Source organism: Mobula birostris, chromosome 6 (genome assembly GCF_030028105.1).
Source record: "Mobula birostris isolate sMobBir1 chromosome 6, sMobBir1.hap1, whole genome shotgun sequence".
Lineage (NCBI taxonomy): Eukaryota > Metazoa > Chordata > Chondrichthyes > Myliobatiformes > Myliobatidae > Mobula > Mobula birostris.
The window spans coordinates 94,025,402-94,313,759 of NC_092375.1; the positions used below are offsets into that span (position 1 = coordinate 94,025,402).

The 288,358-nt window shown below is 42.0% G+C and overlaps 2 protein-coding genes across 3 annotated transcripts; both read left to right on the top strand.

Moving 5' to 3' along the window:
• Positions 1 to 26,560: 26,560 nt before the first annotated feature.
• Positions 26,561 to 179,227, top strand: LOC140198706 (coagulation factor IX-like). Its single transcript, XM_072259724.1, has 6 exons — positions 26,561 to 26,653; positions 39,955 to 40,158; positions 174,102 to 174,189; positions 174,795 to 174,910; positions 176,526 to 176,646; positions 178,584 to 179,227. Exons 1-6 carry the CDS (start codon positions 26,561 to 26,563, stop codon positions 179,210 to 179,212), a joined length of 1,251 nt encoding a protein of 416 aa, XP_072115825.1. The 3' UTR covers positions 179,213 to 179,227.
• Positions 179,228 to 199,880: 20,653 nt separating this feature from the next.
• Positions 199,881 to 270,148, top strand: LOC140199845 (coagulation factor X-like). Of its 2 annotated transcripts, XM_072262351.1 has the most exons (8): positions 199,881 to 200,002; positions 207,367 to 207,527; positions 212,888 to 212,912; positions 230,734 to 230,847; positions 233,316 to 233,447; positions 253,943 to 254,112; positions 264,961 to 265,078; positions 269,180 to 270,148. In XM_072262351.1, the coding sequence occupies exons 1-8, from the start codon at positions 199,933 to 199,935 to the stop codon at positions 269,746 to 269,748; spliced, it is 1,359 nt and encodes a 452-aa protein (XP_072118452.1). In that variant the 5' UTR covers positions 199,881 to 199,932; the 3' UTR covers positions 269,749 to 270,148. The 2 variants fall into 2 exon arrangements, with proteins under 2 accessions (XP_072118452.1, XP_072118453.1); XM_072262352.1 differs by lacking the exon at positions 230,734 to 230,847.
• The last annotated feature ends 18,210 nt before the right edge of the window (positions 270,149 to 288,358 follow it).

Sequence of the window (288,358 nt, forward strand, 5' to 3'; positions counted from 1 at the left end):
CTGTACCTACTTCCAAGCACCTTAGAACCGTGCCCTTTCATGCTAGTCATTTCAGAAGGACAGAAAGCCTCTGACTATCCACACGATCAATGCCTCTCATCATCTTATACAGGTCACCTCTCATCCTCCATTGCTCCAAGGAAAAAAGGCCGAGTTCACTCAACCTATTCTCATAAGGCATGCTCCCCAATCCAGGCAACATCCTTGTGAACAAAGGCTGTTGTAAATCTAGTCCAGAAGAAAAGAAGAGCTTACGAAAGGTTAAAAAAAACTAGGTAATGTTAGAGATCTGGAAGATTATAAGACTAACAGGAAGGAGCTTAAGAATGAAATTAGGAAAGCCAGAAGGGGCCATGAGAAGGCCTTGGTGGACAGAATTAAGAAAAACCGCAAGGCATTCTACAGGTATGTGAAGAGCAAGAGGATAAGACATGAGAGAGTAGGAGCAATCAATTGTGACAGTGGAAAAGTCTGTACGGAACCAGAGGAGATAGCAGAGGTACTTAATGAATACTTTGCTTCAGTATTCACTACGGAAAAGGATCTTGGCGATTGTAGTGATGACCTGCAGCAGACTGGAAAGCTTGAGCATGTAGATATTAAGGAAGAGGATGTGCTGGAACTTTTGGAAAGCATCAAGTTCGATAAGTCACTGGGACCGGATGGGATGTACCCCAGGCTGCTGTGGGAAGTAAGGGAGGAGATTACTGAGCATCTGACAATTATCTTTGCATCATCAATGAGGACAGGAGAGGTTCCGGAGGATTGGAGGATTGCGGATGTTATTCCCTTATTCAAGAAAGTGGGTAGAGATAGCCCAGGAAATTATAGACCAGTGAGTCTTACTTCAGTGGTTGGTAAGCTGATGGAGAAGATAATGAGAGGCAGGATTTATGAACATTTGGAGAGGCATAATATGATCAGGAATAGTCAGCATGGCTTTGTCAAAGGCAGGTCGTGCCTTAAGAGCCTGATTGATTTTTTTTGAGGATGTGACTAAACACATTGATGAAGGAAGAACAGTAGATGTAGTGTACATGGATTTCAGCAAGGCCTTTGATAAGGTACCCCATGCAAGGTTATTGAGAAAGAAAGGAGGCATGGGATCCAAGGGGACATTGCTTTGTGGACCGAGAACTGGCTTGCCCACAGAAGGCAAAGAGTGGTTGTAGACGGGTCATATTCTACATGGGGGCTGGTGACCAGTGGTGTGTCTCAGGGATTTGTTCTGGGACCCCTGCTCTTCATGATTTTTATAAATGACCTGGATGAGGAAGTGGAGGGATGGGTTAGTAAATTTGGTGATGACACAAAGGTTGGGGGTGTTGTGGATAATGTGGAGGGCTGTCAGAGGTTACAGCGGGACATTGATACGATGCAAAACTGGGCTGAGAAGTTCAACTCAGATCAGTGTGAGGTGGTTCATTTTGGTAGGTCAAATATGATGGCAGAATATAGCATTAATGGCAAGACTGTTGGCAGTGTGGAGGATCAGAGGGATCTTGGGGTCTGAGTCCATAGGACACTCCAAGCTTCTGCGCAGTTTGAATCTGTGGTTAAGAAGGCACACAGTGCGTTTGCCTTCATCAATTGTGGGAATGAGTCTAAGAGCCGAGAGGTAATGTTGCAGATCTATAGGACCCTGGTAAGACACCACTTGGAATATTTGGAGAACTGCCTTTGACAAAGTCATGCTGACTATTCCTAATTATATTATGCCTCTCCAAATGTTCATAAATCCTGCCTCTGAGGATCTTCTCCATCAACTTACCAACCACTGAAGTAAGCCTCACCAGTCTACAATTTCCTGAGCTATCTCTACTCCCTTTCTTGAACAAGGGAGAAACATCTGCAGTCCTCTAATCCTCTGGAACCTCTCCCATCTCCATTGATGATGCAAAGATCATCGCCAGAGGCTCAGCAATCTCTTCGCTTGCCTTCCACAGTAACCTGGGGTACATCTCATCCAGTCTCAGTGACTTATCCAACTTGATGTTTTCCAAAAGCTTCAGCAGATCCTTTTCCTTAATATCTACGTGCTCAAGCTTTCAGTCCATTGTAAGTCATCCCTACAATCACCAAAATCCTTTTCTGTAGTGAATCCTGAAGCCAAGTATTCATTAAGTACCTCTGCTATCTTTTCCAGTTCCATTCACACTTTTCCACTGTCAGACCTAATATGTCCTATTCTCTCACATCTTATCCTCATACTCTTCACATACTTGTAGAATGCCTTGGGGTTTGTCAGCCAAGGCCTTCTTATGGCCTCTTCTGGCTCTTCCAATTTCATTCTTAAGCTACTTCCTGCTAGCCTTATAATCTTCTAGATCTCTATCATTACCTAGTTTCTTGAACCTTCGTAAGCTCTCCTTTTCTTCTTGACTAGATTTACAACAGCCTTTGTACACCATGGTACCTACACCCTACCATCCTTTCCCTGTCTCATTGGAACGTACCTATGCAGAACTCCACCCAAATATCCCTTGAACATTTGCCACATTTCTCCCATATGTTTCCCTGAGAACATTTGTTTCCAATTAATGTTTCCAAGTTCCTGCCTGATAGCCTCACATTTCCCCTTACTCCAATTAAATGCTTTCCTAACTTGTCTGTTCCTATCCCTCTCCAATGCTATTGTAAAGGAGTTAGAATTGTGATCACTATCTCCAAAATATTCTCCCACTGAGAGATCTGACACCTGACCAGGTTCATTTCCCAATACCAGATCAAGTACAGCCTCTCTTCTTGTAGGCTTATCTACATATTGTTTCAAGAAACCTTCTTGAACACACCTAACAAACTCCACCCCATCTAAACCCCTCGCTCTAGGGAGATGCCAATTGATATTTGGGAAATTAAAATCTCCCACCACAACAAACCTGCTATTATTACACCTTACCAGAATCTTCTGATCTGCTCCTTGATGTCCCTGTTACTATTGGGTAGTGTATAAATAATACCCAGTAGATTTAGTGACCCCTTCCTGTTTCTAACTTCCACCCACAAAGACTCAGTAGACAATCCCTTCATGACTTCCTCCTTTTCTGCAGCTGTGACACTATCTCTGATCAGCAGTGCCACACCCTCACCTTTTTTGCCTCCCTGCCTGTCCTTTCTGAAACATCTAAAGCCTGGCACTCGAAGTAACCATTCCTGCCCCTGAGCCATCCAAGTTTCTGTAATGGCCACAACATCATAGCTCCAAGTACTGATCCACGCTCTAAGCTCATCTGCTTTGTTCATAATACTCCTTGCATTAAAATAAACGTATCTCAAACCATCGGTCTGAGCATGTCCCTTCTCTACCACCTGCCTATCCTCCCTCTCACACTGTCTCCAAGCTTTCTCTATTTGTGAGCCAACCGCCTCTTCCTCTGTCTCTTCAGTTCAGTTCCCACCACCCCCCTCCAGTAATTCTAGTTTAAACTCTCCCCAATAGCCTTTGCAAGCCTCCCTGCCAGGAAATTGGTCCCCCTGGGATTCAAGTGCAATCCGTCCTTTTCGTACAGGTGACACCTGCCCCAAAAGAGGTGCCAATGTTTCAGAAATCTGAATCCCTACCCTCTGCTCCAATCTCTCAGCCACACATTTATCCTCTACTTTATTCTATTCCTATACTCACTGTCGCGAGGCACAGGCAGTAATCCCGAGATCACTACCTTTGAGGTCCTGCTTCTCAACTTTCTTCTTAAGTTCCTGTAGTCCATTTTCAAGGCTTCCTTCCTTTTCCTATCTATGCCACTAGTACCAATATAAACCATGACTTCTGGCTGTTCTCCTTCCCACTTCAAGATATCGTGGATGCGATCAGAAACAACCTGGGAGGCAAACTACCATCCGTGTTTTTTTCCTGCATCCACAGAATTGCCTGTCTGATCCCCTAACTATAAAGTCCCCTATTACTGCTGCCTTCTTCCTTTCCCTACCCTTCTGAGCCACAGGGCCAGACTCTGTGCCGGAAGCACGGCCACTGTTGCTTCCCCCAGGTAGGCCCCCCCACCAACAGTACTCATACAGGAGTGCTTATTGTTAAGGGGACAGCCACAGGGGTACTGTCTAGTATCTGACTCTTGCCCTTCCCTCTCCTGACTTTTACCCACTTAACTGTCTCCCGAGGCCCTGGTATGACTACCAGCCTATAGCGCCTATCACCTCCTCACCCTCCCTGACCAGCCGAAGGTCATTGAGCTGCATCTCCAGTTCCCTAACACAGTCCCTAAGGAGCTGCAGCTGGATGCACCTGACGCAGATGTGGCCATCCGGGAGGCTGGGAGTGTCCAGGACCTCCCGCATCTGACACCCAGTACAGAACACCAGCCTCATACAAATACTTCCTGTCTGTGTTCTACACAGATAACATACCTCACCTCTACATGTTATTGGCAAAGCTCCATTGAGCCAAAGCCTTTCTACTCTGTCTCCCTCTACTCCATCACCCGCTGCTCTGATGCCCACTCTATAAAGCCGTCTCCTTTTAAAATCTTCTCGCTGTTCTAACTGGCTGACGTCCACGCGCTTGTGCAGTCGTGCCCCGATCTGGCTGTGCTCCCTCTTCCTGTATACAGGCAGAGACAGAAGAGTGCAGCAGTGAAGAAGAGTAAAAAGAGGGGGACTTCAGAAACAAGGAGCAATTTTGAGGTAGCTTCCAGCTGGTGGACTAGAACCATGTCAAGGATTCGTCAGTAAACCTAAATAAATATGCCACAGCCATCACTGATTTCATAAGGACATGAACGAGTGTGTTCAGACAAAAACGTTCAGAGCCCTGCCCAGCCACAAGCCCTGGATGAACCAAGAGATTTGTAATCTACTGAGACCTGGATCGGTGACATTTAAGGCTGGCAACTCAATGTCATAGCAGAAATCTGGTTATGACGGACAGAAGGCTATTACGGGAACAAAGAGGCAGTTTCAGACTGGAATCACAGGTGGACCATAGAACCATAGAAACTACAGCACAGAAACAGGCCCTTTGGCCCTTCTTGGCTGTGCCGAACCATTTTCTGCCTAGTCCCACTGACCTGCACACGGACCATATCCCTCCATACACCTCCCATCCATGTATTTGTCCAATTTATTCTTAAATGTTAAAAAAGAACCCACATTTACCACCTCGTCTGGCAGCTCATTCCATACTCCCACCACTTTCTGTGTGAAGAAGCCCCCCCTAATGTTCCCTTTAAACTTTTCCCCCCTCGCCCTTAACCCATGTCCTCTGGTTTTTTTCTCCCCTTGCCTCAGTGGAAAAAGCCTGCTTGCATTCACTCTATCTATACCCATCATAATTTTAAATACCTCTATCAAATCTCCCCTCATTCTTCTACGCTCCAGGGAATAAAGTCCTAACCTATTCAACCTTTCTCTGTAACTGAGTTTCCTAAGTCTCGGCAACATCCTTGTAAACCTTCTCTGCACTCTTTCAACCTTATTTATATCCTTCCTGTAATTTGGTGACCAAAACTGAACACAATACTCCAGATTCGGCCTCACCAATGCCTTATACAACCTCATCATAACATTCCAGCTCTTATACTCAATACTTCGATTAATAAAGGCCAATGTACCAAAAGCTCTCTTTACGACCCTATCTACCTGTGACGTCACTTTTAGGGAATTTTGTATCTGTATTCCCAGATCCCTCTGTTCCACTGCACTCCTCAGTGCCTTACCAATAACCCTGTATGTTCTACGTTGGTTTGTCCTTCCAACGTGCAATACCTCACACTTGTCAGTATTAAACTCCATCTGCCATTTTTCAGCCCATTTTTCCAGCTGGTCCAAGTTCCTCTGCAGGCTCTGAAAACCTTCCTCACTGTCTACTACACCTCCATCATCAGCAAACTTGCTGATCCAATTTACCACATTATCATCCAGATCATTGATATAGATGACAAATAACAATGGACCCAGCACTGATCCCTGTGGCACACCACTAGTCACAGGCCTCCACCCAGAGAAGCAATTCTCTACCACCACTCTCTGGCTTCTTCCATCGAGCCAATGTCTAATCCAATTTACCACCTCTCCATGTATACCTAGCGACTGAATTTTCCTAACTAACCTCCCATGCGGGACCTTGTCAAAGGCCTTACCGAAGTCCATGTAGCCAATATCCACTGCCTTCCCTTCATCCACTTTCCTGGTAACCTCCTCGAAAAACTCCAACAGATTGGTCAAACATGACCTACCATGCATAAAGCCATATTGACTCTCCCTAATAAGCCCCTGTCTATCCAAATGCTTGTAGATTCTGTCCCTTAGTACTCCCTCCAATAACTTACCTACTACTGACGTTAAACTTACTGGCCTATAATTTCCTGGATTACTTTTTGACCCTTTTTTAAACAACGGAACAACATGAGCCACTCTCCAATCCTCCGGCACTTCACCCGTAGACAGCGACATTTTAAATATTTCTGCCAGGGCCCCCGCAATTTCAATATTAGTCTCCCTCAAGGTCCGAGGGAACACTCTGTCAGGTCCCGGGGATTTATCCACTTTAATTTTCCTCAAGACAGCAAGCACCTCCTCCTTTTCAATCTGTACAGTTTCCATGGTCTCACTACTTGATTCCCTCAATTCCATAGATTTCATGCCAGCTTCCTTAGTAAATACAGACTCAAAAAACCTATTTAAGATCTCCCCCATTTCCTTTGGTTCCGCACAAAGCCGACCACTCTGATCTTCAAGAGGACCAATTTTATCCCTTACAATCCTTTTGCTCTTAATATACTTGTAAAAACTCTTTGGATTATCCTTCACTTTGACTGCCAAGGCAACCTCATGTCTTCTTTTAGCCCTCCTGATTTCTTTCTTAAGTATTTTCTTGCACTTCTTATATTCCTCAAGCACCTGATTTACCCCCTGTTTCCAATACATTTCATACAACTCCCTCTTCTTCTTTATCAGAGCTGCAATATCCCTTGAGAACCAAGGTTCCTTATTCCTATTCAATTTGCCTTTAATCCTGACAGGAACATACAAACTCTGCTCTCTCAAAATTTCCCCTTTGAAGGCTTCCCACCTACCAATCACATCTTTGCCAGAGAACACCCTGTCCCAATCCGCACTTTTTAGATCCTTTCTCGTTTCTTCAAATTTGGCCTTCTTCCAGTTCAGAACCTCAACCCTAGGACCAGATCTATCCTTGTCCATGACAAGATGGACAATTGATAGCTGTGCAGGGTTTGCACAATGTAGCTGCCCAAAAGGCGTAATAGGATAGTATAAATGGCATTGACCCATTCCTCCTGAATGAGCTCAATAGTTTTATTCAAATGTTCGAATTAACTCCTCCCTCAGAGATTATCTAGGTCTGTTCCAGTGTGTCTACCATCACAACAGGACAACAGCAAATTGGACTTCTCTGGCTCTTAACTTTGCTCTGCGTAACAGGAGATAATAAGGCTGTTGTTCATCGGCTAGAGCTATACATTCAACACAATCATTCTATCCAAACTCATCATCAAGTTTCTTGGGATCTGTACCTCTGGACACTTGACTTCCTCATTGGCAGTCCTCAGTGAAGACTGGTAACAGCATCTTCTGCTTCCTGATCTTCAATACAGGTACACCTCAAGGCTGTGTGCTTAGTCCCACTCTGCACTCTATACACACACGACTGTATGGCTAAGCACAGCTCCAATGGCCTCTTCAGATGCTATCCAATGCTATCTGATGCAATCATGGATGATATATTGTAATTTACAGGGGAGAGGGATAAATCGCATCAAGGTTCTTCCCTAATGTACTGTAAGTGCAACGCCACATAGCATTCTATCCTTAAATCCCACCTTCCTCCAGATGAAAGTTTTAGAAAATTATCTTCTTCCTTTGACCTTTTGAGTTACATCTCACTGAGACTATTTGTCAGAGATATATAGTCTTGAAACCCTTCCAATAAATGCGATTGGGTCCCTTCCCATGTGTATCATACTTCTGAACATTTGATCAGCTCTCCTGCAGAGGACAGGCTGCCGAGGATAATATTGTTTATTTCATTTAAGGTCATCAGATGTCAATGGCTACTCAGAGCAAAGTAGGTCCTTATGGAGAGTTTCAGTTTGCTTCCACATTGGTCAAAGTCCAGCTGCCTTACCTGGTTTGCTTCTGGGGAGCCTGGTGGGGTCCACTCTCTTCTCAAGATCAGCCCATTTTTCCAGCTGGTTCAAAGGTTGAAAGGTCCAATTTAATATCAGAGAAATGTATACAATATACATCCCGAAATGCTTTTACTTTGCAACCATCCATGAAAACAGAGGAGTGCCGCAAAGAATAAATGACAGTTAAAATGTTAGAACCCCAAAGTCCCCCCTAGCTCCCCTCCCTCCCGTGCGTAAGCGGCAGCAAACAACAATCCCCCTTCCCCTACTGGCACCCACCACTGAGCACTCAAGTGTGAGCAAAGCAATAGCAAAGACACAGACTTGCAGTTACCCCAAAGACTTCACATTTCACCCGGTATACAACACTCTTTCTCTCTCTCCCTAACGAGGGAGAAGGACATGTCTCCGTTTCCCAGCCAGCGGGGAGACATAACAGCAAGATCCCACTGTAAACTTTCACAGTCTTCCTCAATGCACTGCAACTTCAATCTTGGTGTCATCCACAAATTTGCTGATCCAGTTTACAACATTATTAACCAGATCATTGATAGAAATGAAAAACAACAAAGGACCCAGCACTGATCCCAGCAGCACATCACTAGTCACAGGCCTCCAGTCAGAGGGGCAACCATCGACTACCACTCTCTGGCTTCTCCCACAAAGCCAATTTCTATTCCAATTTACAACATCATCTTGAATGCCAAGTGACTGGATTTTCTCGACCAACCTTCCATATGGGATCTTGTCAAATCCTTCCCTAAAGTCCATGTAGACAACATCCACTGCCTCCCCTTCATCAAGCTTCCTAGAGACTTCCTCAAAAAACTCTATAAGATTGGTTATACATGACCTACCGTTAACAAAGCCATGCTGACTATCATAATCAGTCCATGCTTATCCAAATATTCATATATGTCCTTTGACAATAAGTTTAATTTAAACTTTGAACTATACTCATGTTGTTCTACAGATACACAGTAGCGAACATCCTGACAAGCTGTATCACTGCATGGTACAGAAACTGCACTGTGGTAAACAGGAAGGCTCTTCAACGGGTCATCACACTGCCCAACGTATCTCCGGCACCAACCTCCCCACTATCAATGAAATATATACAGAAAGATGCCAGAAAAGTGACAGTAACATCATGAAATATCCCACCCACCCTGCTCATGGACTGTTTGTCCTACTCCCATCAGGGAGGAGTCTATGTAGCATCCGTGCCAGGACCACCAGACTCAAAAACAGTTCTTTCCCCAAGCAGTGAAGCTGCTTTATCATTTTCTGTTCGGCACATTACGTACCGCCTAGCATCACATTATGGACATCCAATCAATCCATTAAAAACATCTTTTTTGTGGTCCTGCATTTGACCTGGAGTAACAATTATTTCATTCTCCATTACTCTTGCGTACTGGAATTATCACTAAACAATCTTAATCTTTCCAAGGGAATTGAATCAAAATCAGGTTTTATGCTGCTAGCATATGTTGTGAAATTTGTTGTTTTCAGGCAGCCATACAGTGGAAAACATAAATATAAATGCTATCAATTATAATAAGAACTACTTATATATTTATGAAATTAAGTAGTGCAAAAAGAGGGAAAATTAGTGAGATTACGTATATGCATTCACTATCCATTAGAACTCTGATGGCAGAGGGGAAGAAGCTGTTTCTAAATTATTGACTGTGTGTCTTCACGCTCCTGTACCTCCTCCCTGATGGTAGCAATAAGAAGGCATTTTTGCATGATGAGGGTCCTTAATGATGGATGCAACCTTTTTGAGGCATCACCTTCTGAAGATGTCCTCGATGCTGGGGAGGCTAGTGCCCATGAAGGAACTGGCTGAATTTGCAACTTTCTGCAGCTTTTTCCAATCCTGTGCAGTGGCCCCTCCATAACAGATGGTGATGCAAGCAGTCTGGATGCTCTCCACGGTACATCTGAAGAAATTTGCAAGAGTCTTTGATGATATAACAAATCTCCTCAAACTCATAATGAAATTGAATTGGATTGAATTGAATTTTATTTTTTACGTCCTTCACATACAAGAGGAGTAAAAATCTTTACTTTATGTCTCTGTCTGAATGTGCAATGTGCAATTTCTTTTCAATCTTTTTAATAATATTATATAAATTGCATGAATACAAATACAAAATTCATAAGGATACAAGTAACATGAATTACATTACATTTAAATCACAGTATCCCATATTCCAAATCAATCATGTAGAAAAAAAGATTAAATTATGAAATGAAATAAAATAAAGTAATTTTATTTTATTTAAAAAAATCTACCCCGACTACCAAAATGAGCTGGTTGGTAAAAAATAGAGAAGAAAAAAAAAACCTTACCATATAACATTATAATAATAATGGCTCAGATCCATACTTTAATAACAGTTCAAAGATTATGAAAATAACTCAGAAAGGTCCCCATAACATTAGAAAATCATGTTTAGAATCTGAAGTCGAACAACGAATCTCCTCTAGATCTAGGCATAACATCAGATAGCTATTGGGCATGAGTGGGCGGGGCAGCCTTCTTCCACTTGAGCAAGATCACCCTCCTGGCCATAAGAGACATAAAGGCCAATACCCGCAAATCAAATGGCTTCAGTATTGAAGCGCTATCCTCAACAATGCTAAACATAGCAGTCAAGGGATTGGGCTTAAAACTAACATTGAAAAGTACAGAAAAAGATTGAAATACATCTTTCCAAAATTTTTCAAGGCTCTGACATGTTCAAAACATATGAATTAGTGTGGCCACTCCACTAGTACATCTATCACAGTAAGGGGAAATATCTGCGTAGAAGAGAGAGCTTGTCTTTAGACATATGAACTCTATGTACCACTTTGAATTGTAATAAGCAATGCCGAGCACATAACGATGAAGAGTTAATCAATTTAAAAATAATCTTCCAGCTCTCTTCAGATATGAAAATCTGTAAATCCTTTTCTCTGTCTCCTTTAATTTTATCTAAAGAAGCCTTTTTCAGTCCCAACAGCAGACCATAAATGTAAGATAATGAACCATTGTCAAAGGGCTTCAGATTAAAAATAGTATTTATTATATTCTTATCTGGACTTGTAGGATATGTATGTAATTGATATCTTAAAAATTCTCTAATCTGTAAGTATCAAAAAAAGTGGGAATTGGAAAGGTTAAATTTTGTTGAAAGTTGTAGAAAAGAAGAGAGAATCCCTCCATCAAACAAATCCTGAAATCATTTAATACCCAATCTATCCCATTCTTTAAAAGATAAGTCAATTATAGATGGTTTAAAAAAAAAGAGAAAAGATGGGACTTGAGAGGGAGAATCTCAATAAACCAAAATGTTTTCTAAACTGTAACCAAATCCTTCAAGTATGTTTGACCACCACATTGTCAGTTAGTTTATTTAAAGATAAAGGAAGCGAGGATCCAAGTAAAGAAATAATGGAAAATTTCATAACAGAGTTGACTTCCAAAGAGACCCATATAGGGCAACTCTTATGGTTAATGTAATATATCCAGAACGTAAGATTTCGTATATTAACTGCCCAATAATAAAACTTAAAATTGGGTAAGGCAAAGACTCCATTCTGTTTGGTTTTTTGAAGGTGAGCTTAATTTATTCGAGGTTTTTTATTTTTCCATATATAGGAAGAAAGAATTGAATCCAGACAGTCAAAAAAAGAAGATTTAGGAATAAAAACAGGCACAGCTTGAAAAAGGTATATAAATTTAGGTAAGATATTCATTTTAATAGAATTAATTTGGCCAATCAGTGATAAAGAGAGAGGCGACCAATTAGAAAATGCTTTTTAACATAATTCGTTAAAGTTAAAAGTTTTTCCTTAAGTAAATCTTTATAATTTTTAGTAATTTTTACTCCTAAATATGTAAATTGTTTTCTTAATACTCTAAAAGGAAGGTTAATACCAGTTGGTATTAAATTGTTTAAAGGAAACAGTTCACTCCTATGTAAATTTAATTTATATCCTGAGAACTGACTAAAATTAGTCAATAAACAGAACACAGATGGTAAAGAGGTTGTAACATTAGATCTAAAAAGTAATAAGTCATCAGCATAAAGCGATACTTTATGAATAGTACCTCTCCTTAAAATACCAGTAACCTCTTTTGAATCTCAAAAAGGCAATTGCTAAGGGTTCTAATACCAAACCAAAAAGCAGAGGGCCCAAAGGACAACCTTGTCTAGTCCCACGTTGGAGTTTAAAGGGTTTGTAATTCTGAAGTTTGGTAAGAACCTGAGTGGAGGGAGATAAATAAAGTAATTTAATCCAATGAATAAAATTAGGTCCAAAATTAAAATTTTTTAAGGATGTAAAAAGATAATTCCATTCAACTCTGTCAAAGGCCTTCTCTGCATCCAAAGATATCACACATTCTGATATTTCCTTAGATGGAGAATGCATAGCATTTAACAAATGCTGTATATTAAAATGGGAATATCGATTTTTAATAAATCCTGTCTGATCATCTGAAACTATAGAAGATATAATATTTTCAAGTCTGCAAGCCAACACTTTAGACAAAATTTTAGTATCAAAATTGAGTAAAGAAATAGGTCTATACAAAGAACATTCAGTAAGATTCTTATTCTTTTTAAGAATAAGCGAAATGGAAGCTTCGTAAAAAGACTGCGGTAAACCTTCCTACCTTAAAGGAATCTGTAAGGGTAGAACATAAATGTGGTATAAATAAGGAGGAAAAAACCTGATAAAATTCTCCAGAGAATCCATCGGGTCCTAGGGATTTCCTAGAATGCAATTCTCGAATAGCCTGAGCAATTTCCTCCTGAGAAATAGGTTGATCCAATTGCCTGCGATCATCTATTGAAAGATTAGGAATATTTAATTGATCTAAAAAATTATTCATTGCAATATTATCATTAACAGAGTCAGAACTATACAATTTGGAATAAAATTCCCTAAAAGTGTCATTAATTTCAAAGTGGTCAGTTGTCATGTCCCCATTAATTTTATGTATTTCTTTAATTTGCCACTTGGCTATAATTGGCTTCAATTGATTAGCCAGTAGTTTACCAGTTTTATCTCTGTGAATATAAAATTGACTTCTATCTTTTAAAAGCTGGCTTTCAATTAAATACGTTAAAAGAAAATCATATTTAATTTTGGTTTCAATACGTCTCTTATATGTTTCAGGATCGGGTACCGAAGCATATTTATGTTCCAGTTGTTTTAACTGATTAGCTAGTTCGTTTCTCTCTTTGTCAACTTTTTTAATGATGTTTGCAGTATAAGAAATAATTTGACCCCGGATATATGCTTTAAAAGTATCCCATATAATAAGACTAGACGTCTCTTCCAATGTATTTTCTTCAAAAAAAAAGAGTAATTTAATTCTCCATAAATTATTAAAAATCTTCATCGGATAGCAGAGTTAAATTAGATCACCAAAATCTACTCATAGGGATAGGACCAGGAAGATTTAAAGATAAAAGTACAGGACAGTGGTCAGAAATAGCAATCTTCTTTATATTCGATCAATCGAACCAATGGAATTATTTGACTGTCAATAAAAAAAAATAATCAATCCTGGTATAAGAATGATGGACATGAGAGAAAAAAAACAACTCCCTGTCCATCAGATGAAGAAAACGCCAAGCATCAACTATACCACATTTAGTTAGAAAGGATTGGATAAACAAAGCTGATTTATTAAGTGTGGCTGGTTTAACAGACAAGCGATCTAATACAGGATCTAACCAGCAGTTAAAATCTCTTCCCATCACAAGAGAGTAAGTACACAAATCTGGCAAAAACAAAAATAGACATTCGCAAAATCCTGGATCGTCTACGTTGGGGGCATATACATTAGCAAAAACAATCAATTTACTGTCTAAACTCCCTGATACAATAACAAATCGACCATTAGGATCCGAAACAACTTTGTGCTGAAGAAAGGAAACTGTATTATCTACAAAAATCGAAACTCCACATGATTTTGCATGAAACGAAAAATGGAATTGCATATCCTTCCACCAAGTGAAAAAACGTAAGCTATCACAGTTGCATATGTGCGTTTCTTGTAAGAAAATAATGGGTACTTTAAATTTTTTAATATAAGCAAGCACTTTGTTCCATTTAATGGGGTGATTCAGCCCTTTCACATTCAAACTAAATAAGTTAATATTTCGAACCATTTTAAATACCAATCATCATGTAATTAAAAGATCTGGCCATAAGTTATTAAAAGTAGAAAGCAAACTGTAGGGTAAGGTAGTCAAACAGACAATCATATAATCAACCCAACACAGCTCCCAGAGAGAAATAGGCCCTAGTGCCTTCCCCACCTAAAGCCAGAAGGCTGACCAATAGACAGTCAGTGAGCTAACAACTAAAAAGTTGCCTCCCCAAAAAATCCTGTTGATAGAAACTCCAGTCCTTTAAGGTCAATTATGTCCCTACCAAGACACAACATAAAAAGAAAAATAACTCAGTATTTGAAAATATAAAAGGATTAATTTAAACAAATTCAAAGAAAGATATATTAAAATAAAGCCTCAAAAAGGGATATAATATAAAAGTATCAAAAATATATAACAGACTCTCTTGAAGCACTAGATGGAATAAGTCGCACTTGACTTTGCTCCATTCTTTTTTTTCATTTATTTACCACCCATTCAGTATTCACATTGAAGTGTTTGCAATATTTTTGTATGTTTGAATTTTGACTTTTAATTCTTGGAAATGACAACCAGAGGGAAAAAGGCACTAACCGAGAGTGAGGAAGCCGACAATGGAAATGGAGGAGATGGAGGCGACCCTAAACAGTCTAAACAGCCTCAACAGGCACAACTGACTTTGGAAGGTACATCCAAGCTTTTGGATGGCAAACTTGATACATTTGATAAAAGATTCTCCAATCTCGAGATAAAGTTAAATAATATTGAAGATCAACTCGGAGCAACTAAACGTGAGAATGAAAAGCAACAACTAATTTCAGATCTTGATGAAAATGGCAGATAAAGAGACTGCAGATTAAGCTCGTTGGAGAAGAAAGTAATCTTGACCACTCAAATGCTAGAATAATATAAAGCCAAGATCATTGACCTGGAAAATTGCAGTCGCAGACAGAATCTACAGATTATAGGAATTTGTGAGGATGTTGAAAGTGGCGATCCCACTAAGTTTTTTTGCTCAATTTTTAATGGAGGTATTCGGTACTGAAGTGTTTTCTACCCCCCCCCCCACCAATACTAGACCACGCTCATCGCTCGTTAAGGGTTAAACTTCCGAAAGATTTAAAACGCAGAGCCGTTGTTCAACGATTCCACTATGCGCATATTAAGGAGTGTTTAATTCGAGTTGCACGTCAGAAAGGAGTGATTGAGTATGGGGATCTCAGATTTCATTTGGTAGAAGACCTTAGTCCAGAGTTGTTACAAGAGAAGTCTCTTTTTAAGTCGGTGATGTCAGAATTATACCAAAAGAAATTATACCCTGCGCTGTTATATCCTGCGCGTTTAAGGGTTGTTTTGCCAGATAAATCACATAAGTGGTTTAAATCAGTGACAGATGCACGTCAATTTCTTGAAGAGCTTGACTAATTTTCAACTGTTTAATAAATTTACTACTTTTTCATGTTTGAATGTAGTTGTCTATTAGTTTAAAATGTGTAGATTTGCCTTTAAAGTTTGGAAATTCTCACTCTTGGTTGGATTATACCTGTATTTTTTTTGGAGTTTAGATGTTTATTATACTTTTATGTTAAGATTTCTTTTCTCTTTTATTATTTTATGTAAGTATTTTTAACTGTTTGTTTAACATCTTGACTTGGTGACTGCTTTTTTTTTGAAATGTTAATAAAGTTGTATTTTGTTTCATTTTTCAAGATTTCGCCTTTCAAAATGTCTCGCAATGACTGGGTTCTTTTTTACAATATTTGTTTTGTCCTTTTCTTGGTATTTTTCTTATAATGTTTTATCTGTGGGTGGTTTATTACATTCCTTCCATTTGGAGTTATGTCTTCATGAGAGTTGGGGGTAATGTATTTGGGATTAGTTAGCATACTGGCTGGCTATTGGCCAGTTTTTTTCGGACTTGGTGGGCGGGGGATGGTATTTCTTTTAGTTTAGTATTTTCCAGTTGGGATGTTCTGAAACTACAAATATGTCTGAATTGTCATAGATTCCGGTTTCTCTTTAAACTTTTTTCTCTTCCTGAGTCATGGGTCTCCCGTGCAGTAAGGTTAACCCTTTGCATACCATTTGGCTTATTGTAGTAAAATGGATAATGTTATTAATTTTGTTTCATGGAATGTAAATGGCTTGAATCATCCGATTAAACGTTAGAAGATTTTTAAAGTCTTTCATAGACTGAATGCTCAGATTATCTTTGCTCAGGAGACTCATGTGAGGAGGGTGGATAATCAGCGTTTTTGTAGGTTTTGGAAGGAACAACAGTTTCATTCTAATTCACAATCTAAAGTAAAAGCAGTCTCTATCTTTATAGACTCCTCGATTTCATTTCTTCATTATGAAACAATTTCAGACCCAAATGGTAGATCTTTGTTAATTACTGGCTTACTTAATAATCAAAAAGTTGTTTTGGTTAATATTTATGCGCCAAATACTGACTATCCTGAATTTTTTAAGTATTTATTTAAATCTTTTCCTAATTTAAATGAATATAAGTTGATAATGGGGGGGGGGGGGGAGGACTTTAATTGTTGCTTTAATTAATGGACAGGTCTGCCCCGAATCAGATATCTCCAAACAAATCCGCTATTTTTACTAACTCCTTTTCAGTTGATTCCAGAATCTTAGATGTTTGGAGGCTTTTTCATCTTAATGAGAAAGAGTTCTCATTTTTCTCCCATGTATATCATTGTTATTCAAGAATTGATTATTTTTTTATTGATTCTCAATTAGCTTCGTCTGTTATTGCATGTGGATATGATGAAATTACTGTTTCTGATCATGCACCTCTGAAACTATCAATTAATTTCACTGACATAATTTCTAGTGCTAGACAATGGAGGTTCAATTCCACTTTGCTTCAGGATTCAAACTTTGCCAATTTTATTAAAGAACAGATTGATTTTTTCTTTTCAACTAATTCTATGGATGAAATTTCCAGTGGAATACTGTGGGATACTTTTAAAGTATGTATTCATGGACAAATTATTTCATATTCTGCTGGATTGAAAAAAGGAATTAATAATGAAATATGTACATTGGTTGATAAGATTAAAGAAATTGATAAAAAATATTCTGTTGCTCCTAATCTAGAACTCTATAAAAAGAGGGTTGAACTTCAAATGCAACATAATTTGTTATTAACCTCCCCGATTGAAAATCAATTACTTAAAACTAAGAGTCAATTTTATATACATGGTGATAAATCGAGTAAATTGTTGGCAGACCAACTGAAAGCTGCTTCTGCTAAATGTTTGATTAGTAAAGTTTCTAAACGGGATGGTACCTTGACAGTTAATCATGATGAAATTAATAAATCTTTTCAGGAATTTTATACCTCTGTATATCAATCGGAATTTCCTGAAGAGTCTACCATAATGCATGAATTTTTAAGGAAATTGAACATTCTGAAATTACCATTAATGAATGCTTAGAACTAGATGCATCCATTTCTTCAATTCCTAAAAAAGATAAAGACCTTACTGATTGTGCATCATATAGACCTATATCTTTGTTGAATGTAGGTTCCAAATTTTTTTCTAAAATAATAGCAAATAGATTGGAAAAAGTACTGCCACAAATTATTTCTGATGATCAGACAGGATTTATTAAAATCACTTTTCGTATTTTAATGTTAGGAGATTAATGAACAATGTATATACTCCTTCATCTAAAGTTCTGGAATGTGTTATTTCGCTCGACGCCGAGAAGGTGCTTGACAGAGTTGAACGGAAATATTTATTTAATGTGCTTGAGAGATTCAACTTTAGCCCAAAATTTATTTCTTGGATTGAATTGATATATCATTCACCTTTGGCTTCCTTAGTTACCAATAATCAGAAATCCCCCTTTTTTAAGCTTTTCAGAGGTACTAGACAGGGTTGTCCATTAAGTCCTTTGTTATTTGATATAGCTTTGGAACCCTTGGCATTACCTTTCATGATTCACCCAATATATTTGGAATTACTCGTGGGAAGGAGACACAGAAGGTATCATTGTATGCAGGTGACTTGTTAATATATATCTCTAACCCAGAGAAATCCATCCTGGCAGTTTTATCACTACTAGCTCAGTTTAGTAGTTTTTCTGGTTATAAACTAAATCTTAATAAGAGTGAGCTTTTCCATTAAATATGCAAGTTCCAATTTATAGACAATTACCATTTGAACTAATTACTGATTATTTCACTTATTTGGGTGTCAAAATTACTAAAAAATATAAAGATCTATTTAAAGTTAACTTTCTACCCTTAATTGACAATGTTAAACAACTGTTTACTAAATGGTCCCCACTGTCCTTATCATTGATTGGTCGAATTAATGTTATTAAAATGACTGTTTTACCGAAATTTCTGCATTTATTTCAAATGGTACCAATTTTCATCTCTAAATCCTTTTTTGATATTATTGATTCTAAAATTTCTTCATATATATGGCAGAATAAAAATCCTAGATTGAGTAAGAAATATCTACAGAAGTCAAAAAAGGATGGTGGTTTAGCATTGCTGCATTTTAGATTTTATTATTGGGCATTAATATCTGATATTTAATGTTTTGGATGCAAGATTGGGATGAAACTCGTTGTTCATGATGGATGAACCTGGAGAGTGAGTCTGTGCAGGGGTTCTCATTAGCTTCTATTTTAGGAATTTCACTCCCCTTTACATTAACCAAACTGAATAAACAAACAATTAATCCAATAATTAAACATACAATATGAATACGGTTTCAATTTCACAAATCTTTTGGATTGAACAAATTTATTTTATCTAGTCCTATCATATCTAATTTCTCTTTCAAACTTCTAAAATTGTTCAAGTTTTTTCCTTATGGAATACGAGGGGAATAGCATGCTTCCATGATTTATCTATGGATAATTGTTTCATGTCGTTTGAACAATTATCTAATAAATATAAATTGCCTGGTTCACATTTTTTCAGATATCTGCAGATTAGAAGGTTTTTGAATGGCATTTGTTACGTACCCCGTAACTGGGTTGCCAAACCAGCAGAAATGGATCACTCAGTTGGAGTCTGGATTACTGGAACTAAGAAAGTTTTATTAAAGAAATAAGCAACACAGTACTCTAACCAAAAGGATAATAAATGCAACAGTTCAGCAATGATAAACACACTGTTACGTACCCCGTAACTGGGTTGCCAAACCAGCAGAAATGGATCACTCAGTTGGAGTCTGGATTACAAGAACTAAGAAAGTTTTATTAAAGAAACAAGCAACACAGTACTCTAATCAAAAGGATAATAAATGCAACAGTTCAGCAATGATAAACACACATGTGCACAGAATTAAGATAACAGGATCAATCAAGCTCTATCATTGTCTAGGGGTAAATGATCAGTTTCAAAGAGACGCAAAGTTCAGTTCAGTTCGTAGTAATCACTGCCTTGGGAGATGGACAGTGGGGGGAAGGAGAGAGAGAGCAAAACGAATGAATATTCAAACGGTTTCCCCACAGACCTTCGATATTCTTCGCAGTCAGCTTTCGTGCGAGCCCTTTGTGATGTCATCTGAGGTCACCGACCGTGACTCCTCCGTTTCCAGATACGATCGTTTCTCTGCGGTGAACCTGGCACCCAGGCAAGGGTGGACACACACCAGGTTCCCGCCGATCGTGCCTTTCCACCCTGTGCGTCTATGGCTTGATCCTGCGACCAGCCGTCCAAAACTTCCCACCGACTTGTGGGAGACGCACCGCTTCCAGGGTCTCGTTACCTCGGGGTGTCGTGTGTGTCCTGCCTTAGCGAACCTGTCCCTTTTTATCCCCCTGCTGGGGTATCGCCTGTCCATTACTTCAAACAGTTCAGGGTTCAAAGGGGGAGCCGACCTTGACAGCTCTCCTTCCGTTAAACTCTCCTGTCCCTTCATTAACATCTCCAAATGCTGCTCCTTGTTTTCCGTATCTCTCTCTCTCCTGAAGACAGGTGGCAGACCAACTGCTGATCCCACTGGTGCCAGCACAGGACAGCTAACATCTTAATCTATGTGTATTCTCGTCACAACACATGTACACAGAAATAGGATAACAGGATCAATCAAGCTCTATCGTTGTCTAGGGGTAAATGACCAGTTTCAAAGTGACGCAAAGTTTGGTTCAATGGAGTTCAGTTCAGTTCAGTTCACAGTAATCACTGCCGTGGCGGTGGACGGGGGGTGGGGGGGAAGGAGAGAGAGAGCGAAAGCGAATGAATATTCAAATCGGATTCCAAACATACCTTCGATATTCCTCACAGTCAGCTTTTGGGCGAGACCTTTGTAATGTCTTCTGAGGTCACCGACTGTGACCCCTCCGTTTCAGATACAATGGTTCCTCTGCAGTGAACCTGGCACCCAGGCAAGGGCGGACACATACCAGGTTCCCGCCGATCGTACCTTTCCACCCTGTGCGTCTATGGCTTGGTCCCGCGAACAGCCGTCCAAAACTCCCACTGACTTGTGGGAGGCGCACCGCTTCCAGGGTCTCGTTACCTCGTTGTCGTGTGTGTGTCGCCTTAGCGAACTTGTCCCTTTTTATCCCCCTGTTGGGGTATCGCCTGTCCATCACTTCAAACAGTTCCGGGTTCAAAGAGGAGCCGATCTTGACAGCTCTCAGACCGTGTCTCCTTCCGTTAAACTCTCCCGTCCCTTCGTTAACATTTCCAAATGCTGCTCCATTGTCTTCCTTATCTCTCTTTCTCCTGAAGACAGGTGGCAGACCAACTGCTGATCCCACTGGTGCCAGCACAGGACAGCTAACATCTTAATCTATGTGTACTCTTTGTAAACCTCTTTCGTCACACCCCTCACCTTTAAGGATTTTTACCGGGGTAAAAATTACAAACATGAATACATTATTAGATACACACAAATATACGTCTTCATCAGCTATTTGGCTAATACAGAGAATTTTAAGTTGTCAACACCTTGATAGGCAGTCAGCAATCACATTTTCCGTTCCTTTTATATGTGTAATTTTTAATAATCCTCTAAACCAGGCTCCAACTTAGCAAACTTCGTAGTGGCCGAAAACACTGATGAATTGCGATCAGTGTAACCTCTCATTGGATTTCGTCCCGGACCATGATAACAAGGGTCGTCCCATCCCGACTTAGTTTTCTCTCGCAAGGGCTTAGTAGCGGGGGGGGGGGGTGTAGTAACCGCAGAGTTATTGCAAAACTTCCTACAGTACCCCACCATCTCCAAGAGCCTTCTGAGGGCCCTCTTGTCTGTCGGGGTTGAGATGTCAGAGATAGCCCGCACTTTAACTTGCATCGCTGCCAGCTGCCCCTGTGTTACCACAATTCCCAGATAAGTGACCATCGTGTGGCTGAACTCATTTTTTTCAAGGTTCACTATGAAGCTGGCTTCAGACAGCCGTATCATATCGCCAATACACACTTCTGTGTTTGTTAGCCCTTTCGTCACTGAATTACTCATTCTATAGGAATGTGGCTCACTAGGCTGACCTAGTGTGACAAACACCACCCAACGTCCCAGTTCTTTGCATCGCCTTGGGACAATCAAACACACGTGTGCGAGCCGTTTAATTACTTCTCCTAAAGAGTCGCTTTGTTCGGGGATTAAGAGAGAGACCTTATCAGCAGAGCTGGCCAAAACAATAGCCTTCTCCCATCTGGTCGATACCATACTCATCTTCTCAAAATGGTTTTTTTTTCTTATCAGGGGGACCCAAGCTTCATTGATTTCCGCGCTAACACTGACTAGGTTTGTTGGCATATCAAAAGCCTGTGACCGTCTCAGTTCGCGTCTGCTATAATCAATAACATCCTTCCTCCTGTGCAGCCAGTAAACCTCTTTCATGGTTCCACCGACTGTTTCCTTCAACACCTCAAGATGTCCACCGAGGGGCACCTTGTGGGCCAGGTTAAAAATCTCATCCCCAGAGATTTTTGGCACCATCCCCCATTCCTCATCTGTGGTACTTGGTCTCCCTTCCCTCCTTAGCACACCCTCCTCCACACAATAGCCTACTGGCTCTCTTTTTAATCCTGCTTCAGAGAAAGCTGTTGCCTCGTCTCGCTCCTGTGCCTGTATAAAGTCCTTCTTTTCTAATGCTAAGTCTGTCTCAGCTCCCTCACTACCTCTTGTTTCATTACGTTCCTTCTTTTCACTTTCTACCCCCTCCTCATACAAGGCTGGCAAGAAACGTCTCAGCTAAATTTACTTCGGCAGTCCCGGGATGAACCTGTGAGTCCATGGGCGGGGCCTCAATGCTGGCAGGCTGACCTGTCAAGCTCACTGTCGAGAACACAATTCCCCCGGCGAGGTCATTACCGAGCAAGACTTCCACACCTTTCATCGGTAATTCAGGCCTCACCCCGATCGTGACTAGTCCAGAGACCAAGTTGCTTTGTAGGTGTATCTGGTGCAAAGGGACTGCCTCTGTCCCTCCCCCAATACCTTTTACCTTGACCTCCCCAGTCTGGGTCTCTGAGCTAAACTCTAATACACTCTTCAATATCAATGACTGACACGCTCCCGTGTCTCTCCAGATCCACACTGGAACTGGGTTTAACCCCTCCTTCACTGACACTAATCCGGCTGAGATAAACCTCTCGCGCCCTTCCTGAACTTTGGCAGACCTTTCCTCTCCTAGCGGTTCGTTTACCAGCTCGATACAGCCAGTCAAAATCGCCGTTTTTCCTTTTCTCGTCTCCTTCTTTGGGGCAAAGCACCTGGACACAAAGTGTCCGACTTTCCCACAATTATAACAGACGACCCCAGGAGACTTCCTACCAGACTGCTCCCGGTCTACCTTATCCTTCTCACTAGTCCACGGCTTACTTTCTGACTTTTCTGGCGGACTCTCCCCGCCGTCCTGACTACCCTTCTGGTAGCCTTTACTCGGGGCAAACTTCATTTTATGCGTCAACGCGTACTCATCCGCTAACTTAGCAGTTGCGTCTAACGTGGCTGCCTCTTTCTCATCTAGGTAGGGTCTCATACCCTCAGGGACACAACCTTTAAACTTCTCAATCAGGATCAGCTGTAGCAGTCTGTCATAATCCCCATCCACCCCCTTCGAGGCGCACCAACGCTCACAATATGTCTGCATCTCACGGGCAAACTCTAACTACGTGCGGTCCCACTGCTTCCTCGCATTCCAGAACTTCTGCTGGTATGCCTCTGGGACCAACTCATAAATCCTGAGTATGGCCTCTTTCACCACCTCATACCTCTGGGCATCTTCCGCGAACAAAGCTGAGTAAGCTTGTTGGGCTTTTCCTTTAAGTACACTCTGAAGCAAAACAGCCCACTTATCCCTCGGCCAGTCCTGACTTGTAGCAACTTTTTCGAAATGGAGAAAGTACCGATCCACATCGGTATCGTCAATTGGGGGAACCAGTCTAACCTCCTGGGTCACCCTGAACCTTCCACCTTGGTTCGGCATGGGTCCCTGCTCTGCCCTCATCTTTAACCTTTCCAGCTCGAATTCCCTTTCCCTCTGCCTCTCTTCTCGCTCCAACTGTCTCTCTTCTCGCTCTAACTGTTTCTCTTTCTCCTGCCTTTCTAACTGCTCCTCTTCGTGTTCCAACTGCCGTACCCGGAACTCGTGCTCGAGTCTCAGCTTTTCCAGCTGCACCTGTAACGCGTCTCCAGCAGGTTTTTCAATAGACACCACCTCCAGCTCCCCTTGGGGAAACACACCTTTAGATACATAGTGCTCTACGATAGCTCTGTGTATCTCCTCTCTCCTCATTGTCGACTTCCCCTTAACAAGATTCAACCATTTGGCCACAGCTGCCAATTCCGTTTTCCTGGCATCCTCTAATGCCTCCAAGGTCGGTGCCTTTAGAAATTCCTCAATCTCCATTTCTGCTGTTTGCCTTTTCTTTCTTTCGGGAATTTTAACCCAATCAATTTATACCGTTTCAAATTTAGCGTTGAAAATCGTGGACGAGAACCCCACTTATGTTACGTACCCCATAACTGGGTTGCCAAACCAGCAGAAATGGATCACTCAGTTGGAGTCTGGATTACTGGAACTAAGAAAGTTTTATTAAAGAAATAAGCAACATAGTACTCCAACCAAAAGGATAATAAATGCAACAGTTCAGCAATGATAAACACACATGTACACAGAATTAGGATAACAGGATCAATTAAGCTCCACCGTCGTCTAGGGGTAAATGACCAGTTTCAAAGTGACGCAAAGTTCAGTTCATTGGAGTTCAGTTCAGTTTACAGTAATCACTGCCGTGGCGGTGGACGGGGGGGGGGGGGGGGGGAGGAGGGGGTGGGAAGGAGAGAGAGAGCTAAAGCGAATGAATATTCAAATCGGATTCCAAACAGACCTTCGATATTCCTCACAGTCAGCTTTCGGGCGAGCCCTTTGTATTGTCTTCTGAGGTCACCGACTGTGACCCCTCCGTTTCAGATACAATCGTTCCTCTGCAGTGAACCTGGCACCCAGGCAAGGGCGGACACACACCAGGTTCCCGCCGATCGTACCTTTCCACCCTGTGCGTCTATGGCTTGGTCCCGCGACCAGCTGTCCAAAACTCCCACTGACTTGTGGGAGGCGCACCGCTTCCAAGGTCTCGTTACCTCGTCTCCTTAGTGAACCTGTCCCTTTTTATCCCCCTGCTGGGGTATCGCCTGTCCATCACTTCAAACAGTTCAGGGTTCAAAGAGGAGCCGATCTTGACAGCTCTCAGACCGTGTCTCCTTCTGTTAAACTCTCCCGTCCCTTCGTTAACATTTCCAAATGCTGCTCCATTGTCTTCCTTATCTCTCTTTCTCCTGAAGACAGGTGGCAGACCAACTGCTGATCCCACTGGTGCCAGCACAGGACAGCTAACATCTTAATCTATGTGTACTCTTTGTAACCCTCTTTCATCACACATTTTACCTAATTTTCCAATATTTCATCCAACTAATATTACAGAAAAGATGTTAGGTTTAAATCCCTATCAGAAGCGCTTAATAGCAGTTTTGTATGATTTAATTACAAAAATACATCTAGGTACATCTGATAAAATAAAAAATGAATGGGAAAGAGAACTTCAGGTATCTTTACCTATAGAGAAATGGGAGAAAATTCTTCAACTAGTTAATACTTCCTTGATGTGTGCTAGACATACACTGATACAATTTAAAATAGTCCACAGGGCTCATATGTCTAAGGATAAATTAGCTCGTTTTTACCGACATATAAATCCTGTGTGTGACAGATGTAACTCTGCGGTGGCCTCTCTGACACATATGTTTTGGTCTTGCCCTCTTTTAGATAAATATTGGAAAGATATTTTTGATATTATTTCAACAGTTTTGCGTATTAATTTAAAACCTCACCTTATTACTACAATTTTTGGATTACCAGTGACAGATGTTGGTCATTTATCCGTTTCAGCTTGCCGTTTGATTGCATTTGTTGCACTAATAGATAAAAGATCCATCTTACTTAAATGGAAAGATTCTGATCCTCCTACTGCTTTTCAATGGTTTTCTCAAACTATATTATGTTTAAACCTGGAAAAAATTAGGTGTGGTATGGTTGATTCTTCTGTTAAATTTGAAGAAACCTGGAGACCACTTATTCAACATTTTCATATGATGTAAGTTGTCTCTTTCAGAACCCTTTTGTAAAATAATGTTTTGTTTATCTATGGAGGAGCGGAGTTAATGACAAATAATGTTCCTATCCAAAGGAATAGGACATGCCAGTTTTTTGTTTTGTTTTTTTCAGTTTAGGGGGTTCTTTATAAAATTCTTTTCTCATGTTCAATTACTCAGAGATTGGGAGGCTTGAATTATATATTTTAGGGCAATTATGTTTGTATATGTTAACCATTATCAATGTTACACAGATCTCTTTGTATAATTAGCATTGTTATGTATATTAATCTGAAATTTAATAAAAAGATTGAAAAAAATATATAACAAAAAACAATATATGGACAACCAAAACGTAAGCTTATTGAAACCTTATTTCAGATTCATATTAACAGAAGAAAAAATTGATCAAATAAGAAATAAAACAGTTTTGAACTTCAGCCTTCAGAAATTCTTGCGTCTTCAACCGACTTTATTCTTTTTTGCAATCCATTCTTCAGAACGACGGGTGGGAAAACAAAGAGATGGTTTAAATCCTTTATTGTAAAGTTCTGACATAACTTCTTTATATTTCATACGATCAGCCATAACTTCGGGCGAATAGACCTCCACAAAACTGACCTGGTAACCATGGAAATCAGTCATTCCTTGTCATCTGGTATGGCGAATTAAAAGGTCCTTAATATGAAATTCTTGAAAACTTAGAATGACCGACCTAGGTCTTGCTGCCGACGACAATGGCTTCGAAGTTGGTGAGCGATATGCTCCATCAAGCTTAGGCTCAGAAGTGAATAAAACAGTGAGTAGCTGCTTCAGAAAGTTTGCAAAGAACTTCATAGGGTTAATGCCTTCAATTGATTCTTCAAGACCCAGAATTCACATATTATTTCTTCTGTTTCTATTTTCTAGATTGATAATTCTTTTCATCAATTTTTCATTGGATAAAGATAACTCTTTGCAGAGTTTAATTGTATCTTCAACATCCTCTTCAAGTGTCAACAACTTTGCAGTATTTTCCTGAATTCGGTTCTCAAACTCAGTTACAGTTTGTTGGATTGTATCCAATTTGCAATTAAGTCGCTGAAACTCCTCAGAAAATTCTGATTTTTGCTGTTTCAGGAAGTCACTGATTGAATCCAAAGTGATTGGGGATTCATCTTCCGTTTCCCTTTCTTTTGTAGAAGCTTTTGTTTTCTTCCCAGCCATAGTAGAGCAGTATTAAGGTAATATAATAAGGTTTCAAAAAGCAACTGGTAGAAGACAATAAAGTAAACAGGATAGGAGCAATCTAAAACGATGTTACTCCATCAGCTGCCAACAGGGCTCTCACGATGTGCAATTTATAGTAATTTGTAATAAATAGCATGTACAGTAAGATAAGTGCGGCGCGTGGCCAAGTGGTTAGTGCGTTGGGCTCACGATCTGAAGGTCGTGGGTTCGAGTCTCAGCCAAGGCAGCGTGTTGTGTCTTTGAGCAAGGCACTTAACCACACACTGCTCCAGTCCACCCAGCTGAAAATGGGCACCAGCAAATACTGGGGGTCAACCTCGCGATAGACTGGCATCCTATCCAAGGGTGAGGTGGGGTGGAGTCTCATACTCTCAGTTGCTTCACGCCACAGAAACTGGCATAAGCACCAGCCTGATGGGCCACAAGGCTCGGGACAAACTTTAACTTTTTAACTTTAACTGTAAGATATACAACAGAACAGTCAATGTGGCTTAGAAATACAATTGTATTAGCGTGAATTAATCAGTCTGATGGCCTGGTGGAAGAAGCTGACCCGGAGCCTGTTGGTCCTGACTTTAATGCTACAGTACCATTTCCCAGATGGGAGTAGCTGGAACAGTTTGTGGTTAGGGTGACTCGGGTCCCCAGTGATCCTTTGGACCCTTTTTACGCACCTGTCACTGTAAATGTCCTGAATAGTGGGGAGTTCACATCCACAGATGCGCTGGGCTGTCCGCACCACTCTCTGCAGAGTCCTGCGATTGAGGGAAGTACAATTCCCATACCAGGCTGTGATACAGCCAGTCAGGATGCTCTCAATTGTGCCCCTGTAGGAAGTCCTTAGGATCTGGGGACTCATGCTGAACTTCTTCAAACATGTGAGGTGAAAGAGACGCTGTTGTGCTTTTTCAGCACACAGTCAGTATGTACAGACCAAGTGAGGTCCTTGGTGATGTATATACTGAGGAACTTAAAACTGTTCACCCTCTCAACCCCAGATCCACTGATGTCAATAGGGGTTAGCCCATCTCCATTCCTCCTGTAACCCACAACCAGCTCCTTTGTTTTTGCAACATGAAGAGAGAGGTTGTTACTGTGTCAGGATGATGACTTCTTCTCTGCAGGCTGCCTTGTTATTATTTGAGATGAGGCCAATCAATGTAGTATCATCTGCAAATTTAATTAGCAGATTGGAGCTGTGAGTGGTGACACAGTCAAAGGTATACAGAGAGTGAAAGCAAGGGCTTAGGACACAGGCCTGGGGGGTTCCTATGTTGAGAATCAGAGGGGAGAGGTAAGGGCGCCCACTCTTACTACCTGCTGCTGTCATGCCTTCTTAGTCATTGTATTGACACGTTGGGCCCAGGATAGAACTTCAGAGATGTCGACACTGAGAACTTGAAACTGGTCACCCCATCCACTGCTGATCCGTTGATGAGGACTGGTCTGTGTCCCCTTGACTTCCCCTCCCTGAAGTCCATAATCAATTTGAGTGCATTGTTATTGCAAGACCACTCAACCAGCAGATCCAACTCACTCCTATATGCCTTCTCATCACCATCTGAAGTTCTGCCAATAATTGTGTCATTGGCAAATTAAGAGATGACATTTAAGCTGTGCCTAACCACACAGTCATAGTGCAGAGAGAGGACAGAGGGTTAAGCACACATTCTTCAGGTGCGCTTGTGTCGATTGTTAGCAAGGAGGCAATGTTATTTCCGATTTGCACTGACTGTGGTCTCCCAATCAGAAAGTCAAGGATGCAGTTGCAGAGGGAGGTACAGAGGCCCATGTTTTGGAGCTTGTTGATTAGCACTGAAGGTAGGATGGTGTTGTATGTTGAGCTGTAATCAATAAACAGAAGCCTGATGTAGCTATTGCTACTGTCCAGCTGCTCTAGGGCTGAGAGGAGAGCCATTGTGATTGCATCCACTTTTACCTTTTGTGGCAAATTGCAGTGGGTCCAGGCCCTTGCTTAGGCAGGAATTAGTACTGGCCATGACCAACCTCTCAAAGTACTTCATCACAGTGTATATGAGTGCTGTTGGGAGACAGTTGTTGAGACCGCTCACGCAACTCTTCTTGGCAATGGTATGATTGACATGCTTCTGAAGCAGCTGGGAACCTCTCACTGCAGCAGTGAGAGATTGAAGATGTCCCTGAACACTCCCACCAGTTTGTTGGCGCAGGTTTTCAGAGCCTTACCAAGTACACCAGTGGAATGTGATGTCTTGTAAGGGTTCTCCCTCTTATAAGGCTTCTGAGACAGACATCACAGGGTAACCAGATGCTGCAGGGATTTGCACAGCTGTAGTTTTATTCTCCCTTTCAAAGCGTGCACGTCCTGAAGAAGGGTTTCGGCTGAAACATTGATTATCCATTCATTTCCACAGATGCTGCCTGACTTGCAGAGTTCCCCCAGCATTTTGTGTGTGTTGCTTTGGATTTCCAGCATCTGCAGATTTTCTTGTGTTTATGCACAAAAAGCACTGAGCTCATCTGGGAGTGAAGCAGCACAGTCATTCATGATGTTAGGCTTCGTACTGAGGGAAGTAATGGCCCTCAAACCCTGTCAGAGCTGCTGTGCATCCAATTCCATTTCTAAATCCAACCAGAATTGTTTTTTATTGCACTTAAAGTAGCCTTTCATAATTGCACCTGGACTTCTTGTGTAGTTCTGCATCACCAGTCTTGAATGCCACAGATCTAGCCCTCAGGAGACTATGAATCTCCAGGTGCATCCTTGGCTTTTGGTTTCAGTATGTCCGGTATATTCTTGAAGGTAGTGCACACACTCATCCACACAGATCTTGATGAAGTCAGTGACACAATAGCATATTCATTCAGATTTGAAGATGAGTCACTGATTATTGTCCAGTCCATCAATTCAAAGTAGTTCTGTAGTGTTCCTCTGCCACCCATGACCATAATTTTGTGGTCCTCATCATTGGTGCTGTAGTTCTCAGTCTCTGCCAGATGTAAAAGTACACCCAGGTGATCGGACGTTCTGAAACGTTGAAGTAGGATGGCAGAGTATGTGTTCTTGATGATGGTGTAACAGTGTTCTAGTGTGTTGTCTCCTCTAGTTCTGGAGGTGATATGTTGGTGGTAGTTGATCAGAGACTGGCCTGGTTGAAATCCCCTGTAATGGTAACGTAGGCACTAGGGTACACAGTTTCATAGCTGCTGATCATTATGCTCAGCTCCTTCAGTGCCTACCTGATATTGGCCAGGAGTGGAATATACACAGCCACCAGCATTATGGCAGAAAACTCTCCCAGCAGATAAATGGATGACATGTGACTGCTAAATAAGTCGGGTGAGCAGGACTGAGACAGAACTGCCACATCAGTGCACCACAGTGAGTTTATCATGAAACACATTTCTTCTCCTCTACCTTTAAAAGACTCCACTGTCCTGTCCTTGCAGTCCTTGGGCTGCAGTGCTGCATCCTAAATGGTGATTATGAGCCATGTTTCCACGAAGCAACGTACACAGCCGTCCCTGATCACACGCTGGTACTGCAATATTGCTCTGAGGTCTTCAGTTGTATTTTCCAGAGCCTGTACATTCACCAGCAGAATAGTAGGGAGTGATGGTCTAAGGACTGTGCATTTCAATCTTACTTGCTCTCCAACACACTTTCCTTATTTCCTTTTTCTTAAAGGGTAACTGCACTTACGACTCGAGTCTGTAGTCCAGACTCCGACAATTTTGAGGATTGATAGATTTTTTTAAATGTCTTAAAACAATGTTGCTTACTGAAGTACCCAAGGCAGTGCTGGATTTCAGCTCTACTAGTCCTAAATTGGAATATTTGATGATTCCCTTCAGAGCTGCACATAAAAAGTCACCACTTTCTGGTGATATCTTGAATTGGACAGCAAGAGAGGAGCTAAAAGGTCAATCTTGATCTTTATGACCAGAGAGCCTGTGGGGTCCTTTGCTATGCAAATGTAGACTGGGTCAGGAAAATTAGTATCAAAAGGCTGAGTTGCCTTGTCATCTCTGACTTGGGTTTAATGGCTCTGAGGTCAGCGTTCATTCGAGCAAAGGCTGTACTTTAAATGACAGATTAAAGAAATTTGTAAAGCTAATGGTGATAAAACATCTGATCATCCAGAAATAAATGATACTTTTAGTGAATTCTATTGTAAACTTTATAATTATAATCCTCCTAAAGATAATACTGTAATGAATATTTTTTAGATTAAACATTCCTACATTTTATGATAATAATCAAAAATTGCTGGATCAACCCATTTCTTATGAGGAAATTGCGAAGATTGTTTACTCTTTGTACTTGGGGAAGACTCTGGGTCCTGATGGATTTGCTGGAGAGTTTTATAAGGCTTTTCCCTCTTTGCTTATACCTCACTTATACTCAGTCCTTTTGCACTCTTTTAAATTAGGTAGGTTGCTACAATCTTTCTATGAAGCCTCCATTTCGCTTATCCTTAAAAAGAATAAGGATCCAACTGAATGTTCTTCTTATAGACCAATTTCCTTACTTAATGTTGATACTATAATTTTATCTGAACTTTTGGCTTGTAGGATTGAAAATATTTTGCCATCTATTATTTCTGATGATCAGACTGGATTTATCAAAAGTCGATACTTCCACTTTAATATTTGTCATTTATTGAACATTATTTATTCTCCTTCTAAAGAGATATCAGAATGTGTGATATCCTTAGATGCTGAGAAAGCCTTTGATCAGGTTGAATGGAATTATTTATTTAAAACTTTAGAAAAACTTAACTTTGGGCCCAATTTTACTCAATGGATTAAATTACTTTATCTGTCTCCCTCCACTCAGGTTCTTACTAACTCTCAGAATTCTAAACCATTTGAACTTCAATGTGGAACCAGACAAGGTTGTCCTTTGAGTCCTTTGCTTTTTGATTTGGTCTTAGAACTTTTAGCTATTGCTTTCCGGGAATCTAATGATATCACTGGTATTTTAAGGAGGGGATTACTCACAAAGTGTTGCTTTATGTTGATGACCTTTTGCTCTACATTTCTAATGTGGAGTCTTCTTTACCTTCCGCACTTTCTTTACTTTCCTGCTTTAGTCAATTTTCAGAATATAAGCTTAACTTTCATAAGAGTGAACTTTTTCCTTTGAATTATTTGGTATTAGTTAACACTAACCTTCCTTTTAAAATTGTAAGAAATCAATTTACTTATTTGGGCTAACAATTATTAGGCATTATAAATTCCTTTTTAAAGAAAATTTTTTTACACTTCTGAATTATGTTAAGAAGGCACTATCAAATTGGTCACCCCGCTCTTTATCGTTGATTGGCCGAATTAATTCTATTAAAATGAATATTTTGCCTAATTTTTTATGTTTATTTCAGGCCGTACCTGTTTTAATTCCTAAATCCTTTCTTGATTCTCTGGATTCTATTATATCTTTGTATATATGGAAAAATAAAATTTCTCAATTAAATAAAGTTCACCTTCAAAAAGCTAAAATGAATGGAGGTTTAGCTTTACCTAATTTTAGGTTTTATTACTGGGCAGTCAATACACGGAATCTTACGTTTTGGTTATATTATATTAATCGAGAGGACTGTCCGGTCTTGGTTTCTTTAGAAGCTAATTCTGTTAATAAATTTTCTATCATTTCTCTTCTCAGATCCTCAATTCCTTTATCTTTAAGTAATTTAACTGATAATTTTGTAGTTAAACACTCCTTGAGGATTTGGGTACAATTTAGAAAACATTTTGGTTTATTGAGTTTTTCACTTTCAAATCCCATTCTTTCTAACTTTTTTTTAAACCTTCTATGACTGATGTAGTTTTTAGAGTGGAATAGATTGGGTATTAAATTGGATATCAGGATTTGTTTGTTGGAGATAATTTCTCTTCATTTGAACAATTGTCAGCAAAGTATAGCCTACCCAAAACCCACTTCTTTCGGTATTTACAAATAAGAGACTTTTTGCATTCTCAGGTACATACATTTCCTAAAAGTTCAGATGAGAATTTACTTGATACAATTTTTCATTTGAAACCCTTTTCATAATGGATCTATATCTAATATTTATGGTATGTTGTTGGGAATGAGAAATACTCCTTTAGACAAAATTAAAAATCTCCAGGAACAAGATTTACAGATATTTCGAACGAAATTTTTAAATTGGTTAATACCTCATCGCTATGTGCCTGTCATTCCCTTCTACAAATTAAAGTGGTTCATAGGGCCCACATGACTAAAGATAAGCTCTCTCGTTTTTATTCGGATATATCTCCTTATTGTGATAGATGTAACAATGGAGAAGCTTCACTAGTTCATATGTTTTGGACTTCTCTGATTCTTGAAAAATATTGGAAGGAAGTGTTCCAAACTTTTTCGGTGCTTTTTAAAGTAAATTTTAAACCTAATCCTTTGACTTCCTTATTTGGTATTGTTGGAGGAAATGATATTATTTTGGAGTCACATGATTTGCATATTTGGCCTTTATGTTTCTTATAGCAGGAGGGCATTGTTGCTGAAGTGGAAGGATGCCACTCTGCCTACTCATACTCATTGGTTACATGATGTTATGTCATGCTTAAATTTAGAGAAGATTTTATGTTCAATTTCTGAACCTAGACAAGATTTTTTAACATTCTGGGGACCTTCTTCGAATTATTTTCAAAATCTTTGATTTGCTATTAAGCGCAGATGTTGGCTAACAGTATGTTTTATGATATGATAAGGATTATTTCCTTTTCTTTTTTTTAAACAGCTGTTTTTTACTGGTAGTGGATTTAGATTTTTTTTGTATAACAAAAGTATATACTTTTCAATATTATGTTTAAATTTAATGTATACAGATATGGGGTTATGAAACTATATCTGTGATTCCAATATACTGTAATCAATATGTATTATACATCTTACTGTATTCTGTATTCTTTTCTGTAAGAAATCAATAAAAATATTGAAAAGGGAAAGGAAATCGATCAGGTTGCCTGGTTGTCCAGTGAATCAACCAGTCGCCTGAATTCCCTCATTTGCAACCTGGACACCATCTGGAAGTACCAGAATTTGCTTCTGTTTGCCGGTCCTAACCTGATCATATATTTACAACCACTTCCTCTGGTCCCCATTTACGGTTGCAGGACTCGTCACTGTTGAAACTTTCTGATAGTACAGATGCAAGTGTATTCCTAGGGCTTGCAATGTGTCCTCTGTGTGTTGGGAGAGCAACCTACTCATCAACATCTTACTGGTGTCCACTTCCATCACCATTACAATCTTCTCTTCCTCGGTCTAATTATTTTAAACCATAAGATATAGGAGGCCATTTGGCCTATTGAGTCTGCTCTATCATTTCATCATGGCTGATCCAATTTTTTGCTCAGCCCCAATCTCCTGCCTTCACCCTGTCCAATCAAGAATCTGACAAAAATATACATAAAGGAATTGGCCTCTACAGGTGCTTTCGACGAAGAGTTCCACAGATTCACCACCTTTTGGCTAAAGAAATTCCTCCTCATCTCCATTCTAAAAGGATGCTGCTCTATTCTGAGGCTGTGACCTCTGTTCTAAACTCTTCCACCACAGGGAACATCCTCTCCATATCCAGTCAATCAAGGCCTTTCACCATTCGGTAGGTTTCAATGAGGTCATCCCTCATTCTTCTGAATTCTAGTGAATACAGGCCCAGAGTATTCAGACGCTCTTCATATAACAAGACATTCAGTCCTGGAATCATTTTCGTCAGGTGCCTTTGAACACTCTCCAGTTTCAGCACATTCTTTCTAAGATAAACCTGCTTACAATACTCCATTTGAGGCCTCACCAGTACTTTATAAAGTATCAACATCACTTCGTTGCTTTTATATTCTAGTCCTTTTGAAATGAATGTTAACATTGCATTTGCCTTCCTCACCACAGACCCAACCTACTAATTAACCTTCAGAAAATCCTGCACAAGGACTCCCAAGTCCCTTTGTGTCTCAGATTTCTGTATTTTCTCTCCATTTAGAAACCCTTCCATTTCTACTACCAAAGTGCATGACCATACAGTTTGTGACAGTGCCTTTTCTTTGTCCATTCTCCTAAGTTGCTAAGTCCTTCTGTAGCCTCTCTACTTCCTCTTCATTTCCTCAGAACTACCTGCCCCTCCACCCATCTTCATATTGTCTGCAAACAAAGCCACCAATTCCATCATCCAAATCATTGACATATAACATAAAAAGGATCGGTCCCAACACAGACCCCACTAATCACTGGCAGATAGTCAGAAAAGGCTCCTTTTATTCCCTCTCTTTGCTTCCTGCCAATCAGCCACTGCTTTATCCATACTAGAATCTTTCTTGTAATGTCACGGGCTCATAGCTTGTTAAGCAGCCTCAAGTTTGGCACTTTGTCAAATGCCTTCTGACAATCCAAATACACAACATAACTGATTCTCCTTTATCTATCCTGTTTGTTACTTCTTCAAAGAATTCTAACAGATCTGACAGGTAAGATTTTCCCTTGAGAAAATCATGCTGACCACAGCTTATTAGTCCTTGAATATATCATTCACGCTTAGGAACACTGAAGGACTGAACCCATTCATCAAATCCACCACAACCACTACCTGCCATTACCCAAGGCACCCAGCTGTCTATTGACATAAACACCACAATGGGTTTGAGTTTGATCCTGATCCTGGGTTCTGCCTGGTGGAGTTCTCGGTTTCTCCCAGATGATCCAGCTCCATCGCAATACTTATTAGCTGGTAGGTTATAGCCCCTGATGCGGGTGGATTGTAGAAGAATTGACAGATATTTTAATTGGTTAGCCAATAGTTTACCTGTTTTATCTCCATAGTCATAAAACTGACTTTTATCTTGTTGAGTTTCAATAGGATAAGTTAAAAGCAGATCGTATTTCATTTTAATTTCAACACATTTTTATATCAAGCAGGATCTGGAACCAGAGCTTATTTTTGGTCTAATTGTTTCAACTGATCAGCTAATGCAATTCTCCTCTTATTAGCTTTTTTCTTAACACTTGCGGTAAAAGAAATAATTGTCCTCTAATATAAGCCTTAAAAGCATCCCATAAAATAAGACTAGAAGTCTCTTCTCATGTATTCTCTTCAAAAAAAGAGTAATTTGTCTCTCCAAAATTTTTAAAAAATCCTTATCAGATAATAGAGTTGGATAAAAATGCCAGAATCTGTTTATTCAAGAGACACCTGGAAGATTTAAAGATAAGAACACAGGAGCATAATCTGAAACAGCAATTTCTTTATTTTCACAGGATCGAACTAATGGAATCAATTGGTTATCAACAAAAAAAAAAATCAATCCTGGAATACATATGATGAACGTGAGAAAAAAATGAGTACTCTCTATCTGTTGGATACAAAAAGTGCCAAACATCATCAATATCACATTTCATTAGAAAAGATTGGATAAAGGAAGCAGATCTACTACATGTCAATCATTTAGAAGATGAACGATCTAAAACAGGATCTAAACAACAGTTGAAGTCTCTTCCTAAAACCAAAGAATGTAAACTTAAATCTGGTAAAAGCGAAAAAAAAAGTTGAAAAAAGCCTGGCTCATCTATATTCGGGGGATACAAGTTAACAAAAACTATTAATTTATTATCTATTTTTCCTGAGACTATAACAAAACGCCCATTGGTATCAGATACTGCATTATGTTGAACAAAAGAAACGGAATTGTGCTTAAGAATCGAAACTCCTCTTGCCTTAGCCTGAAAGGACGAATGGAAAGACAAATCTTTCCAACGGCTGAAAAGATATAAATGATCACATTTACGAACATGTTTCTTGTAAAAAAAATAATTGAGACATTCAATTTCTTAATCTAATTAAATATCTTATTATGTTTCACAAAATGGTTTAATCCTTTCACATTAAAAGTAAGTAATTTAAAAATATAGTCCATTTTAAATATGACGTTTAAAGGAGATGTTTGAATAAAAACTGCTGGAATAGATATTAAATCCAAACAATGAGCTTTAATAAAAAGTAACCAAGCAACAAATGAAGCTAAGAGAACCAAACAGCTGATAGAAGAAATGAAAGCCACCCCCACCCCCCGTCCAAAGAGAGAAAATCGATCAGTCGACAGCTCAATCTACCATCCCTCCCAAAACAATCTACTGGCTGAGCTCCAAAAAAAAAATTTCAAGGCAAAACTACATTCCAACAAGACACAGCAGAAAAAACAGAGCAAAATTAAACATATTAAAAAATACCTCATAAAAAATTATAGTATAAAAGTATCAGAAAGAAATATGAAAGTTCAAAACATATTAACTTAGAAAGTATTAACTCAAAGAAAATTTACTAATATTAAATCCTTAATTTTCTAAACAAGGAAATAAAAATACAAAAAAAATTAGATAGGAAGGTATACAAAAGAGAAGTATTCATCGAGGACCTCGCTCACTTCCACAGCCTCCAGGCACATCTTCCCACCTTTATCTCTAATCGGTCCTATCTTCACTCCTGTCATCCTTTTGTTCTTCACATAATCGAAGAATGCCTTGAGGTTTTCCTATACCCTACTCGCCAAGGCCTTCTCATGCTCCCTTCTTGCTCTTCTCAGCCCCTTCTTAAGCTCCTTTCTTGCTTCCCTCTACACACTATTTTCATTATATGCGTCTTCAGACAATACGGATTCACTGTTATGCGAAGAACCTATTCCTACCAACGTCTCGTTATATGCGTCCAAAATTCACAGTTATGCGAGGAGCACTGCCTTCTCGCCAATACAAGTCACATGCGCGTGCTTCACGGTCTCACCGTTAGGATGAGAAGTGCCGCTTTCCCGCTAATACAAGTCAGGTGTGCACACCTCACCGTCTCACCGTTGGGACGAGAAGCGCCGCTTTCCCGCCAATACAAGTCACGTGAGCAGACCTCACGGTCTCATCGTTGGGACGAGAAGCACCGCCTTCCCGCCAATGCAAGTCAGGTGTGTGCGCTTCACAATCTCTCTCCCACCACTCTCGTATTGGTTTTGGCAAGGTGTAGATGCGTGATCTTAAACTTCTGTTGGTTTTACCTACGGTGCAGTGATTTTGTGTTTGAAATATTTAATTATGCCTCCTAAGCGTCCGATGTCATGTCTTGGGCCATCAGCCGAGCGGCAGAGAACCACTTTAACACTTGAAAAAAAAGTTGGAAATTATAAACAGCTCGGCATCTACTGCCGGGAACAGAATCTTGCTTTTAAAGTTCTTTTGATGCTTGACCATGTGCCAGCCCATCCTAAACATTTGGACAGCATTCATCCTAACATAACAGTGTGCTCCCCGCTGCCTAACACAACATCGCTGATTCAACCACTCGACTGGTGTGATCCACATTCAAGGCGTACTTATTTTTTTTACGGCGAACTACCTCTCAGATACTGCAAGCAACAGACGATTTTGAAAATCCCGGGACTTTGCCAACGGTGAGGGAATGGTGGAAGTCGGAACACAAATGGTGATAGATGTGGACCCAAGCTTAGAACGGAGTCAGCATTTCTGTCGTTCACTGCCATCAACCCTTCTTCCCTACAAGCAAATTTATGCTGGGAAACAAAATGCTGCTAAGCAAACAACCCTCAGCACTTTACACAAATCGCTGTAATCTTTCTGCTGCCGGCAGTTCTAAGAGTTCTGTGAGTCCTCCTTCACCCCTTGCCGTGCTTGATATGATCCTGCCGACCACAACCATCCACCTTATCCATGTAAAGCTGCCCGACACCACAGCAACCACTCATCTCCCAGAGCGAAGACACCTGTCACTGTTGGTGAGTACTGTACACCAAAGGATGTTAACTTTCTATGATTTATTGCATTGAATACTACCTTCAATTGATTAAATATAATACAAATGTTGTAGTTTTGCTTTTGTATCGTATTGGTATACAAATGTGAGTAAGTTACAGATAAAACATATTTAGGAAGCCCTCTGGAACGCATCCCTATTTTAAATAATTATTCACATTATGCAATTTCACATTATGCGTCAACTTCGAGGAACGTATCCCTCACGTATAACGAGGATAGGGTGTATTCCTCAATAGACCCATCTGATCCTTGCTTCCTAAACCTCATGTATGCTGCCTTCTTCCACCTGACTAGATTTTCCACCTCACTTGTCACCCATGGTTCCTTCACCACACCATTCTTTATCTTCCTCACCGGGACAAATTTATCCCTAACGTCCTGCAAGAGATCTCTAAACATCGACCACATGTCCATAATACATTTCCCTGCAAAAACATCATACCAATTCACACCTGCAAGTTCTAGCCTTATAGCCTCATAATTTGCCCTTCCCCATTCAAAAATTTTCCTGTCCTCTCTGATTCTATCCTTTTCCATGATGATGCTAAAGGCCAGAGAGCGGTGGTCACTGTCCCCCAGATGATCACCCACTGAGAGATCTGTGATCTGACCCGGTTCATTACCTAGTACTAGATCTAGTATGGCATTCCCTCTAGTCAGCCTGTGAACATACTGTGACAGGAATCCGTCCTGGACACACTTGACAAATTCTGACCCGTCTAAACCATTGGAACTAATCAGGTGCCAATCAATATTGGGCAAGTTAAAGTCACCCATGATAACAGCCCTGTTATTTTTGCACCTTTTCAAAATCTGCCTCCCAATCTGCTCCTCGGTATCTCTGCTGCGACCAGGGGGCCTATAGAATACCCCCAATAGAGTAACTGCTCCCTTCCTGTTCCTGACTTCCTCCCATACTGACTCAAAAGAGGATCCTGCTACATTACCCACCCTTTCTATCGCTGTAATAGTACCCACATAGTATTTGGGGGTCATTGAGAGGCTGGTGGATGACTGTATTACACTGGTGGGTTGATAATTCTGGGTCTTGACTATTATAGTGGAGTGCCCTCGGGGGTTACACCAACCTGCAGGTTGAGTGTCACGGTGTTAAGGCTTTCGAGCGCTGGGGCGTTGCAGTGAGGGCCTCGACTGACCTGCTCAGCGAAAGGTGGCAACCGGCCAGTGTGAGGAACGTTGAAGCCCCTTCCACCAGCTTCCATTCAGCCGGTGACATCATGTCCCAAGGGTTAATCTGGAGCGTGGTAAGCGCGTGGTCTCCTCTCAGTTGGGTGGTCGGTGTGGAAACAGTAAACAGCTGAGGTTTGGCTCAGTAAGTGTTAACTTCGGACGCTCAGTTTAGATAAGAGTTTATCATGAAGGGTTATTAAATGGTTAGCGCTGCAGCCTTGTAACTGAGGATGCTTCGGTAAATACTTGTTTGGTTGAGTGTTTCACTGTTTCATAAATAAAGAGTTAATGTGCTATTCGCAATGAGCGTCTTCTGTTCCACTTAGCGAATCGGCGAATCTGTTTCCCTGTAGGGGACACTCGCCACAGCTCACTCCACATGCCACACCCCATCAGTTCCTTGTCCTCGCTCAGCATGTTATAATCTCAGCTCTGTCTTTTACTAAATCATGCTTCATTCATCTGTGAGGAATACAGCAGGTCGGGCAGTATTTATTGACGGAACTGATCTACCCCCTCCCCCAACTACTCACCTGGATTCTAGCATCTGCAAAATCTCTTGTGCCTTCGTTCATCTTTTTACATCTGGTTCTTTACCAAAAATTATTAGTTCCCTCTGGGTTTGCTACATATCTGTTTGGATACACACATCCAAATTATTTCTAAACATTGGAAAGACCAGTCAGCCATTAATCTGGCTCCTCTCACTGCCCTGTAATTTTGTCTATTGAGAATTATCTACCCCTTTGAAATTCACTTTAAAATCTGCTTCTAGAACACTCTGTGGAAGAAGCTTCCAGATCACAACTGATGTGTGCAGCTACCTCAGAGCTCCAGGGACCCACCTTCACCACGACTAGTGAAGTTTGCATAGTCTCCATGTAACCATGTTCCAGCTGGATGGGCTGCCAGAGGAAGTGTTTGAGGCAGGTACAATAGCAACTTTCAAAAGACACTAGGACAAGTACATGGCTAGTTAAGCTTCAGAGCGATATGGATCAAACACAAACAAGTCAAACTAGCTTTGATGGACATCATGATCAGCATGGACGGTTTAGGCTGAATGGTCTGTTTCTGTGCTGTACGACTATGCTCTATGGCGGGGTTTCTCAACCGGGGTTCTGCGGGAGGTCGCTAGGGGTTCCGTGAGGGATTGTGATTTTATAAAAACAGTTTTTTCTTTTCTTTTCAAATCTTTTTATTATCCAAAATTAACCTGAGTACATCGAAGTAAGCAACACTTAGAATGTCTCAAAAAAAACATTATTTTAATGATTGAAAAAATTTTGGTGATTTAAAAAAAACCCCTACTAAGCAAGAAGAAGTGGAGAAAAACCCCCATTAGGTGTTCAACCCTGGAGCCATGTGTCATACAAAAGGCTTCTAAAGATAAACATCAAACTGCCAGCGAAGAAAAAAAAGTACCAAAGATTTGCCACAATTAGGTCGTGGAGGAAATCCATCAATTAACTCAAATGATAATAACGAGCAAATGAACCTCATCTTTTCTCAAAATCAAGCATAGGTTCAAAGGTTCGACTTCTAATTTTCTCCAAACTAAGACATAGCATCACTTGAGAGAACCATTGTGGCAAAGTGGGAGCCGATGTATCCTTCCACTTCAACAAAATGGCCCTCCTAGCAATCAATGTAACAAATGCAATAACATGTTGGTCAGACACAGAGATACCACAGATATTTTGAGGAATTATTCCAAAAAGCACAGTTAATTTGTTAGGTTGTAAATTAATTTTAAGTGCTTTAGAAATTGTTGAAAAAGCTGACTTCCAGAACTGTTCCAGTATAGAACAAGACCAAAACATATGTGTCAGTGTAGCTGTCTCAGTTTTACATCTATTACAATAACTATCAACATTAGGAAATATTTGAGACAATCTCTCCTTCGTCAAATGGTAACGATGTACAATTTTAAATTGAATCAGCGAATGACTAGCACAGGTTGAAGAAGAGTTAACCAGCTTCAGAATCCGCATCCAATCCTCCGTCATAAAAGTCAAATTGAGTTCTTTTCCCCAACCTTGTTTAATCTTAAATAAAGGACGCTTATCCCATTGTAAGAGTAAATTATAAATTCTTCCAATGGAACCCTTCATCGAAGGGTTCCTACTCATGATAGTATCTAACAGGTCAGCATCCAATATGTAAGTAAAATTACTTACATATTTTTGTAAGAAATGTCTAACTTGAAGGTATTGTAAAAAGTGTGAGTATGAAAGAGAATACTTATCAACTAATTGTTCAAAATGTTCAAAAGTCTATCTTCTTTAAGTAAATCCAAAAAAGAATTAATACCTCTATTTTTCCAAAGTAAAAAAATTGGTTCACTCAAAGAAGGCTTAAAAAGTAATTTTGATAAATTAAACTACAAAGTTTAAATTTTTTAAAATTAAAAAAATTGCGGAACTGGAGCCAAGTTTGTAAAGAATGCTAATCACAGGGTATAAGTTTAAATTAACAACTTTAGCTAATTGTGTAGGTAAAGCAGCTCCCAATAACGAGGTTAAATAAAACTTTCACAGCTTTCAATTCCAAGTCTACTGAAATTGGCTGACCGTTCTTATCAACCCAATATAACCAAAAGGACATGTGTCGCACATTAACAGCTCAGTAATACATTCTTAAATTAGGCAAAGCGAGACCTCCATTCTTTTTCAACTTTTGTAAGTGACATTTACTAATTCTTGGTCTTTTAATATTGCAAATAAAAGATAAAATAATAGAATCAATCCAATCAAAATAACTTCTTAGTCAAAAAAACAGGGATATTCTGAAATAAATATAAAAAATTTTGGTAAAATCATCATTTTAACTATATGGATGTGACCAACAAGTGAAATTGTAAGTGGTCTCCATCTACTAAATAAATACTTCATAGAGTCTACCAAGGGAACAAAACTGGCTTTATAAAGATCCTATTGAAGGCTATTTGCTTAAGTTAAAGAGCCAATTTTATATGTTTGGAGATAAAAATAATAAACTGCTTGCATCTCAAAAACGGCTAGAGCCAAAAGGCAAATTTTGAGTTTGAGTTCCTAGCACAGCCTGGATGTATCGTACAGGGGAGAGGCTTTCTACCTCTGTGGGATGCTTCCTACCATGTCACTCTCATGGGCAGAGTGCTTGTTCGGGCTATTGAGGTGCTGATAGCAGCAGCCGTACTGTCCCACAGAAAGCTACAGGGAGGCCCAGGTGCTGCAAACCCAGTAGGTAGCGTTTAGGGTCCAGGGAGTGCCCATCTTCAAGGCACCATTCGGTGTTGACACAGGCGACTCGGGGTAACGCTCCTGCACACATTCGCTGACTGGTTGGACCTGTGCTCATGGTATCGCCTGACAGAGGGATTGCTCTCAGAGTCAGCACCTTAAGATTAGACAAATCATTGCCCGGGAAGTACCAGCCCCTAAAACACTATACCACGGCGGGTTACCGAGTCTCAGAGTCTTTAAGGCCATTTCCATACAATGGGGAGAGGTTGGCTGGAATGAGCTGTCCCTCCCGGCTTTCCCAAACTCGGGAAGCTGGACAAGTTCCTCCAACAGTCCTGTTCTTCACTGTTTTCAGCGACAGCCCTTCAGTGGCGTGTGTCGGCATCCTCATACAGACCCAGCGGTCCAAAGCTTTGGAGTACTTTTGCATGCTCATACGCCATCCATAGGACCGTTAACACACTCTCACAGGCACTAGTGCCACATGGCGTGGGGCGGGGGTTAAACTTGAGTTGCACGGGGAATCAGAGTGCCAGAACAATCAGTGGAGAGGTTATGGAGACAGACGCTGTTACGTCCTTCAGCAAAGTCAGGACTCAACGATTGAGTATGTAAGGGGGTTTCGATTTTTATGTTACTGCGGAGGCTAATTAAAATGGCGTTTTTGTTATGTTAATCTGGGGAATGCGGCTTTGTTGTGCTTTAACGCTGAGAAAGTTTGCGCTAGCAGTTTATTGTGGTTTAGAGGGTGATAAGAGGGTGCTATTAACCAATTGGGATAGTTGTTATGGTTTTGGTGTATTTGAAGATACTGTTTGCGAGGGGGTTTTGGGGGCAGAAGGCGGGAGAGCGAGACAGAGGATGGACGAGGTGCTGTGAGTCCGCTAACGGGGTCGGACCCCGAGCGGGACGTTCGGCGAAGAGACGGAGACGGACTCGTGTGGAGCGTCTGGTCGACCACCGTTGTTGGTCCCAGGCGGCCGGTCGAGGTGGTCCGAGGGGTCACAGGGTGAAGAAGAAGGTCCTTGAGCTCCAACGGTTTTGTGCACGAAGAGATTGAACTTTGATAAGTGTGGCGCCTTTTATTTTCCTTTTATATTTTATTCTCTATTAATTATATAGTCCCAGTAATGTCTATAAACTGTAAATCATTTAATTGCATCTGGTGTAATGTCTGTTATTTGGGCGGGGTGGGGTACCTCACACAGCATCCACACAAACGAATTACCCAGTTTGGCGGGGCCGAGGCTGTTTCCCTAGACGACAGCGAGCCGAGCGACCCTGAGGGTGGCCAGGGGGGCTGCATTGTGGGGGCTTTGTCCGGGATGCTTGAGTCTGTTGGTATGCTGTGTGGGTGCCCTGATTAAATCTGTAATGTGTGTCTCTGTGGGTTATTTGCTGTTGATTGCTGTATGCGTTGTGGGTGCGGTCTTTGTTCGAGTTCAGATTAGCATTGACGAGTTAGAGGTGGCACTCGGGGCTGTCCATGCAGTTGGGAGAGAGAGGAAAGAGTGGTCTGATTTGGAGGTAGAGTCTGCGAATAAATGTTCTAGCTCTAGCAGGCTCCGCCTGGCACTGGGGGTAGTGTCCACCCCAGGAGGGGCGGAGGCGTGCGAGACGTGGGCGGAGCGGATCTCTCAGTTGTTAGATGAGTGGCAGTGCTCGGTTGAGGGAGAGCGACAGGGATTGGTTGAAAGTTTGAGTAGGCGGGCTGGTGACAGTGTTAGAGCTGTCAGGCTCACTCACACCGTAGTGACAGCTGTCAGTTATTTGAAAGAGGGGGGAAAGTTTTCAGTGTGTCTTCTCTGGCGAGGAGGGCGGCTAAATTGCTTGTAGTGCCAGGCGGATCATTTCAGGGGATCAGTTGTTCAGCTGATCAGAGAGGTGTCGGGAAACTTAGTGGAGGCCCAGTGAGGGGAACGGCTTGGGGTCTCTGGGGAAGCACGTTCCCAGTAATGTACCACTGAACTTCCGCAAGGAAAAGACCCTATTCCTGACGACTTAGAGGGGCCACGCCCCAGGGTGTCGTTATGGATAGAGGAAAGCGATGCTAAAGCTATCCTCGACCCCGGGGCACAGATCAAGTTGTTTTACAGTTCGTTTTACAACCGGTGTCTGAAGCATTTATCCTTGACAACCGCAAGGGCACCGGAGACTTTGGGTACTAGTGGCAGTAGTTATCCAGAAGATGATGATTGGTTAATGACCCTGGAGTTCATGGAGGCATTTTCTGGGCACCCAGTGTGTCGAGTTGCTTCTGAGGACGTGTGTAGCAGCCTTGAGCCAGTACCGAATTTAAATGAGACCCAGCGGTGGTACGGCTTGGGGAAAGTAGCTGAGGGTGAGACCCTCTTAGTAGATGCTCCGAACCACCACGAGGGAGGGGAGTTGACCGCTGAAGACACCTCAGTGAGAGAGAGGTCGCGGCAACTGGACCCTGGCGGCGTGGAAGATGAAGGCAGCGTGTGTGTGGATGATGCGACGTGGTTTAATGTGCTGCATCTGAGGGATGGATGTTGCCAGATCCTGAGGAGTGCGGCTGTTGATCCGAAGATGGCCTTTACTAGTTCCCTAGGATTCTTCCGATCCGAAAAGATGCCCAAGGGTATATTCGGAGCCCCTGCATCCTTCCCGCGGGGCATGAGGAAAACCATGGGGGAAGTGAAGGTGTGTGGAGTTTTGACGTATGTGGATGACTGCCTAGAGCTTGGATTCGTCTGGGGGGACTATGAGGCGAGGCGAGTGGCTGAGCCCGGGCGACCGAAGCGAAGTGTCAAATGTGGAGGAGTTTTTGGCTGGAGGACCTTGGTGCAATGTGAGGAAAATGACCCGACATACCAGTTGAACTTCCTGGTGTTGGGACAGACGGTGGTGGACCGGGGGATGGAAACCCAGGTCGTCAATCTGAATGAGACACAGGGAAGAGAGGGGATTTGCACCGCACTGCGGTCATATACTGACGAATTAATCCAGCGAGAAGAAACAATGACCCACCTTCGAAGGGATCAGCAGAAACTCAAGACGTCCATTCAGAACAGATTGGAAGATTTACAAGTTGGGGAAGATCAAGGAAGTGTTTTGACTAAGGTCAACAGAAAACCGAGAGCCCAGGGAGGGGAGTTTGACTACACTCCCGAGGAGGTAAAGAAATGGAGGACAGATCTCGGAAAAGGGAGGCGGACGCTTGAAAGGAACCTGAAGGTGACAATCGTGAGTTTAAATGAAGTGGAAAAACTGAAAGTTGACCTGGAAGACGTCCTCAGGAAGAAACAACCGGAGGCTGAACATTCTTTAACTGCTGCTTTTCAAGTCAGGGTGGAAGAAGCTGGTGGGGTAACTGCGTCCCAGATTGAGATGGCCAGGAACCCTGAGTCAGAACTGCTGAGGCTGTGGCGAGAGTTGAAGGAGTCCCCGAAGAAGCTGACGTCTCGACTGCAGGAGGCTGAAGGGGTAGCCCCAGCTAAATGTTTCAGTTTGGAGAAACTCAAACAGCAGCTACCGATCAAGGGAATGAGGAAGGATACGGATTCGAAGGATGATGTGCTGCACATGTGGTACATGCTGCCTTTCGCTAACTTCCCCGTGATTGAGGAAGAGACCTTTGGCCCTTCTCCCACTGAGTCAGGTGTGGTGGGGAGGGCTAGCTGTGGGCAGTCTGAGTTACGGCAGGATCAGGAAGGAGGAGAGGCGGGGCCCCGGCCACGGGACAGGGGGCTCCAAGCTGTAGTGGTGGCCTGAGTGAGAGAGGAGTTGGCAAGCAGGCCCGAGGTATCCCTAGTAGTGTCTGAGCCTTGTGGGTTTAGGTGAGGGGGTACGGAGGTCTCAGAGGGTTAAGAAGCTCCCAGATAGGTTGGCCTATTTAGCGCCCGTGGAACAGGAGTAAGGTCTACTGTTTGGGAGCACTGTCACTGTGAGTATCTGTGTATGTGTGTGTTGTGTGTCTGTAGGACTGGGTGGCGAGTTATTTAGAAGTCATGAGGACATGACTTTATTTGGTGGGGGGAGAGTGTAAGGGGGTTTCGATTTTTATGTTACTGCGGAGGCTAATTAAAATGGCGTTTTTGTTATGTTAATCTGGGGAATGCGGCTTTGTTGTGCTTTAACATTGAGAAAGTTTGCGCTAGCAGTTTATTGTGGTTTAGAGGGTGATAAGAGGGTGCTATTAACCAATTGGGATAGTTGTTATGGTGTTGGTGTATTTGAAGATACTGTATGCGCGGGGTTTTGTGGCAGAAGGCGGGAGAGCGAGACAGAGGATGGACCAGGTGCTGTGAGTCCGCTAACGGGGTCGGACCCCGAGCGGGACGTTCGGCGAGGAGACGGAGACGGACTCGTGTGGAGCGTCTGGTCGACCACCGTTGTTGGTCCCAGGCGGCCGGTCGAGGTGGTCCGAGGGGTCACAGGGTGAAGAAGAAGGTCCTTGAGCTCCAACGGTTCTGTGCACGAAGAGATTGAACTTTGATAAGTGTGGCGCCTTTTATTTTCCTTTTATATTTTATTCTCTTTTAATTATATAGTTCCAGTAATATCTATAAACTGTAAATCATTTAATTGCATTTGGTGTATTGTCTGTTATTTGGGCGGGGTGGGGTACCTCACACAGCATCCACACAAACGAATTACCCAGTTTGGCGGGGCCGAGGCTATTTCCCTAGACGACAGCGAGCCGAGCGACCCTGAGGCTGGCCAGGGGGGCTGCAAGTAAATTGTGACTAATGTTCTGAGCTGCATATATTTCAATGCCAGGAGTATCGTGGGAAAGACGGATGAGCTCAGGGCTTGGATCAACACCTGGAATTATGACATTGTGGCTGTCACGTGCCCCGTGACGGGGATAAAGAAACCAGCAGAAATAGAAACCACTTTGGAGTCCAGTATTGCTATAAACTAATAATATTTATTAGTAACTACGCAATACAGTAATATAAATGTAGATAAATCAAACAATAATTATAAATCAAGCAATAATTATATATAAAAGTAAGTGTGGAATATATATGTATGAAAAACAAGCTTCTTTAAGTCTAGGGGTAAAAAGATACAGTCTTACCATGTTGAGTAAAGTTCAGTTCAGTTCGTGGTATTTGGTTGAGTGGTGATGGAGAGAGAGAGAGAGAGAGAGAGAGAGAGAGAGAGTTGAGTCTTCAGGTGAGCTGATGCTGTCGATCTTCTCGTTGTCCTCCGAAATCCTTTACAAGGCACCGACTGTGACTTTAACCAGGGGGACCGGTTTTCCTCTGGTGGAGCTATCACCCCGGCAAGGGTGGACATATAGACAACTCCCCACCAGTCAACCCCTTCTCCTACATTGGAATTGCAATTTGGAATTGATCCGCCTGATCGATCCTCCAAAACCCAATTTCTTTGCGGGCACAACAATGCTCATTCAGTGTCCAGATCACGTGTCTGAGGTCTGTATCATCTGACCTCCCATTTATTTCACCAGGCTGAGCATCACCTGTCATTCAAAGAGTCCCTCCTTCCTTTGTCTGTAAAGGAGTGCACAAGCAGGCAACTGTCCTTGAAGAAATATCAACAACCTGCTGAAAATCACAACATCGAGTGTCCATTAAGTAACACCGCCTTCAGTCACTATAGCAACTTATAAGCTGCTCAGTGCTGTCTCCAGCTCCAAACTCAGTCGAAATCCAAAGTTACTTCCAATGCCTTAAAGTGACAGTCCAACCGTTAATCTTCATCTCTCTCTCTCTCTCTCCTTTCAAAACAAACCATCAATGATGCATGTCTCTCTCTGTCTCTCTTCAAACAGTTAATAGGGGCACTCCTGGATCCCATCACAGTGGCCATTGGTGAGACTTGGTTGCAGGAGGGACAGGACAGGCCGCTCAGTATTCCAGGGTTCTGTTGTTTTAGATGAGACAGAGCTGAAGGGATAAGAGATGTCATGGCAGTGTTCAGTCAGGATAGACTGGAGAACTCATCTAGCAAGGCTTTACGGGTGGAACTGAGAAATAAGAAAGGTATCACCACGTTAATGGGTCTATAATACAGCCGAGTGACAGGTAAGTCCCCCCAACGACAGGTCCCCTTTCAGGTGGGGAGCTGCTGTCGTAACCAACTGCCCTACTGTGGCAGCAATTTGTTCAGAATCTTCTGGCAGGTTATCAGTATCACTGTATAAACCTGTAATTAGAGCCCGCTGGTAAAGGGCTCTGGTCTTTTTCTCCACTGGTTTCCACTCTGCACAGGGTTTTAAATCCCGCTCAATGACTGCCACTGCCACCTGATCACATAGGGATTTATAACTTTCATGGGGAGCGAATGGCATCCTCAGGGTGTTGGGATGACAGACCCCTAAATACCAATCCCTCGATTAGATGAACTTACTCTGGTACACCACTACCAACACATATCCTCAATCACCATGACCCCTGCCCCCTATCCACCCCCCCCATTCCACCAGTTCCTTGGCAGAGAACTCCCTGATCTCTGTTGGCTTGGAGGGTCCTTTTGTACTATTCCACCCATATTCCTCCTCTTTCTTCTGCCCCGTGAGGTTCACAAGGGCCATGGACCAAAGACCCCTTACCGGGTATGGGGTTGCGCAGTCACAAGCCGGCCACTACTGTCACAGGTGTGGCAATCTTGAGAGAGAATCACAGGAGTCTGCTCTACTCTCAGTCCCCCACCTTCAACATGTATTCAGCAAAATCAACACTCACACAGTGAAATCAATGTATGTGCATAAATTGGGGATTAATGTGTGTGCAAGAATTAAGGAATCAATGTGTGCATGAATTGGAGAATTAATGTGTGTGAATGAATTAGGGAATCAATGTGTGCATGAATTGGAAATCGAAGTGTGCATGAATTGGGGAATCAATGTGTGTGCATGAATTGGGAATCATTGTGTGTGCATTAATTGGGGGATCAATGTGTGTGCATGAATTGGAGAATCAGTGTGTGTGCATGAATTGGGAATCATTGTGTGCATGAATTGGGGATTAATGTGTGCACGAATTGAGGAATCAATGTGTGCCTGAATTGGGGAATCTATGTGTGTCCATGAAATGTGGAATCAATGTGTGTGCCTGAATTAGGGATTCAACGTGTGCATGAATTGGGGATTGAATGTGTTTACATGAGTTAGGGAATCAATGTGTGCATTAATTGGAGAATCAATGTGTTCATGAATTGGGGAATCAACATGTTCGTGAATTGGGGAATCAATATGTGCATAAATTGGGGGATCACTGTGTGGTCATGAATTGGGGAATTGGTGTGTGTGCATGAATTGGGGAATCAATGTGCGTGCATCAGTTGGGGAATTAATGTGTGTGCATGAAATAGAGAATCAATGTGTGCATGAACTGGGGAATCAAAGTGTGCATGAATTGGGGGATCAATGTGTGTGCAAGAATTGGGGAATGTGTGTGTGTGCATCAATTGGGAAATCGGTGTGTGTTCATGAATTGGAGAATCAATGTGTGCAATTGGGGAATCAATGTGTGCATGAATTTTGGAATCAATGTGTGTGCATGGTTTGGAGAATCAATGTGTGCATGAATTAGGGAATTAATGTGTGCATGAATTGGAGAACCAATGCGTGCATGAATTGGGGAATCAATGTGTGTGCATGAATTGGTGGATCAATGTGTGTGCATGAATTGGGGAAACAATGTGTGTGCATGCATTGGGAATCATTGTGCACATGAATTGGGGAATCAATGTGTGCCTGAATTGGGGAATCTATGTGTGTGCATGAAATGGGGAATCAATGTTTGTGCATGAATTAGGGAATTAATGTGTGCATGAATTGGAGAATCAATGTGTGCACGAATTGGGGAATTAATGTTTGTGCATGCACTACTGGGCCACGAGGAAATGTTATGATTTGGCGATAGGAGTCAGCTGCACCTTCTTCATTCCCTGTCACGCCCACTGTTGAGCTTCAAAACACGCGAGCTCATTACGCATGCCTCATCCATGTCAGAGCGGGATGGAGATCAACTCCTCGAGCTTGCAAATGATGGCGGGCTGAAAAGTATGTTCGGCATAACATCTCTGCTGGCATTCTGGATCCAAGTCAAGGCTAAATATCCTGAGATAGCCATGAAAGCACTGAAAACGTTGCTTCCATTTCCAACATATCTCTGCAATGAATGTAAGGAAAACTAAATTGCGGAATAGACTGGACATAAGGAACGTCCTTCGAGTATTGCTCTCTCTTATCACCCCTCGATAGGACCGTCTTGTTGCAGTGAAACAAGCAATCAGCCCAGGACCCCCACTTATTCAGCGATATTGGTGTGTTGCAATGATTTTATATGTTCACACGGGGAAAAAAGATGTGCTGTTTGTTTAATATCCTAGCGTTACTTAGAATGTAATGATGCTATTGAGTTATATAACCATATAACAATTACAGCATGGAAACAGGCGATCTCTGCCCTTCTAGTCCGTGCCGAACGCTACTCTCACCTAGTCCCACCGACCTGTACTCAGCCCATAACCCTCCATTCCTTTCTTGTCTATATACCTATCAAATTTTTCATTAAATGATAATATTGAACCTACCTCTACAACTTCTAATGGAAGTTCTTTCAACACTAACTTCAAGCTCCCCTAATAATTGACTTCGCTATATTCATGCGAGGAAAATATGCGCTGAGTATTGTGCAATTGTGGAATCCATGTGTGCATGAATTGGGAATCAATGTGTGCATGAATTGGGAATCAATGTGTGTGCATGATTTGGAGAATCAATGTGTGTGCATGAATTGGAGGATCAATGTGTGTACGTGAAATAGGGGAACAATGTGTGTTCATTAATTGGGAATCATTGTGCACATGAATTGGGGAATTAATGTGTGCAAAAATTGGGGAATGAATCTGTGTGCATGAATTGGGAATCAATCTGTGCATGAATTGGGGAATCAATGTGTGATTGAATTGGGGAATCAATGTTTGTGCTTGATTTGTGGGATTGATGTGTCTGCATGAATTGGAGAAACAATGTGTGTGCATGAATTGGGGAATGAATGTGTGTGCATGAACTGGGAATCATTGTGTGCATGAATTGCAGATGAATGTGTGTACATGAATTGGGAATCAATGTGTGCATGAATTGGGAATCAATGTGTGTGCATGATTTGGAGAATCAATGTGTGTGCATGAATTGGGAATCAATCTGTGCATTAATTGGGGAATCAATGTGTGATTGATGTGTCTGCATGAATTGGAGAAACAATGAGTGTGCATGAATTGGGGAATGAATGTGTGTGCATGAACTGGGAATCATTGTGTGCATGAATTGCAGATGAATGTGTGTACATGAATTAGGGATTCAATGCATGCATGAATTGGGGGATCAATATGTGTGCATGAATAGGAGAATCGGAGTGTGTGCATGAATTGGGGAACCAGAGTGATGCATGAATTAAGGAATCAATGTGTGCATGAAATGGGGTATCAGTGTGTGTGCATTAATTGGGGATCAATATGTGCATGAATTGGGGAATCAATGTTTGCGCCAATTGGGGGATCAATGTGTGTGCATGAATTGGGGTATTGGTGTGTGTGCATGAATTGCAGAACCGGTGTGTGTGTACGAATTTGGGAGTCGGTGTATGTGCATCAATTGGGGAATCAGTGGTTGTGCATGAATTGGGGAATCTGTGTGTGCATGAATTGGAAATCAATGTGCGCATCAATTTTGGAATCAATGTGTGCATGAATTGGGAAACAATTTGTGTGCATGAATTGAGGAATCAATGTGTGTACATGACATAGAGAAACAATGTGTGTGCATTAATTGGGAACCATTGTGCACATGAATTGGGGAATCAATGTGTGTGCATGAATTGGGGAATCAATGTGTGATTGAATTGGGGAATCAATGTTTGTGCTTGATTTGTGGGATTGATGTGGCTGCATGAATTGGAGAATCAATGTGTGTGTATGAATTGGGGAATGAATGTGCGTGCATGAATTGGGAATCATTGTGTGCATGAATTGGGGATGAATGTGTGTAGATGAATTAGGGATTCAATGTGTGCATGAATAGGAGAATCGGAGTGTGTGCATGAATTAGAGAACCGGAGTGATGCATGAATTAAGGAATCATTGTGTGCATGAAATGGGGTATCAGTGTGTGTGCATGAATTGGGGATCAATATGTGCATGAATTGGGGAATCAATGATTGTACGAATTGGGGGATCAATGTGTGTGCATGAATTAAGGAATCAATGTGTGCATGAAATGAGGGATCAATGTGTGTGCATGAATTGGGAATCAATATGTGCATGAACTGGGGAATCAATATGTGCGCCAATTGGGGGATCAATGTGCGTGCATGAATTGGGGAATCGGTGTGTGTGCATGAATTGGGGAATCTGTGTATGCATGAACTGGGGAATCAGTGTGTGTGCGTGAATTGGAAATCAATGTGCGCATGAATTTTGGAATCAATGTGTGAATGTATTAGGGAATCAATGTGTTCATGAAATGGGGAATCAATGTGTGCATAAATTGGGAATCAATGTATGCATAAATTGGGAAATGAATGTGTGCATGAATTTTGGAATCAATGTGTGTGCATGAATTAGGGAATGAATGTGTGCATGAATTGGGAATCAATGTATGCATAAATTGGGAAATCAATGTGTGCATGAATTTTGGAATCAATGTGTGTGCATGAATTAGGGAATGAAAGTGTGCATGAATTGGGGAATGAATGTGTGTGCATGAATTGGGGATAAATGTGTGTGCATGAATTGGGGAATCTCTGTGTGTGCGTGAATTGGAGAATCAATGTGTGTGCATGAATTGGAGAATCAATGTGTGTGCCTGAATTGGGAATCATTGTGTGAATGAATTGGGAGTTAATGTGTGTACCTGAATTAAGCATTCAATGTGTGCATGAATTGAGGAATCAATGTATGTGCATGAATTGGAGAATTGGTGTGTGTAAATGAATTGGGGAAGCTGTGTGTGTGCATGAATTAAGGAATCAATGTGTGCATGAAATGGGGTATCAATGTGTGTGCTTGAATTGGGGATCAATATGTGCATGAATTGTGGAATCAATGTGCGTGCATGAATTGGGGAACCAGTGCGTGTGCATGAATCGGGGAGTCGGTGTGTGTGCATAAATCGGGGAATCAGTGGGTGTGCAAGAATGGGGAATCTGTGTGTGCATTAATTGGGGAATCAGTGTGTGTGCATGAATTGGAAATCAATGTGCGCATGAATTTTGGAATCAATGTATGTGAATGAATAAGTGAATCAATGTGTGTGCATGAATTGGGAATCAATGTGTGCATGAATTGTGGAATCAATGCGTGCATGAATTGGGAATCAACGTGTGTGCATGAATTAGGGAATGAATGTGTGCATGAATTGGGGAATGAATGTGTGTGCATGAATTGGGGATAAATGTGTGTGCATGAATTGGGGAATCATTGTGTGTGCATGAAATAGGGAATCTCTGTGTGTGCGTGAATTGGAGAATCAATGTGTGTGCATGAATTGGAGAATCAATGTGTGTGCATGAATTGGGAATCATTGTGTGCATGAATTGGGAACTAATGTGTGTGCATGAATTAAGTAATCAATGTGTGCATGAATTGGGGAATCAATGTATGTGCATGAATTGGAGAATTGGTGTGTGTAAATGAATTGGGGAAGCTGTGTGTGTGCATGAATTAAGGAATCAATGTGTGCATGAAATGGGGTATCAATGTGTGTGCTTGAATTGGGGATCAATATGTGCATGAATTGTGGAATCAATGTGCATGCATGAATTGGGGAACCGGTGCGTGTGCATGAATCGGGGAGTCGGTGTGTGTGCATAAATCGGGGAATCAATGGGTGTGCAAGAATTGGGGAATCTGTGTGTGCATTAATTGGAGAATCAGTGTGTGTGCATGTATTGGAAATCAATGTGTGCATGAATTGTGGAATCAATGTGTGCATGAATTGGGAATCAATCTGCGTGCATGATTTGGAGAATCAAGTGTGTGCATGAATTAGGGAATTAATGTATGCGTGAATTGGAGAATCAATGTGTGTGCATGAATTGGAAAATCAATGAGTGTACATGAAATAGGGAAACAATGTGTGTGCATTAATTGGGAATCATTGTGTGCATGAATTGGAGAATCAATGTGTGTGCATGAAATGGGGAATGAATGTGTGTCCATGAATTGGGGGTGAATGTGTGTACATGAATTAGGGATTCATTGTGTGCATGAATTGGGGGATCAATATGTGTGCATGAATAGGAGAATTGGAGTGTGTGCATGAATTGGGGAACCGGAGAGATGCATGAATTAAGGAATCAATGTGTTCATGAAATGGGATATCAGTGTGTGTGCATGAATTGGGGTCAATATGTGCATGAATTGGAGAATTGGTGTGTGTGCATGAATTGGGTAACTGGTGCGTATGCATGAATTGGGGAGTCGGTGTGTGTGTATGAATTGGGGAATCAGTGGGTGTGCATGAATTGGGGAACCAGTGTGTGTGCATGAATTGGGGAATCAATATATGCATGAATTGGGAAATCAATGTGTGCACCAATTGGGGGATCTATGTGTGTGCATGAATTGAGGAATGGGTGCATGTGCATGAATTGGGGAATCGGAGTGTGTGCATGAATTGGGGAATCAGTGTGTGTGCATGAACTGGAAATCAATGTGTTCATGAATTTTGGAATCAATGTGTGTAAATGAATTAGGGAATCAATGTGTGTGCATGAGTTGGGAATCAATGTGTGCATGAATTGTGGAATCAATGTGCGTGCATGAATTGGGGAACTGGTGCGTGTGCATGAATCGGGGAGTCGGTGTGTGTGCATAAATTGGGGAATCAGTGGGTGTGCAAGAATTGGGGAATCTGTGTGTGCATTAATTGGGGGATCAGTGTGTGTGCCTGAATTGGAAATCAATGTGCGCATGAATTTTGGAATCAATGTATGTGAATGAATAAGGGAATCAATGTGTGTGCATGAATTGGGAATCAATGTGTGCATGAATTGTGGAATCAATGTGTGCATGAATTGGGAATCAATGTGTGTGCATGATTTGGAGAATCAATGTGTGTTCATGAATTAGGGAATTAATGTGTGTGTGAATTGGAGAATCAATGTGTGTGCATGAATTGGAAAATCAATGAGTGTACATGAAATAGGGAAACAATGTGTGTGCATTAATTGGGAATCATTGTGTGCATGAATTGGGGAATCAATGTGTGCCTGAATTGGGGAATCTATGTGTGTGCATGAACTGGGGAATCAATGTGTGTGCATGAATTGGGAATCAATCTATGCATGAATTGGGGAATCAATGTGCGATTGAATTGGGAAATCAATTTCTGTGCTTGATTTGTGGGATTGATGTGTCTGCATGAATTGGAGAATCAATGTGTGTGCATGAATTGGGGAATGAATGTGTGTGCATGAATTGGGGAATGAATGTGTGTGCATGAATTGGGGTGAATGTGTGTACATGAATTAGAGATTCATTGTGTGCATGAATTGGGGGATCAATATGTGTGCATGAATAGGAGAATTGGAGTGTGTGCATGAATTGGGGAACCAGAGTAATGAATGAATTAAGGAATCAATGTGTGCATGAAATGGGATATCAGTGTGTGTGCATGAATTGGGGATCAACATGTGCATGAATTGGGGAATTGGTGTGTGTGCATGAATTGGGTAACTGGTGTGTGTGCATGAATTGGGGAGTCGGTGTGTGTGTATGAATTGGGGAATCAGTGGGTGTGCATGAATTGGGGAACCAGTGTGTGTGCATGAATTGGGGAATCAATATATGCATGAATTAGGAAATCAATGTGTGCACCAATTGTGGGGTCTATGTGTGTGCATGAATTGAGGAAACGGTATGTGTGCATGAATTGAGGAATGGGTGCATGTGCATGAATTGGGGAATCAGTGTGTGTGCATGAATTGGAAATCAATGTGTTCATGAATTTTGGAATCAATGTGTGTGAATGAATTAGGGAATCAATGTGTGTGCATGAGTTGGGAATCAATGTGTGCATGAATTCGGGAATCAATGTGTGCATGTATTGTGAATCAATATGTGCATGAATTGGGGAATCATTGTGTAGCATGAAATAGGGAATCTGTGTGTGTGTGAATTGGAGAATCAATGTGTGTACATGAAATAGGGAAACAATGTGTGTGCATGCATTGGGAATCAATATGTGCATGAATTGGGATTCATTTGTGCATGAATTGGTGAAACAATGTGTACATGAATTGGGGAATGAATGTGTATGCATGAATTGGGGGATTAATTTTTATGCATAAATTGGAGAATCAATGTGTGTACATGAAATAGGGAAACAATGCGGATGCATGAATTGGGAATCATTGTGCACATGAATTGGGGAATCAACGTGTGTGCGTGAATTGGGAATCAATCTGTGCATGAATTGCGGAATAAATGTGTGAATGAATTGGGGAGCCAATGTTTGTGCTTGATCTTTGGGATTGATGTGTCTGCATGAATTGGAAAATCAATGTGTGTGCATGAATTGGAGAATCAATGTATGTGCATGAATTGGAGAATTGGTGTGTGTAAATGAATTGGGGAAGCTGTGTGTGTGCATGAATTAAGGAATCAATGTGCGTGCATGAATTGGGGAACCGGTGCGTGTGCATGAATCAGGGAGTCGGTGTGTGTGCATAAATCGGGGAATCAGTGTGTGCATTAATTGGGGAATCAGTGTGTGTGCATGAGTTGGGAATCAATGTGTGCATGAATTGGGGAATCAATGTGTTCATGAATTGGGGAATCAATGTGTGTGCATGAATTAGGGAATGAATGTGTGCATGTATTGGAGAATCAATGTGTTCATGAATTGGGGAATCAATGTGTGTGCATGAATTGGGGAATAATTGACATGAAGTAGGGAATCTGTGTGTGTGTGAATTGGAGAATCAATGTGTGTACATGAAATAGGGAAACAATGTGTGTGCATGAATTGGGAATCATTGTGCACATGAATTGGGGAATCAATGTGTGCATGAATTGGGGATTAATGTGTATACATGAATTAAGTATTCAATGTGTGTATGAATTGGGGGATCAATGTGTGTGCATGAATTGTGGAATCAGTGTGTATGCATGAATTGGGAATCAATGTGTGCATGAATTGGGGAAACAATGTGTGCATGAATTGGGGAATCAATGTGTGTGCATGAATTGGGGGATCAATTTGTGCGCAAAAATTGGAAAATCGATGTGTGTACATGAAATAGGGAAACAATGCGGGTGCATGAATTGGGAATCATTGTGCACATGAATTGGGGAATCAATGTGTGTGCATGAATTGGAGAATCAATGCGTGTGCATGAAATGCTGAATCAATGTGTGTGCATGAATTGGGAATCAATCTGTGCATGAATTGGGGAATAAATGTGTGAATGAATTGGGGAGCCAATGTTTGTGCTTGATTTTTGGGATTGATGTGTCTGCATGAATTGGAAAATCAATGTGTGTGCATGAATTGGGGAATCAATGTGTGCATGTATTGGGAATCAATATGCGCATGAATTTTGGAATAAATGTGTGTGAATGATTTGGAGAATCAATGTGTGTGCATGATTAGGGAATGAATGCATGTATTGCAGAATCAACGTGTTCATGAATTGGGGAATCAATGTGTGTGCATGAATTGGGGAATCATTGTGTAGCATGAAATAGGGAATCTGTGTGTGTGTGAATTGGCGAATCAATGTGTGTACATGAAATAGGGAAACAATGTGTGTGCATGAATTGGGAATCATTGTGCACATGAATAGCGGAATCAATGTGTACATGAATTGGGGATTAATGTGTATACATGAATTAGGTATTCAATGTGTGTATGAATTGGGGGATCAATGTGTGTGCATGAATTGGGGTATCGGTGTGTGTGCATGAATTTTGGAATCAGTGTGTATGCATGAATTGGGAATCAATGTGTGCATGAATTAGGGAAACAATGTGTGCATGAATTGGGAATCAATGTGTGCATGAATAGGGGGATCAATTTGTGTGCATAAATTGGAGAATCAATCTGTGCATGAATTGAGGAATAAATGTGTGAATGAATTAGGGAGCCAATGTTTGTGTTTGATTTTTGGGATTAATGTGTCTGCATGAATTGGAGAATCAATGTGTGTGCATGATTGGGAATCATTGTGTGCATGAATTGGGAATTAATGTGTGTACCTGAATTAAGGATTCAATGTGTGCATGAATTGGGGGATCAATGTGTGTGCATGAATTGGAGATTCAGTGTGGGTGCTTGAATTGGAGAATCAGTGTGTGTGCATGAATCGGAAATCAATGTGTTCATGAATGTTGGAATCAATATGTGTGAATGAATTAGGGAATCAATGTGTGCATGAAATGGGAAATCAATGTGTGTGCATGAATTGCTGGATCAATGTGTGTGCATGAATTAGTGAAACAATGCGGGTGCATGAATTGGGAATCATTGACATGAATTGAGGAATCAATATGTGCATGAATTGGGGAATCAATGTGTGCCTGAATTGGGGAATCTATGTGTGTGCATGAAATGGGGAATCAATGTGCGTGCATCAATTGGGAATCAATCTGTGCATGAATTGGGTAATAAATGTGTGTACCTGAATTAAGGATTCAATGTGTGCATGAATTGGGGGATCAATGTGTGTGCATGAATTGGAGAATCGGTGTGTGTGCATGAATTGGGGAAGCGGTGTGTGTGCACGAATTAAGGAATCAATGTGTGCATGAAATGGGGTATCAATGTGTGCAGTAATTGGGGGATTTATGTGCGTGCATGAATTGGGAAAACAGTGTGTGTGTGCATAAATTGGGGAATGGGTGCATGTGCATGAATTGGGGAATTGGTGTGTGTGTATGAATTAAGGAATCAATGTGTGTACATGAAATTGGGAAACAATGTTTGTGCATGAATTGGGAATCATTGTGCACATGAATTGGGAAATCAATGTGTGCATGAATTGGAGAGTAATGTGTATACATGAATGAGGTATTCAATGTGTGTATGAATTGGGGGATCAATGTATGTGCATAAATTGGAGAATCGGTGTGTGTGCATGCATTGTGGAATCAGTGTGTATGCATGAATTGGGAATCAATGTGTGCATGAATTGGGATTCATTTGTGCATAAATTGGCGAAACTATGTGTGCATGAATTTGGGAATCAATGTGCGTGCATAAATTGGGGTATCAATTTGTGTGCATGAATTGGAGAATCAATGTGTGTACATGAAATAGGGAAACAATGCGGGTGCATGAATTGGGAATCATTGTGCACATGAATTGAGGAATCAATGTGTGCCTGAATTGGGGAATCTATGTGTGTGCATGGAATGGTGAATGAATGTGTGTGCATGAATTGGGAAATCTATGCGTGTGCATGAAATGGTGAATCAATGTGTGTGCATGATTTGGGAAACAATCTGCGCATGAATTGGGGAATAAATGTGTGAATGAATTAGGGAGCCAATGTTTGTGTTTGATTTTTGGGATTAATGTGTCTGCATGAATTGGAGAATCAATGTTTGTGCATGAATTGTAGAATCAATGTGTGTGCATGATTGGGAATCATTGTGTGCATGAATTGGGAATTAATGTGTGTACCCGAATTAAGGATTCAATGTGTGCATGAATGGGGGGATCAATGTGTGTGCATGAATTGGAGATTCAGTGTGTGTGCTTGAATTGGAGAATCAGTGTGTGTGCATGAATTGTAAATCAATGTGTTCATGAATGTTGGAATCAATGTGTGTGAATGAATTAGGGAATCAATGTGTGCATGAAATGGGAAATCAATGTGTGTGCATGAGTTGGGAATCAATGTGTGCATGTATTGGGAATCAATATGCGCATGAAGTTTGGAATAAATGTGTGTGCATGATTTGGAGAATCAATGTGTGTGCATGAATTAGGGAATGAATGTGTGCATGAATTGGAGAATCAATGTGTGTGCATGAATTGGGGAATCAGTGTGTGTGCATGAATTGGAAATCAATATGTTCATGAATGTTGGAATCAATGTGTGTGAATGAATTAGGGAATCAATGTGTGCATGAAATGGGAAATCAATGTGTGTGCATGAATTGGGGGATCAATGTGTGTGCATGAATTAGGGAATGAATGTGTGCATGAATTGGAGAATCAATGTGTGTGCATGAATTGGGGAATCAGTGTGTGTGCATGAATTGGAAATCAATATGTTCATGAATGTTGGAATCAATGTGTGTGAATGAATTAGGGAATCAATGTGTGCATGAAATGGGAAATCAATGTGTGTGCATGAATTAGGGGATCAATGTGTGTGCATGAATTAGGGAAACAATGCGGGTGCATGAATTGGGAATCATTGACATGAATTGAGGAATCAATATGTGCATGAATTGGGGAATCAATGTGTGCCTGAATTGGGGAATCTATGTGTGTGCATGAAATGGGGAATCAATGTACGTGCATCAATTGGGAATCAATCTGTGCATGAATTGGGTAATAAATGTGTGTACCTGAATTAAGGATTCAATGTGTGCATAAATTGGGGGATCAATGTGTGTGCATGAATTGGAGAATCGGTGTGTGTGCATGAACTGGGGAAGCGGTGTGTGTGCATGAATTAAAGAATCAATGTATGTATGAAATGGGGTATCAATGTGTGTGCATGGATTAGGAATCAATATGTGCATGAATTGGGGAATCAATGCGTGCAGTAATTGGGGGATCTATGTGTGTGCATGAATTGGGAAAACGGTGTGTGTGTGCATGAATTGGGGAATGGGTGCATGTGCATAAATTGGGGAATTGGTGTGTGTGTATGAATTAAGGAATCAATGTGTGTACATGAAATTGGGAAACAATGTTTGTGCATGAATTGGGAATCATTGTGCACATGAATTGGGGAATCAATGTGTGCATGAATTGGAGATTAATGTGTATACATGAATGAGGTATTCAATGTGTGTATGAATTGGGGGATCAATGTATATGCATAAATTGGAGAATCGGTGTGTGTGCATGCATTGTGGAATCAGTGTGTACGCATGAATTGGGAATCAATGTGTGCATGAATTGGGATTCATTTGTGCATAAATTGGCGAAACTATGTGTGCATGAATTTGGGAATCAATGTGTGTGCATAAATTGGGGTATCAATTTGTGTGCATGAATTGGAGAATCAATGTGTGTACATGAAATAGGGAAACAATGTGGGTGCATGAATTGGGAATCATTGTGCACATGAATTGAGGAATCAATGTGTGCCTGAATTGGGGAATCTATGTGTGTGCATGGAATGGTGAATGAATGTGTGTGCATGAATTGGGAAATCTATGCGTGTGCATGAAATGGTGAATCAATGTGTGTGCATGATTTGGGAAACAATCTGCGCATGAATTGGGGAATAAATGTGTGAATGAATTAGGGAGCCAATGTTTGTGTTTGATTTTTGGGATTAATGTGTCTGCATGAATTGGAGAATCAATGTTTGTGCATGAATTGTAGAATCAATGTGTGTGCATGATTGGGAATCATTGTGTGCATGAATTGGGAATTAATGTGTGTACCCGAATTAAGGATTCAATGTGTGCATGAATGGGGGGATCAATGTGTGTGCATGAATTGGAGATTCAGTGTGTGTGCTTGAATTGGAGAATCAGTGTGTGTGCATGAATTGTAAATCAATGTGTTCATGAATGTTGGAATCAATGTGTGTGAATGAATTAGGGAATCAATGTGTGCATGAAATGGGAAATCAATGTGTGTGCATGAGTTGGGAATCAATGTGTGCATGTATTGGGAATCAATATGCGCATGAAGTTTGGAATAAATGTGTGTGCATGATTTGGAGAATCAATGTGTGTGCATGAATTAGGGAATGAATGTGTGCATGAATTGGAGAATCAATGTGTGTGCATGAATTGGGGAATCAGTGTGTGTGCATGAATTGGAAATCAATATGTTCATGAATGTTGGAATCAATGTGTGTGAATGAATTAGGGAATCAATGTGTGCATGAAATGGGAAATCAATGTGTGTGCATGAATTGGGGGATCAATGTGTGTGCATGAATTAGGGAATGAATGTGTGCATGAATTGGAGAATCAATGTGTGTGCATGAATTGGGGAATCAGTGTGTGTGCATGAATTGGAAATCAATATGTTCATGAATGTTGGAATCAATGTGTGTGAATGAATTAGGGAATCAATGTGTGCATGAAATGGGAAATCAATGTGTGTGCATGAATTAGGGGATCAATGTGTGTGCATGAATTAGGGAAACAATGCGGGTGCATGAATTGGGAATCATTGACATGAATTGAGGTATCAATATGTGCATGAATTGGGGAATCAATGTGTGCCTGAATTGGGGAATCTATGTGTGTGCATGAAATGGGGAATCAATGTACGTGCATCAATTGGGAATCAATCTGTGCATGAATTGGGTAATAAATGTGTGTACCTGAATTAAGGATTCAATGTGTGCATAAATTGGGGGATCAATGTGTGTGCATGAATTGGAGAATCGGTGTGTGTGCATGAACTGGGGAAGCGGTGTGTGTGCATGAATTAAAGAATCAATGTATGTATGAAATGGGGTATCAATGTGTGTGCATGGATTAGGAATCAATATGTGCATGAATTGGGGAATCAATGCGTGCAGTAATTGGGGGATCTATGTGTGTGCATGAATTGGGAAAACGGTGTGTGTGTGCATGAATTGGGGAATGGGTGCATGTGCATAAATTGGGGAATTGGTGTGTGTGTATGAATTAAGGAATCAATGTGTGTACATGAAATTGGGAAACAATGTTTGTGCATGAATTGGGAATCATTGTGCACATGAATTGGGGAATCAATGTGTGCATGAATTGGAGATTAATGTGTATACATGAATGAGGTATTCAATGTGTGTATGAATTGGGGGATCAATGTATATGCATAAATTGGAGAATCGGTGTGTGTGCATGCATTGTGGAATCAGTGTGTACGCATGAATTGGGAATCAATGTGTGCATGAATTGGGATTCATTTGTGCATAAATTGGCGAAACTATGTGTGCATGAATTTGGGAATCAATGTGTGTGCATAAATTGGGGTATCAATTTGTGTGCATGAATTGGAGAATCAATGTGTGTACATGAAATAGGGAAACAATGCGGGTGCATGAATTGGGAATCATTGTGCACATGAATTGAGGAATCAATGTGTGCCTGAATTGGGGAATCTATGTGTGTGCATGGAATGGTGAATGAATGTGTGTGCATGAATTGGGAAATCTATGCGTGTGCATGAAATGGTGAATCAATGTGTGTGCATGATTTGGGAAACAATCTGCGCATGAATTGGGGAATAAATGTGTGAATGAATTAGGGAGCCAATGTTTGTGTTTGATTTTTGGGATTAACGTGTCTGCATGAATTGGAGAATCAATGTTTGTGCATGAATTGTAGAATCAATGTGTGTGCATGATTGGGAATCATTGTGTGCATGAATTGGGAATTAATGTGTGTACCCGAATTAAGGATTCAATGTGTGCATGAATGGGGGGATCAATGTGTGTGCATGAATTGGAGATTCAGTGTGTGTGCTTGAATTGGAGAATCAGTGTGTGTGCATGAATTGTAAATCAATGTGTTCATGAATGTTGGAATCAATGTGTGTGAATGAATTAGGGAATCAATGTGTGCATGAAATGGGAAATCAATGTGTGTGCATGAGTTGGGAATCATTGTGCACATGAATTGGGGAATCAATGTGTGCATGAATTGGAGATTAATGTGTATACATGAATGAGGTATTCAATGTGTGTATGAATTGGGGGATCAATGTATGTGCATAAATTGGAGAATCGGTGTGTGTGCATGCATTGTGGAATCAGTGTGTATGCATGAATTGGGAATCAATGTGTGCATGAATTGGGATTCATTTGTGCATAAATTGGCGAAACAATGTGTGCATGAATTTGGGAATCAATGTGTGTGCATGAAATAGGGAAACAATGCGGGTGCATGAATTGGGAATCATTGTGCACATGAATTGAGGAATCAATGTGTGCCTGAATTGGGGAATCTATGTGTGTGCATGAAATGGTGAATGAATGTGTGTGCATGAATTGGGGAATCTATGCGTGTGCATGAAATGGTGAATCAATGTGTGTGCATGAATTAGGGAATGAATGTGTGCATGAATTGGAGAATCAATGTGTGTGCATGAATTGGGGAATCAGTGTGTGTGCATGAATTGGGAATCAATATGTTCATGAATGTTGGAATCAATGTGTGTGAATGAATTAGGGAATCAATGTGTGCATGAAATGGGAAATCAATGTGTGTGCATGAATTGGGGAATAAATGTGTGAATGAATTAGGGAGCCAATGTTTGTGCTTGATTTTTAGGATTAATGTGTCTGCATGAATTGGAGAATGAATGTGTGTGCATGCATTGGAGAATCAATGTGTGTGCATGCATTGGGAATCATTGTGTGCATGAATTGGGAATTAATGTGTGTACCTGAATTAAGGATTCAATGTGTGCATGAATTGGGGGATCAATGTGTGTGCATGACCTGGAGAATCGGTGTGTGTGCATGAATTGGGTAAGCGGTGTGTGTGCATGAATTAAGGAATCAATGTGTGCATGAAATGGAGTATCAATGTGTGTGCATGAATTAGGAATCAATATGTGCACGAATTGGGGAATCAATGTGTGCAGTAATTGGGGGATCTATGTGTGTGCATGAATTGGGGAAACGGTGTGTGTGTGCATGAATTGGGGAATTGGTGTGTGTGTATGAATTAAGGAATCAATGTGTGCATGAAATGGGGTATCAATGTGTGTGCATGATTTGGGAATCAATATGTGCATGAATTGGGGAATCAATGTGTGCATGATTTGTGGGAGTGATGTTCCTGCATTAATTGGAGAATCAAAGTGTGTGCATGAATTGGGAATTCAATATTTGTGCATGAATTGCAGAATCAATGTGTATGCATGAATTGGGTATCATTCTGTGCATTAATTGGGGAATCAATGTGCGATTGAATTGGGAATCAATGTTTGTGCTTGATTTGTGGGATTGATGTGTCTGCATGAATTGGAGAATCAATGTGTGTGCATGAATTGGGGAATGAATGTGTGTGCATGAATTGGGGAATGAATGTGTGTGCATAAATTGGGAATGAATGTGTGTACATGAATTAGGGATTCATTGTGTGCATGAATTGGGGGATCAATATGTGTGTATGAATTGGAGAATTGGAGTGTGTGCATGAATTGGGGATCAATATGTGCATGAATTGTGGAAGTGATGCGTGTGTGCATGAATTGGGTAACTAGAGCATGTGTATAAATTGGAGAGTCGGTGTGTGTCATTGAATTGGGGATCAAAGTGTGTGTGCATGAATTGGGGAATCAATATGTGCATGAATTGGGAAATCAACATGTGCACCAATTGGGGGATCCATGTGTGTGCATATATTGGGGAAACGGTGTGTGTGCATGAATTGGGGAATCAGTTTGTGTGCTTGAATTGGAGAATCAGTGTGTGTGCATGAATTGGAAATCAATGTGTTCATGAATGTATGGAATCAATGTGTGTGAATGAATTAGGGAATGAATGTGTGCATGAATTGGAGAATCAATGTGTTCATGAATTGGGGAATCAATGTGTGGCATGAAATAGGGAATCTGTGTGTGTGTGTGAATTGGAGAATCAATGTGTGTACATGAAATAGGGAAACAATGTGTGTGCGTGAATTGGGAATCAATCTGTGCATGAATTGGGGAATAAATGTGTGAATGAATTGGTGAGCCAATGTTTGTGCTTGATTTTTGGGATTAATGTGTTTGCATGAATTGGAGAATGAATGTGTGTGCATGAATTGGAGAATCAATGTATGTGCATGAATTGGGAATCATTGTGTGTATGAATTGGGAATTATTGCGTGTGCATGAATTGGGGGATCAATGTGTGTGCATGAATTGGAGAATCGGTGAGTGTGCATGAATTGGGGAAGCGGTGTGTGTACATGAATTAAGGAATCAATGTGTGCATGAAATGGGGTATCAATGAGTGTGCATGAATTGGGAATCAATATGTGCATGAATTGGGGAATCAATGTGTACAGTAATTGGGGATCTATGTGTGTGCAAGAATTGGGGAAACGGTGTGTGTGTGCATGAAATGGGGAATGGGAGCGTGTGCATGAATTGGGGAATTGGTGTGTGTGTATGAATTAAGGAATCAATGTGTGCATGAAATGGTGTATCAATGTGTGTGCATGATTTGGGAATCAATATGTGCATGAATTGGGGAATCAATGTTTGCATGATTTGTGGGAGTGATGTTCCTGCATTAATTGGAGAATCAAAGTATGTGCATGAATTGGGGAATCAATATTTGTGCATGAATTGCAGAATCAATGTGTGTGCATGAATTGGGTATCATTCTGTGCATTAATTGGGGAATCAATGTGCGATTGAATTGGGAATCAATGTTTGTGCTTGATTTGTGGGATTGATGTGTCTGCATGAATTGGAGAATCAATGTGTGTGCATGAATTGGGGAATGAATGTGTGTGCATGAATTGGGAAAAGAATGTGTGTGCATGAATTGGGAATAAATGTGTGTGCATGAATTAGGGATTCATTGTGTGCATGAATTGGGGGATAAATATGTGTGTATGAATAGGAAAATTCGAGTGTGTGCATGAATTACGGATTAATATGTGCATGAATTGTGGAAGTGATGCGTGTGTGCATGAATTGGGTAACCAGAGCATGTGTATAAATTGGAGAGTCGGTCTGTGTGCATGAATTGGGGAATCACTGAGTGTGCATGAATTGGGATTCAAAGTGTGTGTGCATGAATTGGGGAATCAATATGTGCATGAATTGGGAAATCAACGTGTGCACCAATTGGGGTATCTATGTGTGTGCATGAATTGGGGAAACAGTGTTTGTGCATGAATTGTGTAATGCGTGCGTGTGCATGAACTGGGGAATCAGTGTGTGTGCATGAATTGGAGAATCAGTGTGTGTGCATGAATTGGAAATCAATGTGTTCATGAATTTTGAAGTCAATGTGTGTGAATGAATTAGGGAATCAATGTATGCATGAAATGGGAAATCAATGTGTGTGCATGAATTGGGAATCAATCTGTGCATGAATTGCGGAATAAATGTATGAATGAATTGGGGAGCGAATGTTTGTGCTTGATTTTTGGGATTGATGTGCCTGCATGAATTGGAGAATCAATGTGTGTGCATGAACTGGGGAATCGGAGTGTGTGCATGAATTGGGGAATCAGTGTGTGTGCATGAATTGGAGAATCAGTGTGTGTGCATGAATTGGAAATCAATGTGTTCATGAATTTTGAAGTCAATGTGTGTGAATGAATTAGGGAATCAATGTATGCATGAAATGGGAAATCAATGTGTGTGCATGAATTGGGAATCAATCTGTGCATGAATTGCGGAATAAATGTATGAATGAATTGGGGAGCGAATGTTTGTGCTTGATTTTTGGGATTGATGTGCCTGCATGAATTGGAGAATCAATGTGTGTGCATGAATTGGGGAATGAATGTGTGCATGAATTGGGAATTAATGTGTGTACCTGAATTAAGGATTCCATGTGTGCATGAATTGGGGGATCAATGTGTGTGCATGAATTGGAGAATCAGTGTGTGTAAATGAATTGGGGAAGCGCTGTGTGTGCATGATTTAAGGAATCAATGTGTGCATGAAATGGGGTATCAATGTGTGTGCATGAATTGGGAATCAATATGTGCATGAATTGGGGAATCAATATGCGCAGCAATTGGGGGATCTATGTATGTCCATGAATTGGGGAAACGGTGTGTGTGTGTGCATGAATTAGGGAATGGGTGCGTGTGCATGAATTGGGGAATTGGTGTGTGTGTATGAATTGGGGATCAAAGTGTGTGTGCATGAATTGGGGAATCAATATGTGCATGAATTAGGAAATCAACGTTTGCACCAATTGGAAGATCTATGTGTGTGTATGAATTGGGGAAACGGTGTGTGTGCATGAATTGGGGAATCAGTGTGTGTGCTTGAATTGGAGACTCAGTGTGTGTGCATGAATTGTAAATCAATGTGTTCATGAATGTTGGAATCAATGTGTGTGAATGAATTAGGGAATCAATGTGTGCATGAAATGGGAAATCAATGTGTGTGCATGAGTTGGGAATCATTGTGCACATGAATTGGGAATCAATGTGTGCATGAATTGGGATTCATTTTGTGCATAAATTGGCGAAACAATGGGTGCATGAATTTGGGAATCAATGTGTGTGCATGAATTGGGGGATCAATTTGTGTGCATGAATTGGAGAATCAATGTGTGTACATGAAATAGGGAAACAATGCGGGTGCATGAATTGGGAATCATTGTGCACATGAATTGGGGAATCAATGTGTGCCTGAATTGGGGAATCAATGTGTGTGCATGAAATGGTGAATCACTATGTGTGCATGAATTGGGAATCAATCTGTGCATGAATTGGGGAATAAGTGTGTGAATGAATTGGGGAGCCAATGTTTGTGCTTGATTTTTGGGATTGATGTGTGTGCATGAATTGGGAATCATTGTGTGCATGAATTGGGAATTAATGTGTGTATCTGAATTAAGAATTCAATGTGTGCATGAATTGGGGGATCAATGACCATAAGACCATAAGACAAAGGAGCTGAAGTAGGCCATTCGGCCCATCGAGTCTGCTCCGCCATTTTATCATTTGCTGATCCATTTTATCCTATTTAGTCCCACTGCCCCGCCTTCTCACCATAACCTTTGATGCCCTGGCTACTCAGATATCTATCAATCTCTGCCTTAAAGCCACCCAATGACTTGGCCTCCACTGCTGCCCGTGGCAACAAATTCCATAGATTCACCACCCTCTGACTAAAAAATTTTTTTTGCATTTCTGAAAGGGCGCCGTTCAATCCTGAAGTCATGCCCTCTCGTTCTGGACTCCCCCATCATGGGAAACAACTTTGCCACATCCACTCTGTCCATACCTTTTAACATTCGAAATGTTTCTATGAGGTCTCCCCTCATTCTTCTAAACTCCAAGGAATACAGTCCAAGAGCGGACAAACGTTCCTCATATGTTAACCCTCTCATTCTCAGAATCATTCTAGTGAATCTTCTCTGTACCCTCTCCAACGTCAGCACATCCTTTCTTAAATAAGGAGACCAAAACTGCCCACAGTACTCCAAGTGAGGTCTCACCAGCGCCTTATAGAGCCTCAACATCACATCCCTGCTCCTATACTCTATTCCTCTAGAAATGATTGCCAACATTGCATTCGCCTTCTTCACTACCGACTCAACCTGGAGGTTAACGTTAAGGGAATCTTGTACGAGGACTCCCAAGTCCCGTTGCATCTCAGAACTTTGAATTCTTTCCCCATTTAAGTAATAGTCTGCCAGTTTTTTTTTCTGCCAAAGTGCATAACCATCCACTTTCCAACATTGTATTTCATTTGCCACTTCTCTGCCTATTCTTCCAATCTATCCAAGTCTCTCTGCAGACTCTCCGTTTCCTCAGCACTACTGGCCCCTCCACCTATCTTCGTATCGTCAGCAAACTTAGCCACAAAGCCATCTATTCCATAATCCAAATCGTTGATGTACAATGTAAAAAGAAGCAGCCCCAACACTGATCCCTGTGGAACACCACTCGTAACCGGCAGCCAACCAGAATAGGATCCCTTTATTTCCACTCTCTGTTTCCTGCCAATCAGCCAACACTCTACCCACGTATCATGGGCTCTTATCTTGTTAAGCAGCCTCATGTGTGGCACCATGTGAAAGGCCTTCTGAAAATCCAAATATACAACATCCACTGCATCTCCCTTGTCTAGCCTACTGGTAATTTCCTCAAAAAAATTGCAATAGGTTTGTCAGGCAGGATTTTCCTTTAAGGAATCCATGCTGAGTTCTGCCTATCTTGTCATATGCCTCCAGGTACTCTGTAACCTCATCTTTGACAATTGACTCCAACAACTTCCCAACCACCGACGTCAAGCTAACAGGTCTATAATTTCCTTTTTTCTTCCTTGCCCCCTTCTTAAATAGCGGAGTGACATTTGCAATCTTCCAGTCCTTCGGAACCATGCCAGAATCTATCGACTTTTGAAAGATCATCGCTAATGCCTCTGCAATCTCCACAGCTACTTCCTTCAGAACACGAGGGTGCATTCCATCTGGTCCAGGAGATTTATCGACCTTTAGCCTATTAAGCTTCCTGAGTACTTTCTCTGTCGTAATTGTGACTGCGCACACTTCTCTTCCCTACCACCCTTGAGTGTCCGGTATCCTGCTGTCTTCCTCAGTGAAGACTGATGCAAAATACTTGTTCAGTTCCTCTGCCATGTCCTCATCTCCCATTACAATTTCTCCAGTATCATTTTCTATCGGTCCTATATCTACTCTCACCTGTCTTTTACTCTTTATATACTTGAAAAAGCTTTTAGTATCCTTTTCGATATTATTTGCTAGTTTCCTTTCATAATTAATCTTTTCTCTCTTAATGACCTTCTTGGTTTCCTTTTGTAAGGTTTTAAAGACTTCCCAATCCTCTGTCTTTCCACTAATTTTTGCTTCCTTGTATGCCCTCTCCTTAGTTTTAACTTTGGCTTTGACTTCTCTTGTTAACCACGGTTGCATCCTTTTTCCACTCGAAAATTTCTTCTTTTTTGGAATATACCTGTCTTGCACATTCCTCATTTCTCGCATAAACTCCAGCCACTGCTGCTCTGCCGTCTCTCCCACCAGTGTCTCTTTCCAGTCAACTTTGGCCAGTTCCTCTCTCATGCCACTGTAGTTTCCTTTACTCCACTGAAACACCGACACATCAGATTTCGGCTTCTCTTTTTCTAATTTCACAGTGAACTCAATCATGTTATGATCACTGCCTCCTAAGGGTTCCTTCACCTCAATCTCTCCAATCACCTCCAGTTCATTACACAATACCCAATCCAGTACAGCCAATCCCCTAGTGGGCTCAACAACAAGCTGTTCTAAAAAGCCACCTCGCAGACATTCTACAAATTCTCTCTCTTGAGATCCAGTGCCGACCTGATTTTTCCAATCTACTCGCATGTTAAAATCCCCCACAATTATCATAACACTGCTCTTCTGACAAGCCTTTTCTATTTCCTGTTGTAATTTGTAGTCCACATCCCTGCAGCTGTTTCGAGACCTATAAATAATTGCCATCAGGGTCCTTTTACCCCTGCTATTCCTTAGCTCAACCCATAAAGATTCTGCACCTTCCGATCCTATATCACCTCTTTCTAATGATTTAATATCATTTCTTACCAATAAAGCCACGCCTCCCCCTCTGCCTACCTTCCTATCCTTCCAATACACCGTGTATCCTTGGACGTTCAGCTCCCAGAGACATGCATCCTTTAGCCAGGTCTCAGTGATGGCCACAATATCATACCTGCCAATCTGTAGCTGTACGACAAGATCATCCACCTTATTCCTTATGCTGCGTGCATTTAAGTACAACACCTTAAGACCAGTATTTGATACTTTTTGCTTTGATTTCACTGCAACTTTATTGCACTGCAACTCATCCAAATGGCTACACATTTGCCCCATCACCTGCCTGTCTTTCCTGACGTCTTTAGTGCTCACTATCTTAGATTTATTTCTGTTTTCCCTTTCCTCCACTCTATCATTCCGGTTCCCATCCCCCTGCCAAATTAGTTTAATCCCTCCCTAACAGCTCTATTAAACTTTCCCGCCAGGATATTGGTCCCCTTCGGGTTCAGGTGTAACCTGTCCTTTTTGAACAGGTCATACTTCCCCCAGAAGAGATCCCAATTATCCAATGTGTGTGCATGAATTGGAGAATCGGTGTGTGTGCAAGAATTGGGGAAGCGGTGTGTGTGCATGAATTAAGAAATCAATGAGTGCATGAAATGGGGTATCAATGTGTGTGCATGAATTGGGGAATCAATGTGCGCAACAATTGGGGGATCTATGTGTGTGAAATGGTGTGTGTGTGCATGATTTGGGGAATGGGTGCATGTGCATGAATTGGGGAATTGGTGTGTGTGTATGAATTGGGGAATCAGTGTGTGTGCATGAATTGGAGACTCAGTGTGTGTGTATGATTTGGAAATCAATGTGTTCATGAATTTTGGAATCAATGTGTGTGCATAAATTGGGGAATCATTCTGTGGCATGAAATAGGGAACCTGTGTGTGTGTGTGTGTGTGAATTGGAGAATCAATGTGTGTACATGAAATGGGGAATCAATGTGTGCATGATTTGTGGGAGTGATGTGCCTGCATTAATTGGAGAATCAAAGCGTGTGCATGAATTGGGGAATCAATGTTTGTGCATGAATTGCACAATCAATGTGTATGCATGAATTGGGTATCAATCTGTGCATTAATTGGGGAATCAATGTGCGATTGAATTGGGGAATCAATGTATGTGCTTGATTTGTGGGATTGAAGTGTCTGCATGAATTGGAGAATCAATGTGTGAGCATGAATTAGGGAATTAATGTGTACATGGATTGGAGAATCAATGTGTTCATGAACTGGAGAATCGGAGTGTGTGCATGAATTGGGGAACTGATGCGTGTGTGCATGAATTGGGTAACCGGAGCATGTGCATAAATTGGAGAGTCGGTGTGTGTGCATGAATTGGGGAATCACTGACTGTGCATGAATTGGGGATCAAAGTGTGTGTGCATGAATTGGGGAAACGGTGTGCATACATGAATTGGGTAATGGGTGCATGTGCATGATTTGGGGAATTGGAGTGTGTGCATTAATTGGGGAATTAGTGTGTGTGCATGAATTGGAGAATCAGTGTGTGTACATGAATTGGAAATCAATGTGTTCATGAATTTTGGAATCAATGTGTGTGAATGAATTAGGGAATCAATGTGTGTGCATGAATTGGGAATCAATGTGTGCAGGATTTGTGGGATTGATGTGTCTACATGAATTGGAGAATCAATGTGTGTGCATGAATTGGAGAATCAATGTGTGTGCATGAATTGGGAATCATTGCATGAATTGGGGATTAATGTGTATACATGAATTAGGGATTCAATGTGTGCATGAATTGGGGGATCAATGTGTGCATGAATTGGGGAATCGATTTGTGTGCATGAATTGGGGAATCAATGTGTGCAGCAATTGGGGGATCTATGTGTGTGCATGAATTGGGAAATCGGTGTGTGTGCATGAATTGGGGAAGCAATGTGTGCATGAATTGGGAATCAATGTGTGCATGAATTGGGATTCATTGTGTACGTGAATTGGCGAATCAATGTGTGCATGAATTGGGTAATCAGTCTGTATGCATGAATTGAAAAATCAATGTGCGTGCATGAAATGGGGTGTCAATGCGTGCATGAATTGAGAATCACTGTGTGCATAAATTGTGGAGTCAATGCATGAATTGGGGAATCAATGGGTGTACATAAATTAGGGAATCAATGTGTGAAAGACATGGGGTAACAATGTGTGCGAATGAATTGGGGAATCAATGTGTGCATGCATTTTGGAATCAATGTGTGCATGAATTGGAGAATTAATGTGTGTGCATGAATTGGGGGATCAATGTGTGTGCATGAATTAGGGAAACTCTGTGTGTGTATGAATTGGACAATCAAGATGTGTGCATGAGTTGGAGAATCAATGTGTGTGCATGAAATAGGGAAACAATGTGTGCGCATGAATTGGAATCAATCTGTGCATTAATTGCGGAATCACTGTTTTTGCATGATTTGTGGGATTGATATGTGTGCATGAATTGGGAATCAATGTGTGAATGAATTGGGGAATCAACGTGTGCATGTATTGGGAATCAATGTGCACATGAATTTTGAAATAAATATGTGTGCATGATTTGGAGAATCAATGTTTGTGCATGAATTAGGGAATTAATGTGTGCATGGATTGCAGAATCAATGTGTTCATGAATTGGAGAATCAATGTGTGTGCATAAATTGGGGAATCATTCTGTGGCATGAAATAGGGAACCTGTGTGTGTGTGTGTGTGAATTGGAGAATCAATATGTGTACATGAAATGCGGAATCAATGTGTGCATGATTTGTTTGAGTGATGTGCCTGCATTAATTGGAGAATCAAAGTGTGTGCATGAATTGGGGAATCAATGTTTGTGCATGAATTGCACAATCAATGTGTATGCATGAATTGGGTATCAATCTGTGCATTAATTGGGGAATCAATGTGCGATTGAATTGGGGAATCAATGTATGTGCTTGATTTGTGGGATTGAAGTGTTTGCATGAATTGGAGAATCAATGTGTGTGCATGAATTGGGGAATCATTGTGTGGCATGAAATAGGGAATCTGTGTGTGTGTGAATTGGAGAATCAATGTGTGTACATGAAATGAGGAATCAATGTGTGCATGATTTGTGGGAGTGATGTTCCTGCATAAATTGGAGAATCAATGTGTGTACATGAAATAGGGAAACAATGCGGGTGCATGAATTGGGAATCATTGTGCACATGAATTGGGGAATCAATGTGTGCCTGAATTGGGGAATCTAAGCATGTGCATGAAATGGTGAATCAATGTGTGTGCATGAATTGGGAATCAATCTGTGCATGAATTGGGGAATAAATGTGTGAATGAATTGGGGAGCCAATGTTTGTGCTTGATTTTTGGGATTGATGTGTCTGCATGAATTGGAGAATCAATGTGTGTGCATGCATTGGGAATCATTGTGTGCATGAATTGGGAATTAATGTGTGTACCTGAATTAAGAATTCAATGTGTGCATGAATTGGGGAAACTATGTGTGTGCATGAATTGGGGAACCTGTGTGTGTGTGTGAATTGGTGAATCAATGTGTGTACATGAAATGAGGAATCAATGTGTGCATGATTTGTTGGAGTGATATTCCTGCATTAATTGGAGAATCAAAGAGTGTGCATGAACTGGGGAATCAATCTTTGTGCATGAATTGCAGAATCAATGTGTGTGCATGAATTGGGTACCATTCTGTGCATGAATTGGGGAATCAATGTGCGATTGAATTGGGTAATCAATGTTAGTGCTTGATTTGTGGGAGTGATGATCCTGCATGAATTGGAGAATCAATGTGTGTGCATGAATTGGGGAATGGATGTGTGTGCATGAATTGGGAATGAATGTGTGTACATGAATTAGAGATTCATTGTGTGCATGAATTAGTGGATCAATATGTGTGTATGAATAGGAGAATCGGAGTGTGTGCATGAATTGGGGATCAATATGTGCATGAATTGTGGATCAATATGTGCATGAATTGTGGAACTGATGCGTGTGTGCATGAATTGGGTAACCGGAGCATGTATATAAATTGGAGAGTCGGTGTGTGTGCATGGATTGGGGAATCACTGAGTGTGCATGAATTGGGGATCAAAGTGTGTGTGCATGAACTGGGGAATCAATATGTGCATGAATTGGAAAATCAATGTATGCAGCAATTGGGGAATCTATGTGTGTGCATGAATTGGGGAAATGGTGTGTGTGCATGAATTGTGTAATGGGTGTGTGTGCATGAACTGCGGAATCAATGTTTGTGCATGAATTGCAGAATCAATGTGTGCAGGAATTGGGTATCAATCTGTGCATTAATTGGGGAATCAATGTGCGATTGAATTGGGGAATCCATGTATGTGCTTGATTTGTGGGATTGATGTGTCTGCATGAATTGGAGAATCAATGTGTGTGCATGAATTAGGGAATAATTGTGTGGCATGAAATAGGGAATCTGTGTGTGTGTGAATTAGAGAATCAATGTGTGTACAAGATATAGGGAAACAATGTGTGTGCATGAACTGGGAATCATTGTGCATATGAATTGGGGATTAATGTGTATACATGAATTAGGTATTCAATGTGTGTATGAATTGGGGGATCAATGTGTGTGCATGAAATGGTGAATCAATGTGTGTGCATCAATTGGGAATCAATCTGTGCATGAATTGGGGAACAAATGTGTGAATGAATTGGGGAGCCAATGTTTGTGCTTGATTTTTGAAATTGATGTGTCTGCATGAATTGGGGAGTCGGTGTGTGTGCATGAATCAGGGAATTAGTGGGTGTGCATGCATTGGGGAATCTGAGTGTGCATGAATTGGGGAATCTGTGTGTGCATGAATTGGAAATCAATGTGCGCATGAATTTTGGAATCAATGTATGTGAATGAATAAGGGAATCAATGTGTGTGCATGAATTGGGAATCAATGTGTGCATGAATTGTGGAATCAATATGTGCATGAATTGGAAATCAATGTGTGTGCATGAATTGGGGAATCAGTGAGTGTACATGAAATAGGGAAACAATGTGTGTGCATTAATTGGGAATCATTGTGTGGATGAATTGGGGAATGAATGTGTTTGCATGAATTGGGGAATGAATGTGTGTACATGAATTAGAGATTCATTTTGTGCATGAATTGGGTGATCAATATGTGTGTATGAATAGGAGAATTGGAGTGTGTGCATGAATTGGGGATCAATATGTGCATGAATTGGGGAACTGATGTGTGTGTGCATGAATTGGGTAACCGGAACATGTGCATAAATTGGAGATGCAGTCTGTGTGCATGAATTGAGGAATCACTGACTGTGCATGATTTGGGGATCAAAGTGTGTGTGCATGAATTGGGGAATCAATATGTGCATGAATTGGAAAATCAACGTGTGCATCAATTGGGGGATCTATGTGTGTGCATGAATTGGGGAAACGGTGTGTGTGCATGAATTGGGTAATGGTTCCGTGTGCATGAATTCGGGAATTGGAGTGTGTTCATGAATTTTGGAATCAATGTGTGTGAATGAATTGGGAATCAATGTGTGCATGAATTGTGGAATCAATGTGTGTGCATGATTTGGGGAATCAATGTGTGTGTATGAATTAGGGAATAAATGTATGCATGAATTGGAGAATCAATGTGTGTGCATGAATTGGGGAATCAATGATTGTACATGAAATAGGGAAACAATGTATGTGCATTAATTGTGAATCATTGTGTGCATGAATTGGGAAATGAATGTGTGTGCATGAATTAGGGAATGAATGTGTGTGCATGATTTGGGAATGAATGGGTGTACATGAATTAAGGATTCATTGTGTGCATGAATTGGGGGATCAATATGTGTGTATGAATAGGAGAATCGGAGTGTGTGCATGAATTGGGGATCAATATGTGCATGAATTGGGGAACTGATGTGTGTGTGCATGATTTGGGTGACCGGAGCATGTGCATAAATTGGAGAGTCGGTGTGTGTGCATGAATTGGGGATCAAAGTGTGTGCATGAATTGGGGAATCAATACGTGCATGAATTAGGAAATCAATGTGTGCACCAATTGGGGGATCTATGTGTGTGCATGAATTGGGGAAACGGTGTGTGTGCATGAATTGGGGAATCAGTGTGTGTGCTTTCATTGGGGAATCAGTGTGTGTGCATGAATTGGAAATCAATGTGTTCATGAATGTTGGAATCAATGTGTGTGAATGAATTAGGGAATCAATGTGTGCATGAAATGGGAAATCAATGTGTATGCATGAGTTGGGAATCAATATGTGCATATATTGGGAATCAATATGCGCATGAAGTTTGGAATAAATGTGTGTGCATGATTTGGAGAATCAATGAGTGTGCATGAATTAGGGAATGAATGTGTGCATGAATTGGAGAATCAATGTGTTCATGAATTGGGGAATCAATGTGTGGCATGAAATAGGGAATCTGTGTGTGTGTGAATTGGAGAATCAATGTGTGTACATGAAATAGGGAAACAATGTGTGTGCATGAATTGGGAATCATGCACATGAATTGGGAAATCAATGTGTGCATGAATTGCGGATTAATGTGTATACATGAATTAGGGATTCAATGTGTGTGCATGAATTGGGGAATTGGTGTATGTGCATGAATTGGGGGATCAATGTGTGTGCATGAATTGGGGGATCAATGTGTGTGCATGAATTAGAGAATCAATGTGTGTGAGTTGATTGGGGAATCGGTGTGTGCATGAATTGGGTAATCAATGCATGAATTGGGGACTAATATGTGTACATGAATTAGGGAATCAATGTGTGCATGAATTGGTGAATCTAGTGTGTGCATGAAATGAGGAATTAATGTGTGTGCATGAATTGGGGATCAATGTGTGCATGAACTGGGGGATCAATGTGTGCATGAATTGGAGAATAAATGTTTGTGCATGAGTTGTGGGATTAATGTGTGTGCATGAATTGGAGATTCAATTTGTGTGCCTGAATTGGGGAATTAATTTGTGTGCATGAAATGTGGAACCAATGCGTGTGCATGAATATTGGAATCAATGCGTGTGCATAAAATGGGGAATCATGTTTGTGTATGAATTGGGAAATCAATGTGTGCATAAATAGGGGAATCAATGTGTGCATCATTTGGGGAATCAATGTGTTCATGAATGGGGAATCAGTTTGTGCATGAATTGGGGGATCACTGTGTGGGCATGAATTGGGTAATCATAGTGTGTGCATGAATTGTGAATCAGTGCATGTGCATGAATTGGAAATCAATGTGTGTGTATTAATTTGGGAATTGAGGTGTGTGCATGAAATGGAGAATCAATGTGTGCATGAATTGGGAAATCATGTGAGTGCATGAATTGGAGAATCAATGTGTGTGCATGAATTAGGGGATCAATGTGTGTGCATGAATTGGGGAATCAATGTGTGTGCATGATTTAGAGAATCAATATGTGTGAGTGATTTGGGGAATTGGTGTGTGCATGAATTGGGAAATCAATGCATGAATTGGGGACTAATATGTGTGCATGAATTGGGGGATCAATGTGTGCATGAACTGGTGAATAAATGTTTGCGCATGAGTTGTGGGATCAATGTGTGTGCATGAATTAGAAAATCAATGTTTGTGCAAGATTTGGGGAATTGGTGTGTGTGCATGAATGGGGTATCATTGTGTGCATGAATTGGGGAATCAATGCATGAATTGGTGACTAATATGTTTGCATGAATTAAGGAATCAATGTGTGCATGAATTGGTAAATTTACTGTGTGCATGAAATGGGGAATTAATGTGTGTGCATGAATTGGGGGATCACTGTGTGTACATGAATTAGGGAATCCATGTGTGCATGAAATGGATTATCAATGTGCGCATTAATTGTGGAGTCCATGTGTGCATGAATTGGGGAATCAATGTGTGTGCATGAATTAGAGAATCAATGTGAGTCCATGATTTGGGGAATCGGAGTGTGTACATGAATTGGAGAATCAATGTGTGTGCCTGAATTTGGGAATCAATGTGTGTGCATGATTTGGGGAATCACTGTGTTTACATGAATTAGGGAATCCATGTGGGCATGAAATAGAGTATTAATGTGTGCATTAATTGTGGAGTCCATGTGTGCATGAATTGGGGGATCAATGTGTGTGCATAAATTGGGGAATCAATGTGTGTGCATGAATTAGAGAATCAATGTGTGTCCATGATTTGGGGAATCAGAGTGTGCATGCAATGGGAATCATTCTATGCATGAATAGAGTAATCAATGCATGAATTGGGGACTGATATGTGTGCATGAACTAGGGAATCAATGTGTGCATGAATTGGTGAATCTAGTGTGTGCATGGAATGGGGAATTAGTGTGTGTGCATGAATTAGGGATCACTGTGTGCATGAATTGGAGAATAATTGTGTGTGCATGAGTTGTGGGATCACTGTGTGCATGAATTGGAGAATCAATTTGTGTGCCTGAAATGGGGAATCAATGTGTGTGCATGAATTGGAGAATTGCTGTGTGTTCATGAATTAGGAAATCCATGTATGCATGAAATGGGGTATCAATATGTGAATGAATTGTGGAATCCATGTGTGCATGCATTGGAGAATCAATGAGTGTGCATGAATTAGGGAATGAATGTGTGCATGAATTGGAGAATCAATGTGTTCATGAATTGGGGAATCAATGTGTGGCATGAAATAGGGAATCTGTGTGTGTGTGAATTGGAGAATCAATGTGTGTACATGAAATAGGGAAACAATGTGTGTGCATGAATTGGGAATCATGCACATGAATTGGGAAATCAATGTGTGCATGAATTGCGGATTAATGTGTATACATGAATTAGGGATTCAATGTGTGTGCATGAATTGGGGAATTGGTGTATGTGCATGAATTGGGGGATCAATGTGTGTGCATGAATTGGGGGATCAATGTGTGTGCATGAATTAGAGAATCAATGTGTGTGAGTTGATTGGGGAATCGGTGTGTGCATGAATTGGGTAATCAATGCATGAATTGGGGACTAATATGTGTACATGAATTAGGGAATCAATGTGTGCATGAATTGGTGAATCTAGTGTGTGCATGAAATGAGGAATTAATGTGTGTGCATGAATTGGGGATCAATGTGTGCATGAACTGGGGGATCAATGTGTGCATGAATTGGAGAATAAATGTTTGTGCATGAGTTGTGGGATTAATGTGTGTGCATGAATTGGAGATTCAATTTGTGTGCCTGAATTGGGGAATTAATTTGTGTGCATGAAATGTGGAACCAATGCGTGTGCATGAATATTGGAATCAATGCGTGTGCATAAAATGGGGAATCATGTTTGTGTATGAATTGGGAAATCAATGTGTGCATAAATAGGGGAATCAATGTGTGCATCATTTGGGGAATCAATGTGTTCATGAATGGGGAATCAGTTTGTGCATGAATTGGGGGATCACTGTGTGGGCATGAATTGGGTAATCATAGTGTGTGCATGAATTGTGAATCAGTGCATGTGCATGAATTGGAAATCAATGTGTGTGTATTAATTTGGGAATTGAGGTGTGTGCATGAAATGGAGAATCAATGTGTGCATGAATTGGGAAATCATGTGAGTGCATGAATTGGAGAATCAATGTGTGTGCATGAATTAGGGGATCAATGTGTGTGCATGAATTGGGGAATCAATGTGTGTGCATGATTTAGAGAATCAATATGTGTGAGTGATTTGGGGAATTGGTGTGTGCATGAATTGGGAAATCAATGCATGAATTGGGGACTAATATGTGTGCATGAATTGGGGGATCAATGTGTGCATGAACTGGTGAATAAATGTTTGCGCATGAGTTGTGGGATCAATGTGTGTGCATGAATTAGAAAATCAATGTTTGTGCAAGATTTGGGGAATTGGTGTGTGTGCATGAATGGGGTATCATTGTGTGCATGAATTGGGGAATCAATGCATGAATTGGTGACTAATATGTTTGCATGAATTAAGGAATCAATGTGTGCATGAATTGGTAAATTTACTGTGTGCATGAAATGGGGAATTAATGTGTGTGCATGAATTGGGGGATCACTGTGTGTACATGAATTAGGGAATCCATGTGTGCATGAAATGGATTATCAATGTGCGCATTAATTGTGGAGTCCATGTGTGCATGAATTGGGGAATCAATGTGTGTGCATGAATTAGAGAATCAATGTGAGTCCATGATTTGGGGAATCGGAGTGTGTACATGAATTGGAGAATCAATGTGTGTGCCTGAATTTGGGAATCAATGTGTGTGCATGATTTGGGGAATCACTGTGTTTACATGAATTAGGGAATCCATGTGGGCATGAAATAGAGTATTAATGTGTGCATTAATTGTGGAGTCCATGTGTGCATGAATTGGGGGATCAATGTGTGTGCATAAATTGGGGAATCAATGTGTGTGCATGAATTAGAGAATCAATGTGTGTCCATGATTTGGGGAATCAGAGTGTGCATGCAATGGGAATCATTCTATGCATGAATAGAGTAATCAATGCATGAATTGGGGACTGATATGTGTGCATGAACTAGGGAATCAATGTGTGCATGAATTGGTGAATCTAGTGTGTGCATGGAATGGGGAATTAGTGTGTGTGCATGAATTAGGGATCACTGTGTGCATGAATTGGAGAATAATTGTGTGTGCATGAGTTGTGGGATCACTGTGTGCATGAATTGGAGAATCAATTTGTGTGCCTGAAATGGGGAATCAATGTGTGTGCATGAATTGGAGAATTGCTGTGTGTTCATGAATTAGGAAATCCATGTATGCATGAAATGGGGTATCAATATGTGAATGAATTGTGGAATCCATGTGTGCATGCATTGGGGGATCAATGTGTGTGCATGAATTTTGGAATCAATGTGTGTACATGAATTAGGGAATCAATGTGTGTATGAAATGGGGCATTAATGTGTGCATGAATTCTTGAATCCATGTGTGCATGAATTGGGGAATCGGTGTGTGTGCATGAATTGGGGAACCAGTGTGTGTGCATGAATTGGGGAATCAATGCATGTGCATGAATTGGGGAATCAATGCGTGTGCATGAATTGGGTAATCAATGTGTGTGCATGAATTAGGGAATTAATGTGTGTGCATGAATTGGGAATCAATGTGTGTGCATGATTTGGAGAGTCTAGTGTGTGCATGGAATGGGGAATTAATGTGTGTGCATGAATTGGGAATCAATTTGTGCGCATGAATTGGGGAATCAATGCGTGTACATGACATAGGGAAACAATGTGTGTGCATTAATTGGGAATCATTGTGCACATGAATTGGGGAATCAATGTGTGATTGAATTGGGGAATCAATGTTTGTGCTTAATTTGTGGGATTGATGTGGCTGCATGAATTGGAGAATCAATGTGTGTGTATGAATTGGGGATGAATGTGTGTAGATGAATTAGGGATTCAATGTGTGCATGAATAGAAGAATCGGAGTGTGTGCATGAATTAGAGAACCGGAGTGATGCATGAATTAAGGAATCATTGTGTGCATGAAATGGGGTATCAGTGTGTATGCATGAATTGGGGATCAATATGTGCATGAATTGGGGAATCAATGTTTGTACGAATTGGGGGATCAATGTGTGTGCATGAATTGAGGAATCAATCTGTGCATGAAATGAGGGATCAATGTGTGTGCATGAATTGGGAATCAATATGTGCATGAACTGGGGAATCAATATGTGCGCCAATTGGGGGATCAATGTGTGTGCATGAATTGGGGAATCGGTGTGTGTGCATGAATTGGAAATCAATGTGCGCATGAATTTTGGAATCAATGTGTGAATGTATTAGGGAATCAATGTGTTCATGAAATGGGGAATCAATGTGTGTGCATGAATTGGGAATCAATGTATGCATGAATTGGGAAATCAATGTGTGCATGAATTTTGGAATCAATGTGTGTGCATGAATTAGGGAATGAATGTGTGCATGAATTGGGGAATGAACGTGTGTGCATGAATTGGGGAATCATTGTGTGTGCATGAAATAGGGAATCTCTGTGTGTGCGTGACTGGAGAATCAATATGTGTGTATGAATTGGAGAATCAATGTGTGTGCATGAATTGGGAATAATTGTGTGCATGAAATGGATAATCAATGTATAAATTGGGGACTATTATGTGTGTATAAATTGAGGATCAATGTGTGTGCATGAATTGGTGAATCAAATTGTCTGACTGAATTGGGGAATCAGTGTATGTGCATGAATTGGACAACCAATATGTGTGCTTAAATTGGGGAATCAATGTGTGTGCATGAATTGGGGAATACGTGCCTGTGCATGAATTAGAGAATCAATATGTGTGCTTAAATTGGGAAATCAATGTGTGTGCTTGAATTGGTGAATCAATGTGTGTGCATGATTTGGGAAATCGCTGTGTGTACATAAATTAGGGAAACAATGTGTGCATGAAATAGGGCATTAATGTGTGCATGAATTGTGGAATCCATGTGTGCATTAATTAGGGATCAATGTGTGTGCATGAATTGGGGAATCAGTGTGTGTGCATGAATTGGGGAACCGGTGTGTGTGCATGAATTAGGGAATCGGTGTGGGTGCATGAATTGGGGAATCCATGCATGTGCATGAATTGGAGAATCAATGTGCGTGCATGAATTAGGGAATCAATGTTTCTGCATGAATTGGGGAATCAATGTCTGTGCATGATTTGGGGAATCTAGTGTGTGCATGGAATGGGGAATTAATGTGTGTGCATGATTTGGGGAATTGCTGTGTGTTCATGAATTAGGAAATCCATGTATGCATCAAATGGGATATCAATATGTGCATGAATTGTGGAATCCACGTGTGCATGCATTGGGGGATCAATGTGTGTGCATGAATTGGGGATTCAATGTGTGTTCATGATTTGGGGTATCGGCGTGTGCATTAATTGGGAATCATTCTGTGCATGAATTGGGTAATCAATGCAGAAATTGGGGACTATTATGTGTGCACGAAGTGGGGATCAATGTGTGTGCATGAATTTTGGAATCAATGTGTGTATATGAATTAGGGAATCAATGTGTGTATGAAATGGGGCATTAATGCGTGCGTGAATTCTGGAATCCATGTGAGCATGAATTGGAGGATCAATGTGTGTGCATGTACTGGGGAATCAGTGAATGTGCATGAATTCAAGCATCGGTGTGGGTGCATGAATTGGGGAATCAATGCATGTGCATGAATTGGGTAATCAATGTGTGTGCATGAATTGGGGAATCGATCTGTGTGCATGAATTGGGAATCAAAGTGTGTGCATGATTTGGGGAATCTAGTGTGTGCATGGAATGGGGAATTAATGTGTGTGCATGAAGTGGTGATAAAGGTGTGCATGAACTGGAGAATCAATATGTGTGCCTGATACGGGGATCAATGAGTGTGCATGAATTGGGGAATCAAAGTGTGTGCCTGAATTGGGGAATTAATGTGTGTGCATGAATTGGAGAATCAATATGTATGCTTAAATTGGGAAATCAATGTGTGTGCATGAATTGGGGAATCAATGTGTGTGCATGATTTGGGAAATCGCTGTGTGTACATAAATTAGGGAAACAATGTGCATGTGAAATAGGGCATTAATGTGTGCATGAATTGTGGAATCCATGTGTGCATTAATTAGGGATCAATGTGTGTGCATGAATTGGGGAATCAGTGTGTGTGCATGAATTAGGGAATCGGTGTGGGTGCATGAATAGGGGAATCCATGCATGTGCATGAATTGGAGAATCAGTGTGCGTGCATGAATTAGGGAATCAATGTTTCTGCATGAATTGGGGAATCTAGTGTGTGCATGGAATGGGGAATTAATGTGTGTGCATGATTTGGGGAATTGCTGTGTGTTCATGAATTAGGAAATCCATGTATGCATCAAATGGGATATCAATATGTGCATGAATTGTGGAATCCACGTGTGCATGCATTGGGGGATCAATGTGTGTGCATGAATTGGGGATTCAATGTGTGTGCATGATTTGGGGTATCGGCGTGTGCATTAATTGGGAATCATTCTGTGCATGAATTGGGTAATCAATGCAGAAATTGGGGACTATTATGTGTGCACGAAGTGGGGATCAATGTGTGTGCATGAATTTTGGAATCAATGTGTGTATATGAATTAGGGAATCAATGTGTGTATGAAATGGGGCATTAATGCGTGCGTGAATTCTGGAATCCATGTGAGCATAAATTGGAGGATCAATGTGTGTGCATGTATTGGGGAATCAGTGATTGTGCATGAATTCAAGCATCGGTGTGGGTGCATGAATTGGGGAATCAATGCATGTGCATGAATTGGGTAATCAATGTGTGTGCATGAATTGGGGAATCAATCTGTGTGCATGAATTGGGAATCAAAGTGTGTGCATGATTTGGGGAATCTAGTGTGTGCATGGAATGGGGAATTAATGTGTGTGCATGAAGTGGTGATAAAGGTGTGCATGAATTGGAGAATCAATATGTGTGCCTGATACGGGAATCAATGTGTGTGCATGAATTGGGGAATCAAAGTGTGTGCCTGAATTGGGGAATTAATGTGTGTGCATGAATTGGAGAATCAATATGTATGCTTAAATTGGGAAATCAATGTGTGCATGAATTGGGGAATCAATGTGTGTGCATGATTTGGGAAATCGCTGTGTGTACATAAATTAGGGAAACAATGTGTGTGTGAAATAGGGCATTAATGTGCGCATGAATTGGGGAACTGGTGTGTGTGCATGAATTAGGGAATCGGTGTGGGTGCATGTATCGGGGAATCACTGTGTGTACATGAATTAGAGAATCAATGTGTGCGTGAATTCTGGAATCCATGCGTGCATGAATTGGAGAATCAATGTGTGTGCCTGAATTGGGAAATCAATGTGTGTGCATGAATTGGAGAATCAATGTGTGTGCATCATTTGGGGAATCGGTGTGTGTGCATGAATTAGGGAATCCGTATGGGTGCATGAATTGGGAAATCAAAGTGTGTGCATGATTTGGGGAATCTAGTGTGTGCATGGAATGGGGAATTAATGTGTGTGCATGAATTGGGGATCAATGTGTTCATGAATTGGGGGATTAATGTGTGCATGAGTTGGAGAATAAATGTTTGTGCATGAGTTGTGGGATCATTGTGTGTGCATAAATTGGAGAATCAATTCATGTGCCTGAATTGGAGAATCAATATGTGTGCCTGAATTGGGGAATCAATGTGTGTGCATGAATTGGGGAATCAATGTGTGCACATGATTTGGGGAATCGGTGTGTGCATGAGCTGGGAATCATTGTGTGCATGAATTGGGTAATCAATGCATAAATTGGGGACTATTATGTGTGCATGAATTGGGGATCAATGTGTGTGCGTGAATTGTGGAATCAATGTGTGCATGAGTTGGAGAATAAATGTTTGTGCATGAGTTGTGGGATCAATATGTGTGCATGAATTGGATAATCAATTTGTGTGCCTGAATTGGGGAATCAGTGCATGTGCATGAATTGGAGAATCAATATGTGTGCTTAAATTAGGAAATCAATGTGTGTGCATGAATTGGGGAATCAATGTGTGTGCATGTTTTGGGAAATCGCTGAGTGTACATAAATTAGGGAAACAATGTGTGTGTAAAATATGGCATTAATGTGTGCATGAATTGGGGAACCGGTGTGTGTGCATGAATTAGGGAATCTGTGTGGGTGCATGAATTGGGGAATCAATGCGTGTGCATGAATTGGAGAATCAATGTGCGTTCATGAATTGGGGAATCACTGTGTGTACATGAATTAGAGAATCAATGTGTGCAAGAATTCTGGAATCCATGTGTGCATGAATTGGAGAATCAATGTGTGTGCCTGAATTGGGGAATCAATGTGTATGCATGAATTGGGAAATCAGTGTGTGTGCATGAATTGGAGAATCAATGTGCGTGCATGAATTGGGGAATCACTGTGTGTACATGAATTAGAGAATCAATGGGTGCAAGAATTCTGGAATCCATGAGTGTATGAATTGGAGAATCAATGTGTGTGCCTGAATTGGGGAATCAATGTGTATGCATGAATTGGGAAATCAGTGTGTGTGCATGAATTGGAGAATCAATGTGTGTGCATCATTTGGGGAATCGGTGTGTGTGCATGAATTGGGAATCATTTTGTGCATGAATTGGGAATCATTTTGTGCATGAATTGAGTAATCAATGCATGTATTGGGGACTGATATGTGTGCATGAATTAGGGAATCAATGTGTGCATGAATTGATGAATCTGGTGTGTGCACGGAATGGGGAATTAATGTGTGTGCCTGAATTGGGGATCAAAGTTGCATGAATTGGGGGATCAATTCGGGTGCCTGAATTGGGGAATCTTTGTGTGTACATGATTTGGGGAATTGCTGTGTGTTCATGAATTAGGAAATCCATGTATGCATCAAATGGGGTATCAATATGTGCATGAATTGTGGAATCCACGTGTGCATGCATTGGGGGATCAATGTGTGTGCATGAATTGGGGATTCAATGTGTGTGCATGCTTTGGGGTATCGGCGTGTGCATTAACTGGGAATCATTGTGTGCATGAATTAGGTAATCAATGCAGAAATTGGGGACTTTTATGTGTGCATGAAGTGGGGATCAATGTGTGTGCATGAATTTTGGAATCAATGTGTGTATATGAATTAGGGAATCAATGTGTGTATGGAATGGGGCATTAATGCGTGCGTGAATTCTGGAATCCATGTGAGCATGAATTGGAGGATCAATGTGTGTGCATGAATTGTGGAATCGATGTGTGCATGAGTTCGAGAATAAATGTTTGTGCATGAGTTGTGGGATCAACATGTGTGCATGAATTGGATAATCAATTTGTGTGCCTGAATTGGGGAATCCGTGCCTGTGCATGAATTGGAGAATCAATATGTGTGCTTAAATTGGGAAATCAATGTGTGTGCTTGAATTGGGAAATCAATGTGTGTGCATGATTTGGGAAATCGCTGTGTGTACATAAATTAGGGAAACAATGTGTGCGTGAAATAGGGCATTAATGTGTGCATGAATTGTGGAATCCATGTGTGCATTAATTAGGGATCAATGTGTGTGCATGAATTGGGGAATCAGTGTGTGTGCATGAAATGGGGAACCGGTGTGTGTGCATGAATTAGGGAATCGGTGTGGGTGCATGAATTGGGGAATCCATGCGTGTGCATGAATTGGAGAATCAATGTGCGTGTATGAATTGGGGAATCAATGTTTCTGCATGAATTGGGGAATCAATGTGTGTACATGATTTGGGGAATTGCTGTGTGTACATGAATCACGAAATCCATGTATGCATGAAATGGCGTATCAATATGTGCATGAATTGTGGAATCCATGTGTGCATGCATTGGGGGATCAATGTCTGTGCATGAATTGGGGATTTAATGTCTGTGCATGGATTAGAGATTCAATGTGTGTGCATGATTTGGGGAATCTGTGTGTGCATGAATTAGGGAATCAATGTGTGTGCATGATTTGGGAATTGCTGTGTGTTCATGATTTAGGAAATCCATGTACGCATGAATGGGGTATCGATATGTGCATGAATTGTGGAATCATGTGTGCATGCATTGGGGGATCAATGTGTGTGCATTAATTAGAGAATCAATGTGTGTGCATGATTTGGGGAATCGGTGTGTGCATGAGTTGGGAATCATTGTGTGCATGAATTGGGTAATCAATGCATAAATTGGGGACTATTATGTGTGCATGAATTGGGGATCAATGTGTGTGCATGAATTGTGGAATCAATGTGTGAATGAGTTGGAGAATAAATGTTTGTGCATGAGTTGTGGGATCAATATGTGTGCATGAATTGGAGAATCAATTTGTGTGCCTGAATTGGGGAATCCGTGCCTGTGCATGAATTGGAGAATCAATATGTGTGCTTAAATTGGGAAATCAATGTGTGTGCTTGAATTGGGGAATCGGTGTGTGTGCATGATTTGGGAAATCGCAGTGTGTACATAAATTAGGGAAAACAATGTGTGCGTGAAATAGGGCAACAATGTGTGCGTGAAATAGCGCATTAATGTGTGCATGAATTGTGGAATCCATGTGTGCATTAATTAGGGATCAATGTGTGTGCATGAATTCGGGAATCGGTGTGGGTGCATGAATTCGGGAATCGGTGTGGGTGCATGAATTGGGGAATCAATGTGTGCGCATGAATTGGAGAATCAATGTTTCTGCATGTATTGGGAATCAATGTGTGTGCATGATTAGGGTAATCACTGTGTGTACATGAATTAGGGAATCAATGTGTGTGCATGATTTGGGGAATTGCTGTGTGTTCATGAATTAGGAAATCCATGTATGCATGAAATGGCGTATCAATATGTGCATGAATTGTGGAATCCATGTGTGCATGCATTGGGGAATCAATGTGTGTGCATGAATTGGGGAATTAATGTGTGTGCATGTATTAGAGAATCAATGTGTGTGCATGATTTGCGGAATCTGTGTGTGCATGAATTAGGGAATCAATGTGTGTGCATAATTTGGGAATTGCTGTGTGTTCATGATTTAGGAAATCCATGCATGCATGAAATGGGGTATTAATATGTGCATGAATTGTGGAATCCATGTGTGCATGCATTGGGGGATCAAAGTGTGTGTGTTAATTAGAGAATCAATGTGTGTGCATGATTTGGGGAATCCGTGTGTGTATGAGTTGGGAATCATTGTGTGCATGAATTGGGTAATCAATGCATAAATTGGGGACTATTATGTGTGCATGAATTGGGGATCAATGTGTGTGCATGAATTGTGGAATCGATGTGTGCATGAGTTGGAGAATACATGTTTGTGCATGAGTTGTGGGATCAATATGTGTGCATGAATTGGATAATCAATTTGTGTGCCTGAATTGGGGAATCAGTGCATGTGCATGAATTGGAGAATCAATATGTGTGCTTAAATTGGGAAATCAATGTGTGTGCATGAATTGGGGAATCAATGCGTGTGCATGATTTGGGAAATTGCTGTGTGTACATAAATTAGGGAAACAATGTGTGCGTGAAATAGGGCATTAACGTGTGCATGAATTGTGGAATCCATGTATGCATTAATTAGGGATCAATGTGTGTGCATGAATTGGGGAATCAGTGTGTGTGCATGAATTGTGGAACAGGTGTGTGTGCATGAATTAGGGAATCGGTGTGGGTGAATGAATTGGGGAATCCATGCGTGTGCATGAATTGGAGAATCAATGTGCGTGCATGAATTGGGGAATCAATGTTTCTGCATGAATTGGGGAATCAATGTCTGTGCATGATTTGGGGAACCTTGTGTGTGCATGGAATGGGGAATCAATGTGTGTGCATGATATGGGGAATTGCTGTGTGTTCATGAATTTGGAAATCCATGTATGCATCAAATGGGGTATCAATATGTGCATGAATTGTGGAATCCACATGTGCATGCATTGGGGGATCAATGTGTGTGCATGAATTGGGGATTCAATGTGTGTGCATGATTTGGGGTATCGGCGTGTGCATTAATTGGGAATCATTGTGTGCATGAATTGGGTAATCAATGCAAAAATTGGGGACTATTATGTGTGCATGAAGTGGGGATCAATGTGCGTGCATGAATTTTGGAATCAATGTGTGTATATGAATTAGGGAATCAATGTGTGTATGAAATGGGGCATTAATGCGTGCGTGATTTCTGGAATCCATGTGAGCATGAGTTGGAGGATCAATGTGTGTGCATGAATTGGGGAATCAGTGTGTGTGCATGAATTCAAGAATCGGTGTGGGTGCATGAATTGGGGAATCAATGCGTGTGCATGAATTGGGTAATCAATGTGTGTGCATGAATTGGGGAATCAATATGTGTGCATGAATTGGGAATCAATGTGTGTGCATGATTTGGGGAATCTAGTGTGTGCATGGAATGGGGAATTAATGTGTGTGCATAAAGTGGTGATAAAGGTGTGCATGAATTGGAGAATTAATATGTGTGCCTGATTCGGGGATCAATGTGTGTGCATGAATTGGGGAATCAAAGTGTGTGCCTGAATTGGGGGATTAATGTGTGTGCATGAATTGTGGAATCAATGCGTGCATGAGTTGGAGAATAAATGTTTGTGCATGAGGTGTGGGATCAATATGCGTGCATGAATTGGAGAGTCAATTTGTGTGCCTGAATTGGGGAATCAGTGCATGTTCATAAATTGGAGAATCAATATGTATGCTTAAATTGGGAAATCAATGTGTGTGCATGAATTGGGGAATCAATGTGTGTGCATGATTTGGGAAATCGCTGTGTGTACATAAATTAGGGAAACAATGTGTGTGTGAAATAGGGCATTAATGTGTGCATGAATTGGGGAACTGGTGTGTGTGCATGAATTAGGGAATCGGTGTGGGTGCATGTATTGGGGAATCACTGTGTGTACATGAATTAGAGAATCAATGTGTGCAAGAATTCTGGAATCCATGTGTGCATGAATTGGAGAATCAATGTGTGTGCCTGAATTGGGGAATCAATGTGTATGCATGAATTGGGAAATCAGTGTGTGTGCATGAATTGAAGAATCAATGTGTGTGCATGATTTGGGGAATTGCTGTGTGTACATGAATCACGAAATCCATGTATGCATGAAATGGCGTATCAATATGTGCATGAATTGTGGAATCCATGTGTGCATGCATTGGGGGATCAATGTCTGTGCATGAATTGGGGATTTAATGTCTGTGCATGGATTAGAGATTCAATGTGTGTGCATGATTTGGGGAATCTGTGTGTGCATGAATTAGGGAATCAATGTGTGTGCATGATTTGGGAATTGCTGTGTGTTCATGATTTAGGAAATCCATGTACGCATGAATGGGGTATCGATATGTGCATGAATTGTGGAATCATGTGTGCATGCATTGGGGGATCAATGTGTGTGCATTAATTAGAGAATCAATGTGTGTGCATGATTTGGGGAATCGGTGTGTGCATGAGTTGGGAATCATTGTGTGCATGAATTGGGTAATCAATGCATAAATTGGGGACTATTATGTGTGCATGAATTGGGGATCAATGTGTGTGCATGAATTGTGGAATCAATGTGTGAATGAGTTGGAGAATAAATGTTTGCGCATGAGTTGTGGGATCAATATGTGTGCATGAATTGGAGAATCAATTTGTGTGCTTAAATTGGGAAATCAATGTGTGTGCTTGAATTGGGGAATCGGTGTGTGTGCATGATTTGGGAAATCGCAGTGTGTACATAAATTAGGGAAAACAATGTGTGCGTGAAATAGGGCAACAATGTGTGCGTGAAATAGGGCATTAATGTGTGCATGAATTGTGGAATCCATGTGTGCATTAATTAGGGATCAATGTGTGTGCATGAATTCGGGAATCGGTGTGGGTGCATGAATTGGGGAATCAATGTGTGCGCATGAATTGGAGAATCAATGTTTCTGCATGTATTGGGAATCAATGTGTGTGCATGATTGGGGTAATCACTGTGTGTACATGAATTAGGGAATCAATGTGTGTGCATGATTTGGGGAATTGCTGTGTGTTCATGAATTAGGAAATCCATGTATGCATGAAATGGCGTATCAATATGTGCATGAATTGTGGAATCCATGTGTGCATGCATTGGGGAATCAATGTGCGTGCATGAATTGGGGAATCAATGTTTCTGCATGAATTGGGGAATCAATGTCTGTGCATGATTTGGGGAACCTTGTGTGTGCATGGAATGGGGAATCAATGTGTGTGCATGATATGGGGAATTGCTGTGTGTTCATGAATTTGGAAATCCATGTATGCATCAAATGGGGTATCAATATGTGCATGAATTGTGGAATCCACATGTGCATGCATTGGGGGATCAATGTGTGTGCATGAATTGGGGATTCAATGTGTGTGCATGATTTGGGGTATCGGCGTGTGCATTAATTGGGAATCATTGTGTGCATGAATTGGGTAATCAATGCAAAAATTGGGGACTATTATGTGTGCATGAAGTGGGGATCAATGTGCGTGCATGAATTTTGGAATCAATGTGTGTATATGAATTAGGGAATCAATGTGTGTATGAAATGGGGCATTAATGCGTGCGTGATTTCTGGAATCCATGTGAGCATGAGTTGGAGGATCAATGTGTGTGCATGAATTGGGGAATCAGTGTGTGTGCATGAATTCAAGAATCGGTGTGGGTGCATGAATTGGGGAATCAATGCGTGTGCATGAATTGGGTAATCAATGTGTGTGCATGAATTGGGGAATCAATATGTGTGCATGAATTGGGAATCAATGTGTGTGCATGATTTGGGGAATCTAGTGTGTGCATGGAATGGGGAATTAATGTGTGTGCATAAAGTGGTGATAAAGGTGTGCATGAATTGGAGAATTAATATGTGTGCCTGATTCGGGGATCAATGTGTGTGCATGAATTGAGGAATCAAAGTGTGTGCCTGAATTGGGGGATTAATGTGTGTGCATGAATTGTGGAATCAATGCGTGCATGAGTTGGAGAATAAATGTTTGTGCATGAGGTGTGGGATCAATATGCGTGCATGAATTGGAGAGTCAATTTGTGTGCCTGAATTGGGGAATCAGTGCATGTTCATAAATTGGAGAATCAATATGTATGCTTAAATTGGGAAATCAATGTGTGTGCATGAATTGGGGAATCAATGTGTGTGCATGATTTGGGAAATCGCTGTGTGTACATAAATTAGGGAAACAATGTGTGTGTGAAATAGGGCATTAATGTGTGCATGAATTGGGGAACTGGTGTGTGTGCATGAATTAGGGAATCGGTGTGGGTGCATGTATTGGGGAATCACTGTGTGTACATGAATTAGAGAATCAATGTGTGCAAGAATTCTGGAATCCATGTGTGCATGAATTGGAGAATCAATGTGTGTGCCTGAATTGGGGAATCAATGTGTATGCATGAATTGGGAAATCAGTGTGTGTGCATGAATTGAAGAATCAATGTGTGTGCATGATTTGGGGAATTGCTGTGTGTACATGAATCACGAAATCCATGTATGCATGAAATGGCGTATCAATATGTGCATGAATTGTGGAATCCATGTGTGCATGCATTGGGGGATCAATGTCTGTGCATGAATTGGGGATTTAATGTCTGTGCATGGATTAGAGATTCAATGTGTGTGCATGATTTGGGGAATCTGTGTGTGCATGAATTAGGGAATCAATGTGTGTGCATGATTTGGGAATTGCTGTGTGTTCATGATTTAGGAAATCCATGTACGCATGAATGGGGTATCGATATGTGCATGAATTGTGGAATCATGTGTGCATGCATTGGGGGATCAATGTGTGTGCATTAATTAGAGAATCAATGTGTGTGTATGATTTGGGGAATCGGTGTGTGCATGAGTTGGGAATCATTGTGTGCATGAATTGGGTAATCAATGCATAAATTGGGGACTATTATGTGTGCATGAATTGGGGATCAATGTGTGTGCATGAATTGTGGAATCAATGTGTGAATGAGTTGGAGAATAAATGTTTGCGCATGAGTTGTGGGATCAATATGTGTGCATGAATTGGAGAATCAATTTGTGTGCTTAAATTGGGAAATCAATGTGTGTGCTTGAATTGGGGAATCGGTGTGTGTGCATGATTTGGGAAATCGCAGTGTGTACATAAATTAGGGAAAACAATGTGTGCGTGAAATAGGGCAACAATGTGTGCGTGAAATAGGGCATTAATGTGTGCATGAATTGTGGAATCCATGTGTGCATTAATTAGGGATCAATGTGTGTGCATGAATTCGGGAATCGGTGTGGGTGCATGAATTGGGGAATCAATGTGTGCGCATGAATTGGAGAATCAATGTTTCTGCATGTATTGGGAATCAATGTGTGTGCATGATTGGGGTAATCACTGTGTGTACATGAATTAGGGAATCAATGTGTGTGCATGATTTGGGGAATTGCTGTGTGTTCATGAATTAGGAAATCCATGTATGCATGAAATGGCGTATCAATATGTGCATGAATTGTGGAATCCATGTGTGCATGCATTGGGGAATCAATGTGTGTGCATGAATTGGGGAATTAATGTGTGTGCATGGATTAGAGAATCAATGTGTGTGCATGATTTGCGGAATCTGTGTGTGCATGAATTAGGGAATCAATGTGTGTGCATAATTTGGGAATTGCTGTGTGTTCATGATTTAGGAAATCCATGCATGCATGAAATGGGGTATTAATATGTGCATGAATTGTGGAATCCATGTGTGCATGCATTGGGGGATCAAAGTGTGTGTGTTAATTAGAGAATCAATGTGTGTGCATGATTTGGGGAATCCGTGTGTGTATGAGTTGGGAATCATTGTGTGCATGAATTGGGTAATCAATGCATAAATTGGGGACTATTATGTGTGCATGAATTGGGGATCAATGTGTGTGCATGAATTGTGGAATCGATGTGTGCATGAGTTGGAGAATAAATGTTTGTGCATGAATTGTGGGATCAATATGTGTGCATGAATTGGATAATCAATTTGTGTGCCTGAATTGGGGAATCCGTGCCTCTGCATGAATTGGAGAATCAATATGTGTGCTTAAATTGGGAAATCAATGTGTGTGCTTGAATTGGGGAATCAATGTGTGTGCATGATTTGGGAAATCGCTGTGTGTACATAAATTAGGGAAACAATGTGTGCGTGAAATAGGGCATTAATGTGTGCATGAATTGTGGAATCCATGTATGCATTAATTAGGGATCAATGTGTGTGCATGAATTGGAGAATCAATGTGCGTGCATGAATTGAGGAATCAATGTTTCTGCATGAATTGGGGAATCAATGTCTGTGCATGATTTGGGGAATCTGATGTGTGCATGGAATGGGGAATTAATGTGTGTGCATGATTTGGGGAATTGCTGTGTGTTCATGAATTTGGAAATCCATGTATGCATCAAATGGGGTATCAATATGTGCATGAATTGTCGAATCCACATGTGCATGCATTGGGGGATCAATGTGTGTGCATGAATTGGGGATTCAATGTGTGTGCATGATTTGGGGTATCGGCGTGTGCATTAATTGGGAATCATTGTGTGCATGAATTGGGTAATCAATGCAAAAATTGGGGACTATTATGTGTGCATGAAGTGGGGATCAATGTGTGTGCATGAATTTTGGAATCAATGTGTGTATATGAATTAGGGAATCAATGTGTGTATGAAATGGGGCATTAATGCGTGCGTGAATTCTGGAATCCATGTGAGCATGAGTTGGAGGATCAATGTGTGTGCATGAATTGGGGAATCAGTGTGTGTGCATGAATTCAAGAATCGGTGTGGGTGCATGAATTGGGGAATCAATGCGTGTGCATGAATTGGGTAATCAATGTGTGTGCATGAATTGGGGAATCAATGCGTGTGCATGAATTGGGAATCAATGTGTGTGCATGATTTGGGGAATCTAGTGTGTGCGTGGAATGGGGAATTAATGTGTGTGCATGAAGTGGTGATAAGGGTGTGCATGAATTGGAGAATTAATATGTGTGCCTGATTCGGGGATCAATGTGTGTGCATGAATTGGGGAATCAAAGTGTGTGCCTGAATTGGGGAATTAATGTGTGTGCATGAAGTGGTGATAAAGGTGTGCATGAATTGGAGAATTAATATGTGTACCTGATTCGGGGATCAATGTGTGTGCATGAATTGGGGAATCAAAGTGTGTGCCTGAATTGGGGAATTAATGTGTGTGCATGAATTGTGGAATCAATGCGTGCATGAGTTGGAGAATAAATGTTTGTGCATGAGGTGTGGGATGAATATGCGTGCATGAATTGGAGAGTCAATTTGTGTGCCTGAATTGGGGAATCAGTGCATGTTCATAAATTGGAGAATCAATATGTATGCTTAAATTGGGAAATCAATGTGTGTGCATGAATTAGGGAATCGGTGTGGGTGCATGTATTGGGGAATCACTGTGTGTACATGAATTAGAGAATCAATGTGTGCGTGAATTCTGGAATCCATGCGTGCATGAATTGGAGAATCAATGTGTGTGCCTGAATTGGGGAATCAATGTGTGTGCATGAATTGGAGAATCAATGTGTATGCATCATTTGGGGAATCGGTGTGTGTGCATGAAATGGGAATCATTTTGTGCATGAATTGAGTAATCAATGCATGAATTGGGGACTGATATGTGTGCATGAATTAGGGAATCAATGTGTGCATGAATTGGTGAACCTAGTGTGTGCACAGAATGGGGAATTAATGTGTGCATGAATTGGGGATCAAAGTTGCATGAATTGGGGGATCAATTTGGGTGCCTGAATTGGGGAATCAATGTGTGTACATGATTTGGGGAATTGCTGTGTGTACACGAATCACGAAATCCATGTATGCATGAAATGGCGTATCAATATGTGCATGAATTGTGGAATCCATGTGTGCATGCATTGGGGGATCAATGTCTGTGCATGAATTGGGGATTTAATGTGTGTGCATGGATTAGAGAATCAATGTGTGTGCATGATTTGGGGAGTCTGTGTGTGCATGAATTAGGGAATCAATGTGTGTGCATTATTTGGGAATTGCTGTGTGTTCATGATTTAGGAAATCCATGTACGCATGAAATGGGGTATCGATATGTGCATGAATTGTGGAATCATGTGTGCATGCATTGGGGGATCAATGTGTGTGCATGAATTGGAGAATCAATTTGTGTGCATGAATTGGGGAATCCGTGCCTGTGCATGAATTGGAGAATCAATATGTGTGCTTAATTTGGGAAATCAATGTGTGTGCTTGAATTGGGGAATCAGTGTGTGTGCATGATTTGGGAAATCGCAGTGTGTACATAAATTAGGGAAAACAATGTGTGCGTGAAATAGGGGATTAACGTGTGCATGAATTGTGGAATCCCTGTGTGCATTAATAAGGGATCAATGTGTGTGCATGAATTCGGGAATCGGTGTGTGTGCATGAATTGGGGATCCGGTGTGTGTGCATGAATTCGGGAATCGGTGTGTGTGCATGAATTGGGGATCCGGTGTGTGTGCATGAATTAGGGAATCGGTGTGGGTGCATGAATTGGGGAATCAATGCGTGCGCATGTATTGGAGAATCAATGTGTGTGCATAATTAGGGTAATCACTGTGTGTACATGAATTAGGGAATCAATGTGTGTGCACGATTTGGGGAATTGCTGTGTGTTCATGAATTAGGAAATCCATGTATGCATCAAATGGGGTATGAATATGTGCATGAATTGTGGAATCCATGTGTGCATGCATTGGGGGTTCAATGTGTGTGCATGAATTGGAGATTCAATGTGTGTGCATGATTTGGGGAATCAGCGTGTGCATGAATTGGGAATTATTGTGTGCATGAATTGGTTAATCAATGCATTAATTGGGGACTATTATGTGTGCATGAAGTGGGGATCAATGTGTTTGCATGAATTTTGGAATCAATGTGTGTACATGAATTAGGGAATCAATGTGTGTATGAAATGGGGCATTAATGTGTGCATGAATTCTGGAATCCATGTGAGCATGAATTGGAGGATCAATGTGTGTGCATGAATTGGGGAATCGGTGTGTGTGCATGAATTTGGGAACCAGTGTGTGTGCATGAATTCGGGAATCGGTGTGGGTGCATGAATTGGGGAATCAATGTGTGTGCATGAATTGGGTAATCAATGTGTGTGCATGAATTGGGGAATCAATCTGTGTGCATGAATTGGGGAATCAATGTGTTTGCATGAATTGGGAATCAATGCGTGTGCATGATTTGGGGAATTAATGTGTGTGCCTGAATTGGGGAATCAATGTGTGTGCATGAATTGTGAAATCAATGTGTGCATGAGTTGGAGAATAAATGTTTCTGCATGAGTTGTGGGATCAAGATGTGTGCATGAATTGGAGAATCAAATTGTGTGCCTGAATTGGGGAATCAGTGCATGTGCATGAATTGGAGAATCAACATGTGTGCTTAAATTGGGAAATCAATGTGTGTAAATAAATTAGGGTAACAATGTGTGTGTGAAATAGGGCATTCATGTGTGCATTAATTGTGGAATCCATGTGTGCATTAATTAGGGATCAATGTGTGTGCATGAATTGGGGAATGAGTGTGTGTGCATGAATTGGGGAACCGGTGTGTGTGCATGAATTAGGGAATCCGTATGGGTGCATGAATTGGGAAATCAAAGTGTGTGCATGATTTGGGGAATCTAGTGTGTGCATGGAATGGGGATCAATGTGTTCATGAATTGGGGGATCAATGTGTGCATGAGTTGGAGAATAAATGTTTGTGCATGAGTTGTGGGATCATTGTGTGTACATAAATTGGAGAATCAATTCATGTGCCTGAATTGGAGAATCAATATGTGTGCCTGAATTGTGGAATCAATGTGTGTGCATGAGTTGGGGAATCAATGTGTGTACATGATTTGGGGAATCGGTGTGTGCATGAGCTGGGAATCATTGTGTGCATGAATTGGGTAATCAATGCATAAATTGGGGACTATTATGTGTGCATGAATTGGGGATCAATGTGTATGCGTGAATTGTGGAATCAATGTGTGCATGAGTTGGAGAATAAATGTTTGTGCATGAGTTGTGGGATCAATATGTGTGCATGAATTGGATAATCAATTTGTGTGCCTGAATTGGGGAATCAGTGCATGTGCATGAATTGGAGAATCAATATGTGTGCTTAAATTGGGAAATCAATGTGTGTGCATGAATTGGGGAATCAATGTGTGTGCATGATTTGGGAAATCGCTGTGTGTACATAAATTAGGGAAACAATGTGTGTATGAAATAGGGCATTAATGTGTGCATGAATTAGGGAATCGGTGTGGGTGGATGAATTGGGGAATCAATGCGTGTGCATGAATTGGAGAATCAATGTGCGTGCATGAAATGAGGAATCACTGTGTGTACATGAATTAGAGAATCAATGTGTGCAAGAATTCTGGAATCCATGTGTGCATGAATTGGAGAATCAATGTGTGTGCCTGAATTGGGGAATCAATGTGTATGCATGAATTGGGAAATCAGTGTGTGTGCATGAATTGGAGAATCAATGTGTGTGCATCGTTTGGGGAATCGATGTGTGTGCATGAATTGGGAATCATTTTGTGCATGAATTGAGTAATCAATGCATGTACTGGGGACTGATATGTGTGCATGAATTAGGGAATCAATGTGTGCATGAATTGTTGAATCTAGTGTGTGCACGGAATGGGGAATTAATGTGTGTGCCTGAATTGGGGATCAAAGTTGCATGAATTGGGGGATCAATTCGGGTGCCTGAATTGGGGAATCAATGTGTGTACATGATTTGGGGAATTGCTGTGTGTTCATGAATTAGGAAATCTATGTATGCATCAAATGGGGTATCAATATGTGCATGAATTGTGGAATCCACGTGTGCATGCATTGGGGCATCAATGTGTGTGCATGAATTGGGGATTCAATGTGTGTGCATGTTTTGGGGTATCGGCGTGTGCATTAATTGGGAATCATTGTGTGCATGAATTGGATAATCAATGCAGAAATTGGGGACTTTTATGTGTGCATGAAGTGGGGATCAATATGTGTGCATGAATTGTGGAATCGATGTGTGCATGAGTTCGAGAATAAATGTTTGTGCATGAGTTGTGGGATCAATATGTGTGCATGAATTGGATAATCAATTTGTGTGCCTGAATTGGGGAATCCGTGCCGGTGCATGAATTGGAGAATCAATATGTGTGCTTACATTGGGAAATCAATGTGTGTGCTTGAATTGGGGAATCAATGTGTGTGCATGATTTGGGAAATCGCTGTGTGTACATAAATTAGGGAAACAATGTGTGCGTGAAATAGGGCATTAACGTGTGCATGAATTGTGGAATCCATGTGTGCATAAATTGGGGAACCAGTGTGTGTGCATGAATTAGGGAATCGGTGTGGATGCATGAATTGGGGAATCCATGCGTGTGCATGAATTGGAGAATCAATGTGCGTGCATGAATTGGGGAATCAATGTTTCTGCATGAATTGGGGAATCAATGTCTGTGCATGATTTGGGGAATCTAGTGTGTGCATGGAATGGGGAATTAAGGTGTGTGCATGAATTGGGGAATTAATGTGTGTGCATGATTTGGGGTATCGGCGTGTACATTAATTGGGAATCATTGTGTGCATGAATTGGGTAATCAATGCAGAAATTGGGGACTATTATGTGTGCATGAAGTGGGGATCAATGTGTGTGCATGAATTTTGGAATCAATGTGTGTATATGAATTAGGGAATCAATGTGTGTATGAAATGGGGCATTAATGCGTGCGTGAATTCTGGAATCCATGTGAGCATGAATTGGAGAATCAATGTGTGTGCATGAATTGGGGAATCAGTGTGTGTGCATGAATTCAAGATTCGTTGTGGGTGCATGAATTGGGGAATCAATGCGTTTGCATGAATTGTGTAATCAATGTGTGTGCATGAATTGGGGAATCAATGCGTGTGCATGAATTGGGTAATCAATGTGTGTACATGAATTGGGGAATCAATGTGTGTGCATGAATTGGGAATCAATGTGTATGCATGATTTGGGGAATCTAGTGTGTGCATGGAATGGGGAATTGATGTGTGTGCATGAAGGTGGTGATAAAGGTGTGCATGAATTGGAGGATCAATATGTGTGCCTGATTCGGGGATCAATGTGTGAGCATGAATTGGGGAATCAAATTGTGTGCCTGAATTGGGGAATTAATTTGTGTGCATGAATTGTGGAATCAATGCGTGCATGAGTTTGAGAATAAATATTTGTGCATGAGGTGTGGGATCAATATGCGTGCATGAATTGGAGAATCAATTTGTGTGCCCGAATTGGGGAATCAGTGCATATGCATAAATTGGAGAATCAATATGTATGCTTAAATTGGGAAATCAATATGTGTGCATGAATTGGGGAATCAATGTGTGTGCATGATTTGGGAAATCGCTGTGTGTACATAAATTAGGGAAACAATGTGTGTTTGAAATAGGGCATTAATGTGTGCATGAATTGGGGAACTGGTGTGTGTGCATGAATTAGGGAATCGGTGTGGGTGCATGAATTGGGGAATCACTGTGTGTACATGAATTAGAGAATCAATGTGTGCATGAATTCTGGAATCCACGCGTGCATGAATTGGAGAATCAAAGTGTGTGCATGATTTGGGGAATCTAGTGTGTGCATGGAATGGGGAATTAATGTGTGTGCATGAATTGGGGATCAATGTGTTCATGAATTGGGGGATCAATGTGTGCATGAGTTGGAGAATAAATGTTTGTGCATGAGTTGTGGGATCATTGCGTGTACATAAATTGGAGAATCAATTCATGTGCCTGAATTGGAGAATCAATATGTGTACCTGAATTGTGGAATCAATGTGTGTGCATGAGTTGGGAATCATTGTGTGCATGAATTGGGTAATCAATGCATAAATTGGGGACTATTATGTGTGCATGAATTGGGGATCAATGTGTGTGCATGAATTGTGGAATCAATGTGTGCATGAGTTGGAGAATAAATGTTTGTGCATGAGTTGTGGGATCAATATGTGTGCATGAATTGGAGAATCAATTTGTGTGCCTGAATTGGGGAATCAGTGCATGTGCATGAATTGGAGAATCAATATGTGTGCTTAAATTGGGAAATCAATGTGTGTGCATGAATTGGGGAATCAATGTGTGCGCATGATTTGGGAAATCGCTGTGCGTACATAAATTAGGGAAACAATGTGTGTGTGAAATAGGGCACTAATGTGTGCATGAATTGGGAACCCGTTTGTGTGCATGAATTAGGGAATCGGTGTGGGTGCATGAATTGGGGAATCAATGCGTGTGCATGAATTGGAGAATCAATGTGCGTGCATGAAATGGGGAATCACTGTGTGTACATGAATTAGAGAATCAATGTGTGCAAGAATTCTGGAATCCATGTGTGCATGAATTGGAGAATCAATGTGTGTGCCTGAATTGGGGAATCAATGTGTATGCATGAATTGGGAAATCAGTGTGTGTGCATGAATTGGAGAATCAATGTGTGTGCATCATTTGGGGAATCGGTGTGTGTGCATGAATTGGGAATCATTTTGTGCATGAATTGAGTAATCAATGCATGTATTGGGGACTGATATGTGTGCATGAATTAGGGAATCAATGTGTGCATGAATTGTTGAATCTAGTGTGTGCACGGAATGGGGAATTAATGTGTGTGCCTAAATTGGGGATCAAAGTTGCATGAATTGGGGGATCAATTCGGGTGCCTGAATTGGGGAATCAATGTGTGTACATGATTTGAGGAATTGCTGTGTGTTCATGAATTAGGAAATCCATGTATGCATCAAATGGGGTATCAATATGTGCATGAATTGTGGAATCCACGTGTGCATGCATTGGGGCATCAATGTGTGTGCATGAATTGGGGATTCAATGTGTGTGCATGTTTTGGGGTATCGGCGTGTGCATTAATTGGGAATCATTGTGTGCATGAATTGAATAATCAATGCAGAAATTCGGGACTTTTATGTGTGCATGAAGTGGGGATCAATGTGTGTGCATGAATTTTGGAATCAATGTGTGTATATGAATTAGGGAATCAATGTGTGTATGAAATGGGGCATTAATGCGTGGGTGAATTCTGGAATCCAATGAGCATGAATTGGAGGATCAATATGTGTGCATGAATTGTGGAATCGATGTGTGCATGAGTTCGAGAATAAATGTTTGTGCATGAGTTGTGGGATCAATATGTGTGCATGAATTGGATAATCAATTTGTGTGCCTGAATTGGGTAATCCGTGCCTGTGCATGAATTGGAGAATCAATATGTGTGCTTACATTCGGAAATCAATGTGTGTGCTTCAATTGGGGAATCAATGTGTGTGCATGATTTGGGAAATCGCTGTGTGTACATAAATTAGGGAAAAAATGTGTGCATGAAATAGGGCATTAACGTGTGCATGAATTGTGGAATCCATGTGTGCATTAATTAGGGATCAATGTGTGTGCATGAATTGGGGAATCAGTGTGTGTGCATGAATTGGGGAACCGGTGTGTGTGCATGAATTAGGGAATCGGTGTGGGTGCATGAATTGGGGAATCCATGCGTGTGCATGAATTGGAGAATCAATGTGCGTGCATGAATTAGGGAATCAATGTTTCTGCATGATTTGGGGAATCTAGAGTGTGCATGGAATGGGGAATTAATGTGTGTGCATGATTTGGGGAATTGCTGTGTGTTCATGAATTAGGAAATCCATGTATGCATCAAATGGGGTATCAATATGTGCATGAATTGTGGAATCCACGTGTGCATGCATTGGGGGATCAATGTGTGTGCATGAATTGGGGATTCAATGTGTGTGCATGATTTGCGGTATCGGCGTGTGCATTAATTGGGAATCATTGTGTGCGTGAATTGGGTAATCAATGCAGAAATTGGGGACTATTATGTGTGCATGAAGTGGGGATCAATGTGTGTGCATGAATTTTGGAATCAATGTGTGTATATGAATTAGGGAATCAATGTGTGTATGAAATGGGGCATTAATGCGTGCGTGAATTCTGAAATCCATGTGAGCATGAATTGGAGAATCAATGTGTGTGCATGAATTGGGGAATCAGTGTGTGTGCATGAATTCAAGAATCGGTGTGGGTGCATGAATTGGGGAATCAATGCGTGTGCATGAATTGAGTAATCAATGTGTGTGCATGAATTGGGGAATCAATGTGTGTGCATGAATTGGGAATCAATGTGTATGCATGATTTGGGGAATCTAGTGTGTGCATGGAATGGGTAATTGATGTGTGTGCATGAAGTGGTGATAAAGGTGTGCATGAATTGGAGGATCAATATGTGTGCCTGATTCGGGGATCAATGTGTGTGCATGAATTGTGGAATCAATGCGTGCATGAGTTTGAGAATAAATATTTGTGCATGAGGTGTGGGATCAATATGCGTGCATGAATTGGAGAATCAATTTGTGTGCCTGAATTGGGGAATCAGTGCATGTGCATGAATTGGAGAATCAATATGTATGCTTAAATTGGGAAATCAATGTGTGTGCATGATTTGGGAAATCGCTGTGTGTACATAAATTAGGGAAACAATGTGTGTGTGAAATAGGGCATTAATGTGTGCATGAATTGGGGAACTGGTGTGTGTGCATGAATTAGGGAATCGGTGTGGGTGGATGAATTGGGGAATCACTGTGTGTACATGAATTAGAGAATCAATGTGTGCGTGAATTCTGGAATCCATGCGTGCATGAATTGGAGAATCAATGTGTGTGCCTGAATTGGGGAATCAATGTGCGTGCATGAATTAGAGAATCAATGTGTATGCATATTTGGGAAATCGGTGTGTGTGCATGAAATGGGAATCATTTTGTGCATGAATTGAGTAATCAATGCATGAATTGGGGACTGATATGTGTGCATGAAGTGGGGATCAATGTGTGTGCATGAATTTTGGAATCAATGTGTGTATATGAATTAGGGAATCAATGTGTGTATGAAATGGGGCATTAATGCGTGCGTGAATTCTGGAATCCATGTGAGCATGAATTGGAGGATCAATGTGTGTGCATGAATTGTGGAATCGATGTGTGCATGAGTTCGAGAATAAATGTTTGTGCATGAGTTGTGGGATCAATATGTGTGCATGAATTGGATAATCAATTTGTGTGCCTGAATTGGGGAATCCGTGCCTGTGCATGAATTGGAGAATCAATATGTGTGCTTACATTGGGAAATCAATGTGTGTGCTTGAATTGGGGAATCAATGTGTGTGCATGATTTGGGAAATCGCTGTGTGTACATAAATTAGGGAAACAATGTGTGCATGAAATAGGGCATTAACGTGTGCATGAATTGTGGAATCCATGTGTGCATTAATTAGGGATCAATGTGCGTGCATGAATTGGGGAATCAATGTTTCTGCATGAATTGGGGAACCGGTGTGTGTGCATGAATTAGGGAATCGGTGTGGGTGCATGAATTGGGGAATCCATGCATGTGCATGAATTGGAGAATCAATGTGCGTGCATGAATTGGGGAATCAATGTTTCTGCATGAATTGGGGAATCAATGTCTGTGCATGATTTGGGAAATCTAGTGTGTGCATGGAATGGGGAATTAATGTGTGTGCATGATTTGGGGAATTGCTGTGTGTTCATGAATTAGGAAATCCATGTATGCATCAAATGGGGTATCAATATGTGCATGAATTGTGGAATCCAGGTGTGCATGCATTGGGGGATCAATGTGTGTGCATGAATTGGGGATTCAATGTGTGTGCATGATTTGGGGTATCGGCGTGTGCATTAATTGGGAATCATTGTGTGCATGAATTGGGTAATCAATGCAGAAATTGGGGACTATTATGTGTGCATGAAGTGGGGATCAATGTGTGTGCATGAATTTTGGAATCAATGTGTGTATATGAATTAGGGAATCAATGTGTGTATGAAATGGGGCATTAATGCGTGCGTGAATTCTGAAATCCATGTGAGCATGAATTGGAGAATCAATGTGTGTGCATGAATTGGGGAATCAGTGTGTGTGCATGAATACAAGAATCGGTGTGGGTGCATGAATTGGGGAATCAATGCGTGTGCATGAATTGGGTAATTAATGTGTGTGCATGAATTGGGGAATCAATGTGTGTGCATGAATTGGGAATCAATGTGCATGCATGATTTGGGGAATCCAGTGTATGCATGGAATGGGGAATTGATGTGTGTGCATGAACTGGTGATAAAGGTGTGCATGAATTGGAGGATCAATATGTGTGCCTGATTTGGGGATCAATGTGTGCGCATGAATTGGGGAATCAAATTGTGTGCCTGAATTGGGGAATTAATGTGTGTGCATGAATTGTGGAATCGATGTGTGCATGAGTTCGAGAATAAATGTTTGTGCATGAGTTGTGGGATCAATATGTGTGCATGAATTGGATAATCAATTTGTGTGCCTGAATTGGGGAATCCGTGCCTGTGCATGAATTGGAGAATCAATATGTGTGCTTAAATTGGGAAATCAATGTGTGTGCTTGAATTGGGGAATCAATGTGTGTGCATGATTTGGGAAATCGCTGTGTGTACATAAATTAGGGAAACAATGTGTGCGTGAAATAGGGCATTAACGTGTGCATGAATTGTGGAATCCATGTGTGCATTAATTAGGGATCAATGTGTGTGCATGAATTGGGGAATCAGTGTGTGTGCATGAATTGGGGAACCGGTGTGTGTGCATGAATTAGGGAATCGGTGTGGGTGCATGAATTGGGGAATCCATTCGTGTGCATGAATTGGAGAATCAATGTGCGTGCATGAATTGGGGAATCAATGTTTCTGCATGATTTGGGGAATCTAGTGTGTGCATGGAATGGGGAATTAATGTGTGTGCATGATTTGGGGAATTGCTGTGTGTTCATGAATTAGGAAATCCATGTATGCATCAAATGGGGTATCAATATGTGCATGAATTGTGGAATCCAGGTGTGCATGCATTGGGGGATCAATGTGTGTGCATGAATTGGGGATTCAATGTGTGTGCATTATTTGGGGTATCGGCGTGTGCATTAATTGGGAATCATTGTGTGCATGAATTGGGTAATCAATGCAGAAATTGGGGACTATTATTTGTGCATGAAGTGGGGATCAATGTGTGTGCATGAATTGTGGAATCGATGTGTGCATGAGTTCGAGAATAAATGTTTGTGCATGAGTTGTGGGATCAATATGTGTGCATGAATTGGATAATCAATTTGTGTGCCTGAATTGGGGAATCCGTGCCTGTGCATGAATTGGAGAATCAATATGTGTGCTTAAATTGGGAAATCAATGTGTGTGCTTGAATTGGGGAATCAATGTGTGTGCATGATTTGGGAAATCGCTGTGTGTACATAAATTAGGGAAACAATGTGTGCGTGAAATAGGGCATTAATGTGTGCATGAATTGTGGAATCCATGTGTGCATTAATTAGGGATCAATGTGTGTGCATGAATTGGGGAATCAGTGTGTGTGCATGAATTGGGGAACCGGTGTGTGTGCATGAATTGGGGAACCGGTGTGGGTTCATGAATTGGGGAATCCATGCATGTGCATGAATTGGAGAATCAATGTGCGTGCATGAATTAGGGAATCAATGTTTCTGCATGAATTGGGGAATCAATGTCTGTGCATGATTTGGGGAATCCAGTGTGTGCATGGAATGGGGAATTAATGTGTGTGCATGATTTGGGGAATTGCTGTGTGTTCATGAATTAGGAAATCCATGTATGCATCAAATGGGATACCAATATGTGCATGAATTGTGGAATCCACGTGTGCATGCATTGGGGGATCAATGTGTGTGCATGAATTGGGGATTCAATGTGTGTGCATGATTTGGGGTATCGGCGTGTGCATTAATTGGGAATCATTCTGTGCATGGATTGGGTAATCAATGCAGAAATTGGGGACTATTATGTGTGCACGAAGTGGGGATCAATGTGTGTGCATGAATTTTGGAATCAATGTGTGTATATGAATTAGGGAATCAATGTGTGTATGAAATGGGGCATTAATGCGTGCGTGAATTCTGGAATCCATGTGAGCATGAATTGGAGGATCAATGTGTGTGCATGTATTGGGGAATCAGTGATTGTGCATGAATTCAAGCATCGGTGTGGGTGCATGAATTGGGGAATCAATGCATGTGCATGAATTGGGTAATCAATGTGTGTGCATGAATTGGGTAATCAATGTGTGTGCATGAATTGGGGAATCAATGTGTGTGCATGAATTAGGGAATGAATGTGTGTGCATGAATTGGGGAATGAATGTGTGTGCATGAATTGGGGAATCATTGTGTGTGCATGAAATAGGGAATCTCTGTGTGTGCGTGAATTGGAGAATCAATATGTGTGCATGAATTGGAGAATCGATGTGTGTGCATGAATTGGGGAATCAGTGTGTGTGCATGTATTCAAGAATCGGTGTGGGTGCCTGAATTAGGGAATCAATGCGTGTGCATGAATTGGGTAATCAATGTGTGTGCATGAATTGGGGATTCAATGTGTGTGCATGAATTGGGAATCAATGTGTATGCATGATTTGGAGAATCTAGTGTGTGCATGGAATGGGGAATTGATGTGTGTGCATGAAGTGGTGATAAAGGTGTGCATGAATTGGGGAATCAAATTGTGTGCCTGAATTGGGGAATTAATGTGTGTGCATGAATTGTGGAATCAATGCATGCATGAGTTGGAGAATAAATATTTGTGCATGAGGTGTGGGATCAATATGCGTGCATGAATTGGAGAATCAATTTGTGTGTCTGAATTGGGGAATCAGTGCATGTGCATGAATTGGAGAATCAATATGTATGCTTAAATTGGGGATTCAATGTGTGTGCATGATTTGGGGTATCGGCGTGTGCATTAATTGGGAATCATTCTGTGCATGAATTGGGTAATCAATGCAGAAATTGGGGACTATTATGTGTGCACGAAGTGGGGATCAATGTGTGTGCATGAATTTTGGAATCAATGTGTGTATATGAATTAGGGAATCAATGTGTGTATGAAATGGGGCATTAATGCGTGCGTGAATTCTGGAATCCATGTGAGCATGAATTGGAGGATCAATGTGTGTGCATGTATTGGGGAATCAGTGATTGTGCATGAATTCAAGCATCGGTGTGGGTGCATGAATTGGGGAATCAATGCATGTGCATGAATTGGGTAATCAATGTGTGTGCATGAATTGGGTAATCAATGTGTGTGCATAAATTGGGGAATCAATGTGTGTGCATGAATTAGGGAATGAATGTGTGTGCATGAATTGGGGAATGAATGTGTGTGCATGAATTGGGGAATCATTGTGTGTGCATGAAATAGGGAATCTCTGTGTGTGCGTGAATTGGAGAATCAATATGTGTGCATGAATTGGAGAATCAATGTGTGTGCATGAATTGGGGAATCAGTGTGTGTGCATGTATTCAAGAATCGGTGTGGGTGCCTGAATTAGGGAATCAATGCGTGTGCATGAATTGGGTAATCAATGTGTGTGCATGAATTGGGGAATCAATGTTTGTGCATGAATTGGGAATCAATGTGTATGCATGATTTGGGGAATCTAGTGTGTGCATGGAATGGGGAATTGATGTGTGTGCATGAAGTGGTGATAAAGGTGTGCATGAATTGGGGAATCAAATTGTGTGCCTGAATTGGGGAATTAATGTGTGTGCATGAATTGTGGAATCAATGCATGCATGAGTTGGAGAATAAATATTTGTGCATGAGGTGTGGGATCAATATGCGTGCATGAATTGGAGAATCAATTTGTGTGTCTGAATTGGGGAATCAGTGCATGTGCATGAATTGGAGAATCAATATGTATGCTTAAATTGGGGAATCAATGTGTGTGCATGATTTGGGAAATTGCTGTGTGTACATAAATTAGGGAAACAATGTGTGTGTGAAATAGGGCATTAATGTGTGCATGAATTGGGGAACTGGTGTGTGTGCATGAATTAGGGAATCGGTGTGGGTGCATGAATTGGGGAATCACTGTGTGTACATGAATTAGAGAATCAATGTGTGCGTGAATTCTGGAATCCATGCGTGCATGAATTGGAGAATCAATGTGTGTGCCTGAATTGGGGAATCAATGTGCGTGCATGAATTAGAGAATCAATGTGTGTGCATCATTTGGGGAATCGGTGTGCGTGCATGAAATGGGAATCATTTTGTGCATGAATTGAGTAATCAATGCATGAATTGGGGACTGATATGTGTGCATGAATTAGGTAATCAATGTGTGCATGAATTGGTGAACCTAGTGTGTGCACGGAATGGGGAATTAATGTGTGTGCATGAATTGGGGATCAAAGTTGCATGAATTGGGGGATCAATTTGGGTGCCTGTATTGGAGAATCAATGTGTGTACATGATTTGGGGAATTGCTGTGTGTACATGAATCACGAAATCCATGTATGCATGAAATGGCGTATCAACATGTGCATGAATTGTGGAATCCATGTGTGCATGCATTGGGGGATCAATGTCTGTGCATGAATTGGGGATTTAATGTGTGTGCATGGATTAGAGAATCAATGTGTGTGCATGATTTGGGGAATCTGTGTGTGCATGAATTAGGGAATCAATGTGTGTGCATGATTTGGGAATTGCTGTGTGTTCATGACTTAGGAAATCCATGTACGCATGAAATGGGGTATCGATATGTGCATGAATTGTGGAATCATGTGTGCATGCATTGGGGGATCAACTTGTGTGCTTTAATTAGAGAATCAATGTGTGTGCATGATTTGGGGAATCGGTGTGTGCATGATTTGGGAAGCATTGTGTGCATGAATTGGGTAATCAATGCATAAATTGGGGACTATTATGTGTGCATGAATTGGGGATCAATGTGTGTTCATGAACTGTGGAATCAATGTGTGCATGAGTTGGAGAATAAATGTTTGTGCATGAGCTGTGGGATCAATATGTGTGCATGAATTGGAGAATCAATTTGTGTGCCTGAATTGGGGAATCCGTGCCTGCGCATGAATTGGAGAATCAATATGTGTGCTTAAATTGGGAAATCAATGTGTGTGCTTGAATTGGGGAATCAGTGTGTGTGCATGATTTGGGAAATCGCAGTGTGTACATAAATTAGGGAAAACAATGTGTGCGTGAAATAGGGCATTAATGTGTGCATGAATTGTGGAATCCATGTGTGCATTAATTAGGGATCAATGTGTGTGCATGAATTCGGGAATCGGTGTGTGTGCATGAATTGGGGAACCAGTGTGTGTGCATGAATTGGGGAATCATTCTGTGTGCATGAATTGTGGAATCAATGTGTGCATGAGTTGGAGAATAAATGTTTGTGCATGAGTTGTGGGATCAAGATGTGTGCATGAATTGGAGAATCAAATTGTGTGCCTGAATTGGGGAATCAGTGCATGTGCATGAATTGGAGAATCAATATGTGTGCTTAAATTGGGAAATCAATGTGTGTGCATGAATTGGGGAATCGATGTGTGTGTGAAATAGGGCATTAATATGTTCAAGAATTGTGGAATCCATGTGTGCATTAATTAGGGATCAATGTGTGTGCATGAATTGGGGAATCGGTGTGTGTGCATGAATTGGGGAACCGGTGTGTGTGCATGAATTAGGGATTCCGTATGGGTGCATGAATTGGGAAATCAAAGTGTGTGCATGATTTGGGGAATCTAGTGTGTGCATGAATTGGGGATCAATGTGTTCATGAATTGGGGGATCAATGTGTGCATGAGTTGGAGAATAAATGTTTGTGCATGAGTTGTGGGATCATTGTGTGTGCATAAATTGGAGAATCAATTCATGTGCCTGAATTGGGGAATCAATGTGTGTGCATGAATTGGAGAATCAATATGTGTGCCTCAATTGGGGAATCAATGTGTGTTAATGAATTGGGGAATCAATGTGTGTACATGATTTGGGGAATCAGTGTGTGCATGAGCTGGGAATCATTGTGTGCATGAATTGGGTAATCAATGCATAAATTGGGGACTATTATGTGTGCATGAATTGGGGATCAATGTGTGTGCATGAATTGTGGAATCAATGTGTGCATGAGTTGGAGAATAAATGTTTGTGCATGAGTTGTGGGATCAATATGTGTGCATGAATTGGATAATCAATTTGTGTGCCTGAATTGGGGAATCAGTGCATGTGCATGAATTGGAGAATCAATATGTGTGCTTAAATTGGGAAATCAATGTGTGTGCATGAATTGGGGAATCAATGTGTGTGCATGAATTGGGGAATCAATGTGTGTGCATGATTTGGGAAATCGCTGTGTGTACATAAATTAATGAAACAATGTGTGTGTGAAATAGGGCATTAATGTGTGCATGAATTGGGGAACCGGTGTGTGTGCATGAATTAGGGAATCGGTGTGGGTGGATGAATTGGGGAATCAATGCGTGTGCATGAATTGGAGAATCAATGTGCGTGCATGAATTGGGGAATCACTGTGTGTACATGAATTAGAGAATCAATGTGTGCAGGAATTCTGGAATCCATGTGTGCATGAATTGGAGAATCAATGTGTGTGCCTGAATTGGGGAATCAATGTGTATGCATGAATTGGGAAATCAGTGTGTGTGCATGAATTGGAGAATCAATGTGTGTGCATCATTTGGGGAATCGGTGTGTGTGCATGAATTGGGAATCATTTTGTGCATGAATTGAGTAATCAATGCATGTATTGGGGACTGATATGTGTGCATGAATTAGGGAATCAATGTGTGCATGAATTGTTGAATCTAGTGTGTGCACGAAATGGGGAATTAATGTGTGTGCCTGAATTGGGGATCAAAGTTGCATGAATTGGGGGATTAATTCGGGTGCCTGAATTGGGGAATCAATGTGTGTACATGATTTGGGGAATTGCTGTGTGTACACGAATCACGAAATCCATGTATGAATTGTGGAATCCATGTGTGCATGCATTGGGGGATCAATGTCTGTGCATGAATTGGGGATTTAATGTGTGCATGGATTAGAGAATCAATGTGTGTGCATGGTTTGGGGAATCTGTGTGTGCATGAATTAGGGAATCAATGTGTGTGCATGATTTGGAAATTGCTGTGTGTTCATGATTTAGGAAATCCATGTATGCATGAAATGGGGTATCAATATGTGCATGAATTGTGGAATCAATGTGTGCATGCATTGGGGGATCAATGTGTGTTCATTAATTAGAGAATCAATGTGTGTGCATGATTTGGGGAATCGGTGTGTGCATGAGCTGGGAATCATTGTGTGCATGAATTGGGTAATCAATGCATAAATTGGGGACTATTATGTGTGCATTAATTGGGGATCAATGTGTGTGCATGAATTGTGGAATCCATGTGTGCATTAATTAGGGATCAATGTGTGTGCATGAATTGGGGAATCGGTGTGTGTGCATGAATTAGGGAATCGGTGTGGGTGCATGAATTGGGGAATCAATGCGTGCGCATGAATTGGAGAATCAATGTGCGTGCATGAATTGGGGAATCAATGTTTGTGCATAAGTTGTGGGATCAAGATGTGTGCATGAATTGGTGAATCAAATTGTGTGCCTGAATTGGGGAATCAATGTGTATGCATGAATTGGGAAATCAGTGTGTGTGCATGAATTGGAGAATCAATGTGTGTGCATCATTTGGGGAATCGGTGTGTGTGCATGAATTGGGAATCATTTTGTGCATGAATTGAGTAATCAATGCATGTATTGGGGACTGATATGTGTGCATGAATTAGGGAATCAATGTGTGCATGAATTGTTGAATCTAGTGTGTGCACGGAATGGGGAATTAATGTGTGTGTCTGAATTGGGGATCAAAGTTGCATGAATTGGGGGATCAATTCGGGTGCCTGAATTGGGGAATCAATGTGTGTACATGATTTGGGGAATTGCTGTGTGTACACGAATCACGAAATCCATGTATGAATTGTGGAATCCATGTGTGCATGCATTGGGGGATCAATGTCTGTGCATGAATTGGGGATTTAATGTGTGTGCATGGTTTGGGGAATCTGTGTGTGCATGAATTAGGGAATCAATCTGTGTGCATGATTTGGAAATTGCTGTGTGTTCAAGATTTAGGAAATCCATGTATGCATGAAATGGGGTATCAATATGTGCATGAATTGTGGAATCAATGTGTGCATGCATTGGGGGATCAATGTGTGTTCATTAATTAGAGAATCAATGTGTGTGCATGATTTGGGGAATCGGTGTGTGCATGAGTTGGGAATCATTGTGTGCATGAATTGGGTAATCAATGCATAAATTGGGGACTATTATGTGTGCATGAATTGGGGATCAATGTGTGTGCATGAATTGTGGAATCAATGTGTGCATGAGTTGGAGAATAAATGTTTGTGCATGAGTTGTGCGATCAATATGTGTACATGAATTGGAGAATAAATTTGTGTGCCTGAATTGGGGAATCCGTGCCTGTGCATGAATTGGAGAATCAATATGTGTGCTTAAATTGAGAAATCATTGTGTGTGCTTGAATTGGCGAATCAATGTGTGTGCATGATTTGGAAAATCGCTGTGTGTACATAAATTAGGGAAACAATGTGTGCATGAAATAGGGCATTAATGTGTGCATGAATTGTGGAATCCATGTGTGCATTAATTAGGGATCAATGTGTGCGCATGAATTGGGGAATCGGTGTGTGTGCATGAATTAGGGAATTGGTGTGGGTGCATGAATTGGGGAATCAATGCGTGCGCATGAATTGGAGAATCAATGTGCGTGCATGAATTGGGGAATCAATGTTTGTGCATAAGTTGTGGGATCAAGATGTGTGAATGAATTGGTGAATCAAATTGTGTGCCTGAATTGGGGAATCAGTGTATGTGCATGAATTGGACAATTAATATGTGTGCTTAAATTGGGGAATCAATGTGTGTGCATGAATTGGGGATTCGGTGTGTGTGCATGAATTGGGGAACCGGTGTGTGAGTGCATGATTTAGGGAATCAGTGTGGGTGCATGAAATGGGGAATCAATGTGTGTGCATGATTTTGCAAATCTAGTGTGTGCATGAATTGGTGAATCAATGTGTGTGCATGATATCGGGAATCACTGTGTGTACATGAATTAGGGAATCAATGTGTGCATGAAATTGGTCATTAATGTGTGCATGAATTCTGGAATTAATGTGTGCATGAATTGGAGAATCAATGTGTGTGCATCATTTGGGGAATCGGTGTGTGTGCATGAATTGGGAATCATTTTGTGCATGAATTGAGTAATCAATGCATGAATTGGGGACTGATATGTGTGCATGAATTAGGGAATCAATGTGTGAATGAATTGGTGAATCTAGTGTGTGCACGGAATGGGGAATTAATATGTGTGCATGAATTGGGGATCAATGTTTGCATGAATTGGAGGATCAATGTGTGCATGAATTGGAGAATAAATATTTGTGCATGAGTTGTGGGATCATTGTGTGTGCATGAATTGGGGGATTGCTGTGTGTACACGAATCACAAAATCCATGTATGCATGAAATGGGGTATCAATATATGCATGAATTGTGGAATCCATGTGTGCATGCATTGGGGGATCAATGTGTGTGCATGAATTAGAGAATCAATGTGTGTACATGATTTGGGGAATTGTGTGTTCATGAATTAGGAAATCCATGTATACATGACATGGGGTATCAATATGTACATGAATTCTGGAATCCATGTATGCATGCATTGTGGAATCAATGTTTGTCGATTAATTAGAGAATCAATGTGTGCGCATGATTTGGGGAATCGGTGTGTGCATGAGTTGGGAATCATTGTGGGCATGAATTGGGTAATCAATGTGTGCATGAGTTGGAGAATAAATGTTTGTGCATGAGTTGTGGGATCAATATGTGTGCATGAATTGGAGAATCAATTTGCGCGCCTGAATTGGGGAATCTGTGCCTGTGCATGAATTGGAGAATCAATATGTGTGCTTAAATTGGGAAGTCAATGTGTGTGCTTGAATTGGGGAATCAATGTGTGTGCATGATTTGGGAAATCACTGTGTGTACATAAATTACGGAAACAATGTGTGCATGAAGTAGGGCATTAATGTGTGCATGAATTGTGGAATCCATGTGTGCATTAATTAGGGATCAATGTGTGTGCATGAATTGGGAAATCAATGCGTGTCCATGAATTGGAGAATCAATGTGCGTGCATGAATTGGGGAGTCAATGTGTGTGCATGATTTTGCAAATCTAGTGTGTGCACGAATTGGGGAATCAATGTGTGTGCATGATATGGGGAATCACTGTGAGTACATGAATTAGAGAATCAATGTGTGCATGAAATTAGTCATTAATGTGTGCATGAATTGGAGAATCAATATGTGTGCCTGAATTGGGGAATCAATGTTTGTGCATGAATTGGAGAATCAATGTGTGTGCATCATTTGGGGAATCGGTGTGTGTGCATGAATTGGGAATCATTTTGTGCATGAACTGAATAATCAATGCATGAATTGGGGACTGATATGTGTGCATGAATTGGTGAATCTAGCGTGTGCACAGAATGGGGAATTAATGTGTGTGCATGAATTGGGGATCAATGTGTGCATGAATTGGGGATCAATGTGTGCATGAATTGTGGGATAAATGTGCGCTTGAATTGGAGAATCAATGTGTGTGCATGAATTGGGGGAATCAACGTGTGTGCATGATTTGGGAAATCGCTGTGTGTACATAAATTAGGGAAACAATGTGTGCGTTATATAGGGCATTAATGTGTGCGTGAATTATGGAATCCATGTGTGCATTAATTAGGGATCAATGTGTGTATATGAATTGGGGAATCGGTGTGTGTGCATGAATTGGGGAACCTGCGTGTGCATGAATTGGGAATCATTGTGTGCATGAATTTTGCAATCAATGTGTGTGCCTGAATTCGGGAATCAATGTGTTTGCATGTATTTGGAATCAATGTGTGTGCATGATTTGAGGAATCAATGTGTTTGCCTGAATTCGGGAATCAATGTGTGTGCATGTATTTGGAATCAATGTGTGTGCATGATTTGGGGAATCAATGTGTGTGCCTGAATTCGGGAATCAATGTGTGTGCATGTATTTGAAATCAATGTGTGTGCTTGAATTGGGGAATCAATGTGTGTGCATGATTTGGGAAATCGCTGTGTGTACATAAATTAGGGAAACAATGTGTGCATAAAATAGGGCATTAAAGTGTGCATGAATTGTGGAATCCATGTGTGCATTAATTAGGGATCAATGTGTATGCATGAATTGGGGAATCGGTGTGTATGCATGAATTGGGGAACTGGTGTGTGTGCATGAATTATGGAATCGGTGTGGGTGCATGAATTGGGGAGTCAATGCGTGTGCATGAATTGGAGAATCAATGTGCATGCATGATTTGGGGAATCAATGTTTGTGCATGTATTGGGATTCAATGTGTGTGCATGATTTGGGAAATCGCTGTGTGTACATAAATTAGGGAAACAATGTGTGCGTGAAATAGGGCATTAATGTGAGCACAAATTGCGGAATCCATGTGTGCATTAGTTAGGGATCAATGTGTCTGCATGAATTGGGGAATTGGTGTGTATGCATGAATTGGGGAACCGATGTGTGTTCATGAATTAGGGAATCAGTGTGGGTGCATGAATTAGGGAATCAATGCGTGTGCATGAATTGGAGAAGAAATGTGTGTGCCTGAATTGGGGAATCAATGTGTGTGCATGAATTGGGGATCAATGTGTGCATGAATTGGGGGATCAATGTGTGCGTGAGTTGGAGAATAAATGTTTGTGCATGAGTTGTGGGATCATTGTGTGTGCATAAATTGGAGAATCAATTTGTGTGCCTGAGTTGGGGAATCAGTGCATGTGTATGAATTGGAAAATCAATATGTGTGCTTAAATTGGGAAATCAATGTGTGTGCATGAATTGGGGAATCAATGTGTGTGCATGAATTGGGGAATCGGTGTGAGTGCATGAATTGGGGATCCGGCGTGTGCATGAATTGGGAATCATCGTGTGCATGAATTTTGGAATCAATGTTTGTGCCTGAATTCGGGAATCAATGTGCTTGCATATATTTGGAATCAATGTGTGTGCATGATTGGGGGAATCAATGCGTGTGCCTGAATTCGGGAAACAATGTATGTGCATGTACTTGGAATCAATGTGTGTGCATGTTTTGGGGAATCAATGTGTGTGCCTGAATTCGGGAATCAATGTGTGTGCATGATTTGGGGAATCTAGTGTGTGCATGGAATGGGGAATTAATGTGTGTGCATGAATTGGAGAATCAATATGTGTGCCTGAATTGCGGAATCAATATGTGCGCATGAATTGGGGAATCAATGTGTGTGCATGATTTGGGGAATTGCTGTGTGTTCATGAATTAGGAAATCCATGTATACATGACATGGGGTATCAATATGTGCAAGAATTGTGGAATCCATGTGTTCATGCATTGGGGGTTCAATGTGTGTGCATGATTTGGGGAATCGGCGTGTGCATGAATTGGGAGTCATTGTGTGCATGAATTGGGTAATCAATGCATAACTTGTGGACTATTTTGTGTGCATAAATTGGGGATCAATGTGTGTGCATGAATTGGGGAATCAATGTGTGTGCATGATTTGGAAAATCGCTGTGTGTACATAAATTAGGGAAACAATGTGTGTGTGAAATAGGGCATTAATGTGTGCACAAATTGTGGAATCCATGTGTGCATTAATTAGGGATCAATGTATCTGCATGAATTGGGGAATTGGTGTGTATGCATGAATTGGGGAAACGGTGTGTGTGCATGAATTAGGGAATCGGTGTCGGTGCATGAATTGGGGAATCAATGTGTGTGCATGACTTGGGGAATTGCTGTGTGTTCATGAATTAGGAAATCCATGAATACATGACATGGGGTATCAATATGTGCAAGAATTGTGGAATCCATGTGTGCATGCATTGGGGGATCAATGTGTGTGCGTTAATTAGAGAATCAATGTGTGTGCATGATTTGGGGAATTGGTGTGTGCATGAATTGGGTAATCAATGCATAAATTGGGGATTATTATGTGTGCATAAATTGGGGATCAATGTGTGTGCATGAATTGTAGAATCAATGTGTGCATGAGTTGGAGAATAAATGTTTGTGCATGAGTTGTGGGATCAACACGTGTGCATGAATTGGATAATCAATTTGTGTGCCTGAATTGTGGAATCCGTGCCTGTGCGTGAATTGGAGAATCAATACGTGTGCTTAAATTGGGAAATCAATGTGTGTGCTTAAATTGGGAAATCACTGTGTGTGCATGATTTGGGAAATCGCTGTGTGTACATAAATTAGGGAAACAATGTGTGCATGAAATAGGGCATTAACGTGTGCATGAAATGTGGAATCCATGTGTGCATTAATTAGGGATCAATGTGTATGCATGAACTGGGGAATCGGTGTGTGTACATGAATTGGGGAACCGGTGTGTGTGCATGAATTAGGGAATCGATGTGGGTGCATGAATTGGGGAATCAATGCGTGTGCATGAATTGGAGAATCAATGTGCGTGCATGATTTGGGGAATCAATGTTTGTGCATGTATTGGGAATCAATGTGTGTGCATGATTTGGGGAATGTAGTGTGTGCATGGAATGGGGAATTCATGTGTGTGCATGAATTGGGGATAAATGTGTGCATGAATTGGAAAATCAATATGTGTGCCTGATTTAGGAATCAATGTGTGTGCCTGAATTGGGGAATCAATGTGTGTGCATGAATTGTGGAATCAATGTGTGCATGAGTTGGAGAATAAATGTTTGTGCATGAGTTGTGGGATCAATATGTATGCATTAATTGGAGAATAAATTTGTGTGCCTGAATTGGGGAATCAATGTGTGTGCATGATTTGGGGAATCACTGTCTGTACATGAATTAGGGAATCAATGTGTGTGCATGATTTGGGGAATTGCTGTGTGTTCATGAATTTGAAAATCCATGTATGCATCAAATGGGGTATCAATATGTGCATGAATTGTTTAATGCATGTGTGCATGCATTGGGGGTTCAATGTGTGTGCATGAATTGGGGATTCAATGTGTGTGCATGATTTGGGGAATCGGTGTGTGCATGAATTGGGAATCATTGTGTGCATGAATTGGGTAATCAATGCATAAATTGGGGACTATTATGTGTGTATGAAGTGGGAATCAATGTGTTTGCATGAATTTTGGAATCAATGTGTCTCCATGAAGTAGGGAATCAATGCATGTCTGAAATGGGGCATTAATGTGTGCATGAATTCTGGAATCCATGTGAGCATGAATTGGAGGATCAATGTGTGTGCATGAATTGGGGAATCGGTGTGTGTGCATGAATTGAGGAACCAGTGTGTGTGCATGAATTCGGGAATCGGTGTGGGTGCATGAATTGGGGAATCAATGCGTGTGCATGAATTGGGAATCAATGTATGCGCATGATTTGGGGAATCTAGTGTGTGCATGGAATGGGGAATTAATGTGTGTGCATGAATTGGTTATAAAGGTGTGCATGAATTGGAGAGTCAATATGTGTGCCTGATTCGGGGATCAATGTGTGTGCATGAATTGGGGAATTAAAGTGTGTGCCTGAATTGGGGAATAAATGTGTGTGCCTGAATTGAGGAATCAATGTGTGTGCATGAATTGGGGAATCAATGTGTGCATGAATTGGGGGATCAATGTGTGCGTGAGTTGGAGAATAAATGTTTGTGCATGAGTTGTGGGATCATTGTGTGTGCATAAATTGGAGAATCAATATGTGTGCCTGTATTGGAGAATCAATGTGTGTGCCTGTATTGGAGAATCAATATGTATGCCTAAATTGGGGAATCAATGTGTGTGCCTGTATTGGAGAATCAATGTGTGTGCATGATTTTGGGAATTGCTGTGTGTACATGAATCACGAAATCCATGTATGCATGAAATGGGGTATCAATATGTGCATGAATTGCGGAATCCATGTGTGCATGCATTGGGGGATCAATGTGTGTGCATGAATTGTAGAATCAAGGTGTGCATGAGTTGGAGAATCAACTTATGTGCCTGAATTAGTTAATCAATGCATAAATTGGGGACTTTTATGTGTGCATGCATTGGGGATCAATGTGTGTGCATGAATTTTGGAATCAATGTCTGTGCATGAATTAGGGAATCGGTGTGGGTGCATGAATTTGGGAATCAATGTGTGTGCATGATTTGGGGAATCTAGTGTGTGCATGGAATGGGGAATTCATGTGTGTGCATGAATTGGTGATAAAGGTGTGCATGAATTGGAGAATCAATATGTGTGCCTGATGCGGGGATCAATGTGTGTGCATGAATTGGAGAATCAAAGTGTGTGCCTGAATTGGGGAATTAATGTGTGTGCATGAATTGTGGAATCAATGTGTGCATGAGTTGGAGAATAAATGTTTGTGCATGAGTTGTGGGATCAATATGTGTGCATGAATTGGATAATCAATTTGTGTGCCTGAATTGGGGAATCAGTGCATGTGCATGAATTGGAGAATCAACATGTGTGCTTAAATTGGGAAATCAATGTGTGTGCATGAATTGGGGAATCAATGTGTGTGCATGAATTAGGGAATCGGTGTGTGTGCATGAATTGGGGAACCGGCGTGTGTATGAATTGGGAATCATTGTGTGCATGAATTTTGGAATCAATGTGTGTGCATGTATTTGGAATCAATGTGTGTACATGATTTGGGGAATCGGTGTGTGCATGAATTGGGTAATCAATGCATAAATTGGGAACTATTATGTGTGCATAAATTGGGGATCAATGTGTGTGCATGAATTGTGGAATCAATGTGCGCATGAGTTGGAGAATAAATGTTTGTGCATGAGTTGTGGGATCAATATGTGTGCATGAATTGGATAATCAATTTGTGTGCCTGAATTGGGGAATCAGTGCATGTGCTTGAATTGGAGAATCAATATGTGTGCTTAAATTGGTAAATCAATGTGTGTGCATGAATTGGGGAATCGGTGTGTGTGCATGAATTGGGGAACCGGCGTGTGCATGAATGGGGAATCATTGTGTGCATGAATTTTGGAATCAATGTGTGTGCATGTATTTGGAATCAATGTGTGTGCATGAATTGGGGAATCAATGTCGGTGCATGATTTGGGGAATCACTGTGTGTACATGAATTAGGGAATCAATGTTTGTGCATGATTTCGGGAATTGCTGTGTGTTCATGAATTAGGAAATCCATGTATGCATCAAATGGGGTAGCAATATGTGCACGAATTGTGGAATCCATGTGTGCATGCATTGGGGGATCAATGTGTGTGCATGAATTGTAGAATCAAGGTGTGCATGAGTTGGAGAATCAACTTTTGTGCCTGAATTAGTTAATCAATTCATAAATTGGGGACTATTATGTCTGCATGCATTGGGGATCAATGTGTGTGCATGATTTTTGGAATCAATGTCTGTGCATGAATTAGGGAATCAATGCGTGTATGAAATGGGGCATTGATGTGTGCATGAATTCTGGAATCCATGTAAGCATGAATTGGGGGATCAATGTGAGTGCATGAATTGGGGAATCGGTGTGTGTGCATGAATTGGGGAACTGGTGTGTGTGCATGAATTCGTGAATCGGTGTGGGTGCATGAATTTGGGAATCAATGTGTGTGCATGATTTGGGGAATCTAGTGTGTGCATGGAATGGGGAATTCATGTGTGTGCATGAATTGGTGATAAAGGTGTGCATGAATTGGAGAATCAATATGTGTGCCTGATGCGGGGATCAATGTGTGTGCATGAATTGGAGAATCAAAGTGTGTGCCTGAATTGGGGAATTAATGTGTGTGCATGAATTGTGGAATCAATGTGTGCATGAGTTGGAGAATAAATGTTTGTGCATGAGTTGTTTAGGATCAATATGTGTGCATGAATTGGATAATCAATTTGTGTGCCTGAATTGGGGAATCAGTGCATGTGATGAATTGGAGAATCAACATGTGTGCTTAAATTGGGAAATCAATGTGTGTGCATGAATTGGGGAATCAATGTGTGTGCATGAATTGGGGAATCGGTGTGTGTGCATGAATTGGGGAACCGGCGTGTATATGAATTGGGAATCATTGTGTGCATGAATTTTGGAATCAATGTGTGTGCATGTATTTGGAATCAATGTGTGTGCATGATTTGGGGAATCGGTGTGTGCATGAATTGGGTAATCAATGCATAAATTGGGAACTATTATGTGTGCATAAATTGGGGATCAATGTGTGCGCATGAATTGTGGAATCAATGTGTGCATGAGTTGGAGAATAAATGTTTGTGCATGAGTTGTTTAGGATCAATATGTGTGCATGAATTGGATAATCAATTTGTGTGCCTGAATTGGGGAATCAGTGCATGTGATGAATTGGAGAATCAACATGTGTGCTTAAATTGGGAAATCAATGTGTTTGCATGAATTGGGGAATCAATGTGTGTGCATGAATTGGGGAATCGGTGTGTGTGCATGAATTGGGGAACCGGCGTGTATATGAATTGGGAATCATTGTGTGCATGAATTTTGGAATCAATGTGTGTGCATGTATTTGGAATCAATGTGTGTGCATGATTTGGGGAATCGGTGTGTGCATGAATTGGGTAATCAATGCATAAATTGGGAACTATTATGTGTGCATAAATTGGGGATCAATGTGTGCGCATGAATTGTGGAATCAATGTGTGCATGAGTTGGAGAATAAATGTTTGTGCATGAGTTGTGGGATCAATATGTGTGCATGAATTGGATAATCAATTTGTGTGCCTGAATTGGGGAATCAGTGCATGTGCATGAATTGGAGAATCAACATGTGTGCTTAAATTGGGAAATCAATGTGTGTGCATGAATTGGGGAATCAATGTGTGTGCATGAATTGGGGAATCGGTGTGTGTGCATGAATTAGGGAAACAATGTGTGCGTGAAATAGGGCATTAATGTGTGCACAAATTGTGGAATCCATGTGTGCATTAATTAGGGATCAATGTGTCTGCATGAATACGGGAATTGTTGTGTATTCATGAATTGGGGAACCGGTATGTGTACATGAATTAGGGAATCGGTGTGGGTGCATGAATTAGGGAATCAATGCGTGTGCATGAATTGGAGAATCAATGTGTGTGCCTGAATTGGGGAATCAATGTGTGTGCATGAATTGGGGATCAATGTGTGCATGAATTGGGGGATCAATGTGTGCGTGAGTTGGAGAATAAATGTTTGTGCATGAGTTGTGGGATCATTGTGTGTGCATAAATTGGAGAATCAATTCATGCGCCTGAATTGGGGAATCAATGTGTGTGCATGAATTGGAGAATCAATATGTGTGCCTGAATTGGGGAATCAATGTGTGTGCCTGTATTGGAGAATCAATGTGTGTACATGATTTTGGGAATTGCTGTGTGTACATGAATCACGAAATCCATGTATGCATGAAATGGGGTATGAATATGTGCACGAATTGCGGAATCCATGTGTGCATGTATTGGGGGATCAATGTGTGTGCATGAATTGGGGATTTAATGTGTGTGCATGAATTAGAGAATCAATGTGTGTGCATGATTTGGGGAATCTGTGTGTGCATGAATTGGGAATCATTGTGTGCATGAAATGGGTAATCAATGATAAATTGGGGACTATTATGTGTGTATAAATTGAGAATCAATGTGTGTGCCTGAATTCGGGAATCAATGTGTTTGCATGTATTTGGAATCAATGTGTGTGCATGATTTGGGGCATCAATGTGTGTGCCTGAATTCGGGAATCAATGTGTGTGCATGTATTTGGAATCAATGTGTGTGCATGATTTGGGGAATCGGTGTGTGCATGAATTGGGTAATCAATGCATAAATACAGGACTATTATGTGTGCATAAATTGGGGATCAATGAGTGTGCCTGAATTGGGGAATCAATGTGTGTGCCTGCATTGGAGAATCAATGTGTGTATATGATTTTGGGAATTGCTGCGTGTACATGAATCACCAAATCCATGTATGCATGAAATGGGGTATCAATATGTGCATGAATTGCGGAATCCATGTGTGCATGCATTGGGGGATCAATGTGTGTGCATGAATTGTGGAATCAATGTGTGCATGAGTTGGAGAATAAATGTTTGTGCCCGAGATGTGGGATCAATTTGTGTGCATAAATTGGATAATGAATTTGTGTGCCTGAATTGGGGAATCAGTGCATGTGCTTGAATTGGAGAATCAATATGTGTGCTTAAATTGGGAAATCAATGTGTGTGCATGAATTGGGGAATCAATCTGTGTGCATGAATTGGGGAATCGGTGTGTGTGCATGAATTGGGGAACCGGCGTGTGCATGAATTGGGAACCATTGTGTGCATGAATTTTGGAATCAATGTGTGTGCATGTATTTGGAATCAATGTGTGTGCATGATTTGGGGAATCGGTGTGTGCATGATTGGGTAATCAATGCGTAAATTGGGAACTATTATGTGTGCAGAAATTGGAGATCAATGTGTGTGCATGAATTGTGGAATCAATGTTTGCATGAGTTGGAGAATAAATGTTTGTGCATGAGTTGTGGGATCAATATGTGTGCATGAATTGGATAATCAATTTGTGTCCCTGAATTGGGGAATCAATGTGTGTGCATGATTTGGGAAATCGCTATGTGTACATAAATTAGGGAAACAATGTGTGCATGAAATAGGGCATTAACGTGTGCATGAATTGTGGAATCCATGTGTGCATTAATTAGGGATCAATGTGTATGCATGTATTGGGGAATCGGTGTGTGTACATGAATTGGGGAAACGGTGTGGGTGCATGAATTGGGGAATCAATGCATGTGCATGAATTGGAGAATCAATGTGCGTGCATGATTTGGGGAATCAATGTTTGTGCATGTATTGGGAATCAATGTGTGTGCGTGATTTGGGGAATCTAGTCTGTGCATGGAATGGGGAATTAATGTGTGTGCATGAATTGGGGATAAATGTGTGCATGAATTGGAGAATCAATATGTATGCTTGAATTAGGGAATGAATATGTGTGCATGAATTGGGGAATCAATGTGTGTGCATGATTTGGGGAATCACTGTGTGTACATGAATTAGGGAATCAATGTGTGTGCATGATATGGGGAATTGCTGTGTGTTCATGAATTAGGAAATCCATGTATGCATCAAATGGGCTATCAATATGTTCACGAATTGTGGAATCCATGTGTGCATGCATTGGGGGTTCAATGTGTGTGCATGAATTGGGGATTCAATGTGTGTGCATGATTTGGGGAATCGGCGTGTGCATGAATTGGGAATCATTGTGTGCATGAATTGGGTAATCAATGTATACATTGGGGACTATTATGTGTGCATGAATTGGGGATCAATGTGTGTGCATGAATTTTGGAATGAATGTGTGTACATGAATTAAGGAATCAATGTGTGTATGAAATGGGGCATTAGTGTGTGCATGAATTCTGGAATCCATGTGAGCATGAATTCGGGGATCAATGTGTGTGCATGAATTGGGGAATCGGTGTGTGTGCATGAATTGGGGGACCGGTGTGTGTGCATGAATTCGGGAATCTGTGTGGGTGCATGAATTTGAGAATCAATGCGTGTGCATGAATTGGGTAATCAATGTGTGTGCATGAATTGGGGAATCAATGTGTGTGCATGAATTGGGGATCAATGTGTGCATGAATTGGGGGATCAATGTGTGCGTGAGTTGGAGAATAAATGTTTGTGCATGAGTTGTGGGATCATTGTGTCTGCATAAATTGGAGAATCAATTCATGCGCCTGAATTGGGGAATCAATGTGTGTGCATGTATTGGAGAATCAATGTGTGTACATGATTTTGGGAATTGCTGTGTGCACATGAATCACGAAATCCATGTATGCATGAAATGGGGTATCAATATGTGCATGAATTGCGGAATCCATGTGTGCATGTATTGGGGGATCAATGTGTGTGCATGAATTGGGGATTTAATGTTTGTGCATGAATTACAGAATCAATGTGTGTGCATGATTTGGGGAATATGTGTGTGCATGAATTGGGAATCATTGTGTGCATGAAATGGGTAATCAATGATAAATTGGGGACTATTATGTGTGTATAAATTGAGAATCAATGTGTGTGCCTGAATTCGGGAATCAATGTGTTTGCATGTATTTGGAATCAATGTGTGTGCATGATTTGGGGCATCAATGTGTGTGCCTGAATTCGGGCATCAATGTTTGTGCCTGTATTCGGGAATCAATGTGCGTGCATGATATGGGGAATCAATGTTTGTGCATGTATTGGGAAACAATGTGTGTGCGTGATTTGGGGAATCTAGTCTGTGCATGGAATGGGGAATTAATATGTGTGCATGAATTGGGGATAAATGTGTGCATGAATTGGAGAATCAATATGTATGCCTGAATTAGGGAATCAATATGTGTGCATGAATTGGGGAATCAATGTGTGTGCATGATTTGGGGAATCACTGTGTGTACATGAATTAGGGAATCAATGTGTGTGCATGATTTGGGGAATTGCTGTGTGTTCATGAATTAGGAAATCCATGTAAGCATCAAATGGGGTATCAATATGTGCACGAATTGTGGAATCCATGTGTGCATGCATTGGGGGTTCAATGTGTGTGCATGAATTGGGGAATCAATGTGTGTGCTTGATTTGGGGAATTGCTGTGTGTTCATGAATTAGGAAATCCATGTAAGCATCAAATGGGGTATCAATATGTGCACGAATTGTGGAATCCATGTGTGCATGCATTGGGGGTTCAATGTGTGTGCATGAATTGGGGAATCAATGTGTGTGCTTGATTTGGGGAATCTAGTGTGTGCATGGAATGGGGAATTAATGTGTGCATGAATTAGGGCATGAATGTGTGCATGAATTGGAGAATAAATGTTTGTGCATGAGTTGTGGGATCATTGTGTGTGCATGAATTGGGGAATCAACTTGTGTGCCTGAATTGGGGAATCAATGTGTTTACATGATTTGGGGAATTGCTGTGTGTACACGAATCACGAAATCCATGTATGCATGAAATGGGGTATCAATATATGCACAAATTGTGGAATCCATGTGTGCATTAATTAGGGATCAATGTGTCTGCATGAATACGGGAATTGGTGTGTATTCATGAATTGGGGAACCGGTATGTGTACATGAATTAGGGAATCGGTGTGGGTGCATGAATTAGGGAATCAATGCGTGTGCATGAATTGGAGAATCAATGTGTGTGCCTGAATTGGGGAATCAATGTGTGTGCATGAATTGGGGATCAATGTGCGCATGAATTGGGGGATCCATGTGTGCGTGAGTTGGAGAATAAATGTTTGTGCGTGAGTTGTGGGATCATTGTGTGTGCATAAATTGGAGAATCAATTCATGCGCCTGAATTGGGGAATCAATGTGTGTGCATGAATTGGAGAATCAATATGTGTGCCTGAATTGGGGAATCAATGTGTGTGCCTGTATTGGAGAATCAATGTGTGTACATGATTTTGGGAATTGCTGTGTGTACATGAATCACGAAATCCATGTATGCATGAAATGGGGTATCAATATGTGCATGAATTGCGGAATCCATGTGTGCATGCATTGGGGGATCAATGTGTGTGCATGAATTGGGGATTTAATGTGTGTGCATGAATTAGAGAATCAATGTGTGTGCATGATTTGGGGAATCTGTGTGTGCATGAATTGGGAATCATTGTGTGCATGAAATGGGTAATCAATGATAAATTGGGGACTATTATGTGTGTATAAATTGAGAATCAATGTGTGTGCCTGAATTCAGGAATCAATGTGTGTGCATGTATTTGGAATCAATGTGTGTGCATGATTTGGGGCATCAATGTGTGTGCATAAATTGGGGATCAATGAGTGTGCATGAATTGTGGAATCAATGTGTGCATGAGTTGGAGAATAAATGTTTGTGCCTGAGATGTGGGATCAATTTGTGTGCATAAATTGGATAATGAATTTGTGTGCCTGAATTGGGGAATCAGTGCATGTGCTTGAATTGGAGAATCAATATGTGTGCTTAAATTGGGAAATCAATGTGTGTGCATGAATTGGGGAATCATTCTGTGTGCATGAATTGGGGAATCGGTGTGTGTGCATGAATTGGGGAACCGGCGTGTGCATGAATTGGGAACCATTGTGTGCATGAATTTTGGAATCAATGTGTGTGCATGTATTTGGAATCAATGTGTGTGCATGATTTGGGGAATCGGTGTGTGCATGATTGGGTAATCAATGCGTAAATTGGGAACTATTATGTGTGCAGAAATTGGAGATCAATGTGTGTGCATGAATTGTGGAATCAATGTTTGCATGAGTTGGAGAATAAATGTTTGTGCATGAGTTGTGGGATCAATATGTGTGCATGAATTGGATAATCAATTTGTGTCCCTGAATTGGGGAATCAATGTGTGTGCATGATTTGGGAAATCGCTATGTGTACATAAATTAGGGAAACAATGTGTGCATGAAATAGGGCATTAACGTGTGCATGAATTGTGGAATCCATGTGTGCATTAATTAGGGATCAATGTGTATGCATGTATTGGGGAATTGGTGTGTGTACATGAATTGGGGAAACGGTGTGTGTGCATGAATTAGGGAATCGGTGTGGGTGCATGAATTGGGGAATCAATGTTTGTGCATGTATTGAGAATCAATGTGTGTGCGTGATTTGGGGAATCTAGTCTGTGCATGGAATAGGGAATTAATGTGTGTGCATGAATTGGGGATAAATGTGTGCATGAATTGGAGAATCAATATGTATGCCTGAATTAGGGAATCAATATGTGTGTATGAATTGGGGAATCAATGTGTGTGCATGATTTGGGGAATCACTGTGTGTACATGAATTAGGGAATCAATGTGTGTGCATGATTTGGGGAATTGCTGTGTGTTCATGAATTAGGAAATGCATGTATGCATCAAATGGGGTATCAATATGTGCACGAATTGTGGAATCCATGTGTGCATGCATTGGGGGTTCAATGTGTGTGCATGAATTGGGGATTCAATGTGTGTGCATGATTTGGGGAATCGGCGTGTGCATGAATTGGGAATCATTGTGTGCATGAATTGGGTAATCAATGTATACATTGGGGACTATTATGTGTGCATGAATTGGGGATCAATGTGTGTGCATGAATTTTGGAATGAATGTGTGTACATGAATTAAGGAATCAATGTGTGTATGAAATGGGGCATTAGTGTGTGCATGAATTCTGGAATCCATGTGAGCATGAATTCGGGGATCAATGTGTGTGCATGAATTGGGGAATCGGTGTGTGTACATGAATTGGGGGACCGGTGTGTGTGCATGAATTCGGGAATCGGTGTGGGTGCATGAATTTGAGAATCAATGCGTGTGCATGAATTGGGTAATCAATGTGTGTGCATGAATTGGGGAATCAATGTGTGTGCATGAATTGGGAATCAATGTGTGTGCTTGATTTGGGGAATCTAATGTGTGTGCATGGAATGGGGAATTAATGTGTGCATGAATTAGGGGATCAATGTGTGCATGAATTGGAGAATAAATGTTTGTGCATGAGTTGTGGGATCATTGTGTGTGCATGAATTGGGGAATCAATTCGTGTGCCTGAAATGGGGAATCAATGTGATTTGGGGAATTGCTGTGTGTACACGAATCACGAAATCCATGTATGCATGAAATGGGGTATCAATATGTGCACAAATTGTGGAATCCATGTGTGCATTAATTAGGGATCAATGTGTCTGCATGAATACGGGAATTGGTGTGTATTCATGAATTGGGGAACCGGTATGTGTACATGAATTAGGGAATCGGTGTGAGTGCATGAATTAGGGAATCAATGCGTGTGCATGAATTGGAGAATCAATGTGTGTGCATGAGTTGTGGGATCATTGTGTGTGCATAAATTGGAGAATCAATTCATGCGCCTGAATTGGGGAATCAATGTGTGTGCATGAATTGGAGAATCAATATGTGTGCATGAATTGGGGTATCAATATGTGCATGAATTGCGGAATCCATGTGTGCATGCATTGGGGGATCAATGTGTGTGCATGAATTGGGGATTTAATGTGTGTGCATGAATTAGAGAATCAATGTGTGTGCGTGATTTGGGGAATCTGTGTGTGCATGAATTGGGAATCATTGTGTGCGTGAAATGGGTAATCAATGATAAATTGGGGACTATTATGTGTGTATAAATTGAGAATCAATGTGTGTGCCTGAAATTGGGAATCAATGTGTTTGCATGTATTTGGAATCAATGTGTGTGCATGATTTGGGGAATCAATGTGTGTGCCTGAATTCAGGAATCAATGTGTGTTCATGTATTTGGAATCAATGTGTGTGCATGATTTGGGGCATCAATGTGTGTGCCTGAATTCGGGAATCAATGTGTGTGCATGTATTTGGAATCAATGTGTGTGCATGATTTGGGGAATCGCTGTGTGCATGAATTCGATAATCAATGCATAAATAGGGTACTATTGTGTGTGCATAAATTGGGGATCAATGAGTGTGCATGAATTGTGGAATCAATGTGTGCATGAGTTGGAGAATAAATGTTTGTGCCTGAGATATGGGATCAATATGTGTGTATGAATTGGATAATCAATTTGTGTGCCTGAATTGGGGAATCAGTGCATGTGCTTGAATTGGAGAATCAATATGTGTGCTTAAATTGGGAAATCAATGTGTGTGCATGAATTGGGGAATCAATGTGTGTGCATGAATTGGGGAATCGGTGTGTGTGCATGAATTGGGGAACCGGCGTGTGCATGAATTGGGAATCATTGTGTGCATGAATTTTGGAATCAATGTGTGTGCATGTATTTCGAATCAATGTGTGTGCATGATTTGGGGAATCGGTGTGTGCATGAATTGGGTAATCAATGCATATATTGGGAACTATTATATGTGCATAAATTGGAGATCAATGTGTGTGCATGAATTGTGGGATCAATGTGTGCATGAGTTGGAGAATAAATGTTTGTGCATGAGTTGTGGGATCAATATGTGTGCATGAATTGGATAATCAATTTGTGTCCCTGAATTGGGGAATCAATGTGTGTGCATGATTTGGGAAATCGCTATGTGTACATAAATTAGGGAAACAATGTGTGCATGAAATAGGGCATTAATGTGTGCACGAATTGTGGAATCCATGTGTGCATTAATTAGGGATCAATGTGTATGCATGAATTGGGGAATCGGTGTGTGTGCATGAATTGGGGAAACGGTGTGGGTGCATGAATTGGGGAATCAATGTTTGTGCATGTATTGGGAATCAATGTGTGTGCGTGATTTGGGGAATCTAGTCTGTGCATGGAATGGGGAATTAATGTGTGTGCATGAATTGGGGATAATTGTGTGCATGAATTGGAGAATCAATATGTATGCTTGAATTAGGGAATGAATATGTGTGCATGAATTGGGGAATCAATGTGTGTGCATGATTTGGGGAATCACTGTGTGTACATGAGTTAGGGAATCAATGTGTGTGCATGATATGGGGAATTGCTGTGTGTTCATGAATTAGGAAATCTATGTATGCATCAAATGGGCTATCAATATGTTCACGAATTGTGGAATCCATGTGTGCATGCATTGGGGGTTCAATGTGTGTGCATGAATTGGGGATTCAATGTGTGTGCATGATTTGGGGAATCGGCGTGTGCATGAATTGGGAATCATTGTGTGCATGAATTGGATAATCAATGTATACATTGGGGACTATTATGTGTGCATGAATTGGGGATCAATGTGTGTGCATGAATTTTGGAATGAATGTGTGTACATGAATTAAGGAATCAATGTGTGTATGAAATGGGGCATTAGTGTGTGCATGAATTCTGGAATCCATGTGAGCATGAATTCGGGGATCAATGTGTGTGCATGAATTGGGGAATCGGTGTGTGTGCATGAATTGGGGACCGGTGTGTGTGCATGAATTCGGGAATCGGTGTGGGTGCATGAATTTGAGAATCAATGCGTGTGCATGAATTGGGTAATCAATGTGTGTGCATGAATTGGGGAATCAATGTGTGTGCATGAATTGGGGATCAATGTGTGCATGAATTGGGGGATCAATGTGTGCGTGAGTTGGAGAATAAATGTTTGTGCATGAGTTGTGGGATCATTGTGTCTGCATAAATTGGAGAATCAATTCATGCGCCTGAATTGGGGAATCAATGTGTGTGCATGTATTGGAGAATCAATGTGTGTACATGATTTTGGGAATTGCTGTGTGCACATGAATCACGAAATCCATGTATGCATGAAATGGGGTATCAATATGTGCATGAATTGCGGAATCTATGTGTGCATGTATTGGGGGATCAATGTGTGTGCATGAATTGGGGATTTAATGTTTGTGCATGAATTACAGAATCAATGTGTGTGCATGATTTGGGGAATATGTGTGTGCATGAATTGGGAATCATTGTGTGCATGAAATGGGTAATCAATGATAAATTGGGGACTATTATGTGTGTATAAATTGAGAATCAATGTGTGTGCCTGAATTCGGGAATCAATGTGTTTGCATGTATTTGGAATCAATGTGTGTGCATGATTTGGGGCATCAATGTGTGTGCCTGAATTCGGGCATCAATGTTTGTGCCTGTATTCGGGAATCAATGTGCGTGCATGATATGGGGAATCAATGTTTGTGCATGTATTGGGAAACAATGTGTGTGCGTGATTTGGGGAATCTAGTCTGTGCATGGAATGGGGAATTAATGTGTGTGCATGAATTGGGGATAAATGTGTGCATGAATTGGAGAATCAATATGTATGCCTGAATTAGGGAATCAATATGTGTGCATGAATTGGGGAATCAATGTGTGTGCATGATTTGGGGAATCACTGTGTGTACATGTATTAGGGAATCAATGTGTGTGCATGATTTGGGGAATTGCTGTGTGTTCATGAATTAGGAAATCCATGTAAGCATCAAATGGGGTATCAATATGTGCACGAATTGTGGAATCCATGTGTGCATGCATTGGGGGTTCAATGTGTGTGCATGAATTGGGGAATCAATGTGTGTGCTTGATTTGGGGAATCTAGTGTGTGCATGGAATGGGGAATTAATGTGTGCATGAATTAGGGCATGAATGTGTGCATGAATTGGAGAATAAATGTTTGTGCATGAGTTGTGGGATCATTGTGTGTGCATGAATTGGGGAATCAACTTGTGTGCCTGAATTGGGGAATCAATGTGTTTACATGATTTGGGGAATTGCTGTGTGTACACGAATCACGAAATCCATGTATGCATGAAATGGGGTATCAATATATGCACAAATTGTGGAATCCATGTGTGCATTAATTAGGGATCAATGTGTCTGCATGAATACGGGAATTGGTGTGTATTCATGAATTGGGGAACCGGTATGTGTACATGAATTAGGGAATCGGTGTGGGTGCATGAATTAGGGAATCAATGCGTGTGCATGAATTGGAGAATCAATGTGTGTGCCTGAATTGGGGAATCAATGTGTGTGCATGAATTGGGGATCAATGTGTGCATGAATTGGGGGATCCATGTGTGCGTGAGTTGGAGAATAAATGTTTGTGCGTGAGTAGTGGGATCATTGTGTGTGCATAAATTGGAGAATCAATTCATGCGCCTGAATTGGGGAATCAATGTGTGTGCATGAATTGGAGAATCAATATGTGTGCCTGAATTGGGGAATCAATGTGTGTGCCTGTATTGGAGAATCAATGTGTGTACATGATTTTGGGAATTGCTGTGTGTACATGAATCACGAAATCCATGTATGCATGAAATGGGGTATCAATATGTGCATGAATTGCGGAATCCATGTGTGCATGCATTGGGGGATCAATGTGTGTGCATGAATTGGGGATTTAATGTGTGTGCATGAATTAGAGAATCAATGTGTGTGCATGATTTGGGGAATCTGTGTGTGCATGAATTGGGAATCATTGTGTGCATGAAATGGGTAATCAATGATAAATTGGGGACTATTATGTGTGTATAAATTGAGAATCAATGTGTGTGCCTGAATTCGGGAATCAATGTGTTTGCATGTATTTGGAATCAATGTGTGTGCATGATTTGGGGAATCAATGTGTGTGCCTGAATTCAGGAATCAATGTGTGTGCATGTATTTGGAATCAATGTGTGTGCATGATTTGGGGCATCAATGTGTGTGCATAAATTGGGGATCAATGAGTGTGCATGAATTGTGGAATCAATGTGTGCATGAGTTGGAGAATAAATGTTTGTGCCTGAGATGTGGGATCAATTTATGTGCATAAATTGGATAATGAATTTGTGTGCCTGAATTGGGGAATCAGTGCATGTGCTTGAATTGGAGAATCAATATGTGTGCTTAAATTGGGAAATCAATGTGTGTGCATGAATTGGGGAATCAATCTGTGTGCATGAATTGGGGAACCGGCGTGTGCATGAATTGGGAACCATTGTGTGCATGAATTTTGGAATCAATGTGTGTGCATGTATTTGGAATCAATGTGTGTGCATGATTTGGGGAATCGGTGTGTGCATGATTGGGTAATCAATGCGTAAATTGGGAACTATTATGTGTGCAGAAATTGGAGATCAATGTGTGTGCATGAATTGTGGAATCAATGTTTGCATGAGTTGGAGAATAAATGTTTGTGCATGAGTTGTGGGATCAATATGTGTGCATGAATTGGATAATCAATTTGTGTCCCTGAATTGGGGAATCAATGTGTGTGCATGATTTGGGAAATCGCTATGTGTACATAAATTAGGGAAACAATGTGTGCATGAAATAGGGCATTAACGTGTGCATGAATTGTGGAATCCATGTGTGCATTAATTAGGGATCAATGTGTATGCATGTATTGGGGAATTGGTGTGTGTACATGAATTGGGGAAATGGTGTGTGTGCATGAATTAGGGAATCGGTGTGGGTGCATGAATTGGGGAATCAATGTTTGTGCATGTATTGAGAATCAATGTGTGTGCGTGATTTGGGGAATCTAGTCTGTGCATGGAATAGGGAATTAATGTGTGTGCATGAATTGGGGATAAATGTGTGCATGAATTGGAGAATCAATATGTATGCCTGAATTAGGGAATCAATATCTGTGTATGAATTGGGGAATCAATGTGTGTGCATGATTTGGGGAATCACTGTGTGTACATGAATTAGGGAATCAATGTGTGTGCATGATTTGGGGAATTGCTGTGTGTTCATGAATTAGGAAATGCATGTATGCATCAAATGGGGTATCAATATGTGCACGAATTGTGGAATCCATGTGTGCATGCATTGGGGGTTCAATGTGTGTGCATGAATTGGGGATTCAATGTGTGTGCATGATTTGGGGAATCGGCGTGTGCATGAATTGGGAATCATTGTGAGCATGAATTGGGTAATCAATGTATACATTGGGGACTATTATGTGTGCATGAATTGGGGATCAATGTGTGTGCATGAATTTTGGAATGAATGTGTGTACATGAATTAAGGAATCAATGTGTGTATGAAATGGGGCATTAGTGTGTGCATGAATTCTGGAATCCATGTGAGCATGAATTCGGGGATCAATGTGTGTGCATGAATTGGGGAATCGGTGTGTGTACATGAATTGGGGGACCGGTGTGTGTGCATGAATTCGGGAATCGGTGTGGGTGCATGAATTTGAGAATCAATGCGTGTGCATGAATTGGGTAATCAATGTGTGTGCATGAATTGGGGAATCAATGTGTGTGCATGAATTGGGAATCAATGTGTGTGCTTGATTTGGGGAATCTAATGTGTGTGCATGGAATGGGGAATTAATGTGTGCATGAATTAGGGGATCAATGTGTGCATGAATTGGAGAATAAATGTTTGTGCATGAGTTGTGGGATCATTGTGTGTGCATGAATTTGGGAATCAATTCGTGTGCCTGAAATGGGGAATCAATGTGATTTGGGGAATTGCTGTGTGTACACGAATCACGAAATCCATGTATGCATGAAATGGGGTATCAATATGTGCACAAATTGTGGAATCCATGTGTGCATTAATTAGGGATCAATGTGTCTGCATGAATACGGGAATTGGTGTGTATTCATGAATTGGGGAACCGGTATGTGTACATGAATTAGGGAATCGGTGTGAGTGCATGAATTAGGGAATCAATGCGTGTGCATGAATTGGAGAATCAATGTGTGTGCATGAGTTGTGGGATCATTGTGTGTGCATAAATTGGAGAATCAATTCATGCGCCTGAATTGGGGAATCAATGTGTGTGCATGAATTGGAGAATCAATATGTGTGCATGAATTGGGGTATCAATATGTGCATGAATTGCGGGATCCATGTGTGCATGCATTGGGGGATCAATGTGTGGGCATGAATTGGGGATTTAATGTGTCTGCATGAATTAGAGAATCAATGTGTGTGCGTGATTTGGGGAATCTGTGTGTGCATGAATTGGGAATCATTGTGTGTGTGAAATGGGTAATCAATGATAAATTGGGGACTATTATGTGTGTATAAATTGAGAATCAATGTGTGTGCCTGAATTCGGGAATCAATGCGTTTGCATGTATTTGGAATCAATGTGTGTGCATGATTTGGGGAATCAATGTGTGTGCCTGAATTCAGGAATCAATGTGTGTTCATGTATTTGGAATCAATGTGTGTGCATGATTTGGGGCATCAATGTGTGTGCCTGAATTCGGGAATCAATGTGTGTGCATGTATTTGGAATCAATGTGTGTGCATGATTTGGGGAATCGGTGTGTGCATGAATTCGATAATCAATGCATAAATAGGGGACTATTGTGTGTGCATAAATTGGGGATCAATGAGTGTGCATGAATTGTGGAATCAATGTGTGCATGAGTTGGAGAATAAATGTTTGTGCCTGAGATATGGGATCAATATGTGTGTATGAATTGGATAATCAATTTGTGTGCCTGAATTGGGGAATCAGTGCATGTGCTTGAATTGGAGAATCAATATGTGTGCTTAAATTGGGAAATCAATGTGTGTGCATGAATTGGGGAATCAATGTGTGTGCATGAATTGGGGAATCGGTGTGTGTGCATGAATTGGGGAACCGGCGTGTGCATGAATTGGGAATCATTGTGTGCATGAATTTTGGAATCAATGTGTGTGCATGTATTTCGAATCAATGTGTGTGCATGATTTGGGGAATCGGTGTGTGCATGAATTGGGTAATCAATGCATATATTGGGAACTATTATGTGTGCATAAATTGGAGATCAATGTGTGTGCATGAATTGCGGGATCAATGTGTGCATGAGTTGGAGAATAAATGTTTGTGCATGAGTTGTGGGATCAATATGTGTGCATGAATTGGATAATCAATTTGTGTCCCTGAATTGGGGAATCAATGTGTGTGCATGATTTGGGAAATCGCTATGTGTACATAAATTAGGGAAACAATGTGTGCATGAAATAGGGCATTAACGTGTGCATGAATTGTGGAATCCATGTGTGCATTAATTAGGGATCAATGTGTATGCATGTATGGGGGAATCGGTGTGTGTACATGAATTGGGGAAACGGTGTGTGTGCATGAATTAGGGAATCGGTGTGGGTGCATGAATTGGGGAATCAATGCATGTGCATGAATTGGAGAATCAATGTGCGTGCATGATTTGGGGAATCAATGTTTGTGCATGTATTGGGAATCAATGTGTGTGCATGATTTGGGGAATCTAGTCTGTGCATGGAATGGGGAATTAATGTGTGTGCATGAATTGAGGATAAATGTGTGCATGAATTGGAGAATCAATATGTATGCCTGAATTGGGGAATCAATATGTGTGCATGAATTGGGGAAACAATGTGTGTGCATGATTTGGGGAATCACTGTCTGTACATGAATTAGGGAATCAATGTGTGTGCATGATTTGGGGAATTGCTGTGTGTTCATGAATTAGGAAATCCATGTATGCATCAAATGGGCTATCAATATGTGCACGAATTGTGGAATCCATGTGTGCATGCATTGGGGTTTCAATGTGTGTGCATGAATTGGGGATGCAATGTGTGTGCATGATTTGGGGAATCGGCGTGTGCATGAATTGGGAATCATTGTGTGCATGAATTGGGTAATTATTGCATAAATTGAGGACTATTATGTTTGCATGCAGTGGGGATCAATGTGTTTGCATGAATTTTGGAATCAATGTGTCTCTATGAATTAGGGAATCAATGTGTGTCTGAAATGGGGCATTAATCTGTGCATGAATTCTGGAATCCATGTGAGCATGAATTGGAGGATCAATGTGTGTGGATTAATTGGGGAATCGGTGTGTGTGCATGAATTGGGGAACCAGTGTGTGTGCATGAATTCGGGAATCGGTGTGGGTGCATGAATTGGGGAATCAATGCGTGTGCATGAATAGGGTAATCAGTATGTGTGCATTAATTGGGGAATCAATGTGTGTGCATGAACTGGGAATCAATGTGTGTGCATGATTTGGGGAATCGGTATGTGTGCATGAATTGGGGAATCAATGTGTATGCATGAATTGGGAGTCAATGTGTGTGCATGATTTGGGGAATCTAGTGTGTGCACGGAATGGGGAATTAATGTGTGTGCATGAATTGGTGATAAAGGTGTGCATGAAGTGGAGAATCAATATGTGTGCCTGATTCGGGGCTCAATGTGTGTGCATGAATTGGGGAATGAAAGTGTGTGCCTGAATTGGGGAATTAATGTGTGTGCATGAATTGTGGAATCAATATGTGCATGAGTTGGAGAATAAATGTTTGTGCATGAGTTGTGGGATCAATATTTGTGCATGAATTGCATAATCAATTTGTGTGCCTGAATTGGGGAATCAGTGCAAGTGCATGAATTGGAGAATCAATATGTGTGCTTAAATTGCGAAATCAATGTGTGTGCATGAATTGGGGAATCAATGTGTGTGCATGATTTGGGAAATCGCTGTGTGTACATAAATTAGGGAAACAATGTGTGCGTGAAATAGGGCATTAATGTGTGCACAAATTGGGGATCAATGTGTGCATGAATTGGGGGATCAATGTGTGTGTCTGTATTGGAGAATCAATGTGTGTACATGATTTTGGGAATTGCTGTGTGTACATGAATCACAAAATCCATGTATGCATGAAATGGGGTATCAATATGTGCATGAATTGCGGAATCCATATGTGCATGCATTGGGGGATCAATGTGTGTGCATGAATTGGGGATTTAATGTGTGTGCATGAATTAGAGAATCAATGTGTGTGCATGATTTGGGGAATCTGTGTGTGCATGAATTGGGAATCATTGTGTGCATAAAATGGGTAATCAATGCATAAATTGGGGACTATTATGTGTGTATACATTGAGGATCAATGTGTGTGCATGAATTGTGGAATCAAGGTGTGCATGAGTTGGAGAATCAACTTGTGTGCCTGAATTAGGTAATCAATGCATATATTGGGGACTATTATATGTGCATGAATTGGGGATCAATGTGTGTGCATGAATTTTGAAATCAATGTGTGTGCATGAATTAGGGAATCAATGTGTGTATGAATTGGGGCATTAGTGTGTGCATGAATTCTGGAATCCATGTAAGCATGAATTGGGGGATCAATGTGTGTGCATGAATTGGGGATTCGGTGTGTGTGCATGAATTGGGGATCTGGTGTGTGTGCATGAATTCGGGAATCGGTGTGGGTGTATGAATTTGGGAATCAATGTGTGTGCATGATTTGGGGAATCTAATGTGTGCATGGAATGGGGAATTCATGTGTGTGCATGAATTGGGGATAAATGTGTGCATGAATTGGAGAATCAATATGTGTGCCTGATTTGGGAATCAATGTGTGTGCCTGAATTGGGGAATCAATGTGTGTGCATGAATTGTGGAATCAATGTGTGCATGAGTTGAAAAATAAATGTTTGTGCATGAGTTGTGGGATCAATATGTGTGCATGAATTGGAAAATCAATTTGTGTGCCTGAGTTGGAGAATCAGTGCATGTGCATGAATTGGAAAATCAATATGTGTGCTTAAATTGGGAAATCAATGTGTGTACACGAATTGGGGAATCAATGTGTGTGCATGAATTGGGGAATCGGTGTGTGTGCATGAATTGGGGAACTGGCGTGTGCATGAATTGGGAATCATTGTGTGCATGAATTTTGGAATCAATGTGTGTGCCTGAATTCGGGAATCGATGTGTTTGCATGTATTTGGAATCAATGTGTGTACATGATTTGGGGACTCAATGTGTGTGCCTGAATTTGGGAATCAATGTGTGTGCATGTATTTGGAATCAATGTGTGTGCATGATTTGTGGAATCTAGTGTGTGCATGGAATGGGGAATTAAGGTGTGTGCATGAATTGGAGAATCAATATGTGTGCCTGAATTGGGGAATCAATATGTGTGCATGAGTTGGGGAATCAATGTGTGTGCATGATTTGGGGAATTGCTATGCGTTCATGAATTAGGAAATCCATGTATGCATGACATGGGGTATCAATATGTGCAAGAATTGTGGAATCTTTGTGTGCATGCATTAGGGGATCAATATGTGTGCATTAATTAGAAAATCAATGTGTGTGCATGATTTGAGGAATCGGTGTGTGCATGAATTGGTTAATCAATGCATAAATTGGGGACTATTATGTGTGCATAAATTGGGGATCAATGTGTGTGCATGATTTGGGGAATCTAGTGTGTGCATGGAATGGGGAATTCATGTGTGTGCATGAATTGGGGATAAATGTGTGCATGAATTGGAGAATCAATATGTGTGCCTGATTTGGGAATCAACGTGTGTGCCTGAATTGGGGAATCAATGTGTGTGCGTGAATTGTGGAATCAATGTGTGCATGAGTTTGAGAATAAATGTTTGTGCATGAGTTGTGGGATCAATATGTGTGCATGAATTGGAGAATCAATTTGTGTGCCTGAGTTGGGGAATCAGTGCATGTGCATGAATTGGAAAATCAATATGTGTGCTTAAATTGGGAAATCAATGTGTGTGCATGAATTGGGGAATCAATGTGTGTGCATGATTTGGGAAATCGCTGTGTGTACATAAATTAGGGAAACAATGTGTGCGTGAAATAGGGCATTAATGTGTGCACAAATTGTGGAATCCATGTGTGCATTAATTAGGGATCAATGTGTCTGCATGAATTGGGGAATTGTTGTGTATGCATGAATTGGGGAACCGGTGTGTGTGCATGAATTAGGGAATCGGTGTGGGTGCATGAATTAGGGAATCAATGCATGTGCATGAATTGGGGATCAATGTGTGCATGAATTGGAGGATCAATGTGTGCGTGAGTTGGAGAATAAATGTTTGTGCATGAGTTGTGGGATCATTGTGTGTGCATAAATTGGAGAATCAATTCATGCGCCTGAATTGGGGAATCAATGTGTGTGCATGAATTGGAGAATCAATATGTGTGCCTGTATTGGAGAATCAATGTGTGTACATAATTTTGGGAATTGCTGTGTGTTCATGTATCACGAAATCCATGTATGCATGAAATGGGGTATCAATATGTGCATGAATTGCGGAATCCATGTGTGCATGCATTGGGGGATCAATGTGTGTGCATGAATTAGAGAATCAATGTGTGTGCATGATTTGGGGAATCTGTGTGTGCATGAATTGTGGAATCAAGGTGTGCATGAGTTGGAGAATCAACTTGTGTGCCTGAATTAGGTAATTAATGCATAAATTGGAGACTATTATGTGTGCATGAATTGGGGATCAATGTGTGTGCATGAATTAGGGAATCAACGTGTGTATGAAATGGGGCATTAGTGTGTACATGAATTCTGGAATCCATGTAAGCATGAATTGGGGGATCAATGAGAGTGCATGAATTGGGGAATCGGTGTGTGTGCATGAATTGGGTAACTGGTGTGTGTGCATGAATTCGGGAATCGGTGTGGGTGCATGAATTTGGGAATCAATGTGTGTGCATGATTTGGGGAATCTAGTGTGTGCATGGAATGGGGAATTCATGTGTGTGCATGAATTAGTGATAAAGGTGTGCATGAATTGGAGAATCAATATGTGTGCCTGATTCGGGGATCAATGTGTGTGCATGAATTGTGGAATCAAGGTGTGCATGAGTTGGAGAATCAACTTGTGTGCCTGAATTAGGTAATTAATGCATAAATTGGGGACTATTATGTGTGCATGAATTGGGGATCAATGTGTGTGCATGAATTTTGGAATCAATGTGTGTGCATGAATTAGGGAATCAATGTGTGTATGAAATGGGGCATTAGTGTGTACATGAATTCTGGAATCCATGTAAGCATGAATTGGGGGATCAATGAGAGTGCATGAATTGGGGAATCGGTGTGTGTGCATGAATTTGGGAATCAATGTGTGTGCATGATTTGGGGAATCTAGTGTGTGCATGGAATGGGGAATTCATGTGTGTGCATGAATTAGTGATAAAGGTGTGCATGAAATGGAGAATCAATATGTGTGCCTGATTCGGGGATCAATGTGTGTGCATGAATTGGGGAATCAATGTGTGCATGAGTTGTAGAATAAATGTTTGTGCATGAGTTGTGGGATCAATATGTGTGAATTAATTTCATAATCAATTTGTGTGCCTGAATTGGGGAATCAATGCATGTGCATGAATTGGAGAATCAATGTGCGTGCATGATTTGGGGAATCAATGTTTGTGCATGTATTGGGAATCAATGTGTGTGCATGATTTGGGAATCAATGTGTGTGCCTGAATTGGGGAATCAATGTGTGTGCATGAATTGTGGAATCAATGTGTGCATGAGTTGGAGAATAAATGTTTGTGCATGAGTTGTGGGATCAAGATGTGTGCATGAATTGGAGAATCAATTTGTATGCCTGAGTTGGGGAATCAGTGCATGTGCATGAATTGGAAAATCCATATGTGTACTTAAATTGGGGAATCAATGTGTGTGCATGATTTGGGAAATCGCTGTGTGTACATAAATTAGGGAAACAATGTGTGCGTGAAAGAGTTCATTAATGTCTGCACGAATTGTGGAATCCATGTGTGCATTAATTAGGGATCAATGTGTGTGCATGAATTGGGGATAAATGTGTGCGTGAATTGGAGAATCAATATGTGTGCCTGAATTGGGGAATCAATATGTGTGCACGAATTGGGGAATCAATGTGTGTGCATGATTTGGGGAATTGCTGTGTGTTCATGAATTAGGAAATCCATGTATGCATGAAATGGGGTATCAATATGTGCATGAATTGTGGAATCCATGTGTGCATGCATTGGGGGATCAATGTGTGTGCATGAATTGGGGATCAATGTGTGTGCATGAATTTTGGAATCAATGTGTGTGCGTGAATTAGGGAATGAATGTGTGTATGAAATGGGGCATTAGTGTGTGCATGAATTCTGGAATCCATGTAAGTATTAATTGGGGGATCAATGTGTGTGCATGAATTGGGGAATCGGTATGTGTGCATGAATTGGGGAACTGGTGTGTGTGCATGAATTCGGGAATCGGTGTGGGTGTATGAATTTGGGAATCAATGTGTGTGCATGATTTGGGGAATCTACTGTGTGCATGGAATGGGGAATTCATGTGTGTGCATGAATTGGGGATAAATGTGTGCATGAATTGGAGAATCAATATGTGTGCCTGATTTGGGAATCAATGTGTGTGCCTGAATTGGGGAATCAATGTGTGTGCATGAATTGTGGAATCAATGTGTGCATGAGTTGGAGAATAAATGTTTGTGCATGAGTTGTGGGATCAAGATGTGTGCATGAATTGGAGCATCAATTTGTGTGTCTGATTTGGGGAGTCAGTGCATGTGCATGAATTGGAAAATCAATATGTGTGCTTAAATTGGGAAATCAATGTGTGTGCATGAATTGGGGAATCAATGTGTGTGCATGATTTGGGAAATCGCTGTGTGTACATAAATTAGGGAAACAATGTGTGTGTGAAATAGGGCATTAATGTGTGCACAAATTGTGGAATCCATGTGTGCATTAATTAGGGATCAATGTGTCTGCATGAATTGGGGAATTGTTGTGTATGCATGAATTGGGGAACCGGTGTGTGTGCATGAATTAGGGAATCGGTGTGGGTGCATGAATTAGGGAATCAATGCGTGTGCATGAATTGGAGAATCAATGTGTGTGCATGAATTGGGGATCAATGTGTGCATGAATTGGAGGATCAATGTGTGCGTGAGTTGGAGAATAAATGTTTGTGCATGAGTTGTGGGATCATTGTGTGTGCATAAATTGGAGAATCAATTCATGTGCCTGAATTGGGGAATCAATGTGTGTGCATGAATTGGAGAATCAATATGTGTGCCTGTATTGGAGAATCAATGTGTGTACATAATTTTGGGAATTGCTGTGTGTACATGTATCACGAAATCCATGTATGCATGAAATGGGGTATCAATATGTGCATGAATTGCGGAATCCATGTGTGCATGCATTGGGGGATCAATGTGTGTGCATGAATTAGAGAATCAATGTGTGTGCATGATTTGGGGAATCTGTGTGTGCATGAAATGGGTAATCAATGTATAAATTGGGGACTATTATGTGTGTATAAATTGAGGATCAATGTGTGTGCATGAATTGTGGAATCAATGTGTGCATGAGTTGGAGAATAAATGTTTGTGCATGAGTTGTGGGATCAATATGTGTGCATGAATTGGATAATCAATTTGTGTCCCTGAATTGGGGAATCAATGTGTGTGCATGATTTGGGAAATCGCTATGTGTACATAAATTAGGGAAACAATGTGTGCATGAAATAGGGCATTAACGTGTGCATGAATTGTGGAATCCATGTGTGCATTAATTAGGGATCAATGTGTATGCATGTATGGGGGAATCGGTGTGTGTACATGAATTGGGGAAACGGTGTGTGTGCATGAATTAGGGAATCGGTGTGGGTGCATGAATTGGGGAATCAATGCATGTGCATGAATTGGAGAATCAATGTGCGTGCATGATTTGGGGAATCAATGTTTGTGCATGTATTGGGAATCAATGTGTGTGCATGATTTGGGGAATCTAGTCTGTGCATGGAATGGGGAATTAATGTGTGTGCATGAATTGAGGATAAACGTGTGCATGAATTGGAGAATCAATATGTATGCCTGAATTGGGGAATCAATATGTGTGCATGAATTGGGGAAACAATGTGTGTGCATGATTTGGGGAATCACTGTCTGTACATGAATTAGGGAATCAATGTGTGTGCATGATTTGGGGAATTGCTGTGTGTTCATGAATTAGGAAATCCATGTATGCATCAAATGGGCTATCAATATGTGCACGAATTGTGGAATCCATGTGTGCATGCATTGGGGTTTCAATGTGTGTGCATGAATTGGGGATGCAATGTGTGTGCATGATTTGGGGAATCGGCGTGTGCATGAATTGGGAATCATTGTGTGCATGAATTGGGTAGTTATTGCATAAATTGAGGACTATTATGTTTGCATGAAGTGGGGATCAATGTGTTTGCATGAATTTTGGAATCAATGTGTCTCTATGAATTAGGGAATCAATGTGTGTCTGAAATGGGGCATTAATCTGTGCATGAATTCTGGAATCCATGTGAGCATGAATTGGAGGATCAATGTGTGTGGATTAATTGGGGAATCGGTGTGTGTGCATGAATTGGGGAACCAGTGTGTGTGCATGAATTCAGGAATCGGTGTGGGTGCATGAATTGGGGAATCAATGCGTGTGCATGAATAGGGTAATCAGTATGTGTGCATTAATTGGGGAATCAATGTGTGTGCATGAACTGGGAATCAATGTGTGTGCATGATTTGGGGAATCGGTATGTGTGCATGAATTGGGGAATCAATGTGTATGCATGAATTGGGAGTCAATGTGTGTGCATGATTTGGGGAATCTAGTGTGTGCATGGAATGGGGAATTAATGTGTGTGCATGAATTGGTGATAAAGGTGTGCATGAAGTGGAGAATCAATATGTGTGCCTGATTCGGGGATCAATGTGTGTGCTTAAATTGCGAAATCAATGTGTGTGCATGAATTGGGGAATCAATGTGTGTGCATGATTTGGGAAATCGCTGTGTGTACATAAATTAGGGAAACAATGTGTGCGTGAAATAGGGCATTAATGTGTGCACAAATTGGGGATCAATGTGTGCATGAATTGGGGGATCAATGTGTGTGTCTGTATTGGAGAATCAATGTGTGTACATGATTTTGGGAATTGCTGTGTGTACATGAATCACAAAATCCATGTATGCATGAAATGGGGTATCAATATGTGCATGAATTGCGGAATCCATATGTGCATGCATTGGGGGATCAATGTGTGTGCATGAATTGGGGATTTAATGTGTGTGCATGAATTAGAGAATCAATGTGTGTGCATGATTTGGGGAATCTGTGTGTGCATGAATTGGGAATCATTGTGTGCATAAAATGGGTAATCAATGCATAAATTGGGGACTATTATGTGTGTATACATTGAGGATCAATGTGTGTGCATGAATTGTGGAATCAAGGTGTGCATGAGTTGGAGAATCAACTTGTGTGCCTGAATTAGGTAATCAATGCATATATTGGGGACTATTATATGTGCATGAATTGGGGATCAATGTGTGTGCATGAATTTTGAAATCAATGTGTGTGCATGAATTAGGGAATCAATGTGTGTATGAATTGGGGCATTAGTGTGTGCATGAATTCTGGAATCCATGTAAGCATGAATTGGGGGATCAATGTGTGTGCATGAATTGGGGATTCGGTGTGTGTGCATGAATTGGGGATCTGGTGTGTGTGCATGAATTCGGGAATCGGTGTGGGTGTATGAATTTGGGAATCAATGTGTGTGCATGATTTGGGAAATCTAGTGTGTGCATGGAATGGGGAATTCATGTGTGTGCATGAATTGGGGATAAATGTGTGCATGAATTGGAGAATCAATATGTGTGCCTGATTTGGGAATCAATGTGTGTGCCTGAATTGGGGAATCAATGTGTGTGCATGAATTGTGGAATCAATGTGTGCATGAGTTGAAAAATAAATGTTTGTGCATGAGTTGTGGGATCAATATGTGTGCATGAATTGGAAAATCAATTTGTGTGCCTGAGTTGGAGAATCAGTGCATGTGCATGAATTGGAAAATCAATGTGTGTGCTTAAATTGGGAAATCAATGTGTGTACACGAATTGGGGAATCAATGTGTGTGCATGAATTGGGGAATCGGTGTGTGTGCATGAATTGGGGAACTGGCGTGTGCATGAATTGGGAATCATTGTGTGCATGAATTTTGGAATCAATGTGTGTGCCTGAATTCGGGAATCGATGTGTTTGCATGTATTTGGAATCAATGTGTGTGCCTGAATTTGGGAATCAATGTGTGTGCATGTATTTGGAATCAATGTGTGTGCATGATTTGTGGAATCTAGTGTGTGCATGGAATGGGGAATTAAGGTGTGTGCATGAATTGGAGAATCAATATGTGTGCCTGAATTGGGGAATCAATATGTGTGCATGAGTTGGGGAATCAATGTGTGTGCATGATTTGGGGAATTGCTATGCGTTCATGAATTAGGAAATCCATGTATGCATGACATGGGGTATCAATATGTGCAAGAATTGTGGAATCTTTGTGTGCATGCATTAGGGGATCGATATGTGTGCATTAATTAGAAAATCAATGTGTGTGCATGATTTGGGGAATCGGTGTGTGCATGAATTGGGTAATCAATGCATAAATTGGGGACTATTATGTGTGCATAAATTGGGGATCAATGTGTGTGCATGATTTGGGGAATCTAGTGTGTGCATGGAATGGGGAATTCATGTGTGTGCATGAATTGGGGATAAATGTGTGCATGAATTGGAGAATCAATATGTGTGCCTGATTTGGGAATCAACGTGTGTGCCTGAATTGGGGAATCAATGTGTGTGCATGAATTGTGGAATCAATGTGTGCATGAGTTGGAGAATAAATGTTTGTGCATGAGTTGTGGGATCAATATGTGTGCATGAATTGGAGAATCAATTTGTGTGCCTGAGTTGGGGAATCAGTGCATGTGCATGAATTGGAAAATCAATATGTGTGCTTAAATTGGGAAATCAATGTGTGTGCATGAATTGGGGAATCAATGTGTGTGCATGATTTGGGAGATCGCTGTGTGTACATAAATTAGGGAAACAATGTGTGCGTGAAATAGGGCATTAATGTGTGCACAAATTGTGGAATACATGTGTGCATTAATTAGGGATCAATGTGTCTGCATGAATTGGGGAATTGTTGTGTATGCATGAATTGGGGAACCGGTGTGTGTGCATGAATTAGGGAATCGGTGTGGGTGCATGAATTAGGGAATCAATGCGTGTGCATGAATTGGGGATAAATGTGTGCATGAATTGGAGAATCAATATGTGTGCCTGAATTGGGGAATCAATATGCGTGCATGAATTGGGGAATCAATGTGTGTGCATGATTTGGGGAATTGTGTGTTCATCAATTAGGAAATCCATGTATGCATGAAATGGGGTATCAATATGTGCATGAATTGTGGAATCCATGTGTGCATGCATTGGGGGATCAATGTGTGTGCATGAATTGGGGATCAATGTGTGTGCATGAAATGGGGAATTGTTGTGTATGTATGAATTGGGGAACCGGTGTGTGTGCATGAATTAGGGAATCAATGTGTGTGCATGAATTGGGGGAATCAAGGAGTGTGCATGATTTGGGAAATCGCTGTGTGTACATAAATTAGGGAAACAATGTGTGCGTGAAATAGTTCATTAATGTGTGCGCGAATTGTGGAATCCATGTGTGCATTAATTAGGGATCAATGTGTGTGCATGAATTGAGGAATTGTTGTGTATGCATGAATTGGGGAACCGGTGTGTGTGCGTGAATTAGGGAATCGGTGTGGGTGCATGAATTGGGGAATCAATGTGTGTGCATGAATTGGAGAATCAATGTGTGTACCTGAATTGGGAAATCAATGTGTGTGCATGAATTGGGGAATCAATGTGTGTGCATGATTTGGGAAATCGCTGTGTGTACATAAATTAGGGAAACAATGTGTGCGTGAAATAGGGCATTAATGTGTGCACAAATTGTGGAATCCATGTGTGCATTAATTAGGGATCAATGTGTCTGCATGAATTGGGGAATTGTTGTGTATGCATGAATTGGGGAACCGGTGTGTGTGCATGAATTAGGGAATCGGTGTGGGTGCATGAATTAGGGAATCAATGCGTGTGCATGAATTGGGGATAAATGTGTGCATGAATTGGAGAATCAATATGTGTGCCTGAATTGGGGAATCAATATGTGTGCATGAATTGGGGAATCAATGTGTGTGCATGATTTGGGGAATTGTGTGTTCATCAATTAGGAAATCCATGTATGCATGAAATGGGGTATCAATATGTGCATGAATTGTGGAATCCATGTGTGCATGCATTGGGGGATCAATGTGTGTGCATGAATTGGGGATCAATGTGTGTGCATGAAATGGGGAATTGTTGTGTATGTATGAATTGGGGAACCGGTGTGTGTGCATGAATTAGGGAATCAATGTGTGTGCATGAATTGGGGGAATCAAGGAGTGTGCATGATTTGGGAAATCGCTGTGTGTACATAAATTAGGGAAACAATGTGTGCGTGAAATAGTTCATTAATGTGTGCGCGAATTGTGGAATCCATGTGTGCATTAATTAGGGATCAATGTGTGTGCATGAATTGAGGAATTGTTGTGTATGCATGAATTGGGGAACCGGTGTGTGTGCGTGAATTAGGGAATCGGTGTGGGTGCATGAATTGGGGAATCAATGTGTGTGCATGAATTGGAGAATCAATGTGTGTACCTGAATTGGGAAATCAATGTGTGTGCATGAATTGGGGATCAATGTGTGCATGAATTGGGGGATCAATGTATACATTGGGGACTATTATGTGTGCATGAATTGGGGATCAATGTGTGTGTCATGAATTTTGGAATCAATGTGTGTACATGAATTAAGGAATCAATGTGTGTATGAAATGGGGCATTAGTGTGTGCATGAATTCTGGAATCCATGTGAGCATGAATTCGGGGATCAATGTGTGTGCATGAATTGGGGAATCAGTGTGTGTGCATGAATTGGGGAACCGGTTTGTGTGCATGAATTCGGGAATCGGTGTGGGTGCATGAATTTGAAAATCAATGCTTGTGCATGAATTGGGTAATAAATTTGTGTGCATGAATTGGGAAATCGCTGTGTGTACATAAATTAGGGGAACAATGTGTGCATGAAATAGGGCATTAATGTGTGCATGAATTCTGGAATCCATGTGTGCATTAATTAGGGATCAATTTGTATGCATGAATTGGGGAATCGGTGTGTGTGCATGAATTGGGGAACCAGTGTGTGTGCATGAATTAGGGAATCGGTGTGGGTGCATGAATTGGGGTATCAATGCGTGTGCATGAATTGGAGAATCAATGTGTGTGCATGATTTGGGAAATCGCTGCGTGTACATAAATTAGGGAAACAATGTGTGCGTGAAATAGTTCATTAATGTGTGCGCGAATTGTGGAATCCATGTGTGCATTAATTAGGGATCAATGTGTGTGCATGAATTGAGGAATTGTTGTGTATGCATGAATTGGGGAACCGGTGTGTGTGCGTGAATTAGGGAATTGGTGTGGGTGCATGAATTGGGGAATCAATGTGTGTAGCTGAATTGGGAAATCAATGTGTGTGCATGAATTGGGGATCAATGTGTGCATGAATTGGGGGATCAATGTGTGCATGAGTTGGAGAATAAATGTTTGGGCATGTGTTGTGGAATCAATGTGTGTGCATGAATTGGAGAATCAATATGTGTGCCTGAATTGGGGAATCAATGTGTGTGCCTGTATTGGGGAATCAATGTGTTTACATGATTTTGGGAATTCTGCGTGTACATGAATCACGAAATCCATTTATGCATGAAATGGGGTATCAATATGTGCATAAATTGTGGAATCCTTGTGTGCATGCATTGGGGGATCAATGTGTGTGCATGAATTGGGGAATCGGCGTGTGCATGAATTGGGAATCATTGTGTGCATGAATTGGGTAATCAATGTATACATTGGGGACTATTATGTGTGCATGCATTGGGTAATCAATTTGTGTGCATGAATTGGGAAATCGCTGTGTGTACATACATTAGAGGAACAATGTGTGCATGAAATAGGGCATTAACGTGTGCATGAATTGTGGAATCCATGTGTGCATTAATTAGGGATCAATGTGTATGCATGAATTGGGGAATCGGTGTGTGTGCATGAACTGGGGAACCAGTGTGTGTGCATGAATTAGGGAATCAGTGTGGGTGCATGAATTGGGGAATCAATGCGTGTGCATGAATTGGAGAATCAATGTGCGTGCATGATTTGGGGAATCAATGTTTGTGCATGATTTGGGGAATCTAGTGTGTGCATGGAATGGGGAATTAATGTGTGTGCATGAATTGGGGAAAAATGTGTGCATGAATTGGAGAATCAATATGTGTTTCTGAATTGGGGAATCAATGTGTGTGCATGAATTGGGGATCAATGTGTGCATGAATTGGGGGATCAACGTGTGTGCATGAATTGGGGATCAATGTGTGCATGAATTGGGGGATCAATGTGTACGTGAGTTGGAGAATAAACGTTTGTGCATGAGTTGTGGAATCATTGTGTGTGCATAAATTGGAGAATCAATTCATGCGCCCGAATTAGGGGAATCAATGTGTGTGCATGAATTGGAGAATCAATATGTGTGCATGAATTGGGGAATCAATCTGTGTGCCTGTATTGGAGAATCAATGTGTGTACATGATTTTGGGAATTGCTGTGTGTACATGAATCACGAAATCCATGTACGCATGAAATGGGGTAACAATATGTGCATGAATTGCGGAATCCATGTGTGCATGCATTGGGGGATCAATGTGTGTGCATGAATTGGGAATCATTGTGTGCATGAATTGGGTAATCAATGTACACATTCGGGACTATTATGTGTGCATGAATGGAGGATCAATGTGTGTGTCATGAATTTTGGAATCAATGTGTGTACATGAATTAAGGAATCAATCTGTGTATGAAATGGGGCATTAGTGTGTGCATGAATTCTGGAATCCATGTGAGCATGAATTCGGGGATCAATGTGTGTGCATGAATTGGGGAATCGGTGTGTGTGCATGAATTTGGGAACCGGTGTGTGTGCATGAATTCGGGAATCGGTGTGGGTGCATGAATTTGAAAATTAATGCTTGTGCATGAATTGGGTAATCAATTTGTGTGCATGAATTGGGAATCAATGTGTGTGCTTAATTTGGGGAATCTAGTGTGTGCATGGAATGGGGAATTAATGTGTGCATGAATTGGGGGATCAATGTGTTTACATGATTTGGGGAATTGCTGTGTGTACACGAATCACCAAATCCATGTATGCATGAAATGGGGTATCAATATGTGCATGAATTGTGGAATCCATGTGTGCATGCATTGGGGGATCAATGTGTGTACATGAATTAGGGATTTAATGTGTGTGCATTAATTAGGGATCAATGTGTGTGCATGAATTGGGGATAAATGTGTGCGTGAATTGGAGAATCACTATGTGTGCCTGAATTGGGGAATCAATATGTGTGCATGAATTAGGGAATCAATGTGTGTGCATGATTTGGGGAATTGCTGTGTGTTCATGAATTAGGAAATCCATGTATACATGACATGGGGTATCAAAATGTGCATGAATTGTGGAATCCATGTGTGCATGCATTGGGGGATCAATGTGTGTTCATTAATTAGAGAATCAATGAGTGTGCATGATTTGGCACATCGATGTCTGCATGAGTTGGGAATCATTGTGTGCATGAATTGGGTAATCAATGTATACATTGGGGACTATTATGTGTGCATGAATTGGGGATCAATGTGTGTGCATGAATTTTGGAATCAATGTGTGTACGTGAATTAGGGAATCAATGTGTGTATGAAATGGGGCATTAATGTGTGCATGAATTCTGGAATCTATGTGAGCATGAATTGGGGGATCAATGTGTGTGCATGAATTGGGGAATCGGTGTGTGTGCATGAATTGGGGAACCGGTGTGTGTGCATGAATTCGGGAATCGGTGTGGGTGCATGAATTGGAGAATCAATGCGTGTGCATGAATTGGGTAATCAATGTGTGTGCATGAATTGGGGAATCAATGTTTGTGCATGAATTGGGAATCAATGTGTGTGCATGATTTGGGGAATCTAGTGTGTGCATGGAATGGGGAATCGGTATGTGCATGCATTGGGAATTATTGTGTGCATGAATTGGGGAATCAATTTGTGCATGAATTGGAGAATCAGTGCATGTGCATGATTTGGGAAATCGCTGTGTGTACACAAAATAGGGAAACAATGTGTCTGTGAAATAGGGCATTAATGTGTGCATGAGTTGTGGAATCCATGTGTGCATTAATTAGGGATCAATGTGTGTGCATGAATTAGGGAATCGGTGTGGGTGCATCAATTGCGGAATCAATGCGTGTGCATGAATTGGAGAATCAATGCATGTGCCTGAATTGGGGAATCAATGTGTGTGCATGGAATGGGGATTTAATGTGTGAGCATGAATTAGAGAATCAATGTGTGTGCATGATTTGGAGAATCGGTATGTGCATGCATTGGGAATTATTGTGTGCATGAATTGGGTAATCAATGCATAAATTGGGGACTATTATGTGTGTATGAATTGGGGATCAATGTGTGTGCATGAATTGTGGAATCAGTGTGTGCATGAGTTGGAGAATAAATGTTTGTGCATGAGTTGTGGGATCAAGATGTGTGCATGAATTGGAGAATCCATTTGTGTGCCTGAATTTGGGAATCAGAGCATGTGCATGAATTGGGGAATCAATATGTGTGCTTAAATTGGGGAATCAATGTGTGTGCATGATTTGGGGAATCTAGTGTGTGCATGGAATGGGGAATTAATGTGTGTGCATGAATTGGGGATAAATGTGTGCATGAATTGGAGAATCGATATGTGCAACTGATTTGGGGATCAATGTATGTGCATGCATTGGGGAATCAATGTGTGTGCCTGAATTCGGGAATCAATGTGTGCGCATGAATTGTGGAATCAATGTGTGCATGAGTTGGAGAATAAATGTTTGTGCATGAGTTGTGGGATCAAGATGTGTGCATGAATTGGAGAATCAATTTGTGCGCCTGGGTTGGGGAATCAGTGCATGTGCATGAATTGGAAAATCAATATGTGTGCTTAAATTGGGAAATCAATGTGTGTGCATGATTTGGGGAATCTAGTGTGTGCATGGAATGGGGAATTAATGTGTGTGCATGAATTGGGGATAAATGTGTGCATGAATTGGAGAATCGATATGTGCAATTGATTTGGGGATCAATGAATGTGCATGCATTGGGGAATCAATGTGTGTGCCTGAATTCGGGAATCAATGTGTGCGCATGAATTGTGGAATCAATGTGTGCATGAGTTGGAGAATAAATGTTTGTGCATGAGTTGTGGGATCAATATGTGTGCATGAATTGGAGAATCAATTTGTGTGCCTGAATTGGGGAATAAATGTGTGTGCATGATTTGGGGAATCTAGTGTGTGCATGGAATGGGGAATTAATCTGTGTGCATGAATTGGGGATAAATGTGTGCATGAATTGGAGAATCAATATGTTTGCCTGAATTGGGGAATCAGTGTGTGTGCCTGAATTGGGGAATCAATGTGTGTGCATGATTTGGGGAGTCACTGTGTGTTCATGAATTAGGGAATCCATGTGTGCATGAAATGGGCATTATTGTGTGCATGAATTCTGGAATCCATGTGTGCATGAATTGGAGAATCAATGTGTGTGCCTAAATTGAGGAATCAGTGTGTGTGCATGATTTGGGGAATCAATGTGTGTGCATGATATGGGGAATCACTGTGTGTACATGAATTAGGGAATCCATGTGTGCATGAAATGGAGTATCAATTAGTGCATTAATTGTGGAGTGCATGTGTGCATGAATTGGGGGATCAATGTGTGTGTATGAATTGTGGAATCAATGTGTGCATGAGTTAGAGAATAAATGTTTGTGCATGAGTTGTGGGATCAATATGTGTGCATGAATTGGAGAATCAATATGTGTGCTTAAATTGGGGAATCAATGTGTGTGCATGAATTGGGGAATTAATGTGTGCATGATTTGGTACATCATTGTGTGTACATAAATTAGGGAAACAATGTGTGCGTGAAATAGGGCATTAATGTGTGCATGAATTGTGGAATCCATGTGTGCATTAATTAGGGATCAATGTGTGTGCATGAATTGGGGAAACAATGCGTGTGCATGAATTGGGAATTAATGTGTGTGCATGATTTGGGAAATCTAGTGTGTGCATGAATTAGGGAATCGGTGTGGGTGCCTGAATTGGTGAATCAATGCGTGTGCATGAATTGGGCATCAATGTGTGTGCATGATTTGGGGAATCTAGTGTGTGCATGGAATGGGGAATTAATCTGTGTGCATGAATTGGGGATAAATGTGTGCATGAATTGGAGAATCAATATGTGTGCCTGATTTGGGGATCAATGTGTGTGCATGAATTGGGTAATCAATGTGTGTGCATGAAATGGGGAATCAATGTGTGTGCATGATTTAGGGAGTCACTGTGTGTACATGAATTAGGGAATCCATCTGTGCATGAAATGCGGCATTAACGTGTGCATGAATTCTGGAATCCATGTGTGCATGAATTGGAGAATCAATGTGTGTGCCTGAATTAGAGAATCAGTGTGTGTGCATGATTTGGGAAATCAATGTGTGTGCATGCTTTGGGGAATCACTGTGTGTACATGAATTAGGGAATCCATGTGTGCATGAAATGGAGTATCAATTAGTGCATTAATTGTGGAGTGCATGTGTGCATGAATTGGGTGATCAATGTGTGTGCATGAATTGGGGAATCAATGTGTGTGCATGAACTAGAGAATCAATGTGTGTCCATGATTTGGGGAATCGGAGAGTGCATCAATTGGGAATCACTGTGTGCATGAACTGAGTAATCAATGCATGAACTGGGGACTGATATGTGCGCATGAATTAGGGAATCAATGTGTGTGCCTGAATTGGGGAATCAATGTGTGTGCATGATTTGGGGAGTCACTTTGTGTACCTGAATTAGGGAATCCATGTGTGCATGAAATGGAGAATCAATGTGTGTGCCTGAATTGGGGAATCAATGTGTGTGCATGAATTGGGGAATCAATGTGTGTGCATCATTTGGGGAATCGGTGTGTGTGCATGAATTGGCGAATCAATGCTGGAATTGGGGACTAATATGTGTGCATGAATTAGCGAATCAATGTGTACATGAATTGCTGCACCTAGTGTGTGCATGAAATGGGGAATTAATGTGTGTGCATGAATTGGGGATCAATGTGTGCATGAATTGAGGAATGAATGTATGCAGGAATTGGAGAATAAAGGTTTGGGCATGAGTTGTGGGATCAATCTGTGTGCATGAATTGGAGAATCACTGTACATGAATTGGGGAATCAATGTGTGTGCATGTATTGGAGAATCAATGTGTGTGCGTGATTTGAGGAACCGCTGTGTGTACATGAATTAGGGAATCCATGTGTGCATGAAATGGGGTATCAATGTGTGCATGAATTGTGGAATCCATGTGTGCAAGGATTTGGGGATTCAATGTGTGTGCATAAATTAGAAAGTCAATGTATGGGCATGATTTGGGGAATAGGTGTATGTGTGCATGAATTGAGAATCATTGTGTGCATGAATTGGGGAATCAATGCATGAATTGGGGACTAATATGTGTGAATGAATTATGGAATCAACGTGTGCATGAATTGGTGAATCTAGTGTATGCATGAAATGGAGAATTAATGTGTGTGCATGAATTGATGATCAATGTGTGCATGAATTGGAGAATAAATGTTCGTGCATGAATTGTGTTATCAATTTGTGTGCATGAATTGAAGAATCAATGTGTGTGCCTGAGTTGGGGAATCAATGTGTGTGCATGAATTGGAGAATCAATGTGTTTACCTGAATTGGGGAATCAATGTGTGTGCATAATTTGGGAAATCTCTGTGTGTACATGAATTAGGGAATCCATGTGTGCATGAAATAGAGTGTCAATCTGTGCATTAATTGTGGAGTCCATGTGTGTATGAGTTGGGGGATCAATGCATGTGCATGAATTGGGGAATCAATGTGTGTGCATGAATTAGAGAATCAATGTGTGTCCATGATTTGGGGAATCTGAGTGTGCATGAATTGGGAATCATTGTGTGCAAGAATAGAGTAATCAATGAATGAATTGGGGACTGATATGTTTGCATGAATTAGGGAATCAATGCGTGCATGAATTGGTGAATCTAGTGTGTGCATGGAATGGGGAATTAATGTGTGTGCATGAATTGGGGATCACTGGTTGCATGAATTGGGGGATCAGTGAGTGCATGAATTGGAGAATAAATGTTTGTGCATGAATTAGAGCATCAATGTGTGTGCTTGATTTGGGGAATCGGTGTTTGCATGAATTGGGAATTATTGTGTGCATGAATTTGGTAATCAATGCATAAATTGGGGACTATTACGTGTGCATGAATTGGGGATCAAAGTGTGTGCATGAATTGTGGAATCAATGTGTGCATGAGTTGGAGAATAAATGTTTGTGCATGAGTTGTGGGATCAATATGTGTGCATGAATTGGAGAATCAATATGTGTGTCTGAAGTGGGGAATCAGTGCATGTGCATGAATTGTAGAATCAATATATGTGCTTAAATTGGGGAATCAATGTGTGTGCATGAATTAGGGAATCAATGTGTGCATGATTTGGTAAATCGCTGTGTGCACATAAATTAGGGAAACAATGTGTGCGTGAAATAGGGCATTAATGTGTGCATGAATTGTGGAATCCATGTGTGCATTAATTAGGGATCAATGTGTGTGCATGAATTGGGGAATTGGTGTGTGTGCATGAATTGGGGAACCAGTGTGTGTGCATGAATTAGGGAATCGGTGTGGGTGCCTGAATTGGGGAATCAATGTGTGTGCATGAATTGGGAATCAATGTGTGTGCATGTTTTGGGGAATCTAGTGTGTGCATGGAATGGGGAATTAATCTGTGTGCATGAATTGGGGATAAATGTGTGCATGAATTGGAGAATCAATGTGTGTGCATGATTTGGGGAATCACTGTGTGTACATGAATTAGGGAATCAATGTGTGCATCAAATGGGGCATTAATGTGTGCGTAAATTCTGGAATCCATGCATGAATGAATTGGGGTATCAATGTGTGCATGAATTGGGGAATCGGTGTGCGTGCATGAACTGGGAAACCGGTGTGTGTGCATGAATTTGGGAATCGGTGTGTGTGCATGAATTGGGGAATCAATGCATGTGCATGAATTGGGTAATCAATGTGAGTGCATGAATTGGGAATCAATGTGTGCACGAATTTTGGAATCAATGCGTGTGCATGAAATGGAGAATCAATGTTTGTGCATGAATTGGGAAATCAATGTGTGCATAAATTGGGGAATCAATTTGTGCATCAGTTGGGGAATCAATGTGTTCATGAATGGGGAATTACTTTGTGCATGAATTGGGGAATCGGTGTGCGTGCATGAACTGGGAAACCGGTGTGTGTGCATGAATTTGGGAATCGGTGTGTGTGCATGAATTGGGGAATCAGTGCATGCGCATGAATTGGAAATCAGTGTGTGTGCATTAATTTGGGAATTGAGGTGTGTGCATGAAATGGAGAATCAATGTGTGCATAAATTGGGGATTCATGTGTGTGCATGAATTAGGGTATCAATGTGTACCTGGATTACAGAATTAATGTGTGCATCAATTGGAGAATCAATATGTTCATGAATTGTGGAATCAATATGTGCATGAATTGGGGGAGCACTGTGTGTGCATGAATTGCAGAATTGTAGTGTGTGCATGAACTGGGGAATCGGTGTCTGTGCATGAATTGGGGAATCAGTGTGTATGCATGAATTGGGGAATCAATGTGTGTCCATTAATTGGGGAATTGATGTGTGTGCATGAAATGGAGAATTAATGTGTGCATGAATTGGGGAATCAATTTATGTGCATGAAATGGGGAATTGCTGTCTGTGCAAGAATTGGGGACTCAGTGTGTGCATGAATTGGGGGATCAACGTGTGTGCACGAATTAGAGAATCAATGTGTGCATGAATTGTAGACTCAGTGTGCGTGCATGAAATGGGTAATCAATGTGTCTGCATGAATTGGGGAATTAATGTGTGTGCATGAATTGGGAATCAATGTGTGTGCATGATTTGGGGAATCTAGTGTGTGCATGAATTGGGGAATCAATGTGTGTGCATGATTTGGGGAATCACTGTGTGTACATAAATTAGGGAATCAATGTGTGCATCAAATGGGGCATTAATGTGTGCATGAATTCTGGAATCCATGTGTGCATGAACTAGAGAATCAATGTGTGTCCATGATTTGGGGAATCAGAGTGTGCATGAATTGAGAATCACTGTATGCATGAATTGAGTAATCAATGCATGAACTGGGGACTGATATGTGTGCATGAATTAGGGAATCAATGTGTGTGCATGATTTGGGGAGTCACTGTGTGTACATGAATTAGGGAATCCATGTGTGCATGAAATGGGACATTAATGTGTGCATGAATTCTGGAATCCATGTGTGCACGAATTGGAGAATCAATGTGTGTGCCTGAATTGGGGAATCAATGTGTGTGCATGAATTGGAGAATCAATGTGTGTGCATCATTTGGGGAATCAGTGTGTGTGCATAAATTGGGAATCATTGTGTTCATGAATTGGCGAATCAATGCTGGAATTGGGGACTAATATGTGTGCATGAATTAGCGAATCAATGTGTACATGAATTGCTGAATCTAGTGTGTGCATGAAATGGGGAATTAATGTGTGTGCATGAATTGGGGATCAATGTGTGCATGAATTGAGGAATGAATGTGTGCAGAAATTGGAGAATAGAGGTTTGGGCATGAGTTGTGGGATCAATGTGTGTGCATGAATTGGAGAATCAATGTGTGTGCATGAATTGGAGAATCAATGTGTGTACATGAATTAGGGAATCCATGTGTGCATGAAATGGGGTATCAATGTGCGCTTAAATTGTGGAATCCATGTGCGCAAGAATTTGGGGATCAATGTGTGTGCATGAATTGGGGATTCAATGTGTGTGCATGAATTAGAAAGTCAATGTATGGGCGTGATTTGGGGAATCGGTGTCTGTGCATGAATTGAGAATCATTGTGTGCATGAATTGGGGAATCAATGCATGAATTGGGAACTAATATGTGTGAATGAATTAGGGAATCAACGTGTGCATGAATTGGTGAATCTAGTGTGTGCATGAAATGGAGAATTAATGTGTGTGCATGAATTGGTGAATCTAGTGTGTGCATGAAATGGAGAATTAATGTGTGTGCATGAATTGATGATCAATGTGTGCATGAATTGGGGAATCAATATGTGCATGAATTAGAGAATAAATGTTTGTGCATGAATTGTGTGATCAATGTGTGTGCATGAATTGAAGAATCAATGTGTGTGCCTGAATTGGGGAATCAATGTGTGTGCATGAATTGGAGAATCAATGTGTGTACCTGAATTGGGGAATCAATGTGTGTGCATGAATTGGGGAATTAATGTATGCATGATTTGGTAAATCGCCATGTGTACATAAATTAGGGAAACAATGTGTGCGTCAAATAGGGCATTAATGTGTGCATGAATTGGGGAATCAATGCATGTGCATGAATTGGGTAATCAATGTGAGTGCATGAATTGGGAATCAATGTGTGCACGAATTTTGGAATCAATGCGTGTGCATGAAATGGGGAATCAATGTTTGTGCATGAATTGGGAAATCAATGTGCGCATCATTTGGGGAATCAATGTGTTCATGAATGGGGAATCAGTTTGTGCATGAATTGGGGGATCACTGTGTGTGCATGAATTGGGGAATCATAGTGTGTGCATGAATTGGGGAATCAGTGCTTGTGCATGAATTGGAAATCAATGTGTGTACATTAATTTGGGAATTGAGGTGTGTGCATGAAATGGAGAATCAATGTGTGCATAAATTGGTGATTCATGTGTGTGCATGAATTAAGTAATCAATGTGTACCTGGATTACGGAATTAATGTGTGCATCAATTGGAGAATCAATATGTTCATGAATTGGGGAATCAATGTGTGCATGAATTGGGGGAGCACTGTGTGTGCATGAATTGCAGAATTGTAGTGTGTGCATGAACTGGGGAATCGGTGTCTGTGCATGAATTGGGGAATCAGTGTTTATGCATGAATTGGGGAATCAATTTATGTGCATGAAATGGGGAATTGCTGTATGTGCAAGAATTGGGGACTCAGTGTGTGCGTGAATTGGGTGATCAATGTGTGTGCACGAATTGGGGAGAAAGCAGGAAAATGGGGCGTATCTACTAATTGTCTAAATCCTACTGACGAACCCCATTTAAGTTTCTTTGTTCATACAAACACCTCTCTCTTTCTTCATCCCATTCTTTCGTTGCTTCACCCTTCCCTTCAACATTGCAATTATCACACTTCCCATCCATCACTGACAAATATTTCCTCTCTACCTATCCATCCCTGCATGCTCTGCTGCATGTCCCTATCACTCATCCATCCCACCTTTCATTTATCCCGTGTTTCATTTCGATTCATGTCTCTCTCAATCCCAATGACTTTTACAGACATCACTGCAGCCAGCCAGAGCATACAAATTCAGGCCAGGGGTCATGTTCTTGGTCTTTGCCATTCAATAGGACAATGGCTAATCTGATCTTAACTTCATTCCCACCTAACGCCAGAAACTTTCACCCACTAGCTTATCAAGAACCTATCTACCTCTGCCTTAGAAATGTTCAGGATGTGCTTCCTCTGTGCTTTCAGGATGAGAGTTGCAAAGTCCCTCAACCATTTGAGAGAAAATAAATTCACCTCGTCATTCTGTTCATGTTTCAAAGACTCCAGCTATTTCTGTTCCTTTGTATCTCCCTCATGTTCCCTTCACAGCTAACTTTCTTACCTATGTTTGTATCATCAGCAAATTTAGCAACTGTACCTTTGGTGCCTTAATCTAGGTAACTTGTTTTATAAGTGCAGCACATTTTGCCAAGGTGAGGAAGACCTATGTGTCGATTCTCCTGGATTTACGGACTCGGCTAACTGTGGTGGGACTGCCTTCATCTGCCTCCAAGTGGGTCTGCATGGCACTTCTCCCCACCCCGAGCTGCAGCAATTGGGGTCTGTCAAGCTGAGCAGAGGTGGGAGCATTGTGTCAGCCGGGCCAGAGTTCCCATGCCTGCTCACTCTCCCATCCCAGCTGTTTCTGTGATTCTCTCCCACACACTGCTATTGTTTATTCTGATTTATGAGCTATTCAGGATACGAACAATTCTCAGGAATGGAACCCTAATGAACCTGGAGCCTGCCTGTATGTGAACTCTGCTTCCTGTTAACCAATTTTCTAACCACGCTAAAATGTTACCTCCTGTACCATAACCCCTGATTTTCCACAACCTCTGAGGTGGGAGCTGATCAAGTGCAGCACGCCCTGCACTCTCTACTCCTCGGTCCATAGCATGTTTAATTATCTCATGGACACAGATTCCCTTTTCCCATCTGAACTCCTGTATTGATCTAGACCAGCTCCCATTACCTCTGGCACTTCTCCTCAATCTGCTTTCTCCCAATTCCTGCCATGTGCTTGGGATGACAGTCAGGATCTGAATTACCCCACTCCTCACAAAGTTTTACCCTTCCAGTGAATTACAGCAGCATTGCTTCACAGCTCCTTGATCTTAAGGGTTCTGGAGGATTATAGCCAACACAAGACCAATACTCACAGAATTTCAGCATTATACAGTTTGGCACAATCATTTGGCCCATGGTTGATCCCTAACTAAACCTCTCCAGCCTTTTCCGAGTGCACTGCAATTTCTGTTCTGAACGGTATTAATCCCGTTCTCTTTTGAAAGTTACTGCTAGACATGGGACGTGTGTTTGGGCTTCTGTACCTCCTGCTCGATGGGAGGGGTGGGGGGAGAAGAGAAAATGTTCAGGGAGGGTGGTGGGGGTTCTTCGGGGCTGGTTTCTGTGATGGGCTGAGCTGGGACCGAAGCTGTTTACAATATACATATGCAGGGTGACTTGGACAGGTTGGGTGAGTGGGTGGATGCATGGCAGATGCAGTTTAATGTGGATAAATGTGCGGTTATCCACCTTGGTGGCAAGGACAGGAAGGCAGATTACTATTTGAATGGAGTCAAGTTAGGAATAGGGGAAGTACAATGAGATCTAGGTGTCCTTGTTCATCAGTCACTGAAAGTAAGCATGCAGGTACAGCAGGCAGTGAAGAAAGCTAATGGCATGCTGGCCTTCATAACAAGGGGAATTGAGTATAGGAGCAAAGAGATCCTTCTGCAGTTGTACAGGGCCCTGGTGAGACCCCACCTGGAGTATTGTGTACAGTTTTGGTCTCCAAATTTGAGGAAGGGCATTCTTGCTATGGAGGGAGTGCAGTGCAGGTTCACAAGGTTAATTCCTGGGATGGCGGGACTGTCATATGTCGAAAGATTGGAGCGACTAGGCTTGTATACACTGGAATTTAGAAGGATGAGAGGGGATCTGATTGAATCATATAAGAGTATTAAGGGATTGGACACGCTGGAGGTAGGAAGCATGTTCCCGCTGATGGATGAGTCCAGAACCAGAGGCCACAGTTTAACAATAAGGGGTAGGCCATTTACAACGGAGTTGAGGAAGAACTTTTTCACCCAGAGAGTGGTGGATCTGTGGAATGTTCTGCCCCAGAAGGCAGTGGAGGCCAAGTCTCTGGATGCTTTCAAGAAAGAGATTGATAGGGCTCTTAAAGATAGCGGAGTCAGGGGATATAGGGAGAAGGCAGGAATGGGGTACTGATTGTGGATGATCAGCCGTGATCACAGTGAATGGCGGTGCCGGCTCGAAGGGCAGAATGGCCTACTCCTGCACCTATTGTCTATTGTCTATTGTCTATAGAGTCACAGCTCTAGAAACTCAGACTCAATCCTGACCTCTAGAGCTGACTGTGTCCCTGTGACATTATGTGTTTCCCATGGATGTGCTGGTTTCTCCCACTTCCCAAAGGTGTGCAGGTTTGTTCTGTGACTGGTGTGGGTGGTCGAGAATCATGGGTTATAGATGTTACAGGCAAGTTATAAGCTGGAGGGGGTGTGGTTGGAATTGCTTTGAGAGGTGCTTTGGGAAGGCTGAATAGCTAGCTTCTGCAGCACAACATGGGACCTTCATCTGCTTTCTCAGAGAGCATAGTCTGGATCATTCTAACCTCCCAGTTGGAAAACGGCTCATGCACTGCTGGTCACTGACATTTGCAAATGGAAACAGTTCCTCCTCTGTTTACTCTGCAAAGACATTTCATAATCTGGAATGCCTGCCTCTCAAATCTCATTTTAACCTTTTACACTCCAGGGAGAATAAACACAGTTGCTCTACTCTTTTCCCATGCTGATGTTCCTCAGATCCTCCATAACCTTTCTAAAATTACTTCAGTCTGGACTGGATCAGAGAGCAGGCACCTAAATTATAGTTCAGGTGCTAATCTCCATGCACTGTTAGCTTTTGGTAATGCTTAGTGATTCCCATTCTATTGTAAAAATCTTAATAATCCAGTCTCTGAGTGGTTGGATATCCTGAAGTTTCAACATCAGCTGATGATATTGCCTTTTAAACTCAATGGAGAAAAATTCCCCACACTCCCCTTAATTCCATGTGATGTGCTGAAGAATTTATTGTACTACATGTAGCATCTCACAGAGGCTTCTTCAAGGACAGACGAAGGTTGTAGGTAGATTTTTTTTTGCTTAATTTTTCTTTCTTTCTGATCATCACTAAATCATGGCTGAAAGATTATAATTAGGAGATTAACATTCAAGGGTACAGATTGTATCGAAAGGACAGGCAGGTGGATAGAGGGGTGCTGTGGCTCAGTGTGGAAAAAATGAAAACGAATCCTTAGAAAGAGGTGACATAGGATCAAAGGATGTAGAATCCGTGTGGGTAGAGTTAAGAACTGCAAGGGTAAAAAGACCCTGATGGGAGTTACATACAGGCCTGCGAACAGTAGCCAGCATATGGGCTATAAGTAATACTGAGGGACAGAAAATGCATGTCAAAGGGGCAATGTTACAGTAGTCATGGGGTATTTCAATATGCAGGTAAATTGGGAAAATGGGATTGGTGCTGATTTTGGATCACAAGAGAGAGAGTTTGTAGAATGCCTATGAGATGGCTTTTCAGAGTAGCTGCTGGTTGAGCCCACTATTTGATCAGCTATTCTGGATTGGGTGTTGTGTAATGATCTAGATTTGATTAGGGAGCTTAATACAAAGGAGCCCTTAGGAGGCTGTGATCATAATATGATCAAATTCACCCTGCAATTTGAGAGCAAGAAGCTAAAGTCAAATGTATCAGAGGAGCTTGCCAAAGTTGATTGGAAGAGGACACTAGCAGGGATGATGGCAGAGCGGCAATGTCTGGAGTTTCTGGGAGCAAGCTGGAAGGCACAAGATAAGTACTTCCCAAGAAGAGGAAGTATTCTAAATGCAGGATGACATAATAGCGGCTGACAAAGGAAGTCAAAGCCAACAGAAAGCAACGAAAAAAACCATAAGGTGCAAAACGATTAAATATGAAGGTAAGCTAGCTAATCATATCAAAGAGGATACCAAAAGTTTTTTCAGGTATATTAAGAGTAGAAGAGAGATGAGGGTAGATATCAGGGAATCGGAAGATGATGTAGGAGAGATAGTAATGGAGGAGCAAGGAGATGGCGGACAAATTAACTAAATATTTTACATCAGGCTTACTGGGGAAGACACGAGCTGGAAATTCAAGCGAGTCAGGGAGCAGAAGTGTGTGCAGTTGCTATTGGGAAGCTGAAAGGTCTGAAGGTTGATAAGTCAGCTGGACCAGATGAACTACTCCCCAGGGTACTTAATGAGGTAGCAGAAGAGATTCTGGAGGCAATAGTAATGATCTGTCAAGAATCAATAGATTCTGACATGGTTTCAGAGGACTGTAAAATTGCAAATATCACTCCATTTTTCAAGGGTGGGAGGCAGAAGAAAGGAAATTATATACCAGTTAGTCTGATCTTATTGGTTGGGGAGACGTTGGAGTTAATTGTTAAGGATGAGGTTTCGGGGTACTTGAAGGCACATAATAAAATGGACCAAAATCAGCATGGTTTCCTTAAGGGAAAATCTGGCCTGATAGATCTGCTGGAATTTTTTTGAAGAAATAACAACTAGGATAAGTAAAGGAGAATAGGTGGGTGTTAATTACTTCGGTTTTCAAAAGACCTTTGAGGAATAAGAGAGGGATGGCCACATTAATGGGATTATAGTATAGCCACCCAAAAGTCAGTGGGATTTAGAGGAGGAAATTTTGTAGAGAGATCGCAGACTGTTGCAAAAGGCATAAGGTTGTGATAATAGGTGATTTTTACTTTCCACATATTGACTGGGATAATGGAAAAGGGGTGGATGGGATAGAGTTTGCCAAATCTGTTCAGGATAGTTTCCTTAATCAGTACATAGAGGTCCCAACTAGAGAGAGTGTGATACTAGATCTCCTATTAGCCTGTGCTACAGTTCCTCACGAGGAGTTGCGTGATAGAAGACCCTGAGATCTAGGGTTGTTCCCAGGGACACACTCAGAGTCAAACAGCAAGTGCTGTTGGCAGTTCATCAGCTCTTTGGTTTGCCTGAAACTAGTTGATCTGCTAACACACCGAAATGTCCGTGGAGGAATGCTGCCGACTGGCACTTCCCAGGCTGCAGGAGTTCGTGCTGAGGGACACACGGAAATTTGATGCAGCCACCACAAGGGCTCGGTGGGAAGGACCACAGAGTAGAGTTCTTCCTCAACCAGAGAGGGAGTGGCCGGATTGAGGAGGAAGCCCACCAATTATTATTGTAGCATTATACCACCCCAGAGTGCCACATGTGTGACAGACAGCAATCCTGTTGGTTTGTATGAATGCAGGTGTGAACAGTTCAGAAAGCATTGACTATGAATGTAAAGAATGAATAGGAATTAAACAGTTTATTATTAGAAATAATTCTTCATTATAAAGTTTATTTTGTTTAAAAAGATACTAGATCTCTCATTAGGAAATGAGAAAGGACAGGTAACAGAAGTTTGTGTAGAGGATCACTTTGCATTTAGTGATCATAATGCCATTAGTTTCAAGATAATTATGGAGAAGGATAGTTCTGGTCCTTGGGTTGAGATTCTAAACTGGAGAAAGGTCAGTTTTGATGGTATCAGAAAGGAGCTGGCAAGTATGATTTGGGACAGGTTGTTTTCTGGCAAGGATATACGCACCAAGTGGGAGACTTTCAAAAGTGCAATTTTGAGAGCATTGCGTTTGTATATTCCTGTCAGAATAAAAGGCAAGGATAAAAGTTTTAGGGAACCTTGGTTTTCGAGAGATATTGAGGTCCTGGTTAAGAAAAAGACGGAGGTGCATAGCCACAGTAGTGCAGAGACTCGGGTGATGCTATTACATTTCAGGGCATCGGAGTGCAGAGTCCAATCCCAGCATCCTCTGTAAGGAGTGTCTGTACGTCATCCTGTGAAATGCGTGGGTTTTCCCTGGTGCTCTGGTTGCCTCCACATTCTAAAGATATACCAGGTAGATTAATTGTTCATTGTAAATTGTTCCATGATTAGGTCAGGATTAAATCGGGGTGGTTGGGCATTGCTGGGCAGTGCAGCTCAAAGGGCCAGAAAGCCTATTCCATGCTGTTACTCAAAGTAAATAAAAAGAAAATTGATAGATCAGGCGTAGGCAGGTAGGAACAAATCGGGTACTTGTGAAGTATAAGAAATGCATGAGAACACTTAAAAGGAAATCAGGAGGGAAAAAGGAGGTAAGAGGTTGCTGTAGCAGACAAGGTGAAGGAGAATCCCAAGGGCTTCTACAGATATATGAAGAGCCAAAGGTTAGCAAGGGACAAAGCTGGTCCTCTGGAAGATCAGAATGGTCATCAATGTGTGAAGCCAAAGGAGATGGGGCAGATCTTAAATGGATATTTTGCATCTGTATTTACTCGAGAGATGGACCAAGAAGTGAGGGAAAACAACAGTAAGGTCATGAACTGTATATGGATTAGAGAGGAGGAGGAGATTTTGCTGTTTGGAAGAAATTTAGGGTGGACAAATCCCCAAGTCTTGATAAGGTGTTCCCTCGGGCTGTATGAGAGGCTGGGGCAGAAATTGCAGGGGCCCTGGCAGAGATATTTAAAACATCCTTCACCATGGGTGAGGTGCCGTAGGAGAGGATAGGTAAGGTTCTTTGCTTGTTTAATAAAGGCTCTAAGTATAAATCAGAAAATTATAGGCTGGTGAGCCTGACGTCAGTAGTGGGTCAGTTATTGGAAGATATTCTAAAGGACTAGGTACATTAGTATTTGGGTAGATAGGGACTGATTTGGATAGTCAATGTAGGTATACTGCATGGTAGGTCATGTTTAACCAATCTTTTCAATCTTTTCTTTACAGCTTTTCAAGGAAGTTACCAGGATATTTGATTAAGGCATGGCAGTAGATGTTGTCTGCATGAACTTGAGCGAGGCCTTCAGCAAAGTTCCACATAAGAAAGTTGGTCAAGAAGATTCAGTCGCTCAATATTCACCATGAGATAGTAAATTGGATTAGACATTGGCTTCGCAGGAGAAGCCCAAGAGTTGTAGTAGATGGTTGCCTCTCTGACTGGAGAATGTGACTAGAGGTGTGCCTCAGAGGTCAGTGCTGTATCCATTGTTGTTTTTCATCTATACCAACCATCTGGATGATAAAGCAGTTAACTGGATCAGCAAATCTGCAAATGACACCAAGATTGGTGACAGCAAGGAAGACTATCAAAGCTTGCAGCAATATCTGGACCAGCTGGAAAATGGGATGAAAAATGGCAGACAAGTGTGAGGTGTTGCATTTCAGTAGGACCAAACAGGGTAGGACTTACACAATGAATGGTAGGGCATTGATGGTTCTGGTAGAACAAAAGGAACTGGAAATACAGACCCATAATTCATTAAAAGTGGCAGTACAGGTAGATAGGGTCATAGAGAAAGATTTTGGCGCACCGGCCTTCGTAAATGAAAGTACTGAGTAGAGGAGAGAGCATGCTATGTTGAAGTTGTGTAAGACGTGGTTGAGGCCTAATTTGGAGTATTGTGAGAAAATTTACAAGGATGTTTCCGGGACTGGGTGACCTGAGTTATAAGGAAAGATTGAATAGTTATGCCTTTATTCCCTAAAGCATAGAAGAATGAGGGGAGATATACAAAATTATGAGGGGTATAGATAGGGTAGGCTTTTTCCACTGAGATTGAATGAGACTTGAAGTGGAGGTCATGGGTTAAAGGTGAAAGGTGAATTGTTTAAGGGGACCATGAGGGGGAGCTTCTTCACTCAGAGGGTGGTGAGAGTGTGGGACGAGCTCCCAGTGGAACTGATGGATGTGGGTTCGATTTGGAGGGCTGTGGTCCGGATGCAAATCAATGGGACAAGGCAAGATTGATACTTCGGCACAGAGGATGGGAAAAAATGTCTATTTCTGTGCTGTCACGTTTTATGACTTGTCTCAAAAAATGGTTGGAGTATTTATATGGAGTAGCATTCAGTAGCGTGGAAAATCTGCCAGTCCAGCAATGCCAAATCTTTGAATTATCAGAGATTTACTATGTATTAGTCACATTAGCAGTCTCAATGTTTCTGCTGACTTTAGGATCCCTCAAATTCCTCACAAATTCATAACCATCAGAATTTTCCCTTTTATGGTCGAAATGGTTATGTGTAGATATCTCCCATCTCTATTTGTGTCATTCTTAAAGGTCTTATCATGTCATGTTCCACTCTGTAAAATTTCAAACCTCATAAAATTCTTATAAAACTCAGATCAGCTTTCTGAACAAGGTCCATTAGGACTCCTTTTTGGTGACCTTGAAAGCCTCTGGACCACACTTGGGAGATGATATTTAAAGGGAAAATAACTAACGATTCTGTGTAAATTCCTCTAGTTTTGGACAAGAGGGATCAGGTTGAGGATTTGGGCATGTTCACTGAGAACATAGCTGGTACAATCTGAGCCTTAGCCCTGCTTGCCTGCCTGATCCCAATAGCTTTGTTATTGCTGATCTGTCCATGAGAGAGCAGCACTGGGAGTTGGACAGACAGAGTAAGTCCCAGGTCAGGCTGAAAGTCAGGTGAGGGCCTAATTGGAGAGAACAGTGGGAATTAACTATTGGGATGCCAGGGAGAAGAGCAGTCCAAGTGAAGGACCTCAACCTGAATCATCAATGCTTCATTTCCTTCCATAGATGCTGCCTGACCCTTTGAGTTCCTCCAGTTGTTTGTTCATTTTGCTTCAGGATCCAACATCTGCAGTCACTTATATCTCCATTGCCTGAAAATAACCTACTTTGCTTGCTTGTAGAAAAAACCACAAAGATTAAATGCATCTTTGAAAATGGGAATTGCCAGCAGTTCTGCAACGATTTTCCTCATTCATCTCGTGAATGTAGCTGTACAGAAGACTACAGTCTTGCAGAAGATGGAGTATCGTGTGTAAAAACAGGTCATTTCTACCATGTTTATTTGACAAGTGATTTGTAATACTGGCACAAACAGGGTGACAAAGAGCAGGTGCTGAAGGGTGAAACTATGAACCTGCTGATAGCAGCATTTGGAGACATCAGGAGCACAAACAGAACCTTCAGTAGGTCCATGGAGAGCTGATGGCAAAGGGAAAGGCAGATAAGGAAAGATAAAGTGAAATATTCCTTTAACAATCAAAGCAAAAATGCAAGAGCAGAGAGGCTCTTAGTTAGGTCAGGTAGAAAACTGTGCATAGTTGAGGACCCCATAATTGTGTCAGGAGAATGGTGTTGGAGTTGAAGACTTTAATGATGAAGAACGATTGGCAGGGCTGAGGTTCTTCACCCTAAAAAAGAGGAGACTGTGTGAGGAGGGTAGATTCTGAAAGGTTAAGATACAAAGAAAGGGCAGTATTATCCCTTGACAGAAAGAAGGTTAAGCAGCGGCTGAGGGTGAATGGTGGAGCCGGAGGAGTTAGTTCCCATCCCATATTGGGGTGTGGAGCAGAATAATGTCGGTAAGAGCTGCGATCTCAGCCACACCTGGTTGAGCAGTTGATCCACAAGACACATGGACACATTGGCTTTCTGCTATCTGACCCTATCACTGCCATAGATCAAAAGTCTTAGTTGGAGATAACCTGAAGTGTAGTGTCCAAATCAAAACAAATCTGTTGGCACAACATTTACTTAATGGAAAAAAAGAAATGATTTATTTTCTCAATAGTGCCGTACCCATGTGGGAAAGCGCCCCGGATGAAGGAGCATGTGGCTGAAGCACCTGACCGCTTGGCCAGAATTGTGCATGGGAAGAATGCTGTCAAAGGACAATCCCCATGGCAGGTAATCACCAATAATTAGATTCTGATCAGAACTGCAGTGCCCATGACAATTCACTGGCGTCACTAGGCATGGCTGGTAAAGCCTGCAGGTATCAAATAATCGAGAAATAATCTCTTCTCCTCTGCTCCCTTGCACAATTGACCCAGCAGCTCAATCTACATGCTACATGCATGACTTCCTCCTCAAAGTTCGAAGTTAATTTATTATCAACGTACCCTGAGATTCATTTTCTTGCAGGCATACTCAGTAAGTCCAAGAAATATAATAAAATCAATGAAAGACTGCACCCAACAGGACAGACTGACAACCAATGTGAAAAAGACAAATACAAAAGATAGATAGATAGATAGATAGATAAATAAATAAGTAAGCAAGCAATAAATATCAAGTAGATGAGATGAAGAGTTCTCAAAAGTGAGTCCATAGGTTCAGTGATGAGGCGAGTGAATTTGAATGAGGTTATCCCCAATAGTTCAATAGCCTGATAGTTGAGGAATAATAACTGTTCCTGAACCTGGAGGCTCCTGTGCTTTCTTCCTGATGGTGAGCGGAGAGCATGTCCTGAGTGGTGGAATCCTGATGATGGAGGCTGCTTTCCTGCGACAGCGCTCCATGCAGATGTGCTCAATGGTGGGGAGGGCTTTACCTGTGATGGACTGGGCTGTATCCACTACTTTTTGTAGGATTCTTCGTTCAAGGACATTGGTGCTTCCATTCCAGGCTGTGATGCAGCTAGTCAATATAGTCTCCACCACACACCTATAGACGTTAGTCAAAGTTTTAGCAAACTGCTGAGGTAGTCAGGTGCTGCCATGCTTCCTTTATATTACACTTCTGTGCGTGACCGTTCCTCTGCAATGATAACACTGAGGAATTTTAAATTGCTGACCCTCTCCACCTCTGATTTCCCCGATCAGGTCTGGCTCATGGATCACTGTTTTCCTCCTCCTGAAGTTAATAATCAGCTTCTGGGTCTTGCTGACATTGAGTGTGAGGTCATTGTCTGGCCACTCAGCCAGATTTTCAATCTCTCTCCAAAATGCTGATTTGTCACTACCATTCATTTCGCCAATGACATCAGCAAACTTACATATGGCATTGGAGCTGTGCTTGGTCTCACAGTCATACGTGTAAAGTGAGTAGAGCAAGAGGCAAAGCACACAGCCGTGTGGAGCCCCTGTGCTGATGGAGATCATGTTGTTGCCAATCTGAACTGACTGGCGTCTGCAAGTGATGAAATTAGGGATCCAATTGCACAAGGTCGGCATCCTGGTGGTATTTAGCCTCAGGTTTTGGCTCCAACCAGTGAAAAAGGACACTCTTGCTTTTCTTGATCTGACACACATCTCCAGATTTACTGAAACAGGAGGAAGCATCACTACCTTTCAGAATCTAACACAACATGAAGGTTCCAACTTCTAGATCTTTGTACATATACTCATTGTGTGGATAAATTGATGTAGTCCTTGATCAGGTGTAGGTACCCCATTCTTTTTGTATTTATACCCCTCAACTTATATGGGTATTTATACTATTAAATCTTTGTACAGTATCTGAGCCCTAGAGTGGGATTAGCTGAAGGCTTTATCTGATTCTGGTCTGTATTTTTGAACAGATATTTTTAACTAATAAAGGAGAATTTTTGTGTGGCGCTGTGTTAATTGCTCCTCAGTGGGTTCTCACTGCTGCTCACTGCACCCATGACAAGAGGAGTGAGGATCTGCAAATTGTAGCAGGTATGTTTTTCTTAGACCATAAGACATAGGAGCAGATTTAAGCCATTCAGCCTCATCAGATCTGCTTCGATCATGGCTGATTTATTATTTCAACCCCATTCGAGTGGTTGCAACTTCCTCCAGCTCACACCTCCTCTCACACCTGTTCATCTGCCCCAACCCCCGCATCAACCAATCTCTCCCCTCATCTCCTCCATTGCAAGTGCAAATTTACAGTACTAACAACCCCTTCCCCCATCAAATACAAATCTGGATTTCCTTTGCATGCAGAGGGTGAAGCAATGGCTTTTCACTGTGGAACATCAAATCAGGAGCAGTATTGTGTGCTGCCCAACTTTATGGGAGTAGATCTTCAAAACATTCATTGGTCCAGCACACATTTACTTATCTTCACCAGCACTGTTCAAAGTGATTAATGCCTTCTCTCCCAGACAGTCTTCAGCTAGAAACATAGTTTTGGGTTTTGGTTTCTTTATTCTCAACTCTGCCATGGAGTAGATCCAAGGCTGAGAATGATACCATGGTATCACTGAAAGCCTGAGCTCTTTTGTGGAACCACATTACGATTCACCCCTTCCATCCTTTTCCCATTTCAATTTGATTGTTGTTGATACTTGATACTGAAACTTTTCCACAAATCTGGATGCTATAGTGGTTTGGGATTGTGTCAAAAGAACTGGATTGGAAGTCCACTAGGAACGTATAGCTTGTGTTTGCCCTTAGAAACATAAAAACATAGAAAACCTACAGCACAATATAGACTCTTCGGCCCACAAAGTTGTACCGAACATGTCCCTACCTTAGAAATTACTAGGGTTACCCATAGCCCTCTGTTTTTCTAAGCTCCATATACCTATCTAAAACTCTCTTAAAAGACCCGGTCGTATCCCCTTGTGAAGGAGGATTGTAGAGTAATAAATAGATGCGGCATGGAGGCAGGCCCAGTGAATCACTGAAATCATTGAATCTGTGCCAACCAACAACCAGCCACTTACACAAATCCTGTGTTATCCTTCAACATTCCCTGCAGCTGCCCCCAAATTGGCCAATGAGCAGCCCAAAATATGGTTGCTTTTGAATTCTGTATTGTGGTTTCATTTGCATGGAAATGAGATAACTGAAAATCTACCAATTTGAGATAATGTCATGAAGTTTGGATTGGTAGTGTGCAGCTGAGGCCAGGTTGGTCTGGGAATCTGTAATGGGGATTACCGTGGTTTGATGTGGGGATTAGATGGATTTGGGTATAACTCATATTGAATTTGCAGGTGATTTGTTTGGGATTTCACACATAAGTAAAGAATAATCAGGGGCTAGAAAAAGTTTTCTACCGCTCTGAAAAAGTTTAAATTATGTCAACACAGAAGTACTGTTCAATTTAAAGCTTTCACCAAATAACATCAACAACTGAGCAAATGCCAAATTTATAGCCAGCCATCTCTTTAGTTCTTAAAGGATTCAGCATAGTCACACATTGATTGTTAAAAACCCCATCATATGCTTCTCGAAGGCCTACATATGCAGAAAGGGGTGAGCCAGCAGTGCAGCTGATAGAGCTGCTGACTCTTAGCTCCATTAACCTGGCATCAACCTTGACCTTGGGTGCTGTCTATGAGGAACAAGTATGTTCCCCTTGTGCTGGCATGAGTTGTGCTTTCCTCTCACATCCTAAGGACATGTGGGTTGGCTGGTTTTTCGGGCACTCTAAATTGCCCCCGGTGTGTAGAATCTTACGGGTTTGATGAAAATGTGTGGGATTAGAATTTGCCAATTCCAAGCATGCTCATTATTGAATGTGATCACCTGATGGAGTTTTGGAATAACATTGAACAGATGGACCCTGGAAACTAATGGCAATTTACTGTTGGCCTGCACAAGGCAAATGGATTGACTTGATAAGTGAGCCTAACTAAATTCACCTTTACTCCTCTCTGAAGGGGAACATATGCTGAATATAGAAGAAGGGACGGAGCAGAAAAGGAACGTGTCGGAAATGATCAACCATGAGAACTACAACCCTGAGACTGTTGACAATGATATTGCAATGCTGAAGCTTGATGTGCCCATTACTCTGAATGACTATGCAGTTCCTATCTGTTTACCTGAGCCAGACTTTGCTGTGCGGGAGTTAACACAAATTCGGTTTTCCACCGTGACTGGATGGGGAAGGGTACTCGAAGGTGGGCTGGTAGCTAACATACTGCAAATCCTCCAGGTGCCAGTTGTCTGGACATCTCTGTGCCGGTCGACCACCAAGTTTAAAATTACTGACAACATGTTCTGTGCTGGATATTATGAGGCATCGAAAGACACTTGTAAGGGAGACAGTGGGGGACCACACGTCACAAAGTACAAAGGCACCTGGTTTTTGACAGGGATAGTTAGCTGGGGAGAAGGGTGTGCCCGTGAGGGCAAGTATGGAACCTACACCAAAATTCACAAGTACTTCCACTGGATAAGGCAGTTCCTGAATCCTGCAAATCTGACGCTAAGTGCAAGTTTTGAGAATCTTACAGAATCATCAGAACCATTGGCAAATACTTCTCATGTTAGTTTCTTAAACTAGTAAGGGACATGTAGTTTCTGGGAAATAAAGATCTCGATGTTAAATATTCAATTGTGTTATTTCCACATTACTAGTAAAATCCTGAATCAGTTTATTAAATTCTTAAATGACCATTTTACAAATTGTACAAATGTCCTGAACTGCTTTCTGTAGGTTTTAATTACAACACAGCTTAGGTAATATCCAGAAGTTCAATTCCATAGTCATTTGTTTTCTCAGCACTATGGAATAAAAGTGAACTTATTTTTTGGAGCCAACCAAGAGTGTTGTAGCAATCCAGAAGCAGGGTTTTGCCTCTTCAGGTCTCGCGTGGAGGGAAGGGACGGATGAATCAGGTAATTTGACCATCTCCAGGTTTATCCAGTCATGCCCTGGCTATTTCCACTCCCTGATGCCAAACACAATGATTCATTCCAGCAGGACATCCAATAATTGACTCCACTAATCCAGTGGATGCACCATTGTCTTTGTGGCAGAAGCCGGATTGCAGCAGTATGTGGTTTCCTCTCCGACAGAAGTGCTGTGCCACAGGATTCACTGTATGGTTGCTTGTCATCTGGATGATAATGTGGTAAACTGGATCAGCAAGTTAGCAGATAACTCCAAGACTGTGGGTGTAGTGGTCAGCGAGGAAAGCTGGCTAAGTTTGCAGAGGGATCTGGCCCTCCTGTGAAAATGTGCTGAAAAATAATAGTCATAGTCATACTTTATTGATCCCGAGGGAAATCGGTTTTTGTTACAGTTGCACTATAAGTAATTAAATGGTAATAAAAGCATAAATAATTAAATAGTAATATGTAAATTATGCCAGGAAATAAGTCCAGGACCAGCCTATTGGTCCAGGGTGTCTGACCCTCCAAGGGAGGAGTTGTAAAGTTTGATGGCCACTGGCAGAAATGACTTCCTATGACGCTCTGTGTTGCATCACGGTGGAATGAGTCTCAGGCTGAATGTGCTCCTGTGCCCAACCAATACATTATGTAGTGGTTGAGAGACATTGTCCAAGATGGCATGCAACTTGGACAGCAACCTCTTTTCGGACACCACCATCAGAGAGTCCAGTTCCATCCCCACAACATCACTAGCCTTACGAATGAGTTTGTTGATTCTGTTGGTGTCTGCTACCCTCAGCCTGCTGCTCCAGCACACAACAGCAAACATGATAGCACTGGCCACCACAGACACCACAGATGGAATTTAATGCAGACAGCTCTGAAGTGTTGAACTTTGAGAGGACGAGTCAGGGTAGCACTTACAGTAAACGGTAGGGCACTGAGGAGTGCAGTAGAACAGAGGGATCTGGGAATACTGATCTATAATTCCTTGAAAGTGGTGTCACAGGTAGACAGGGCCATATAGAGAGCTTTTGGCACATTGGCCTTCATAAATCACAATGCGGAGTACAGAAGTTGGGATGTCATGCTGAAGTTGTATAAAACATTGGTGAGCCCTATTTTGGAGAGTTGTGTGTAGTTTTGGTCACCTACCCACAGGAATTATACTTTATACTTTATATCAATAAATTGAAAGAATAAACAGAAAATTCATAAGAATGTTGCCAGGTCTTGAGGACCTGAGGGATAGGTTGAGTAGTTTAGGGCTTCATTTGCTGGAATGTAGGGGAATGAGTGGAGACTAGATAAAGGTATACAACATCATGAAGAGCATAGACAGGGTAAACACAAGCAGGCTTTTTCCACTGAAGTGTAGTGAGACTAACACTAAAGATGATGGGATAAGGGTGAAAGGTGACATTTTTAAGGGGAACATGAGGGGGAACGTCTTCCTACAGAGGATGGTGAGAGTGTGAAACTGGTGGATGTGGGGTTGATTTCAACATTTAAGGGAAGCTTGGATAAGTAGACGGATGGGCAGGGTATGAAGGGCTACGGTCCAAGTGCAAGTTGACAGGATTAAGCATGGACTAGATGGGCCAAAGAGCCCGTGCCTGTACAGTAGTGATTTATAACTACAATAATACAACAAAGTTAAAGTTGTAATTATCATTTGCGCAAGTGCAATGAAAAACTTACTTGCAGCAGCATTACAGGGACAGAGCGTCATACAAGCATTTCCAAGAAAATCAAATTAAACCTAAATTACACACAACATCTAGCAACCAGCTTCAACCTTCCACCTATGTTCTCTGCTATTATCCTGACTGCAGTCAATATCTCACCTCAGGCGGACATCAAACTAGCTCTTGAGGAAACGAGCTGTAATCAACAAAAAAGGAAATGGTGTAGCCTGACACCTGTCATTTCATGTTGGAAGACTTTAATCAGGCGATCTGGAAGGAGTCTCTGTCTACCTACGATCAGCACATCACCTGCAAAATTAGGGAACTCAACATCGCCAGCCATCAAGAACACCTCCTACTTCTTCCCTCAGTGACACTTGGGTAAATCTAGCCATCTAACATAGACACATAGAAAACCTACAGCACAATACACACCATTCAGCCCACAAAGCTGCGCCGAACATGTCCTTACCTTAGAAATTACCTCTGGCTACCCGTAGCCCTCTATTTCTAAGCTCCACGTACCTATCCAGGAGTATCATAAAAGACCCTATAGTATCCACCTCCACCACCATTGCCGGCAGCCCATTCCACACACTCACCACTCTCTGCATAAAAAATTTACCCCGACATCTCCTCTGTACCTACTTCAAAGCACCTTAAAACTGTGCCCTCTCATGCTAGTCATTTCAGCCCTGGGAAAAAGCCTCTGACTATCCACATGATCAATGCCTCTCATCACCTTATACACCTCTATCAGGTCACCTCTCATCCTCCATCACTCCAAGGAGAAAAGGCCAAGTTAACTCAACCAATTCTCATAAGGCATTCTCCCTAATCCAGGCAACATCATTGTAAATCTCCTCTGCACCCTTTCTATGGTTTCCACATCCTTCCTGTAGTGAGGCGACCAGAATTGAGCACAGTACTCCCAAGTGGGGTCTGACCAGGGTCCTATATAGCTGCAGCATTACCTCTCGGCTCTTAAACTCAATCCAATGATTGATGAAGGCCAATGCACCGTATGCCTTCTTAACCACAGAGTCAACCTGCGCAGCAGCCTTGAGTGTCCTATGGATTCAGACCCAAGATCCCTCTGAACCTCTACACTACCAAGGTACTATATTAATATACCATTAATACTCTATTCTACCATCATATTTGACCTACCAAAATGAACCACCTCACACTTATGAGTTGAACTCCGTCTGCCACTTCTCAGCCTAGTTTTGCATCCTATCAATGTCCCGCTGTAACACCTGACAGCCTTCCACACTATCCACAGCACCCCTAACCTTTGTGTCATCAGCAAATTTACTAAACCATTCCTCCACTTCCTCATCCAGGTTATTTATAAAAGTCACGAAAAATAGGGGTCCCAGAACAGATCCCTGAGGCACTCCACTGGTCACTGACCTCCATGCAGAATATGACCCATCCACAACTACTCTTTGCCTTCTGTAGGCAAGCCAGTTCTGGATCCGCAAAGCAATGTCACCTTGGATCCCATGCCTCCTTACTTTCTCAATAAGCCTTGCATGGGGTACCTTATCAAATGCCTTGCTGAAATCCATATACACCACATTTACTGCTCTACTTTCACTGATGTGTTTAGTCACATCCTCAAAAAATTCAATCAGACTCGTAAGGCACGACCTGCCTTTGACAAAGCCATGCTGACTATTCCTAATCATATTATGCCTCTCCAAATGTTCATAAATCCTGCCTCTCAGGATCTTCTCCATCAACTTACCAACCACTGAAGGCAAACTGGTCTATAATTTCCTAAGCTATCTCTCCCCCCTTTCTTGAATAATGGAACAATATCTGCAACCCTCCAATCCTCCAGAACCTCTCCCGTCGCCATTGATGAAGCAAATATCATCACCAGAAGCTCAGCAATCTCCTCCCTTGTCTCCCACAGTAGCCTGGGGAACATCTCATCTGGTCCCGGTGACTTATCCAATTTGATGCTTTCCAAAAGCTCCAGCACATCCTCTTTCTTAATATTTACATGCTCAAGCTTTTCAATCTGCTGTAAGTTATCCCTACAATCACCAAGATCCTTTTCCGTAGTGAATACTAAAGCAAAGTATTCATTAAGTACCTCTGCCATCTCCTCCGGTTCCATACACAGTTTTCCACTGTCACACTTGATTGCTCCTATTCTCTCACATCTTATCCTCTTGCTCTTCACATACTTGCAGAATGCCTTGGCGTTTTCCTTAATTCTGTCCGCCAAGGCCTTCTCATGGTCCCTTCTTGCTCTCCTAATTTCTTTCTTAAACTCCTTCCTGCTAGCCTTATAATCTTATATCATTACCTAGTTTTTTGAATCTTTCGTAAGCTCTTCTTTTCTTCTTGACTAGATTTACAACAGCATTTGTACACCATGGGTCCTGTACCCTAACATCCTTTCCCTGCCTCATTGGAATGTACCTATGCAAAACTCCACGCAAATATCTCCTGAGCATTTGCCACATTTCTTCCGTACGTTTCCCTGAGAAATCTGTTTCCAATTTATGCTTCCAAGATCCTGCCTGATAGCCTCATATTTCCCCTTATTGCAATTAAATGCTTTCCTAGAAAATAGAACACAGAATAGTACAGCACAGTACAGGCCCTTCGGCCCACAATGTTGCGCTGACCCTTAGACCTTGCTTCCCATATAACACCCCCATCTTAAATTCCTCCATATACCTGTCTAGCAGTCTCTTAAATTTCACTAGTGTATCGGCCTCCACCACTGACTCAGGCAGTGCATTCCACGTACCAACAACTCCCTGAGTAAAAAACCTTTCTCTAATATCCTCCTTGAACTTCCCACCCCTTACCTTCAAGCCATGTCCTCTTGTACTGAGCAGTGATGCCCTGGGGAAGAGGCGCTGGCTGTCCACTCTATCTATCCCTCTTGATATCTTGTATACCCTTATCATGTCTCCACTCATCCTCCTTCTCTCCAAAGAGTAAAGCCCTAGCTCCCTTAATCTCTGATCATAATGCATACTGTCTAAACCAGGCAGCATCCTGGTAAATCTCCTCTGTACCCTTTCCAATTCTTCCACATCCTTCCTACAGTGAGGCAACCAGAACTGGACACAGTAGTCCAAGTGTGGCCTAACCAGAGTTTTACAGAGCTGCATCTTTACCTCGTGACTCTTAAACACTATCCCTCAACTTATGAAGGCTAACACCTCATAATGTTTCTTAACTACCCTATCTACTGTGAGGCAACTTTCAGGAATCTGTGGACATGTACCTCTCAGATCCTCTGCTCCTCCACACTACCAAGTACCCTGCCATTTATTTTGTACTCTGCCTTGGAGTTTGTTCTTCCAAAGTGTACCACCTCACACTTCTCCGGGTTCAACTCCATCTGCCACTTCTCAGTCCACTTCTGCAACCTATCAATGTCTCTCTGCAATCTTCAACAATCCTCTACACAATCCACAACACCACCAATCTTTGTGTTGTCTGCAAACTTGCCAACCCACCCTTCTACCCGTACATCCAGGGTCATTAATAAAAATCACGAAAAGTAGAGGTCCCAGAACCGATCCTTGTGGGACACCACTAGTCACAATCCTCCAATCCGAATGTACTCCCTCCACCATGACCCTCTGCTTTCTGCAGGCAAGCCAATTCTGAATCCACCTGGCTAAAATTCCCTGGATCCCATGCCTTCTGACTTCCTGAATAAGCCTACTGTGTGGAACCTTGTCAAATACCTTACTAAAATCCATGTAGATCACATCCACTGCACTACCCTCATCTATATGCCTGCTCACCTCCTCAAAGAACTCTATTAGGCTTGTTAGACACGATCTGCCCTTCACAAAGCCATGCTGACTGTCCCTGATCAGACTATGATTCTTTAAATGCCCATAGACCCTATCTCTAAGAATCTTTTCCAACAGCTTTTCCACCACAAATGTAAGGCTCACCAGTCTATAATTACCCGGACTATCCCTACTACCTTTTTGAACAAGGGGACAACATTCACCTCCGTCCAATCCTCTGGTACTATTCCCGTGGACAACGAGGACATAAAGATCCTAGCCAGAGGCTCAGCAATCTCTTCCCTCGCCTCATGGAACAGCCTGGGGAATATTCCATCAGGCCCGGGGACTTATCCGTCGTAATGTATTTTAACAACTCCAACACCTCCTCTCCCTTAATATCAACATGCTCCAGAACATCAACCTCACTCATATTGTCCTCACCGTCATCAAGTTCCTTCTCATTGGTGAATACGGAAGAGAAATACTCATTGAGGATCTCGCTCACTTCCACAGCCTCCAGGCACATCTCCTCACCTTTATCTCTAATCGGTCCTACCTTCACTCCTGTCATCCTTTAGTTCTTCACATAATTGAAGAATGCTTTGGGGTTTTCCTTTGCCCTACTCACCAAGGCCTTCTCATGCCCCCTTCTTGCTCTCCTCAGCCACTTCTTAAGCATCTTTCTTGCTACCCTATATTCCTCAATAGACCCGTCTGATCCTTGCTTCCAAAACCTCATGTATGCTGCCTTCTTCCTCCTGACTAGATTTTCCACCTCACTTGTCACCTATGGTTCCTTCACCCTACCATTCTTTATCTTCCTCACCGGGACAAATTTATCCCTATCAACCTGCAAGAGATCCCTAAACATCAATCACATGTCTGTAGTACATTTCCCTGCAAAAACATCATCCCAGTTCACACCCGCAAGTTCTAACCTTATAGCCTCATAATGTGCTCTTCCCCAATTAAAACTTTTCCTGTCCTTTCTGATTCTATCCTTTTCCATAATAATGCTAAAGGCCAGGGAGCGGTGGTCACTGTCCCCTAGGTGCTCACCCACAGAGAGATCTGTGATCTGACCGGGTTCGTTATCTAATATTCGATCTAGTATGGCATTTCCCCTAGTCGGCCTGTCAACATACTGTGAGAGGAATCCATCCTGGACACACTTAACAAACTCTGCCCCATCTAAATCATTGGAACTAATCAGGTGCCAATCAATATTGGGGAAGTTTAAGTCACCCATGACAACAACCCTGTTATTTTTGCACCTTTCCAAAATCTGCCTTCCAATCTGCTCCTCGGTATGTCTGCTGCTACCAGGGGGCCTATAGAATACTCCCAATAGAGTAACTGCTCCCTTCCTTTTCCTGACTTGCACCCATACTGACTCAAAGGAGGATCCTGGTACATTACCCACCCTTTCTGTAGCTGTAATAGTATCCCTGACCAGTAATGCCACCCCTCCTCCCCTTCCCCCCCCACCCCCACCTCTCTATCCATTTTTGCCCTGGTGCCAGCCAAGTCTCTGTAATGGTCACTACATCATAATTCCATGTATGTATCCAAGCTCTCAGTTCATCACCTTTGTTCCTGATGCTTCTTGCATTGAAGTACACGCACTTTAGCCCTTCTACCTTACTACCTTTACACCCTTTATTCTGTTTCTCTTTCCTCAAAGCATCTTTATATGTTAGATCCGGCTTTACTCCATGCACTATACTTGCAGTTCTCGCATGACCTTTATCCTCCTCCACCTCACTGTCTGCTCTAACACTCTGGTTCCCCTCCCCCTGCAAATCTAGTTTAAGCCCCCCGGGCAGCACTGGCAAACCGACCTGCAAGGATGTTAGTCCCCCTCCAGTTCAGGTGCAACCCATCCCATCAGAACAGGTCCCACCTTCCCTGGAACAAGACCCAATTGTCCAGAAACATGAAGCCCTCCCTCCTGCACCAACTCCTTAGCCACGTATTTAGCTGCATTATCTTCCTATTTCTAGCCTCACTAGCACATGGCACGGGTAGCAATCCTGAGATTGCAACCCTGGAGGTCCTGTCCTTCAACTTTGCACCTAACTCCCTAAACTCTCTTTGCAGGACCTCCTCCTCCTTCCTATCCACGTCAATGGTCCCTACATGGACCACGACACCTGGCTGCTCACCCTCCCTCCTGAGAATACTGAGAACTCGATCCGAGATATCGCAGACCCTGGCACCAGGGAGGCAACAGACCATCCAGGATTCTTGTTCTCTCCCACAGAACCTCTTATCTGTCCCCCTTACTATTGAATCCCCAATCACTACTGCTCTCCTCTTTTCCCTCCTTCCTTTCTGAGCTGAGGGTCCAGTCTCGGTGCCAGAGACGCGACCACTGCAACTTGTCCCTGGTAGGTCGTCCCCGCCAACAGTATCCAAAACAGTATACTTATTATTGATGGGTACGACCACAGGGGTGCTCTGCTCATTCTGTCTATTCTCCTTACCTCTCCTGACAGTCATCCTGTCTCCTGACTTTTCGGGGTGACTATCTCCCTGTAACTCCTGTCTATTTCTGCCTCTGCCTCACGAATGATCCGAAGTTCATCCAGCTCCAGCTCCAGTTTCCTAACTCGGTTTGTCAGGAGCTGCAGCTGGATGCACCTTTTACAGGTGTAGTCATCAGGAACAATTGTGCTGTCCCTGACTTCCCACATACAGCACACGGAGCACCCGACTGCCCTAACTGCTGCCTCCATTACCTACTTCTAAGTTAATTAGATTAATTAAAGGAACTTACCTGGCCTTACCTCACTGGGAGCAAGCTGGTCCTCAGCCTTTGCTTGCTGAAGCTTCTTGCGTCAAAACCTTCCTACTCTGTCTCCCATTACTCTATTGCCCGCTCCATTAATCTGCTCACTTTTTAAACTCTCCCACAGTCGTACCCCGTTCAAACTGCTGAAGAAATGACCTCCCCTTCTCACTTGTCACCCCTACCTTGTCTGTTTCTATTCCTCTCCAATGTCATGGTAAAGGAGATAGAATTGTGATCGCAATCTCCAAAATGCTCTCTCACTGAGAGACATGACACTTGACCAGGTTTATTTCCCAACACCAGATCAAATACAGCCTCTCTTCTTGTAGGCTTGTCTACATATTGTGTCAGGAAACATTCCTGAACACACCTAACAAACTCCACCACATCTAAGCCCCTCGCTCGAGGGACATGCCAATCGATATTTGGGAAAATAAAATCTCCCACCACAACAACCCTGTTATTATTACACCTTTGCAGAATCTGTCTCCTTATCTGCTCCATGATGTCCCTGTTACTATTGGGTAGTCTATAAACAACACCCAGTAGAGTTATTGACCCCTTCCTGTTCCTAACTTCCACCCACCGAGACTCCATAGACAATCCCTCCATGACTTCCTCCTTTTCTGCAGCCGTGACACTATCTCTGATCAACAGTGCCACACCCCCACCACTTTTGCCTCCCTACCTGTCCTTTCTGAAACATCTAAAGCCTGGCACTTAAAGTAGCCATTCCTGCCCCTTCACCCATCCAAGTCTCTGTAATGGCCACAACATCATAGCTCCAAGTGTTGATCCACGCTCTAAGATCATCCACAGTCGTGCCCCGATCTGGCTGTGCTCCCTCTTCCTGTATACAGGCAGAGACAGAAGAATGCAGCAGTGAAGAAGAGTAGAAAGAGGGGGACTTCAGAAACAAGGAGCAATTTTGAGGTAGCTTCCAGCTGGTGGACTGAACCATGTCAAGGATTCGTCAGTAGACCTAAATAAATATGCCATAGTCATCACTGACTTCATAAGGACATGAACGAGTGTGTTCACACAAAAACGTTCAGAGCCCTGCCCAGCCACAAGCCCTAGATGAACCAAGAGATTTGTAATCTACTGAGACCTAGGTCTATGACATTTAAGGCTATAAACCCAAAGTCATATCAAAAATCTAGTTATGACATCCAGAAGGCTATTACGGGGACAAAGAGGCAGTTTCAGACTGGAATCACAGGTGGACAATTGATAGCTGTGCAGGGTTTGTACAATGTAACTGCCTAAAAGACATAATAGGATAGTATAAATGGCATCGACCCATCCCTCCTGAATGAGCTCAATACTTTTATGCAAATGTTCGTAGTGTGAACTATGGTGCAAATTAACTCCTCCCTCAGAGATTATTTAGATCTGTTCCAGTGTGCCTACCATCACAACAGGACAACAGCAAATGGGACTTCTCTGGCTCTTAACTTTGCTTTGCATAGCAGGATCTCGTACATAAGGCTGTTGTTCATTGGCTAGAGCAAAACATTCAACATAATCATTCTATCCAAGCTCATCATCAAGCTTCAAAACTCTGGGGCTCTATACCTCTGGACACTTGACTTCCTCATTGGCAGTCCTCAGTGAAGACATCTTCTTCCTGATCATCAATGCAGGTGCACCTCAAGGCTGTGTGCTTAGTCCCACTCTGCTGTCTATACACACATTTCTGTATGGCTAAGCACAGCTCCAATGGCCTCTTCAGATGCTATCCAATGTTATCTGAAGCAATCATGGATGATATATTGTAATTTACAGGGGAAAGGGATAAGTTGCAACAAGGTTCTTCCCTAATGTACTGTAAGTGCAATGCCACGTAGCATTCTGTCCTTAAATCCCACCTTCCTCCAGATGAAAGTTTTAGAGAATTATCTTCTTCCTTTGACTTTTTGAGTTAATTCTCACTGAGACTATTTGTCAGAAATATATAGTCTTGAAACCCTTCCAATAAATGCGACTGGATCCCTTCCCATGTGTATCACACTTCTGAACATTTGATCAGTTCTGCAGAGGACAGGCTGCCGAGGATAATATTGTTTATTTCATTTAAGGCCATTTCATGTCAATGGCTACTCAGAGCAAAGTAGGTCCTTATGGAGAGTTCCAGTTTGCTTCCACATTGGTTAAAGTCCAGCTGCCTTACCTGGTTTGTTTCTGGGGAGGCTAGTGGGGCCCAGACTCTCTTCTCAATATCATAGCTCAACTGAGTGTCTGACAGCCCACCTCCCACTTCTTGATCCTCCTGCAGGGACCCTATCAACAGAACCACCACTCACTATAAATGACAACACTACTCCATCCCTAATGACAGCACTACCAATTCTCACAATCCCCCAAATGCATGATTGTCACTATCCTGTTCTCCCACCCAATTGGCTTGTGTCCGTACTGCAACAGCAGACCCAGGAGCAGAAAGACTTTTGTGAGGGATTAGTGAGGGCAAATCAAGTATGTTGCCTGGGCTATCTGATGCAAAGGGCTTTGCTACTACAGGGTTTGACAAAAGTTGCTGACTTTTGTCACTCAACATGACTTTAACACCCTTTTACTGTGATAAGATTTCTAAAGGGTATCTTGTTGCTTTTTGTTTGAGTTCATTCCTAAGCCCTGGCCTGATGATTTCGTAGATGTCGACTTCATAACCTCTAGGGTCATCTTCTGAGTAGCATGTCATCCCACTTCACACACCCTTTCTCAGACGTACAGGTTCCAGTGACTTTTCAGAAGTATCGGGAAGTGTAAATAAAAATGCAAGTTATGATTCAGTCAGTCAGTCAGTGGGTGCAGTCCCGAATCTGGTGTCGGCGGCTATGCACCTCCATCTTCTTCGATCTTGTGACAGCACCAAGTACAGCCTCTCCTCCAGTTTGTTCTCGCTGGCCGCCTTGGCACCACCCACCGCTGCCCCCACTGAACTCGAGCCTGAGGCCGTGTCGGCCTCCAGCCGTGGCCGCTTCCTCGAGCTTGGCCCTTCCTTAGGCAGAGGCCTTGGGCAGGTCCTGGCACACGGTGCAGTGCCCAAGTTCATCATGTCTCCTCTAACCAGGTGCATAGCATACGATTCATAGATACGTGGTGAGGCTTTAATCTCTTCCACGGAAGATGGCCGTTGGCTCACAAGGAGCTCATCCGCCCTTCGTCAGGTCTTGTGTTTTTTTGTCCTGCTGGGTGTCCTCACCCCCTCCTCACTAGCCTAAGTCTGGTGTCCTCACCAGACTAAGTCTGGTGTCCTCACCAGACTAAGTCCAGTGTCCTCACCAGACTAAGTCCAGTGGGGAGCTGGCCCAAGTTGCCGATCACTCAACCACGGCCCCCCACCAATTCTCTCCAAGCGTCCGGCGCCCAACCGAAAACCATGGTCGAGCGGCCAGCAACCAAACCGGAAGTCTTCTGAAAATATAATTCAGTAGTTTTCTGAAAATACTGAAAGGTCAGCTATGTCCTTTTGTGAATAGAATGAGAAGGAACTTAACTTTTTTACCAGGTGGGAATACGTGAAATCGAAGGTAAACTCCTGATGTGATCATTGGATATTTTAGTACACACCTTGGGTCATCACAGGCACAGATACAAATTACAAAGAAATAGTGAGACTCTGGACAACTTCTATGTGCAGTTTAGAAATGCAGGTTTGAGGTCAAAGTTACTGGAACCACTCATTTGGGACTCAACAAACCCAGACCTACAAATATCTTTGATTAGAAAGTTGGTGCTCCTTAAAGCATAGACTGGAATGAATTGGAACACAAGGAGAAAATATTGAATAAATAAGCAGTTAACTTCCATATCAGATCGGATGAAAGGAGCAGGATTGTTGCAATTCAAGAGCAAAAACAAAATAAAGTTGAGAGCCACACTAGAAGATTACTTGGCAGATATGGATGTCTGCATGAAATTACAGGGTATGTTCCAGATGTATATCAAACTGCAAATTGTGTGTGAACAGCTCAGACCTGGGAGGAGAATGGCAAATGAGGGGGAAGGTTGTACAAAGAAAACAGAGTGGGTCAGGCATTGAAACTGGAATATTCCCATCAGAGAAGATGAGTTTGAGGACACAATAAACATCCACTTGGATAGAGTGACTAGATCCAAATCAGAAAAAAAGTTTAAAGAATAAGTGCAGAGTGAAGCAGTTCATAGAGCCTTATAGTGTCAAGAGACTCAGGTTCAGTGCTAACCACAGATACGGTCTGTGTGGACTTTGAACTTCCTCAGTTACCTTCTCTGAATGTGTGAGATTCTATTACCAAACTTCTACCCATACCCTGGGTGCTGTGGTTTTCTCCCAGATCCCAGAGACGTGCTAGCTAATAGGTTAATTGGCCACTTTATATTAGCCCTGGTATGGGTGGGTGACAGAAGAATTAGAGGAGTTGATAGGCATGTAAGAAAGAATAGGCCTGGAAATAACTCAAGAAAGCGCAAAATTGCTGATTCAGTTAACCATATTATCATCCAGATTGTTGATATAGACGACAAGCACAAAAGACCCAGCACTGATCCCTGCAACACTCCACTAGTCACAGGCCTCCAGTCATAGAGACAACCATCTACTACTGCTCTCTGGCTTCTCCCAGAGAGCAAATGTCTAATCTAGTTTACTACCTCATCCTGAATGCCAAACGTCTGAAACTTCCCAAACAACCTCATCAAATGCCTTGCTAAAGTCCATGTGGACAACATTCCACTGACTTGACTTCATCAATTTTCCTGGTAACTTCAGTGAAAAACTCTATAAGATTGGTTAAACGTGCTGACTATCCCTAATCAGTCTATCCAAATACACATATATCTGTTCCCTTGGAACACATTCCAATAACTTTCCCACTACTGATGTCAGGCTCCCAGCTTAAAATTTCCTGGTTTATTCATAGAAACTTTCTTAAACAGCAGAACATCATTAGCTACCCTCTAGTACCTCACTGGTCACTAAAGATGATTTAAATATCTCTACTAGAGCCCTGACAATTTCTATACTTCCCCCACATGGCCCATGGGAACACCTTGTCAGGCCGTCAGGATTTATCCACCCTAATTTACCTCAAGACACCTCCGCCTCTGTAATCTGTATGACTTTGTTGCTGCAGTGCCTCACATCTATAGACTCTGTGACCATCTCCTGAGCAAATACAGATGAAAGAAAACATTTAAGATCTCCCCCAACTCATTTGGCTCTGTGCAAATATTACCATTCTTCTCTTCCAGAGGATCAGTCTTGTCCTTTTGCTCTTAGCATATTTGTGGAAGCCCTTAGGATTCTCCTTCACATTGTCTGCTGGACCAACCTCATGCACTCTTTTAGCCCTTTTGATTTATTTCTTAAATGTTTAGTTTCATTTCTTGTACTCCTCAAGGACCTCATTCTGTCCTACTGGCCTGTACTTGCTATGCACCTTGTTTTCTTAACCAGGGCCTCAATATCTCTCAAAACCAAGATTCCCTAAATTTGTTATCCTTGCCTTTTTGAAAGGGGCCTTTAGTACAAAGCAAAGCAAACCCAACCCAGCTATGCCCAGAATGTTTTGATAAAATGTTAGAGTTTTTGAACATCGTATCCCCACTAAGCTCCATGTGAGACCAATGATATTCCCTCCATGTAAGGCATCAAGTGAGCTGGAAAACAAATCTGTAAAGGACCATGCGATGGAGCAGTGGTAATACCCAAAGTGAATAACCCAATAGTGAAGACAATTATGAGCAGAGAATTGTCTAATGGACAGCTAAGAATAATTCTGGACCCAAAGCAATCGTAAAGGGCAGGTTTCAGAATCAGAATAAAGTTTATTATCACTGACATGTATCGTGAAATTTGTTGTTTTGTGGTAGCAGTACAGTGCAAGGCATAAACCATTACAATAATTTATAATAAGAATTAAGTCATGCAACAGAGAGCAAAAAAATTAGATACAGTAGTTGATTATTTTTTAGAGATGCAATGTGGATTAGGTCCTTCTCATCTCTCCTCCCAGCAAACACCGTCGGGTGTCACAGTAGTGTAGTGGTTAGCACAACGCTTTACAGTACAGGTGACCCATCTTCCATTCCCACCGCTGCCTGTCAGGAGTCTGTAGGTTCTCTCCATGACCACGTGGGTTTCCTCCAGGTGCTCCCGTTTCCTCCCACAGTCCAAAGACGTACCAGATGGTAGAGTCATTGTAAATTGTCCCGTGGTTAGACTAGGATTGCTGGGAAAGGTCTATTCTGCACTGAATCTCAATAAAATAAAACCCTGAATTAACACTAACCTAAACATAGGACAATTTTCAATGACCCAGTAGGTCTTTGGACTGTGGAAACAAAGTGGAGGACCCAGAGAAAACCCACACCTTTCATGGGGAAGATGTATAGAGACTTCTTCCAGAGGATGACGGGGTCGAAGCCTGAAGTCCAATGCCCAGAGCTGTGAAAACATTGCACTAACCGCTACCTGGGGCCCAATTCATGATTTTCATGGTCATTCAGAAATCTAATGGCAGAGTTGAAGAAGCTGGTGCGAAAATGTTGAGTGTGTTTCTTCAAGCTCTGCACCTCCTCCCTGATGGTAACAATGAGAAGAGGCCATGTGGTGAGGGTCATTAATGATGGTATTGTCTGCTGAAGAGGTCCTCGATGGATGGGAAGTCATTGCCCATGATGGAGCTGGCTGAGTTTACAAATCCCTGCAGTGTTTTCTGATCCTGTGCATTGGCACCTCTGTACCAGACAGTGATACAACCAGTCAGAATGCTCTCCACGAAATATCTGTAGAAGTGTGCTACAGTCGTTGTTGACATACCAAATCTCCTCAAACTCCTAATGAAATATAACCAATGGAGTGCCTTCTTCATAATTGCATCAATGTGTTGGACCCAGGGTAGATCCTCAGAGAAGTTAACACTCAGGAACTTGAAGCTGCTCATCCTTTTCACTGCTGACCGCTCATTGAGGACTGGTGTGTGTTCTCTGACTTACCATTGCCGAAGTTCACAATTCATTCCCTGGCTTGCCTTGAGTGCTGGCCAATCTATTTCACTCCTGTATGCCCTCAGCACCATCTGAGTTCTGCTAATGGCAGTTGTGTCATCAGCAAATTTATATGCGGCACGTGAGGTGTGCATAGTCATGAATGTATTGAGAGCAGCATGGAGTATGGAGCTGAGAGTAGGCAATTCAGGTTCTGCATAAACTCATAGCTGCAAATCTGTGACAGAATCTTGTTACCTGTCACAGATCAACAGGAAGAACCTGGTTATAGGTACATTTTTCTACTAAGGTCCTGGGAGTAGCCCCAGTGCAGACAGATAAGCCAACAGAACTGGCATCTAAAGCATTCACCTTGGCAGAGACAAGATAGAAAATATTCAGCACTTGTTTGCGGGGGATAAAATCCATGCCAAGCTCCACAGCACACTTCACAGAAGAAGATGATGAGAAATCATTGATGGTTCAATAGAGTCTGGGGTTCAGTCCTGGTGCTGTTCTGTATGGAGTGTGTATGTCCTCCCCGTGGAATGCCCCGGTTTCCTCCCACGGCCCACCAACCTACCGGGTGGGTTCATTGTTGATTGTAAATTGTTCAGTGATTAGGGTTAATTAGAGTTGTGGGGTTTCTGGGGTGGAGTGGCTTGAAGGACCAGAGGGTCAACTCCACACTGTATCGCTAAATAAAAAAATTATAAGTAGCTGCAGGTGGGAGATCTATGTGTGAAAATTGACCAGCCTGCAAGTGTGACATGAACAAAGCTGAGTCGAGTCAGGGAAGGGATTAGCACGTTCGTCCTTCCAGCGATGCCCCCGACCCTCCCCCCTTCTCCAATTCCCATTCCCTTTTCCCTCTCTCACCTTGTTTCCATTTCAGATTTCTAATGACTGTAAGTCTTCCTCTGGGTTTCCTAATAGTCAGGTTCAGCATCATCCCACCCAGTATGCTACAGGGAGAAATACAAAAGGCACATAAGTGAGGTGATGCCAGCTGGCAGCAGGATCGGCAGGGAACTGGGCTGGCATGGAAGGAATGGGATCAGCCAGCACAAACTACAAACTGCAGAGGAGATGATGGTGCGGAGGTTGTGTCATGTGGGAACTGATAGCTTCAAATTCTGTACAACCAAGAATGTTGCTCTACTTTGCACTGGCACTCAGGCAATAATGGTACAGTGTGTGATTGTCAGCATGCTCTGCCAGATTCCTACGTATTTACTGTTGAAACCTTGCCCAGAGGAAATAGGAGCAGATACTTCCTGCTGCTGTTCATCCTGATAATGGAGTCATTTTTCTGAAAAGAAGACCCACCTGCAGTGCTTCCTTCACTTCATAAAGCTAGGGTGGATGGCCTGCTGCTGTGTGTTCAACAGAAAGTACGTCATGATGACTGAAAACAGGACAGTAAGTGCAATAAATCAGTCACTGTTTCAAGTGAAATTTGTTTTAGCAAAGTACTGGGCTCCTCGGACCCTAGCACAGTCATGGTCAACTGTGGTTCTAGTTCTCAATCCCAACTGTTTCATAAATCAAGAAATGCAGCACTGAAACTATCACCCCACACCCCTAAACCCCAACCTCAGCCGTTCAGTTCCCCCCTTGCTTTCACTCCCACTCCTTCTCAATTCTGCACTTCCCACACCCTGCTGCACTAGCTGGGAGTGGGATGTGAAAAGCTGAGAAGAGGTGGGGATAAAAGCCAGGCACTCTGACTACACAATACCACCCTCACTTTTCAGAAACTCACAGGTATCATTGTGATAGAAGTGTGCAAAAATTTGTTTTCCAGGTCTAATCCATTAAATGTCAGAACATAGGGCGAGACTGAAAAAGCCACCATGGGAAGATACCATGCATCAGTGTCAACCCCTTGAAGTAAGTTACCACTAGCTCAAGAAACGCTTTCCACAATATAACAGTAAGTACCTACCCCTTTACACAACAGACTCTACAGCAAATGGCAACACCTCAGCAGTGAGTAGGTCTCAGCCAGTGCAGTGACAAAGCCCAGAGTCTGAACCTGTTTGAAGACCCTTTACAGGAGCAGTAATGAGGGTAGATCCAACCTCTCAAAGACGCAGGCACTTTTACAGTCTCACACAGCTGTAGCACTTAAGGACAATTACAAGTGATGCAAGTCATCGAACAAAGTGAAACTTAAACCAAGTCCATGGCGGATGAGCAAGTTCCATTTTTACAGTCACCTAGAAGTTAATTGGTTTTGTAAGTCAGAAAATACACAAACATCATTCAACATGGTAACCACACCTCTGCAGTATTGGATGGTATCAAGATTCAAGATTGAATCATCAGCATCGAACACAAGATTGATGAGAAAGAACAATTTCTAAAAGTGAAAAGAGAAAGGAAATTGGTTTTGCTGTTTGTAGGAGTGAACATATCAGATGGCGGAGCTAAACAAGATTCCTTTTGATAAGCAGCAATAATGACTCAGATATTCTAGGGAGGTCAAGACATGAATGATGATACTGGAGCAGGGTACTTTCAGTGTGTACTGGACAGGAGCAGCCAGATCTCACAGCCCTTTGAGGCTGCTTCTCAGAAACTTTTCAGTTCGTGTTGATCCTAAATTCATAAAACTGATGTGGGTCCAGCTGGTATCCCGCAGGATTTGTTCCCCTGCCGTCTACCACTTAAGTGGACAAATGGAGTGTCCTGAAATGAGTTGAAGCTGCTGGTGAGTCAGGGAACAGAACCGTACACTGAGAGTTGAGGAGTTGAGGAGTAGCCAGAGCCCAAAGAACTTCAACACACCCCTTGGTGCAAAGCTGATCAGAGAGTGCCCGTAAAGATACTACGTGAGTAAGTAGTTAAATAGCCCTATGAACAGGTAATCCTGCTGCCTGCACTGGATTAAAATGGGATTTTATTTCTTCTCAACATTTTTAGCTGCTAAAGCTCCATAATTTCAGATCTCCTATCTGCAGTACAACAGAGGATAGAATTTAATGGCTAAGTGAAGAGTGGAAAGGATTGGATGGAACACCACTATTGGGCCAGTGGACACCACACATGGCACACGGAGCAGAGGGACACCACATCTTGGATGAGGTGGGAACGACGTTACGGCTGGAGTGAGGTGGAGTGAGCTGGGTCGTTGTGAAGTGGTGCCCATACGCTGGGATGGGAAGATAGAGGGAGCTAGGTTGTGGGGAGATGGTGGAAATGCTTTGATCTTTCTTGTAACCACACCCAGCAGGAGATCTCATCATTGCCTTGATCATGCATGAAGCAAAGAGCTGAAATCCAGAAACGAGATGACAGTGAATATCATTAAGGCAGCGCTGGACTTGGTGTGGTGTTACGGAGCCCTAGAAAAATTGGGCATCGTGGGGAAAACAGTGAAATAATTGGAATGCTTAACCTATCAAATAAATCTTAATGATCTAGAACAAAACAAAATAAGATTCCTGTTTGTGCTAGCAGTCTATCACCTCAAGCTTAGGCTATCAGGGCAGGACCTAGGTCCACCCATCTTCAACTGCTTCATCAATTACCTTCCTTCCATCATAAGGTTAGGGAAATGTTCACTGATTATTGAACAATTTTCAACTCCATTTACACAGCTCAATTTATGAAGCAGTCCATGGCTGCCTGCAACAAAACCCAGATAAAATTTAGCTGATAAGTAACAAATAATATTCAGTCCATTTAACACATATGTCATACAAGGTCCAATCCAACAAGAACATGTCTAACCAATACCTGAAACAAGAGACTGCAGATGCTTAAACCTAGAGCAGGATTTCCCAATCTTGGCACTACAGACCCCTCAGTTAATGATCGGGGTCCATGGCACTAAAATGTTTCGTAACCCCTGATCTAGAGTAACAATCTGCTACAGGAACTCGGCTGGACAAACAGCGAAGAATTGTAAACAACAGGAATTCTGCAGATGCTGGAAATTCAAGCAACACACATCAAAGTTGCTGGTGAACGCAGCAGGCCAGGCAGCACCTCTAGGAAGAGGTACAGTCGACGTTTCAGGCCGAGACCCTTCGTCAGGACTAACTGAAGGAAGAGTTAGTAAGTAAGTTAGTAAGAGTTACTAACTCTTCCTTCAGTTAGTCCTGACGAAGGGTCTCGGCCTGAAATATCGACTGTACCTCTTCCTAGAGATGCTGCCTGGCCTGTTGCGTTCACCAGCAACTTTGAAGCGAAGAATTGTCGAGGTTTTGGGTCAAAAAGCTGCATCACCACAAGAGAAGTTAAAAAGTGGTTAAAATAGAGTTCAAAGACCGACTCACTTCCTGACATCCCAAAGCCCTTCCATCACCTACAATGTACAAGCCTGAAGTATGATGAAAACTCTCCATTTGCCAAAATGAGTGAAACTCCACAGCACACAGACACGACACAACCAAGGACAATGCTGCCCATTTTGATTGGCACATTTGTTCCTTCAACCAATGGTGCATAGTGGCTGCAGTTTGTACTATCTACAAAATGGACTTCAGTCACTCAGCACTTCAGATGTGTAACCTACCATCGAGAAGGACAAGAGCAGTAGATTCCACCACCTGCAAGTTCCCTTCCTAGTTCCACAACATCTACAGGTGGAAAAATAAATTGCCTCTCTCTTATGGTCAGTGGGTCCAAATCCTGGAACTCCTGAATGAATAACACGTGCACTGGTACAGATAAAGAAGGTCACTGCCTACCACCTACTCAGGGGCCACTAGTCAAGGGCAACAAGTGCAACCCAGATATGAATGGAAGAAATATTTTAAAAGTTGAGGTCACTTCCTGGACTACATGAGTTTATATTATGTTGGGAAATTTGGTGGTGGGGGTGGGGATGACTAATTTTTAGGTAAGAAGGTGATGAGAACTACATTTTCCCTGAAACAAGGAGCTGTCCTAGCTTTCTCCAGTGGAGGCATACAATGAATTTGGAGGAAGGGTGTTTTGTTCTTAAATTCTTGCCTTTACTTCACCATTTGAAAAGGAAGAGATCTTATGACTAGAAATCAGACAGGACTCTGGCAATGCGAACTGAGGATCAATAGGAATCAAGAGTTTTACTAATCTGGCCACCGAACTTTGAACTTTTGTTTATTTAGTCAGAGCACTGAAATTCAGATACAAGAAGCTTTAACAGAAACGGACCATGGCGAATCTTTTCTGGGCCATAAATCTTTTCCTTCTCATCATTAGTCTCACAGGAACTAAAACTGAAGGTATTGTCTCTTGGTAAACTTTTTGTGCTAAATTTTCAGTGAGACACTTTAAAACAGGGCTCAGCGTAAATTTCCGACTTTGTAAACCTCAGCTTAAGGAGGAAGAGCCACTGACTTTTTAAGGTTACTATCAAAGCTTACACTCTGAATGCTTCAGTATTTGAAACAATTGCTCACAGCTCTTGTTTAGGAGTTCTTTTGGAGTTTGCTTAGTGTGAGGAATTGGAAGATATTTAGTGGAGTAAGGTTTTCATTTAAAAGGCATCCATTGATGCCAAATACATGGTGATAATAATGAGTTAATCTGGGTTATAATTATTGTAAGTTTGTTCATTATTTAAGCTATTTCTTGAGTCTGCCTGCTCTTCTGCCATGTTTATACAACATAGCACAACAACATCCAAGATGCCTGTGCTGAAAATGACGCCAAATTAAACTAATCCCTTTGCCTGCACACCATTCATATTTATGTGTCTTCATTTCCTGCATGTTCATGAGCCTATCTAAAAGCCGTGTAACTTTACTATTGTATTTGTTTCCACAACTACTCCTGGCAGCCCGTTCCAGGCACCTATCACCCTCTGGGTAAAATCTTGGCCCACATATCTCCTTTAAATTTTGCCCCTCCCCCCACCTCATCTTAAAGGTCTGCCATCTATTCATATATCTACCATGAGAAAGAAATCTGACTGCCTATCTATGCCTCTCCTAATTTCATAAATTTCTGTCGGATCTCCTCTCAGGCAGCATCCTGGTAAACCTCTTCCGCACCTTCTCCACAGCTTCCTCGTCCTTCCTGTAATGGGCAACCAGAACTGAATACAACACTTCTCTTTTATTCATAACTGTAATATCAGTGCAATAGTATGTGGGGAAATATCAAGAGATATAGAGACCTGCCTGAACATGTGCGCTGATACATTGAGCTTTCTAATTACATTGTATATGTGCATTCATTATACTTGCCATAGATGAACATATTAACACCGCTCTCCCATTTCATTCATATTTTCATGGTATGTATTGATTTATGCTACTCAGAGCTTTTTTTGTGGAGCTTTGATCTTCACAGGGGAACATGAAATGGTGTTCAATCCCAGCTAAGGGTATATAATTTGTTGTAATTTAGAAGAATTGTGTAAATATTTTTCCACAGGTACCACTGGATTAACTTCCAGAAAAGACTAATAAGGACACAATTCTTCAAAGTTTTCTTGCACATCCCTTGCAGGAATTGTGTGTATCCGTCTGACTTTATTTTCTAAATTGCACAAGATACCAAATCACATTACACAACACAACAATTTCCTAATTGGAACGAAACCCCTTGTATATTTTTTTTTTCTTCAGTGCTTCTTTGAATACTCCTTCTTGTCTTTCAGCCATGCTAAATCATGCTGGATACAACAGTGAAGAAAACATTAGGTTAATTCCATTTTGCTTCAAAATGCTCTCAGATAAAAATGAACAAAACTGATAGCTACTATCCAATATTTCTGGTGAGCCAAAAATCTTAATTTCTCATGATTGCAGTATATTGAAATGGGTCATGTTTTACCTTGATCCACTTTGGAGAAGATCTATAAATAAGATATCACTCTCCTCTTTCCAATAATCACCTTGTTAACCTTTCTCATCTCTGTGAAGGTGTGTTCGATGTTTTGGATTTGTAATATTAGATCTTTAAATAATCCAAGCCTAGAATCAAAACTCCCAATAGCTCCTCTAAATTCACGATGCCATTCAAGGATCTCCTAAAATTTGCCTTCTCAATACACTTGGTATGACAAGTCAGTGTTCCCATTTCATATGACCTTGATCTGTCAACAACTTATATTGTCTTCATCTAGACTAGTGTCTGTCTATTCTTTTTCTGTAGACTCATGTTTTACAGATTTTCTTCTGTGTTTTATTATATTATTACTATAACCCGAAAACCATCTTTGTCTGGTTCCACTATGAAGGTCATGTTCTCTCTCCCTGACAAATGTACATGATAACCTTGACAATGCAGCTGCAATCATATTCTGTTTAGAAGTTCTAAGTTCGATCGCGTAATCATATTGAGATAAGAGATGACCCACGACTGCACACTGGACACAGCCTTTGTTGGTATTTTGGTCTGTGCAGCAGGAGCTGATAATATAGGTTTGCTTTCTGTGGCCAAGATAGATTGGTTTAAGAGAAGTAGATTAAACTTTTTCACCCCAAAGACATTTCTAGTACTCCCTTCTCTTTTTTCTTTCTTTTTCAATATTTATATTGATTTTGATTTCTATATATAGAAGAATACAAAGTTCAAGAGAATACATATTATAAAACAAAAGACAAAATATAATAATACCAGATACAGTATATTGAATCACATTAAAAAAACTCCTTACTCTATATTCATATGGATTAGATTAGTTCGTATATTAGAATATAAGCAATTTTATTAAGGGAAAAAAAGACCTACACCCACTACCAAAGCGGAAGCTGTTTGGGAAAAAAAAGAAAAAAGAAACTTATCAGATAATGAAATATACCATTAACCAACTTCTGTACTTTAACAAGAAGTCAAAGATTGTGAAAATAATTTAAAAACTGCCCCCACAAATTTTGAAAATCTTGGTTAGATTCAGAAATTGAACAACGAATCTTTTCTAAATTTAAACATGCCGTAACATCCCGTAACCACTGAGCATGATGAGGTGGAACAGCATCCTTCCATTTAAACAAAAGTGTCCTCCTAGCCATAAGAGAGATAAAAGCCAGAATGTGCAGATCAGATGTCTTCAAGATGATATCTTTCCATCCAACAATACCAAATAGGGCAGTCAAAGGATTAGAGTTAAAATTTACTTTAAAGAGTACAGAAAAAATTCAAACTATTTCCTTCCAATATTTTTCAAGCAACACTCAGAACACGTTGGAAGAATTCAGCAGGTCGGGCAGCATCCGTGGAAACAACCAGTCAATGTTTCGGGCCGGAACCCTTCGTCAGGACTGTAGGGGGAAGAGGCAGAGGCCCTATAAAGAAGGTGGGGGGAGGGTGGGAAGGAGAAGGCTGGTGGGTTCCAGGTGAAAAACCAGTAAGGGGAAAGATAAAGGGGCGGTGGGGGAGGGGAAGCAGGGAGGTGATAACTGTCTTCGTTGGTTATGTGGAACAGTCTGTGCTCCAAACCTATTCTGGTACTGCTCTCCAACTTTTCCTTCGCTACATTGACGACTACATTGGTGCTGCTTCCTGCACCCATGCTGAGCTCGTCAATTTCATCGACTTTACTTCAAACTTCCACCCAGCCCTCAAATTCACTTGATCTATCTCAGACACTTCTCTCCCCTTTCTCGATCTCTCGGTCTCCATCTCTGGAGACAGACTGTCCACTGACATCTTCTACAAGCCCACTGACTCTCATAATTACCTTGACTATACCTCTTCCCACCTCGTCACATGCAAAAATGCCATTCCCTATTCCCAGTTCCTCCGCCTCCGCCGCATCTGCTCCCAGGATGAGGCTTTCCATTCTGGGACGTCACAAATGTCCTCTTTTTTTAAGGATCGTGGTTTCCCTTCTGCCGTCATCAATGATGCCCTCATCCGCATCTCCTCCATTTCTCACACTTCGGCCCTCACCCCATCCTCCCGCCACCACAACAGGGACAGAGTTCCCCTTGTCCTTACCTACCACCCCACCAGCCTCCGGATCCAGCACATTATCCTCCGCAACTTCCACCACCTTCAACAGGACCCCACCTCTAAGCACATCTTCCCTCTCTACCCCTCTCCGCTTTCGGCAGGGATCGGTCCTTCCATGACTCCCTGATCCACACGTCCCTCCCCACGGATCTCCCACCTGGCACTTATCCCTGTAAGCGTAAGTGCTACACCTGTCCCTACACCTCCTCTCTTGCCACTATTCAGGGCCCCAACGCAGTCCTTCCAGGTGAGGCAACACTTCACTTGCGAGTCTGTTGGGGTCATCTATTGTATCCAGTACTCCTGGTGCGGCCTCCTCTACATCGGTGAAATCTGACGCAGATTAGGGGACCGCTTTGTCGAGCACCTCCGCTCCATCCGCCACAACAGACAGGATCTCCCGGTACCCACCCACTTCAACTCTGCTTCCCATTCCCATTCAGGTATGTCCATACATGGCCTCCTCTACTGCCATGATGAAGCTAAACTCAGGTTGGAGGAGCAACACCTTATATACCGTCTAGGTAGTCTCCAGCCCCTTGGTATGAACATAGAATTCTCCAACTTCCGGTAATTCCCTCCCTCTCCCTTCCCCTATCCCTATTTCACTCTGCCCCCCCCCCAGCTGCCTATCACCTCCCTCTTGGTTCCCCCTCCTTCTACTACCCATTGTGCTTTCCTCTATTCCTTCTTCACCTTTCCTGCCTATCACCTTTCTGCTTCCCCTCCCCCACCCCTTTATCTTACCCCTTACTGGTTTTTCACCTGGTACCTACCAGCTTTCTCCTTCCCACCCTCCCCCCACCTTCTTTATAGGGCCTCTGCCCATTCCCCCTTCAGTCTTGATGAAGGGTTCCGGCCTGAAACGTTGACTGGTCATTTCCACGGATGCTGCCCAACCTGCTGAGTTCCTCCAGCGTGTTGTGAGTGTTGCTTTGACCCCAGCATCTGCAGAGTATTTTGTGTTTAATATTTTCCAAGACTTGGACAAGTCCAAAACATATGAATAAATGAAGCTTCTCCATTGTTACACCTATCACAATAGGGAAATATATCTTTATAAAAACAAGATAATTTATCCTTGGTCATATAAGTCCTATGAACCACTTTAAATTGTAGGAGGGAATGACGAGCACATAGCGATGAATTATTAAACAATTTAAAAATCTCATTCCAAGTTCCTTCTGAAATTGAGGTCTGTAAATTTTGTTCCCAAAGATTTTTAATCTTGTCTAAAGAATAATTTCGCATTCCCAACAACATATCATAAATATTGGATACTGAACCATTATAGAATGGTTTCATATTAAGAATTTCATCTAATATGTTCTTATCAGGTCTATTAGGAAATGCATATAATTGAGATTGCAGAAAATCTCTAATTTGTAAGTACTGAAAAAAATGGGTTTTTGGTCAACTATATTTAGTTTCCTCTGAATAATTTGCCATTAATTGATTTTAACCATCCTTTTAAAATTGTAAGAAACCAATTCACTTATTTAAGTGTAACAATTACTATGAATTATAAACACCTATTTAAAGAACATTTCTTACTTTATTAAATTATATAAAAAAAATATTATCAAATTGGTCGCCCCTTTCGTTATCGTTGATTGGCTGAATTAATTCTATTAAAATGAATGTTTTACCTAAATTTAAATGCCTTCTCTATTTTAACATTATTTTTCCTTTCGAAGTTTGTATGATGTGAGTGATATTTTTATTGTTGCTCACAATCCACAATTTGAAGCATGACATGCAAATCCCAACAAATTTACCTCCTAGACTCTCTTTACATTTCTGAAAATAATACTTGTTTTTTGCTCAAATTTCTTCCTTTGCATTTCTGGCATCAGTATTGTTGTAGAATCAGGCAACCCCTACACTGTGCCTAGAAACGATTTGCTTGCTTTCAGTTGCTTCAGCACTTTCTTGGACTGGTTGAAATATGCTTGTCTTTACTGTTGACCTAAGGCATTATTTTTTCTGTATTAATGCTCTGTGGCTCCTTTTGAGGCTTAAATTCTCTTTACTGATCTTTCAGAGATTTTGTCCTTCAGCAGGAAACCAGGGAGCAGCAGTCCAATAGTTTAGGGTCATCTCTTCAGTACGTGAGACATTACAAACCAATTTCTAATTACCTTGAACATTTTAAGCTAATCACAGAAAGACTGCATAGATATTCAGTGAATAGTTATAGAGTTATCCTGTAAATCTACATTTGTAACTTATATGATCTTCCTGATGATTGGAAAACAGCGGGAAACTTCAAGTAGGGATAGGAGGCAGCTACTAAATTGTCTGGATGTAATGAGTGGTGTTCCATAAAGACTTCTGATGGCACAGCAACATACTTATAGTTGATTTAAATTATGGAAGAGAAAATCACATATTGGGACTTACAGTTGCCATAAAGATAGCCTGCAAACAATTTATGTGGCAGCATTAAAATGTAAAGAAGTCAATCACTTTGATCATAGAAAGATCAGTAGGACCAGTGTGGTCCAAAGAAGTCCATCAGTGAAAATGTCTTGGACAAGTATGGACAATAATCAGAAAGATGGTAGAATTTTGGCCTTTGTATCTAGGGGAAAGAAGAACAAAGGGCCCACCATACACAACCCTGGCTGGAACATGGAAGGAGGACAGGAAGGTTGCAGACAAGAGAGTACTGATAATAAGTGAGAATAACATTTGTGTTCCACAGGTAAATCGCCATAACTAGAACATGTTCCCTAGAATTAACTTGAGATTTTCAGATTTTAATGGAAAGAGGTGGTGAAAGGGGAAAGATTTATTCCATACTCAAAGGATTTAAGACAGAAGTGCTAGAACCAGATTTTCACCACTAAGGTGGTGGAAATTTAGAATTCTCTTTAAAAAAGGATAACTGGTGCTCAACTAATTATTAATCTTAAATCTGAGATTAACATTATTTCTTAACAGAGGTGTGTAAATGAATCAGCAAAATCTTTTTAAATTGAGTAGAAAAATGATCCTTTAATTCCATTTTCCTTATTCCTATATCAGTGGTAGTCTGTAATCTAACAAGTCAGGACAAAGCCATAATTCTTGGGACTACTGAAGGTACATCATTTCACAATCCAGACATATGTCCATAATCCAGCAGTTTAGGATGGGCCATGATTTCACAGGACTGCGATGTTGGTGAATTGACTGATATTTGAGATGAGCCATGATGCTGTATATCCAAAACTAGATATGGATTCTGTAACCCAGAAATAGCCCCAGTGTCTGTACATCTAGAATAGATGATAATTCTATATGCACAAGATAGATCAAAGAAGATAGAGATTGGAATGGCTGAAGATTGTATAGTTCAGGAATAAGGCTTTGATTTTAGAGCTGATATAGGTCCTACAACTCAAATGGTCAAGGTAAAGCAAAAACGTATTGATCAGACCTAGGTCTATAATCAGTTTCTAGTACTCCCTTCTCTATTGATCAGACCTATTATCTGTTGATAGGCCAATGGCTCTATAGGTAAGGGTAGGTCTGAGATTCTGCAGGTTGGGATAAGCACACAATTCCACAAGATTGATTCTGTCTTTCTACCTGACCAGGTTCCAGTCTTATACTATTACTGACTGGAGGCTTAGCTGACATTGAGTCACTATCATTGAGCCAGGATAATCACTAACATGGTCTGCTTCTGTTCAAGTATTTGTATCCGACAAAAAGGCCAGCAACTTCTTAACACGCCAAAGGCGTGAGAACAGCTTCTTTGAAGAACTGAAAGAAGGTGACTTGGAGAGAGAGTGCATCGAAGAGAGGTGCTCACAAGAAGAAGCAAGAGAATATTTTGAAGATGACCAGCGAACTGTGAGTGTACAAGTTGGTTGCGTATTCAAACTGCTGACTTTAGCTATCCTGATCATGAGTGTATCCACTGATAGTGGAGTAATGAAGTTCAGGGATGAACAGAAAGTGATATATCTCAGAGAGATTCCAGAAGAGGAGAGAGATGAAATCAAAGAGGAAACTGAAGACATAAAGGATAATCACAGAAAACAGGGTTAAATATTCTCCCTAAAAAAATCACCAGCATCCCATTAGCTTCCTAATTACTTGCTAATTGTTTGTGTTTTTGGATACTTGGAGAACCAGACCTCTTTAAACCTAACATTTTGTAAACTCCCTCTTTTTAAGTAATAATTTGCTTTTTTCTATTCTTCCTTCCGAAACAGGTAACCTCACATTTTTCCATCTGCCATTTTGGCTACTCACTAAACTTATTTGTAGGCTCCTCACAACTATTGATCCACTGTCCTTTTTATCAGCAAGTTTGGCTACAGTACTCTTAGCTGCTCCATCCAAGTCATTAATACAGATTTTGAGTAATTAAGGCCCTAACTCTTATCCTCTTGGCACCTCACCAGTTAATTCTGACAATCTGAAAATGATCTATTCATAGAGCCATAAAAAACTACAGCACAGAAACAGGCCATTCAGCCCATCTGGTCCATGCTGAAACCATCTAAACAGCCTATTCTCATTGACATGCACTGGGACCACAGCCCTCCATATCCCTACCATCCATGTACCTTCCCAAACTTCTCTTAAATGTTGAAATCGAGCTCGCATGTACCACTTGTGCTGGTAACTCAGTCCACACTCTCATGACAATCTGAGTGAAGAAGTTTCTCTTCATGTTCCCCTTCAATTTGCACCTTTCACCCTTAACTCATGACCTCTAGTTGTAGTCTCAACCAACCTCAGTCGAGAAAGCCTGCTTGCATTTATCCTATCTATACCCCTTATAATTTTGTGCACCTCTATCATTTCTCCTCTCAATATTCTATGTTCTAAGGAATACAGTCTTAATTTATCCAATCTTTAAATAACTCAGATCCTCCAGACCCGGCAACATCCTTGTAAATTTACTCTATACTCTTTCAAACTTATTTACATCTTTCCTGTAGATAGGTGACCAAAACTACACATAAAACTCCAAATTAGGTCTTACACAACTTCATCATAACATCCCAACTCATGTACTCAGTACTTTGTAATATGAAAGCTAATGTGCATAAAGATTTTTTTATGACCCGATCCATCGGTGATGCTATGTTTAATGGTTATGGACCTGTATTTCCAGATCTATTTGTCTACCACACTCTTCAGTGTCCTCCCACTCACTGTGTAAAACCTACCCTGGTTGGTCCTCCCAAAGTGTAACACCTCACACTTATCTATCTGCCATCTATTAGCACATTTTTCCATTTTTCCAGCTGGTCATGATCCCACTGCAAGCTTTAATAGTCTTCCTCGCTGACCCCCAACCTTGGTGTCATCTACAAAATTGCTGATCCAGTTAACCATGTTATCATCCAGATCATTGATATAGATGACAAACAACAAAGGGCCCAGCACTGATCCTTGTGGCACACCACTAGTCACAGCCCTCCAGTCAGTGAGGCAAACATCTACTACCACGGTCTGTCTTCTCCCACAAAGCCAATGTCTAATCCAATTTAATACCTCATCTTGAATGCCAAGCTACTGAACCTTCTTGGAACCTCCCAAATGGGACCTTGTCAAATACCTTACTAAAGTCCATGTAGACAACATCCACTGCCTTGCGTTCATCCACTTTCCTGGTAACTTCTTCAAATGACTATAAGATTGGTTAGACATGGCCAACCACGTACAAAGCCATGCTGACTATCCCTAATCAGTCTTTGTTTATCCAGCCTATATCCAGTTTCTTAGAATACCTTCCAATATTTTTTCTACCACTGATGTCAGGCTCACTGACCCATAAATTTTTAGAGCCTCTCTAAAACAGTGAAACAACATTAGCTATTCTTCAACCCTCTGGTACATCATCTGTCACTGAGGATGATTTAAATATCTCTGGTAGGGCCTCTGTGATTTCAGCGCTTTCCTCCCACAGGGTCCAAGGGAACACTTTTTTCAGGCCTTGGAGATTTATCCACCCTATTTTGCCTCAGGGTAGCAAACACTTCCTCCTCTGCAATCTGTATAAGGTCCATGACTTCACTGCTGTTTTGCCTCAGTTCTATAGAATCTGTGTCCATCTCCTGAGTAAATATGGATGCAAAAAATACTGGTAAGATCTCCCCCATCTCGTTTGGCTCCATTCTGATCTTCCAGAGGACCAATTTTGTCCCATGCAATCCTTTTTCTCTTAACATATTTCTATAATCCCTTAGGATACTCTTCACCTTATTTGGTAGGGCAACCTCATGCCTTCTTTTAGCTCTCCTGATTTTTTTCTCAGGTGTTCTCATACTTACCTCATATCCTTCAAGTACCTAATTCTTTTCTATCCTCCTATACCTGCTATGCACCTCCTTTGTTTTCTTAACCAGGGTCTCATCTCTTGAAAATCAAGGATCCCTAAACCTATTATCTTTACCTTTTATTCTGACATGCATATATAATCTTTGTACTCTTAAAGTTTCACTTTGAAGACCTCCTACTTACCAAGTACCCCTTTGCCAGAATACAGCCTGACCCAATCCACACTTGCCAGATCCTTTCCAATAACATGGAAATTGTCCTTTCTCTAATTTAGAATCTCAACCCAAGGACCAGACCTATCTTTTTCTATAATTACCTTGAAAGTAATGGTATTATGATCACTAGATGCAAAATACTCCCCTACACAAAATTCTGTCACCTGCACTGTCTCATTCCCAAATAGGAGATCAAGTATTCCACACTCTCTTGTTGGGATTGCTTTATACCAATTAAGGAAACTTTCCTGAATACATTTGACAAATTCTATCCCATTTAGTACTTTTGTAGCATGGAAGTCCCAGTCAAATATGTGGAAAGTTAAAATCACCTACTATTACAATCTTATGTTTCTTACAACAGTCTGTAATCACTCTACAAATTTGCTTTTCTAGAGGAAGAGGTGTTTGCTGTCCTGAGGCAAATTCACTGGTACTTTGCCTGCCATTAAGTACCTCTGCTAGGGCCCCTGTAATTTCTGTACCTGTCTCCCATAGGTTCGAGGGGGCACCTTGTCAGGCCACCTAATTTTCCTCCTGGGTGCCAGGGTCTGGGACATTTCGGACTGAGTTCTCAGTATTAAGTGGGAGGGTGAGCAGCCAGAGGTCATGTTCCATGTAGGTAAGTAACAATGATATGGTTAGAGATTTCATTCAAAACGTCCCCAAACCTGGCACCCAGAAATTTCTTTCTCATCCACAGAGTCTCCTTTCTGTTCTCATAACTAACAAATCCCCCATCACCATAGCTTGCCTCGTCTCTCCCCTTCCCTTCTGAACCACAGAGCCAGTCTCAGTGCCAGAGAGCTGACTGCTGTGACTTTCTTCTGATTGACCCCCCCCCCGCCCCCGACCGACAGTATCCAAAGTGATATACCTGTGTTTTAAGCGGATGGCTGCAGGAGTATTCTGCAGTGGCTGTTTAATCCTTTTACCCGTCCTGACTGTCACCAAGTCTCCCGTGTCCTGCAATTTGTGTGTAACCACCTCTCTATACGTCCTATCCATCACCCCTTAGCCTTCTGAATGATCCAGAGTTCATCCACTTACAGCTCCAACTCCATAAAGCTGATTGTTAGAAGCTGCAGCTGGATGCACTTCTCACTGTTGAGGTTATCAGGGACACTGGTGGTCTCCCTGCCTTCCCCCATCCCACAAGTGGAGCATTCCACTATCCTGCCTGGCATCCCTGCTGTCCTAACTGAGCAAATACAAAGAAGGAAAAACAATAAATAATTTGGAAAAAATCCTGACTGAAAAGCAGTTCATATAAGCTTGAGTAACATCTTTCATGTGGGAACATTGCAGCCTTCTGAATTCTATAATTTCAGATAACTTAGTTTCACTAAAGCCACTCATCTGTGATATGAATTAAGTCGTGAGTTTTTGTTTCTTTCTGGGAGTGAAGAACATGCCCACCCCGACCGGCATTTTGTAGCTCTGTGTGCTGTTGACCATATTCCCTCCCCCACATTTCCTGCAGCTTAATGGGTGTCTTTGCACTCCTTCCCAGTTCTAATGCAAGACCTTTCACTTGAAACATTGCCTCTGTTTCTCTTCCCATAGACGTGACCTAACCTGCTGAGTGTTTCCAACATTTCCTGTTCTACTTTATGCTGACTCTCTGTTTTCTGTTAGTCAGCCATTCTCCTAACTTACCAGCATATTGCCCCAAATCCATGACCTTCCACATCCTATCAATCTCACTCTCACCTCTGTCCACTCACATTCCCAGTTCCCACCCATTTTACTCTCAGCCCCACCCATTGTCACTCCCATCTCTCACTCTCATCAAGCATTTTCCTTTCTTACTGTGCCTTTCTACCCTACTGATCTCCACCCAAAGTGATCCCCTGGGAAAAAAAGGAAAATTAGCTGCAAACTGCAGCAGGTTGATGGAATAGAATAAGATAGATTGTTCTTGCCCTACCAAGGCAATTAAAATGTATCCATGACCATATTTCTTTGCCTGACCTCCAGCTATTTTTTTCTTAGACTCTTACCGCCTCTTTCCCAAATCCCACACTTTCAGCTTCCATTAAAATTCTAATTCTTTGTCCATTTCACTCCCTTCTTCCACAATTTTCTCCCCAATGCTCTTTTGTTTCTCAGCCCACCTCCTTTCAATTTCCTGGTCCTGATGCAACCAACCTCAGCCTTTGAATCACACTAAACCATTTTCACTGCCTCACTCATCACTTTTCCATGCCCCCTATCACATCAATCCTGGCTTTCAATTAAATTTCACTCCCAAATACAGCCAATCCTTTTATCGACTTTTCATGTATCTCACCACCTATCGCAGCTAGTCTGCTGCAGAACCCCACATCTGTTCCATCTCCCTCCAGTTCCTTCCACAGTTCTTGCATTGCCACCTCTCACCCATCCTTTGTCTGCCGGCCCTTCCCACAGACGTGGCGCCCTATGGATTATCAAGAGGTTAATTTTACTGGAGTCAGGTTTGGGGTGACTATGTAAGTAATGTCAGCATGATTAGATAGTGAAGGCAGAAGTTGTTCGGGGAAATGCCAGCTATGCAAAAGTCTTCCCTCAGTTTGCTGGACCACAGGAAGTTCTCCATCTGCCTGCTTTGTAAAAGTTGCACGATATAGAGTGTGACACTGGTGAGTTTTCAGATGATGCGACTCTGGGCATCTCACCTTATTAACTGTCTGATTCAGTGTTGCCTTTCCATTTCAGGATGAATTCTGGAGTAAATATGTAGGTGAGTAACCAGAGCACTTTATTTAATTCCCTTTAGTTAAGACTGCTCAGTTTGAGATCTTATCACAGTGGGGATGATAAATAGGGATCCTCCGATCTTCTCCAGTGAGTCTACAGGGCACTCGGATCGGGTTTCTGCAGAACCATCAGGAAATTCTGTTGTCCAATCACAAACAAAAGAAAATCTGCAGCCGCTGGAATCCAAGCAAAACACACACAAAATGCTGGAGGAACTCAGCAGGCCAGGCAACATCTATGGAAAAGAGTATAGTCGATGTTTCTGGACGAGACCCTTCATCATTTACCATTTACTCTATTATATGCCCTCTATTTGGCTTTTATGTTGGCTTTGACTTCTCTTGTTAGCTTGGTTGTGTTATCTTTCCTTTGGAATACTTCTTTCTCTAGGGGATGTATATATCATGTGCCTTCTGAAGTCACATGGATTACACCCCAAGGTTCTGTAAGAGGTAGCTGAAGAGATTATGGAGGCATTAACAGTGATCTTTCAAGAATCACTAGATTCTGAATAGTTCCAGAGGACTGAAAATTGTAAATGCCATTCCAATCTTTAAGAAGGGAGGGAGGTAAAAGACAGGAAAGTATACGTCGGTTAGCCTGACTTCAGTGGTTGGTAAAATGTTGAAGTCCGTTATTAAGGATTGTTTTATGGTACTTGGAGGCACATGATAAAATAGGCCAAAGTCAGGGTAATTTCCTTAACGAAATTTTGCCTGAGAAATCTATTGGAATTCTTTGAGTAAATAACAATCAGGATAGACAAAACAGAATTGGCTGAGGTGCCACACAAGGTACCTGCTAGACAAGATAAGAGCCCATGGTATTACAGGAAAGATACATGCATGGACAGAAGATTGGCAGAGTGGCAGGAGGCAAAGAATGAGAAAAGAAATGTGGATGGAATACAGTGTAGGGAAGTTATTGTCCTGCACTTTGGCAGAAGCAATAAAGGTGTAGACTATTTTCTAAACAGGGAGCAAATACACAAATCAGCAGTGCAAAGGGGCTTGAGAGTCCTTCTGCAGAATTCCCTGAAGGTTAATTTACAGGCTGAGGTAACATAGAACATAGAATAGTACAGCATAGCAACAGAACTTTCAGTTACAATGTCGTGCTGAACCAGCTAAAAAGCAAATCAAAAACACCCAAACACTAATCCCTCCTACCTACTCAACGTCCACATCCTTCCATCTACCTCACACTCATGTGTCTATCTAAAAGTCTCTTAAAGCCTCAAGTGCATTTGCCTTTACCACCATTCTCTGAGTAAAAAACTTACTCCTCACATCTGCCTTGAACCTACGCTGTCTCACCTTCAATGCATGCCCTCTGGTATTAGACATTTCAATCCTGAGAAACGAACACTTCCTGCCTACGCTATCCGTGCCACTCATAATCTTAAAAAATCTCTATCAGATCTTCCCTTGGCCTCCACTGCTCCAGAGAAAACAACCTGTTTATTCAGCCTTTCATAATAGCATTTGTCCTCTAAATCAGACTGTTGACTTTTGAACTCAGTGCCTCGACTAATAAAAGCAAGCATTCCATAAACATAGCCGGCTGGTGACATAGTGGCAACAGTGCCGGACTTCTGAGCGAAGGCTCCTGAGTTCGAATCCAGCCGGCTCCCTTGCATGCTTTCCATCCGTGCTGGGTTGAGCATCGAGCTAGCAACTCGGTCTCGTAAAAATAAGAAAGTCTGCTAAAAAAACGCTGTCATGATGGCATCCCGATGGCTGCACTTGGAGTTAAGGGGTTAAGGGCTTTCTTCTTCTTCTTCTTCTTCTACTGTCTCCTTGCATTGGCCCTACCAAGGTGCAACACCTCACATTTATCTGGGTTAGAAACATAGAAACATAGAAAATAGGTGCAGGAGTAGCCCATTCGGCCCTTTGAGCATGCACCGCCATTTATTATGATCATGGCTGATCATCCAACGCAGAACCCTGCACCAGTCTTCCCCCCATACCCCGTGATCCCCATAGCCACATGGGCCATATCTAACTCCCTCTTAAATATAGCCAATGAACTGGCCTCAACTGTTTCCTGTGGCAGAGAATTCCACAGATTCACCACTCTCTGTGTGAAGAAGTTTTTCCTAATCTCGGTCCTAAAAGGCTTCCCCTTTATCCTCAAACTGTGACCCCTCGTTCTGGACTTCCCCAACATCGGGAACAATCTTCCTACATCTAGCCTGTCCAATCCCTTTAGGATTTTATACGTTTCAATCAGATCCCCCCTCAATCTTCTAAATTCCAACGAGTACAAGCCCAGTTCATCCAGTCTTTCTTCATATGAAAGTCCTGCCATCCCAGGAATCAATCTGGTGAACCTTCTTTGTACTCCCTCTATGGCAAGGATGTCTTTCCTCAGATTAGGGGACCAAAACTGCACACAATACTCCAGGTGTGGTCTCACCAAGGCCTTGTACAACTGCAGTAGTACCTCCCTGCTCCTGTACTCAAATCCTCTCGCTATAAATGCCAGCATACCATTCGCCTTTTTCACCGCCTGCTGTACCTGCATGCCCACTTTCAATGACTGGTGTATAATGACACCCAGGTCTTGTTGCACCTCCCCTTTTCCAAATCGGCCACCATTCAGATAATAATCTGTTTTCCTATTTTTGCCACCAAAGTGGATAACTTCACATTTATCCACATTAAATTGCATCTGCCATGAATTTGCCCACTCACCCAACCTATCCAAGTCACTCTGCATCCTCTTAGCATCCTCCTCACAGCTAACACTGCCACCCAGCTTCGTGTCATCCGCAAACTTGGAGATGCTGCATTTAATTCCCTCATCCAAGTCATTAATATATATTGTAAACAACTGGGGTCCCAGCACTGAGCCTTGCGGTACCCCACTAGTCACCGCCTGCCATTCTGAAAAGGTCCCGTTTATTCCCACTCTTTGCTTCCTGTCTGCTAACCAATTCTCCATCCACATCAATACCTTACCCCCAATACCATGTGCTTTAAGTTTGCACACTAATCTCTGTGTGGGACCTTGTCAAAAGCCTTTTGAAAATCCAAATATACCAGATCCACTGGTTCTCCCCTATCCACTCTACTAGTCACATCCTCAAAAAATTCTATGAGATTCGTCAGACATGATTTTTCGTTCACAAATCCATGCTGACTTTGTCTGATGATTTCACCGCTTTCCAAATGTGCTGTTATCACATCTTTAATAACTGACTCCAGCAGTTTCCCCACCACCGACGTTAGGCTAACCGGTCTATAATTCCCCGGTTTCTCTCTCCCTCCTTTTTTAAAAAGTAGGGTTACATTAACCACCCTCCAATCCTCAGGAACTAGTCCAGAATCTAACGAGTTTTGAAAAATTATCACTAATGCATCCACTATTTCTTGGGCTACTTCCTTAAGCACTCTAGGATGCAGACCATCTGGCCCTGGGGATTTATCTGCCTTCAATCCCTTCAATTTACCTAACACCACTTCCCTACTAACAAGTATTTCGCTCAGTTCCTCCATCTCACTGGACCCTCTGTCCCCTACTATTTCTGAAAGATTATTTATGTCCTCCTTAGTGAAGACAGAACCAAAGTAATTATTCAATTGGTCTGCCATGTCCTTGCTCCCCATAATCAATTCACCTGTTTCTGTCTGTAGGGGACCTACATTTGTCTTTACCAGTCTTTTCCTTTTTACATACCTATAAAAGCTTTTACAGTCCGTTTTTATGTTGCCTGCCAGTTTTCTCTCATAATCTTTTTTCCCCTTCCTAATTAAGCCCTTTGTCCTCCTCTGCTGAACTCTGAATTTCTCCCAGTCCTCAGGTGAGCCACTTTCTCTGGCTAATTTGTATGCTGCTTCTTTGGAATTGATACTATCCCTAATTTCTCTTGTCAGCCACGGGTGCACTACCTTCCTTGATTTATTCTTTTGCCAAACTGGGATGAACAATTGTTGTAGTTCATCCATGCAACCTTTAAATGCTTGCCATTGCATATCCACCGTCAATCCTTTAAGTGTCATTTGCCAGTCTATCTTAGCTAATTCACGTCTCATACCTTCAAAGTTACCCCTCTTTAAATTCAGAACCTTTGTTTCTGAATTAACTATGTCACTCTCCATCTTAATGAAGAATTCCACCATATTATGGTCACTCTTACCCAAAGGGCCTCTCACGACAAGATTGCTAAATAACCCTTCCTCATTGCTCAAAACCCAGCCCAGAATAGCCTGCTCTCTAGTTGCTTCCTCGACATGTTGGTTCAAAAGACCATCCCGCATACATTCCAAGAAATCCTCTTCCTCAGCACCTTTACCAATTTGGTTCACCCAATCTACATGTAGATTGAAGTCACCCATTATAACTGCTGTTCCTTTATTGCACACATTTCTAATTTCCTGTTTAATACCATCTCCGACCTCACTACTACTGTTAGGTGGCCTGTATACAACTCCCACCAGCGTCTTCTGCCCCTTAGTGTTACGCAGCTCTACCCATATCGATTCCACATCTTCCTGGCTTATGTCCTTCCTTTCTATTGCGTTCATCTCTTCTTTAACCAGCAACGCCACCCCACCTCCCCTTCCTTCATGTCTATCCCTCCTGAATATTGAATATCCCTGAACATTGAGCTCCCATCCTTGGTCACCTTGGAGCCATGTCTCTGTGATCCCAACTATATCATAATCATTAATAACAATCTGCACTTTCAATTCATCCACCTTATTACGAATGCTCCTTGCATTGACACACAAAGCCTTCAGGCGCTCTTTTACAACTCTCTTAGCCCTTATACAATTATGTTGAAAAGTGGCCCTTTTTAATGCTTGCCCTGGATTTGTCGGCCTGCCACTTTTACTCTTCTCCTTAGTACTTTTTGCTTCTACCCTCACTTTACACCCCTCTGTCTCTCTGCACTGGTTCCCATCCCCCTGTAGTGAACTAACCTCCTCACGCCTAGCCTCTTTAATTTGATTCCCACCCCCCAACCATTCTAGTTTAAAGTCACCTCAGTAGCCCCCGCTAATCTCCCTGCCAGGATATTGGTCCCCCTAGAATTCAAGTGCAACCCGTCCTTTTTGTACAGGTCACGCCTGCGCCAAAAGAGGTCCCAATGATCCAAAAACTTGAATCCCTGCCCCCTGCTCCAATCCCTCAGCCATGCATTTATCCTCCACCTCATCGCATTCCTACTCTCACTGTCGCGTGGCACAGGCAGTAATCCCAAGGTTACTACCTTTGCGGTCCTTTTTCTCAACTCCCTTCCTAGCTCCCTATATTCTCCTTTCAGGACCTCATCCCTTTTCCTACCTATGTCATTGGTACCTATATGTACCACGACCTCTGGCTCCTCACCCTCCCACTTCAGGATATCTTAGACACGATCAGAAATATCCCGGACCCTGGCACCAGGGAGGCAGACTACCATCCGGGTCTCTGGACTGCATCCACAGATCGCCTATCTGACCCCCTTACTATCGAGTCCCCTATCACAACTGCCCTCCTCTTCCTTGCCCTACCCTTCTGAGCTACAGGGCCAGACTCTGTGCTGGAGGCACGGCTACTGTCGCTTCCCCCGGGTAAGCTGTCCCCCCCAACAGTACTCAAACAGGAGTACCTATTGTGAAGGGGTACAGCCATTGGGGTACTCCCTATTACCTGACTCTTCCCCTTCCCCCTCCTAACCGTGACCCACTTGTCTGCCTCCCGTGGCCCCAGCGTGACCACCTGCCTGCAACTCCTCTCTATCAACTCCTCACTCTCCCTGACCAGACGAAGGTCATCGAGCTGCAGCTCCAGTTCCGTAACGCGATCCCTTAGGAGCTGCATCTGGATGCACTTGGCGCAGATGTAGACGTCCGGGAGGCTTGGAGACTCCAGGTCCTCCCACATCCGACACTGAGAACAGCAAACTGCCCTCACACTCATACTGCCCCTCTCCTCAAATAACAACAGAAAATGAATGCCAAACCTCCCTCGCCTCGCCCGTTTCTGCCTAAGCCCGTTGAGCCGAAGCCCTTAAGCCTTCACTTTGCTCCCGGCTCACTCCACCGCACGCAAACTACGCTGCCCGCTCTATGAGGCTCCGTTCCTTTTAAATCTGCCTCGCTGCACAGCCCAACGTCACACGCCTGCGCAGTCCCACCTCTCAGAACGCCGTTGGAGAAAAAAAAAATAACGAAAATTTCAAAAATATCTTTCTCGGCACTCCCACTCAGACTCTCAGACTCCTTCTTCGAATCAAACCCAAAGCAGGATTTCTGCCCTTTTAAATCTGCCGTGCTGCACTGCCCGACGTCACACGCCTGCGCAGTCCCGCCTCTCAGAACGCCGTTGGAGAAAAAAAAATAACGAAAATTTCAAAAATATCTTTCTCGGCATTCCCACTCAGACTCTCAGACTCCTTCTTCGAATCTCCATCTGCCATTTCTCAGCCCACAGCTGCAACTGACCTATATTGTGTTGCGTTCTTTGCCAGCCTTCTACATTATCCACAGCTACGCTAATCATGTTATCATCTGCAAACTTGCTAACCCCACTCCCCCATCTACATTTTCAGCTAGGTCATCACAAACAGCAAAGGGCCCAGCAGAGATCCCTGCGGAATACCACTAATTACAGACCTCCATCTTGAATAAGTTCCTTCAACCACTATCCTCTGTCTTCTAAGCATACGCCAGTTCTGTATCCAAACAGCCAGTTCACCACATGCATCTTGGGTATACTGGATTGGGTGTTGTGTAATGAACCGGAGGTGATTAGAGAGATTGAGGTGAAGGAACCCTTAGGAGGCAGTGATCGTAACATGATTGAGTTCACTGTGAAATTTGAAAAAGAGAAGCCGAAATCCGATGTGTCGCTATTTCAGTGGAGTAAAGGAAATTGCAGTGGCATGAGAGAGGAACTGGCCAAAGTTGACTGGAAAGGGACACTGGCGGGAAAGACGGCAGAGCAGCAGTGGCTGGAGTTTATGCGAGAAGTGAGGAAGGTGCAAGACAGGTATATTCCAAAAAAGAAGAAATTTTTGAATGGAAAAAGGATGCAACCGTGGTTGACAAGTGAGGTCAAAGCCAAAGTTACAGCAAAGGAGAGGGCATACAAGGAAGCAAAAATTAGTGGGAAGATAGAGGATTGGGAAGTTTTTAAAACCTTACAAAGGGAAACTAAGAAGGTCATTAAGAGGGAAAAGATTAACTATGAAAGGAAGCTAGCAAATAATATCAAAGCAAATACGAAAAGCTTTTTCAAGTATATAAAGGGTAACAGACAGGTGAGAGTAGATCTAGGACTGATAGAAAATGATGCTGGAGAAATTGTAATGGGAGATAAGGACATGGCAGAGGAACTGAACGAGTATTTTGCATCAGTCTTCACTAAGGAAGACATCAGCAGTATACCGGACACTCAAGGGTGGCAGGGAAGAGAAGTGTGCGCAGTCACAATTACAACAGAGAAAGTACTCAGGAAGCTGAATAGTCTAAAGGTAGATAAATCTCCCAGACTAGATGGAATGCACCCTCTTGTTCTGAAGGAAGTAGCTGTGGAGATTGCAGAGGCATTAGCGATGATCTTTCAAAAGTCGATGGATTCTGGCATGGTTCCGGAGGACTGGAAGATTGCAAATGTCACTCCGCTATTTAAGAAGGGGGCAAGGAAGCAAAAAGCAAATTATAGACCTGTTAGCTTGACATCGGTGGTTGGGAAGTTGTTGGAGTCAATTGTCAAGGATGAGATTACAGAGTACCTGGAGGCATATGACAAGATAGGTAGAACTCAGCATGGCTTCCTTAAAGGAAAATCCTGCCTGACAAACCTATTACAATTTTTTGAGGGAATTACTATGCTAGACAAGGGAGATGCAGTGGATGATGTATATTTGGATTTTCAGAAGGCCTTTGACAAGATGCCACACGTGAGGCTACTTAACAAGATAAGAGCCCATGGAATTACGGGAAAGTTACACATGTGGATAGAGCGTTGGCTGATTGGCAGGAAGCAGAGAGTGGGAATAAAGGGATCCTATTCTGGTTGGCTGCCGGTTACCAGTAGTGTTCCACAGTGGTCCGTGTTGGGGCCGCTTCTTTTTACATTGTACATCAACGATTTGGATTATGGAATAGATGGCTTTGTGGCTAAGTTTGCTGATGATATGAAGATAGGTGGAGGGGCCGGTAGTGCTGAGGAAACAGAGAGTCTGCAGAGAGACTCGGATAGATTGGAAGAGTGGGCAAAGAAGTGGCAAATTAAATACAATGTTGGAAGGTGTATGGTTATGCACTTTGGCAGAAGAAATAAACGGGCAGACTATTATTTAAATAGGGAAATAATTCAGAGTTCTGAGATGCAATGGGACTTAAGAGTCCTCGTACAGGATACCTTTAAGGTTAACCTCCAGGTTGAGTCGGTAGCGAAGAAGGCAAATGCAATGTTGGCATTCATTTCTAGAGAAATAGAGTATAGGAGCAGGGATGTGATGTTGAGGCTCTATAAGGCGCTGGTAAGACCTGACTTGGAGTACTGTGGGCAGTTTTGGTCTCCTTATTTAAGAAAGGATGTGCTGACGTTGGAGAGGGTACAGAGAAGATTCTCTAGAATGATTCTGGGAATGAGAGGGTTAACATATGAGGAACGTTTGTCCGCTCTTGGACTGTATTCCTTGGAGTTTAGAAGAATGAGTGGAGACCTCATAGAAACATTTCGAATGTTGAAAGGCATGGACAGAGTGGATGTGGCAAAGTTGTTTCCCATGATGGGGGAGTCTAGTACGAGAGGGCATGACTTAAGGATTGAAGGGTGCCCATTCAGAGCAGAAATGTGAAGGAATTTTTTTGGTCAGAGGGTGGTGAATCTATGGAATTTGTTGCTACGGGCGGCAGTAGAGGTCAAGTCATTGGGTGTATTTAAGGCAGAGATTGATAGGTATCTGAGCATCCAGGGCATCAAAGGTTATGGTGAGAAGGCGGGGGAGTGGGTCTGTATGGGAGAATGGATCAGCTCATGATAAAATGGCAGAGCAGGCTCGATGGGCCGAATGGCCGCATTCTCTCCTTTGTCTTATGGTCTTATGTTCTATCTTAATCTTCCAGATTAGTCTCTCATGAAGGACTTTGCCAAACACCATACCAAAATCCATGTAGACAACATCCACTGCCCTACCCTTATCAATCTCTCCCATCACCTTGTCAAAAAACTCAGTCAGTTGACAAGATATGGCCTGCCCGCACAAGGCCATGCTGGCTCTCCCTAATTAGGCCATGGGTTCCAAATTCTCATAAATCCTACCCCTAAGAATTCTCCAGTAATTTCCCTACAACTGACACGAGACTCGCTGGTCTATTGTTCCCAGGATTTTCTCTTGTTCCCTTCTTAAATAGACGAATAACATTCGCCACTCACCAGTCCTCTGGGACCTTGCCTGTGCTTAGAGGAGAGACAAAGCTGCTGGTCATGGCCCTAGCAATCTCGTCTCTTGCCTCCTTCAACAACCTGGGATAAGTCACATTAGGCCCTGCAGATCTATCCACTTTAATACTTATTAGGAGGCCCAATCCCCTTGACCTCTAAGCACCCTAACACATTTATATGCTCAGCGCTGATCTCCTGATCCTCCATACCCTTTTCCAAGCAAAGGACTCATTACATACATCATTCACTTTCTCTGCATCCAAACAAATGTCCCCCCCTGCCCCCCCCCTTATCCTTGAGTGGTCCTACCCTCTCCCTAATTATCCTCTTCCTCTTGATGCATGTATAGAATGCCTTGGACTACTTGCCAAGGACTTTTCCTGGCCCCTCCTGGTTTTCCTAATTCCCAGCTTTAGTTCTTTTCTGGATGCTTTATACTCCTCATGTGCTCCGTTTGATCCTAACTTCTGAAGCTTTACATTCTTTTCCTTTTTCTTCTTGACTGAATTCATCACCTCTCTGGACTTCCAAGGTTCTCGTATCTTTCCATTGTTGTCCTTCCTTCCGTCAGGAACTTTCCTGTACTCTGTGCAATCAATCTTTAAAAGCCCTCCACATGTCTGATGTGACCTTACCAGAAAAAAAAGGTGTTTCTAATTAATGCTTCTTAGTTCCTAATGCTATCATAATTTGCCCTACTCCAATTTAAAACTTGCCCACAAAGACCATATTTATTCCTTATCTATAGCTATCCTGAAAATTAAGGAGTTTTGATCACTGTTCCCTAATTTCTCACCCAATGAGGCTCATTACCCAACACCAGGTCCAGTACAGTCCCTCCTCTTGTTGGACCATCCTCAAATTGATTTAAGAAACTGTCCTGGATACATAGAGCATAGAACATACAAGAATACAGCTCAGGAACAGATCATTTATCCCACAATATTATGTCAAACCAGCTAAAAAACAAATAAAAAACACCCAGATTCTGATCCTTCCTACCTACACCAGGGCAATATCCCTCCATCTTCCTTACATCCATGTACCTATTCAAACGTCTCTTAAAAGCTTCTAATGTCTTTGTCTCTACCACCATGCCAGCAGCACATTCCAAGCATCCACCACTCTCTGAGTAAAAAAACTTACACCTCACATTGCCCTCCTCTCTCATCTTCAATGCATGCCCTCTGGTATTAGACATTTCAATCCTGGGGAACAGATAGTGTCTGCCTACTCTATCTATGCCTCTAAACCTCGACCAGATCTCCCCTCAGCCTGCGACACTCCAGAGAGAACAACTCAGGTTTATCCTGCCTCCCATGATAGCACGTGCTCTCTAGACGAGACAGCATCCCAGTGAACCTTTTCTGCACCCTCTGCAAAGCCTCAACATTCTTCCTATCAATGAGGTGACCAGAACAGTATGCATACTCCAGGTGTGGCCCAACCAGAGTTTATAAAGTTGCAACATAACCTCTTGATTTTGAACTCAATGCCTCGACTAATAAAAGCAAACATTCCATAAGCCTGCTTAACCACCTTATTAACCTGTGTAGTCACTTTCAAAGAGCTATGAACTTGGATCCCAAGATCTCTCTGCTCAGCAACAGTATTAAGGATCTTCCCTTAACAGTGTACTGTCTCCTTGTATTTGCCCTACCAAGGTGCAACACCTCACATTTATCTGGGTTAAACTCTATCTGCCATTTCTCAGCTCATACCTGCAACTGGTCTATATTATGCTGTATTCTTTACCAGTCTTCTACTCTATCCACAACTCCACCAATCCTGATATTATCTGCAAACTTACTGACCTACCCATTTACATTTTGGCTCATTACCCAACACTATGTCCAGTACGGCACCTCCTCTCATTGGAACTTTCACAAACTAATTTAAGAAACCTTCCTGGAAACACTTAACAACTTCTGCCCAATCAAAACCCTTTGCCCAAAGAAGGTCCCAGTTTATATTCAAGAAGTTGAAATCTCCTATGATAACAACCCTACTATTTTTACATTTCCTTAATCTGATTACATATCCATTCCTCAGTGTCCTAATGACTATCGCAGGGTCTGCAGTACAATCCCATCAGTGTGATTACACCCTTCCTATTCCTGAATTGTACCAAAATGGACACAGTGTCTCAACCCTCTATTATGTCTTCCCTGAGTGCATCTGTGATATTGTCCCTCATTAGTAGTGCAACTCCTCCCATCTCTCTTTTACCTCCTCATCTATCTTTTCTAAAATTTCAAAACATAGTACCTTAATCACCCATTCCTGCCCCTCTCTCAACCAAGTTTCAGTAATGCTACAACACCGTAGTTCCCTGTACTGATCCATACTCTAAGTTCATCACCCTTACCCATAGTAGCATTAAAGTATACACACTTCAAAGTATCCAACCCATCATACCTGTTATTTTGATTTTGCCTTTCAATACTTTTCCTCACATCTGCCTACTGGTAACACACACAAAATGCTGGAGGAACTCAGCAGGCCAGGCAGCATCTAGGAAATGAGTGCAGTCGACATTTTGGGCTGAAACCCTTCAGTAGGACTGACAAAGGGTAAGCATGTGGTCAAAGAGCTTACTGGTCCGATTCTTCCCTTACTGACCTGTGGCTCCTATACCCAGCCCCCTACAAAACTAGTTTAAACTCTCCGGTGTAGCACAGGCAAACCTCCTGGCCATGATATTGGTTCCCCTCCAGTACAGGCACAACCCATCCCTCTTGTACAGGTCATATCTTCCCCAGAAAAGGTTCCAATAATCCAAGAACTTGAAGCCCTGTCCCCAGCACCGTCTCCACAGCCACTCATTCACTCATGCTTTCAGCCCATCCCTACCTGCACTAACCATGTCACAGGGAGTAATCTGGAGATTACAACCTTGGACCTCTTCCTCTTTTCTGCCAATACGACCTCTGGCTATTCCCCTTCCCCTTTGAGAATATCCTGCAGCCACTCTGAGACATAATGGACCCTAGAAACAGGGAAATAACACACCATCCTGGTGTTTCTTTTGCAGCCACAGAATCTCTTTCTGTCCCCCAAACTATTGCGTCTCATATGAACTTAAGATGATAAGACATAGGAGCAGAATTAGGCTATTCAGCCTATCGAGTCTGCTCTACTATTCCATCATCGCTGATCTCGATCCCACTTGACCCCATACACCCGCCTTCTTGCCATATCCTTTGATGCCCTGACCAATCAAGAATCTATCAATTTCCACTTTAAATATACTCAGGGATTTGGCCTCCACCGCAGTCTGTGGCACAGCATTCCTCAAATTCACCACCCTCTGGCTAAAAAATTCCTCCTTACCTCTGCTCTAAAAGGTTGCCCCTCAATTTTGAGGCTGTGCTGTCTAGTTCTGGATACCCCCACCATAACCTCTCCACATCCATCTTATCTGGTCCTTTCAACGTTCCATAGATTTCAATGAGATTCCCCACATATTCTTCTAAATTCCGGTGAGTACAGGCCCTAAGCTGCCAAACACTCCTCATATGTTAACCCCTTCGTTCCCAGAATCATTCCTGTGAAACTCCTCCAGACTCTGTCCAATGACAACACATCCTTTCTGAGACATTGCATTTGCCGCCTTTACCACAGACTCAACCTGTAAATTAACCTTCTGGGAGTCTTGTACAAGAACTCCTAAATCTTTCTGCACCTCTGATGTTTGAACCTTCTCCCCATTTAGATAATAGTCCGCACTATTGTTCCTTTTACCAATTGCACTATCATACATTTCCCAACACTGTATTCCATCTGCCACTTTTTTGTCCATTCTTCCAATTTGTCTAACACCTGCTGCAATCGTGTTGCTTCCTCAGCACTACCTACCCCTCCAACTATCTTCGTATCATCCACAAACTTTGCCACAAAGCCATCACTTCCATTATCCAAATCATTGACAAACAATGTGAAAGGTAACAGTCCCAATCCCTGAGGAACACCACTAGTCACTGGCAGCCAAACAGAAAAGGCCCCTTTAATTCCTACTCACTGCCTCCTGCCTGTTAGTCATTTCTTTATTCATTGTCTGTATCTTTCCTGTAATGCCATGGGACTTTATCTCATTAAGCAGCCTCATGTGTGGCACCTTATCAAATGCCTTCTGAAAATCCAAGTACATGACATCCACTCCTTCTCCTTTGTTAACCCTGCTCGATACTTCCTTGAAGAAGTCCAACATATTTGTCAGGCAATATTTCACTTTACAGAAACCATATAGACTTAGACTTCATTTATCATTAGCCTCCAAGTACTCTGAAACCTCCTCCTTAATAATGGACTCCAAAACCTTCCCAACTACTGAGGTTAGGCTAACTTGCCTACAATTTCCTTTATTTTGTCTTCCTCCCTTTTCAAAGAGTGGAGTGACATTTGCCATTTTCCAGTCCTCCGTGACCATGTCGGAATCAAGTGATTCTTGAAAGATCATGACCAATGCATCCGTTATCTCTTCAGCAACCTCTCTCAGGACTCTGGGATGTAGTCCATCTGGTTCAGGTGACTTATCCGCCTTAAAACCTTTCAGTCTGGCTAGCACTTTTTCCTTTATAATAGCAATGGCACTCACTCCTGCTCCCGGACACTTCCCTATAACTACCGCACTGCCTGAACTTACCCTTCCCTGCTGAGGCTCAGAGCTGGCCACATTGCCACTAGCCTGGTAGCTGCTGCTGTGATCTGATGGGTCATTACCCCCAGCAGTATCCAAAGGGGTATAATTGTTGCTGAGGGGAATGGTCACAGGGGAAACCCGCACTGATTTCTTAATCCCCTTACTTCTCCTGGTGGTCACCAATCTTCTGTCCAAAGTCTGTACTCTAGGTGTGACCACCTCTTCAACAGTCTCATCTATAATATCTTCAGCCTCCCGAATGATTCTGAGTACATCCAACTCCTTGACCTGGTCAGTCAGAAGCTGTAGTTGGGTGCACATCCCACAGATGTAGTCATCAGGAAAACTGCTGGGTGTCCCAAATTCCCATATCTGACAGGAGGAGCATTCCATCCTGACTACTCTATACTGAAAAAAAAAGCTTACCTCTTCTTAATTGTGCCTCTGCCTGTTCACGCTGAAGCCTGGTAAGCCAAAGCCTTCACATTCTATCACTGGCACACTCTGACAATGGCCACTCCACCTGAGCATACCCTTCTTTTATTTGCAGCTGAGGTTAGGCCTCTGATGTTGAAACTTATCTCACCTGCACAGCTGATAAAGGTCGGCCTTGCCCAAATCTGTTCCTTTTATCCTCTCCCTCCTGACTTTCACAGGGCCCTGACACCAACACTCCCAATCTCTGCACCTGAGCCACCGAAAAAGACTGGATTTGTCCTGAGTCTGCTCTTTTTATATTTGCAACCCAAACTTCTCTAGGATCTGACTCCAACACTTACCGGGCCTGCGCAGCCCAAGAAGACCAGCCTTGCCCGAATCAGAATCAAAATCAAGTTTATTATCACTGGCACATGTCGTGAAATTTGTTAACTTGGTAGCAGCAGTTCAATGTAATACATAATATAGAAGAAACATAAATAAATAAATAAATAAATAAATAAATAAATAAATAAATAAGTTACATTATACGTATATTGAATAGATTAAAAATCGTGCAAGAAACAAATAATATATATTAAAAGAATGAGGTAGTGTTCAGGGGGTTCAATGTCCATTTAGGAATCGGATGGCAGAGGGGAAGAAGCTGTTCCTGAATTGCTGAGTGTGTGCCTTCAGACTTCTGTACCTCCTACCTGATGGTAACAGCGAGAAAAGGGCATGCCCTGGGTGCTGGAGGTGCTTAATAATGGACGCTGCCTTTCTGAGACACCGCTCCTGAAGATGTCCTGGGTACTTTGTAGGCTAGTGTCCAAGATGGAGCTGACTAGATTTACAACCTTCTGCAGCTTCTTTCGGTCGTGTACAGTAGCCCCTCCATACCAGACAGTGATGCAGCCTGTCAGGATGCTCTCCATGGTACAACTATAGAAGTTTTTGAGTGTATTTGTTGACATATCAAATCTATGCCTTTTTATACTCTCTCTCCTGACTTCGGCAGAATTCTGACGCCGAAACTTGTGCCTGAGACATCCAAAAAAGACTTAACAAATTCTGCCCCATGTAAACCCCTGCACTAAGAAGGTCCCTGTTTATATTAGGGACATTGAAATCCCTCATGACAACAACCCTTTTATTCTTACACATTTCCTTAATCTGTTCACATATCTGTTTCCCAATGTCCCAGTGGCTACTGGGGTGGGGGAGGGGGTGGTGTCTGTAATCCCTTTAGTGTGATTGCACCCTTCCTATTCCTGAGTTCCACCCAAATGGACTCAGTGTATGAACCCTCTATTTCATCTCCGTTATGTGCAGCTGTGATATTGTCCCTCATTAATAGTGGAACTCCCCAACTCTCCCACCTTTTTTACCTCCTTATTTATCTTTTCTAAAACTTCAAAAACCTGGTACATTAACATCCATTGCTGCCCCTCTCTAAACCTAGTTTCAGTAATGGCCACAACATCGTAGTTTCATGCACCGATCAATGCTCTAAGTTCATGACTGTCACCCGTTAAAATACACATTCTTCAGACTATCTGACCAATCTTACTTGTTACTTCAAATTTGCTTTTCAATACTGTCCCTGAAATCAATCTTCTGGTCCGATCCTTCACTTACTGACCTGGTGCTCTTATTCACAGTCCCCTACAAATCTAGTTCAAACCCTCCCGAGCAGCATCAGCAAACCTCCCAGTCAGGTGTATTGGTTCTCCTCCAGTTAGTCGTAAGGATGGCAAATGCAATGTTGGTGCTCATTTCATGAGGGCTAGAATACAAAATCAAGGGTGTAATGGTGAGACTTTATCAGACTGCACTCAATATATTATGAGGCGAGCAGTTCTGGGCTCTTCATCCAAGAAAAGGTGTGCTGATGTTGGAAGGGGACCAGAAGAGGTTTATGAGAATGACCCTGGGAATGAAAGATTTAATGTATGAAGAGCGTTTGATGGCTCTGGGCCTGTACTCACTGGAGTTTAGAAGAATGAGTGGTGAACTCATTGAAACGGACCGAATATTGAAAAGCCTAGATAGAGCAGACATGGAAAGGATGCTTCCTTTGGTGCGAGTTTAGGACCAGAGGGCACAGGCTCAGACTGCAAAAGTACTTCAATAGCTGCAGCACAGTTTAGGACATCCAAAATGGGATGTGAGTTGCATTTCCAGCTTTTCCAAAATGCTCCCACAGGATTGTTAACATAGAACATGGAATAGTTCAGCACAGTACAGGCCCTTCGGCCCACAATGTTGTGCTGACCCTCAAACCCCGCCTCCCATATAAGCCCCCACCTTAAATTCCTCCATATACCTGTCTAGTAGTCTCTTAAATTTCACTAGTGTATCTGCCTCCACCACTTTTAAGTGTGAGTCGACAATTGTCATGAGCAGTAGTGTGATAAAATGCAAGAAAATCAGTTGTTAGAAATGTTGAATGAGCAAAAATTATTTGCTAATTCTTTGAGATTGATAGCACATCTGGCTCATCTATACACAACAACTAAAAATGTACTTCAGATTCATACAGTTCTTGTTCAGTAGAGCTGTAATTTATGGATCTTCGGGTGATCATCCAAAGATGGCACATTTCTGTCTCCCCACCTTTCAGACAATGAATTCCAGTCTCACACCACCATTCACCAAATGTCAAGGGTCTTTATTTCAATTCCTCTCAACAATGACCCCCTCAGCTTTTCCAAAATTTTCCCACAGGATTGTTAACATAGAATATGGAATAGTTCAGCACAGTACAGGCCCTTCGGCCCACAATGTTGTGCCGACCTTCAAACCCTGCCTCCCATATAAGCCCCCACCTTAAATTCCTCCATATACCTGTCTAGTAGTCTCTTAAATTTCACTAGTGTATCTGCCTCCACCACTGACTCAGGCAGTGCATTCCATGCACCAACCACTCTCTGAGTAAAAAACCTTCCTCTAATATCCCCCTTCAACTTCCCACCCCTTACCTTAAAGCATCCATGTGAGGCAGGCCTGGAATAAATGTCTGACAAATGAGTTATCCAGAACTACGATGGGGAGCCAACCAAGAGTTTTCCGCTAAAATCCCAGGAACTTGGAACCACCCACCAAAGAGACAAGACTGTAACCAGCACTCAAAAAGATGTTACATGGAAGTTTGGGGAGCAATAAACCATGATAGTTCACTGCTTTTATAAATGATATTTTCCTCCCATATTTACAATTGCTTTAAATTAGTTTTCTTTTGTTCTACAGAGATCGATAATTAGGAATCATTCATTGCATGAATTGGTCTACTGGGTAGAGACAGGAATTCCATAAATATATTTCATATTCATGTCCCTTGCTGTTCCTGCAGATGGGAACCAGTGTGAATCCAACCCCTGCATGAACCAAGGCAGCTGCCGTGATGGCATCAACCAGTATCAGTGCACCTGCGTAAAAGGTTTTAAAGGCGTCAACTGTGAAATCGGTAAAGTGCAAGAATTTTCAATATTATCCAAGTCATAGAGTCATACCACACCTTCAGCCTCACAAGCTCAGACTAACCATCTAGCCCTCACTTACGCTAATGCTGTACTAAGCCTATTTCAATCTTCCCACATTCCCAGCAATTTCCCTAAGCAACACACACAAAATGCTGAAGGAACTCAGCAGGCCAGGCAGCATCTATAGAAAAGAGTAGTATAGTCAACGTTTTGAGCCCAGACCCTTCAACAGGACTGGAGTAAAAAGCTGAGGAGTAGATTTAAAAGGGTGGGGGGGAGGGAGAAACACGAGGTGATTGGTGAAACCAGGAGGGGGAGGGGTGTGAAGTAAGGAGCTGGGAAGTTGATTGATTGAAAGAGATAGGGCTGGAGAAGGGTGGGGGGGGGGGTCTAATCAGAGAGGACCGAAGGCTGTGGAAGAAAGAAAAGGGGGAAAGGAGCACCAGAGGGAGACGATGAGCTGGCAAGGATACAAGGAAAGAGGGAAAAGGGTGGGGAGGGCCTTACAGGAAGTTCAGACCTTCAGGTTGGAGGCTACCCAGATGGAATACAAGATGTTGTTCCTGCATGTGGCCTCATCATGACAGTGGAGGAAGCCACAGATAGACATTTTGGAATGGGAATGGGAAGTGGATTTAAAATGGGTGGCCACTGGGAGATCCCACCTTTTCTGGTGGTGAAATGGTCTCCCAATTTACATTGGGTCTAACCGATACACAGGAGGCCACACCGGGAGCACTGAACATAGTACATGACCCTAACAGACTCACACTTGAGGTGTTGCCTCACCTGGAAGGACTGTTTGAGGCTCTGAATGGTAGTGAGGGAGGAGGTGTAGGGGCAGGTGTAGCACTTGTTCCGTTTGCAAGGATAAGTGCCAGGAGAGAGATCAGTGGGGAGGGACAAATGGACAAGGAAGTCGCATAGAGAGTGATCCCTGTGGAAAGCAGAAAGTGGAGGGAGAGGGAAAGATGTGCTTGGTGGTGGGATCCCATTGGAGATGGTGGAAGTTTCAGAGAATTATGTGCTGGATGCAAAGGCTGGTGGGGTGGTAAGTGAGGACCTGGCAGAGAATGGAGTGACAGCAAATGTGCGTGAAATGGAAGAGATGCGGTTGAAGACAGTGTTGATGGTGGAGGAAGGGAAACCCTTTTTTTGAAAATGGAGGACATTTCCTTTGTTCTAGAATGAAAAGCTTCATCCTGAGAACAGATGCGATGGAGACGGAGGAATTGAGAGAAGGGGGTGTCGTTTTTACAAGTAACAGGGTGGGACAAGGTATAGTCCACCTAGATGTGAGAATCCATTGGTTTATAATAGAGTTCAGCAAATAAGCTATCTCCAGAGATGGAGACAGAGAGATTGAGAAAGGGGAGGGAGGTGTCGGAAATGGACCAGGTAAATTTAAGGACCGGGTGCAAGCTGGAGGCAGAGTGGATGAAATCAACGAGTTCAGCATGGGTGCAGGAAGCAGCACCAATGCAGTCATCGATGTAGCTTAGGAAAAGTGCAGGACGATCACCAGTGTAGGCTTGGAACATAAACTATTCTACGTAGCCCACAGACAAGCAGGCATAGCTGGGACTCATGCGACATTCCATGGCTGCACCTGTTGTTTGAAGGAAGTGGGAGGAGCCAAAGGAGAAATGATTGAGAGTGAGGACAAGTTCTGCCAGGTAGAGAAGAGTGGTCGTGGAGGGGAACTGGTTGGGTCTGGTGTCCAGAAAAAAAAACGAAGTCCTTTGAGGCCTTCCTGGTGGGGGAAGGAGATGTGGAGGGACTGGACATCCGTAGTAAAAATAAGATGATGAGGGCCAGGGAACCTGAAATCCTTGAAAAGATCTAGAGCGCTTGAAGAGTCATGGATGTAGGTGGGAAGGGATTGAACTAGCAGGGATAAAACAGTGTTAAGGTATGCAGATATGGGGCTGGAACAAGCTGAAACAATGAGTCTACCTGGACAAGCAGGTTTGTGGATCTTGGGTAGGATGTAGAAACAGGAGCTGCGGGGTGTGGGAACTATGAGGTTGGTGGCAGTTTGTGATTGAATTTCCATCTGTGGATAAGAAGTTCAATCAGATTTGAGCGTGCTTGAAATTTACTCAACTGGCAAAACTAGGTAGTGGCTTATTAAATAATCCAGTTTTGCTACCTTCTAGAAACCTTCACTGCTCCAAAACTGAATAGGGAACAGGGTCTTCTTTACCAAAAGTCAGCTGTCTGCACCCCAGGCGCAGGCTCCCCCAAAACAGATTGGAGTCTTCCTGTCACTAACTGAAACTACTCCTGGATCCTACTGCCTCTGGTTCCCTCCTATGTGATCTTCCAACACATCCCACTGGGAGAGAGAATGAGGCTGGAAACCTGTGCTCTGGGCCGCTTCACCAGAACGTACCAGCCCATGCACAGTGAAAATTAGGTCCCAGCTCCAGATGATGTTTATATCTTTCAGAAATTCTGAAGCCCTGCTATCTGGACAATGGAGGCTGCCACCACTACTGCCGACCCCTGCGAGACCAGGCTAGGTGTTTCTGTGATCCTGACTTCGTACTTGCTGAAGATAAAAAATCCTGCATTCCTGCAGGTAAGCACATGGTATGCATTTGCAATTTTCTGCATCTTGGAATTTTTGCCAGCACCATTGACAACTGAGCAAAGTGGAGTAAGCTAAGTCTATGTTCTTCATTACTTATTTCATTCTTCAGTTCACTTAAAGTCAAACACAAGCCAATCCCTTCATTTGCTCTCTTCACTCCAGCTTTATCTAATTTTCACATGGAGTGGATAAAGTGGCAGAATCTGATTGCAGACGCAGAGTTCACTGTCCTCAGAGACATGATATCATTGCATTGCTTAATAAAATATAAGTTGGTCTACTTAAGTCTTATGTTGCTTTCTCTGAGAAAATTCATTGTAATTTGCTAAAAGCACAAACTAGAATAGAAACTGATAACTATCACCCATCAAGGATATAAACAATCTTGATGCAATTTTGTAAAGCCCCTACCCATAAACAATAAGCATAAGTATTCGAGATGGTGGTGGTGGAGAGTGGCCTCTGCTCAGATACACACAGTCCCTACACAATCATTCAAAGTCTGTTCAAGGCCTCATCATTCCCTTCCTCGCTAAACTTCACCAACCCACCTACCCTTCCAAAAATTCATAAATGATCAAACTCACCCTTTCATATTTCCTCTCCTTCCTAACCCTCCACTGGCATCTGTGCACCAAAAGTGAATGAACATACAGGCCCTCAAGTCCGGCATGCTCTTCACTTTTAACAAGCTTGCTTTGCATCTTTAAATGTGCAGTTGAATACCAGCTTCACATCTTTCTGAGGTAAGACTTTCAGCTTTCCATTTCTCTTTATTTGAGGTGTGCTTCCACAAAAACATAGAAACATAGAAACATAGAAAATAGGTGCAGGAGTAGGCCATTCGGCCCTTCGAGCCTGCACCGCCATTTATTATGATCATGGCCGATCATCCAACGCAGAACCCCGCCCCAGCCTTCCCTCCATACCCCCTGATCCCTGTAGCCACAAGGGCCATATCTAACTCCCTCTTAAATATAGCCAATGAACTGGCCTCAACTGTTTCCTGTGGCAGAGAATTCCACAGATTCACCACTCTCTGTGTGAAGAAGTTTTTCCTAATCTCGGTCCTAAAAGGCTTCCCCTTTATCCTCAAACTGTGACCCCTTGTTCTGGACTTCCCCAACATCGGGAACAATCTTCCTGCATCTAGCCTGTCCAATCCCTTTAGGATTTTATACGTTTCAATCAGATCCCCCCTCAATCTTCTAAATTCCAACGAGTACAAGCCCAGTTCATCCAGTCTTTCTTCATATGAAAGTCCTGCCATCCCAGGAATCAATCTGGTGAACCTTCTTTGTACTCTCTCTATGGCAAGGATGTCTTTCCTCAGATTAGGGAACCAAAACTGCACACAATACTCCAGGTGTGGTCTCACCAAGGCCTTGTACAACTGCAGTAGTACCTCCCTGCTCCTGTACTCAAATCCTCTCGCTATAAATGCCAGCATACCATTCGCCTTTTTCACCGCCTGCTGTACCTGCATGCCCACTTTCAATGACTGGTGTATAATGACACCCAGGTCTTGTTGCACCTCCCCTTTTCCAAATCGGCCACCATTCAGATAATAATCTGTTTTCCTATTTTTGCCACCAAAGTGGATAACTTTACATTTATCCACATTAAATTGCATCTGCCATGAATTTGCCCACTCACCCAACCTATCCAAGTCACTCTGCATCCTCTTAGCATCCTCCTCACAGCTAACACTGCCACCCAGCTTCGTGTCATCCGCAAACTTGGAGATGCTGCATTTAATTCCCTCATCCAAGTCATTAATATATATTGTAAACAACTGGGGTCCCAGCTCTGAGCCTTGCGGTACCCCACTAGTCACCGCCTGCCATTCTGAAAAGGTCCCGTTTATTCCCACTCTTTGCTTCCTGTCTGCTAACCAATTCTCCATCCACATCAATACCTTACCCCCAATACCGTGTGCTTTAAGTTTGCACACTAATCTCCTGTGTGGGACCTTGTCAAAAGCCTTCTGAAAATCCAAATATACCACATCCACTGGTTCTCCCCTATCCACTCTACTAGTTACATCCTCAAAAAATTCTATGAGATTCGTCAGACATGATTTTCCTTTCACAAATCCATGCTGACTTTGTCTGATGATTTCACCGCTTTCCAAATGTGCTGTTATCACATCCTTGATAACTGACTCCAGCAGTTTCCCCACCACCGACGTTAGGCATACCTGAAAGGATGTTATTGGTAACAGTAGGAGATAGATAACTAAGTTACACATGTCCCCTCACTGCCAACTGTCTGCCTCTCTTCCCTTCTGTAACATACAATATAGGAGGAGAATTAGGCCACTGAGTCTGCGCCGCCATTTCATCATGGCTGACCTATTTTTTTCCTTTCAGCCCCAATCTCCTGTCTTCCACACCCTGCCCCCGTATCACTTCATGGCCTGACAAATCAAGAATCTATCAACCTCTGCCTTAAATATACATAAAGACTTGGTTTCCACAGCTGCCTGTGGCAACGAATTCCACAGGTTCACCACTCTCTGGCTAAAAAAATTCCTCCTCATCTTTGTTCAGGATCAGTTCCTGTGGATTGGAGGGTGGCTAATGTTGTCCCTCTCTTCAAGAAGGGAGGAAGAGAGAAAACAGGGAACTATAGACCCGTTAGCCTGATGTCGGTGGTGGGAAAGATGTTGGAGTCAATTATAAAAGATGAAATTACAACACATCTGGATAACAGTAACAGGATCGGTCCGAGTCAGCATGGATTTACGAAGGGGAAATCGTGCTTGACTAATCTTCTGGAATTTTTTGAGGATGTAACTACGAAAAAGGACAAGGGAGAGCCAGTGGATGTAGTGTACCTGGACTTTCAGAAAGCCTTTGATAAAGTCCCACATTGGAGATTAGTGGGCAAAATTAGGGCACAGGGTATTGGGGGCAGAGTACTGACATGGATTGAAAATTGGCTGGCTGACAGAAAACAAAGAGTAGTGATTAACGGCTCCCTTTCGGAATGGCAGACGGTGACCAGTGCTGAGACTGCAGCTGTTTACAATATATATTAATGATTTAGATGAGGGAATTAAAAGTAACATTAGCAAATTTGCCGATGACACAAAGCTGGGTGGCAGTGTGAAATGTGAGGAGGATGTTATGAGAATGCAGGGTGACTTGGACAGGCTGGGTGAGTGGGCAGATGCATAGCAGATGCAGTTTAATGTGGATAACTGTAAGGTTATCCACTTTGGTGGTAAGAACAGGAAGGCAGATTATTATCTAAATGGAGTCAAGTTAGGAAAAGAGGAAGTACAACGAGATCTAGGTGTTCTTGTACATCAGTCACTGAAAGCAAGCATGCAATATAGCAGGCAGTGAAGAAAGCTAATGGCATGCTGGCCTTCACAACAAGGGGAATTGAGTATAAGAGCAAAGAGGTCCTTCTGCAGTTGTACAGGGCCCTGGTAAGCCCAAACCTGGAGTGTTGTGTGCAGTTTTGGTCTCCAAATTTGAGGAAGGACATTCTTGCTACTGAGGGAGTGCAGCGTAGGTTCACAGGGTTAATTCCTGGGATGGCAGGACTGTCATAAGTTGAAAGATTGGAGCGACTGGGCCTGTATACTCTGGAATTTAGAAGGCTGAGACAGGATCTTATTGAAACATATAAGATTATTAAGGAATTGGACACGCTGCAGGCAGAAAGCATGTTCCCACTGATTGGTGAGTCCAGAATCAGAGGCCACAGTTTAAGAATAAGGGGTAGGCCATTTAGAATGGAGTTGAGGAAAAGCTTTTTCACCCAGAGAGTGGTGGATATATGGAATGCTCTGCCCCAGAAGGCTGTGGAGGCCAAGTCTCTGGATGCTTTCAAGAAACAGATGGATAGAGCTCTTAAAGATAGCGGAATCAAAGGTTATGGGGATAAGGCAGGAACTGGATACTGATTGTGGATGATCAGCCATGATCACAGTGAATGACGGTGCTGGCTCGAAGGGCCGAATGGCCTACTCCTGCACCTATTGTCTATTGTCTATTGTCTGTTCTAAAACAGATGTCCCTCAAATCTGAAACTGCGTCCTCTCGAGGAAACCATGCTGACTATGGCCTATTTTGTCATGTTCCTCCATGTAACTCGAAATCTAGTCCTTTATGTATCATAAGAATATTTTGGCATCCTCTTTAATAGTATTGGCTAGCTTACTTTTGTATTCCATCTTTACCTTCTTAATGATTTTCTTAGTTGCTTCCTGTTGGTTTTTAAAAGCTTCCCAATCCTCTAACTTCCCATTAATTTTTGCTCTATTATATGCCCTCCTTTTGGCTCTTATGTTGGCTTTGACATGTCAGGTTAGCCATTGCTCTACTGTCATCCCTGCCAGTATTCTTTTCCAATCAATTCTGGCCAATTCTTCTCTCTAGCCTCTGTAATTTCCTTTACTCCACTGTAATATTGATACATTTGACTTTAGCTTGGTACATGGTGCTTAGAAAAATAGAGGGCTATGGGTAACCCTATTTAATTTCTAAAGTAAATACATGTTTGGCACAGCATTGTGGGCCGAAGGGTCTGTATTTTGCTGTAGGTTTTCTATGTTTCTCTTTCTCAAATTTCAGGGTAAATTTGACCATATTATGATCATTTTGCACTAAGGGTTCTTTGACCTTAAGCTCCCTAATCAATTCTGGTTTATTGCACAATGCTCAGTCCAGAATATTTGATCCCCTAGTGGGCTCAATCATGAGCTACTCTGAAAAGCTATCTTGAAGGCATTCTATAAACTCCACCCCCACCCCCGGATTCCAGCAACAACCCAATTTTCCCAATCTACTTGCAGATTGAAATCCCCCATGACTATTGTAACATTTCCCTTTGGGCATGAATTTTCTATCTCCTTTCAGATTTTGTAGACCACAATCCTTACTAGTGTTTGGGGGTCTGTATACAACTCCTATCAGGGTCATTTTACCCTTGCAATTTCTTAGTTCTATCACAATGATCCAACTCCTATGTCACCTCTTCCTAATGATTTGATTTCATATTTTCCCAGCAGAGCAATGCCAACCTCTCTGCCTTCCTGCCTGTCCTTTTGAAACAATGTGTATCCTTGGATATTAATCTCCCAGCTATAATCTTTTCTCAGCATACAAGGACCCAAGTCACCATGTCATCTCTTTGACTCACTTTCTTTGTTGCTGATTCAGTCTCTCCCAAAATGGCCAGACCAGGGCTCTCCTCGAATTTTCATAATCACCTTCTCAAGAATTCAGCCCAATAAAGACTGTTGTGAAATAAAGATGGGGCAAGGAAGGAAATGTTAGGTCACAGAGACAGGTTTAAGTAGCTGCAGAGGAGAAGAGACTCGGGACCAAAGGGAGAAGAAAGTTTTAATTGAATTCAAAATCCTGAATCCAAAGACACATTTGAATCTCACTCAGGTTACTGGATTAAGTCAATCTGGAATTTAAAAATCAGTAAGAGTAACTATGAAACCCCCAGAATGTGTAATCACATTCATTGATGATCTCTAGGGCAGTTCTTAACCTGGTCTTGGACTACATGTTTCCAGACTCAACAACATGGTTGATGCGCTTAGCTGCTTCCGAGGAAATAGTGATGAACAATAAAGAACGTGAAAATGCAGGCAGGAGAAGGTCATCAGACCCTTCAAGCCTGCCCTACTGTTTAATATAATCATGACTGATCTGTGCTGGCCTCAACTCTTCTGCTGCAACATTTCCCATCCTCTATCAAATTTTTACCACCTCCACTTCAAATACTTCTAGTGATTTACTTTCCAACCTCTGCTGAGGCAGAGGATTCCAGAGGTTCACCATACTCTGCAAGAGGAAATTTCTTCGTTGCTCTGTTTTAAATGACTGGTCCCTTACTATGTATTTACATCCCCTTCTTCAGAATTTCCCCACCAGTGAAAACATCTATTCTGTCAAGACCTCTAAAGATTTTATGTGTTTGAAGAAGGTCATTCTTCTAATCGTGATGAAATACAGTTGTAAAATATTTATTTGTGGGACAATCCTCTGAACTCAGGATTTAGCTTGGAGTCCCTCTGCATTCCTCCAATGTTACTATATAAGTCTTTAGGCAAGGGGACCAAAATTGTACACAGTATTCTAGGTGAAGTTTCACCAGATCCCTGTATAATTGTTTTAAAACTCCAACCTCTTTGCAATAAAGCCATAATGCTATTTGTCTTCTTAATGACTAGTTGGACCTGCCTGCTAGCTTTTAGGCCATAAGACAAAGGAACAGAAGTCAGCCATTTGGCCCATCACGTCTGCTCCGCCATTTTGTCATGAGCTGATCCATTCTCCCATTTAGTCCCACTCCCCCACCTTCTCACCATAACCTTTGATGCCCTGGCTACTCAGATACCTATCAATCTCTGCCTTAAATACACCCAATGACTTGGCTTCCACTGCCGCCCGTGACAACAAATTCCATAGATTCACCACCCTCTGGCTAAAAAAATTTCCTCGCATTTCTGTTCTGAATGGGCGCCCTTCAATCCTTAAGTCATGCCCTCTCGTACTAGACTCCCCATCATGGGAAACAACTTTGCCACATCCACTCTGTCCATGCCTTTCAACATTCGAAATGTTTCTATGAGGTCCCTGCTCATTCTTCTAAACTCCGAGGAATACAGCCCAAGAATGGACAAACATTCCTCATATGTTAACCCTCTCATTCTCAGAATCATTCTAGTGAATCTTCTCTGTACCCTCTCCAACGTCAGCACATCCTTTCTTAAATAAGGAGACCAAAACTGCCCACAGTACTCCAAGTGAGGTCTTACCAGCGCCTTATAGAGCCTCAACATCACATCCCTGCTCCTATACTCTATTCCTCTAGAAATGAATGCCAACATTGCTTTCGCCTTCTTCACCACCGACTCAACCTGGAGGTTAACCTTAAGGGTAACCTGTACGAGGACTCCCAAGTCCCATTGCATCTCGGAACTTTGAATTCTCTCCCCATTTAAATAATAGTCTGCCCATTTATTTCTTCTGCCAAAGTGCATAACCATACACTTTCCAACATTGTATTTCATTTGCCACTTCTCTGCCCATTCTTCCAATCTATCCAAGTCTCTCTGCAGACTCTCCGTTTCCTCAGCACTACCGGCCCTGCCACCTATCTTCGTATCGTTAGCAAACTTAGCCACAAAGCCATCTATTCCATAACCCAAATCGTTGATGTACAATGTAAAAAGAAGCGGCCCCAACACGGACCCCTGTGGAACACCACTGGTAACCGGAAGCCAACCAGAATAGGATCCCTTTATTCCCACTCTCTGTTTCCTGCCAATCAGCCAATGTCCTATCCACGTATGTAACTTTCCCGTAATCCCATGAGCTTTTATCTTGTTAAGTAACCTCATGTGTGGTACCTTGTCAAAGGCCTTCTGAAAATCCAAATATACAACATCCACTGCATTTCCCTTGTCTAGCCTACTGGTAATTTCCTCAAAAAATTGTAATAGGTTTGTCAGGCAGGATTCTCCTTTAAGGAAACCATGCTGAGTTCTACCTATCTTGTCATATGCCTCCAGGTACTCAGTAACCTCATCCTTGACAATCGACTCCAACAACTTCCCAACCACCGATGTCAAGCTAACAGGTCTATAATTTCCTTTTTGCTTCCTTGCCCCCTTCTTAAATAGTGGAGTGACATTTGCAATCTTCCAGTCCTCCGGAACCATGCCAGAATCTATCGATTTTTGAAAGATCATCGCTAATGCCTCCGCAATCTCCACAGCTACTTCCTTCAGAACACGAGGGTGCATTCCATCTGGTCTGGGAGATTTATTCAGCTTCCTGAGTACTTTCTCTGTCCTAATTGTGACTACGTACACTTCTCTTCCCTGCCACCCTTGAGTGTCCGGTATACTGCTGATGTCTTCCTCAGTGAAGACTGATGCAAAATACTTTATACTTTATACTTTATTGTCGCCAAACAATTGAAACTAGAACATACAATCATCATAGTGATATTTGATTCTGTGCTTCCCACTCCCTGGATTACAAATCGATAGCAAATATTAAAAATTTAAATTATAAATCATAAATAAAAATAGAAAAATGGAAAGTAAGGTAGTGCAAAAAAACCAAGATGCAGGTCCGGATATTTGGAGGGTACGGCCCAGATCCAGGTCAGGATCCGTTCAGCAGCCTTATCACAGTTGGAAAGAAGCTGTTCCCAAATCTGGCCGTACGAGTCTTCAATTCCTGAGCCTTCTCCCAGAGGGAAGAGGGACGAAAAGTGTGTTGGTTGGATGGGTCGTGTCCTTGATTATCCTGGCAGCACTGCTCCGACAGCGTGCGGTGTAAAGTGAGTCCAAGGACGGAAGATTGGTTTGTGTGATGTGCTTCGCCGCGTTCACGATCTTCTGCAGCTTCTTCTGGTCTTGGACAGGACAACTTCCATACCAGGTTGTGATGCACCCTAGGAGAATTCTTTCTACGGTGCATCTATAAAAATTAGCGAGGGTTTTAGGGAACAGGCCAAATTTCTTTAGTTTTCTCAGGAAGTAAAGGCGCTGGTGGGCCTTCGTGGCAGTGGACTCTGCTTGGCTGGACCAAGTCAGGTTATTTGTGATATTGACCCCGAGGAACTTAAATACTCATTCAGTTCCTCCGCCATCTCCTTATCTCCCATTACAATTTCTCCAGCATCATTTTCTATCGGTCCTATATCTACTCTCACCTGTCTTTTACTCTTGATATACTTGAAAAAGTTTTTAGTATCCTCTTTGATATTATTTGCTAGCTTCTTTTCATAGTTCCTCTTTTCCCTCTTAATGACCTTCTTAGTTTCCTTTTGTAAGCTTTTAAAACTTCCCAATCCTCTGTCTTCCCACTAATTTTTGCCTCCTTGTATGCCCTCTCCTTTGCTTTAACTTTGGCTTTGACTTCTCTTGTCAGTCATGGTTGCATCATTTTTCCATTTGAAAATTTCTTCTTTTTTGGAAAATACCTGTCTTGCACCTTCCTCACTTCTCGCGTAAACTCCAGCCACTGCTGCTCTGCTGTCCTTCCTGCCAATGTCCCTTTCCAGTCAACTTTGGCCAGTTCCTCTCTCATGCCACTATAATTTCCTTTACTCCACTGAAATACCAACACATGGGATTTCAGCTTCTCTTTTTCAAGTTTCACAGTGAACTCCATCATGTTATGATCACTGCCTCCTAAGGGTTCCTTCACCTCAATCTCTCTAATCACCTCTGGTTCATTACACAATACCCAATCCAGTACAGCAGATCCCTGGTGGGCTCAACAACAAGCTGTTCTAAAAAGCCACCTCGCAGACATTCTACAAATTCTCTCTCTTGAGATCCAGTGCCGACCTAATTTTCCCAATCCACTCGCATGTTAAAATCCCCCACAATTATCATAACACTGCCCTTCTGACAAGCCTTTTCTATTTTCTGTTGTAATTTGTAGTCCACATCCCTGCAGCTGTTTGGAGGCCTATAAATAACTGTCATCAGGGTCCTTTTACCCCTGCGATTTCTTAGCTCAACCCATAAAGATTCTGCACCTTCCGATCCTATGTTTTAGTGACTCATGAGCAAGACATCTGGATCCCTCTGAACTTCTTTCATTTGCCGTCTTCACAATTTAGATAATAACCTGCCTTTCGATTTCTCTTACCAAATGTGGGCTAAGAACTGATCACTACAGTACTTAACCAGTGTATTTCCTGGTCTGAAGAGGAGCCCCCCATTTTCCCAACTGTTTTCTTTGAGAGTCCCCTGCTTTCTGTATTTCTCCTTTTTTTGAACAAGGCAGCCGTTTTCCAATAATCTGGTACCTTCCCAGAGTTTAGTGAGTTGTGGAAAATATTCAATTAATGGGTGTTCCATCTCTGCAGACACTTCCTTTAAAACCTTAGTGTTCATCCAGCAGCTCCTGGTGAGTTTCAACATAGTTTGTAATTAGAATCCTACATCGTTTGAAATTAGCCATGCCTTTCCCAGCGAACACCAATGCAAAAGGATTATTTGACAAATCTGCACCAGGTCCTTTTTCAAACCCGTCATTATTTTATTTGCTGTTATTAATTCATCGGCCTCATTCTAGTACCCGCATTTACCTTAGCTGCCCTCATCCTATTCAGATCCAAGCAATGAAGTTCATTTTAGACAAAGAGACAAAGAAACATAAATCTGAGCTGCACCTCAGAAGACAGGTGAAGTTGCTAGCTGATCTATTGAGTAGCAGAAAGAGGACAACTTGATAAACTAAAATACATTCTTCCAAAAGCCAATAATAAGACAAAGACAGACTGAAGTACAAATAAAAGAAAGTCAATTATTGCAACAGCCATGCCGAACCCTTAACTGACAGGTGGATAGGGCACATAATGTATACATATGATTCAACCATGAAAACACAGAAACAAGCAAAAATCATCAATAAATCCAATATCTCAAGGTTACTGAAATGGAGATAGGCAGTTAATGAGGTAGAGGGAGGGAACTATATTACTAATGCATAAATAACATATGGAATAGAAATGCTTTTCAGCAAGATATATCAGTAGATCATCCAATAAATAATACCAATTTATCATGATAAAGAGAGAGCAAGTATGTGTATATAGTAAGAATTGCCGCGTACCCCGTGATGGGAATTAAGAACCAGCAGAGATGGAAAACACTTTGGAGTCCAGTATTGTTATAAACTAATAGTATTTATTAGTAACTATGCAATACAGTAATATAAATGTAAATAAATCAAACAGGTTAGCAATGATTATATATATAAGTAAGTATATCAGTAAGTGTGGAAATATATGTATGAAAAACCGAGCTTCTTTAAGTCTAGGGGTAAAAAGATACAATCTTATGATGATGAGTAAAGTTCAGTTTGTGGTATTGAGTTGAGTAGTGATGGAGAGAGAGAGAGGGGGGGAGAGATTTGGGTCTTCAGGTGAGCTGACACAGTCGATCTTCAAACTCCTTTAAAAGTCACAACTGTGACTTTGACAAAGGGGACCAGTTTTCTGTGGTGGAGCTATCCCCCAGGCGAGGGTAGACACATGGACAACTCCCCACCAGCCAACCCCTTCCTTCCACTTCAAGAGTGACGGATCGATCCGCCTGATCAATCCTCCAAAACCCACTTTTCCTGCGGGCACAACAATGCTCATTCAGTGTCCAAACATGTGTCTGAGGTCTGTATCATTTGTTCTCCTACTTTATCTTCTCGTGCTGAGCATCAACTGTCACTCAAATAATCCCTCCTTCCTTTGTCTGTGAAGAAATGCACAAGCAGATGAACTGTCCTTGAAGTAATATCAACAACCTGCCTTCAGTCACCATAGCAACTTCTGAGCTGCTCAGTGCTGTCTCCAACTCCAAACTCAGTAAAAATCCAAAGTTACTTCCAGTCCCTTAAAGTCCAACCCTTAATCTTCGTCTCTCTCTCTCTCTCTCTCTCTCTCTCTCTCTCTTTTCAAAAGCACAGTTAAAAGGGATACTTCAGGATCCCTTCACACTCCTCTTTCTCAGAGGAAATAAAATTAACAAAGATGATTTTTTTTTGTCTACATGTAAATTACAGAGTTTGAAACAATAAAGGTAAAAATTATCAGATAACAGAGCAAAAATGTGTACAGTTTCCAACTTAATATCTGGATAACTAATCAGCTATAACATTGTCAGTACCTTTCACGTGGTTGATTTTTAAGTCACATTCCTGCAGCATCAGACTCCAATTTAACAATCTTCTATTCTTATCTTTCATCTTAATTAGAAATATCAACGGATTATAACCCATGTAAACTACAAGTGGTCTCTGGGCAACAGAAAGATTTTGAGGTGTCTTTTTTTTTAACATAGGCCTCAAAATTTTATAAAGCCAAAATAAGTGCTAATAATTCCCTTCCAACAGTTGAATAATTTTTCCTTTTGCACATTAAAGTTCTTTGAGAAATAAGCTACTGGATGCTCAATGTCATTCACTTCATCCAGTAACAGTACGGCCCCAGCAGCTTCGTCACTAACGCCTGTTGCTATTGAGAATGGTTTTGAAAAATCAGGTGCTTTGAGCACAGGATGATAACACAGTATGGTTTCCAGATGTTCAAATGCCTCCTGGCAAAGGTCATTCCATACAAATCTTTCACTCTTCCCTAGGAGTTTTGTTAGGGGGAGAGTGATGTCAGCAAAGTTCTTACATAACTTATGATAATATCTACCCATTCCCAGTCTAGGTGTCACAAATGCTAATATCTCCCTAGCCCTCTCTGTTAAAGGAACACCCCAGTATCCTTTTAACAAGTCAATCTTAATAAGGTATTTAGCCTTCCCCACTCTATCAATACAGTCATCCATTCTCTTTCTTTGTTCTTTCTTGTTTCTAATTCCTTCTTTGACCATTTTATTTTTCTCAAAGTTCACTCTGTGAAGATGCCGTTTCATAGGCTGGGCTGCATTCATAATGACATGATGCACTGCACCTGTGCACCATTTCAAAAGGCCAATTAGTCCTTTTACTTGTTTTTGTAGTTTTGGGTCCAAATGATGGACCTTATCAGGAATATTTTCCAAAACAATGGAATTCTGACATTTCGGTGAGTTTAGATTCAGTGGGTAAACATGCTTTTCCACTCCACTATCAGATTCCACGACTCCATTTTGTTCCATAACAATTCTCCCAGCAGCAATTCTAGCAAACAAGTGTTTTATTTTGACTCAACCATTTTGTAAACTTTCCTTGGCAAAGTCACAAAGCTTACTAAATCCCTTCCAGAATTTTAAAACATAATTAAACACACTGACACATATTTCTAAATCAGACCATAGTTCTCTAAGTAGGGTCAAAGGTCCCTTTGGCCTGTAACTGAATACAGGTTCCAACAAACTACCCTTTCCTGCCTTCTGAATCGAATCTCCAACAATAAATAAGAGGAGGGGAACCCCCTCATCCCAATTTTTCCCATTCCTCACACAATGTGTTTTAATCATGGTCTGAAGAGTTGAGTTGAACCGTTTCGAGCCTCCCTTGGACTCTGTGTGATATGTAGATAACACCATGTGTTTAGTTTCCACTTCTCTAACTATCCCCTGGAATGCTCCTGAAGTAAAGTTACTGCCCTGGTCAAATTGAATTTCTATGGGCAGACCTACCAGTGTGAAAAACTTACTGTATGCTGTTACCACAGTCTTGGCCTCGGTGTTCTCAAAAGACTCTCCTTCAGGTAACCTAGACACAGCACACATAATTGTTAACACATACTGATAACCAGTTGCAGTCTTTAGTAATGGGCCTACACAATCCACTACGTCTTTCCTTAACCTAGGCCAGTAAAATTCCTTCACAATCCTATTCACTGTCTCTCTCACTCCATGATGTCCATCTAAAGGCATACTGTAAGCCATGTTTAAAATTTCAGCCCTGTAAACTTTCAGAACCACCACATGACTTGCAAGCACTGTGACTGGTCTCCACCTCCTCATCAACACCCCATCTTTAAGGGAATACCCCACTGACTCTCTCTGAACCTCCTCTCCTGTGAGAGCTATCTCCCTTAAAGCCACCATTCCAGAATCTCCCTTCAGTTCCTGTATAAAATCCTTCCTCAATAAAGACAAACCTTTCTCATACACCTTACTCTAAGTCCTGCTGAAATCTGGAAGGTAGAAAAGTCTGTGACACATCATTATAATTTAAACCTCTGGTTTTTCTATCATAGGCCTCAACAGGCTGCTTACCCATGCTCATCAGCTGAACTGCTGAAACACTCTTATCTTGGAGAGGTGTCAACATGCCTCCATTGTTTATTAAACTCAGTACCAACATCAGGCTGATGAGAATTATGTAAACATTATGAAAGAGGCCAAATAATCTCTTTATCAACTTTCTCCGACCTTCACTACACCTTGCTTCCATCACATTACACTGAATAACAGCATGACCTTGCAGGTGCTTAAATGTCCGAACAAAATTCAACAAACTAGCACATCCTCTTTCAGCAGGCCTTTGTCCTGCAAGCAGCACTTTATTCTAAAGTCCAGAAACAGCACTTTTCCCATTATTTTCAGCAACACTGACCTCACCAGCTTTTAAAACACGGTCTACTACAAATGATTGAGAATCCTCACATTCCACTGGTACCAAAGTTAACCCCTTATTCACTGAACCAAGATTATCTGACACACAAAAACTGTAATCCTTCCCAACCAAGCCAGGCACCTCAGACTTCAACTGAATCTCAACACGAGGTTCAGAATCCTGTGAACTCACAGGTACTTCAACCACCTGAACACATTCAATCGGAACAGCTGCCTCTACTGGGCTGTCACCACTTGTCCCAGTTTCAAATTCAAGGTCATCCCGAACCTCCCAGCTATTCTCTGGCAACCTCTTTTCTGGAGTAAACTCAACCTCGTGGGTTAAAACTTCCTCGTCTGCTTCCTTAGCAGACCCCTGCAGGGTAGCGGCATCCTCTGAATCTGGGCATGCCCTTACATCATCAGGAACACAACTTTTAAATTCATCACACAAAACAAGCCCTTCCAAGCTGTAAAAATCAACAGGGTCCGACACTAAACCTCTTTGCTGCAACCTCTCCCCTTTAAACTGTCCCTGCCTTTCTGCTACGTGATCTTCACATTGCCATTTCTCCCTTTCGAGCTGTTTCTGCCTCTTCTCTCTGTTTTGCTGCCTTTTCTCTCTGTCTTGCTGCCTCTCTAGTCTCTCTCCTGAACGTTATTAGTTTCAATTGCTCCATCTTTAATTTTTCCAACAGAAGCTGAAGCTCATCCTTAACAGGTTTACCTTCCACGGACATTTTCAACACATCCTCAGTAAACTGCTTTGTCGAAATATAATGTTCAATTATTTTCCTTTGAATTTCTACCTTAGTCATACCCTTCTTTACCTCAATTCTCAATTCTTTAGCAATGTCCCGTACATCATCCTTTTCAGTTAACTTCAAAGTCACCAGGTCTGGTGATTTCAAAAAGTCCCTAACATCCATTCCTGCTGTTTTTCCACACAGCCAAATCAAAAGGGATTTTCCCCAATCCATTCAAACCAGCCTCCCAACCAATTTGTTCATATATTGGACGAGGCCCCAATTTATGTCACGTACCCCATGGCGGGAATTAAGAACCAGCAGAGATGGAAAACACTTTGGAGTCCAGTATTGCTAACAACTAATAATATTTATTAGTAACTACGCAATACAGTAATATAAAAGTAGATAAATCAAACAGGTTAGTAATGATTATATATATAAGTATATCAGTAAGTGAGGAAATATATCTATGAAAAACCAAGCTTCTTTAAGTCTAGGGGTAAAAAGATACAGTCATACGATGATGAGTAAAGTTCAGTTCAGTTCAGTTCATGGTATTGAGTTGAGTAGTGATGGAGAGAGAGAGAGGGAGAGATTTGGGTCTTCAGGTGAGCTGACACCGTCGATCTTCTCGTTGTCCTTCAAACTCCTTTAAAAGTCACCGACTGTGACTTTAACAAAGGGGACCGGTTTTCTGTGGTGGACCTATCCCCCTGGCGAGGGTGGACACATGGACAACTCCCCACCAGTCAACCTCTTCTTTCCTCTTCCCACTGCAAGAGCGACGGATCGATCCGCCTGATTGATCCTCCAAAACCCACTTTTTCTGCGGGCACCACAATGCTGATTCAGTGTCCAGATCATGTGTCTGATGTCTATCATCTGACCTCCTACTTTATCTTCTCGTGCTGAGCATCAATTGTCACTCAAATAATCCCTCCTTCCTTTGTCTGTGAAGAAATGCACAAGCAGGCGAACTGTCCTTGAAGTAATATCAACATCCTGCCTTCAGTCACCATAGCAACTTCTGAGCTGCTTGGTGCTGTCTCCAACTCCAAACTCAGTAGAAATCCAAAGTTACTTCCAGTCCCTTAAAGTGACAGTCCAACCCTTAATCTTTGTCTCTCTCTGTTTTTTCCAAACAAGCTGTTAAATAACTCTCTCTCTCTCTCTTTTCAAAAGCACAGTTAATAGGGGTACTTCAGGATTCCTTCACAGCATAAAGAGTAATACATTGCTCAGCATAATTTTCTGCAATATTTATCAGTAGAGTATTTTATGGCATCAATTGACAAGCTAAGATTTGGAGCTGCAAGAATAAAGACAGATCTTAGTCAGAATCTCAACAGAAACATAGAAACATAGAAAATAGGTGCAGGAGTAGGCCATTCGGCCCTTCGAGCCTGCACCGCCATTTATTATGATCATGGCTGATCATCCAACTCAGAACCCCGCCCCAGCCTTCCCTCCATACCCCCTGATCCCCATAGCCACAAGGGCCATATCTAACTCTCTCTTAAATATAGCCAATGAACTGGCCTCAACTGTTTCCTGTGGCAGAGAATTCCACAGATTCACCACTCTCTGTGTGAAGAAGTTTTTCCTAATCTCGGTCCTAAAAGGCTTCCCCTCTATCCTCAAACTGTGACCCCTCGTTCTGGACTTCCCCAACATCGGGAACAATCTTCCTGCATCTAGCCTGTCCAATCCCTTTAGGATCTTATACGTTTCAATCAGATCCCCCCTCAATCTTCTAAATTCCAACGAGTACAAGCCCAGTTCATCCAGTCTTTCTTCATATGAAAGTCCTGCCATCCCAGGAATCAATCTGGTGAACCTTCTCTGTACTCCCTCTATGGCAAGGATGTCTTTCCTCAGATTAGGGGACCAAAACTGCACACAATACTCCAGGTGTGATCTCACCAAGGCCTTGTACAACTGCAGTAGTACCTCCCTGCTCCTGTACTCGAATCCTCTCGCTATAAATGCCAGCATACCATTCGCCTTTTTCACCGCCTGCTGTACCTGCATGCCCACTTTCAATGACTGGTGTATAATGACACCCAGGTCTCCTTGCACCTCCCCTTTTCCTAATCGGCCACCATTCAGATAATTATCTGTTTTCCTATTTTTGCCACCAAAGTGGATAACTTCACATTTATCCACATTAAATTGCATCTGCCATGAATTTGCCCACTCACCCAACCTATCCAAGTCACTCTGCATCCTCTTAGCATCCTCCTCACAGCTAACACTGCCACCCAGCTTCGTGTCATCCGCAAACTTGGAGATGCTGCATTTAATTCCCTCATCCAAGTCATTAATATATATTGTAAACAACTGGGGTCCCAGCACTGAGCCTTGCGGTACCCCACTAGTCACCGCCTGCCATTCTGAAAAGGTCCCGTTTATTCCCACTCTTTGCTTCCTGTCTGCTAACCAACTCTCCACCCACACCAATACCTTACCCCCAATACCATGTGCTTTAAGTTTGCACACTAATCTCCTGAGTGGGACCTTGTCAATAGCCTTCTGAAAATCCAAATATACCACATCCACTGGTTCTCCCCTATCCACTCTACTAGTTACATCCTCAAAAAATTCTATGAGATTCGTCAGACATGATTTTCCTTTCACAAATCCATGCTGACTTTGTCCGATCATTTCACCGCTTTCCAAATGTGCTGTTATCACATCTTTGATAACTGACTCCAGCAGTTTCCCCACCACCGACGTTAGGCTAACCGGTCTATAATTCCCCGGTTTCTCTCTCCCTCCTTTTTTAAAAAGTGGGGTTACATTAGCCACCCTCCAATCCTCAGGAACTAGTCCAGAATCTAACGAGTTTTGAAAAATTATCACTAATGCATCCACTATTTCTTGGGCTACTTCCTTAAGCACCCTGGGATGCAGACCATCTGGCCCTGGGGATTTATCTGCCTTCAATCCCTTCAATTTACCTAACACCACTTCCCTACTAACATGTATTTCGCTCAGTTCCTCCATCTCACTGGACCCTCTGTCCCCTACTATTTCTGGAAGATTATTTATGTCCTCCTTAGTGAAGACAAAACTAAAGTAATTATTCAATTGGTCTGCCATGTCCTTGCTCCCCATAATCAACTCACCTGTTTCTGTCTGCAGGGGACCTACATTTGTCTTTACCAGTCTTTTCCTTTTTACATATCTATAAAAGCTTTTACAGTCAGTTTTTATGTTCCCTGCCAGTCTTCTCTCATAATCTTTTTTCCTCTTCCTAATTAAGCCCTTTGTCCTCCTCTGCTGAACTCTGAATTTCTTCCAGTCCTCAGGTGAGCCACTTTCTCTGGCTAATTTGTATGCTTCTTCTTTGGAATTGATACTATCCCTAATTTCTCTTGTCAGCCACGGGTGCACTACCTTCCTTGATTTATTCTTTTGCCAAACTGGGATGAACATTTGTTGCAGTTCATCCATGCAATCTTTAAATGCTTGCCATTGCATATCCACCGTCAATCCTATAAGTGTCATTTGCCAGTCTATCTTAGCTAATTCATGTCTCATACCTTCAAAGTTACCCCTCTTTAAGTTCAGAACCTTTGTTTCTGAATTAACTATGTCACTCTCCATCTTAATGAAGAATTCCACCATATTATGGTCACTCTTACCCAAGGGGCCTCTCACAACAAGATTGCTAATTAACCCTTCCTCATTGCTCAAAACCCAGTCCAGAATAGCCTGCTCTCTAGTCGGTTCCTCGACATGTTGGTTCAAAAAACCATCCCGCATACATTCCAAGAAATCCTCTTCCTCAGCACCTTTACCAATTTGGTTCACCCAATCTACATGTAGATTGAAGTCACCCAGTATAACTGCTGTTCCTTTATTGCACACATTTCTAATTTCCTGTTTAATACCATCTCCGACCTCACTACTACTGTTAGGTGGCCTGTACACAACTCCCACCAGCGTCTTCTGCCCCTTAGTGTTACGCAGCTCTACCCATATCGATTCCACATCTTCCCGGCCTATGTCCTTCCTTTCTATTGCGTTAATCTCTTCTTTAACCAGCAACGCCACCCCACCTCCCCTTCCTTCATGTCTATCCCTCCTGAATATTGAATATCCCTGAACGTTGAGCTCCCATCCCTGGTCACCCTGGAGCCATGTCTCTGTGATCCCAACTATATCATAATCATTAATAACAATCTGCACTTTCAATTCATCCACCTTATTACGAATGCTCCTCGCATTGACACACAAATCCTTCAGGCGCTCTTTTACAACTCTCTTAGCCCTTATACAATTATGCTGAAAAGTGGCCCTTTTTAATGCTTGCCCTGGATTTGTCGGCCTGCCACTTTTACTTTTCTCCATAGTACTTTTTGTTTCTACCCTCACTTTACACCCCTCTGCCTCTCTGCACTGGTTCCCATCCCCCTGTAGTGAACTAACCTCCTCACGCCTAGCCTCTTTAATTTGATTCCCACCCCCCAACCATTCTAGTTTAAAGTCACCTCAGTAGCCCCCGCTAATCTCCCTGCCAGGATATTGGTCCCCCTTGGATTCAAATGCAACCCGTCCTTTTTGTACAGGTCACGCCTGCGCCAAAAGAGGTCCCAATGATCCAAAAACTTGAATCCCTGCCCCCTGCTCCAATCCCTCAACCATGCATTTATCCTCCACCTCATCGCATTCCTAATCTCACTGTCGCGTGGCACAGGCAGTAATCCCGAGATTACTACCTTTGCGGTCCTTTTTCTCAACTCCCTTCCTAGCTCCCTATATTCTCCTTTCAGGACCTCATCCCTTTTCCTACCTATGTCATTGGTACCTATATGTACCACGACCTCTGGCTCCTCACCCTCCCACTTCAGGATATCTTGGACACGATCAGAAATATCCCGGACCCTGGCACCAGGGAGGCAAGCTACCATCCGGGTCTCTGGACTGCGTCCACAGAATCGCCTATCTGACCCCCTTACTATCGAGTCCCCTATCACAACTGCCCTCCTCTTCCTTGCCCTACCCTTCTGAGCTACAGGGCCGGACTCTGTGCCGGAGGCACGGCCACTATCGCTTCTCCCGGGTAAGCTGTCCCCCCCAACAGTACTCAAACAGGACTACCTGTTGTTAAGGGGCACAGCCACCGGGGTACTCCCTATTACCTGACCTTTCCCCTTACCCCTCCTAACCGTGACCCACTTGTCTGCCTCCCGTGGCCCCGGCGTGACCGCCTGCCTGCAACTCCTCTCTATCACCTCCTCACTCTCCCTGACCAGACGAAGGTCATCGAGCTGCAGCTCCAGTTCCGTAACGCGGTCCCTTAGGAGCTGCATCTCGATGCACTTGGCGCAGATGTAGACGTCCGGGAGGCTTGTAGACTCCAGGGCCTCCCAATAATAAGGAGTACGCCATTAAATACACACGTAATACCAGAGAATTTTAGATTGAAATAACTTGGAAAACATCTGGGGGATTGGGGGAGGGTCAGATTGGAGAAGTTGGATTAATTAGCTATTGAATAAAACTGTTAAGTGGCTTGCTTTGTTCTATGATCTTCGGACTCTCAGCCTCAATTCCACTCTACAGCTCTCAATCTGAGGAACTCAGTAATCAGCTAAAGGGCAAAGATGTTGTATTGAAGCCAGTCATAGAATGCTTGTATCTTGAGTAAATACTTTCTTCGTTCCTTTGATCAGTACGCAATCCTTGCGGGACCACTGGTGCACTGTTTCTCACTGATCCTCTGCCTACGAACGACAGTATGGTGAATGTCACTGATGCTGAGCCGAGCGGAGCAACTGGCATTACTCCAGACGTCAGAATCGTGGGAGGCCGGGATTGCCCACTGGGACAGTGTCCATGGCAGGTACTTACCATACATTCAAAGAATATGAATTAGAAATAAACAAGTTTTCCGGGCCAGCTGGTGGCGCAACGACATCGGCGCCGGACCCGGGAGTGGAGGTTCCTGGGTTCGAAACTAGTCGGGTCCGCTCCCGAGTACGCTTTCCATCCGTGCCGTGTTCCTCGTAAAATAAAGAGAAAATACTGCGAAAATGTCTGTGTGAGGAGTGGTGCGACACACCGTCTCTCTCTTGCTCCGCGCCTTGTAAAGGCCAGGAAAAATCCATCATCACAGATGCACACACACAGACATGCACAGACTCGCACGCACGCAGGCACACGCCAAAAAAAAGGAAATAAACAAGTTTCCACTTCACTTTGAATTCTTTCGGAACTCAAACTGTATAGTCACTCCATTCCCAGCACAGTATAGACCTTTCACTCTGCACGGATTGCTTCCAAATTAAATCCTTACTTCAGTCCAAGACTTTTATTCAGTCTAGTTTCCTTATATTGCATCCAGTTTAATGCCACTTAATACTTACCTTTTAATTTCCTCACCAGATCAACTTCACTCGACAGTTCTCTCCACATGGTCCAATACTTACTCACTATATCTGGTTTAATACTCTCATGCTCACGCACATGCTCTTTAACAACCCACCCAGACTAAATCATTTCCCTCATATTTACTATCCAGCTCAGTATCATCCAAAGCCCTGTTCTGTCCTCATACCTTTAATAACTACTTTAATCCCATTTGATTTGATCCATAGCCAGACACACTGTACTCTCCATACTTTATATATTGCATTCAGACTGAACTCTTCACTTCTCTGCTCTCAAACACTCTCAACCCTCTCATCTACTCCATTTCCATATAAGAAGAAAGATGTAAGTCTCCTTCAGCTTCTAAGACAGTAGAGATACTGCCACACCTCCTTTGTGACTACATGTATGTGTTGCACCTAGGACAGGCTATCCAAAGTACTGGTGGCCAGAAATTTGACATTTCGAACTCTCCCTGCCTGAGACTCACCAATGAAAGCTGCCATGTGATCTCCCAACTTCCCTTTGCTGCAGTCAGCGATTAGTTCCTCAGTTTTGATGACACAGACTGTGGTGTTACTATTGCAGCAACACTCAACTATTGTCCTTTGTCAACCATTGCACATACAATAACAGATTTGAATAAAACATCAAGGCCATGTTTAGTCACAAGGTGGTGGGTGTAAAGGGTTGAGCACGCAGTAATACTCATGCAATCTCTCAAACCGAGTGTGATGCTCTAGATGAGTTGTCATTCAACCATACATGAATACCCTGAGTACAGCCAAATGAATCTTTGCTCTGGGGTCAAGGTGAAAAATGCAGTACCAACAGTCATACACAACACAAGGCACATATAGCACATATAAGGTAGCAGTAAACATACAATCACATAAAAATATATAATATAGCCAAGTCCCTGAGTGACATGTCCTGTAGTTTGATGGTTGTTGGCCAGAATAAGCTCTCAGTATGCACGCACTCCACCTTGTCTTTCACCAAGCAATCAGCAGAGAGCAGCAATGATGGAAAGGACCTTCCGGCAGTCCAGCGTAGATGCCGTGCCACAGTGCCTCCCAAAGCTGCTACTCCGCTTCTTCTCTGCAGCACAGCAGAGGTCACTCTCATGTGGAGCAGCTCCCTGTTGAGCAGATTTCCTCCAGGTCTGTCTATTGAGTGCAATGTCTTCCCAGTTTTTAGATGTAATGTCAAATTTCTTCAGGCTAATTGTGATGTTACTTTGAACCATTTCCTTTGCTCACCAGAGGCTTGCTGATCTCCCTTCAATTGGGAGTAAAGGATTTGTTTGGGGAGACTTGAGTTGGCCATCTGGATGACATGACCTATCCATCAGAGTTGATGTTGCTTTATCATGGTGGAGATACCGTTCATGTTGGCCTCCTCCAGTATGCTGGTGTTAGTATCTCTGTCCTGCCAACTGATCCTCAAAATCTTTTGTGGTATTGTTCCAGCACTTTCAGGTGGACAACTATAGGTTGCTCTGTACAATAATGTAGGAAGGATGGCTGCTCTATAGACCAAAAGCTTTGTTTGGACCTGTAGGTCACGGTCTTCAAAGACTCATTTCCTTAATCCTGCATAGGCTCCACCAGCATCACCCAGGCGGTGGTGAATCTCCAAGTCAATGTCTGTTTTTGAGGAAAGAATGCTGCCAATGCAGGAGAAAGTGGTCTACATTTTCAAGGGCAATAGCATCAATTTTTATGGTGAGCTGGATAAATGGACGGTTGAGTAATGACTTATTTAGGGCCTAAGTCTTTTAATATTCAATCCAAGATACAGGGCCCTGTATGCTTTGGCAAAGGCATTCAGGATATATTGGAGGTCTTCTACAGAGCGTGCTGCAATGGTGTTGTTATCCAATTACTGAAGCTCCATGAAGTTCTTAAATATGCTCTCTCCATCAACTGTTGATATCCTTATGATCCTCTAACAAGTCCTTCCCATCCTTTGAGCACAGGGGGTTTATTCCACAGTACTTGGTGCCATAGATTGCTGTGTTGGCACTGAAGAAGCATCTCATTCTACAAGAGTCCGACAGTCTCTGAATTTCCAGGGCTTTCTCAGTCCATCAAGAATTCTTTAGCTGCTTCACCCTGGACTGGACATTTGCCTTGGCTCTGGTGTAAGGCTTTTCTCCTTTGGCCTTGCTGCTGATGTAAACCTGTCAAGCACAAAGGCTTTCTTTTTCTTGGAGATAAGTTATTCTATCTCCAAGTCGATATCATCAAATCAATCCTGATGTTTTCTGGACTCATGCACAAAGGTGTTTTTGTAAGTATGGAAGATGGTGGATTTAAGCAGACCCCCGTGTTCTTCCGTATCCTCCAAATATTCTTTTTAGTGGTTTTCCCCAGATGAGGGCTGAAAGCGATGTTGGGCGGCAGTGTCAAGTAGGCCCTTGAGTTTTAATATTGTCCTGGTGTGCTTCTGTGAATCCTCCTCTTCTTCATGAGTGTGATGGGCATGGGGGAGCAGATGACCTGACCAACAGTCATCTGTGTCAATCATGGCCTCTGTGATATTCACATCACAGTGGTCCCTGGCTCGGACAATAACATCGTCAATGAGATGCCACTGCTTAGATCGAGGATGATGCCAAGATGCCTTAAATTTGTTTTTCTGACAGAAGCGAGTGCTCATGATGATAAGATTGTGCTCAGCACATATGATGAGAAGTAGTACTCTGCTTGAGTTGATCTTGCCAAAGCCTTCCTTTCCTATGGTACTCTTCCAAAGGTTGAAGACCCAACAGACCCTGGCATTGAAGTTCCCTCAGAGAATTAGCTTATCCTCCTCGGGGATGCTCGACAGTGCCATGTCTAGATAGCATAGAAGGCTTCTTTTACATGTTCATGTGGGCCCAGGGTTGGTGCATTAGCATTCAAGATGGTTGCCATATAGTTGTTGGCAAGCACCAAATGGATCGTCATGCGACGTTCATTGATCCCCATGGGAAATTTAGAGAGATGACTGACAAGGAAATGAATGTAATTAGTCTAAGATTAGTGAAAATAGGTCTTTGAGAATGACAATGATCAGTGGATCAAATTCAATGCATTCAATGATGTGACCTCAAGGAAACCCCTCTCTCCCCCTGAGGAACAGGCACCTTGTCTGGCCGCAGCTGAGGCAGGGAGGATCCTAGCCAGGGTAAACCCAGACAAAGCTGCAGGGCCAAAAAACATAGCTGGAGAGATGCTGAGGAATTGTGCACCACTGCTAACAGATATCTTTAATATCTCTTTGTAACAATCCACTGACCCTACAGGCTTTAAAGCAGCCACCATCATTCCAGTGCCAAAAGAGGTACAGTAACTGGCCTAAATGACCACCACCCAGAGGCCCTGTCCTCAACAATCATGAAGTGCTTTGAGCAGCTGGTAACGGATCATATAGAATCCCATCTTCCAGCTACATTGGACCCTTTCCAGTTCAGTTACCACTCAAAATTAATGTTGTTCCTCAACTTCAGCTTGAGTTTAAATCAATTGTTGCTCAGAGGCTCAACGCCCTTCTCTGTACCTGGCTCTTAGGCTTCTTGACAAAAAGACCACACTCAGTGCAAGTTAGCAGCAACATCTCAGTTCCATTGCACTAAGCGCTGGCATCCCCCATGGCTGTGTGCTCAGCCCACTGCTGTTCACACTGCCGACTAATAACCGCACTGCCAGATGCAGTCAAAACACATCATCAACTTGACTGATGATATAACCATATAACCATATAACAATTACAGCACAGAAACAGGCCATCTCGGCCCTTCTAGTCCGTGTTGAACTCTTACTCTCACCTAGTCTCACTGACCTGCACTCAGCCCATAACCACCCATTCCTTTCCTGTCCATACAGCTATCCAGTTTAACTTTAAGTGACAACATAGATCCTGCCTCAACAACTTCTGCTGGAAGCTCATTCCACACAGCCTCCACTCTCTGAGTAACGAAGTTCCCCCTCATGTTACCCCTGTACTTTTGCCCTTTAACTCTCAACTCACGTCCTCTTGTTTGAATCTCCCTCAGTCTCAATGGAAAAAGCCTATCCACGTCAACTCTATCTATCCCCCTCATAATTCTAAATACCTCTATCAAATCCCCCCTCAACCTTTTACGCTCCAAAGAATAAAGACCCAACTTGTTCAACCCTTCTTTGTAACTTAGGTGATGAAACCCAGGTAACATTCCAGTAAATCTTCTCTGTATTCTCTCTATTTTGTTGACATCTTTCCTATAAGTTGGTAACCAAAGCTGTACACAATAGTCCAAATTTGACCTCACCAATGCCTTGTACAATTTCAACATTACATCCTAACTCCTATACTGAATGCTCTGATTTACAAAGGCCAGCATACGAAAAGCTTTCTTCACCACCCTATCCACATGAGATTCCACCTTCAGGGAACTATGCACCATTATTCCTAGATCCTTCTGTTCTACTGCATTCTTCAATGCCCTACCATTTACCATATATGTCCTATTTTGTTTAGCCCTACCAAAATGTAGCACCTCACATTTATCAGCATTAAACTCCATCTGCCATCTTTCAGCCCACTCTTCTAACTGGCCTAAATCTCTCTTTGAAAACCTACTTCATTATCCACAACTCCACCTATCTTAGTATCATCTGCATACTTACTCATCCAATTCACCACCCCATCATCCAGATCATTATTGTATATGACAAATAACATTGGATCCCTGAGGCACACCACTAGTCACCGGCCTCCAATCTGACAAACAGTTATCCACCACCACTTTCTGGCGTCTCCCATCCAGCTACTGCTGAATCCGTTTTGCTACTTCAATATTAATACCTAACGATTGAACCTTCCTAACCAACCCTCCATGTGAGACCTTGTCAAAGGCCTTACTGAAGTCATGTATGCAACATCCACCGCTTTACCCTCGTCAACTTTCCTAGTAACCTCTTCAAAAAATTTAATAAGGTTTGTCAAACATGACCTTCCAAGCACAAATCCATGCTGACTGTTCCTTATCAGACCCTGTCTATCCAGATAATTATATATACCATCTCTAAGAATACTTTCCAACAATTTACCCAACACTGACGTCAAACTCACAGGCCGATAATTGCTAGGTTTACTCTTAGAACCCTTTTTAAACAATGGAGCAACATGAGCAATACGCCAATCCTCCGGCACCATCCCTGTTTCTAATGACATTTGAAATATTTCTGTCAGAGCCCCTGCTATTTCTACACTAACTTCCCTCAAGGTCCTAGGGAATATCTTGTCAGGACCCGCAGACTTATCCACTTTTATATTCCTTAAAAGCTCCAGTATTTCCTTTTCTTTAATCATCATAGTTTCCATAACTTCCCTACCTGTTTCCCTTATCTTACACACTTCCATATCCTTCTCCTTAGTGAATACCAAAGAAAAGAAATTGTTCAGAATCTCCCCCATCTCTTTTGGCTCCGCACATAGCCGTCCACTCTGATTCTCTAAGGGACCAATTTTATCTCTCACTATCCTTTTGCTATTAATATAACTGTAGAAACCCTTTGGATTTATTTTCACCTTACTTGCCAAAGCAACTTCGTATCTTCTTTTAGCTTTTCTAATTTCTTGCTTAAGATTCTTTTTACATTCTTTATATTCCTTGAGCAACTCATTTACTCCATGCTGCCTATATTTATTGTAGATATCTCTCTTTTTCAGAACCAAAGTTTCCAATATCCCTTGAAAACCATGGCTCTCTCAAACTTCTAACCTTTCCTTTCAACCTAACAGGAACATAAAGATTCTGTACTCTCAAAATTTCATCTTTAAATGACCTCCATTTCTCTATTACATTCTTCCCATAAAACAAATTGTCCCAATCCACTCCTTCTAAATCCTTTCGCATCTCCTCAAAGTTAGCCTTTCTCCAATCAAAAATCTCAACCCTGGGTCCAGACCTATCCTTCTCTATAATTATATTGAAACTAATAGCATTGTGATCACTGGACCCGAAGTGCTCCCCAACACATACCTCTGTCACCTGACCTATCTCATTCCCTAACAGGAGATCCAACACTGCCTCTTCTCCTGTTGGTACCTCTATGTATTGCTGCAAAAAACTATCCTGCACACATTTTACAAACTCCAAACCATCCAGCCCCTTTACAGTATGGGCTTCCCAGTCTATTTGTGGAAAATTAAAATCTCCCACAATCACGGCCTTGTGCTGACTACAAATATCTGCTATCTCCTTACAAACGTTTGCTCCTCCAATTCTCGCTCCCCATTTGGTGGTCTATAATACTACATCTTTCCCATTCCTCAATTCCACCCAAATAGCTTCCCTAGATGAGCCCTCTAATCTATCCTGCCGGAGCACTGCTGTAATATTTTCTCTGACAAGCAATGCAACACCTCCCCCTCTCGTCCCTCCCATTCTATCACAGCTGTAGCAATGAAATCCAGGAATATTTAGTTGCCAATCACACCCTTCCTGTAACCATGTTTCACTAATAGCTACCACATCATACTTCCAGCTATCAATCCATGCTTTAAGCTCATCCAAACAACAGGAATTCTGCAGATGCTGGAAATTCAAGCAACACACATCAAAGTTGCTGGTGAACGCAGCAGGCCAGGCAGCATCTCTAGGAAGAGGTACGGTCAACGTTTCAGGCCAAAACCCTTCGCCCTGCTGCGTTCACCAGCAACTTTGATGTGTTTAAGCTATCCACCTTTCTTATAATGCTCCTAGCATTAAAATAAATGCATTTAAGAAACTTTCCACCTCTTCCTCTCTGTTTATCACTAACGGTACAAAGAACTTTACTATTTTCTTTTTCTTCCTTCTTCCCCCTTCCCCACATCTGTTCCTACACTTTGGTTCCCCTCCCCCCTCGTATCTACCTGCCTGAATATTTGTCCCCCTCCAGTTCAGATGTAGACCGTCCCGCCGGAACAGGTACCACCTTCCCTGGAAAACTGCTCAATTATCTATAAATCTGAAGCCCTCCCTCCTGCACCATGTCTTCAGCCAAGTGTTGATCTGCGCTATGTTACTATTTCTAAACCTGCCTGCACATGGCAGCAGTGGTTGGCCTGATCAGCAGCAATGATAAGTTGGCATTCAGAGAGGAGGGAGAGAAGTTTGTCAAATGGTGAGAGAACAACAAACTGAGTCTCAATGTGCACAAGGCAAAAGAGATGATTGTGGACTTCAGGAAGGTTCAGGCTGACCACTCTCCATTCCACATCAATGGCTCTACTATGGAGAGAGTGAAGGGCACAAAGTTCCTTTTCTTTAGTGTGCACACAACAGATGATCTAATCCGGCCCAAAAAGCCTCCTTACTAGTCAAAAAGACACAGCAGTGTCTACATTTTCTGAGGAGATTGAGACATGCAAGGTTCCCTGCCCCCAATTCTAACAACTTTCTGAGAACTATGGAGACTGTCCTGTCTGGATGCATCATTGTGAGATAAAGATGCTACAAGGCATTGGACTGCAAGACCCTACGAGGATAATAAAAGCTGCCAAGAGGATCACCAAGGTCCCCCTCCCCCATATTTGTGGCATTTACCAGGAGTGTTGTATACAATAGAGCCTGAAGTATTGTTGAGAATTCCTACCATCCATCCCACAATCTCTTTGACCTACTTCTGTCAGGAAGGAGGTACAGGAGCATTGACACTAGTACTGTCAGACTGGGTAACAGTTTCTTCCCTCAATCTGGGGCTAATGAAGACCCTACCAGCAGCACAGCAACAAAGGCTATGTGCACAGGAGCTTTTCAGTGATTGTGTTGCTGCTCACTCGCACAGTTTAGGAGGAACAGTGATTAGGGAACTTAAGGTAAAGGAACCCTTAGGAGACACTGATCACAATATGATAGAATTCAACCTGCAATTTGAGAGGGAGAAACTAAAATTGGATGTATCAATATTACAGCTGAGTAAAGGTAACTACACAGGTATGAGAGAGGAGCTGTCCAAAGTTGATTGGAAGGGGGCACTAGCAGGGATGACGGTACAACAGCAATGGCTGAAGTTTCTGGGAGTAATTTGGAACATACAGGATCAGTTCATCCCAAAGAAGAAGAAGTATTTTAGAAGGAAAATGACGTAACCATACCTGACAAGGGAAGTCAAAGACAGCATAAAAGCAAAAGAGACGGCATACAATATAACAAAAATTAGTGGGAATTTAGAGAATTGGAAAGTTTTTAAAAACCAACAGAAGGCAACTAAAAAACAAAGAGAGAAAAAATGAAAATGAAAATAAACTAGCCAAAATATAAAAGATGATATCAATATGTTTTAAGGTGCATGAAGAGTAAATGAGAGGCCAGAGTAGACAATGGAAAACGATGTGGGAGAGGTAGTAATAGGCAACAAGGAAATAGTGGACTGGCTAAATTAGTATTTTGTGTCAGGTTTTACTGTGGAGGACACCAGCAGCTTGCCAGAAATTCATGAACGTCAGGGGGCAGAAGTGAATCTAGTCATTATTACTAAGGAGCATGTGCTTGGGAAGCTGAATGATAGGTCACCTGGACCAGGTGGACTACGCCCCTGGGTTCTGTAGAGGGTAGCTAAAGAGATTGTGCAGACATTAGTAATAATCTTTTATTGATCACTAGATTCTGGAATGATTCCATAGAAATGAAAAATTGAAAATGTCACTACTCTCTTTAAGAAGGGAGGAAGGCAAAAGGCAGGAAATTATAACCCAGTTAGCAGTTCACTGGTTGGCAAGATGAGAGTAGTTGGAGGCCCACAATAAAACAGGCTGAAGTCAGCACGGTTTCCTTAAGAACAAATCTTGCCTGACAGATCTGCTGGAATTCCTTGAGGAAACAACAGGCAGGATAGACAAAAGAGAGTCTGCGAATGTTGTTTGCTTGGATTTTCGGAAGGTCTTGACAAGGTGCTGCATGTGAGGCTGCTAAACAAGAGGAAGAGACCGTAGTTTTACAGGAAAGATATAATCATGGACAGACAGAAGATTGTTTGACTGACAGAAAGCACAGAGTAAGATAAAGTTGGCCTTTTCTGCTTGGCTGTCAGCAGGGGTCAGTGTTGGGTCTGCTACTTTTCACGTTGTATGTTAATGATCTTTCTATATGAGGAGAGTAGATAGAATTGATGTGGAGAGGATGTTTCCATTAGGGCAAGACTCTAGCACCAGACAACACAATTTTTGAATAGAAGGACATCCCTTTAAAACAGAGATGAGGAGGAATTTCTTTAGCCAGATGGTGGTGAATCTGTGGAATTCTTTGCCACAGACGGCTGTGAAGGCCAAGTCCTTCGGTATATTTAAAGAAGAGGTTTTTAGGTTTTTGATTAATAAGGATATCAAAGGTTACAGGGCGAAGACAGGAGAATGGGGTTGAAAGGGGAAATAAATCAGCATGATTGATTAGTGGAGCAGACTTGTTGGGCTGAATGGCCTAATTCTGCTCCTCTCTTTTATGGTCTTCTTAACGGGGTTCTTGACCTTGCAATTTAAATCATGTTTAAATCTATTTAAACAGCAGGACTCCAGTTTTAAGGCCTCGGCAATCCACTGTACTCTCTCAGTCATTACAACCCAGATTTGAATCTAATATTACCTTCTTTTGGATCCCGAGGGCATTTGCCGACCTGACAAGTCTGCCTTGATCAAACACCTTGCTGAAACCCACACTTATTAGATCACACACCGGTATGTAGTAATGCACCGCACCGAGCAGCCCTCCTTGGTTCCCTTTTCAAATTTAAACTGTTCTTTAGTTATGATCTTCCCCAAAACAAAGTGATTGTCCTTGAATAACCTTGCTTGTCCAGAAGAAACTGTAATTGACTCAGACTGGAAAATCAGTACTCTTCTTTTTGTTTACTGCTTCTCTTCCCTTTGAACATTCTTCTTGTTCACATGCACATGAGAACACCAAGGTATCTTCTCTTAACTATCACCCAGTTTCTGTGCACGAGCAGCAGTGTAGGGGGTGTTCACTATTCATAAGCAATTGCATGATGATGTCCTTGAGGAAGGCCAGCATGAGTAGTGTAATTTTAATTTCAGTATTTGTGCATTGATACTGGTGAATGGATCTCAGCGGCTGAGCAACCAGGTGCAGGTCCTGAAGTGAATGAATTTGAAAGGCCCTAATTAAGGCTGGCAACTCACCATGACTCTCAAACCATTTGTGACCTACTGGCTGTAGTTTCATATTGCCCTCAGTGCAAATTAATTATCATATTAATTAACCAACAGATCCTATTAGAATATTATAATTATAATATTATAAATTCTATTAAAATAATCATCTTAATGTAATATATTAATTAACCTACAGATCCTATTAGTTGATGAAGCTGACACAATGTTTTGTGGAGCCACGATTCTAAATGAGAGGTTACTAGTGACTGCAGCCCATTGCCTTAACCACACCAAGGCCATCACTGCTGTTGCTGGTGAGGACTCTTTTTCTATATTGCTTTATTGATAAATTGTGATTCTCATTTCAAATACAGTGGAAAATGTTAAGCGGATTCTCTGATTTATTCTGTGTTTCATGCTTTTCCTGTAAAATCCATGTTTCTTCAATTTTTTTCTAACATCTAATTTTTAATTATTGCTCTTCCTACAGGTTAAAGATTAAAGATTATCATTCTTTGTTATGTGTACTTTGAATCCTAAAGTGAAACGTGCTGTTTGGGTCAGAGACTAGCATAGTGAGGGCAGTGGCAGGTCAGGTGTCGCCATGCTTTGGCTGCCAACATAGCATGTCCATAGTTTACGAACTTCTACTAATCCATACACCTTTGGAATGTGAGGGGTTACTGGAGCACCCAGAGGAAGCACGCACGGTCATGGGAAGTATGTACAAATTTGTTAAATCAAAGATGAGATTTGAACCCGATCGCTGTTGCTGGAAAGTGTTATATTAGCCTCTGCGCTACTGTTCTGCCTGTACACCATCGTGCCTCCCACTTACAGACAAAGGGATTAGTCTGTCAACTTCACTAATCTGCAGAATTTTACTACAAATTTAAGATTTCAGCTCTAGGTGGCACTTTCCATCGGCTGTATGGCTCCAGCCCTGAATTTCAATTAAGCAGACAAACTGGTCAATTGGAATTTGTGACAAGCTGACGAGTGCACAGCCTGGTTGTCCTGTTTGTCCCTGTGACCGACCGCGTGGGATTTCCAGCATTGCTCCTGTTTCACAGCACTTGTCAGGATATGCAGGCTTGTAGGTTAACTGAACGTAGGTAAGTGACAAGCCAATCAGATGGGAGTTGAGAGGATGAAAATGTGAGTTGAGTAGGTGGGTGTTTGGTGGTCTGAGCACTGGTGAGCTCATTTCCATGATGCATGATTCCATCTTTACATCTAGTTCTCTTCTTTCAGGCAATGTCACCCTTTTATCTTCAACATAGAACGACAGCACCACATAGGTCCTTTAGCCCACAATGTTGTGCCTACCTTTTAACCTACTCCAAATTTAAACTAACACTTTCCTCCCACAAATAGCCTTTTAAATGTCCCTGAAGTATCTGCCTCTACAACCAACACTGGAAGTGCATTAGTGCATTATCATTTTACTCACCTCTATTACGTCACCCTTTTTGCTCCAAAGAGAAAAGACCCAGCTTGCTCAATCTTTCCTCATAAGACATGTTCTCTAATCCAGGCAGCATCCTGGTAAACCTCCTCTGCACCCACATCCTTCCTGTGATGTGACAAACAGAAACGAACACAGTACTCCAAGTTGTCTAACCAGAGTTTCACAGAGCCGCAACATTATCTCATGGCTCTTGAATTGAGAAGCCCAGCTAATGAAGACAAATGCACGACATGCCTTCTTGATCATCCTATCAACCTTCTCGGCACTTTTGAGGAATCTCTGAATGTGGAGCCAAGACCCTGGTGTCCTTCCACATTGGGATCCTGCCACAACCTTGCACTCTGCCTTTATGTTCAACATTACAAAGTGTATCACATCACCCTTTTCCACATGGTACTCCATCTCAGCTCAGCTCCGCATCCTATCAATATCCCATTGTAATTTACGACAACCTTCTATACTACCCACAACATCACCAAACTTTGTGTCATCTGCAAATTTACTAACTTGTCCTTCCACTCCCTCATCTAAATCATTTATAAAGATCACAAAGAGCAGGGCGTCACAGAACAGATTCCTGTGGAACACCTCTGGTCACTGACCTCCAAGCTAATATGTTCCATCTACTACCAGATTCTACCTTCTGTGGGCAGTTCAATACTGAATCCATACAGCCACGTTTCCCTGGATCCCACCCCCCTGACTTTCTGACTGAGACTACATGGGGAGCCTTTTCAACTACCTTACTAAAATTCATATACGCCACATCCAGTGCTCTACCTTCATCAAATTGTTTTGTTCTCACCTCAAAAAATTCAGTCAGGCTCCTGAGGCATAACCTGTCCCTCACAAAGCCATGATGACTACCTTTGATCAGAATATGTTACTCCAAATGGTTGTAGATCCTGTCTCTAAGAATCCTGTCCAATACTTTGCCCATTTATGTAAGGCTCACTGGTCTATAATTCCCAGGATTATCCTTATTACCTTTCTTGAACTAACGAATAACATTTTCCACCCTCCAATCATCTGGTTCTACCCCTGTGGCCATTACAAATTCAAAAGTCATTGCCAAAGGTGCAGAAATCTCTTCCCTCACTTCCTTTAGTAACCTGGGGTATATCCCATCCAGCTTCAGGGACTTATCTATTCAAAAGTAATCTTCTTTCTTAACGTCAGCATGTCCTACCATATTAACCCAATCAATGCTGTCTGACCCTTGCTTCCTAAACCTTAAATAAGCCTCTTTCTTCTTCTTGACTCAATGTTCCACATCTCTTGTCAACCATGATCCCTTCACCTATTATCCTTTTTCTGCCTCAACAGGACAGACCTATCCAGAACCACATGCAAGTGCTCCCTGAACAACTTCCACATTCCTGTTGTGCATTTTCTTAAATATATCTGTTCCCAAGTTATGTTCCTCAGTTCCTGCCTAATAGCATCATATTTCCCCCTCTCTACTTAAACACCATACTGTCCGATTCTATGGCCCTGCTAAAGCTCAGGGAGTTGTGGTCGCTGTCTCTGAAATGCACAGCCGCTGAGAGATTGGTCACCTGAACAGGTTCAATGCCTCATACTAGATCCAGCATGGGCCTCTGCTCTAGTCCCTCTATCCAAACACATAGCTTTGTAAAAATATTCAGTCCCCTACCCTTTGTTCATGTAAGTGAGCATTACAACCAGGGATTTTGATCAATTCTTTCATGTCCACATAATCTGCTGTCTGTTCCCCGCACTACTGAATCCCCTATCACCATTGTTCTCCTCTCCTTCCCCCTTCCCTCTGAGCCACAGAGCCAGACTTGGTGCCAGAGACTGGTAGCTGCATCTTTTCCCTAGTAGGTCATTCCCCCCCAGTAGTATCCAAAGTTATGTACTGTTATTGAGGGATACAGCTACAGCAACACTCTGCGCTGTCTGTCTATTCTCTTTCCCTCTCCTGACAGACACACAGCTACCTGTCTTCTGCAAATTCTGTATGAGTACTTCCCTGTAGCTCCTATCACCTTCTCCTTCTCCCAAATGAGCCGAAGGTTATCTAGCTCTATCTCCAGTTCACTAACATGGTCTGTAAGAAACTGCATCCAGATGCACTCTCTTGCAGATGTAGCAATCATGGACACTGCAGATCTCCCACATTGTACAAGAGGAACACAGAACTGCCCTGGGATCCATTCTTGCTGCCCTATCTAAGCACTAATAAGGAAATAAACAGAAACTTGATGAAAACCTCAACCAAGCCTGCGCCTCTTCTCGTCTAAGCTTCTTGAAACAAAGCTTCAGTTCTCCACTCTGACTCTGGTTCACTCACACAGTGGCTGCTCCGCTTAAACCAAACTTCTTTTTATTGGTTCTTGCCAATTGCTTAATAATGCAAAATATCTGAAGCTCGCAGAATGTCCCAACAGGCCCTCTTGCTTTTAAATCTGGTGCTTCTCACTTCAAGTAACAGCCCCCAGAATTTCAAGCCAAGTAACCAAAAACCCATGTCATGAAGAGGAGAAGACACGTCGACAGCATTTGGAGAACAGGATTAAACTCACATGGTCTTGGCTGTGAAGCAGTAGCATCAAATCTGGTCTCTTGTGCATTCGTTACCTCCTTCCCCTCACCTCCACCCCCATCGGTGACTATGCGGGAGCTCCTTTCCTCAACCTCTACACTGAACTAACCCTCTCCAAATCCTTCACAGACCCAGGGTTTTGATTGTTACCCCAAGGCTTGCTACCATCTGTTCTCAATTCTCATCGTTCTGAAGCCCCTTTGAATCCTCAACTGGATCAAAAGCTCTAGCAGGATGAAGCAAGTTGTAAAATCACTAGATTTTTGCTCTGGTTTGCAGAGTAGAATCCATAACTTGGAAATAATTTGATAGAAATTTAACCATTAATTAAAGATTCAAAACATCTTATTTGGACATTTCTATTGCTACATGCAGGTGAATTTGATATCAACTTGGACGAAGGTACAGAGCAGCGACAAGAAGTTACGATGGTAATTGCCCATCCTCAATTCGAAAAATACACATTTGATAATGACATTGCAATTCTGATTTTGAAGAACCCTCTACAATTCAATCAGAATGTTGTACCAATTTGCATTCCCCATAAAAACTTTGCAGAACAAGTTCTGATGAATCAGCCCAATGCATTTGTTAGTGGCTGGGGCCGTCTCCAAGACCACGGCGTGACATCCGCCAAGCTCCAGTGGCTCAGGGTGCCTTACATCGACCGGGTCAAATGCATTGAATCCAGTCGGTTCCCTGTGTCTCAGAACATGTTCTGTGCTGGCTACAGTAATGAGAGCAAAGACTCTTGCCGAGGGGACAGTGGTGGGCCCCATGTCACCAAATACAAGAACACTTGGTTTTTGACTGGTATAGTGAGCTGGGGAGAAGGATGTGCACAGAAAGGGAAATACGGCATCTACACAAAGGTGTCAAAATACATCAGATGGATTAAATATGTTATGAAAGAAATGTCTACTTACCCACACACACATACTTAGATTGAAAATGCATTTCATTTTAATATGTGCAGGCTACACACCCCACTTTGCAAATATATTACAAAGTTTGACTTCCTCACCATTAATTCCAATATACAGTACATCAGAGCTGAACATAGAAATTAAACGCAGTCTTTGTGACATATTTAAAATTAGACCTTTCATCAATAGTTGGCTCCACTTATCTACATTAGGTTTACAAAGGAGCTTTAATTTTTTTTAAGATTTTCATATAATTACACGATATCATTGGTTTTCTACTTAATCTTTTCCCCATGTTATAGTTTAATGCTGTATGTAAAATATCAACCAGCAAGCAGTTGTCCCAATTAGAGTGTACATGCCATCTCTGAAAAGTGCACCAATAATATGCAGAATAAAAATTACCATCAGAATGTGACTATATCTGGAAGACAAATGGTATATATCATCACACCAATGCACACTGAAGACTGTTTAATTGTGGCAGACAAACTAAATTATGTGAGTGTACAGAAACAGGTTGTCAGAAGTGTTACATTGCTGACACACACACTGGATAGTAGAAATGTACAGTGGCAGCGGACGAACAAAATTGTGCTATTTACAATGGTAACCGTAATGTAGGAGAGCAGGTTCGAGGATCCAATCAATGCAGCAGGAGAAACTGATTTAAAAACAGGTGTGTGGGGTGTTAATTTCACAAACAGTGGAACACTAAGTCAGATATCTAGCTAAGCAAGTATTTGTCTAAGATATCCAAAACCACTACACAGTACATTCAGCTGCCTTTTAAATGAACAGATACGCTGCTAAATCTCCCTGATCTATAAAACCAAGAAGTAAGTATGCTACACATAAATACTTAATTAAAAAACCATGGTGGGGGGGTGGGGGTCTGTGTCTGCAACGCTCTCTCTCAGTGGTCCTTCAAGACTAGTCACAAATTCAGGCTGAAGTGGCAGAAAAGAAAAAGAGCAAACCCTCTGCATGTGCCATCTTTGATACTCCTAGGGTGTCTGGAACCTGAGCTGGACTCCATTGCATCCAAAAACCAACCAATGGGAAAAGAGTACTGTAAACTTTAAACAAACTATTCAGCATGATGGAAATGGCTTTCGAATAGAAGAAGCTACACCTCCAGAGAACAGTAACCAGTACACTGAGCAGAGCAAGTGTCCAATAGTGACAGATAATTAGACACCAAAATATTTTACATAATGTAACTGACATACCATGCAATACAGTTGTACATAAGTTACAAATACATTGGACAGTACACATATCCAATAATGCTATTGTGTCTATTGTACAACCCTAGTCATAGTCATAGTCATAGTCATACTTTATTGATCCCGGGGGAAATTGGTTTTCGTTGCAGTATTGCTAGTTCTGGAAATGTACCAATAACAGGTACACTACAGTGGCTATGAACACTTGGAATGGTTCAGTACATTGCTTGCTATTGTACTCTTGGCATAGTTGAGGTGCACTGAACCATGCCATGTTTATAATAATGGGAAACACACTGAACTGTGCCAAGGGTATGAAATTGGGACGTGCACTGAGCTATGCCAAGTATACATAGTAGGAAGTACAATAGTGAGAAGCACACTCAACTGTACCAAAGGAATGAGACTGGGAAATGCATTGAATTATGCCAAGTGTACTATAGTAGGAAGTACAATAGTGAGAAAAACACTCAACTGTGTCAAGTGTACGAGATTGGGAGATGCACGGAATTATGCCAAGCGTAGAAAAGTGACAGGTGCATTAAACTGTAACAAGGTTACAAGAGTGTCAATTAATCTGATAAGATTATGGTGCTGATGCAGGTGAACTGTGCAGTATGTTAGAAATTCCAAATAGATTTTTTTTTTGTATCTGTATTTACTCAGGAGATGGACATGGGCTCCATAGAAGTGAGGCAAAACAGCTGTGAGATTTTGGACTGTATACAGGTTACAGAAGAAGAAGAGTTTGCTGTCCTGAGGCAAAATAGGATGGATAAATCTCCAGGGCCAGACTAGGTGTCTCAATGGACCTTGTGGGAGGTTAGCACAGAAATTGTAGGGGCTCTAGAAAAGGGTGAGATGAAGGAGGACTGGAGGATATGTAATGTTGTTCTATTGTTTAAGAAAGGCTCTAAGAATAAGTCATGATATTACAGGCCAGTGAGCCTGCTGTCAGTAGGAGATAAATTATTACCCGGTATCTTAAGGGATCGGATATATAAGTATTTGGGTAGACAGGGTCTGATTAGGGGTAGTCAATATGGCTTTGTGCATGGTAGGTCATGTCTAACCAAACTTATAGAATCTTTTGAGGAAGTTACCAGGAAAGTTGATTAAGGAAAGGCAGTAGACGTTATCTACATGGACTTTAGCAAGACATTTCACAAGCATGGGAGGTTGGTCAAGAAGACTAAGTCATTTAGCATTCAAGATGAGGTGCTAAATTAGATTTAACATTGACTTCGCAAGAGAAGCCAGAGAGTGATAGTAGATGGCTGCCTCTCTGAACAGAGGCCTGTGACTAATGGAGTGCCACAGAGATCAGCGATGGGTCTGTTGTTGTTTGTCATCTCTATCAACAATCTGGATGTTAATGTTGTAAACTGGATCAGCAAATTTGTGGATGCCTCCAAGACTGGGGCTGTAGTGGACAACAAGGAAGACTACCAAAGCTTGAAGTGCGATCCAGACCAGCTGGAAATATGGCCTGAGAAATGGCAGCTGGAACAATGCAGACAAGTGTGAGGTGTTGCAGTTATGGAGGACAAACCAGGGTAGTGACATTTTAAAAAAAATTGGATGTAGACAGGTGTGGAGGACTATGGTCCACATGCAGATCGATGGGACTAAGCAAGATAAGAATTTGTCATGGACAAATGGGCCAAAGGCCTGTTTCTGTGCTCCATGACTAGATGGAATTGTGAAAAACATGAAGAATAATGTCACTTGCTTAGTGACTGTTAACGTGAACATTATTCACAGTTAGACATTGTTTGAGTAGATGAGTAGTGCTGTTAATAGGGCCCCTGCCTCACATCTCTGGTGGACATTATTCAGGGTTAGACATTGGGAGGGTGAGGAGCCAGAGGTCGTGGTACATATAGGTATCAATGACATAGGTAGGAAAAGGGAAGAGGTCCTGAAAGGAGAATATAGGGAGCTGAGAAGAAGGACTGCAAAGGTAGTAATCTCGGGATTACTGCCTGTGCCACGTGACAGTGAGAGTAGGAATGGAATGAGGTGGAGGATAAATGCATGGCTGAGTGAATGGAGCAGGGGGCAGGGATTCAAGTTTCTGGAGCATTGGGACCTCTTTTGGTGCAGGTGTGACCTGTACAAAAAGGACGGGTTGCTCTTGAATCCTAGGGGGACCAATACCCTGGTGGGGAGATTTGCGAAGGCAACTGGGGAGATTTTAAACTAGAATGGTTGGGGGGTGGGAATCAAATTGAAGAGACTAGGAGAGAAGAGGTTAGTTCACAAATAGAGAAATCTAGTAGACAGTGTGTGAGGGAGGATAGGCAAGGGACGGAGAACAGGAGCACTCAGACCAAAGATGTAGGGGAGAAGGAAGAAAAAGACAACAAATTTGTTTGCACCATTAGGGATAAACAGAGAGTAAGAGGTGGAGAATTTCTTAAGTGCATCTATTTTAATGCTAGGAGCATTGTAAGAAAGGTGAATGAGCTTAGAGCATGGACTGATACTGGAAATATGATGTTGTAGCTATTAGTGAAACATGGTTACAAGAGGGGTGTGATTGGCAACTAAATATTCCTGGATTTTGTTGCTTCAGGTGTGATAGAATCAGAGGGTCAAGACGGGGAGGTGTTGCATTGCTTGTCAGAGAAAATATTACAGCGGTGCTTTGGCAGGATAGATTAAAGTTCTAGGGAGGCTATTTGGGTGGAACTGAGGAATAGGAAAGGTGTAGTAACGCTTATAGGGGTGTATTATAGACCACCTAATGGGGAGCAAGAATTGGAGGAACAAATTTGTAAGGAGATAGCAGATATTTGTAGTAAGCACAAGGTTGTGATCGTGGGAGATATTAATTTTCCACACATAGACTGGGATCCCAATCTGTAAGAGGGCTGGATGGTTTGGAGTTTGTAAAATGTGTGCAAGATAGTTTTTTGCAGCAATACATAGAGGTACCAACTACAGAAGGGGCAGTGTTGGTTATTCCTGTTAGGGAATGAGATAGGTCAGGTGACGGAGGTTTGTGTTGGGGAGCACTTCGGGTCCACTGATCACAATACCATTAGTTACAATCTAATTATGGAGAAGGATAGGACTGGACCCAGGGTTGAGATTTTTGACTGGAGAAAGGCTAACTTTGAGGAGATGCGAAAGGATTTAGAAGGAGTGGATTGGGACAATTTGTTTTATGGGAAGGATGTAATAGAGAAATGGAGGTCATTTAAAGGTGAGATATTGAGGGTACAGAATCTTTATGTTCCTGATAGGTTGAAAAGAAAGGTTAAAAGTTTGAGAGAGCCACGATTTTCAAGGGATATAGGAAACTTGGTTCGGAAGAAGAGAGAGAGCTACAATAAATATAGGCAGCTTGGAGTAAATGAGGGGCTCGAGGGATATAAAGAATATAAAAAGAATCTTAAGAAAGAAATTAGAAAAGCTAAAAGAAGATATGAGGTTGCTTTGGCAAGTAAGGTGAAAATAAATCCAAATGGTTTCCACAGTTGTATTAATAGCAAAAGGATAGTGAGGGATAAAATTGGTCCCTTAGAGAATCAGAGTGGATGGCTGTGTGCGGAGTCAAAAGAGATAGGGGAGATTCTGAACGATTTCTTTTCTTCGGTATTCACTAAGAAGAAGGATATTGAATTGTGTAAGGTAAGGGAAGCAAGTAGGGTAGTTATGGAAACTATGATGATAAAAGAAGAGGAAGTACTGGCGCTTTTAAGGAATATAAAAATGGATAAGTCTCCGGGTCCTGACAGGATATTCCAGAGGACCTCGAGGGAAGTTAGTGTGGAAATAGAGGGGCTCTGACAGAAATATTTCAAATGTCATTAGAAACAGGGATGGTGCCAGAGGATTGGCAAATTACTCATGTTGTTTCATTGTTTAAATAGGGTTCTAAGAGTAAACCGAGCAATTATCGGCCTGTGAGCTTGACATCAGTGGTGGGTAAATTGATGGAAGGTATTCTTAGAGATGGTATATATAATTACCTGGATAGACAGGGTCTGATTAGGAACAGTCAACATGAATTTGTGCGTGGAAAGTCACGTTTGACAAATCTTATTGAATTTTTTGAAGCGGTTACTAGGAATGTTGATGAGGGTAAAGCAGTGGATGTTGTCTTTATGGACTTCAGTAAGGCCTTTGACAAGGTTCCACATGGAAGGTTAGTTAGGAAGGTTCAATCGTTAGGTATTAATATTCAAGTAGTAAAATGGATTCAGCAGTGGCTAGATGGGAGACACCAGAGAGTAGTGGTGGATAACTGTTTATCAGACTGGAGGCCGGTGACTAGTGATGTGCCTCAGGGATCTGTACTGGGTCCAATTAGACATTGTTTGAGTAGATGAGTGGTGCGGTTAATAGGGCCCTTGCCTCACATCTCCTGTGGACATTATCAAGGTTTAGACATTGTTTGAGTAGATGAGTGGTGTTGTTTATATGGCCATTGCCTTAAATCTCTCATGGAAATTATGCAAGGTTAGTCATTGTTTGAGTAGATGAGTGGTGCAGTGAATTGGGACCTTGCCTCACATCACTAGTGGACAATATCAAATGTTAGACATTGCTTGAGTAGATGATTGGTGTGTGTTATAGGGCACTTGCCTTACATTTCTGGTGGATATTATGCAGGGGTAGACATTGTTTGAGGAGATGAGTGGTGCGGTTAATAGGGCCCTTGCTTCACATCCCTAGTGGACATTATCCAGTGCAAGACATTGTTTGAGTTGAAGACTGGTGCAGTTAATAGTAGCCTTGCCTCACATCTCTTGTGGACAGTATCCAGTGTTAGGCATTGTTTGAGTAGATGAGTGGTACTTTTTATGGGGTCCTCGCCTCACATCTCTGGTGGACATTATCCAGTGTTAGTCATTGTTTGCGTAGATGATTGGTGAGGTTTATTGGGCCCTTGCCTCACATCTCTGGCTGACATTATCCAGGGTTAGACATTGTTTGAATAGACGTGTGGTGCATTTAATAAGACCCCTGCCTCACCTCTCTGGTGGACAGTATCCAGGGTTAGGAATTGTTTGACAAGATGAGTGGTGCGGTTAATAGGGCCCTTGCCTCCAACACCGAGCAAATTTTTCATCTTGCTTTGCACTTAGAAACATAATAAAATAGCAGCAAGTATGAGGTGCATTGCACAGCCATTCAATATTTTCAAGGCACATCTACCCCAGGGCTCATCTCCTGTGCTATTTCCTCATTGCCCTCAATTCCACAAACTTCCAAAAGTTTATCAAGCTCTCTTTTAAGTTCCTCTGGTGATCTAGCCTTCACTACTCTGTTGGATAAAGAATTCCAGAGATTCACCAAACTCTGCAAGAAGAAATATCTATGTATCTAAGATTTTAATGACTTCTCTCCTCATTGTATAACCTACATCCCCTGGCTTATTCTGCCATTTTGACCTCTAGCCTGTCATTTCCTCAGTCAGAACCTACTTAGCATCTTAATTATTTCAATGAAATCATCCCTCATACTTCTAAATACTAATGAAAATGGATATAACTTTTTTTTCACCATTCATCGCTAACTCAACATCAGCAAAATAATGAACCAATTGTTGACTTCAGGAAGGGGAATGAGAGAAGACATATGCCAGTCTACAGTGGAAGGTCGGCAGTGGAGAGAGCCAGTAGCTTTAAGTGCCTGGGTGTTAGCATATGAGATCACCTGTCTTGAACCCAGCACATAGATGCAATCGTAAGGAAAGCGGATGGTCATCTTTGATTTTTAGGACTTTAAGAAGATTCAGCTAAATACTGAGCACTCTTGCAAGCTTCTTCAGATTTACTGTTGAAAGTATCCTGACTGTTTGCATCATGGTACATTCTGGCAATTTGAATGTGAAGCCGCAGAGAGGAGCGGACTCTGCCCGATACATCACAGGCACATCCCTCGCCACCGTCGGCAGGTGCCAACAGGAGGCATTGCCCCACAAAGGCAACATCCCTCATCAACGATCCCCAATATCCAAGCCATCCTGTCATTTTGCAGCTACTATTGGGCAGGAAATGCAGAAGCCAAATTTACACACCACCAGGATCAAGAACAGATATTTCCCTTCAACCATTTGATTATGAACCAACTGGCAAACCTGGCTTCCCCCTGGTAAGCCACCCCCTCAACATTATCCAAAGCAGTATACTTATTATTGAGGGGAATATCTATAGGGGTATTCTGCACTAGTTGTCCATTTGTTCCCTTCTTCTGCTAGTCACCCAGGTACCTGCCTCCTACAACTTAAGGTGACTAGCTCCCTATAGCTCCTGTCTATCACCTCCTCATTTGCCCGTATGATCCGAAAGTCATCCAGTTGTAGATCCAGTTTCGTAACAGTTTCTCTAAGGAGCTGCAGCTGGAAGCATTTTGTGCAGATATAGTTGTCAGGGAGACTGGAAGTCCCCCAAGTTCCCACAAGGAACATACCACTAACTCTGGACCCATTCTCAGCTCACTAGCTATGTACTAACAGAAAAAAAGCTTACTAGGAGCTTTCTTAGAACCTCTGCCAGTGCTTGGCCGAGCCTTTTCGTGCCCAAGCCTATTGAGCCAAAAGCTGACCACTCCCACAATGGCTGCTGCGCTTACACCTGGCTTTCGTTTATGCTCCTGCTGAGTGCCCGATGGTTCGTTAGAATTGCAGTCCTCTGAAAATTCCTGAAAATCCCAAGCTCCTTACATACCTCACACTGACTCACCAACACATAACTTGTCACGATGAATGCAGCCCACTGAAAAGTCCCAAAGTACCCAAATTCTTTATGAACTTTGGGTTACATTACCAATGAAGGACTTCTTGCAATGATTGCAGCCTGCCATAAAGTACCAAAAGGACTGAGCTCTTTTTGTACCTTGGCTTTTTGCAGCTCGTTGAAAAATATCTCTTGTCATTGCTGGATACAATGGACAACCAATATAATTTGAAGTCATCCAGGACCCTATGTAATGTTCTTCACGCCTCATTCACACATTACTTAAGTAACTCCTCACATTTATTGGCTCCCACCATGACATACACTCACGCACAATCTGACTTTCAGCTGGTGAAATCCTGCAATTGAGATGGTTTGAAGAGAAATGCATCAGCTCACGAAGTAATACAAGCAACCCAGACTAACCAGATTGTAACAATGCAGGTCTCTTTTGCAGTGTTGCTTGCCAAAAGTGATGAATGTTCAGCTCTCCTCGAATGTAAGCGTCATCTCATGATGGCACTGCTAATATTTCAGCCATGTGCATGATAAATACTCTTGGGATGGCCAGTGTTGGTGAGATTGTGGCATTCAGTGTGCAATGGAAGAGAAGCACACTGACTGGAGAACTTTGTGCCTGGAGATTTTAGTCTCTTATAGCAGTATGATCCTCAAGAATAACCCAGGAATAACAAAATACTAGCTGATATTCAATCTCCTCTCTCCAGCCACCTTTCCTCAGCCTACATTAGATCCTGGAATATCCAAGAATATTCTAATAGGTAGTTCTTTAAGAATTAATCAATGTCATCTTATTTCCAACAGGTGAATTGAGAGGAACTTGTTTCCTCCAATCACAACATTTCTTGACTTGGTAACATACCAAATAGTCTTTCCTCTTTACTGGCTCACCCTCTCTGACAGTGCTTTGGAAATACCTTGTCCAAAATGACTGCAGTGATTCAGTACAGCAGCTCATTTCGATCTGCTCAAGCTCACCAGACAAGGGTAGTAAATCAAAGACATAAAAAAAACCTGCTGATGCTGGTAATCCAACACACAAGATGCTGAAGGAACTCAGAAGATCAGGCAGCATCCATAGAAAAGAGTAAATAACCAACGTTTCAGGCCAAGACCCTTCCTAAGGTCTGGACTGAAGAGTAATAAATGCTTGCTGTAACGTGATTTTCTGACTTCATGGAACAAATAAGGACAAAAAAAAATCAATTGATTTGCATTTACACCATTTCCTTACATATTCTTCTGTGGAAAATATAATTTTTTTTTGCTGAAAGATTATCCCAATTGTTTACACATTCCAGCATTTCACTTCTCTTTTCCAGGCAGTTTAAAGTTCCTTTGATTCTGAATCACTCTCTACTTTCACAAGGAAGATCCATATGGGACTGGGGAACAAATTTTCTCTGCACAGCCGAAGTACTGTCACTTGAGGGATTGATAAACCATTAACAAAAGTAGTTGGGTACATCTAGATCAAACCAAATCAAATATTTTGCAATATCTTTCATATGTTATCAGCATGCATAAACATTGCCCAAGAGATCGAGTTGGCAACAATAACATTATTCTGTAGGTCCAGCCCGATATCCAGAGAATTCCAGCTAAATCATTATAGCATTATAAGCATAATTTCATTTCCCAGATCTTCCCCACTGCTGTTAGAGGCAAGGGGCATATATTAAGTTGGGAGAAGGTGTGGGATTTGATGTTTGTGGGGGTAGGGTGGGTGGAGTTGGACATTATCAGGAAATCAACTCCAACCTGTTGACTTTTGTACACAAACACAGGAAGTTACAGAGGAAGTTTGCCCTCAGGCACATGCTATTTGCTCTGCTGGACTGACATCAATATCGATTTCCTACTTTAACTTTGGGAATCAGGCTCAGGAAATATGCCAACTGGTACAGTGTACTCACAGGATGGATAGTATTTGACAAGCGAGGCACAGTGGCATATCAGTAGTGGCAGACTTTTGCAGCCACTAGAAAGAGATCTAGTCCCAGTTGCCATGCTTAGTCGTGGTTGTCAGTGACACTGCCATGCTTTGCCTTTCCTTCCAGATGTTTCTCATTCAGTGTGATAATGCATGGAGTGGCTGGCTTGTTTGCTTGTCAGCCACTGTGGATGAGGTTGGAGTGCATGGGTAACAGGGTTGAGAACCATGGGCTGTCTCCCAGGAGTGTGGAGTATTGCACACCTGGCAATCATGGATTCACAGGCTGCCCAGCAATGTCCCTCAACATGATCAATGCTGCTGGTGCATCAACTGAGCAGGCTGCAACCAGAGGTCACCTGTTGCAGTCACAGTAGCTGCTAAGGGCTCGTCTTTGCTCTATGATCGCTTTACTCATTAGACATATCCGAGGACGGGGGGGATGAACCATTGTACCCCAGGATTACTGCTGTTAAGTACCTATATGCATCCAGTTATTTATTTATTTATGTTTTCCAGGGTCTGTGTCCATACCAACATCACTGGGCAACACTTGATCCATAGCAATTCAAGTGTTTATCTAGATACTTCTTGTGAGAATCTCTTTCTCCACCACCCACACAATTAACTCCAGATTCCAACTACCCTTAATTCTTCCTCATATTCCTTTTTAACTAAATAGTCCTCACTGAAAACATGTACCTTCCAGTTTGTCATGCAGAAAACATTCCAATTATTTCACTATCTTGGCCTCTCATAATCACAAATAACTCTGTCAGATCACTCCTTAGACTCGCCTTTTCCAAGGAAATCAAATCTAGACTATTCAGTTTCTTCGCATAACTGAAATGTTCTGGTGAATTCCCTCTCTACTCACCCCAGTGCAATCACATTCTTCCTGTAGCATGCTACGAGAACTGCACAGAATATTCCTGCTGTGGCCTATCCGATGTTTTATAAAGATTCACAATAGCCTCCTTACTCTTACTTTCTATGCCTTGGCTGATGAAGACAGGTATCCTATAGGTCTTTAAAGTACATTTATTGTCCAAGTATATACATTGCTTACAGTCTGGAGATTCATCTCGTTGCAGGCAGGCACAAAACAAAGAAGCACAATAGAAATAGGCCCCATTAAAACACCCACACAACAAACACAGTCAAACACCCAATGAGCAAAACAAAGAACAAATCATGCCGACAATAAAAAGTTAACCATAACACACAGATCGTGAACTACGGAGTCCATAGCCACAAAGCCATTTCAGCACTGAAGCAAGTAACCCTCATGGAGAATGACGCACTATCAATTACTCCAAAAGACTGGAAGTACAGTAAATGCTGAAAGGCTTTTATTAGCAGTAAAATGTGATCTCGACCATGCTGAGTATCTGCCCTGGACTGAGGGCGGAGCAGTGGCAGAATCGCCTTTATTCAGGGGTCTGTGGGAGAAGCCACAGGAGCAGTCAGCAGAGGGGCATGTCCAGACAGGTAACCCAGTTACAACATATATGTATGGTTTACCACAGAGAAGTGAGCTGGGCACTGGCTCATCCTTCACTTTCAGTCTTGACACTTTGGTCTTGTAATCTGACTCAGCGCTAGAATAGGCCAAATATCCGTCTGTTTTTCACTCTTCGCCCAGCACTTCGACCTAGCACCAAGTCCACTCCAGAAATGGCTGCCTCGACCATACCAGCATTCTCGCAAATCCAGTTCACCTTGAATCCTTCAGGTTACTGCAAAAATGCCCGGCGGTACAGACAGATCCAAAGCACAACATACAGGCTGCAGTTTGCGGCGCTCATATTCCAGAAAATGTGTACCAATATAATAGTTCATATTATAGTCTCGCCTGTGCCATCTTTACCACCCCTTCTAGCTGTGCTACCATCTTCATTAATTCAGCATTTCCTAAGGCCTTATTATTTATAGTGCATATCCTTTACCAGACTTCCCAATTTGCATAATATCACACTTACCTTAATTGAATTTCACTTGGTAATGCACTGCCCATCCTATCAATTCATTAATATTGTCCTGTGGCCTGACATTATCCTCCTTGCTACACTGACACCAGCAAATTTCTTGTTACTTACAAGTTTAGCTATCATACTTGCCAGCCTCACATCCTTGTGGCTCACACTTGGCTGCAAAACAACTCTCCACAATCACATTCTGCTTTCTATTTCCAGGACATCTTTAGATCCAGTTTGCCAACTTTGCTCAGTTTCCAAAGACCTTGACTTTTTTGGAGCAGCCTCCCATGTACAACCTCACCAAAGGCCTTAATGAAGTCCACATAGACAACACAAAGTCAGTCTGCTTTTGTCAATACTTTTGAAACTCTTCAAAAATGAAATAAAAATCACTGCACAGGATCATTCCTTAATGAATCCATGCTGAACATCTTTGATTAAACCCCAGCTTTTAAAGTGTAGATTAATGATTCCCTCAGATCTTTTTTCCAATAACTTCACTGTCATTGATGTTAGATTTGTAATATCTGACTTATCAATGCTGTCCTTCTTAAATAAACGTTTCATAAAGTTTACCTTGGTGTCAAATTTTTTGACTGCTGTCAGGGCTGAGGGAAAGTCAAAGAGGGATTGGATGAGATTATTAAGCAAATGCCCTGGTGGTAGCTGGAAAGATGCAATGATCCAGGTTTGTGAGTGGTACACTGCCTGCATCATCGTCCATAGATTTACATGGAGAAGCTTTGTCTCTGCACTAGTTTCTCCTGCAACATCAAATGACCCTGCCAGAGGCAGATTGAAGAGCACCTTCATAATACTTCCCAAGCATCTGAGATACATCAACCATGTGGGTGAGGTTGGGTTCTGTGGTATTTGGTTACAGTAAAGATTTGAACAGCTCAGACTCAGCAGAATGCAGCTGATTGGGCAATCGAAAATTGAAAAGCTCAACAAACTAGTAAGAAGAGGAGTAACTCAAGCGGAGCGGCCAGTGAGTGAGTGGGCCAGTGAAGGAGAGGAACTTTGAGGCTTTGGCTCAAGAGACTTCAATGAGAAGAGGCAGAGGACAAGCCTGCTCCCAGTTAGGCTTTACAATGCCTCCTGAGACAGTGATGTGCTTCTCATGTGAGATGTGGCAGTCTTGGGGGAACATCCCTCTCCCGCAGAGTCACATCTGCCAGAAGTGCATACGGCTGGGCGATCTGGAAGACCCTGTAAGGAACCTGGAGCAGCAGCTGGATGACCTTCGGCTCATAAGGGAGAATGAGGCAGTCATAGATGAGAGCTACAGGGAGGTAGTCACACCTAGGCTGCTGAAAGCAGGTCGTTGGGTGACAGTCAGAGTGGGGAAAGCAAAGGTGAGTAGACAGGTAGTGCAGAGCACCCCTGTAGCCAGTCCCCTGAATAATAAGTTTACCGTCCTGGATACTGTTGGTGGGGACGACCAACCAGGTGTTAGCCACGGTGGCAGGGCCTCCAGCACTGAATCTGACCCTGTGGTACAGAAGGGTGCGACAGAGAAGAGCAGAGCTGTTGTTATTGGGGACTCTATAGTCAGGGGAGCAGACAGGAGATTTTGTGGAAGTGCGAAGGACACCCGCATGGTTTGTTGCCTCCCGGGTGCCAGGGTCCGGGATGTCTCTGACCGGGTGCACGACATCCTGGTACGAGAGGGAAAGCAACCAGAAGTCGTGATACATGTTGGCACCAACAACATAGGCAGGAAGAGGGATGAGGTCCTGGAGTGTGAGTTTCAGGAACTAGGCAGAAGGCTGAAGAACAGGACCTCAAGGGTGGTGTTCTCAGGATTGCTGCCAGTGCTACGTGACAGTGATGGTAAGAATTGGAGGAGATGGCAGTTGAATGCGTGGCTGAGGAGTTGGTGCAGGGAGCAGGGTTTTAGGTTTTTGGATCATTTGGATCTCTTCAGGGGAAGGTGGGACATGTACAGATTGGATGGGTTGCACCTGATCTCGAGGGAGAGCAATATCCTTGCAGCTGGTTTGCTAGCATGGTTCAGGAGGGTTTAAACTAATTTGCGAGGGGGATGGGACCCAGAGCGATAGAGCAGTGGAAGAAGTGCATGGAGTAAAGCCAGATCTAACATACAGAGAGGCTTTGAGGAAAGAGAAGCAGAATAAACAGTGTAAAGACAGTAAAGTAGAAGGGCTGAGGTGTGTGTACCTCAATGCAAGAAGCATCAGAAACAAAGATGATGAACTGACAGCTTGGATACATACACTGAATTATGATGTAGTGACCATAACAGAGACTTGGCTGGCACTAGGGCTGGAATTTCTCAATATTCTTGGATTTCAGTGCTTTAAAAGGGATGGGTGGGAGGGGAGGAGAGGTGGCATTACAGATCAGGGATAATATTACAGCTATAGAAAGGGTAGGTAATGTAGCAGGATCCTCTTTTCAGTCCGTATGGGTGGAAGTCAGGAACAGGAAGGGAGCAGTTACTCTATTGGGGGCATTCTATAGGTCCCCTGGTAGCAACAGAGATACCGAGGAGCAGATTGGGAGGCAGATTTTGGAAAGGTGCAAAAATAACAGGGCTGTTATCATGGGTGACTTTAACTTTCCTAATATTGATTGGAATCTGATTGGTTCCAACGGTTTAGATGGGGCAGAGTTTGTTAAGTGTGTCCAGGACGGATTCCTATCACAGTGTGTTGTCAGGCTGACTAGGAGGAATGCCATACTAGATCTAGTATTAGATAATGAACTGGGTCAGGTCGCAGATCTGTCAGTGGGTGAGGATCTGGGGGACAGTGACCACCGCTCCCTGGCCTTTAACATTGTCATGGAAAAGGATAGAATCAGAGAGGACAGGAAATTTTTTAATTGCAGAGGGGTAAATTATGAGGCTATAAGGCTAGAACTTGCGGGTGTGAATTGGGATGATGTTTTTGTCGGGAAATGTACTACGGACATGTGGTCCATGTTTAGAGATCTTTTGCAGGATGTTAGGGATAAATTTGTCTCGGTGAGAAAGATAAAGAATGGCAGGGTGAAGGAACCATAGGTGACAAGTGAGGTGGAAAATCCAGTCAGGTGGAAGAAGGAAGCATACATGAGGTTTAGGAAGCAAGGATCAGATGGGTCTATTGAGGAATATAGGGTAGCAAGAAAGGAGCTTAAGAAGGGGTTGAGGAGAGCAAGAAGGGGGCATGAGAAGGCCTTGGCGAGTAGGGTAAAGGAAAACCCCAAGGCATTCTTCAATTATGTGAAGAATTAAAGGATGACAGGAGTGAAGGTAGGACAGGTTAGAGGTAAAGGTGAGGAGATGTGCCTGGAGGCTGTGGAAGTGAGCGAGATCCTCAATGAATACTTCTCTTCGGTATTCACCAATGAGAGGGAACTTGATGACGGTGAGGACAATACGAGTGAGGTTGATGTTCTGGAGCATGCTGATATTAAGGGAGAGGAGGTGTTGGAGTTGTTAAAATACATTAGGACGGATAAGTCCCCGGGGCCTGACAGAATATTCCCCAGGCTGTTCCATGAGGCGAGGGAAGAGATTGCTGAGCCTCTGGCTAGGATCTTTATGTCCTCGTTATCCACGGGAATGGTACCGGAGGATTGGAGGGAGGCGAATGTTGTCCCCTTGTTCAAAAAAGGTAGTAGGGATAGTCCGGGTAATTATAGACCAGTCATCCTTACGTCTGTAGTGGGAAAGCTGTTGGAAAAGATTCTTAGAGATAGGATCTCTGGGCATTTAGAGAATCATTGTCTGATCAGGGACAGTCAGCATGGCTTTGTGAAGGGCAGATCATGTCTAACAAGTTTGATAGCGTTCTTTGAGGAGGTGACCAGGCATAGAGATGAGGGCAGTGCAGTGGATGTGATCTATATGGATTTTAGTAAGGCATTTGACATGGTTCCACATGGTAGGTTTATTCAGAAAGTCAGAAGGCATGGGAACCAGGGAAGTTTGGCCAGGTGGATTCAGAATTGGTTTGCCTGCAGAAAACAGAGGGTTGAGATGGAGGGAGTACATGCGGATTGGAGGGTTGTGACTAGTGGTGTCCCACAATGATCAGTTCTGGGACCTCTACTTTTCATGATTTTTATTAATGACCTGGATGTGGGGGTAGAAGGGTGGGTTGGCAAGTTTGCAGAAAACACAAAGGTTGGTGGTGTTGTAGATAGTGTAGAGGATTGTCGAAGACTGCAGAGAGACATTGATAGGATGCAGACGTGGGCTGAGAAGTGGCAGATGGAGTTCAACCCGGAGAAGTGTGAGGTGGTACACTTTGGAAGGACGAACTCCAAGACAGAGTACAAAGTAAATGGTAGAATACTTGGTAGTGTGGAGGAGCAGAGGGATCTGGGGGTACATGTCCACAGATCTCTGAAAGTTGCCTCACAGGTAGATAGGGTAGTTTAGAAAGCTTATGGGCTGTCAGCCTTCATAAGTTGAGAGATAGAGTTTAAGAGTCACGAGGTAATGATGCAGCTCTATAAAACTCTATATAACACATGGAGTACTGTGTCCAGTTCTGGTCGCCTCCCTATAGGAAGGATGTGGAAACATTGGAAAGGGTACAGAGGAGATTTACCAGGATGCTACCTGGTTTAGAGAGTACACGTTATGATCAGAGATTAAGGGAGCTAGGGCTTTACTCTTTGGAGAGAAGGAGGATGAGAGGAGACATGATAGAGGTGTACAAGATAATAAGAGGAATAGATAGTGGATAGCCAACACCTCTTCCCCAAGGCACCACTGCTGAATACAAGAGGACATGGCTTTAAGGTAAGGGGTGGGAAGTTCAAGAGGGATATTAGAGGAAGGTTTTCGACTCAGAGAGTGGTTGGAGTGTGGAATGCACTGCCTGAGTCAGTGGCAGAGGCAGATATATTAGTTGCTTAGGTACCTTCTGCTCACAAACAATAAATTCAATCAGACTCATTATTATGCAATTCATCTCCTATCAATCATCAGCAGTGTGATGGAGGCTGTCATTCACAGTGCTATCAATCAGTCAAGTTTATTTTTATCTAACTATATGCATGTATATAACTTATATAATCATATCATGTACCTCAGTGGTCCCCAACCACTGGGCCACAAAGCATGTGCTACTGGGCCGCGAGGAAACATAGAAAACATAGAAAACATAGAAAATAGGTGCAGAAGTAGGCCATTTGGCCCTTCGAGCCTGCACCGCCATTTATTATGATCATGGCTGATCATCCAACGCAGAACCCCGCCCCAGCCTTCCCACCATACCCCCTGACCCCCGTAGCCACAAGGGCCATATCTAACTCCCTCTTAAATATAGCCAATGAACTGGCCTCAACTGTTTCCTGTGGCAGAGAATTCCACAGATTCACCACTCTCTGTGTGAAGAAGTTTTTCCTAATCTCGGTCCTAAAAGGCTTCCCCTCTATCCTCAAACTGTGGCCCCTCGTTCTGGACTTCCCCAACATCGGGAACAATCTTCCTGCATCTAGCCTGTCCAATCCCTTTAGGATCTTATACGTTTCAATCAGATCCCCCCTCAATCTTCTAAATTCCAATGAGTACAAGCCCAGTTCATCCAGTCTTTCTTCATATGAAAGTCCTGCCACCCCAGGAATCAATCTGGTGAACCTTCTTTATACTCCCTCTATGGCAAGTATGTCTTTCCTCAGATTAGGGGACCAAAACTGCACACAATACTCCAGGTGTGGTCTCACCAAGGCCTTGTACAATTGCAGTAGTACCTCCCTGCTCCTGTACTCAAATCCTCTCGCTATAAATGCCAGCATACCATTCGCCTTTTTCACCGCCTGCTGTACCTGCATGCCCACTTTCAATGACTGGTGTATAATGACACCCAGGTCTCGTTGCACCTCCCCTTTTCCTAATCGGCCACCATTCAGATAATAATCTGTTTTCCTATTTTTGCCACCAAAGTGGATAACTTCACATTTATCCACATTAAATTGCATCTGCCATGAATTTGCCCACTCACCCAACCTATCCAAGTCACCCTGCATCCTCCTAGCATCCTCCTCACAGCTAACACTGCCACCCAGCTTCGTGTCATCTGCAAACTTGGAGATGCTGCATTTAATTCCCTCATCCAAGTCATTAATATATATTTTAAACAACTGGGGTCCCAGCACTGAGCCTTGTGGTACCCCACTAGTCACCGCCTGCCATTCTGAAAAGGTCCCATTTATTCCTACTCTTTGCTTCCTGTCTGCTAACCAACTCTCCACCCACACCAATACCTTACCCCCAATACCGTGTGCTTTAAGTTTGCACACTAATCTCCTGTGTGGGACCTTGTCAAAAACCTTCTGAAAATCCAAATATACCACATCCACTGGTTCTCCCCTATCCACTCTACTAGTTACATCCTCAAAAAATTCTATGAGATTCGTCAGACATGATTTTCCTTTCACAAATCCATGCTGACTTTGTCCGATCATTTCACCGCTTTCCAAATGTGCTGTTATCACATCCTTGATAACTGACTCCAGCTGTTTCCCCACCACCGACGTTAGGCTAACCGGTCTATAATCCCCCGGTTTCTCTCTCCTTCCTTTTTTAAAAAATGGAGTTACATTAGCCACCCTCCAATCCTCAGGAACTTAGTCCAGAATCTAACGAGTTTTGAAAAATTATCACTAATGAATCCACTATTTCTTGGGCTACTTCCTTAAGCACTCTGGGATGCAGACCATCTGGCCCTGGGGATTTATCTGCCTTCAATCCCTTCAATTTACCTAACACCACTTCCCTACTAACATGTATTTTGCTCAGTTCCTCCATCT

Excerpts from the sequence above, each read along its gene's own strand:
- LOC140198706 (XM_072259724.1), top strand. The coding sequence starts at position 26,561 with ATGACCGACCTAGGTCTTGCTGCCGACGACAATGGCTTCGAAGTTGGT. Across the intron at positions 26,654-39,954 it reads GCTCAGAAGTGAATAAAACA|TGGAGTGCCCTCGGGGGTTA; the intron begins GTGAGTAGCTGC and ends TGACTATTATAG. Across the intron at positions 174,190-174,794 it reads GAGCACAAACAGAACCTTCA|TGCCGTACCCATGTGGGAAA; the intron begins GTAGGTCCATGG and ends TTTTCTCAATAG.
- LOC140199845 (XM_072262351.1), top strand. The coding sequence starts at position 199,933 with ATGGCGAATCTTTTCTGGGCCATAAATCTTTTCCTTCTCATCATTAGT. Across the intron at positions 207,528-212,887 it reads TTGAAGATGACCAGCGAACT|GATGAATTCTGGAGTAAATA; the intron begins GTGAGTGTACAA and ends TTTCCATTTCAG. Across the intron at positions 230,848-233,315 it reads AGGCGTCAACTGTGAAATCG|AAATTCTGAAGCCCTGCTAT; the intron begins GTAAAGTGCAAG and ends TATATCTTTCAG.